Source organism: Hypomesus transpacificus, chromosome 9 (genome assembly GCF_021917145.1).
Source record: "Hypomesus transpacificus isolate Combined female chromosome 9, fHypTra1, whole genome shotgun sequence".
Lineage (NCBI taxonomy): Eukaryota > Metazoa > Chordata > Actinopteri > Osmeriformes > Osmeridae > Hypomesus > Hypomesus transpacificus.
In genome coordinates this window covers 20,396,529-20,627,844 of record NC_061068.1, presented here as the reverse complement: position 1 = coordinate 20,627,844, position 231,316 = coordinate 20,396,529, and the positions used below count along the sequence as shown (strand labels likewise).

The 231,316-nt window shown below is 40.0% G+C and overlaps 2 protein-coding genes and 1 long non-coding RNA gene across 5 annotated transcripts; 2 read left to right on the top strand and 1 right to left on the bottom strand.

Moving 5' to 3' along the window:
* Positions 1–55,700: 55,700 nt before the first annotated feature.
* Positions 55,701–202,829, bottom strand: slc2a9l2 (solute carrier family 2 member 9, like 2). 2 transcript variants are annotated; one of them, XM_047025543.1, is made up of 14 exons: positions 202,747–202,800; positions 202,564–202,611; positions 190,974–191,071; positions 187,383–187,481; positions 182,275–182,435; positions 164,431–164,555; positions 162,456–162,601; positions 123,201–123,333; positions 116,942–117,129; positions 113,761–113,871; positions 100,373–100,474; positions 99,661–99,736; positions 82,004–82,131; positions 55,701–56,240 (listed from the first exon to the last, which is right to left on the bottom strand). In XM_047025543.1, exons 3-14 carry the CDS (start codon positions 191,052–191,054, stop codon positions 55,980–55,982), a joined length of 1,611 nt encoding a protein of 536 aa, XP_046881499.1. In that variant the 5' UTR covers positions 191,055–191,071; positions 202,564–202,611; positions 202,747–202,800; the 3' UTR covers positions 55,701–55,979. The 2 variants fall into 2 exon arrangements, with proteins under 2 accessions (XP_046881499.1, XP_046881500.1); XM_047025544.1 differs by lacking the exon at positions 202,564–202,611 and having other exon boundaries at positions 202,747–202,829.
* Positions 178,111–179,321, top strand: LOC124471176 (zinc finger BED domain-containing protein 4-like). The gene is made up of 2 exons (XM_047025545.1): positions 178,111–178,337; positions 178,570–179,321. Exons 1-2 carry the CDS (start codon positions 178,227–178,229, stop codon positions 179,215–179,217), a joined length of 759 nt encoding a protein of 252 aa, XP_046881501.1. The 5' UTR covers positions 178,111–178,226; the 3' UTR covers positions 179,218–179,321.
* Positions 193,229–211,083, top strand: LOC124471177. Of its 2 annotated transcripts, none has more exons than XR_006956492.1 (3): positions 193,229–193,669; positions 205,345–205,655; positions 209,498–211,083. It is a non-coding gene; the product is annotated as an uncharacterized LOC124471177 (long non-coding RNA). The 2 variants fall into 2 exon arrangements; XR_006956493.1 differs by having other exon boundaries at positions 193,229–193,748.
* Positions 211,084–231,316: the final 20,233 nt, after the last annotated feature.

Genomic DNA, 231,316 nt, shown 5'->3' with positions numbered 1-231,316 from the left:
CACTTTTTTGATACTGTTCAGATGACATTATATGAATGTATTCTGTCCTTCAAACAATGACGTGTGTCATCAGTGTGAAATTAAATGCTCCTGCAGAAATATGAATATATTTGGGTGTTCTGTATTAATCTGCATAAGGAAGTCTGGAAATCTATGTAGGCAAAGAGCTCTGAAAAATTGTGTTTCTGTAAAACTGCAGAACCATGTAGCTGGTTTGATGATGATCCAAGGCTGATTGTTTTAAAGATCAAAAAGTCTAAGATGGTCAGATATTTAGTGTTTAGGACAGACATCAGAAATGACGTTCAACCATTATATATTTGAAATCAATTATGTTTTGATGTAATGTCAAGAGGAGGATTCTGCAGACAGTCACTCTTGACACGTCTTGTGTTATGGGTGCATGCATGAGAAACATATTGATGTCTGGTTTTGATACAAGGCTTTTGCAGCATTTGCCTTTGAATTTTTTTTTGTGTGTGACTACATGACAAATACAGCTGTGTCCACCTGGCTATTAGCCTGGCTGTCAACCCAACTTCTCCCCGCCCCCAAAAAAATTATTCGGGAAATTGGGTCTGGAGCGTCTCATATTGGGGACAACTACAGAAAACCAGAATCGTGACGGACCAATGAAATTGCCAGGGCGGGCTTTATTCGATGATGGACAGATGATCAACAGTAACGTAATCAACAGCGTCACGAAAGAGCGCTTGGGTTGAATTCGTTTTCAACAAACAACATATTACGTTGCTATGATTGGTTGTAGGTCTATCCAATTCAGCGAAGAGGCATTTGTTTTACGAGTTCGGTCGAAACGAGCCCCGTAGTCACAGCCCAACGGAGAGTTTTCAGACTCATATTCTGACTAGAATTATGAGTATGACAAAGTCAGGCTACCTGGCTATGTCATTGTCAATGTAAATTAAGATGTCCGTCATGGGGTTCAGGAATAAAAATGCACAGTTTTTATTTTGGAAATTGCTAAATCCTGGCTATTCCAAAATTAAGGTTTTGTTTAAGAAAGAAATGGGTGTAACCAATTTGGAAGACTTTGTTGAGCATTGACACACTGATGAGCCTAATGCCACACACTGGCCATGAAATAAATGAAAAGTGCTATAGTGAAAAGTGCTATATTTTCTGACAGGTCCATCTGATATGTAAGACATTACCCTACTGTATCCATTTTTGCGTTTTTACGCACACGCACACGGGGAACGCCCTCTCCGTCAAGAAACGCCCTCTGCGTGTCCTCTCCGAGCCCCTCAGCTCTGCGTGTCCCTCCTGATTTTCCTGACTATCCGTCTGTCCGTCCGTCATTTTACGGATACCCCTTGGCTGTGATTGGTCCGTATTAAGAACCGCTTGCGTCAGGGGTGGGGGCGGGGTTGCCGTGACCAACAAGAGAACAGAATCCTTTGCCATTGTTGTACGTTTTTACAACTCTAATTTCAGCTAAACAGTACATGTAAATCAGTATCTGAATTAAAATGTGACGAGAAATGGGCAGTGTAGTTGCTGATAATTTGCTTAATTTATTGATGAAACGGCTCATTTGTAAATTTCCTCCGACTTTTCGATAACCTAGCTAGCATTGCAGTGCAGCGCTGTCTACTGTTCTGGCGGTGAATTGCTTTCAGCACGTAGAGCCGTCTGAGTAGTATAAATTCAACCAGTCCGTGCGACTCCGTCCGACTCCGTCCGACTCCATGCGTGCGTCTGTCCGTTAACGGAGACGCAGAAGTATAAATCGGCCTTAACCCCATCGTCAATCGCGTGAAACTCAAAGGGTGTAGAATAACCAAAATAAAGAAAAATGTGTTACTGTCCAAAAACCTATGGCACTCACTGCTAACAACCCCCTAATTAGATACCTAATTAGATTACTGCAAATCTGCAGCAGGATTAACTGAACGTGTACAGATCATTTTCATGAATCTGGTGCCTCTAAAATCATTGGATGTAATGCATCTAGTTACAGCTATGAGACCCAATTTACTGCGAAATCAACCAAAGACCTGTTTCTCACCCAATACAAATGTAGGCCAAGTAAATTGCCAGATTTCGATCTAGCTGGTCATGCTTTTTACAAAATGAATTCATAATCGGGGGCAAAAGCCCAATGAAAATAGTAATATTACTCTACTGAATATTTTCTTTACTGTCCAATAATGCCCTTGATATGTAGAAAATATAAAATAAAGGTGACAGTGTACTTTCGACCCCATTGTCAATTAACAAACAGAATGTCAGTTTAAGGAGCAAAAATAGGAGAAACCTTCCCTTCCTTGAAGTGTCATGGCCTCTCATTCTTACTTATAACTCCTAGCCCACAGGCTCACTATCTCCAGCTTCATCACCTATTATGCGGCAGTCAGACCTTTCAAAGTTAATACACTAAAGAGGTCTTCTTTTACTTTGAACCTAGAAATTGGATCATTTGTAAATTATTGTCCACAGGCCCCTTTTGATTGCTTGCAACAACACTTGGAAAATAATCCTAAATGTTTGCTAAATGTCAAATATGAAATTTGCCTGTGCAATTAAGTGAAGCATAACTGACCATGGCTAAACTTATAGTTGTTTTTGCTTTCTCAGACAACAAATGTAAATAAAATGTTCATAGTGTTTAACCTCTTTTACATTTAGTCATTTAGCAGACAGTCTTATTCAGAGCGACTTACAGTAAGTACAGAGACATTCCCCCAACGCAAGTAGGGTGAAGTGCCTTGCCCAAGGACACGTCATTTGGCACGGCCAGGAATCGAACGGCCACCTTCTAATTAAGAGCCCGATTCCTTACCGCTCAGCCATCCGAACCCCATCCAAAACCCCTTTTGAATAGTGTGAAAAGAAGAGATCACAGTAGATCAAGCGGCGGGACACTAGATAACACTTTCAGGGCATGTACTTTTTGTGAAAAGAGAGTGTCACCACTCATCCACTGTGAATGCAATGTTTCTAAACTGCAGTGTCAAATTATTATAGAAAATGTAAAAACTTGTGATTTATGGGGATTTACCCTAGCCCAAACGTCAGGGCCACATTTTTCATACAAATACACTGTATGCTCAGATGAAGACCAGTTAGAATCTGCTTATTTCTCTGTTTTGTTTTCACTGTTATATACGTTTACTGCCTCCTGTGTACTTTTCCCTTGCCAATAATGGTAATGCTTACAATGAAGCTTTCTACCATTGAGTCCGAAGGGAGGAAACCGAAAAGATGTATCAACACCATTTTTTTTTAATGAAACCGGAGAGCTATGCGTATATCGCCCTCCTCCTCCCCTCTCGGATTTGAGAAGATATTAAAGGTAAGCTCGGCCTTGATGTTCCATAAAGACATAAGTACTGAAGAAGGAAGTGGAGGCAGGCTCAGGGGGTATATAACCTTCTGTCAGTACACATCCATCAACATCTTTCCTCTCTCTCTTCTCTCTCTGTCTCTTTCTCTGCCCTACCCCCATCTCTAATGCTTTTCTCACCCCCCCCCCCCCCCCCCCCCCCCACTTCTCTATGTCCGTATCTCTTTCCTATATAAATCCTAACCCAAGACATGCTTACATTCATCTTTGTCTTTCTCTGCAGATTTCTTTCTTTCTTTCAGGACAACATTACAAAATTGCTTCTTGTTTACAGAAGAGGTATTGCAAGATGGAAGAAATAGGCTTCGTTCTAGAATCGTGGTTAAGCAGTTAACTGTTCCTTGAGGAAAACATATGATATGTCTCGTTTGTCAGTTACCTACCACATAAAATTTGAATATTCTCCAGTGGTAGACAATCAACAACATTCTGAACTGTTCCCTACAGTCGTTTCTCCATTCTCGCAAGTCAAAGATTATTTTCATATAAAGACATTAAAATGCATGTCCTTGATCACATTTCATCAGATGTTGACACTTGTTCATTTAATTATTTACCGTCAACATTTATATGGCCCAAAATGGGATTGCAGTGTTTTCTTCACACAGCTATTTTCTTTATAATACATTTACCTATTCTATAGTTATTATAGTAGTAAATATTCTAGTTATAGATATTCATAACTATTTCAGTTCGGATCAAAGATCAATGTGAATTTCTTAAACTTAAGTTCCTGATCCAAAGTGAACCTATTTAATGGGGAAATGCAAAAAAGAAAAAAGCCTGTCTGTTCCAGTCATTATAGTGTTACTAAGAAATATATGATGTGTGATTGTTTTTTATAGATCTATCCAGACATGACCAGCACACACAACACACACTGTATCCCCAAACATCCCTTGTTAGGTGCCACCACGTTTAAACAAGAAAAGGATCGTTTTGTTTCTTTGAATTTCCCCAGAGTGAGTGTTGTGTGGGGGGAGTGCTCAGCCACAAAAGTGGCTTAGTTGAAGGAAGTGAAAAGACACCACAACATGAAACACCAAGAGCAATAAGATAAAACAGTTTTCTTCCAGAATAGAGCGGAAAGCTCTTCAAAATACAGTGTTGTCCTTTCATTTAGGGAGATTGTTATGTGAAACACAGATGTAAGTTTATATATTCAGTTAGTCACGTTACTCATGCCTTCTGTAAGTGTAAAAAAAAAAGTTTAACAAGTTTAAATAAAAATTTGTATAAAAAAGTTGATTAAATATAGCATTGAAAGGTTGCTTGAATGAAAGCACTCTGATCAGCTTCCCAAAAGACTCATGTTACCTTTAGACACAACGTATAGTATGACAGTTGCAACTAGCGGCATTTGTAATAAAAGAGGTCAAAGATCCATAAATATCAACTAAACACCCACCTGACATGTTTTTAACAAGCCACACCTGCCGGAATTCAAAGCCGACGAAAAAGCCGTTAGGGAAAATGTCTTGTTTTCTAAAGAGTACATTTGTAAAGCACACCATCTCTTTGTTTACACAAAACCAAATGTACCCTTCAAATAAATGAACATCACCCATACATTCCAACATGGAGGAATTAGGTATTTCAGATTGCTTTGCTCCTGCTGGCTTTGGGTGTCTTAAACATATCCACGGCTTGGATACGACCAAGGAACTTTGAAGACAGAATTGAACCCTGTGTTAGAAAGCTGTGGCTCTGTAAAGGTTATAGTCCAGGCAAAGTAACTCATTTTGGAACCAAAAATAGAATTAATTGTAAAATAATTATTTTTAGCATAGATCATTTATATGAGGTGTCCAGAACAACATACTAAAAGTCATAAGAAATCCTAGTTGTGGAAATATGTTTAATTCTCATCAATCCGAGATGTGTGCCAATAAGGCCATGCAATATCACACCCCAATGAGGCTATTTTTTCCCTTTACTCCTATCAAAATGAAACTTTACACAATGAAACTACCCATGAAAAGTAACATTTTTTGTATTACAGGTTTCTTTGACAATGAATTTCAATATGCAAATGAGCTATACACTAATCGAATATGCCCAAAATACACCCAAATAGGCGCCACACTTATTGAATATGTCCTAATTTGCATAGGCAGAAACACCATTCATATGTATGACAAATACATCGGCCCAATCTTCATCCAATCATCTTACTGCCAATGACCTGATGGTCATTATTGGCATAAATCTCCCATCAAAAACATGCCACCCCCAGTCTTTTGGGTCCATACGTTCACTTCCCCTTTTCCACTCCATCATTTGGTAAAGACCAGAAGACTATGGAACTTTGCAGCTGTTGACGTTGGAGGGAGAGTTGCATTTACATTGATGCATTTAGCAGACGCTTTTATCCAAAGTAACTTCCAAAAGAGACCTTTACGAAAGTGCATAGGTCACTGATCATAACAACGAGATAGCCCCAAACATTGCGGGTAGCCAAAACAGGAAGCATACATTTTGTAAAACCAAATAATTCCCAAAGGGAAGAACCATAAGAGCATGTAGTTAGACAAGTTACAATTAAACAACATGAACCTCAGAAATGCAAGAGTGTACCTGTGGAAAAAGCAAGCAACAATAATATTTTTCACAGCGAGTACAATCATTTTAAGTCAGTTCCAACTAACCAAAAAGAGCAACAAGTCTCTCAATAAGAGTCCTTGTGATCCTGGAGGAAACTAACATCAGGTCCAGCCAATCATTCCTAAGTACCGGAACAAGTGCGTCTTGAGCCTTTTCTTGAACGTGGGGAGACAGTCAGTGTCTCTGATGGAGGTGGGGAGTTGATTCCACCACTGGGGGGCCAGACAGGAGAAGAGCTTGTGTTGGGACTGGGTGCTCTTGAGAGGTGGGACCACCAGACGGTTGTCAGAAGAAGACCGTTGGTGGCGGGTGGGGGTGTAAGGCTGGAGGAGAGACTTGATGTAGTCAGGTGCAGTCCCGTTCACCGCTCAGAAGGTCAGTACCAGGGACTTAAATCTGATATGGGCAGTGATGGGTAGCCAGTGGAGGGAGATGAGGAGCGGGGTAACATGGGAGCGTCTGGGTAGATTGAACACCAAGTGGGTTGCTGCGTTCTGAATACTCTGGAGAGGGCGGGTTGCGCATGCTGGGAGACAGGCGAGCAGCGAGTTGTGGTAGTCCAACTTTGAGAGGACAAGTGCTTGGACTAGCAGCTAGGTGGAATTCTCAAACAGGTATCTCCTGATCTTCTGGATGTTGTAGAGGGTGAATCTACATGACCGGGTGACTGCAGCAATGTGGGCTGTGAGGGAGAGCTCGTCATCCATGGTAACCCCGAGGTTCCTGGCAGAGTATGAAGGGGTCACCATCGCAGATCCCATGATGATTGAGAGATCGTGGGAGATGGAGGGTTTGGCCAGGATGATGAACAGTTGTTTTGGCGGGGTTCAGCTGGAGGGGGTGCTTGGTCATCCAGGCGGAGATGTCTGTGATCAATCCTCAATCCCAGCTGAGATCCCCGGATCAGTCGGGGGGAACAACAGGAACAGCTGCGTGTCGTCAGCGTAGCAGTGGTAGGAGAAGCCATGGGAGGTGATGATTGGTCCAAGTGAGGTGGTGTACAGGGAGAAGAGGAGGGGTCCAAGGACAGAGCCCTGTGGGACACCAGTGGAGAGCTGGCGAGGGCCTGACACTTTGCCTCCCCAGGAGACCTGGTAGGATCTTCCCGACAGATAGGATGAGATCCACTGTAGTGCAGTGCCGGAGTTTGAGGTTCCACTGGAGATTGTTGCTACCTTGTCGTGGTGGGGAGGCTTGTGTGCCTCCGTGACCCTGAAGACTATACCGGCGGGGGTTATACCCCTGGCAGGTACTACCAAGCCAGGCAGTTTTCAGGTTAGAGGCCAGTCTAAAAGCAGCATTGCCATCACCCATTGGCAGTAGGATGTTTGGATGAAGATTGGGCCAATGTATTTGTCATACATATGAATGGTGTTTCTGCCAATGCAAATTAGGACATGTTCAATAAGTGTGGCGCTCATGTGCATGTTCAATCTAATTTCAAAAGAAACTTGTAATACAAAAAAAGTTACTTTTCATGTATACTTTTACGATGTAAAGTTGTATTGTGGTAGGAGTAAAGGAAAATATTATGCCTATTTGGGTGTGTTTTGGGCATATTCGATTAGTGTATAGTTCATTTGCATATAAAAATTATTTTTCAAAGAAGCCTGTAATACAAAAAATGTTACTTTTCATGGGTATTTTTATTGTGTAAAGTTTCATTTTGATAGGAGTAAAGGAATAAAATAACCCCATTTGGGTGTGATATTGCCTGGCCTTATTGGCACACATCTCGGATTGATGAGAATTAAACATATTTCCACAACTAGGATTTCTTAGGACTTTTAGTATGTTGTTCTGGACACCTCATAGAAATGATCTATGCTGAAAATAATTCTTTTACAATTACTTCAATTTTTGGCTCCAAAATGAGTTACTTTGCCTGGACTATAACCTTTACAGAGCCACAGCTTTCTAACACAGGGTTCAATTCTGTCTTCAAAAATCCTTGGTCGTATCCTTATTTAATGATGCCGTGGATATGTTTAAGACACCCAAAGCCAGCAGGAGCAAAGCAATCTCAAATACGTAACTCCTCCATGTTGGAATGTATGGGTGATGTTCATTTATTTGAAGGGTACATTTGGTTTTGTGTAAACAAAGAGATGGTGTGCTTTTCTATGCTGAAAAAAAATATTTTACAATTATTCTGTCGTAAAACGCTACTTTGACTGGACTATTATGGATCTTCCAGCAGGACTGTGATCTGAGGTATCCTGCAATCAAATCAAATACAATTTATCTCTACAGCCCTTTTTAAAAGCAATGTCACAGAGGGCTTCACAATCAACCATAGAACTGCCCCTCAACCAACCTAAACCCTCAATGATGAGTCCAGATGTAGAGTAAATCTAATTCAAAACATGTGGAGACATCTGAAAATACAAAATGTCTTTGTTTATTACACAATGTTCATTTTTAGTGCAGTATTTATTCGAGGGTGGCGTTTATTCGAGGGCGGCGTTTAATTAGGAAGAGCAATTTAGTGAATTGCAGTGCGGCCATAGACAAACGAAGAATATACAAGGAGGTCAAATACAAAGCCTCATGTAAAATTGAAGCCGCCGCGTGTCTACATTGTGTAGAAATCTGAAACAGCATGCCGAAACTTTGTTACACTTTAGCTTTCAAACAGAAAGCTTGCAGAAAGCACTCACCAGCAGCAACAAATCTGTAGCACGTGAACTTTGGGTTGATGAAACTAAGGCGAATTCACGAGTGGCAAAGTCAGCTACCTCGTTATATTGCACACTTGTGATTCACTTGTGTAGTAAATACTGTGTTTTAAGTTAACTCATTTAAAAAAAAAAAATGATTTTTTTGATGCGGCGGGGTTAATCGAGGGCGGCGTTTATTACACAATGTTTATTTTTGGTGCAGCGTTTATTCGAGGGCGGCGTTTATTTGAGGGTGGTGTTTAATCGAAGAAATACGGTAACTTTTGGGAGTAGCTGATAAAGAAATATAACCAATCAAATAAAACTTTTCTGAGTTTTTGGATGCGGCAAGGTTAATCGAAGGGCGGCGTTTATTAAATAACGTAAATTTTTGGTGCAGCATTTATTCGAGGGTGGCGTTTATTCGAGAGCAGCGTTTAATTAGTTAGAGAGATTTTGTAAATTGTAGCTGCACTTTGTTAGCCTGGCTCTGCCCTCCTACGTACTTCCGCTCAATTTGGATTTTGCTTCTGTACTAGGTCTGGGATGTCGGTTCTGAAGTCGGTTTCCAGAAACACATTTTTTGTAGGTCCAATCAGCGAACAAAGGGAGTGGCTGAGAACGATGACGTTAATGTCGTGCACTTGTTTGAGTAGTTCAGTAATGGCGGCGGAGAAAGATGCGAGCGAAACTATTCTGCCGTTGTGGCAACGCTGCCGAATATAGGTTAAAGCCGGAGCAAGAACATTCCTTGCTGAGTTTTATTGGTGGCCATTATGTTGTGGCCCTCCTCCCCACGGGGTTCGGGAAAAGTTTGATTTTCCAGCTACGGCAGCTAGCTCCGTTACAGTAGTGGTGAAGGAGTTGGCTAAGGCGAACGCTTGCGATTGGTTATGGCAAATCAGAGTGGCTCTGGGCGGATCCAATAGTTTTAAACTTCAACAGGACCCGCCTTCAAGGAAGTTAACGTTTGTCAATCGAGACATCCCAGACCATCTGTACAAATGAAATAGACGAGGGTCTGTGTCAGTGTATTGCTTGTTTTTTGTGTTTTGGCCACTAGAGGTCCTCATGCCCGGCTTGCACAGTCCTGATTTTGTTATTAGGCTCACCTGGGCCTCGTTCTGTTAGGGGTATTTAGGGGACTCAGTCTAATGCCACCTTGCTTGATGTTTGAGTTTGCTGATGCCGGTTGCCTGTGCTGTTGTAAGTGTTTTGCTACCTTTTTTGTCATACTTTTGCCGAGCCGATTAAAGAACCCTTCAGCCTCCAGTTCCGAGTGCGTCTCGCTTTTGGGTTCAGCCTCCACTCGTGGTTCCAGATCCGAATTGAGTTCCGGCTCTGACAGGTCTGGTTAGGACCAGGCTAGCACTTTGTTGCTGGCATTGTAACAAATGAATCATGCAGCTAAAACACAGGTTTCATTTACTACCGCTGACCTCTTTGTCTATTCTTTGTTTGTCTCTGAGTGCGGCAACTCCCTTTCTTATTGGCTTTTCTTATTGTCTTAAGTGTAGAAATCTTCATTGTGTAGAAATTTGAAGCAGCATGCCGAAACGTTCATACACATTAGCTTTCAAACAGAAAGCTGTGCCGAAAGTTGTGTAATAAATACCGGGGATGAAATTTAACCAATTAAATAACCGTTTGCATATTTTTTGGGTGTGGCGTTTATTCGAGGGCGGCGTATTACACAACGTTCATTTTTTAGTGTGGCGTTGATTCAAGGTCGGCATTTATTCAAACAAATATGGTAATACATAGAATGTAGAATTATTTCAGATATAAAACTAAAAAAGGTTTATTTTCTGAAGAAATTGTGTCTGTTTGCTGAAGCAGTTGAAATGATTTTGTTTTGATAGTTTGAATAGTACAACGGCATATTAGGGCCAGTGTAGGTAGAAAAAAATAGGAAATTCTCAGAGATTATAATGTTTCAAATGTGCGAGAAAAAAAAAGTCTGAATTATACTTTTCAATAGAATTCAGCAATAAGGAAATGCTCCTGATTTTAACCCAGACACAAGATTGTAATAAGCTTCTGACTTTGAAAAGACATTGCCGTGAGTTTGATATAAGTTTCCTAGTGTTCTGCGTTCATGATAGTTTTGGATACTTCAAGAAAAGGTCTCAAGACTTATCTGTTGATCTTACACTTAAATAATTAATTCCTAGTGTTATGATTTGTATATTTATGGTCTTAAAAAATATATACATATTGATATTTAATATTGTAATGTTATTATTACTATTTTCCTTAATATTGGCTTTGCAACTTTTAAAACTGTTTACTGTTCATTTTAATTATTGTAAGATTCATATTTTGTTGCTTTGGACAACAGTGTCTGCTAAATACAATACAGAAACCATGGGCGTAGGCTTAGGGGGGGACGCTAGGTACTAGTCCCAACCAAAGAGTCAGAAATTCTAACTCTGCCACTTCAGCCAATTAAATGACATAATCTTGTCTCGCGGGCTCGAGGGCGCATTGGTTAACTTGGAAATGTATTTTTCACTTTTCTGGGCTATGAACAATAACACAAATGAGTTTTGCAAATACATTGTGCAAAATATTTCTTTCAGAATTGATCCAAATTGCACCACAAAGGAGTTCACCAAAATATTGGTAGGGACAATTTTGTCATCTTAATATATGGGTGGGAATAGTACCTCGCGTCCCCCCCAAGCCTACACCCATGGGCTGTTGAAAGTCAAGTCGTGGCTGCTTGGCTTGTGTTGGCAACAATGCCAACAATGGCATCCTTTTATTGGCGTCAGCGTCACTCAGGGTCCGGGGATCTTTAGCTACTAGTCTTGAGTTAGCGTGTTGCCGTTGAAGATGCTTTGACAGATTAGAGGTTGTGTTTGTGGAGAGGTGTTTTTGGCGTGGGCACAATGTACATTGTACAGTTACGTTTCTGTCCTTTCGCGCAACTAATATGAAGTAATGGGCATACAGTGCCCTCCAAAAGTATTGGAACAGTGAGGCGAATTCCTTTATTTTCGCTGTAGACTGAAAACATTTGGGCTTGACATCAAATAATGAACGTGAGACCAGAGATCAACGTTTCAGCTTTTATTTCCAGGTATTTACATCAAGATCTGATGCACAACTAAGAAAATATCACATTTTGTTTGAATCCACCCATTTGTCATGTGAGCAAAAGTATTGGAACAGATATACTTAAAACATATTTAAGTGAATAAGACTTAATATTTAGTTGCAAATCCTTTGCTTTCAATAACTGCAGCAAGTCTGTGACCCATTGACGTCACCAAACTTTTGCATTCTTCCTTTTTGATGCTTTCCCAGGCTTTCACTGCAGCCTCTTTCAGTTGTTGTTTGTTTTGTGGGGTTCCTCCCTTCAGTCTCCTCTTAAGCAGGTAAAATGCATGCTCTATAGGGTTTAAGTCTGGAGATTGACTTGGCCAGTCTAATACCTTCCATTTCTTGCCCCTGATGAACTCCTTTGTTGTTTTGGCAGTGTGTTTTGGGTCGTTATCTTGCTGCATGATGAAGGCTCTGCCAATCAGTTTGGTTGCATCTTTCCTTAAATTGGCAGACAAAATGTTTCTGTAGACTTCCGAGTTCATTTTGCTGCTGCCATCATGTGTTACATCCTCAATGAAGATTAATGAGCCCGTCCTAGAAGAAGCCATGCAAGCCCAAGCCATTTCATTACCTCCACCGTGTTTCACAGATGAGCTTGTGTGTTTGGGATCATGAGCAGTTCCTTTCTTTTTCCAAACTTTAGCCTTTCCATCACTTTGGTAAAAGTTAATCTTTGTCTCATCAGTCCATAAAACTTTGTCCCAGAATTTTTGAGGTTCATCTCTGTACTTTTTGGCAAATTCCAGCCTGGCCTTCCTATTCTTCTTGCTAATGAGTGGTTTGCATCTTCTGGTGTAGCCCTTGTACTTTTGTTCATGAAGTCTTCTGCGAACAGTATATAGTGATACCTTCACTCCTGCCATCTGGAGGTTGTTGCTGATCTCACTAACAGTTGTTTTAGGGTCTTTCTTTACAGCTCTCACAATGTTTCTGTCATCAACTGCTGATGTTTTCCTTGGTCTACCTGTTCGACGTCTGTTACTTAGTACACCAGTAGTTTTCTTCTTCTTCAGGACATTCCAAATGGTTGTACTGGCTATGGCCAATGTTTCTGCAATGGCTCTGATTGATTTTCCATCTTCTCTAAGACTCACAATTGCTTGTTTTTCACCCAAAGACAGCGCTCCGGTTTTCATGTTGTTTTCACCTCTGAATACAGTCTGCATAGACAAAACCTATCTTACCCAATCTGAACCTGAGTGTAGACATTCAGTGGTATTTATTGATTGAATAATGTATGTAATAGGACACACCTGGGCAACAAAACACACCTGTCAGTCATATGTTCCAATTCTTTTGCTCACGTGACAAATGGGTGGGTTCGAACAAAAAGGTGATATTTTCTAATTTGTGCATCAGATCCTGATGTAAATACCTGGAAATAAAAGCTGAAACGTTGACCTCTGGTTTCACATTCATCGTTTGATGTCAAGCCCAAATGTTTTCAGTCTACAGCAAAAATAAAGGAATTGGCCTCACTGTTCCAATACTTTTGGAGGGCACTGTACCTCCGTCCCTCAAAAGACGTCTGCCATTCTTGTTTCGCCTCCTGAACTCTGGGGCTAAGTTAAGTGACGAGTGTTACACAAACACACTATAAAGGGAAGTTTGATTTGGTGTTTTTTTCTTGTCCTGATATGCAGATCGCAGTAACGCAAGTAACGCAAGACATTTTTGTATTAGTAACTGTAATGTGATTACAGAAGTTATCAACAGTATGCGTTACATTACTGCGTTACAGACAAATGTAATCTGATTACAGTAACCCCCAACACTGGTCAAAGGTAATAGGACACTATGGCATGGCATTTGTAATAAAGTTTGAATGGTGTTTCTAGCTCAACCAATGTGAAAGTATAGTTAAGTGGTAAATAAAGTGGGCGGAGGAGGAATATAAGAAGTAGCATGCAGGATAGTGTTTTTGCTTTCATTAAACAGAAACACACCAATAATATCTGAATTAATACAAATATTATGTAAGAATAAAGTTAACATGAAATAATTGTAATCAGTCTTATGTTATTTTTTCATTGGAAAAGTTCAAGGGGAGGTATATATGTATACATTGGACATGATGATAATTACCCCAAAAACTGTACAAGTGGGTGTTCTACGGAATCAATGTGGTGGAGGACCTTTAAGGGTGTGCTTGAAATGGAAATGACAACGTCAACATTTAAGACTGGAGAGCTATTGATTGTCAAATAATACCTTGTATGTTTATTGCTTTCCCATTGTCAAGTCATTATTTCACGCGCATGATAAAAGAATATAAAAAACAGGCCGAGGGCTGAAATATAAATAAAACAGCTTGGCATACATAAATTGGGTAAAATGAGTGACCTGGGGGTTGTTCCATCAACTCGATTAAGGGAGAGCGAGACTTATTTCGCCAAGTCTCACTTACTTTAGTGAGAGTTCCGTTCCATTAAGGTGGATTATTCTAGTTCTAGCTACGTAACCAAGGTTCGGAACTAGCCTGATCCGTGTCAGGCTACAGCTAAACTAAAATGCACTTTAGTCCTAGCCTGTTGCGTGAAAATAATTTCAAACAGGTCTTTGGATCATTTTTCACGTGACCTGTATAGGCTGTAGCAAGAGGAAACGAATAATTCGTTCCTTTCCCGACTCGGAAAACAAAATCTCAAAAGGCAGTTCCGTCGAGTAAATTAATGCGCACAAAGCACTTTAGTCCTAGCCTGACGTTGTCATACTCATAATTTTAGTCAGAATATGAGTCTGATAACTCTCCGTTGGGCTGTGAGTATGGCGCGTGTTTCAACTGAACTCGTAAAACAAATGCCTCTTCGCTCAATTGGATAGACCTACAACCAATCAGAGCAACGTAATATGTTGTTTGTTGAAAACAAATTCAACCCAAGCGCTCTTTGGTGACGTGGTTGATTACGTTACAGTTGATCATCTGTCCATCATCGTATAAAGCCCGCCCTGACAATTTCATTGGTCCAAACAGCTCCTGTTCGAGTATAGTTTTTCCGCAACCGAGCCACAATTTTTTTATGTGGGCGGGGCTAAATTGGGCTGGCAGCCAGGCCACTTTAGTCCGTGTTCGGAAACGTAAATTCAGACTCTTTGAAGTGCAGGCATGAATGATTCACGTGTTTAGGCCTACTTCATCTCCAAAAAATATATTAAATTAACAAGTTAAGAAATAATGTCACTTGATCTGTTTTCAAAAGCTATTGGTAATTTACATAAAATAAGGCCTTAGAAACTAAGCAGAGCGTCAAGACAAGTTACAATCAATTATGGCGTATCTGTTCTTTGACAAGCCTGTGGTGGATGAAAGTGCTCAGATTATACAAAGAGCATTTATCCAACCAGCCCCAAGGGTCTTCAGAGAAGTAATGCTTCCCTGACCAGTATCTGTGGAAGAAGTATAGGTTCAGCAGGCCCAGCATAGTTTATCTAGATAGACTCAGGGGGTGACTGCCTGGTGCCCCCATGGTTGAAAGTGTTTCTAAAATACCCTTGAGTGGCAAAAATTAGACCAAGTGCCCTACTGGAGGGAGTCAGGTGGCTGAGCGGTTAGGGAATCGGGCTAGTAGTCTGAAGGTCGCCAGTTTGATTCCTGGCTGTGCCAAAATGACGTTGTGTCCTTGGGCAAGGCACTTCACCCTACTTGCCTCGGGGGAATGTCCCTGTACTTACTGTAAGTCGCTCTGGATAAGAGCGTCTGCTAAATGACTGAATGTAAATGTACTGTCTGCCATTCACATTGTGAAATATGCTTGAGTGCCCAGGATGCCCCACGCAATAAATGACAGTGTGATGCAGTACCCTATAGGGTGCCCTTATAATGGCCTAAATTGGACTGTTCCCATGCCCTTACTTCCAATGGAAAAGGGTGCTGTTATGAAGTGCCCTTTATGCTGCCCCTACAAGTGTCCCAAATGTTGCCCTTTCCAAATAAGACAATTAGATGCTGTGCCTAACAGTCTCCCCTAATATTCCCAGTAGGGCATGCTTTCCCAAAGTAAGGCTTTGACAACACTTGGCACAGCCACAGTCTGTCACTGTCCAAGCCCCCTCTGGATCTGTGGAGGCTAATTGGAAATACTAGTAATATAATAATGATAGTCATGCTGAGCAATTTTAAATGACTGTTCTGCCAAACAAAGTGTGCAGTTTGGGTCACCTTCTGATCTAAAAAGACAGTTCTGGATCTGTGCAATACTAGTCATTTCAGTGAATCCCTATTTTAGTCATGGTTATCTTTCCCTTTTATCTTAAAGCTCAGCATTTAGCTTATCAGTTAATAAATGTGTGTAGCAAAGTTATTTTGAAGTAATTAATTGATTTGTTCAAGATGTGAAGACAAAAACTATATTAGCCCACATCAAGTGCAATTAACCATGGCCTTCTTTACTGTTTTGAATTTCATCCTAAAATTTCCAATTGCTGCCACGTTCTTTTTCGGGCTATTATTCTCAATCTCCTGTTGAGAATATTGGCCATAGGCTAGCCCACTGTCAGAACAGTTTCGGACAGCTCATCAAATTACGCTAATTATCAGTAGGCCTAAATGCATATATACATATGTTAAGTAGATTTGGTAGGTCTACAATTTAAGTATGTTAACGGTCGTAATGGTTTGACAAGTTGTTTCCCTTGCCATGTTAATTGCGGCAACATTGCCCTCTTTGGGGACAACTCCCAAAAAAATCGATTTACGCTGCTAAAACAACAACCCTCTGCTGCTTTACGCTTTACTTTTTGCGACATAACTCCTATTTTTGACGATCGCCTGATCTGGGCTGCACAGTCTAAGCTTATTGAGGTCTAGCTTGAATTAGCGTTGCCTGTTAGTGGAACGGAACGTTAGTGGAACGGCTTGAGGCTTAAGTCTAAGTTGACGTTTACCCACAACGTTTATTCGTGTTAGCGCCACTTGCGTTAGCGACGTTGATGGAACACCCCCCTGGGGTATGATCCCCTACAGAAAGAATCATTATAAATAACTCTTGTCCCACAAAGTATTAGAAGGAGAGTCAGGTAACTGGATCCGACCAATGCTGGGCTGTGGTTGGTGTTGCTGACCTGGAACAACACTGCATCTCTCTCTTTCTCTGTCTCTCTCTCACTCTCTATGCTGGGGAAAGATTGGGGATGGAGTGGCCTGGGGGAGGGGGACTCGCAGTTGAGTGGTTTCTGCAACAGGAATCACGTTGAAGGTCGTGTCTGCTAACAGGCCATGTGTACTGAACCTACGTATCAAATGGCATGCTTCCATCCTATACAGTATGTCCCGTTCCCCAATACATCTGAGGCAGTAAGTCAAAAGCACCTGGATGACATCCTACATCCAGTTGCTTTAGACGTGACAAACCAGAATGCTGTTCTGCCTCTTGTTCCACAATCATCTGCACAGTAGAAATGATACAAAAGCAAACTGATATTGTATGAACCTGTCGGCAGCAGTGTGTGGTGCAATATAACAAAGTAATATTTTAATGTATGTTTTTTGCAGCAGTGAGCAGCTTTAATAAAAAAAAAAAAATGGATTTAGCTTGGGTGTGTGTATCTTGTTCACATAAAAAAAGGTGTCTGATACACTTCTAATCTATAATAATAATTTCTTAAACTGCAAAGAAAGGTGATGAGACCACTTATGGTAACAATTAGGGGTCTGTATACTTTTTCATTATTTCTGGGATGTGGTAGCCTGACGTTGTCATACTCATAATTCTAGTCAGAATATGAGTCTGATAACTGTCTGTTGGGCTGTGAGTATGGGGCGTGTTTCAACCGAACTCGTAAAACAAATGCCTCTTCGCTCAAATAGATAGACCAACAACCAATCAGAGCAACGTAATATGTTGTTTGTTGAAAACAAATTCAACCCAAGCGCTCTTTGGTGACGTGATTGATTACGTTACTTTATCATCTGTCCATCATCGTATAAAGCCCGCCCTGACAATTTCATTGGTCCGAACAGCTCCTGTTCGGACATAGTTTTTTTTCCCAAACGTGCCCCCCCCAGACCCAACTTCCCGACCCAATTTTTTTTGGGCGGGGATAAGTTGGGCTGGCAGCCAGGCTAGGGATGTGGTGTAACCATTTGGAATTCCTTGACATTCAGTGACTTTCAGATGAAATGTGTAATTTATATACACTAATCATAAACACAACAACACTCACCAAATGTATTGTTGGAAATGTGCTTCTTTAAAAAGTGAAATTTGTTGGAAGAGAACTATAGAATTTTCTTTCTTTTCTGGTTTTGCAATCTAGCAATTACTTGCCTGCCCCTTTCTGATCTTGACTCTGTGGACAGCGTAAACTGAGGTAGGTTTTGATGGTGTGTGTATATAGGATACATGAATTGTAATTATACAATATGATTTAAATCGCACATTCCCCAGATAGCACTGTTTTTATTGCTGAATTGGCCTTTTGCAACATTCTGCAGTATTACTGTAGGTTTTTCTTAGGACCCGTGCGCATTCTCGAGACAACCAGGGGCCTGTACTACAACTCAAGATTTGGCGTTAGCGAGGTAACTGGTTTAAGCCAGGGTTTTCTGTACTTCGAAGGTGGATCACTTGTTACCGGGGTAGATCGCCATGGTAACACATACTGAACGGCTAACCTGGGGCCTGTACTACGAATCAAGATTTGGCGTTAGCGAGGTAACTTCAGGTTTAACCCAGGGTTTTCTGTACTTCGACGGTGGATCACTTGTTACCGGGGTAGATCGCCATGGTAACACATGCTGAACGGCTAACCTGGGGCCTGTACTACGAATCAAGATTTGGCGTTAGCGAGGTAACGTCAGGTTCAACCCAGGGTTTTCTGTACTACGACGGTGGATCACTTGTTACCGGGGTAGATCGCCATAGTGACACATGCTGAACGGCTAACCTGGTAGAGAGCAGGTTAAGTTGGAGATCAGAGATCAACCGCTATAAAAACCCCGCCCATTAACTCATTCTTGACGATAATGTCATCACCGTTCATAGTAAATCCTGTGCAGCTTGGTGCGCGGATAGTGAGAGGTGCGCTCAGCCAGAACATTTAGAGACCGACAAAACCCATTCGCATTCCCTCATGAGTATCTTTCTGAAAGATATTGGTTCTCAGCAGAGGGAATTACGTGTATGCCAAAAGTATATGTTGACTTAATTAAACAAGGTTTTTCACTCAATGTTCTGATTTCTGTTCTGGAAATGTATGCAAATGATATCATATTTCACAACTTAATCATTTGCTCATTTAAACATACATTTACAGGAAACTAGTAATGAAAACAATATTTGACCTACTATTAGTTATCAACTGGAGAGGTTTCATGTTGATATGTTATCCCTATTCACTGGGGTGTCTCCTCTTAACCCTTTTGTCCATGGGTTGCTTTGACCCATTTTATAATCATTTCCATATCAGAAATTGGGGTTTCTTTCAACCAACACCTTTCAAACCAAAAAGAACAATGGGTATCTTTACACAGCTCTTCACAAGTGATACATAAATGATCATTTCACTACTTTCATTGAATTCTGATGTTTCATTCACTTTTATAGCATTTTTCAAAAATAATAAATAGGACATTGAAAGAGATAAGTGGTGAAAACCCCCAGAAAAGATTCAAAAGGCACAACAAGAAAGCCACAAAAAGGTATAAAAAGACTGAAACTTAAAAGTTTAACAAATACATCCTCATGTGTTCTCCCTTCCCTAGGAACACAGAAAAATATGTCAGTGTAAATAAGTTTAGTGTCATTCATTCAGTCATGTACTATCTCTTCTCATATTCCAGTTTTTCTGTCTCCAGCCTTGTTTTTTTTATTAAAACTCTTATAATTGAGCTCCAGGGTTCTTTTAAACAGGGCCCTCACATTGTCTGCTCCAACCTGAAACAAATAAAGAACATTGTCCCTTTCCAAGGCACACTTGGACAAAGTTGAAGGTGTCTATTTGACTACTGTGTTTCAAGGTTCATTGCTTATACCTTGTGTCTTTGTCTTGGCCTTGAAGTGGAGGCCCAAGGCTCAGGGGGAGGAAGAAGTTCCTTTTCCACAGCCACACGTTCCACAGCCACTCGTTCATACACTCTCTCACCATCTGTGTTGCAAGTGGTGAATAAAACTCATTTGGGTACTCCCAAAATGAGCAGGCAGACACAGTTTCCTGATCATCTAGGACCTCCATTTGATAAAGTAAATTGTATATTTGATCAATATTCAGCAACCACATATGGCATACATACTGGCGTATGACTATTAGTTTCACTGTTACCTCTGTATGACACAGTGGGACAACAGTGGGTGGTGGCAGCAACACCACTGTATTTCCTGTCACTGCAGAGAACAGTAATACATTTCACTCCTACAATATTCATAAATAATTGTTGAATGAACACGGTCACATAGATTACTTGAAACATACATATGCCTGGGCTTCCAACCTCCTGCCACTAGGGTCTGAAGAAATGCCCCCTTCCACTCCTTCCATCATGTGGTGACCCTGGTAGCTGGAGAGGGACCATTTTTCCAACTGTTGGCTGCAAGCAATTTCATTGTTCTATAGGCCTTTTGTAGCTATACAATATCCTACAAAAGGAACTAATTCAGGCAATTCAGCCTTGTACTTGTTGGCCTTAAAATATGTGCAAGTATTGGCAACTGCTACCTACCGTTTTGAATTATGGTTTTATATTGATTTTTTATTTGCTCCCACGATCGTTTGCCACTGCAGGGTTGCAACTAAAACAATACAGCAACAAAAGTTTAACGTTGCGGATTGAATGCACACGTGTAATTATGTTCACATCTTCAATAAGTCATGTAGATCACGCATTTACAGCGTCTGCTATTTAATGCCAGCTTGGCAGTAGCACTTTGTGGAATTTTGCCTGTATTATATGTCTGTATTCCTGATATGCTTGTATTACAATATTTCACGCAGGAGGAGTAGACAAAGTTTGTAAGATTATTGTTTGCTCCTCCTGCGTCAAATATGCGGCTCTTGTTTTGTCCATGTTTGCGATTGGACATACGATGCAAACACCGCCCCTTTATGTGAACGCGCACGTCTCTCGATTGGAAAGATCTGGGTTGAGTTAGAGAGTTGATAACTGCCGTCGTAGTACCGCTTATCGTGACTGCGATTGTTAAGCTTCGCGTAGCCGGGTAACTAAAAGTTATCCAGAGCATGTTGATCTTGATTCGTAGTACAGGCCCCAGGTTAAATGTTAGCACTACACTGGTGGCAATGGGCAAGTCTGTTTACAGGTTAAATATTTTGAAAGAATAGAGACGTAAAATGAGTTGACAAGCTTATTAAAATTTTGCCTCAGACAATGCATTCTATTTGAAATTCCGCAGAAATTGTCGGAATTCTGCGGTCGCAAATTACGTTTGGGCCTGCTAATATCCCGATGCAAGTGAATGCAGCACTAGACGACTCCAACCCTCCCCACTGCGCCGACTGAGACTGAGGTCAAATTAGTTGTATATTCGAGATTCAACAGACATTCATATTCGTAACTCCGTTCAGACCTAGCAGCCATTTGAATAGACATTGATTCCAAATAAACATGATTGATATGACTAAGATTAAATCAGCATAGCCTATATAATTCTGCCACTGGGGTGCCACCCCTCAAAATCTCCTGCCACCCCATGAATATTTTTCTAGATCCTCCCCTGCTCTTGAGACTTCTCACCAAAAGAACGAAGGGCAACCTTCGATTAAGACATGTTGGTAGGTACCTAGCGAAAAGTAGCCTCAACTTTCCTAGACCTTTAGCTACGGCACTAATGCTGAAGGCTCGCTGATATAGCTGTCGGTCTTACTAGAACGGCATAAGTATGCATCGTTGCTAACGTGTGCTGATATTGTGACTGTGTGCGTATGTGAGAAAGACGGAGTGACAGAGACGGAGGGAGAGCAGGGAAAGAACTGCAGCTGAACGAATACGCTGCGTGTTTCTTTTACGAAACGCAATATGTGGCGTCCGGTGTTGATTCTGTGGCGCACCGCCACAAATTAATCTGTGTGGGAAACACTGAAGTTACTCAGCATTTCATGGAACTCAGCAAAGAGTTCTGTTTTATGAAACTTTTCACCGCTACAAGCTTTCCTACACTAATTGGTCCAACACTGAAAGTTATCATATTTGAAAGCACTGATATGATACAAATATCAGTGGAGAGATGCTTGTAGTGTATATAATACAAAATAATAAACATATTATAATTAGAACAACATTCAGCATATCCATTATTTGATTTTAATGTCTTAGTATTTCAAAATGCTATTGTCATGTTTTGTCTCTTCTTGGTTACATACATTTCAAAACTAATATCTTTCTCCACACCATCAAGTGACAACTTGACATTTTCAGTGGAATGAGTAGAATAATCCTCAGGAGACTGTGCTGGACTCCCTTGTTGAATTCTGCAGTCTGAGCTGCTGACAATATAAGAGTTCATCATGGGCAGAGTTCAATTACAGAATGAGAATCATTTTCCTAAATGATCAAAGGTGGTCTGGACTGAGTTTCGTAAAAAGCAGCCAAACTATCCCAGCGAGAATCATTGACCTAACTACAGTGCAGTCCATTAAACATTTTTTTTTGTTTTGGCTTCTGACATTGGATTTGAAAAAATAAATAAAAATAAAGTAGGAATCGTTTGAAGATATTTGCATACATAAATTGCAAACCCAGTACAAATGATTTGAATTTCATACGTACTCTATGTTATGGGACAAATTCTCATTACCTGAAACAAAATTGTAATTTGTATACTTTGTTGCATATGCAGTAGTAGTGGAATGGTTTGGTGCTTTTTTGCTACCTCAGACCTTTTTTGTGTTAACAAGTGCCTGGACAAAATGTACGTTTTTTTATTTGGCAATTTAACTAGAACTTTAATTGCCTCCGTTAACAATGCTCCTGGGATTCCTTATTGACACTACACAGCTTGAGAGAAAATGGTCAAGAATGTTATATTGACATAACGGCATTGTAAACACCTTTGTCTGCCACTGGTATTTCCCTTTGTTCAAAAATAACCGTGTCGACTAGGGCTGCACGATTATGGCCAAAATGATAATCACAATTATTTTGATCAATATTGAGATCACGATTAATTACCACGATTATTTGTTGATTTTAACCTAATCCAATTTCATTGTCACAATACATTTACCTGCAGAATGGATGTGAATAAAACTTAAAATATACAATCAATAAAAAACAAACGATCTCCGTCCACACTAGCGTTTTCATATCGTTTTCCAAATGTTTGCCGTCCACACTAAAGCGGGTACATGACAATCGTTGTCATGGTTACGCCACTCCTGCCCCTCCCTCCCGCCACGATGCCCCGTTTACATACTCCTCTGGCACTACTATTTGGTGTTTTAAAATTGTCCCACCAGCTAGCTGTTCAGCCAGGTCTCACCCAGAATCGCCGCTCTATGTTTGGTTTAAACCATCTTCTCTGCCTTGTCCCCTTATCGTTCAGGCACACCGAGTAAAACACTCGCCTTCTGCGTAGGAGTAACGCGTATCTATTAAGTGATAATACTTGTACCTGAAGGACAAGTACTAAACTGGTGAATAAATTATAGAGATGGAGCAGCATATTTCTTTCAGCTTCCATGTTCATCTTGACATTATAGCTATAGAGTGAAAGCTACCCCCAAAGCCATGGCAACTGAACGTCATCTTATCTGAAAAGCTCCGTGGACCCCGTCCACACTACTACGCAAACCCGGCGTTTTCAAATGTCTCCGGCTAGGGGAGCGTATTCGAAAAGCTCAGTTTTCAGTGTACGAATACGCCGTATTAGTGTGGACGGGAGGTGCAAATGCAGACATATGTATGCGTTTTTAAATTGACTCGGGCTAGTGTGGACGGGGCCTCTGTCCTCTGTAACCATTTACATCTAGAAACTAAGCTGCGTGGTGCAGGGACCATCTTGTGATCAGACATTAGGTGTATTCGACTCCATGCAGCGCCGCAGCCGGCTGCAGCCTACAGATTGGAGAAAGAGTTTATCATAGCCCAATACATAAAATGACAAATTTTTCGACTTAACAGAGCCGTTTATAACTCCTGCCCGACTGCAAGCGGCAACTCTCGCTGGTCGTTTCATGCAGCCGCAGCCAATGTGAACATACCTATTGGTTTACGGAGCGCTAGATTGGCTTTGCAAAAAATAACTTTAATATGGAGCGTTCTATTAACGGAATGACACATTTTAAATATCGCTCGATCACGTGAATTTGATCGTGATCGTGATTAAAATTCGATTAATCGTGCAGCCCTACTGTCGACATAAATCCATGGTTGCCAAAATTAAAGGAGACTGAAATGAACCCTAAATCTGAACTAATAAAAAATATTGTGAAAAATACTGTGATCATAACAAGAACAGATAAATACAGATTCACAAGCTGAAGTCACACAATTATGACAATGCAATTCTGACTGCACTTAAAAAGTGCTGTAGTCCATATAGGCTACTGTAATTATTTGTTAAGTATTAGTTGCAGGGTTGGGTATTTTTTATTCTAGTTCCAGAAGTGAGTTCTCAAAACCTTTCAGATTCCTATAGAAAATGCTGAACCAATTGCTTCAAAAGAGCAGTCATCAATGTCTTTCACAGTAATTTTATAAGTTTGTGGCACCTCTGATGTAAATATTGGTATTTATCATTATCATAATGATAAAATATGCTCTGAGGAAATGCTTCTGGTTTCAAACTTTATCATTTAAACATGGAGACATTCAAAATACTCATGCAAAAAGTTAATAATCATGAAATGCGAATGTTCAAATTATAACAATGTAAATCATAATGGTACAATTATTATCACTAACCATACCCTTTAACACCATAATTTCGACCACTTGGTTTTTATGCGTCACACGACGGTTCATGCCTCCGCATTGTCTATATCAGTTGATATAGACCCTACGTCACACGACTGTCAAGCAGGCTGAACTGTGCATGTCGGTTACAAAAGACGAACTTCTCCCGGGTCAGTTACACTTGGAGTGTCGATCAGGTCATCATATATCTCTGGCCACTGGATTGCAGGGCTTGACATTAACTTTTTGAGGCACTTCATTTACGTTTCATTTGTCTATGCACAAAAGTCACTTGACCCCGATACCTTTAAATAGCCTGACCAAGCGATCGGGCAAAACTAGCCTGGCTAAGGGAGGTCGCTTTCTCAGGAACATGACGAATGAAACTAGCCTGGCTTCCAGCCCAATTTAGCCCCGCCCACAAAAAAAATTGGTCGGAAGTTGGGTCTGGAGGAGCTCGTATTGGGGACAAACTATATAAAACCAGGAGCTGGGCGGACCAATGAAATTGCCAGGGCGGGCTTTATACGATGATGGACAGATGATCAACAGTAACGTAATCAACAACGTCATGAAAGAGCGTTTGTGTTGAATTCGTTTTCAACAAACAACGTATTACGTTGCTCTGATTGGTTGTAGGTCTATCCAATTGAGCGAAGAGGCATTTGTTTTACGAGTTCGATTGAAACACGCCACATAGTCACAGCCCAACGGAGAGTTATCAGACTCATATTCTGACTAGAATTATGAGTATGACAACGTCAAGCTAAAATGAAACAGGCTCGGTTAAAGAAATCCGAGAAGCTGGCTATCTTCAGCAGGCTCGTATCTACAACAGGCAGTAATCCCTGACGTTTTTGGGGTAGAATGGAGTGAACGGGCAAAACTAGGCTGGCTCGGGCAAAACTAGCCTGGCTAACGGAGGTCACTTTCTCAGGCAAATGATGAATGAAACAGGTTTGGTTAAAGAAATCAGAGATGCTGGCTAGCAGGCTCGTATCTACAATAGGCAGTCCTCCCAGACGTTTCTGGTGTAAAATGGAGTGAAATACAACAATGTGCACACTGCCAGTGAGCGCCCCGAGTCTGACTGATGCTAACGTCAAAACGGGGACGCAGTCTCACTCAGATTGCCAGTTTGAAACAAATCACAAAAATAGTTGGACCAGCTGGCTACAAGCAGAATTCCCATATCTCTTGAAAGCTGCCCTGTTTGACTTTTTAGATGTAGAATTGACTGTAAAACTGTAAAATTATGAATTTTGTGACATGAACTGAAGACACGGCTGCCGCCCGACTATGCGGTCTACCGGGCGACATTCTCACTCAAATTTCAAGATCTTTCGTGATCCAAATCGAAATTCTGATGTGACAAATCAATGGAGAATTGCTTTCTCTCTTAAAGGCTGTCCTCCTCGACCTTTTTGGCCTTTTTAAATCTAACTATTTGTATGTTCCGTGTGGTCCTTTTGCCGTTTTAAATGCTATCCTTTCCCTTGTTTTCTGCAACCACATTGCGCGTGCATCCCGAATGTTTACAAACAAATAATTGGTCTATTGGACACCTCGTCGGGCATTATCCCTTACTTAATCGCAAGATTATACATCTATTTAATCTGTTAAAATGTTACCCGAATAAATGTTTTTTTTTTAAATAACATTAAAAGGGTGTACTTAAAAACTTCAAATAAGCCTAACTGGTAGATAATGTCCATATAACAAGTTCAGATGGAACACAACTGAACTTGTGAGGGAGTTTTCACTCACAAACTATACTGCTGTATAATAAACATCCACAAAATCAGACTTGTTCTGGAATATAAAATACATTTAAGACATGTTGTTTCATAGCCTACTACGAGATCCTGTTCCATAATATTCAAATCTCACTCACACATATTTCAAATACTTAAGCAACCACAGATTGACCTTAATATTGAACAATACAGTTTCTATTTTGTTGAAACCAGTCAGCTGCTCGCTTCTTTTGTGAGTGTTGTTTGCCATATATTACCAAGCGAACGCTGCTGCTGCTACCGCTAACCCTGCTAACGCTGCTGCTGCTAGCTGTGGGCTTTGCTGGCATGTGATAGTTTAGGCTGGAAGTACTCCAGTGATAACCGGATACCACAGATTGACCTCAATATTGAGGTCAATCTGTGGTATCTGAAGTATGTATGAGTGAGATTTGAATATTATGGAGCAGGATATCGTATTAGGCTATGAGACAACATTGATTTATTTTATATTCCTGAACAAGTCTAATTTTGTGGATGTATACAGCAGTATAAATGAACACAATTTAAATTGTGTTGCATCTGAACTTGTTATGTGGACATTATCATCCAGTTAAGACTATTTGAAGTTAAGTACACCCTTTTAATATTATTTCAACAAAAAAAACATTTATTGGGGTACATTTTAAAAGATTAAATAAATAAATTTTGCGATTAATCACGATTAATCACATGAAATATTGCGATTAATCGCAATTAAATATTTTAGTCGCTTGACAGCCCTAATATATATATATTATCTATTTATTTTCTCACCCCTAAGGATCCCTCAATATTTGGACTACATAGACAACGTCGGTGTCCAAAGGTCGTCTTGATAGCGATTGTATTGCTTGTATTTTTATTTACGTTCCATTGCACGGTTTAGGATCTTATGTTTTTGTGGCAAAAAGTGCTTTGTGTGCACCAAGGGGTGCTAGCCTAACATCACAATGTCAGCACACCTTAGCTACGACGCATATATACAGCGTTCTAGTAAGACAGACATATCAGCGAGCCCTCAGCAATGGTACGGTAGCTAAAAGTCTAGGAAATTTGAGGCTACTTTTCGCTAAGTACCTATGAACATGTCTTAATCTGCAAGACAAGTGGGTTCCCCTTCGTTCTTTTGGTGAGCAACCTCACAAGCCCTACCTACCTGGCGTCATGGAGCAGACCAGCTAAATATTTATTTAGCACTTCCGTTGCTACCTGCATATACCTACAGCTGACAGCTGTGCTCCGTTTTGCTCCTAGAAAAAAATACAGGGTGTTGATATTCACAGCCTGGAAACATACCCATCTGCAACCGACGCAAGCACACCCCACAATTTCCCCAGAAATTGTACCCTCTGTTTTACATTGTTACATTTCCCAGTTCATATTTCCAGACTTAGACATTGTCTGCAATAATGAGAGATGCTATTTCAGCAGAGATGAACACCAAGTTCCTGTTCTACACAGTGAGAGATTGTAATTTGCTGCATTATTGATTGGCCTTGCTGACCCTGAGGGTTGATGGGTAGCTGATTCTCTTATGGCACTCTGTCAGCATAACTTCCACTCTGGGAACTCTGAGAACTGGTGTGAAATTGAGCATTAGTGAGCAGGTGGAAGACAATTCTGACTATAATCAATTTGAACTGGTTGGTGCAAACATACCTAGAAGTTAGAAATTGAGTCACAAATAATTACCTATAATATTTTCTACTTAGTGTTTAAGCATAAGTAGTAATTGTACATCACCCTATCATAAAACATGGGTATCTTGGTTGTGATATTTGTCTCAATCAGACAAATTGAAAAGTTGAGTCAAGACTTTAAATTATGCATTATCTATGTGTATGGGTGGGACATGAATTAGAAGCATCCAGTAGTTAAAATAAGATTATCTACATACTTAAAATAATTGGAAGGTAATTTTATTTGGAAGAGGTAAAGTAGTTTCTTGCCACAGTGTCAGATTGGACAGGCCAGGTTCAAGTTACATAAGTGCAAACAAACAAAATATTATAGTAGAATTCAGATGTTAATTTTTGCATCACAAAACAGGTGGCAAACTTTTTGATTAATGATAAATGTAAATAGGACATCAGAAGAAACATTGGTTTGAAGAATCCATGTGGTAGGTTTCCTCTAAAAAGATGTGTTAGATATAAGTGAACAGACCTATTTATACATAACCACTGCAAATATACTGTATATGTTGTAAGACATATGGATACTATATAAAAATAAATATCCTGCATCAGAAGCATATTTTTCCGCTCAGTGGAGAGGAAAGAAAACACCTGAAGGTGCAATGGTGTCTGCGGTAAAAGGAGAACATTTCCAAATAATTGCTATTGAGCCCAGATGTGTCCCTGTCACATAACCCTATCATCTGTAGTAATGTAGTATTTGAACTTCTTAATGATATAGGTCAACAACAGCAAGTCCGGACTTTCAAGATGTCCCCTAAATTCTCATGTGTATTATATATTTTTCATTTCTGTTCATGGTATTCATTGTGCTGTCTATATTTGTAGTAGATCCTCATTTATGTGCATGCTATATTTTAGTTTAGTATAGGCTAATAAAATATGAAAAAAGTGTTCAACAATCATTCATTTTTTTAGGTACTACATAAACATGTTTACATAAAATGTAAAGCATAGGGAAAATTGTCAGTCTGTTGTTTGCATTTGACAAACTGGGTCTATCATATGAGGAATAAGGAATATCATATGTGGCAGCCTTTCCACAAATGCCACAAAGAGTAACAGATGGCTTAATTCTCTCTATCTCTCTCTCTCTCTCTCTCTCTCTCTCTCTCTCTCTCTCTCTCTCTCTCTCTCTCTCTCTCTCTCTCTCTCTCACACATACATACACACCTACTCACGCACTCATTTATGCCCTCACTCACTACCACACACACACACTCATACATACTAGTCTACAGTAAAGGATCAAAAAGACATAACTGTTGCCTCGGGTGACATTTTGTACATGAAGCCCTTTCTACTGATTTATGCTCTCAAAAGCCCCGAAAAGTTTCCAGTTCAGTGGGCGGGAGACTGGAGCAACCAGGGAATTTTGTCGTCTGAACATTTTGTCTGTGCACTTCCATCGTTGTGACAACAGCTTTTAAAAGTTGGAGACCTATCTATATCTTCTCCCCTGGATAAACATGGCTGAATACTATGTGTCTTTGCAATATAAACTAACCCTAACCCAACAGGGGACAGAGAGAGTCAAGTGATGCAGTTAAAGTGGTTAACAAGGAGTCGGTGGCAGTGTTAGTGGGGTGGGACGAGAACTCGAACAGTTAAGTTTGTATAATTATTTTTCCACAGGGAAGCTACTGTATAAGCTCCAAGTTCTCTTGAGAGCCTCTAGAGAGTGGAATGTTGCACATGTGATTCCATTGTTGTTTTATTATTATTTCTACATTTTATTGTAAGCGACAGAGCTTCAACACTGGAATGTTGCACGTTCCCTGCAATAGAACGGATAGTTGTCAATTCATGATACTCTCTCGTTTCGTAATTTAAATACTTAGAATACAATACCAATGTTGTTAAGAATTATTAATTTCATAAATCAAATCAAATCAAATCAAATTTATTTGTATAGCCCTTTTTACACGCAAGCATGTCACAGAGGGCTTCACATGCGCCCATAGAACTGCCCCTCAACCAACCTAAACCCTCAAGGAAGACAAGGAAAAACTCCCAGAAAAACTCCCACCGGGAGAAAAAATGGAAGAAACCTTGGGAGGAGCAATTCAGAGAGGGATCCCCTCCTCCAGAGACGGTTGGTAAGAGAGAGGAGCAGAACACAAGCTAAACATAGTCATACAGTGTCAATGGGTTTTGAAACACCAAAATCCATTGTTCGGCTTTATAGACGTTGGATGGGACCGGGAAAGGTAAATTATGCTACACAATAAATAGAATGCTTCAATCGACACCGTGATCGGTGATCGGCACCAAAACACCTGATGGGAGCATCTCTAACCTTAACACCACGTTTTTCAAGCATTTAGCCAGCTTATATTGCATTAATTCGTTAGGAACCCCCTTTGAAACAAGCTATATTGTATCAACATTGTCACCGGCAGTATTTCAGATGGAATCGCAATTCAAACAGTACCATCTGTTAACTGAAAATATGCCCCCCAGAACGCAAATAAGCTTGACATTTATTTAGGGGGAAATGGCAAATGAAAAAAAAGTTTGCTGGAAGCAAACATTGTCAGTAACAATAGGTGCGTTCGACAAAGACTGCGGTGCATGAAACGACCGGCGAGAGTAGCCGTTTGCACTCAGGGTGGAGTTGAAAATCGCTCTTTAAAGTCGGACATTCCAGCTTCTCGTGGTTTGCTGCGTTGACGTCAGTCATGGCCGATCAAGCGCTGTTTGCTTACTTTACTTTGATTATAATTAAATGTAGTCTTTCCGTTAGTGAAGAGGCGGACTAAAACCCTTTCTTCAACAAATGTTTTATTCAATTAAACCGTTTGGTCCGGATTTGAGTGTGGCGAAACTGAAGGTGTCAGAATAATTACAAAACACCCGTCAAACTTGTCGTGTGTGAGTCTTACCAATCATGAAATAGCTGTGTCGTCATTAGAACCCGTGCAGTTGTTCTTGAGAAAATACGCTTGGCTACACAATCAGCAGTTCTCGAATCGATCTCACGGTACTTTGATGGCTACGTCACAGTGACCTAGCCTCGGCGCCGTCTCAAGTTTGACAGAAAGTCTAACCAGAATTCACTGTTTCAAGTCAGCCACCTGCAGCCGGCTGCAGCGCTGCATGAAGTCGGTCCATGTCGAACGTACCTAATGGCAAATTTGGTCTCATTCTAGAGCCATGCGTGGAGAAGCTGACCCCGGTAAATTGTGCTACGAGCAAGCTAGCCTAGCTGCTGTTGATAGGCAAACTTCACTGAGCAGCACTTGTGCCAGCTGCCGCATCATTGGATACCAGTGGAGAAAAATGATGTTTCCTTCTGTAGTTTCAGTTTGGCAACTACTTGTTTACTCTCCTCGTTTGACTTTCTCTTTTGTGCTCCACTCGGGAAGTTTATATTTTGCATTCACTTCACTCTTCTACTGTCTCATATTAACCAACTGATGACGTGCTTTGCTGCGCAGTTGCTGCAATCGATCGAGTAGTCCACAGTAGTATGGGGTGTGAGGGGAAGCCTGCCTTGACACAAATAGAATAAACGCTCTGTTGGTATCTGTGTTGATACTTTTGGGGAAGGTTAAGACTTTTCATGGATTTGTATTTTCATTATAGTTATTATTGATCATATAGTAATTTCATGTAGTCTTTCAAGGGCACCCCAGACATCTGGGGCCCCCTGGCAGCTGGGGGCCTACTGCGGGGAGCCCAGGCGGTTGCCTACTTTGCCTAATGGGCAAGTCCACCCCTGGAGATACAAATATTGGTTCACGAAGTTACAGCTAACATTAACATGTTACAAGGAAGAAATACATTACATTACATTTAGTCATTTAGCAGACGCTCTTATCCAGAGCGACTTACAGTAAGTACAGGGACATTCTCCCCGAGGCAAGTAGGGTGAAGTGCCTTGCCCAAGGACACAACGTCATGTGCACCGACCGGGAATCGAACTGGCAACCTTCAGATTACTAGCCCGATGCTCTACCCGCTCAGCCACCTGACTCCTGAAATACACCTCTCTTCCCATCTCTTTGCGGAACACACCCACTTTCCCTTAAACCCTCCCAGCAGGTAATCTGCATTTTTACTAAAGTGCGCTGCCTTTGTAAATACGGTTTTACATTTACAATTATGCATTTAGCAGACGCTTTTATCCAAAGTGACTTCCAAGAGAGAGTTTTACAAAAGAGCATAGGTCACTGATCATAACAACGATGTAGTCCCAAACATTGCAAGCAGCCAAAACATGAAGCATACATTGTGAAAAAACTAAACAAGTGCCAAAAGGGAAGACCCATAAGAGCATGCAGTTATACAAGTTACAAATTAAAACAACATGGACCACAAAAAGTGCAGGACTGTACCTGTAGAAGAACAATCAACAGTAAAATATTTCACAGCGAGTTCAAGACTTAACTTTGTTTTAACTAACGTACAAGAGCAACAAGTTACTCAATAAGAGTCATAGTTTACTGTCTATTTGTGTCTATTTGTTCACTTATTGCACTTTACACATGCCATGCTCTGCACTTCTTGCTGTTTTTCCACTTCTGGTTATATGCTAAACTGCATTTCGTTGCCTCAGTACTATACTCTGTGCAATGACAATAAAGTTGAATCTAATCTAAAAAATAGTGATGGTTTTATGTCTTTACCCGCTATTTTACGCCTGAAATGGGCGCAATCCTGTTAGTAAATGAGGCCTTAAATATTTAGAGTCAAACTTGTAAAACAAAATGGAAATCCCCCCCCCAAATTTGGGAGGAGTAGATTTAATTCTCTGGAAAACCCCTTAGAAGTTTATTACCATAAGACTTTTAAACAACAGTTTGGGGTTGACAATAGCCTGACGTTGTCATACTCATAATTCTAGTCAGAATATGAGTCTGAAACCTTTCCGTTGAGCTGTGAGTATGGGACGTGTTTCAACCAAACTCTTAAAAAGAATGGCTCAATGCGCTCAATTGGATATACCTACAACCAATCAGAGAAACGTAGTATGTTGTTTGTTGAAAAGGAATTCAACCCAAGCGCTCTTTGGTGACGTAGTTGATTACGTTACTGTTGATCATCTGTCCATCATCGTATAAAGCCCGCCCTGACAATTTGATTTGTTCAAACAACTCCTGCTCCTTATCCTCTTACAAGATACCATGCTCATGAAATGTCATGAAAGATGGTTCCAAGATGGATGTGTAAACAGCACACATTTTATATAACTCAACATTTAGCACTTTATGGATTAAAGCAAAACACATTACTGTTGCTGGATCACGATTCTTTTCACATTGATTTATAATTTACACACTTAACGCAAAGGCTACAAATGAGTTTTAACCAGCAAATATTAATCCATGTGTAAAGACCAAAATTGTAACTAGTGCTCAAACGTCAAATTAGCATAAGTAGTGAATGGTTCAGTTTTGTCATTCCATTGGTTTAGTCAATGACTAAATTACTTTACTAGGGTTTGGTTAACGCCCATTATAACAAGACACTTAGGGCAACAGTTGATACATTTAGGCCAGATAAAAGGCTTCATCTTGTTAATATACCTAATAATACCTTGTAATGCATGTAGGGCAATCGTATTAGAATTCCATCACCCTCCAATCATTTTTTCATGAAAGATCTACCTTAGATTTTTAGCAATGCAGTTTACGTGTGTAAATTACACCTGAGGCCAAACCGAAACGTGATGACTTAATCGGGGTCAAGGGGTAACTCTTTCAAGCTGCTTTCATTTCATGTTCCCATGCGTTGCCCAATGCCTGCTCTGTATAAGCTCTCCGAGTGATAAATGTGAATAAAAGGGTTACACCTCAGACAGCATTCCCCCACAGGAAATGAACCTGTGCTCAACTTGTATTTACTGAAATGCCACATCCATCCTGTGTATTTTATAGGGGCCCTCTTTTTACAAAAATGTCTGATGTCAAGAGACATAGAAAACAAAATCTCTAATCTTGCTTCAACCTGTCTACAGTAAAGGATCAAAAACCACTTGGGATTAATCAGCAATGAAGATAGTTCAAATAAAGTGCAATTGAATTGAATATGTAATTGTTGTTATCGCTTAGATTAATTAAAAACTATCTTGGAGATCAAATTAACATGAATTCCATTTGTGTTGAAATCCAAAAACAGCTTCTTTCAGCCAGACACTGTGTGCTCTTGTAAGGATTTATTTCTGTTTCACCTTAAGTCCCCCATTCTTTTCTTCACTCACAGGTTTCTATTAAACAAAATCAATGCTGAGATAGATCTTGCCAGGAGCACAGTCGGCAGGTCTGCTGCCAATACATACACCAACCACACATCACATTCAACTCAGAGAGGACCAAGATATTATAGTTAATTTGAACCTCAAATAGTCTGGCACACAATACCCACAGTTCTGTACTGTCTGACATTCATGGAATTGTATGGGATGGCCTGAGAAAATCAATGAGTACAATACAAATCTTACGTAAAAAATGTGCGTATTGGATTCACTGTGACCATTTTTATGGGCACACGGTTTTCTTTATTCAACTCATGGAAGGGTGGTTTATTGTTGTGGCTGTATTGAATTTCTGTTAAGTGTGCAGTCACACTCCAAGACGGGATTTGACCTGTGAATAGGGTATCAGTCTTCTCCTGGAACTCTTACTAGTCATAAATTGCTCCTAGTTAATCATGGGCTCTGCTGACTGCAAACAATTGTAGCTCATGGACAAGCAATGAATGAGCTTTCAGGATTAAGAGAGTCTTGGTACTTGGTTATTCATTGCTTTACTGTGTTCAACAGACAGCTTTGGGAAACACTCAAGTCAAGAAATTGGACAGATCGATAAAGGCTACAAATTGTGTCTGTTCTTGTACGTTTCATTGCCTGCTTGAGCAAACTAATTACAGTTAGTGGATTCATAAATGAATATGGGGACTACTTAGTGGGTGATATTTTGTCAATGTTACAGTCAGCTGTATTTATCAAATACAATACATATATTTAACATCTAGTTGATTTCATAAACTGAAAGTTGCTGTATTTTATATTATTGGATATGTTTCTGGTGTTTTGCCATCATTTGGTTTAACTTAATTCCAAATAGAGCAGTTTCGCTTTCTACTCAGCATCATATTCACCACTGTCTAAAAGATAAGCTGGACCACACTGATAGACCATTACAATACTATCACAATACAAACAGTTTGTTAAAAGGTCTCACAAAGTAACTTTTGAAATGAGAACCAATACAATTATGTTTACTTAGCTCTACTATTGTCAGTACTTTTACTCACTTCAATCAATTAGTAATACAGGGCCAATCAATTACACTCATGCTGTTCGAACAATTGATCACCAATCTCTGTCCAAAAAACACTCCCAACATAGGCTCAGTGACTCCCTATTCATGTGTAAACCTTTGGCTTCCTTTCCTCTTAAGCCAAGATCCAAAAAGTGTAGCTCTGTTTCTACCTCATTTTCTTCTCCAGCACACATGTATGAGTGATCCTGTCATCACTGAATGCTGTGATCAAAAATAAATATACAACCCATCGCAACATCTTATTCATTATTCATAACCAGAGTAGACTCTTTCCCGGTGGACTCAATTGAAAGCTGAGAAATGACATGCTTGTGTACACCCAGGACTCATTTGTGCAGCCTCTCTAACTGTCCCTGCATTGCTGAAATGTATGCAATAGAATAAGAAGGGGGACAATCCCGCAACATTTTGAAGTAATAAAGATATTGGCTCCATTTGCTGAACTAGTGAATGATTTGCATATGCAATTAATTATGTATAGTAGCGCAATCGAGTCTGCATTGAATTAAAATGGTCAAAAAATGTTTCCTCACTTTTAAGATAGGGGGCAATATTTTTCTGCTACTTTAGTCAATCTGCAATAGTCATGCTCTGATCATTCAATGTTTTTCATGCCACCAATGGTGCGTTTGCATCTTCTCTGCAAAAGGTGACACAAAGCAGGCTTTGAAAGTTTAGGGTGTGTGTAGAGGATGTGTCTGGAGGATATTAAATATGTATCGTTTCATGTGTTTAACCAATGCCTTAACTTGTATCCAAGAACCTTAGGAAGTACTGCAGCGCCTTTGCGGTTCCTTTTGCACCCAGGGTCTTCAGAGTTAGGGCTTACAGAGACTTTCATCTTTTCTTGGATTCATGGACAATTTACAGTTACTACAGTTCTTGTTGTGATAACCATGCATACCAACCTTGGCTGTGTGATCCACCTCTGCTTTGGCTACTTTAATCTTATCAAAAGTGAAGCTAAAAGTAACCCTACATTTTATAGTTAATGTCATAGGATCTAATCAATCAAACATATGACATCTGCAGTAACGGAGTGCACTTGAGTAAAGACTTAAGCTTTTGAACTCAAACTTCCACGAGCACTTCCGCTTTACAGTACATAGCCTCCACTTGATAGCTTTGTAGAGCAGAGAAGTGGAAATAAAATCGATCTTTCTATGGGATCCTGTCGGAAATAACATGTTTATATCCTGTTGATAGGTAATGGTAACAGAATCATTTTGAAAGGTGTCATCATAGGTCATAAGCAACAGGGTACCAAAACCCATCTCTGTTTCTCCTCAACAGTCAGTAACCCAAGTGTGTAACCCAGCCCATATTGTCAGGTCAATAATATATAAGGAATATGGCACTCTGAGTCAACGTTTTGAAAGATTGGATCTACATTTTGCCATGCTTGCAAGACTAGGTTAACTGATTTCCAAAGTGAAAATGAAAATTTCTCAGGAGCATTTAAGGATAAATTTAGTTAAAAGAACATATAACTCTATGGGGGTGCAGAAAAAAGATATTGTTTAACTGAATTGTGTTTGCAGGGTAAACTCCAACACAATTAAAAACCCTGTGGAGACTACAGACCTGTCCAGAGACCCAGGTATTTTGTAAGATTTTCAAATGGCACTGAAAACTAACTTTTAAAGACTTAAATTTAAAGTAATAAATAAATTCATTTAAACTAAGTTATTGGTAAGCTACATTGTAGCACAGTTAATCTATAATTGCTTCTGAAATATATCAAACTTTTGTTGTTCGACACAAAGACGACATAATAAATTACATTTGGCAAGACTGCAACAAGTTTAAATAGTTAATAATAATAATTACTTAATAAAAACTGATTGTGATTTGACTAAATACACATGGAAAACAATACCCTTTTCTTGAATCTTCATATTTTTCTCTAGGGGCTTCTGAATGAAATGCAGCCAGGACAGAGATGTATAGCAATTAAGCACAGACACAACCAGACCACTGTGGAGAGTAAGACGCCAAACAACCAATGGTCTCCGTCTGTCCTGACAGCACTCAATCGATTCCATCAGACTGTCTTTGTGTTTAACAGTATATGGCCACCCTATCCTGAATGAATCTAGCTCAATCCAAGTGAACCCTACACCCTTTCTACTGATACTGACACTGCTATGCTTTCTGCTATCAGTATCAATCCTTAAGGAGCTCGGCAGTGATAACAAAAGAGAGTGTATGTCACAAGCGATGTGACACTTTGGGAGCCATGAAATTGTTTTCAGTGGAGAAAGAGGGGGATCTGTAACCATAAATCAATTACTTTTGATTACACAATAACATGGCTTTTGAGGACAAGCTCAATTCAATGCCAAGGGCAAGCCTGGCACCTCTGTAACCTTGCATGTTTGTGCTTGTTCTACTCAATGAGCGTACCATTGTTGAATTGGTCATGTTGGGATATAATTATGAAAATTTAAAAAATCTGTACTGAGTGTAACCTACCTGCCTCTATACACTCAATCAATTTATTGTAAGTAAAATGAAAAGAGTATAAATTAATTCAGTACATTATGTGAATAAGAAGTGGATAGTAATTAAGAATAGTATAAAACATGTTATTTTTATCTGAAAACAACCTAAGAACTATTATAATGTTTGACAACGGACATATTCTTGTGTTTTCAGGATAATTAATCGAGAATCCTTCAATTGGCTATAACAATTTTTTATGATACTGGGAGATAGACTAAGCAGCCCTTGAAATCTGCAACAGTCATTCAACCAGATCAGGCATCTTTGATTAAAAAGAAAGGGATGGCAAATGTTACGTCCAATATATACGTCAGTCGCCTGTGAATGCAACTATTTTTAAGGTTTACAACCATTGTGCCCTGACAGATGGAGTTTGTTCACAAAGACAGATTGTCTGGTGAATATATGAAAGTGTGGCACAGCATAAATATATAATTAATAGTAGTGGAGTCAGAGGTATTGAGGGAGAGTATGTGAGAGAAATGGAGAGAGAGAATTGAGATGGTTTTGAGTTGTGAGTAGTTGAAACAGAGAAAAATAGACATTTAATTTAGAAAGTACATTTAAAGAGAAATAAAGAGGAAAATGCATGAACATAGAATGACAGCAATGGAAAATGTGAAGTTCATATCAAGGGGAACAGGACTACATTCTTAATACCCTTCATTGAAAGAGAAATAAGGGGTGAGTGTGGAGATGGGGAGACAATTATTACATCCACGATATACCAACGTGTTCAGTGAAATGACTCTTAGTGTTTTCTTGGCATCAATTGATGCTATATTGTATCTTTTATTATAATTATTCATTTGTGAAATACTGCCCTTATTTAAAAAACAAAGTACAGATTTTTTTGTTTTGTTGATTGGGATTGTCTTTGAGATTCAACTTTGTTGATGTTGCACCGGGAGAAATAATTGACATCTCTAACCACCAACTTGATACTATTTTCACCTACAAGAGCAGAATTCCAGATGTCTCCCTGCATGTACCAAATATTACGGGGAAAACAGCCATATATGGGTCTATGAACTATACACATTCATTGAAACGGAGGGTGTCACAGAAACACCATATACATATGCATGTATTTAACAGTGCATGAAGAGTGTGAATTTCTGTGTGAGTCTGTAAATGAGAAAGTGAGCGACAGACTCTGTGGGCAAATAGTACATATGGTTGATGCCTAATCAGCTTCTCTGGGTGTTAGTGTCAAAAATAAGCAGCTTTCCTCCTTTCCTCCTCCTGACAGAGGAAGCATTGTGCACATGGAAATGAGAGTAGCTGTTGGTAAACAGAGATACACTGAGAGACACGGCAGGAAAGCCAATGAGGCCCTAAGGGCCAGAAGAGTCTGGGAACTGCCTACCCCCTCACCCTGTTTCAACTAACAACCATTTCCACAGTTACTGTCTGCACAGTCCATTTCCCCAGGGTTGCATTGAGAGCTGCAAACACCAGTAAAAAAAGGACCTCTTAGAAGATTGACTACAACCGTTGTGGTTTCTCAGTGGTCACCATCCATTTTATTTTGTCACCTTTCTTTAAAGTTGGTCCTATCCATTGCATTGGGCATATTGTTTAATATTTTGCGATGTTTCATGTTACAAACACTTTATTACCAATAAGGGCAAATGCCAGCCCAATTCCAGTTTCAATACTTTCCTTCAGGTGGAGTGGTACCACCATCAACTGGGAGGCAATATAGTTCCAAAGGGCTGCTCCCCAGAGATGACAGCAGAAAACCTTAAATGGTGCTTTACACTCATTTCTGTGTCCACTATGAGCAGTGCATTAACTATTTCCAGCCTCTCAGCAGGTAGAAAAACTGTTCACAGGACTGGACACTGTTATAGGTGAAACGCATTTCAAATGCCAGTATTGTGTCCAAAAACCAGCAAAGTAATGTACCAACAATGTTTTAAAGCAACAGTGGAGGAATTCTGACAAATCTCAGAGTTCACAGTATAAAAAAGAATGTGAAAGCCTTGGCGTCTGTTTTTTTTTAACGTTTCTGCTGTATGGTTTATCTTCTGTATTAACATTGCCTATTGATGATCAATGCTATCAATTACAAAGATTAATGTTTGTGTGCACTTTGCTGAAAATAAACATTTAATGAAGACACTGAAGTAAATTAATTTTCTTTGTTTAGGGTAGAAAATGACACCAGTTTCCCAGAGTGTCAGATTTGTAATTATTATTGCTGATACTGTAGCAGAGCGTACTTTGTACAGGATGGGGTAGTGGTGAATAGAGCAATGCAGACTCCAATTTGCAAGAAATATATAGCTTTCTTGAAGTACAAAAGGCAGCCTAGTGCGGTCTGTATAAAAGTCCCGAACCCTAACCGTCCAGCCCAACTAGACCCCTTATTAAAATAGTACAAATTTGTTCCTTGACACCAACCCATAGTGGATCATAGTCCAGAGTCAATATGGTTCCTTACTTACGTGGTTTCTCTAGCCACAGTGGGGGGCAATGAACATGACCACTTAACTGGAGAGGAAGAGGGAGGTCGGGAAGTAAGACGTGAGTTAGGAGTGTCCCGATCAAGCACGGCACTACTAGTAAGTCTACGTAGTCCATAGCCAGGGCTCTCAAGTCTCACGCATAAGCCATGAGGCATGGTTCACAATAGAAAATGTACCCAGATGTTAGAATTTCAAAGATTATATATATTAATTTCCTAAATGCAAAGTAAGTGAACAGAGGAAAATCTATCAAATCAGTATTTTGTGTGACCACACTTTGCCTTCAAAACATCATCCACTCTCCTAGGTACACTTGCACACAGTTTTTGAGCACTTTTGGCCCAAACATCTTGAAGAATTAACCACAGTTCTTCTGTGGCCTTAGGGCAGCCTCAGTTGCTTCTCTCTCTTCATTTAAGCCGTGATAGACTCGATGATGTTGGAATCAGGATTCTGTGGGGCCACTACATCACTTCCAGGACTCCATGTTCTTCTTCATGCTGAAGATGGTTCTTAATGACTTTTTCTGCATGTTTGGGGTCTTTGTCATGCTGCAGAAGAAATTTGGGGCTAATCAACTGCCTCCCTGGTGATATTGCATGATGAATAAGTATCTGCCTGCAGCATTGAGGACACAGTCGATTCTGACCAAATCCCCACTCCATCTGCAGAAATACAGCCCCAAACTTGCAAGGAACCTCCACCATGCTTCACTGTTACCTGTAGACACTCATTCATGTACTGCTCTCCAGTGTTTAGGCAAACAATCTGCCTTCTGCTAGAGCCAAATATGTCCCATTTTGACTCATCAGGCCAGAACACCTGCTGCCATTTTTCTGCAGCACAGTTCCTATGTTTTTGTGCATAGTTGAGTCACTTGTTTCCACATTGGAAGTATGGCTGTTTGGCTTCAAGTTCTCCACAAAGGCCACACCTGACTAGACTTCTCTGGACAATAGATAGCAGAACCAGGGTCTCACTGGCTTCTGCCAATTCTGAATTGATGGCACTGCTGGACATGTTTCCATTGTGAAGGGAATAAAATATGATGTGTCTATCATCTGCTGCAGTATGTTTCCTTATTGCTGTGCTCAGTCTTGCCATGGTGTATGACTTTTGACAGTAAACTGTCTTCAGCAACCTCACCTTGTCAGCTGAGTTTGGTTGTTCCTCACCCAGTTTGATTCCTCCTACACAGCTATTTCTGATTCATTTATTTAATTATTGTGTTTAACCTACATATTGAATTAATGATCATTACCACCTGTTTGGTATAATTATTTGATCATATACCTGCCTACAAAATCCTTGCAAGTGTACCTAAAATAATTTATGTTGTTTTGCAGGCTGATTGTAGTCACACCAAATATTGATTTGATATGGATTTTTCTTCTGTTCACTCACTTTATGTTTAGTTAATTGATCAAAATATCTATTGGGCAGGGTACTGACAGGGGCACCACTATGGTAGGGTTTCTGGACCCCCTGGCTAATTTGTACTCTGGGCCTCAAAATCTGACTCATAGAGAAAATAATGGGGTTCTGCTGGGCCCCCTGTCTGACCAGGGCCCTTCGAATGATCCTAATCTCCCCCCTCCCCCCGTTTTGGCGCACCTGGGTACTGACAAAGCTTTTGAACAGATTGACATTACCATACTTTTGATAAATTTGAGTGCAAAGCAATGGATTTCTTGGGGTAATGATTGTACATTTTGAGCCTTTTTGTGTGGATTTTGTTAAACAAGACTTGTTTAGGCTATGGGGCGGGAGGTAGCTCATGGGTGGAGCCATGTATTTAAAGTGCTATAAGTTCTCTACACTTTCCCTTTCCAGTTTTCTATGCATATTTCCTAATTTGTTTGAGTGGTTGACAAAAAAGGTCAGGAAGGGTCACTGCTCTGTTTAATAGAACTCACTATGAATTCTTTATCTGTTCTATCATTCGCTACCACCTTATTTTATATGTCACTCAGAAACCAGTGCTGTTGACCGCAACCTCTTGGGTTCCTCCCTTAATTAAAAAAAACTTGCACAATAGTTCTGTCGTTTTTTGCTCTGAGCTTACATTGATTGATCATGACACTGTTGAAGCTGCCGTCGGAATTACTTGTCAAATATGCCAGAGTGTGATGTTGTGCGGGGCCTGAGAAAGTGACAGAACAGAATTAGGACAATTCTAAAACAAAAATGTAATATGATATTTGAGGTCAAATTGTGAAAGGAATGATTAAATGAACAGCTACCCAGTAACCTGATTTAGGAATCTTCTTTCTTGATCATTGTATCTTACAGTATATACTATAATTTCATGATTACTTTCAAACTAAAATAACATCTTACAAATGTTACTATATTGTATACAGACTCAAAATGTGGAATAATGTTGCTATTTCCATTTCATGATCACAATGGACAGATGAGCCAAATTCTTTGTTAACTAAATCCAGCTAAACATCCCTTGGGATCCCTGCATGAATGTACTCCATATTCCGAATGTATTTGGGATTAAAGACATCTATTTCTCTAACCATGTTTTCATTTAGTTGTGAAGCAAATTTCAACCATACTTTTGAAAATGCAACCAGGGGCGCTGCAAGGAATTTTGGACCCATGAAAAAATAAAAAAAATAATGATGGATCATTTCTATTAGTTTTTCTATTTTAGGGGCCCCCTGTCAGTCAGGGGCCCTTGGAATTGTCCTAACCTTTCCCCCCTTTACGGCGCCCCTGGTTACAACTGCGTTACAAGCATACAACTGTTCCAATGCGCTGCCAACAAGGCTCCATGGCTTTGGTGGCTGTCACGGTAGTGGATTTAGACTTTAACCTTTCTTTAAATTCCTTGTTACAGCCACTTCTGTGTCAGTATCGCTGTGTGCTTAGGGATGGGCGATAAATCGATATCGTAACATTAATTCATTTTCAATAATATCGATAATGTCGATAGAGAGTAATTAGGAACAGCAGTCCATTTAATTTCTGTGATGCAGCAGGAAGTTGCGGAGAAATGGTAGCCTACGCTCACTAAAATATACTGAGCACCTCGAGTGGAGTAGGTAATGTTAACCGTGGAAAATGTGTCTTATTGCCGAAAACAGTGGCAGCGAAAGCCATGGCAAAGGAGCAACTTCCAATGAAGAAATCATTGATAAAAAGGGTTCGTCTTCAGTTATTTGAAAGTTTGGCTTTTTGAAATCCAACAAAGTTCAGAGCAATGTTCAAATTGGTGTAGTAAACAAACAGGTGGCTACCAAGTCTGGTAATACGACAAACTGCAAATGTGGACTTCTTGTTGAACTCGACCTGCGGTCTCGGTTAACAAACGTTTTAACAAATCTCTGCTTACAAAGGTGTGGGTTGATCTGTCGAAAGTCCATATTAGTTTTTTTTATACAATATAGGCCTAACAACATGTAGGAAAGTCCCAAATCAAACGCTACGAATCTGGAGCAAACGCCATGTTGTCAACATCTCCAAGGCAACCGCTTGCAAGGTCCGTAAATCGTATGCGCAAACGGTTTTGCGGATTTCTTAGAACGTCTCTGGACCAATAAGAACAGCGTATTGGTCCAATTATAATACTGATATATAAGAAACCTTTTTTACCACCTGAAGCAAAATCAATCGTTGGAACATGCAAAAAGTGTGAGTTTGCGCCAAGGTATTGATAGGTAGGGTATTGATTAAAAGCAAGGTTTTAAAAAGCTTAAGTTACTTGACCCCAGGTACGTGCTCCCTGACCGCAAACATTTCTCTTACACCACTCTGCCTAAACTTTATGCCAAGTGTAGGGAAAAAGTTGAGGAGGAGACTTATTTAGCTACTACTACAGATCTGTGGTCTATCATTTAATTATCGTTATCAAATGTAAATAAAAATATCTTTATCGATAATTTTTTACCCATATCGCCCAGCCCTATGTGTGCTCTCTGTCTTCCCTTCTGTTCTCCCCTCAACTCTCATTAGTCATTCAGATGTTCGGCTGCCAATGGTTCATTCACCCCCTTCGTCTAGCGCAATTTCATTCGGCCGAGTGTCTGAGTCCAATAAAAACTTTCCTGTCTTTGTGTTCAGGAATCGATCCGTTTCGTGTTTTTTTCTCAATTGTATATGTCTCTATCGATTTATACTGACTATTTGAGCCATTTGAGCAACAGTTGTTTCATTCACAACTTACTCTGACTTATTTTTCTATTTCCTGTACATTCATTTGTTTGTTTGCAAATGCTCCATTGCTCCATTGTAATAGGTAAGCTGCTCATGGGTTTACACCCCAACACGTAGCTTACCTTTGGTATGTTCCCTAGGTTAGGAACAGGCGCCACCCATTATACTTCTGGTTAGTTTAGTTGGTAGGCAGTTTAGGTAGACTGTTCTATTTATTTAAATTGTTTGACGGCATTCATGGTTCCTTTGTGTTCTGTGGCATGTATGGTTGGCCAAATGCCATCGTCTTTGTTGTAATTTTATAGTTTTAGGTATCACTACCTCAGAGGCGTTAGACATAAAACTCTACTAGGGCACAGGCCCCTTTTCATATCCCTTTTTTCTTTCAAGCTTGCTGCGCACAATGCACTACTAGGCAATAGAAACTCCCCTTGCTAACCCACTACACAACAGTTCAGGGGCACAAGTTTGATATCAAAATAAGATTATTGGTAGGCCTCTCATTTAGAAACTATCTATGGTTTTGTAATGTTTTCTTAGCCTACCTAAATTCTGACTTGTGTGCCGGGTCCGACACCTGGACTTCTGTTTGCGTGCTGCAGTGGCGATTTGGCAAGCTCAGAAGAGCGCTCTGACATGGAATTTTTCTGTTTGTGTTTTTGGTTTGGGATACTGCATACATTTTTTTCCGGGATTATCAATCTAAATTAATGCACTGGCTAATAAAGCAAATTGTTAAAACTTAAACTTTAGATTTTACTGGGGCACAGCAGATTTATTTATTCCTCTCTGCATCAAGGGCATGGATATCATGAGCACTGCACAAAGTGAACGAAATGAACTGAATTGATGTACTACGCAGGACTGAGTACATCCAAATGTCACACCTGCGAGACAGGTACAGGATGGAAACAACAACTGCCAGAACCAACAACAACCCCTATATCAGCACTCACTCTCCACAATAGGCTGAGAGAGACTGGACTGAGAGCGTGTAGGCCTTTTGTAAGACAAGTCCTTACCAGACATCACTTGCAACAACGTTGACTATGGTCACAAACCCATCTTTGCTGGAGCAGACAGAACTTGCAAAAAGTGCACTCCACTCACAATTCCCAGCTTTGTCTCACCAGGGGTGATGATCGGACTTTATCGTCGCAAGAATGAGCGTTACATTAAGGCCTGCAGTCTGAAGCGGGATCAATTTGGAGGTGGGGGGTCCGTGTCACACCATCATCCATTGGACTGAGCTTGTTGTCATTGCAGGCAATCTCACTCACTGCGTTTACATGATGGTATCAATTTGAATCTAGCTTTATTCGGATAATGCAAAATCTTGAGGCAACTGCTATTATCTGAATATATATGGCAGTGAATAAACCGAATCATTGGCCGAAAGCATGTCATATCCCAGTGCGATACGTGGCGCTGTTTTCATTACATCTAGTGGTTGTACAGCCCTTTCCGCTTGATCTCTTCACCACTACCAACAACAACAACATCAACATTTCGAGAAAGAGGGCGAACGGAGAGCAAGGTGAAGCTACGTCCCTCTACATTTCGTGCATGATGACAATAGGAGTACTGAGAATGCAAACACGCTATTGGCGCTATTGTCTCACGTTGTTTGTTTGTTTCTGCCGGGCCGGCTCCCGGCAGCGACAACTTATCGTCTTTTTCGACTTCCAGGTCACGACCTGGGAGGGAGGGCGGTAGGATCTCAAGCATGCGCAAAGACGCAGAGTCCAGTTCATAGTCCAATTCACCGTTTACAAGCATGCGATGTCCGAATTATCAACTGACTAGGATCGAGTTATCTCGGGGTGTCGATCGGATCTTAGTCAGACCGCAATTATTCGAACAAAGGTGTTTACAAGAAACGGATCATTCTATTTAATTTCAAACAAGCCTGTAATTCGAATCCATGTAAACGCACTGAATGTTGTGCGTTACAGGGAATACATCCTCCTCCCTCATGTGGTCCCTTTTCTGCAGGCTCATCCTGACATGACCCTCCAGCATGACAATGCCACCAGCTATACTACTCATTTTGTGCTTGAATTTCTGCAAAACAGGAATTTCAGTGATCAGGCATTGCCAGTGAAGAGCCTGGATCTCAATCCCATTAAGCACGTCTGGAACCTTTTGAATCGGAGGGTCAGAGCTTGGGCCATTCCCCGCAGAAATATCCGGGAACTTGCAAGTGCCTTGATGGAAAAGAGGAGTATCATCTTGCAGTAATAACTGGTCAATTTGGTTCAGTCCATGAGGAGGAGATGCACAGCAGTAGGTAATGTAGTCGGTGGCCATATCTGAAACTGACTGTTACTTGAGATTTTGACCCCCCCTTTGTGCAAGGACACATCATTCCATGTCTGTTAGTCACATGTCAGATAATTGTGTTTATGTGTTAGTTGTTGTATCTTTTGATGGTCATACAAATATCTACACGTATTCCACTTTCCCCCCCTGATAGCAAGTTTTTACAGTCATGATTTTGCAATCATAATTATGATGTAAGTCCATATAGCTCTAGCACTTTTATCTGAAAGAAGTGCTGGGGAAAGCTTCATCCCAGAATTTTTTCATATTTTGAACAATATCTTGACAACATTTCAACCACTTTCGAGTGAGAGACTTTAAAAAAGGAGTGGAGCTTGTGTTCTGAATAAATATTTTCTCTCTGGTAGATGCATGTGTACTGTACTGTTGCCCCTTCAGTGTGTTCTTCTAGAGAGAGCATAGATAAAAAACGATGAACAACACTTGTATAACAGTTTCAAAACTCACTCTATATAATTGCTTGACAATAATTATTACATTTATATAGACGTTAAAATAACATTTTAATTGATATTTCAATTTTTTAATCAAATATTTGTCTTAAAGTTAATCTTGTAAGGCTGGGTGTCAAACCTGCCCCCACCTCTCATATGCTAAAGTCTGGAGTTTCTGGACAGTCTCAACTTGATGGCTCTCACACCCCATTCAAGATGTGGTCTGATTGGTTGTTCTTGTGTATAAAGGGAATTGTAATGCTTGTTCTTTGGATTCTTCATCTCCTGAGACCTTCTCCTCAGTTCTCCCTTGTCCTACTGTCCTACTCCTTGCTCACCTCTTGCTTTCTCTCTGATTTACAATGATCACTGTATTAGCATGAACCATTAATGCCAAAACCAATAGAATTCCAGGTATTTGACAATATGGGTTAAAGCAGAGCAAGAATGGTCAAAGTACGGTTAAATGAAATACGCATTTAATAACATTGCAAATGAATGAAATCAATTACAAGGCAAACATGTTACAAAATGAAGGCTTTAAATCTTACCCACTCTACCGTGTTCAGTTTACCGCTGTTCAGTTTACCGCGGTGGAGGGGTTTGCGTGTCCTAGTGATCCCATCTTCCTTTAAACCATAGGGGAATTCGTTTTGGTTGCTTGGCCAATATTTAACCCCCTACAGTTTTGGTGACCCCGACTACGTGATATGTTTCGAGCAATTCAGTTACAGTTTGGTATACCGGCGTTTCAAACCATGGTGCGGTGAGTAAGCATTTACAAATGTAGCCTACATTAATTGTGTTCCGCCTGGTTCTGTTGGTAGAAGCCTATTACTAGTTTCTGATATTAGCTCTGTTGGTAGAAGCCTATTACTAGTTTCTGCATAAAAAGAACAAAAAATGGAATGGGAAATTGAAATTAACAAATTACTTAACCTGTGGGAAAAAGTTAGCGTTAACAGAACGTTATCTGAATTGAGCAAGAAAGACAAGAACGGTCTCAAAACTGATTTTACGCTAGCTGAAATAATTGATCATTGGCGAACTGTAGGAGTCCATAAAAAGAAAACAGAAAAGAAACAAATATTGAAGATTACTGTACATCTAATTGGCAAATGTCTTCTCAAATCTGTCCTCAAAGCAGCGACACCTTTTTGTGTCACAAGGCAACACACCGCTAAAAAAAGCAGTGAAGAGACCAGCCATGCTGGCTCACATTCTACTACTGAGTGTTCAGACACAGACAGTGGAATTGGTGCGCAAATCACCAAACCGCGTTCTACAAAGAACCATCGTGCTCCTGATCCGCCACGCATTGCTGCCATAAAAATGGTGACAGAGGTAAAACCCAAGCCCCAGCAGTCCCCTCATATACAGTGTAACTTCTGTAAAAGACAAGGACATACCGAAATGCGATGTTGGGATCTTGGCAGAAATATGCCTATTCCGCCCACACGCATGTTTTATTCTAACAACAAAGTTAGATTTTGTCGTGCTTGTCTAAGAAGTGGCCACACTGAGTCCAAATGTTGGGATCTGGGAAAGGGTAGGCCTCCTCCATTTTACATGCAGCAAACGCTGGGGATACATCGGGCAAAAATACCTTTGACTTAGGACGTGCAATTCTATCTCTTACTTTTACGTAATTCAGGTCCAAATTGTGATATTGCTACATTCCTACTGCATTACCTGTGTTTAATCTTTGTTGTAGTTCAAAGATTTGTTGTGGACAGTTTGTTGCTGCTCCAGTTACTGTAGCATATGCATAGTGCATATGGTTTGTCCATCCATGAGTTCCTATGTTGGTTTGTGTGGATGAGTATTGGGTATTGTGGATCAGTATGTACCTTTGTGTGTTTTATAGAGTTGGTGGTAAATGTTCTAGGTTTTAGCTAAACTCACAATGGTTCCTGACCTGTAAATGTAAATTGGTATAACTTGTATTTTAGTTTATTATTGCTGTTTAATTTCTGTTTTGTTTATTTTGGACCCAAGAAAACAGTTCTGCTTTGTTTGCCATTTTCATCTATGCTAGATGATATGTTTGTGTACCTCTCATCTATCAAAAGGGAGGACTGTTGTTCACCTATTTTTTCCATTTGAGTTTTAGGACACTGTCTCACTAATTTCCATTTGTATCCAATCCGACTCTCTCAGACCCCAGACCACTCCAAACGTCACTCCAAACTTTACCATTTTCATTGTTAACCAAGTGCTGTGCTCCAACTGTGTTATGCTGTAACAGGACAAGAACTTAAGTAGCAGGAATATGCTAACCAAGGGCACGTCTGCATGCCAATACAAAGGTTTTTCCAAGTGATCCTCTGAGCAATAGCCATGATCCAAAACTGGTCCTCTGAGCACTAGCCATGATCTAAAAGTGATCCTCTGAGCAATAGCCATGATCATTAGAATCTCAATGCTGACCTGTCTGCAATCAAGTTCCTTTTCCTATGGGTGCAGGTTATCACACGATGAACACTGCAGCTTTTGCTGTGCTTTTGTGTCCAAAAGGGAGGATTGTAAGGCTGGGTGTCAAACCTGCCCCCACCTCTCATATGCTAAAGTCTGGAGTTTCTGGACGGTCTCAACTTGATGGCTCTCACACCCCATTCAAGATGTGGATTGGTTGTTCTTGTGTATAAAGGGAATTGTAATGCATTGTTCTTTGGATTCTTCATCTCCTGAGACCTTCTCCTCAGTTCTCCCTTGTCCTACTGTCCTACTCCTTGCTCACCTCTTGCTTTCTCTCTAATTTACAATGATCACGGTAGAGTGGGTAAGATTTAAAGCCTTCATTTTGTAACATGTTTGCCTTGTAATTGATTTCATTCATTTGCAATGTTATTAAATGCGTATTTCATTTAACCGTACTTTGACCATTCTTGCTCTGCTTTAACCCATATTGTCAAATACCTGGAATTCTATTGGTTTTGGCATTAATGGTTCATGCTAATACACTGTTCAGTTTCCCATCTTCCTTTAAACCATAGGGGAATTCGTTTTGGTTGCTTGGCCAATATTTAACCCCCTACAATCTTATTCAAATGTATGTGTAATAAAAGGCATCAAACTATCCTGTCTTTATTGCAAAGAGCTGTTATCTAAAGAGATAATCTATTTTACCATAAACACTGCAATATTTCACAGAAGTCACTCCGATTTCATGAGAAAGCGCTCATGATACCAAAATCCAAAGTGAACACACTTACTGGTGGCAAACTTTGACAACACGTCACAAAGCGTTCTTCAGCATTGCATGCTGCATCACAGAGCATTTCCCAAAGGCAGAAATAGTGATATCAGAGACGTCACTGTTTCCAATTGTATTATGCTATCAATGCTCGCCTGCCGTGTGTGGTGGCCTTGAGTATTAAACTGAAAATCCATACAGCTCTGGCTGTCATTTATTCCATCTGTATGGCTTGCTCTCTTTAAAGTTAATCTTTCCTTCCCAATTTTTTTTTTCCTGGTTGTGCACTGCTTAAAGGCTTTATATTGTATAGAACACGGTCACTGCCTTCCTCACATTTTGTAAAACAACCACAAGAAAGCTCTCTATTCCATCACAGGTTAGTATTTCAGACTTTAGACACTTTTATGCAAAGTTGATGCATCAGGATGACTGATGGTTCATAAATACACACTGGTACTACTTGACAGGGGCTTGGTGAAGAGTGGAATTGTACTTCTAGCAAATCATTGGCCATTAATGAGTATGAAAAAGTAAAAAAAACTGCAGGAACAGACTGTGATTTTTCAGTAAATATACATGGTGTACATCTCTCTCCTTAACGGTGTCCCAGGTAAACAGACACGCACACACACACACACACACACATAACTGTCATACAACTGTCCAGCCCACTCCTCCTAACCACAAGGGTAGAGACTTCAGGAGCTGACAGCTGCTTCAGGTGACACAAACTGTTCATGTTAAAATAGCCTTCATGCCAAATCTGGTAGTTTATTATCAAGTGCAGACACCAAGTATCACCACAGGGCTAAAGTCATCCTAACACTTATAATTATTACAGTATATCTATGTCAAGATAACACCCATGGTGGTGGATAGCCTATTGATCAAAATATACCCACTAACAAAAGGGGATGAAAAGATTGATGCCAAGACACTTGTCAAGTTTTTTTTCAATTCCTTTTTTTCCAACAGCTTTTGCTGTCAGCAGTGCTCTGCTTCGATCGTTTTGTTTCAAGTAACTGTGAAGGAATTTTTTGTCTGTCTCCATGGTGGACCATCAGTTTTGGTTTTAGGTGTAAAAGTATTAACAACCAGCTAATTGGAGAAAAGAGTTTAACAAACACCTAAATCTATATCACATGTGAGTACATCTACGAGTTTTAATATTTGTATAGGATATTTTCATAACATACCAAAAAGCATCTCATTTCTCAGGTTGTTTACTTAGGAAGTATTCAGATCAGTACATTTTCCACATGTTGCTGTATTATAGGATGTTTATTCAACACACAATACTCCATAATGACAAACGAAAACATGCTATTATACATTAATATTGAAGAACCTGGTTCTACACAGCAATTTGATATTGCTGATTGTTGTCTCATCTTGAGTGATATTTTGGTTTAAAACATTAAATGACTTGAAATTGCCTTGCAATCAAATTGTCCAACTTTCATTTTGTCTCGCAAACCTTTTAATGTAATTAACTACAAGGCACCCTCCTGTTGCCTACATTTAAAAATACTTAAAATTCTTCCTTCACAGATGTTACAAAAGCTATTTGCATAGCACCCCCACATAGTTCACCAGTGCCACTTTGCATAATGTCAGAGTAATTACACCCTGCATTCTTAGTCTCTTTTCATTTCTGATTTTGACTGAGACAATGTCATATCAGAAACTTAATCTGCTCAAGACATTAAGTGTATTTTGGTATTTATGCTTCTTGATATCCTATCTGTAATAGAATAGAATAACTGTACACAAAGTGATTCTTCTTCACAAATGTGAAACAGAGCTACAGACTTGACACTTCCAATGATCTTTCTCCTCACCCGCCTGTCGGCTTGCCAATGCAGAAAATGTGTTGTCTCAGGGGGTGGTAATTTCATGGAGCCTCATTTGGATTCATGATGTTTCACTACGACACTGCTGTGTCACAACTGATTGTCCATCTGTGCATACCAGGGTTCCTTAGTCCATGGGCATCAAAACATTTTGACACTCTACACACAAGTGCATAGAGTAACCCCTTTCTGATGCCATGTGTGACTGACGTCACTGTAGTCACACATCCCCTCTACATTGAGCCCATGTGTTGAAAAGTGGTTAGACTGCAGTGAGATTTAGGGAGCATCTAGATCCCATGTCTGTAATTTTTACTATGTGCTTCTCTCCTTTCATTGCTATCTTCCTCCCTTAATGCTGGCCTTCTCACAAGGTTTTGATAAAGACATTATTTCCAGTTTCAGCACTTTAATCTTCTGGAATATGTGTCTCTCCTGGAATCCAGGTCCCCCATGCTCTTATTTGATCTATATCACTGTTTTAAATCTCTTCTGAAAATGGGTCATATCATTGCTTATTTTACTACTTTTATGTCATTTGCGCATACATGGGTCTCTCTCTAATAGGGCTGCAACACGTCTTATGGCTGCAATCTGGGAACTTTTGTATCCTGTCACCACTCAGTAATTTGTACAATTTAGAATGACAACAAAAGTTGTATTTGTTAGTATTATAGTTACTTTGTATTATAAGTAGAAGTATTCTTCTTCAATGTATTATGTTGTAATGGGTGTATTTGTGCACTTATACTTACTAAAATATGTTATAAGTATACTGGAAAGTTATCTTAGCAATTTGATTGGTATATACTGTATATTCAAATAAATGCCAGAAACATTAGATATTAGAAAAAGACCGAAGAAGAACAGAGAACAATGGTCCACATTCCCTTTTATATCCAATTATAAACTGTGAGAGCAACCAATCAGTCCACATCTTGACGCTTACTTTTCAGAAGTAAACCAATGCAAAATGAGTTCACAAAATGAGTACAAAATATCAAGCAAAACCTTGAATATATAAGAGAGGTGAGTGTCGCCTAGCTTACAAATTCTCCCTCTGGATAAGAAGCAAAAGGTGCTGCAGTGCTCATATAGACTTGTGATTTCCTGCACCCACTTGAAAGATAAACTTGACTGAAGACAGGTCAGCATATTATTGAGATTGAGACCGAATGCAATGATTGGACACGGTACTCTTGTCTGTCTGTCTACCTAGCTCCCGGCTGTAGTCAGGCAGCGTGTTCATGTGTTTTGGAGGAGTCGCTTTCAAGGGAGGGTGTTAACATAGACATAATAGAGTAGACGTAGCATCGACCACTGCTGCCTACTGGCGCTGACAAGCCGTGGGGCCGCCATCTTGGAACGATCACCCGCTCCACTCAGTGTAATCTGTTTGGCTGGGGCAATGAGCTGTCAGCGCATTTAATTAATTATACTGAACTTGATACCAAACTGATTTTCACGCGGTTTGCTTTGCTGCAAAGGTCATACATGTAGCTATGATACAGGACATGGTTATTATTTCACAAAATGCAACCAATAGTATGGTAATGTTGAATCTTGGTCGTGTATTGCATGCCGCACTATCTCATCAAAATGACAGTTCTCTCTACAGTCAGAGTTCGTGCAAGAAGGTGGAACGTAAGGGAGATAACCTTTCCGAAACGTGTAAGGGCGTAATAGTGAAAGACCCAGAGAAACACGAATATCCAACGAGGCAAAAACCCGGACGATTTTGGAGTCCCTGCCGGACGCATTTTCTAGGTCTCGAAAAGAGGACCGGGTAAAAGAGGACGTCTGGTCACCTAGCAAAGCAACTAGGAACTTGCACTTTCCAAGATGGCGGCTGCATTTCACGCGCCCAGCGGCCAATGCAACGTCTACTCTTTATGATGTCTATGGTTAGAAAGACCAGAGACCGTAACATATTGCACATGCGCAGAGATCTGTTTTCAGATCTGTTTTCAGGAGTCTGCAGAGTGCTAGTTCGGTTGTTCCTATATTTATAATTGTTTATATACTATATACAATAGTTTAATTAGTAGAATTTTGTTACCTGTTCTCAGACATGTTTGTGCGTCACTGTAGAAACGTAAGTCGCTTTTTTCTGTTATGTCAATGTACGCCAGAATTCAGGATTGTAATGATGTTAGTTTAGTTAGCAGCTACCATGGTAGAGTTCGTTAGTATGTGAAGACGATAGCTCTATGTCTGTCTACTCTAAACGCAGTTTAGGTGAATTGTTATTGATGTTTGTGAGTATGTTAGACTTGTGTAATATGTGTAAGCTTTTGGGTATTATTATTTGTAATGTGAAGGAGTATTCTATTCCAACAAGGATGCACGTTACTGGCATAGTTATAATTATAGGTTACTGAAACGGACGTAAATGACCAGTAGATAGCAATTGGTTGTGTGTCTGAGATATGTTTATATTAAGCCTGTATGTGAATGTTATGTATGCATACTAATGTAAATCTGTAATTGATTCTCTTTTAATAGACCACAAACAAGAAGATAAAAACAGTTACACTAAATATGCCTGAGACCTTTGTATTGCTGTGCTGCCTACAATAGCCACGTAACCTCAGAAGAATGCATTCCGACTCCAGAAGTGTTTTTACAGCAAGGCTGTAGCCATAGAGTCAACATTGGGGGGGACGAATTACATTTTTTATGATAATTTCAGACAGCGTGCGTGGTTGCCTGTCCTAGCGTAGCACATTTATATCAATATATTGGGGGGGATATTTTGACCAGATTTGAATATTGTGGGGGGGGGGGGGGGGGGGGGGGGGGGGTGTGTCACACCCAATATGTATTATGATTACGGCCTTGTCTTACAGACACACCAGGGCGACACCACCATATCTGAACCTGAACCTATACAGTCCTTTAACCCTAACCGTTTATCAGTTTTACAGAGGGGTTGGGATATTTCAGTTTGAATCCTTTCAAAATTAAGAGTTGTTAAAATGGCTAGGTTCGCAAAATGTAACTATCTTGCCTTTAAGTAAATGTAGAAGGATAGATACAACTGCAACTGTTGTAACGTTTCCTGAGGTCAAATATTTTGACTGATATAACTAGCATGTATGAAGAACGCCTAGCTTACTATATCTTACACTTTGACTTAGCGTGATGACTTCTACCGTTTATCTTTAGAAGGAAAAACTTGAAAGCCTGAGTGCAAGCGCCGGCGTGCCCATCGGGAGCAACTTGAGGTTCAGTCTTGCCCAAGGATGCTTTGGCACATGGCCTGGAAGGAGTCGGGGATCAAACCGCCAACCTTGCAATTAGCAGACGACCATCTCTACCCCCTGCGCCACAGCCGCCCCAATAAAAACGCTAAATAACTTAAAAATATTGATTTTAAAGACAATTTATTTCAAATATCACATTGTTTTCAAAAATAGTTAACGATTAATTTAGACGAGGTATCATGATTAGGCTTGAGGCTTCAAACCGCGGTACAAAAAACAACAAACCCTGCCTACTTCCCTTACACTTCTGAATACAAACATATACTTTAGTTTGCGAAGCAGATCCAGAAAATGGCATCCCTGCACCAGCCTGATAAATATTTACATACATACAAATACATTTTAGAGTAGTGTAACTGTTATTGAGCAGCTTTTGTTCTAATTAGAAAGAACTTTCCATCTCGATGATGTCGCTTTCTATCTCGTTCTCCACTTCTTTGGTTCCAGGTTTGACATCCAGTACTCCTTCCATTTCCTTGTCTTTCAAAACATCTTGATCTTGGATCTTGTTGATCTTGGCGAAGCTCTGGCTGATTTCAACAAAAGTCTTTTTTTTGGTCTCAGGGAGGATGAAGTACAGATATAAGGCACCGAGCACGCAGACCACCACAAAGACCAGGAAAGCATAGGTCTTGAGGCCCTCCTGCACAAAGACAAAACACATCTTAGAATCTGAGGAAATACCAGTTTTTAAAGTAATTATACTGTAGACATGATCATACCAGCACTTCTTTCTTTTAAGATAATTTCCAAGTTGATTTAAAAAAAAGAAAAACTGAGGTGAATTTCAACTGAGCTAAGATTTTTCTACCAAATAAACAAAAAATATGCTCTCTCTCATCCTACCCCTCTTTCCCCTTCTCTCTCTTTGTCAGCTTTTAGCCCTCCTGTGCAGCAATTTACAAAAGGATGCAAAGTCACATGAAGTATCTATTTGGTTATCTGTCTGTTACTCAAAACTTGACAGTGGGACATGCCATAAAATCCCAGAGACGTTTCTTATTAATTTTGTTTCTACTGAAGTAGCATACCTTTTGAGCAGTGAAGCTCAATTCCCCCCCCCCCCACACACACATACACATACAGTACAGTTACACACACATGCACCAAGAGCCTCAGGGTCCACTGTTCACCTCCAGGGTCAAAAGAGCATCCCTGCTCTGGTGAATCACACACATCCTAAAATAGACACCCAGTGAAGACAGCAAAGCGGGTGAACAGAGGACATCTGAGAGGTTAGCTCTCAAGGTAGTAAGACTTTTGTGTGTTTTTTTATACTACAATGACAGGTTCATAATTAAATCGTTATGTCATTATGTTTTCTTGGGTAGTTGCCAATGAGTCTCTAACTCTAAACCAGTAAACAGGCCAAAATGTGTTAAAAGCAAGTCACAGAATACAAGTTCTTTAAATTCCTCGATGCACAAAGCAGTGAGCAAATTCAGGCCAGAACAACCATTCTTTACTTAGTTTATATATCAATTAATTATGTTACAGCTTTTCAGGTGTATGTATTTTACTTACATTTTCAGTTAGAATCCCAGAAATAGCCTAAATCATAAAGGATGATCTCATGCTGTCTGCCAATAACAGGGTTTAATGATTTTAAACCCAGAGAGAGAGATTACCAGAGATGAGGAAACTTAAGTAACCCTGTGTGTGATGTCACTGAGGGAACTTTAATCTGTTGTTCATGAGGATATTATGCCTATAAAAGCTATTACCCATAGTAATAAACCATGCTGTGGCCAAACATCAATGGACTCAAAGTACTTCATATTTGTATTCATCTTTAATGACCTCAATTGCAACCCTAGGTTATATCAGCACCATGTTATTCTCTGGCTGTCTTTCTCTTTCGAATATTTTCTAACAGAATGAAGAGGGAAACGTTGTGTTGCCCGACCCAGAAAACAGCGTTTGTGACATAATGCTTATATGCAAAGTTAAAAAATCTCCTCTTAAAATACCTCAGGGTTTGTATCACAATAACACAATGAGTCATAGACCAAATACATGTCCCTATCCTTTGTCCTGTCATTAATACAATTTTTGCTGGCCCTATGGATTAAGGAGGACAAGGGAGCTACTTTTTCCTGTATAAGCTTTATCTGTGGTGCTGGCTCAGCCTGACTCTACTTGGCCTCAAGCGTGCGCACACACACACAAGTCTGTATTGCTGTTCTTGTGAGGACTCGCAATTGGGGGGGTCAGATGGCTGAGCGGTTAGGGCCGTGAATTATGATGATGTTGTGTCCTTGGGCAAGGCAATTCACCCTAATTGCCTCGGGGGAATGTCCCTGTACTTACTGTAAGTCGTTCTGGATAAGAGCGTCTGCTAAATGACTAATGGTTTTCAACCTACCCAGACGCTCCCATGTTACCCCGCTCCTCATCTCCCTTCACTGGCTACCCATCACGGCCGTATCAGATTCAAGACCCTGGTACTGACCTTCCGAGTGGTGAACAGGACTGCACCCGACTACATCAAGTTACTGCCAAATCATATGAACACCATTGTGTGATTAAGCATTTTTAGGTGTCCTCTATCGCCCACCAGGGCCGCTAGTTGACTTTGTGGAGGAGCTGGACATGCTCCTCAGCATCCTCCTGGATGATGGAACACCGCTGATAATCCTTGGGGACTTCATCATCCACCTCGAAGGAACGCAGGCCGTCGACTTCAAGTCTTTTCTGACTTCCTTCGACCTGAAGCTGCTGAACACACCGGCGACCCACAAGGCAGGAAAGCAGCTAGACCTCATCCTGACACGTAACTGTATCACTGACCTAACCTCAGTAACCCGACTACACATTTCTGATCACGCCTTCATCTAATTCTCTGTCTCTCTCCATCCAACCCCTACTACCTCCCCTCCCCTCCCCTCGTAGATTTCCGCCGCAACCTCCACTCGAGGCCATCCATCATCATTCTGCTGGACCTTTCTGCAGCATTTGATACGGTTAACCATCAAATCCTGCTCACCAGACTCTCTGAGATGGGCATCAATGGCACTGCACTTCAGTGGAACTCATCCTACCTGTCAAGAAGATCCTACCAAGTCTCCTGGGGAGGCAAAGTGTCAAGCCCCGCCAGCTCTCCACCGGTGTCCCACAAGGCTCCGTCCTTGGACCCTTCCTCTTCTCCCTGTACACCACCTCGCTTGGACCGATCATCACCTCCCATATTTTCTCCTACCACTGCTAAGCTGAAGACACGCAGCTGGACCTGTCGTTCCCCCGACTGATCAGGGGATCTCAGCTAGGATCAGGCCTGCCTCGCAGACATCTCCACCTTAATTTACATTTGTTCATTTAGCAGACGCTTTTATCCAAAGCGACTTCCAAGAGAGAGCTTTACAAAGTGCATAGGTCACTGATAATAACAACAAGATAGCCCCAACAACTTTGCGGTAGCCAAAACATGAAGCATATATTGTGAGCAACCAAAAATAAGTGCCAAAGGGTAGAACCATAAGAGCATGTAGTTAAGCAAGATACAATTAAACAACATGAATCGCTATAATTGCAAGTGTACCTGTAGAAAAGCAAGCAACAGTATAAAAATATTTCACAGCGAGTACAACAATTTGCATCAGTTAACACTAACCAACAAGAGCAACAAGTCTCTAAGCAAGAGTCATTGTGATCCTTGAGGAAACTAACATCGGGTCCAGCAAACCATTCCTAGGTACGTTGAACTCCCGGAACAAGTGCGTCTTGAGCCTTTTCTTGAAGGTGGAGAGACAGTCAGTGTCTCTGATGGAGGTGGGGAGTTGATTCCACCACTGGAGGGCCAGACAGAGAAGAGCTCGAAGTCTCCTCACGGGCAGGTCTCTAGGGTACAAAACGGGCATAGCCAGGCCTACCCAATTTGTTTTAAGGCCTTCCCAAAAACAAAAATATCTCCGAAAAATGATGCACCGGATGCACATCGCAAAGTAAATAAGAAAACAAACTGAAAAAGATGCCTATCCATGTATTTCTAGGCCTACCCTAAAATATTCTGGCTACCCCCCTGGTACAAAGCTAGATTGGTTATGGTAACTAGCTGTTTAATTGTAACTTGTCTAACTACATGCTCTTATTGTTCTTCCCTTTGGGACTTATTTGGTTTCACAATGTATGCTTCATGTTTGGCTTCCCACAATGTTTGGGGCTATCTCGTTGTTATGATCAGTGACCTATGCACTTTTGTAAAACTCTCTCTTGGAAACAGAGCCGTCGGGACACGTGTGGCGAGCATGAATTTGCCCCACTACTTCTCAAAGTGGTAGGGCCTCGCCCCACCACTTTCGACACAGCGGAGTATTGAGCGCATTTAATGTATCTACTATTAAAAATGAAAAAATACTTTTGCTACTTTTTGTTTTTTCAATTGCTAAAAATAGAAATTTCAGCCCGTTTACTCTGTTGACTATACTTCAAACGCTGACTGCAACAAGTGAATGCACCTGTCAGTCACAGTGATCTCCTAGCTACAGCCAACCCGGCCCCAGAGTCAGAGCATCGACCACCCCTCTCAACAAGTCATTGCTGCTAACGCTATCGAGCATAGATTTAAAAAACGAGTCAGTTGCAGATGGTTACCAAAAAGGTAAATTGTATTGGAAAGAAACAAGGTAGCTATGTCAAACTTCCTCAACGTGTCCCTATCACAATAAAATTATCATGCAGAGTAGTATGCATTTTTAGCTACTACATGTTAACTAGCGAGCGAGCTAGCTAGCTAGGTAGGTGGTATTATTTTAAGCTCACTGATGACATTTCTTTGCCCCAGGAAATAGATTAAATGAAGACCCAAACGATAACACGTGACCCAAAGAGAAAAAAATCCAATCATAAATTTGGCATGTACTGTACAATCATAACTGTAACTATAATGTTTTACATGCCTTGTGTGTAAGTGTCTACTAATTACTCAAATGTATGTGAATGTTTACAATTATCCATTGTAAAAGAATACACAAAGAATACAAATAGGACACAGAAGTTGACTTGTTCGTTAAAATATAGACTGGTCCCGAAGAAAGGCCCCCGATATGTCCCAAATTTTGCCCCACCACTTTTGGACCTGTGGTGCCACCTCTGCTTGGAAGTCGCTTTGGATAAAAGCGTCTGCTAAATGCATAAATGTAAATGTAATGCTTAACTGTCCAACGGAACGTTTGTGCAGATACGGAATCAGGGCCAAGACGAACAAAAAATTAGAAGCAAAAATATATAAATATATATATGAGAAAGAATATAGCCAAGGTTGTGCCTTGCCAGCAGCAGACACGCCCAATAAATGCAAAATAAATTAAAGTACATCCAACTCAAGTGCATACATTTATATAACAGAGGTTAATAGTGGGAATTATTATATGGCAACGACAGTACGAGCGCTCTGATTGGCTAATGGTTAGTCATGCCAGCTGCGTATTGACCCCATCGCCAGTCCGCGGTCTGATACAGATTATTATTGCCCTCCTGACGTCATCTTCAAAATAAGCGATATCGAGGAGTCAGCTGAGTTTACTATCCAGACGATACTGAAGACATCAACAGCGACGAAGAAATTGTTAACTTTCTAAAAGAGTAGTTATTTGTGTTGAAATTAAAGCCATTTTAGCAGAACCGTGTTGTCCGCTTTCTATCAAAAGTAATTGGGTATTTGACCATGGTTACCAAGGATCCTTTTGGAGTCTCCAAAGGGCACTTTTAGAAAATGCCTGATTGTACCCTTAGAAACATGTGTAATGTATTCATTTATTGTGCTATTATAATCTACTTTGGACTTGCACTAGGTAAGGCTTCATGCTGTGGTCCCATTGTGTTTTTCCATCTGCAAGCATCTGTATGCAGAAAAAGTTATATTAAATTGTGTTCAAGCATCTATTATTCAAAACTATAAGCACTTAAAGTCATTCTGACAACATGGGAAAGAACTTTAGAGTGCCACTTTTCAAAAGAAACCACAACCATGCATGTACTCCAAATTGTTCAAGAACAGCTTTCAATTTACTTTGGGTATACCAAAGACTACTCTTTCAAATAAAGAGATTGAAAGAATGAGAAAGGAGAGGGTTTATGCCTAAAAGATAGCAAGAGATGAAGATAAATAAATAACTAAACTAAGAGAGAGCAGAATGTACTTCAACCTGACAGGTCTGAGGGGAGGTGGACTCAAGGACGGTGAATTAGCTGCATGCATGACAGGGCACTACTCAATATTGTCATTCTTTTTCTTAACATTGTAATTGATACAATACCTCATGATGTATTGCTCATTAGACTCAGGTCTAGTACACAGGTATTTTTAAATTGTTTTTTTCTTCCTTCGTTCTTAAAAAAAGACAGTTCAAACAAGCACTGTTCAAAAAATATATAAAAAACATGCTGTCAAGAGTATGCCAAATCAACAAGCAGTGATACAACCTTAACCACAATGCCATGTTGGCCAGTCAGAAGCCTGACAATAATGTATTCCTGGTTCCAGTAGGCTACCAACAATGGTGTATTGATGAAGGAGTCTTTGCATTGTCTCTGTTCCTGAAACCTCTGTTGCTAAATATATTGGAATAGTAACTGTACATTTGCTATGTGTGAACATTTAAAAGTCCTGTTGGCAAGGTTAAAACCAGCACTATTTTGTCTATGTCCTTCATTGCATAAAATGCATGCAAAGGAAATAACGGCACACACTAATGTTTACAAGCCAAAAACTCAGTTCTACCGCTCAAAAAAATCGACACTGAAAACAGAGTTTTGAAAGTGTTCAGCCTGAAGGGGTTTTGTAAATAATCAGTTTCAGTTACCTAAAATGCAGGTTGTGTGTGGGTGAAAGGCCACAATGCATAGAAAACTGCAATGTTTACGTGTGGACTAGGTGTAACTGGTGTGTATCAGTGAAACTCACTCCTCAGGTATGTAACAGGCCACCCACATCAAGGAATAGCTAGCTTTTCTTTGGCGTAGCTGGTAGTGGTTGCGCTTGGCAGTCAGAGGTGGCATGTTCGAGACCAGGCAAGAACTAACAAATGGTCCATAAAGCCTTCTGACGGAGCAAGAGCACATCTATTACACCCCCGTTACATAGGCGTCATATTACTTGAATGTATTGAGATCAGCATTACAGGGATTCATTAACAAGAGAATAGCACTGTAGTATGGGGAGGTCCACTGAAATAATCACTCAGTCTGTATAAGTTGTTATAAGTAGCATTCCCCTACACTGGGTCCCCTCAAAATGCTCATTGGAACACACACACAAACTCAAATGGTGTGCTAATTAGGATTCTGTAAAAGGATTTGGCATCATCTGTCACATAGCTTGTCCTGAAAGCCAAAAAGTGAATGAACAAATAGACCTGGGCATTTTACGGCCCGCAGGCCACACCCGGCGTGAGGTAAATCAAAAATCAATAAATGTGTTGAGCGGTAGGAAATCTGTAGTCCTGAAAGACTACACTGGATTCACAGTCTTAGTTAAGACTGGTCGTAAATTTAGTTGGTGCAACAGGCGTTAGATATGGGCCTAAGACCGTTCTTAACTAAGACTGACTTAGGACTTAAGACAGTCTTAGCAATGACTAGTTGGTGCAACCCACTCTGCTTACGCAGCCTCACCGACAGGAGACACTGAGTTAGCTGTTGGTTAGCCCTCAAAAATGAAAGGTTGATGCAGAATGTAGAGTTTTTAACAAGACATGCACTTCTAAGTATCTGTTTACTGTAGTCAAAGGCAAAGCTATGTGCTTAGTTTGTGTAAAACAGGTCACTGTGTTGAAGGATTAAATTTGAATCGGCACTACAGGACTAAACACGCAGACAAATACAAGAACTTGACTGATGCAGAGTGGGCGTGGGCCGCTTAGGGCTGGGCGGTATGACGGTATATACCGTGCGACAGTAGAAATGTGTCTACCGGGAGAGATTTGGCTATACCGTTTCAACCGCGGTATACTTTATACAATATTTTTGTATTACACGTGTCAATTAAATGTCTGGTTGTTGTATTGTATATAAGCCATCATATAAATCGCATTCTTGCGATATTCAGAATTGTAGTTTAACTTCTATTTGATTTGCTATTTTCGTTTGACCTGAAGCACATTTGCGTTGGTCTGAGGAATTTTCGAAGTGGAGTGTATTTTGTCTAAGCGGACCACATTCATGCCGATGCTAATTACTTATATATTTGATGTCCCATTCTTGAGGTAACCAATTCGATTTGTTGTTCAAGTTTTATGTCTCGCGCTGTAAAATTCTTGTTGTAAAATTACACTGGTTGCATTGCTAGCATTCTTGATCTAGGACAGGGGTCGGCATAGCCTGACGTTGTCATACTCATAATTCTAGTCAGAATATGAGTCTGAGAACTCTCCGTTGGGTTTTGACTACGAGGCGTGTTTCAAACGAGCCTGGAAAACAAATGCCTCTTCGCTCAATTGGATAGATCTACAACCAATCAGAGCAACAGAGTATGTTAAGCGCCGCATAGTTGTTGTCAACAGAACTAAACTGAGAGGCAGCTAAATATTTACTGACTAAACTGCAAGCAGACTTTAAGTATGCTTGAAGAATGAATACAAACGATTTTTGCCGGTGTTGTAAAATTAATTTAAGGGTAGGGGGAGTACTTGTTCACACGGTCAACCTTTTTGAGCGAAACAATAAAGGGCAATGCATATACGAACAAGTTCTCCTTTTAGAATTACAACTCCACAAAAGAAAAGGAGAAACCACAATGGCCACTGGGTTCATTGTGTCCCATCTTCTTCGCAACCATCGGGGCCAGCTGATAAATTAAACTTTTACCGAATCCCGTAGGAAGGACGGCAAAAACTTATTTTCCATCGACAAATGCCTTGATTGCGTCTCTGTTCCTCTTTCAAAATTAATGCGCTGTCAATGTATTCTAAAACAGGCTCGATGGCAGAATCATAACATCCCATTTCTCCAGCGGTAGCCATGTTTGTTCAAAACGAATTCAACTTAAGCGCTCTTTTGTGTCGTGGGTGATTACCTTACTGTTGATCATCTGTCCATCATCGTATAAAGCCCGCCCTGGCAATTTCATTGGTTCGCCCAGATTCTGGTTTTCTGTAGTTGGTCCCCAATACGAGACCCTCCAGACCCAACTACCCGACCAAATTTTTGGGGGGGCGGGGAGAAGTTGGGCTGGCAGCCAGGCTCGGCAACCCAAAATGTTGAAAGAGCCATATTGGACCAAAAAAACAAAAAACAATTCGGTCTGGAGCCGCAAACAAATTAAAAGCCTAATATAAGCCTTATAATGAAGGCAACACATGCTCTAAGTGTCTATATTAGCTATATTAGCCTATTATCAAAATGATAAGTAGGCTACAAATACCTAATGAGCATTCATTAAAAAAGCTAGCTAGCTTCCGTTACCTAGCAACCTAGCATAACACTCTTAGCAATGCTACTTCCTGCTAGTGTTACTTGTTAGCCTCCTCATTGTAAAATTTGAAGCCATATGATAAAGATTCCATAGTCGATAATATAGATAGGTACTTTATTAACCCCCGAACGCAAATTATTGTGTCCAGGTAGACAGATAGCTAGAAAGCTCAAGCAGTCCAGAAAATCTTTAATCGATAAGTTGGATATTGTAGCTACAGTACAGTTTGATTCTTTTGTTTTTAACTCAAGTGTTGTCTCATGTGAGGCAATTGTTTTTGTTTGTAATAAATAATAGTGTGATAATGTACGGTATGGTTATTTTGTACCATTTCTTAATTGAATTTACAGAACCATTACTATACCGTGATATATACCGTAACTGTGATATAAAATTACTCATACCGTGATAGAAGATTTTGGCCATATCGCCCACCCCTAGGGCCGCTGATGGTTTGCTAGTTAAGTTGCAGACCCTGATGATCACATGTCAGCTGTACTTCGCATATCTACCTCAGACATTCAACCAGACTTCAATGCACTTGTTCAAGCCCAAGACAGACTGGATTTGTCTCACTAAGTAAGAAAAACTGAGCTGAAAGGAAAACATCGAAAGCACTTATTGCTTTTGGATAAAGTTAATCAATTGCTGGTCTTTAACATAAATCTTATGTCCTTTTTTTGTGAAAGCATATTTTCACAGCCTTATTGTAACATGTATCCCCAGTAGCAGCTCAAAACCATATAATTTACAAAAAAATAAAGTAATCAAATTAATATTTAGCAGAATTAAGTTTAGCGTATTGGTTCGGCCTGCCACAACGGTCCCAATTTCTCATGTAGCCTTTCATGGAGTTAGGCCTAAAAGGGTTAACCAAAGTTCGGGAGGAAGGTGGCACACCAAGACCCCTCCTTCTCCAATCAAACTAATACGCATCAGCCCAGTAAAGCACGGAAGAATGCGACCAAACTCCCCCTGGTCAATTAAGAGTTCTGTATAAAATATCTTCCATTCCTCTGGTCCCTGTGCTAGCATGTTGTTGTCACCCTCCCACCCTTCCCTTTCTTCTCTGCTTCTCCCTGTCATCCATCCAGGTTTCCCAGGGGATCTGCTTGAGCTGCTGCTCGGACGTGACCCATTAGGACTCTCCGCCACACCCCGAGTCCATGCCCGGACACCAGGCCCGGCTCTGCTACCGGCCTCCACCAACCGCTCCAGGCTCGGCTCTGCTACCAGTCCCTTTCACCATTGGGCTTGGCCCTGCTACCAGCTCTGCTTCAATAAAAGCCATCTATTCAATCTATGGTGTGATTACTGAACTCGTGAAGTAAAAATGTATTGCCCACCCCTGGGCTACAGTATTGTACCATTGTTTCACATTGTCAAGCAAAGTCACGTTAGGATTAACTAAATCTGTCCTCATCGGTTTACGGCAAATGGGTACATACTAGGGAATTAATGAAGGTGGAGAGAGAGGGAATGAAGAGCGCTGCATTTTGGGGGTGGAAATCAAAGCAAAAGACAATCCTTATCGCTTTCTGTAGTAATGAGCTTTCACAAAGCTGGAAGTAATAGCTTTTTTACATTTGGTAAATCACCAAAACTATGTAAAACATTTTGTTTTAACAGTTATGTTTCTTGTATCATTGATAAACTGTTATGATTCTGTTTTAATATGCCTGCAAAGCCATAAGTTAGGTATTTGTAAGGTGTGACTAGGAAGGGCCTGTATCGCTGATGTAAGTCAGAGGTCACAATATTGCCAAAGTGTGTAATGCCATGCAACTTTGAATGAGGAAAATAGAAAGAGCGACAAGGCCATTTCTAGGAGCGAGCCATATCTACATTTAGTCATTTTTTTTGTAGTCATTTAGCATCTATCTATCTAAAGACCTAAACAAAAGCTATCTAGCATACAGTGTCCTTTTTAGTGCCTATGAAGGCTATGTTAATAATCTTGTATCCTCCCATATTGTGATACCATATACTCTCTTGATTTCCTGTATTCATTGTCCAGTCTTCAAATTTCCCCCAAAATGCTAAACAAGCACAGTAATTCTGACAAGGAAGTGAGGTTGTGTCATATTTTTTTTTTTTATTATGCTCTGCTGTGGATTTAGAAACCCACCTACTTTTTGTTTCAGGGAATGTAATGATACAATTAAATGAGGATTACAAATCTCTGTCTGCATGACAAGGACAGAGAAACTGCTTTAAACTTGCATTTTTGTGGTTGAATGGACATTTGTATCTATCTGTTATGTCAAAGCAAACAATAAATCCCCCTCTAGTAGGATGGTCAGTAATTCCAACAGAGAATTTTCTTGAAATTAATGGGTGACATTTCCTTGGTGACATCGGTGCTGTGCTTATGAGGATTTGTAGCCTTCAGTCCAGCCTCTGACAACAGATTGAGTGTGCCTAAGGTCAAGTCAGGGGTAAAAGCTAAAGGTTGACTGACCATACTAAGGTGAATTGTCACGATGGCAGGGGCCATAGGGCGAGACAGTATTTGAGGAATGATTTGATGGTTGTTGTTCTGACAGACAACCTGGGTTTGGCCAGAGTAGGGTCCAGGTGCTAGTGTGTGCCCACACACACATCCACTGCCTGGGGGTACCTTTGCCAATGTCACCAGTGCTGCCAGTCAATGCAGATTTATTTGTGTTGCTGTGGTGGCTCTAAAAATAACCCGCTTGTCATTTTCCCTCTTATACTCATCCTCTTCTCAGCCAGTGTTTCACTTGTATCCCTTTCTTTCTCTCCCCATACTCCTTTTCTATTCCCTCTTTCATCCCTCGCTACTTCTTGACTAGACCATATCTCTTTTAGATTAACTATTTGATTTCTCTATCTCCCTTTCTCATTACGTCTGTCTCTTTCTCTGCTTCTCTCGCTTTCTTTTACCAGACATCTCCAGTTACTGTCTGCCTACCGAAATATCTTGAGATAGAAGCAACGGGACAGCATGAGTGAAGTGAGAATGAGAGAAAGAGACATGATTAGTGCCCTGTGTCATTCTTCACAATCCTTAGATTAGGTTATCATGCTGTCAAGGCACATACAATTCCCTGTTTCGTCTAACAAATGCTCTGATTGAAATCATAATTTAGGATCAGAGGGCAAGGCTGAAACGTGTATTTTACTTATGAATGATTACTTCTATCTGTTATCTCTTTGTAGTTGATTGATAATAAACGACCATCAAGCAACATAAGAATTTGGATGATTGTGTCCTGATTTCTATTTGAAAGGAAGTATGCAAACAGGTTAAACTGGGTTAGCATACATTTTCTTTCAAATGTCGAATGTTCTGACAAATGGTAGGTGACTGACACTGTGATCATTTTCCATCACTGTTACTTTGATAAAAACCGAATTAACAAGGACAGATTAAATTAATCTGTGGACAGCAACAACCACCCTATTTCTATATATATGTGCAATGCCGGCTATGGCTGGTTTTTAACTTTGGTGTTGACTGCTACAGCTAAATGTAGAGAGACCTTGAGGGGCGGTGTTGTAAGCCATGGTAGACATTTGACAGAAGGTCACTTCCCATCATTGGTATGTCCGACACGTCGCCGGTGGCAAGATGTTTGCTCTTTGAGCACAAACTTTTGGGTGAAATAGTTTTGTTAGACTCTTTCTTTTTGTTCTATGAGAGTCATTGAGAAGGAGTCGGTGGTACAAACTCCACCAGGAAAAGTGTGCACTATTACAAGGCCTATGTGCCGTGGCTTGCAAGCCCTGTCTGCTATCTCTCTGTCTGGTTTAGTATTGCTGTAATGCAAGTACGCAAAAGAAGAAGATATGTACACACACACCCTCACCCTCACCCACACAAACAAAGTACACACACACCCTCACCCTCACCCACACAAACAAAGAAAAACTCTAATATATTCGTAAATCCTATCAAGAAGACAAAACCCAAAACTGACACAGACAAGACAAAACACTGAAATAACAAATACAACCATTTAATAGTAAAGAAGGTATTCCCTCCAGAAACACAGTACTCCATGCTAAGAGCTTAATTTGCCTCTAAATCAGTGTTAATTTCGTCAACGAAAACTATGACGAAAATTTTTCGTTAACAACCTTTTTCTCATGACTAAAACGAGACTAAGACGTGACGAAAACGGATCTTTGAAAATAAAAACTATGACTAAATATATTATAACTTTCGTTAACGAGACGAGACGAAAATGTTGGTGGTTGACGAAATCACAATAATTTTTCTCCAATAATTTTATAGTTAGATAGATTCCTCCTCTCTGTTTCTTAAGCGCGCTCTCATCTCTACTGCTGTCAGTGGCCGATTCTCGTCTCTCGGCCAAGTTTCGCACGAGTTGGAGGCGTGTTCGGGCGAGTGTTATCAACCCATGCAATTGGCAAGATATGTCGCGTTGCTATAAAGTACACAGGCAGCATGGCTAATTTAGGTAGTCACCTGAAGAGGCTACATGGTATTTGTGTGGAGACGTCTGCCTCCCCCTCGGATTCAGCTCTGGCTACAGTCAGTGGCTAGCTCCAACGGTACTGTCAGGCCAAATAGTGTCCTAGGGCCAAATAGTGTCCTACCTGACGTCACAACGACGTTCCGAAGCAAGGACGCGTCCGTCGCTATGCCGACCTTAAATTCCTGAGATATTTACGCGTGCTAGCAGGAAACTGTCATGGTTGCTATACTGGTTACTAGGTAGGAAGTTTTGTATTTAGGCTTATTTAAACCCGTTTATTCTACTCTACTATTTAAAGTTTTCACTCGTTCGACATTCCTGAGACAGCAACGCGCGCAGGTAGAAGACTATACGTGTTGCCTTCCCGGTCTGTTAAAATTGATGCTAAATAAGTGAATTCTTTTGACGAAAACAATTAGCCAGCTAGCACTAGCTATCAAACGAGTGAAAACTTTAAATAGTAGAGTAGAATAAACTGGTTTACATAAGCCTAAATACAAAACTTCCTACCTAGTAACCAGTATAGCAACCATGACAGTTTCCTGCTAGCACGCGTAAATATCTCAGGAATTTAAGGTCGGCATAGCAACGGACGCGTCCTTGCTTCGGAACGGCATTGTGACGTCAGGTAGGACACTATTTGGCCCTAGGACACTATTTGGCCTGACAGCACCCCTAGCAAGAATAGGAATTCTATATTCTCCGAGAAACAAATCCCTGTTGTGTACTACAAAGTAATACGAGAGATAGCTGAGTCATTGAGAAAAACCTTATAGTAGGACATGAGTTCAATTTAGTGTGTGGTGTTAAATGAGTGTTTACAGCAGCTTGACTGCCAGTAATATACCCTTTTTTACATTCAGAGAACACATACAACAGGAAAGAAGGACTGGTTTAAGGCAAGGTCCAGGCCTGATGTTATTTTATCTTTTGTCAGAGACTTTGTTTAATATGTGAAGTAAAACTTTCACTTGTTTAGTTAATAATTGATGATTTGCTGTCTGACAAAGAAATACATCACTATGTACCATATTAAATTGCATAGCATTATATTCTTTTGCATCGCAGCTCATTGAATCACATCTTGTCAAATCGCACTGCATCGCAATAGGGGTGAATCGTATCGTATCAGTAGTTGCTTTTATGTATCTTTAAAGTATCGGATCGTTGGCAGTGCATCTAGATGCGTATTGCATCGTCCTCAGTGATGGAGATGCACATCCCTACTGAGAAGAGAAAAAAGGAAATTAATATGACTATTAAATGTGACTAAAACTAGACTAAAACTAGACTAAAATGTAATTAGTTTTCATCGACTAAAACTAGACTAAAATGTTTTGAGTTTTCGTCGATGAAAACTAGACTAAAACTAAGAAGGATTAAAATGACTAAATGTGACTAAAACTAATAAGCATTTTCGTCTAAAGACTAAGACAAAATCAAAAATAGCTGCCAAAATTAACACTGCTCTAAATGCTTCAATAAACATCAGCAACATTGTAAAATACACAATTCCATAACCATTAGAGGCATGAAAGCATGTGTAACGGAGTTAGAACCTTGAAACTCGCTCCTCAGGTATGTAACAGGCCACCCTGTTACGAAGAGCTAACTTTTCTTTGGCGTAGCTGGTAGTGGTCACGCTTGGCAAGTCGGAGGTCGTGCGTTCGAGCCCAGTGAATGGCGAGCGAGCCTTTGTCGTGACGGAGCGTGGCTACAGCTGTTACATACCCGTCACATTGTTGCCGTGACCCGGATTCACGAGGTTAGTGCAGCTAACTGCCGGAGTGAGTTTCAGAGAGGCGAGTGTAACGGAGTTAGAACCGTGAAACTCGCTCCTCAGGTATGTAACAGGCCACCAGCGTCAACGAATAGCTAGCTTTTCTTTGGCGTAGCTGGCAGTGGTCACACTTGGCAAGTCAGAGGTTGTGCGTTCGAGCCCAGTGAGTGGTGAACGAGCCTTGTCGTAACGGAGCGTGGCTACAGCTGTTACATACCCGTCACACATACAAATCCTGGTTTTCAAAAATGGTTATCTTGGATTGGGTTTATGTGTTAACAGGTGGGGGTTCTACTATTAAACTGTGGCTTTCATCTACCATCCGCCGTGAAATGGTCAGTGGCGCAGAGGCGGCTGTTGGAGTTTATTCGAAGCTTTCCATGAGGGTGGCTCTTCACAAAATCTATGCACCTATTTGTCCTTTCATTATCAACAGGGAACTTAAATGGTGTTGCAGCGCAGCTGGAGTTCTTGCATCCAGGGAAGATGCAGTTGCGGGTGGTGGGAGACATCCTAAAGCTAACTAACTAGCTGATGTAAGCTACAATAACAGTACTGCAGGAGGAGCATAGAGTTAATATAACTAGAGTAAGCTACTTTTGTCTTCCAAGATGGCGTCCCCATTCATTTCTATGAAAAGTGCTCAGTGGCGCAGTGAGGCAAGCGAGATCGCGAGACTGGACGCGGCCATCTTTCCACTTCCGTGTCTTCCTGTCTAGCTTTAAACAGTGGCTCTTTTTTTCCCTAGCTCCGAAAGCTCATGTAAATTGGCTATCGGCCAATGTGAACTTTTGTGCTCGTGCCCTGTTAGTATCCGCCAGCACATTTGACATGTCAAAAACATTGCATAAAACCACCATCTACATTAAAGAGGAATAATCCTACTACTCATGCCCCTCATTTTGTATAGCTACTCTGTATCGCCCCCCCAGGCCCGTATTACCTCTTCCTATGTCACGGTGTCTGGCGGGGTAGGACCCAAACATGGGAGAGTAGGCAGACATGGTAACAAAAAAGGTTTATTCTTTGAAACAGAAACACAACAAGGGTAAGGCCAAGACAAAGACTAGACACAAAACGGGAACCTAAATACACAAAACCAAACAAGACACAGGTGGACACAATGAGACCAACAAGAACTGAAGGTGAAGACAATGACACAAAGGGAAACACTAGGGCTGGGCAAAACTGAAAAGGGGGGCACGACTGTGGCCGTGACTGTACCCCCTAGGGGTGGGCGATATGGGCAAAATCTCCTATCACGGTATGAGTAATTTTATATCACGGTTACGGTATATATCACGGTATAGTAATTGATATAGTAAATATAGTCAATTTAATTAAGAAATGGTCCTATATAACCATACCGTACTTCATCATCACACTTATTACAAACAAAAACAACTGCCTCACATGAGACAACACTTGAGTTAAAAACAAGACTCAAAAAAGTTACTAGTACGAGCGCTCCGATTGGCTGATGCGCAGTCATGCCATCCGTGTGGTGACCTAGTACTCACAGCGCAATACGGATCCGTAATGCCCTCAGACAAACTGGGGGGGGTTAAAAATAATTCCTTCGTTAATAATTTGTTAAACAGAACTTTATTGTATTAAATATTCATCCAAAATTATTCACACCTTCACAAAATCAACCACAAACAAATAATTTCTGCATGTGCAAGTAGCAACGCTAGTGCTAAATAACTATTTAACTGGGACTTCTCACCAAAAGAACGAAGGGGAACCTTCGATTAAGACATGTTCGTAGGTACCTAGCGAAAAGTAGCCTGAACTTTCCTAGATCTTAAGCTAATGCTGAACACTCGCTGATATAGCTGTCTGTCTTACTAGAACCGCGAATGTATGCATCGTTGCAACGTGTGCTGACGTTGTGACTATGTATGTGAGAAAGACGCGTAAGTGACAGAGAGACGGAGGGAGAGCAGGGAAAGGAAATGCAGCTGAAAGAATTCGCTGCATGTTCAACCTAAATAGTGTTAAAAAAAATAATTACGAAACGCAATATGTGGCGGCCGGTGTTGATTCTGTGGCGCATCGCCACAAATTAGTCTGTGTGGGAAACACTGAAAAGTATACCGCGGTTGAAACGGTATAGCCAAATCTCTCTCGGTAGACACATTTCTACCGTTGCACGGTATATACCGTCATACCGCCCAGCCCTACTGGGAACTATACGTGATTTAATGACTAACAGAGAGGGTACAATTTCTGTGGATATTGTGAGGTGTTCTTGCGTCCGTTGCAGATGGGTCTGTTTTTTTACTAAAATGTTACAACTGATATTTCAGTATATTTTAAATAAGTATGAAGATTGCATAGCATAATTTTTTTGCTGCTCATTTAGTGAAGTGTAGAATGAAACAGTTCTCTTCTAATTTCCCTTAGTGTAAGAGGGAATGGTGATAGGCTATGTGGCAGCCTCATATAGTTGGTACAGTTGCAAGGAAACAAAGAAATTGGGCAATCCTGTGTAAAAATTGTCCGAACCTATATCTAATGTTATCACAGGCAGTATCTTCTCTGGAGTCACAATCACAAAAAATCACCCAAAAACATAAATAAGGTTGAAATGTATTTCGGGAAAACTGGCTAATATAACAAGTTGGGTCAAGTGTGTCAGTAACAACGTCCCTGTCTGAAGACTAGGGGGTCAGGTAATGTGACTGCTATCCGCGCAGTAAGTAGGGAAAACCGCCTCGCGCTTATTCACTCCAATTCAGGGGCGGAGACAGATGTTGTAAACATTTGGGGCTTAGCCCAAACCTAGGACCTAGTAAAACTTCCACAGGTAATGCAAGCTTAATTTTGAGCTTTATGTCATATAAACATTACGTTGGGCTCATATTGTTATATTTGCCGAAAATTACAACCCAGATTTACACCTAAAAGATTCGGGGCTCTATTCCTATTACTATAGGTAATAGTTGCGCGTGGGTTTGTGACGTTAGTGACGTTTGTGACTGTGGCTAGCTAGTTAGCTACCGTTAGCTTCACTTCCACAAAAAAGTAATTTATGCCCTCTTAGGAATCCTGTTAAATGTGCCTAAAAACGCCTAAACAGCATACCCAAAGTAAATTGACAGCTGTTCTTGAATCATTCGCAGTACATGCATGTAAATGGACTCTTTTGAAAGCTGACACTCTGAAGTCATGTTCCTTGTTGTCAGGACCCCTAGGTACATCCAGGCGTTTTCTAAAAGGGCCTTTTGGAGACTCCAGAATGACCCTTGTAACCAAGGTCAAATTCTTCGGATAAAAAGGTATAATTGTTATCTTTATCTTTTTTAGAACTATCATATATAACAGCTAAATCCCTCATTAGTATTACTGAAACACAAAAACTGAAGCATGAACACATTGGAGTTCTTAATCTGATTCCCAGGATTGGTGCACAAAGAACACTGAACAAACAAAGAACTTCTGTCAACCATATTGCGCATCAACTTTTATTTTGAAGGCTCCACAGCACCTAGCAAATGGGGTATCGCCATTTACAGCTAGCGCTAAGCTACAAGGATAATTAGCTCATTTCAGAGCCAGTCGAAGCCAGTTAGAAAAAATCGTGTAGAGGGGGCGGGACGCACAGACCTAGTTGGCTTTAGAGGGTGGTCACCGGGGCATGGAAGCTCCTATTGGGTCAAACAAGGTGTCAATCGAAAGGGGAGAGTGTAGCGGCCATTTCAAGACTATCCCCTCCTATGAGCGATAGTGCGTGAGAGACTGAAATAAAAATAATTGGCGAAGGAAGAATGAAGCAACAAGATCGTGGCTAGGTGTGGATATAATTCACTGTTTGGACAACTACTCGACATGGTTAGATACTTTGGACCTTTGGGAATTACGCAGATGAGGTTTTGATGGGTTGTGTACATACCTGGAACATTCCGAAGTAATGATAGGTAAGTAAAAAAAAAAATCTCTGGCATTGTTGAAGGAAATGTCACCGGACAAAGACGTTGACGATACTGACTGTTGTGAGTTGAGCTTGAATTGGTTTATTTCAATGGAAGCACAAGAATCGTAGCTTTCCAATTATGTATCATTTGTGTAGCTGTCTAAGAAATATATTAGTTACGATTAAGTGCGTTGCAACTGAGGGAGGGAGGGGCAGCGTTTCTGGCTCGTGGGTGCTCCAGGAACGTCAACAGGTTTTTAACCGTCAAACGGAACATTCTCATGGATAAGCAATCGGGACAAAGGCGAACATTTTGACACCGATATTGTCTCTGTTGTGCAAAAATTTAAGTTTTTTTTATGGTGGGAAAATGATAATAATAAAAAAATTAAAATATATATATACAGAGAGAAAAAATATAGGTTGAGCCTTGTCAAAGTGAAGCACATCTGGAGACGAGGGGTGAATGGGACACAGGCCAAAAAGGTCCCCCGCTCTGTTTATTAGTGACAATTTCTAGTTAATTACTAAGTCACTAAGATTCAGTAAGTTAACTACAATGCAACAATAATTCTTACTCAAGTATAATTGTTACAAAAAACTGTCACTTTTACTCTGTTATATTTGGCTTTATTCCACTTGTTACTTTTATGCATGTGTTACTTTTATTTTTTATGTGTTTTTTTATTCAATGCACGTTCTGTTTCAGTAATTCTTAGAGAGACTACACAGCCCCACATCCCATTCCCCAATCAAACGGAGCCAGTGACAGCACACAGAAGGATGAGTGGACGCCAAACTATGTTTTCCTTACAGACTACCAAAGACACACACACACACAAACTCAATAATAAATGTTCTCTGTCATCATCATTTTTTTACATATTCCCCCTCAAAACGATTTTGATGTAAATGTATCTAATTGTTTGAACATTTTAAAGAGCTCCAGATAACTTTCAATTGAGTTGGATCCATACATATTTCATGTACGTTGGAAGGCTTTAACAAATAATTCACTTGCTTAGAAAGAAAATGTTGGATATATTTTTATACAGTAGTAATATGTTAATATGAGTGTGTTGGGGGCAACTGGCCCCCTTTAAAATGAACCCCTACTGGGGTAACTGGCCTCCCTGGGCCTTAACATAATCATTATCCACATACATGTGTCAGTAGTGAGATAAACCTTGGGCTCCCTCCTGCAGCCCAAGGCCGCAGGAGGGAGAGAGGACCAGAGAGACAACCCTGGAGGAGCGTTGCCCAAACAAGAGCCTGGCTAGCTTGAAGCACCAAACCAAATGTAGGAGCGCCACATTAAAAACATTCAATATCAATAGAAGACATGTATATTTTTATGTTACAGTAACTGTGTTCGACAATAAATCATATTGTATGAAGTAACTCAATACTTGAGTATTGTTTTTCTTACTCAAGTAACTACTTTTACTTGAGTTATTATTATTAAGTACACAACTTTTGCTTGAGTACAGGTTTTGTCTACTCTCACCACTGCCCCACTGTCAACACTAGAATCACCAACATTCCAATTCCCCCTAGAATTGACCGGTTCTGGGGGGGAGGGGGGCAGGGGTCTTTGCCTGTTAATGCCTGCAATGCAGTGTAGAAAACTAAATCACAACAATAATGTATAATTGAACCTGCTCCTCTAACAATACCTGATCCACACCTCCTTGAATAATTGGCTAATGTCCAATGTTAAACTGTCCGAACTCCCGGATTACAGTGTCAAATACCAATTTAAAGATGCAGTAGACAGATGGTATAGGGTCGAATAATTGTCAATTTCAATACATTGAAATGCACCTTTACATTTACATTAAGTTTTTACTATAGGTATTGCCATATAGATACATGGTGGTTTGTAACTATATATAAAGTTTTTTTCTACGTTTGCTAAACTACTAGGTAAAGCCTACCATCAATATATGTAGTATAGATATCAAACTAATGCAAGCAGAGCCCTCCCAAACTGTTCCACTGTCCCCCCCCCCCCCCTCCCGATTCAATAACTATTAATGATAGTAGTAGTATAGTTATAGCTAAGGTATAAAATAATAAGAATATTATTACTAGTCTCCATTATTAATATTGTATGCCTCATTATTATTATTAGCCTCTATTAGGCCATTTTTATTATTAGCCACTATTACTATTATTTGCATATTATTAGCCTCTATAAAAAAAATGTATTGCCATCTTTTATTATTATTAGCCACTATTATTTGTTGTCATCATTCAATGGGAAACTTAAGCCTGCTTTGTCCTACAAAGTTGTTGAATTTCCAATTACATTTCGGTTAAACACAACCGCACCGCATTTTCTTTTGAGTGTGATCAGAAAAGCATGTCTTGCACAAGTATGTGGAAGCGAAAGGGATGAGAAGTTCTAAGCCACATTCGAAGTTCACCAGTGAGACACAGTACTCCATACATAACACACCTTATGACATTGTAATATGTAATGCCCTATTGACCATGTCAAATTTCTTCCCAGTCAATGAATGTAAGCTTGGCATTTAGAAAAACAAGTTTTTAGACAACATTAATAAAAGAAAAAGATTCAACCTTAATTTAACTAGAAATGACTTTCGTTGTAACCATTGCCGTTAGTGAGGATGGCATGGGAAGTCTAATATCTTAGTGAGCTATAATAGTATCTATATGATGCCAAAAGTAATTTCAATTGATTTGCAGAAGCATTTTTAAACACATGGTCAGCATTAAGATAAATACCTTAATCACATATTGGCAAAAAATATAAAAGTGTTCCCACGTTGATCTGGCATCAGCATTATAGAAGTATGGCCCAATGCCAAACTACTGCAATTATGTTCAAGTCCTTGACAAAAATAGTGGGGAAAGAGGGATATGAAGGTAGATGGGGGAGGGGCGATTGGTTAAGACCTGTTATGGATTTCTCTTTTAATAGTTTGTCTGGGAGAGATAGATGGAGGTAAGAAAAAACACTTTCATGGTTGATCAAATATAAGTTAAATCCTGTATATAGAGAGAAATTTGAGATCAAATTAAGAACAGGGGTGAAAAGATATGCTTTTTCTGAGACCTTTAGCATTCTGGCAGATCATGTAAAGCTAAATGCCACATTGATTCCTCCCACAGAAAATACAATATTGTGTTCTTTAGGACTGCGACATCTCCGTATATCCAATACACGGATATGGGAACTAGTTACTGTATAGGTCAGCAAATAGAGAGGCAAAATATTTCTTATTGATAAATGACACCCACACAGACACACTCATCCGTTCTATCACCTTCAAGAGCATGTTCAAATACTCTCTCAAACCCTCTAAAGTAGGCAACTATAGGTCAGAATCTCAGTCTCATGATCTGTTTCAGTAATTAACAAGGATGTGCAGACAATGCCTGCAGGCTGTCTCTGCATGTCGCAAATGGCACATCTGGAAATAGCATAAAGACATTTATTTCTTACTTTTTACCATTTTGTTTTGTAATTTACAGTACAAGTGCATAGTGCCCGTGATGCAGCCGGTGATTAAGATGTCAGTGCAACACACAAATAGAGATTCCTTGTACTATAGATAGTGCATAGCTCCCATGATAAAATTGGTGGCACACACACAGATTCCTGGAATTATAGATAGCCTACATTCATGCAAATGATTATATAGTCTTCATTTGTCTACTGTTTCCTATGTTATAAATTGCTTATGTTACCAAAATGTACTCTGTTCTCTGTTAAATAGTCAGACTACCACAAACCTAAACATTTAGTTAATAGCAGAAGTCATTACATGCACAATGGTTGAGCGAGTTGTCATAATTGTAGGCCTAATTCACAATACAGCACTTGTGAAAGTATATCCACTTTATATTGTTGTTCTGTTTGCTAGCCAGCCCCTTTGGAAGCAGCTGAATATCGGTTGTAAAAGTGAATTTACTTTTAAGTGAATAGTGACTAGTTTCATTTAATTGAGAATGCCTTTGTTAATCACCTGAGAGTAATTATTTTTTCATTATTTGATGTCAAAATGCTTATCCAAACTACCTCAATCGCGGCACTGCACTCTGTTGGATTATACGATATATGGAGGAAACATGCATAAAATGAACTTTACACTTTGGTCTTGAGCTAATCATGGGAAACTAAACCCATTCAAATGTGTACACACACAGAGATTCCTGCCCTTATGAGAGAGATAACGTCAGAGATATCCACTTAACTAAAGGGTTGGCATGACCTACAAACTTTTCATGTGTCGTTGACCTATTAGCATATAGACAAGAATACATGGACCACACAGCATATTTAAGAACAGGTGGGAGGGCATTCATCAAAGTAAGTAGAGAGTATTTATTATTTATAAACACATCCAGTTCATTAGTGAGATGCTTAAAATGTTAATGATCTGGCAAATAAAGTGGACATACAGTATATTTCGTTACCTCTTTACCTCTTTTCATTACCTCTTTTTTTGGAACGGAAAACCCAGTTTGCCTAATTTTAGGGTTACCCAACTCAGGGTTTTCACTAAACCCGCTTTCTGGAAGTTTCAACAGTCAGAATGGTATGTTTATCAACGATAAAATGTTGTAATCATTTATGTGAATTTATTTTACTCATTACCTAATTACCTATACATTTTCAGGAGGAAACACAACACACAGTAAGCCAAGAATCAAGCATTACCTCCAACTGCCAACAAATGAATTCTCACCCAACACCGTCTGCTTCCAATATTAACATACAGAGAAGGGGCTTAGGCTATTTGATCTTCAAAACTTTCAAACAAAGGGCAGAAATAGTGAAGAAAGAAAAGAGTGAGAGAGAGGTTCAGTGTTCCAGAGAGGTAGAGGAGGAAAGACAAGAAGAGATTGATGTGGCGCCCCAGGAAACGGAAGGGAGGGGCAAAGACATTTTCTGAAAACACTAACAGTTTACTGTTTTTCATAGTTTATCTTTCTGACAGTTTACTGATTACAAAGCACTTTACCGTGCACATTGTTAGTTCTACAAAATACAGATTATACCAACATGATTATACCTAAACCTAGTGACTACATAGCAATTGTAAATCTAATATAGGAATTGCTTTGTAATTAAATGGTATTAAATGTTAGTGGTATGGGTTATCACAAAAGTATTAAAAGACACATAATGGGGAAGGTGTGTAAGTAGTGAGTGGATGTTGTGAAGAGGGAGTTGAAGGTGTCATCAAATGAGATCTATGTTAACATCCTTTTACCCCTGCAAAGTCAACTTCCTCCTAACCAAGTTTCACTTGGGTAATAACGCGTACCACCAAACAGTAATGAAGTGTAACAACATACCAGTTAGGGCAGGGCGATAAATCTATAAAAATAACTATCGAAGTAAAGACTTCCCTCGATAAAGATATCGTAACATTAATTCATTTTCAATAATATCGATAATGTCGATAGAGAATAATTAGGAACAGCAGTCTATTTAATTTCTGTGATGCAGCAGGAAGTGGCGGAGAAATGTTCGCCTACGCTTACAAAAATATACTGAGCACCTGGAGTGGAGTAGCTATTGTTAACCGCGGAAAATTAGCCTTATTGCCGAAAACAGTGGCAGCGATAGCCATGGCGAGGGAGCAACTTCCAATGAAGAAATTATTGATAAAAAGGGTTCGTCTTCTTCAGTTATTTGGAAGTTGTTTGGCTTTTTGAAATCCGACAAAGAGCAGAGCAATGTTCGGTGCAAATTGGTGTAGTGAACAAATAGGTGGCTACCAAGTCTGGTAATACGACAAACTGCATATGTGGACTTCTTGTTGACCTCGACCTACGGTCTCAGTTAACAAACGTTTTAACAAATCTCTGCTTACAAAGGTGTTGGTAGATCTGTCGAAAAGTCCATATTTGTTTTTTATATAATATAACAACACGTAGGAAAATCCCAAATCAAACATGACGAATCTGGAGTAGACGCCATGTTGTCAACATCTCCAAGGCAACCGCTGGCTAGGTCCGTAAATCGTTTGGTCTGCAAACGGTTTTGGGTTTTGCGGATTTCTTAGAACGTCTCTGGACCAATAAGAACAGCGTATTGGTCCAATTATAATACTAATATATAAGAAACCTTTTATACCACCTGAAGCAAAATCACTCGTTGGAACATGCAGAAAGTGTGAGTTTGCGCCAAGGTATTGATAGGTAGGCTATTGATTAAAAGCAAGGTTTTAAAAAGCTTAAGTTACTTGACCCCAGGTACATGCTCCCTGGCCGCAAACATTTCTCTCACAACACTCTGCCTAAACCTTATGCCGAGTGTAGGGAAATGTATGGATTTACCATTTGCACATGCTTATGCCAATCAGTAGAACAAGAATTACTTTCTTATTACCTTAGCATTATCTTATATCAAATGATCCATTATGATCGTCACATAACATTTTTAATTCATACTGATTCTTATCTTACGGTCTTGTAAGCATGTCACCTTTTATCCAGTTAAATCTCGATGTATTTAGGGCCTCAAGAGTTTACACAAGGGAGGAAGCTGTCAGGACCAAATATGACATGATATATAAGGCTGCCTTCTTACTAATAATGAGCATTTCTTGTATACCCTTCCTGTATACACAAAGACAATAGTGTTTATTAACTTTGTGTTCTACTCAGTATTTACTTTAAAAATCAGGTTTCGGACTTTCATGCCGTATACCTTGGAACAGACCTTACTGCCTCTGATCTGGTGATTATTTTTGTCATGTGTCTCCTCTCAGCCGATTGCCAAACTCCCCAGAACCCTAGTCAATGCCACACTGTTGGTGGAGATTTTTTGTACAATCATTAAACCCACCTGAATGAAAGGAAACAGCAGTCCCACAGCAAAGTTGGACAGCCAGTTGACAATACCTGCAATCATGAAGGCAGCGGGCCGGTATGATTGCTCAAAGAGTTCACCAGTTAGAACAAAGGGTATCCCACCTGAGAGAGAACACAAACAGCCCTGTCACTCACAAAGTCAACATGAGATAAAAAATAATAAAATAAATAACACCATGGACCTGGAAAGAATCCTTTCGAGCACCCCTCACGATTGTATGCCTGCGCCAGCCAGTCAAGTTGGAGTTTACATCCCTGTCTGTCCAGACTATATTTGGTTAGGGACATCCAACCATTCTAAACGAATGCTAATAAGTGTAGACAAGATGTATCACATTTGTTACTATTGTTATCTCGATTGTGCTGTATTGCTTGATGCTATAGCCATATGGTTTGTTTGTCTGCCTGGATCATGCCATCTTGATAAAGCCATTTTTCCTGCCAATTCAGTTTTGTCTTCTTTCTTTTTTGCTAATTATATGGTCAGTTTCTATGAAGACAATCATCATATCATACTGTCTGATTGATGTATTTTTGAAATTGCATCATGAAAAAATAATACTTGCAGTTATGCAAGTAAAAGCAAATCGCATTACATCAACTTGCTTAAAACTGTCTCGTTGAATGTTGGATGTTGCTTGTGACTTTTGGGAGCTTGCACAGGAGGACAAAAATACAATACTTTTACTGAAAGCATCCCAAAATGACCTTGCGACCCAATGTCTACATATGAAAGTTAGCCCTTTCATGTCCAGTTTTTCCTCTATGTTGATTTTGTGGCTACCCGCCACGGCAAAATTTCTGCCGCCATGGTATCAGAAACAGGGCTGTACAAAAGGCTGTCTGTCAGCAGTGATTGATAGAGTGCATGTCGGAGAATAGCAGGGACACGCGCTTCACACCGCAGATGAGATTGCGTGTCATGGGCAGCTGCCCCCCTAACTTTGGTCGCAATTTTGGTCCAAAAACTGCCACTATGTCTAACTAACTAACGAACCGCCACTATGTCAACAAGCTTCTCAAAACATTGAACTAAACAATCAGGGTCGGCCCAAGCCTTTATGGGGCCCTCAGCCGAATTAATTTGGGGGCCCCTCTGAGTCGCTTTAAAAATAAATTACATTAAACTGTAATTTAATGTGCTCTTGGGGGCCCTCTGGTGGCCATGGGGGCCCTAAGCAGGCACTTAGTTTGCTTATGCCAGGGGCCCTGTGAACAATACAAATACCGAAAGTGAACAATCTACTTTTTATTTTAAATGTATTCTTAGCCCCAGTGTGCGAAATATACAATGACAATCGGGGGGGGGTCAACTTCTTCTCCAGGGCTTGTATTGAACCCCGCGACCTGTTGTTTTTACCTCTTTTGAGGAGGTCCAAGTCTTAATTGGGGGGGTCAGACTCCCCAAACCCCCCCCCCCCCCCCCTCGTAATTTGCATGCTGCTTAGCCCCCTGCCGCTCAAATAGGCTTAGCTACGTCCCTGCATCAAACGTGCAGAGCGGCATTCACACAGTCTGGCTCGCACACAGCGAGTCTGCTGCGATGCGGTGGCATTGCATCCCGGCAAAGACTGGAGCGACTGAGCTGCCCCCGGAGCCTCTGAAAGTGAAGTCAGTTTCCCCAGGTGAAGTTTAAACGTACATGTAACTTAAAGTTTAATTTGTAATGAATGTTATGTATGCTAAAGACGATTCAACATCAGCAAAAACAGAGTCTATTACGTTAGCCAAAAGTCAAATCGCTCCCTCGTGATTAAGAGCACTCTGCCCTTTGATTAGTTTTGATTTTAGTAAAGACAAGAACAGCTTAATATAAAATCTTTTTTGTATCCATAACGTTTAGGCTACTGATGGTTGCTGTTTCGCCGACGTTACGTTACAACACACAATACAGTGCCAGTTGGGAGATCGATAATTTTTATATGATTAGCTTAGCAGTCCTATAAAATCCACTTAGGCCTACTCTCATATCGTTTGTGAAATGTTTTGCTGCAAAGCACAACCGTCCCCTTAAGGTTTCCTCAAAAAGATGGGTGATCATGGGTAATTTGTGGACTGTAGGATAATTATACGTTTTTTCTTATAATACTTGAGTATTGTCTGTTGTTTTATACTTGTAGTCCACTGCATCTTGGACACAATTATTGTACTTTGAATTGAACTAGCTTTTATAGTTTTACTTTTTAAAAGATGCACAGTTTTCTTTTGTTTGAACACGGGGCTCAGGCCCGGAGAGGCTGTCAGGCCAAATATACCCCTTTTCCACCAAAGCCGGCCCGGTGCTGGTTCTGGGCTGGTTCCAATTCTCGAACCAGTTCTTCGGTTTTCCACACAAATAAACCTGGCTCTGGTTCCAAAAAACAGGTTCCAACTCAGCACCAACATTAAGGTGGGCCAGAAACAAGAACCGATGACGTCGGGTGCCAGGGGGCGGGATTATCGTCCCGTCCCGTGCCAAAACAATAGGCCTATACATTACGCCGCCACTTCTAAAAAAAGACCAGTACAACAGCTACAGTAACACAATGGACGCAAAACTAAAACAGCATGGTCTGAGGAGGAAACAAAATGTTTACTGGCTCTGTGGTCCACCACAGAGGTTCAAAATAAATTAGACGGTGCCGTTCGAACGAAACCAATTTTTTAAAATATAAAGCTGGAGATGGCCGCGGCTGGCTACGACAGAAGTATTGAGCAACTAATAAATACAATTTAAAAATTAAAAAAAGAATATAGGGACCAGAAGAAGGACCTTGGGCGAAGTGGCAGTGGTCGTCCTAAGAAAAGCCCATATTATGACATCCTGGAGTCGGTATTAGGTGACAGACCGGCTTGTCAGGTGAGGGGGGCGCTGAATTCAGCCACAGCAATGCTGGAGGCATTGATGGATGACAGCGGACAAAGTTTCGCTGCCTCAGGTAGGTCTTCTCATTACGTCAAGTAATTTAATATATTTATTAACTGTGTCCCTTTTAACATTACATTAAATCGTTTGGTAACGTTAAAGTTGTTGACGTTAGCAGCTGAAGCTAGTTAATAAAACAGCTGATAGGTTAGCTCTTGTTATTTAGCTAACTTTCCGTAACCATGGCTACAAAGGTAAAAAGTAAATGTTTTCACGAGTTGACGTTTGTCACCACAAAAAGACTGAAGTTGAAGCTGAAATGAAGTTTGCAAGACTATGTTTAAGACACAATTTTCTTGATTTGGCTATTTATAGAGTTGTCTGTCACTGATGTGGAAGTGGAGGAGGGTGAGGAAACAACGTTGCCACTGCCACGGGACAGCAGCTCACCGGCACCATCTAGCTCTGTACAGCAAGCCAAAGCCCAAGGAGGTAACATGTGTTGTGCATTAATGCAGACATCCCGACCTGCAGAGACTCATTTCAGGGGGGTGGCTCCCCCCCCCCTCCCCTCGGGACGCAATCCGGACGCTGTACCCCCCTCTACCAGCGCTTACCCCCCCCCCCCCCCCCCCCCTACCAGAAATGACCATTTGACAGTCTCTCGCTCGCTATAAATACAAAATCCCCGATTTCAGGGAGATTGTATAGCATTTGCGGGTGTCAGGGAGCCGCTATTGAAATGCGGGAGCTTCCGGTAGACTTGGGATGTCTGTTAATGGAATAATGTGTTTTGTTAACAAATTATAAGACGCGCATGTTTTGGTAAGCCAAGTGAAGTAGACCTTCTGTCTGTCCACTGTCCTCTTTGGTTTTCTAATCTGTATTGTTTTGTTTTGTGAACAGGAAAAAGAAAGCGTGCAAACGAGGACTTAATTGTCTATATGGAGAAGGCGGACACAAGATTTTTAGATTTCAGCAGGGAGATGATGCAGAAAATGGAGGCAGATACGGGCGCTCTGCTGGGTCTTATGGGGTGCATGGTGACGGCGTTGGAGTCCCGAGTCAATAAATAAAATATACATTGTTCCATCTAACTATTTATGAATTTAAAATATAATTATTTATCTACTTATTCTAAATAGTAGTTCTAAATTCTAAATAGTGACAAAATAATCTAAATTCATCCTCATTACTATTGAATAAATGTGTCCTGATCTCTAAGGTCAATCAGAGTTCATATGTTGTGGAGGCATGGCGAGTTTGACTCTGTGGAGGTCTGAAGAGACAGTGGTAATGAGGGTGTGTGTATCAACTGCAGCAATAACAGATGTTTCTGCAGGCCTTCCGAGTAGACAGCATGTGTTTATAGTGTGAGGGGGGTGAGGAAAATACTGTTTTTTTTTTGCTGCAGTGACTCTTGGCCTTGTACCCCAGAGTGTAGAGAGGTGCTGACAGTCCGGAATGGTGAAGGACAGATAGAGACAGACAACATCCTTACACTGACTGTGCCTCTTAATGACTAATGAAAGCAGGTTGCAATGAGAGGAAATCTGTGATGCTTGACCAAATTTATGTTGTAAAATACTGTGATGTATTTCTTTCATTGCTTAATTTTATAAATTTCAACCATGGAAATAATGTTCTGTTTTTTCAAACCAAATGCTACAGGAGTATTCCAAACTGTATACAGTAAACCCAGCACCGTCACAGTCCTCACCAAGTTGTTGTGTAACAGTATGGGTGGAGAATTCCTGGAGCCCTACAATTCATAGTTACTGACCATATGGAATTTCTAATGACCCTGGTACCTTCTGTATTCAATGCTTGAACTGAAACAAGCTGTACGGTTTATTGCTTCAGTGGGTATTAGTTGGAGGCTAGTGATATTATATAACTTTGAACAGACACTATAAATAAAACTAATTACATAAAGACAACACTAATGTCGTTTTTCCTGCTGTCAAAACAATGAGACATTTTTGCATCCACATTTGAATGTGCACGCACATATGCACATTGAAAAGCATTATTAGCATTTCTAACATGCTAGTCAGGTGGCTGAGCAGTTAGAGCTATGGGCTAGTAATCTGAAGGTTGCCGGCTCGATTCCCGGCCGATGCACATGACGTTGTGTCCTTGGGCAAGGCACTTCACCCTATTTGCCTTGGGGAGAATGTCCCTGTACTTGCTGTAAGTCGCTCTGGATAAGAGCGTCTGCTAAATGAAAATGTAACAATCTGAAAAAGATAGGTTGTCATCATGTGCATCAATTGACCAAGAATATAACCAGCAGATCAGGTCTGAGATCCTACAATTTGCCATGGTGACAAGTCATGGGGATTCTCCAGACATTTAAGTTTTTGTGACAAGTTTTCTATATCCAGTGCTCACAAGACGATGTTAAACAACAGTTATTGCACACCTCAATAATGGAAACAGGTTCCACTCACCAAATGTTTATGATCAAATATGTTTTCACAGAACCAGTTTAATTCACAAAAGTAGCACTTTTGTCTGCATACCAACAGTGAGGCATGTACTGGATGACCCCAGCCAACAAGATCAAGAGAAAACGTAACACTGCACAACATACAAAGCTGAAAAATGTGTATGGCAGGTCCTACTATATGCCATGTTCTTTGCATTACAGGCACTGGTGGAACCACATGGAGTTACTGTACCTGGGCTTTTACTCCAGGGAGGGAAAAGAGGGGTCTATGCCAGTGACTCTTGTGAGACAAACTGTGACATATAAAAAATAGTCCTTAAGGAATAATATGTATGAGGTTTGAATTTCTTGTGTCAAAATCATGTGACGTGTCACATAGTCAAGTTTATGCTTTCAAGGTCTTTCAACAGATGTTCTGTTAATATGACAAACATGTTGAAACAATAATGCATTTTAACTTCCTGCTCAGCAACATATTCCAAAGATTAACTTTGTCAGACCCAGCAACATTGCACAAAGTTTTTTGTTCAACATCAGCAGTGTAGGCTAATGTTATAGATTTAACCTATGAACCAAAATAACCATTTAGTATACTTCGGATAACAGCTTTTGGTGTTACTGTTTACATTGCATTGTTACAGGTAAGGGACTGAGTCATATTTTCTGTAAAAAATGACATACAATACCAATCATACTTTAATATAAAAATGCAGACAAGGTAAAAAAAAAAAAAAGTATACATAAAATCTGAATCTGCCCCCAAAAATATGGTAACCTCAGCTAAATGACAGAAATGAATTATTTCTTTTCTAAATAAACAAAGAAAAGATATAGCGCCAGGAGATACTACTTTTCTGCAGTCATTTGTAAGCATCTAAGGAAGAGGAAGAGGAAAATCTAAGTGTAATTTTAATGAATTAAGGTTGCTGAAAGCTCAAACCTTTTAGTGTTCATCTAAAAAGCACAATTCACAAAAGTCACATAGTGTCTTTCATAGTGAGACTTTAATCAGGTCAATGTTTTACATCTTGTTATTGATTGGCAAGACCAAGGTGGACACACCTTGGTGGTTTAGAGTCAAGCAGGAAAGGGGGAAAGATAGTTTCCTGCTGAAACTGATACTATTGTATGGAATAAGATGATTGTAGTCAATGTACATAATGAAGATCTTGCTACTTGAGAGCTTTCTTGGTAAGTACATTTACATTTAGCAGACGCTCTTGTCCAGAGCGACTTACAGTAAATACAGGGACATAGGGTGAAGTGCCTTGCCCAAGGACACAACGTCATTTGGCACGGTGGGGAATCGATCCGGCAACCTTTGGATTACTAGTCAGACTCCCTCACCGCTCAGCCATTTGACTCTAAATATTGGGCATTCAGGTAGACATATATGATGTTACTTCCCTTAATTCCCTAAATAATTGAGCAGCAGTGTGTTTGTTGTGAACATGGATAATCATTTCCAATTCTTAATGCTTTTCCCTATTAACATAGTCCAAATCTTCTCCCTCTTTGAGTCATGTAAGTTATATCTTTAATTTGTTAAGCACAAATTTGTTCTTGTCAGTCAATCGTTTGGTACCTTATTCTCTACCATATCTCTTTAACTTCCTCTTGTCTTCAACAAATTGGACTTTACATTGACAGGCAATCTTTCTCCATCTCTGTCCCATCTATTTCTATTCCCTGTGCACACCTGTAAAGTGTGCTTTGCCATGTGGCAGGTCATTTTCACCTTAGCAGGCCTCTCATTACCATCCAGCACTCCACTGACTTCTGAGTACTCTCTTGCTCTGTCTTTCTCTTCTCTTTTTCTCTGTCTTAGTTCTGGAGGCTATTCATCTTCTTCACTAGCCCATTGTCTTTGCCACTTCATCCTGTCTGTCAACACTTTAGCTTTCCTTTATAAACATTGCTTATTTTCTATGGTCATGGTGCCATGATACCCCAAAACTAGGAACTTTCCCTCAGAACTCACTGTGTTTCCAAAGCAGGAACCAGAGTCTAAATTCAGTTCCAGGAAGCAAAAATCAGGAACCGTGAAGTCCCTGCTCCAGGGGTGGAACTTTAAAAAATACAGGGACATTTGATGCAATACACCCACTAAAAAATATCTAAATTGAAAAACAGACACTGTATGATTAGCATTGAATAAAACATATTGAAGGCATTTAACAATTTGCTGTGTACGCAGCTTCATTTTGGTTGGCCCCACCAAATCTCACTCCAAGGTTTTCTAAAAAGTTGTCAGCCGTGATATTGTATTGTTCATTTTACCATCAATAGTCCATACATTTTCAAAGTAATCTGTTTCTTCCCTGTCAGACTAATTGAAATGTAGTGAAAGTGGATATGAATGTGGTGTCGCTAGTCTATATACATGAATCCAATTAACACATAACGGAAACCATTTGTGAGCCCCAAAAGCCGATGCCCCCCTAAAATCCGCATTGTTCAGATGCACATGTGAATCTGACACTTAAACTGACAATTATTTTGATGACAGATTGTATTGTACTTCATTGTTTGGTTAGAGATGGTATAATGCCAGTGAACAATGATATTCTCTATCAGTGCTGGCGGCAGTAAAAAAAAGTAATCAAGGTATTTTAATAAATTCAAAAGCACCAGCTGCAACAAGACAATGGTACAACAATGAATCATTTGAATTGCTAGGGATGATGAAAAACAGGGAGCACATCCATCATTTGTGGCTGCCAATATAGCAATGCATGGTTGGGGTGCATGGAGTCAAAAGTAAATGGATCAACAGTCCTAAACTTTGGGATTTCAAACAAGGGTGTGTTACCTTGAACAAAATGTACTGTATGACTTACTTTGTGTATTCGCAATAAGGATAATCATCACCATCAGGTGCACAGTCCTTTTTTTACAGGCTGATACAAAATGTCTCTGTATACCGTGGCTCACTGCTCCTTTTCCCCCGTTTTAGTTTTTCTCTGCTCTGTGAGCACTTACATGTCACGCTTGTGCTTAGGTGCATGCCAAATATACAGTCTGGATTTTTTCTTTACATTTTAATTTTTCAAAATAGGCACCTTTTGGAGAAGGTTCTAATGGAAGCATTGGACTGTAAGTAGTTTTATACCATGGTCTGGGTGAATACTCAATTCTGATTGGCTGCAGGGTGTACATTCAGGGGCGCAACTACCCAGTGTAGGAGGGGTATGCAGCAACAATTTTGGCGCCCCCCCCCCCCCCCAATAAATAAATAAGTGTGCCGGACATCATCATGTATGGGCTTTAAATAATAAAGGTTTATTTTCAAGTGTATCAGCCACTGTAGGCCTACCATAATGATACATAATGATATGGTATTATTAACAATGTTAACAAATAAACAGTTGCAAATTGACAAACATTAACATTATCATTATAGCCTATATAACATATAACCAATGCAACATAATGCCATAAAATGCAAAAGTAAGCCTACAAACAAAAATCCTTTAGAACCCTCCTATAATGTAGCTTATGTAACAGTGTTGCTACCAAAGATTGTAGAGTGCTCTTTAGTTCCTACTAAATTGTAACATGGCGTGCCTTTGCACTTGCCCATTTATCTAGTATTGCATCAAAGGAAATACTTTGTGCCACACTGTTTTCTATTGAAATTACTGCTAATTGGGTTAAGCGATCATTACTCATGTTGGAACAAAGGTATGTCTTTATCAGCTTTAGCTTGCTGAATGATCTCTCCGCAGAGGCAACTGTCATAGGCATTGTCAGGAAAACTGTCAGGGCTACTGTTAGATTTGGAAATACCCAATCAAGGTTCTCCTGTAGGAGGACATTTAATTTATCCAGAGCCTTTTCATGACCCCTAAGTAGACGGCTCGCTGGGTACATTTCCTGAATGATATCCCTTGAAACATCATTGGTAGTCAGGGCATATCTTGTCACTGATTCCTCCAACTCAGCTTTTGTCATGTGTTCCATTTTAAAGATGAACTTGAACTTTTCGGACATTAGCTGAAGATTGCTAAATCTGTCAGACAACTCCTGAATTACTGTGTCAACAATTACATTGAAAACCATGCACCTAAAATGGGTCTCGGGTTCCTGCTCATAATAGCCAGTGCTGGAATCATCACCATGAAATCTCTTTTGCTTTCTAAAATGTCTCTCTCTAAACTCAGGGGAAGCATCCATCTCAATGGCTATTTGGCGTGCAATGTCAAGGGATTTTTTAAATCCCTCCACTCTATACTTAAGCAGGAATTCTTTAAGAGAATCTATCATTCTAATGGCAGTGTCCATTGAGATGTTCACTGCTTGCATTACCTTGCTGACATAGGTGATCTCTGACAATAGATCATACCAAACCAAGAGGCACATGAGAAACTCCATGCTGACAATCTCGCCAGACAGTGATTTGGCTTCTGAGACAGTTTTGCCATCTTTTTCCACTTCCTCAAGCTTTTCCAAAGCATCAAGAATCCCCCCTAACTGGAAACGTACAGCTTTGACAGAGTCTAGTTTTGCCTCCCACCTGGTATCACTCAGAGGCTTCAGTGTAATGTCCACAAATTCTTTTAAAATATCCCACCTCTTTACTGAAGCCGAAAACATGGTGTACAGTCTTTGGAGAGTGCCAAAAAAGGTTAGACACACTCTGTTTGATGACGCAGCATCGCATAACAGGAGGTTCAGACTGTGGCTACAGCAAGGGATGAATAGTGCCTCTGGACACTTCTGCTGCACCAATGCTTGCACACCCTTGTGTATACCCCTCATATTTGAGCCATTGTCATAGCTCTGCCCCCTACAGTTAGCCAACTCCAAACCCAGGTTATCCAGCACCCCAGTCAGTGTTTCTGTGAGGCCTTTACCAGTTGTGTCCTTCACGACTGTGAAGCCAACAAAAGACTCATTGATGGTGGCATTCTTGTTGTCGTCTGTATGAACATACCGTATTATTACTGAGGCCTGCTCCTGCTTTGAAATATCAGGTGTGCAATCCAACTCCACTGCAAAGTACTTAGAGGCTTTGACCTGGGCACAAATTTTAACAAGTACACACGCTGAAATTGAATCTAAAAATTCATTTTGAGTGCACCAGGAAAGATATCCTGTAGTTTTTTTAGAGGCTACCTTTCTGAGATGCTCTGCTAGTGTGACATCATATCGTGCTATGAGCTCAAGGACACCCAGGAAATTTCCATTTTTAGGATCTCCTAACTTAGCATTCTTCCCCCTCAGTGGCAAGTTCCTTTCTGCAAGGAAGAGTATGCAGTCGATCACTCTCATTAACACACTTCTCCAGTGTGCCTTTTCAGCATCTATGGCTCTTTGCAATGTTCTGTCAATGGTTTTACCAAGGCGTAAGCGGGATGCTAATTCGTTCCACAACAGATAAGCATTTATGTGATTACCACTGGTTTCATGGTGCTGCAGCGTTTTTGAAAGACACTGCCAGTTATTGTACCCCACCACAAAGCTGGTGTCAACAGCTCTAACTCCTCCAAAAAGCTTACATACAAAACAATAAACTTTATTCGTACTTTTTGAGTACAGTAACCAATCCCGCTGCACTTTTTCTCCATTGGACATTGAACGAAAACAGTATGCTTTGGAAAAACACCTTCTACTCTTGTCTGATCTTGGATACGGCCCATCCGGACATTTCTGTGGGCCATTCTCAACCATACACTGCCTAAACGAGTCCTCAATCTGGTGTGGTGGTGGCCAGTCAGATGGGTCTTCTGACAAAGGCCCTGTCTCAGCCCTCTCCTCTTCACCTATCTGTTCCACATTCTCTTCCACCTCATCTTCACCTATCTGTTCCACATTCTCTTCCACCTCATCTTCACCTCTCTTTTCCACATTCTCTTCCACCTCATCTTCACCTATCTGTTCCACATTCTCCCCCAATTCCTCATCAGTGGTGAGTGGCTTTCCATCTCTGTCTGAACTATTTCACCCCCAAAAAGGACACAGTGAATAGGTTGGTCAACAGAACTTCAAACCATACTGGACATTTAGTTTTGTGTGGTCTAACTAACAGAACTCCTACCTGATGTCATCACTGGCCTCATCTCTACTTGCTATCGCCGACATCATGTCTGTCTCATTCACTTGCCTGTGTTCTTCTCCACTAACACACATTGTCAAAAAAACATTATGTAATAGATTTTCCAGATGAGTTTTTCCATATTAATAATATTAAGAAATATGTATGTAATATAAGAAGATATCTGTTGGTATCAAGTGGCTCCCCCTACACTTCCACCTAATGTTAGACCTACCTGTTGCCCTCCCCTGTCTTTCTTGATCCACCATCCTCACACCTGAATGAAATGAATTCACTGTTAAATGTAGCAGCCTACATTAATTTCTTAAATCAGCCTAGTGATAGCATCAGATAAGACAACTATTATGCAGTAAGGTTGTGCTGCTGTTTTAAAAAGTACAAATATGGAGAGCCACTTAGCATAGACAGAAAGACAGATATGTGACCCTGTAATTACAGCTTCCATGTCACCCAACAGATGTATCTATAGCCTGTATGTCTGACAGCACAGCTAATATGAACAGCTAATGGTAAAACTGAATATATTACAAGTTATGTTTTCCAGTTTCTTGTCATTTATTGTGTATGCTACCTTATATTTACCAGTTATTTTATCTTAATAAAATTGAGATATGTCATGCATGGGATTGGTACCATAGGGTTTAACCAAAATCTAAATCTTGCGATCGTAAACATTGGTTTGCATTAAGACCATGAGCAGTAAACCCCACCTACTTAGAAAACACTAGCGTTAGCTAATCTGAGAATGGTCTGTTAACATGAATATTTGCAAGCCTCCAAGTTTGGTATCTAGCTTGATGCATGATGGTAAACCAGAGTTATAGCATTAGTTATGTTTTCCAGATTCTTGTCATTTATTGTACGTGATGTTACTTTTTATTTTCCAGTTTTCAGCTCAGCAACCTCGTTTTTGCATATTCTAAACTAGCCTTAAACCCCAATTTGGCTGCTACATTCCCAGTGTTAACAAATGCTAGCTGTTAACATTAATATTTGCAAGCCTTCAAGCACAGACGTGACACTTAAAATCCTACCTTTTGGCTTTCACCATCCACGTATTCAATTGCTGTTGCATCCCTCGACATGTCATCTCCCTTTCCCTCTTTCTTTTTCTATTTTTCGCCCCAGACAGTTTTTTTGCTTTATCCATCTTCGCTCAGCGCTCACGGCGCCCCCTCTCCCTCTTCTATTTCAAAATTCTATGACGTAACTAAGTTAAGTCTTATGAGATAGGGCGCCTACTCTAGCCTGTAAGTCCTCTAAAATGTTATATAACATTGAGCAAATGCAGAAACGCACAACAGAAGCTAAATATTGAAAATACTGCTAAATATTGAAAATACTGCCAAACATTTTTTGTCACTTTGGCAAGTGACCATGGTATAAGCGGGATAATGCCCTTAGAGGTGTCCAATATCATCTGATCCGCTGCGCGTCGGACGGTTCACGCCTCCGCATCGTCCATTATCAGATAATATTGGACACCTCGTCGGGCATTATCCCTTACTTATCTTGCAAACCATAAGACAGGGCTCTCTTCCAAACGAAATTGTTTTGATTGCCATCTTGAATGCCCATAGTAATTTTGCTTTTCAAACAAATAAATACAATCTGAAGAAACTGATGGATTATCTTTCATTTACTGACATCTAGAGTCTCCACTAAAATGGAAACATAAAATATGACACGAATGAAGACATTCTTCTTAAAATGCCACACAGTAACAATCCATTGACATCAGATTTGATGGAAAAGCAAAACATTGTGTTTATTGCCCATTCTCTGTATGAAGACATGAACTGCATTTATATTTAATTGAAATTACGTAATTGATGAGGTTGATCTTTTAGAGAGGATACACTCTGTGGGTGGTGTGCACATCTGTCAAATGAATTGAGTAAATTATATTATAATGCGTGACGAAACTGATGTTATGCATGAGAACATACCTTACAAGACATACAGGACAGACACAGGACATGTGCACTGTACCCTATTTGGATGATGAGGTGCCACCTACTTATTTCCTTGTAGGATGTGTTTTACATAGAGATATTATTTAAACGATCTGAAACGCAAGTATCAAACGCGAAACGCATGTAACTTTGTGGGCAGTACTCAGGCGCTGTTGCTATTATACCGGCGGGATAAATGACTCATGCGCCCAACGCAAATGTATGGTTTGCAAAAGTGGGAACTGCTGCGTCTGTGTAGATCACCTTTAATAAACCCCCAAAATGAAGCAGCTTAATTTAATTTAAAATCCCAAATATATTTTGCAGGAAGAAAGAACCTGCCAATCATCACAAACTTTATGAATATCTGGGTTTTCCCTCTTCACAGTACAGAAAGACTGCACTTAATCAGTGGACACCACTCGTTTTAATTACAACACAAATGTGCACTCAGGGCTTCAACAAAGAAAGAACTGTCGTCTACAGCAACTTTATAGGCTGTGTCAGAAATCAGTAACACACATAATCTCAATTTCTCATTGCGTGTGCTTGTCTCTGTATTTTTTGTGGTATGTAAATGATTTTAACTGCTGGGTCAATGATGTGCCTACTACAATGTTTGTCCATTGGTGGTGTACAGCGGTCATGGAAAAATGAAAAAAGACATTGGGTACTATTGTCAATGGATTGTCAATCAATAGCAGTTTAGTCTTAAACTCTCTAAACAATTGTTAGATCACTATAGATTGCTTGATCACTATACATGTTCGATTTGTGGAGTTTCTATTCAACCCTTATGGGCTGATAACAATTCCTGGATTTTCTTTTGACACACTGGTGCATGCATTCTGAATAAATAAAATACACGTAGATCTGCAAAATATCCATGTATCCACACACTTCAACTATTGATAAAAAATGTAAGCGAGGTACAGATACCAAAAATGCAACCAATCCCTGTCCAAAACCCTCAACTGTCTTCCCAGAAGTGAAAGAAAATGGGTAAAACCCACACAGATTCACTAAAGCTTTTAGCACAGTCAGTCAAAATTATGGCTCCAGGCTCTGAAAAATCCCAATTAACCTCAACAGTGTCTTCTTCTACATACAGTGTGTTCTGTTGTGCATTGACTGATAGGGTTGGTAAAAGTAATTGGGGGGGATTTCATTCATCGTTACTGGTCTGTGGGACCGTTGCCTACAAGAATGTCAGCTTGTAAAGAATGTGGGCCCAGCCTGTTAAGTGAGATATACTGTATGTGCAATTGGAATAGTATGGCTGTCAGGGGTTATGTTACCTTATTTAACAAACTAACACCTTTCACAAAATTACAAAGATAGCTACATGCTTTCCTTAATTTGTGGTTTAAAATGTCTAAATATAATGGAAAGTTATTACTGGGTGTTTTTGTGTATTTATCTTTGGCCAGTTTTTATACTATCTACTATCTATGTATTCTGTTAATCTGCTTTTCAAAGGACTCAGGTGACAGATACATTGCAACTCCAAAGTGTGGGTAAAAAGTGTCTCCCACCTTGTTAATGTCACGCCAAATAATCATTGGCAACATTTTTGGGGCCACCAAGTATCAGAATTGAGAGCTCTCTAACAAAAGTGTAATTGTAAAAAGTAAAATTATGTAGTCAAAAAAACAATTATAGAAAGACTGGTGCAACTTCCTGTGAATTGGGAATTGCAGGAGGAAACAGATGGTCCACATTCCCATGCTAGTAAAAGCCACTCTTTTGTTGAATGATATGTGCTGAATTTTAATACATATTGTACATACAACACCCTCAGTGTCTAGGCGAGATGTTACTCACTGAGTGATAAGTGCATTGCCAAGAGCAAACGTTAAGGCACAAGCAATGTTGACATTGGCGTAATGTGACAGCAGTTCTGTGAAAATGGAAAGCTAGTGTATTTGTTGACTGGGATTATCCCTCAGGCCCAAACACTCTCAGTTCATTACAGCTCAAAGGGAAGCAATCAATCCATAGAAATCTATGATTCAAATCTTTGACAACAGAATCTAGACTCATTTTGGAGAAGGGAATATGAGGAATGTCGATGCATTGATGATAAGTGTAATGCTTCAAAAATGATTTTATCAACAGTATTGATTTGGATAACTCCAGACCATGTGTGTTTGACCTTTACAGATGCTAGTGGTCATTTTGAAAAAGGCTGATGAGAGTGTAGGGTCAGGGTTAAGGCTACTGTACCAGAAGGTGTCCTGTACCAGAAGGTGTACTGTACCAGAAGGTGGCCTACAGGGTCAGAAAAGTTGTTACTGTAAAATATAATGACGGAAGGGCACAAGGAAAGGGAGAAACAATAACATCACTTCCCTGTTTGGTCTTATCAATGTTTTGTATATAAAAAGGAATGATGGCTTTGACACCTTTGTAGAGCACTATAGCTTGGCTGCAGACAGTCTGCTGTGCACGGTTGTCAGTGGCAGCCCCAGAGCAAATTGTGTGAGGGGAGGGGATCAGCACCATGGACAGCGGAGCAGGCGGATGCTTGGGTTATACGCAGCAATTTTTTTCCCTTTACGAGTACCCATCAGCTGACAGGAGACACAGCTGGGGTGAAATCAGGGCTAAAAGGCATGGGATTCCCCCCAAAAGTTCAATCTTTGTCTCCTGATCATTAAATATCTAAAACTTCCCAAAAAACATTGGCTTCAACACAACGTAATATGGCACAGAAACCTTCAAAAAGCGTTATTCATCACTATTCCTTTCATCCTTCTTTATTGGCCACCACAACTTTTTTACAAGAATAGGTTGGTGCATGATTTGGATTAACAAGCAAGCTAGGTTTCTTTATTATTTCTGTTTGTAGGAATACTTCTCATTAGAAAAAAAAAGTTACATCCTCAATAACAGTGGGGGTGTAAATGATTAAACAAATGTGTTATAACATCATTATCTCATGTACTATGTGATACTGTGAAAATCATTAAAATAATCTTGTAATACTCTCCTTACATGCTCAATGGATCAACATGTAACTGTTACCTTCACATATCCTCATATACTGTAGTTTACATGAGTGTGTCACAAGCTCAACATGAAAAGCCTCAAAAGGATAATATGACCAAAACACAGCAGGGGAAAAAAACCTACACTCTGCTTTGAGAACAACTCATGTGATACAGATATTTTCTTGGTGCAACTTCAAAATATCTGGGCCACCGTTTCCATGGTGAAGGGACGTCACGGTGTCCTCTCCTTTTAACGCACAAGTGCACAAAGCACTCCATGGGTCATCACTCCTGTGTATTCTTTCTCTCTGCCACCGAGGGCTTCGTTTGATTTGGTAAGCCATAAATCATAGAGAGACCCCTTAATATCCCACAAGCTCTATAGATGGGCGTTGGAAGAAGGATTCCCAGTTCCCAGCATTAAATCTCCCAGCAGACTTCAATTAGAATGTAGAACGTAGCTGATTTGCAACAACTTGAAACTTAGCACCAGCCTTCTGCCAGGCCTCCTCATACAGACCTAGCAGACTGTCCCCAACACATGTATTGGTGGCTGCTAAAAATACTTGCGACAAGCCTTGCATGCTAATTGGCATGCTAATCTGTACTAGCACCTGCCCATGAGATTCTTTTCACAGGCACAGTGGCTGATTGTTTCCATGGTTTAAGTGCAGTGGATCGACTGTCAATACAGTTTTCTGTAACTGTTCAAACAACCAAACTGAACTACAACGAGGCAGGATTAGTGTCTGCGTTTCTGTAGCCAGATTAAATAAAACTTTTTCATAAATGAATTTGACTGTGGTCTGAACTCATTAAAAAGCACCTAATAATGAAAAAAGTGGTGAAAGTGGTGTAAAATATGCAAAAAAAAAAGGATAGGTTATACAGAATCATTGGAAGGTCAGATGGCTGAGCGGTTAGAGATTCAGGCTATTAATCAGAAGGTTGCCGGTTCGATTCTTGGCCGTGCTTAATGACGTTGTGTCCTTGGGCAAGGCACTTCACCCTACTTGCCTTGGGGGGAATGTCCCTGTACTCACTGTAAGTTGCTCTGGATAAGAGCGTCTGAATGACTAAATGCAATCAGAGAAATTATTACCAGTAGGCCGATGCAGCAATTTGGCACTCAACAAATGTTTTGATATTCTTAGTGATACATAATACTATGTGGTATGAAGGTGGCGTAGGTTTTGGTGAAGGGCTATATTTTAAAGCATATCTCCTTCACAAGTCGTTTTCCCCAACTAACTGTAGCCAATTCACCTAACACTTCTGGTAGTTTTAACACAGAGAGATAAGAGAGGAATCCTAATAGGTAGAATTACCTGGTCCGGAACAGAAGGAGGCAATTACAGCCAATATACAGGTGAAACTGAGATAAGGCATCCACGAAACTCTGTCCTGGGGAACCGGGAGAGAAGGAGTGAATTTATTTTAATGCGTTCTGCGTAGCCAGAACAGAAATTCCAATGGTCCAAAATGGTCCCACAGAAGGTCTTTCTGCCTGATATCTACAGTTTGTAGATAACATCACTTCCAAACTTAGTGTAAATTGGTCAATGGGATAGTGTAATCCATATTTCTTACTATCTAGAGATGTAGACAAGTGGAAATACAATACGGAATAAAATATTTAAAAGAGAGAGCTTCTGTCAACATATCTTCATGCTTTCCCTCTCCCTCTTCATCTCTCCCTCCCTCCCTCTCTCTCTCTCCCTCTCTTTCTTTGGTGTATTTGCTGCCACTATAAGAAAACAGTATAAAGCTACATTTATAGCGGTACCTGTACTGTTCTGTTAATGTACTGTTTATGTGTACTCAACAGCCAATAACCAATTATGCTATTGTAGTTCACATGATGTTAGATTCCAACATAATTAACACAGGTAACTAACCTACTTTAGGGTTAATGTATTCATTGAATACCAGTCCAATAAGAAACTGTGGACTAACATATGCATATTCTCTGTCTGCTTACCATTTCCATTGTTAATGACTGGATTTCATTAACGATGCAAAAACTGCCTTTAAACTGACCTGGAAGTTCAGGAATACAGTGAGAAGACTGAAGCACACAGCCATGGCAGAGAAACCAAATATGAGCAGAGGTCTTCTTCCAATTCGCTCAATTACAAGACCCTGTATGTAGAAAAAGAGACCAGAATAAGAATATGTTGTTGGCTGAATATCATGAAGCACAGTTTGCTTGAACGTATGTCTTTTTTTCAACCTGCACATCCTACTGAGATAAAGTGTCCCTTTTCTAAACAAGACCCCACCGTTACATGGTTTGTCAATGTTCTTTTGCAGGGGTAATAAATAAAACACACATTCTCCTGTTTCAACCCCTTCAAGAGTCATGACCAAAGCTCACAAACTTCTATTTACAGTGTAATGATCCTAACCCTGCAACTCCACCCACAAATAGTTTTTTGACAAGAGTTATAGCTTTTTTCCCCTACATAACCACTGCCAAAGATCAAAGCATGTAAGTATTAACAGTGAAAGCCTCCACTCAAACCAAGCTGTGGGATTGAACAGTCTTTCAGAGGTCATTGGTTTAGAGTCACTCTCCAGGGGGTCCCCAAGTACTAAAGATGGAGAGGAGAGATTAATGAGGGTTTTCACACAGTTCTCTTTCCAGCTCCGGAAAAGAAAACTGTTTTCGAATTTGTGCAGACTGGAAAGCAAAGAAAGTTGAATATTTATATGCATTGTGTGTCAGCTTCTGTATATGTGCTTGGTTAGTTGTGTTGTTGAGTATTGGTTCTCTTAGCTTTGCATTACAATACATGTGGTCCTTTGACTAACACAAGGCAAAGAGCTTTGGTCAAGAATGTTTCACGGCAGCACTGAGCAGCAAATTACTTGAAGAGAGAAAGGATGATAAAGTAGATAAAGTGGGAGCTGTTCTCATTTATTCAACAGCATTACAACCTTCACCAGGTTTGTTGTCAATAACCATGCTCAACTTGCCATGCTTCCCCACAACTGATACATTCATAGGATGACTGATATTCACAAAATATTTCAAAATGTTTGTAATCTGTGTTGTCTTGGGCTGTGTTGTAATCTATGTTGTCTTGCGCTGATACAGCAGCTTACATATTGGGTGATGCCACAAAGATATTGTCAGCCTATGATACATGCACGGAGCGTAAGCCTACAGAGTTTCCAAGTGTTTGATACATTTGGCCACAGACCTGTCCTGTTAATCCACTCAAGGGGCACATGAATTATAGGCAGCAGACCACCACTCAAGGTGACTTCTCTCTCAAGCAAAGCCCTATCTGCTATTTAAAATATCAGGTCTTTGGGACATGGCTACACAGTATGTAAATGCATTAACATAAATCAGAGCAAACATGCAGGTGTTGACCTTAGTGATTCTATTGTTTTCTCTCTGGTGTCACCCTACTGTCATAACTTCCTGACAGAGTAGTTGCAAAAATAGTCGCTATCCATTCTTCCCTCATGGAAGGTCAGTTATCGTTAACAGATTGCCTGAGTATGGTCTGTCAACATTTGATATAACTTTTTCTGCAACAAATGCTTGTGGCATGACATTAACCCTAATGTGATGTGTCACAGTCCACTTGGTGACATCATTGGTAAGACACGCTACCCATAGGTGTGTACAGAGGCAAACTGTAAAAGGGCAATGGCACAGTTGGACAATGGCATGTTTGGGGGATAAATGGCAAATGTGAAAAAGTGCATTATTTAGACATTAGGCAACCATTTAGTTGTAATATTAGTATGGCAATGACCCCCAAGATGAAACATTTGGGGTAGGGATGGCTATGTATGAGGCAAGAATAATGCTCATTCATCTCAAATTAAGAACCTGAGGTCTTTTCACAACCTTTATTAAGATAGCTAATACCGGTATGTTATTTACACAATAGATGATGACTCATTACTGTGGCATTCTGGGCTGTGTGTATTTTTTGAACTCTGTTAAGGACAGCCAAATCAGGATATAAACCTTTAGACAAGACAAACCCCCTACCCTGCAAATTAATTAAAAGCTAAATAAGTCAGCGGAGGCTTTCTCTAGCCGTACTCTCTCTAGCCGAGTGTGGAATCATCACATCAATGGCTAGTCCAGCCCAAGTATAAGTAAATAATTGGTCCATATTTCCCATCTTACACAAGCTTAACCCTTGCTACTGTACAGACTTACAGAGGAATTTACTGAAAAGGGCAATTTTTATTGTAATCGATGATTCATTAGTTGTATGCAGAATAATAATAAAAAATAATATTCTACAAGCTTGCATGAAAAACAATCAAAACATTGCTTTGATGTATAATTAAAGTGAAGAGTTTCTGAGGCCTCTCAAAGCAGTTGAAGTTGAGTGACAAGTCAATATGAATGTTCTACAGGCGGTTTTTGAATGAGCAAAATGAATTCAACTGTCAATCATCTTTTTTCCCTTAAAGCCATCTCACTATGGACCTTTCACACAAGCTTCATTAAAGTTAATAAGTATGCCTTCAGAACTGTTGATTGCTGATGTACAGTACAGTAAGGGATCTAGTTTCAGAGAGTGAACTAGTGTTGACAAAATGTATTACAGCAAATTACATTTGAATCTGCCAAAAGCGTTTCAATGTGTCAGAAAACATTTTCAGGCAAGGTACATTTTTTTACATATTGTATTTCATTATCTCTCTTTTTGAGTGAAAGAGAGTGAGTAGTGTGTGTCATCTTATAAACATTTAGACAAAGAGAACAGGAGACCAACCAGCAGATATCAGAAAGTAAAAGCTGGGGATGGAATGTATATTATGCAATAAAGATACACTAGGTAACATACAGTATATGCTTGGAAAGCCGAGAATTTCATCGCTATTCAATTGCTCCTACACATTTATTTGTAATTATTTGTACTCTTTACTACAGCACTTGCATCTGGCTTTACTCTTAAAATTCCTTCCCACGTGAAAAACAATTGACACCAAATTGAAATGACTGCTGCTAGTACTGGACACTGTACTCAATTCAAGCATTTATCTCCAATTCCACAGAGGGTGACTAGTGTGATATTTTAATCAAACAGTATCTCTACTATTATTCCTATTTAAAACTCTGGAACCTTCTGTTCTTAGGTTAGGAGTGGGCGGTATACCGGTATGAACGAGCATACCGGTATTGCGTTGTGCCATGATAGAGAGTCATGTGGCTGAGCGGTTAGGGAATCGGGCTAGTAATAAGAAGGTCGCTGGTTTGATTCCCGACTGTGCCAAATGACGCTGTGTCATTGGGCAAGGCACTTCACTCTACTTGCCTCGGGGGGAATGTCCCTGTACTTACTGTAAGTCGCTCTGGATAAGAGCGTCTGCTAAATGACTTAATGTAATGTATATGGATTTTGCCATATCATGGATATCACAATATATTAATAAATGTATTAGTAAAGTGTTTCTGTTTGGTATAAAATATAAGTCAAGTGATACTGCCTAGTGGGCTAGTTCAAATTTGTATCTTTTACAAAAAAAACATGCAGCATGGACGCTGCACGCATTGTGCCAGCCAATGAAAGTCAACAAACAAGCTGGCGCAGAGGAAGCAAACATTCATATGAGTAAACTGCTTTTGTTGGCAAGTGTAAGCAAGCGTTAATGATGTCTTAAAATAACGCCAGTGGGGTTGATTTGCCGGACAAAGAATTGGTAAAACAAAATTGAGCCTCTGTTGTTTGGAAATTATTTGGTTTCAAGTTATCCGACATCGACCAACAAACAGTAGCCTACTGTAAGTTGTGTCGTCGAATTGTGCTAGCCAAAGGTGGAAACACTAGCAATCTCTTTCACCACCTGAAAGCCATGCATGTGCGCGAAAATAAATCTACCAGAATGCGTTTGACAAATCCAATGCCTGGTTAGAATTGTGAAATGTATGTTTATTGTAGGCCAACAGAATCGAGTATTCAGCCATGTAATAATTGTTAATAGCTAGAGCTAACTCTACAAATATTTAACAGTTTTTTTGCGATCCTATAAACGTAGGCTACTGTTGAACGCGTAGGCTACTGAGAAGTCGATCTTCCATGGCACTTAAATGCTGCAAAATTTTGAAAATTCAACTCATGTGACAGTGACACACCGGAGTTACCCAATCCAAATCCGTCCGAGTGCAGTAGATTAGCCGCTGCAGTGCGGAGTGCATTGTAGGGATGCACGATAATATAACATTATCATAAACATGATCATAAAAGCTTCAAAACTTAATTATCGGCATCTGCAGATATGAAACTTTCTGCCGATGTACCTGGCCGATAAGGTGACGTGCAAATTATGCGCACGCAAAGCAAATGTTTAATTAAGCAATAAGCCCGTCGCGTTGTGCCTAACAACTCCCCTTACCCGTTCTAAAGTCAGCGCAAAACACGGACTTGCGGGCCTTATTGCTTTTCTAAAACTGTTATACAAATATTTGATATGGTTTCATAAATAAAAACTATTGGAAACTAAATGGTTTAATAATAAACCGTCATTCTTCCGCCACTACAAAGTATAGTTCCTACATAAATCGTTGCCACGCAACAGCCAGATGGACACCTTTGCCGTGTTTTTGTATTTGAAATATTTGATTCGCAGTAATATGGAATGTTAAAGAATGTTATGAAGACAACCTGTAAGGTTATGCTGTATTTTACAATGGCATGGAACGTGATGTAGCCAATCAGAATCAAGGATTGAAACAATCAGTTTTAGAAGTTACTTTGAGCGCCACCAACATGATTCAACATGTCGGCTGTGTGGCAGGACTTTACAGTATCAAAGGATGATGACAAAATGGCTATTTGTAGTTTGTAAAGTGTCAGTGATGCGATACATTTTAAGTTTACAGAGTTACAGCTGCATTGCTGTGCATATGTGTCAAGAATGTGTCATTGTCAACAATTGTAAAGGAGGTACTGTTCAAGTATGAAAATTGTGACGTGGAAATATAAATAAATCTGCCATATTTTAAATCATTTCAATAGTTTTCATGAGTGAATGTCTATTTCTAAAATGATACAAATGAAGTTTTTAATGTCCCGTATCTACAGCAAGTACCCCATCATAATAAAAGATTATTTGTAGTACAGGAGAGACTTTTCATTAATTAAAAAGCAGAGGTGTATATATCGGTATAGGCATCGGCAATCGGCCAAAATGAGCTTGTAAATATCGGCATATCGAATATCGGCTAAAATTCTATATCGTGCATCCCTAGTGCATTGTCATGACATTTTAAGAATAACTAAAATATCGTGATAAATACTGATACCGTCAGTGCTTACGATTTATACCGTGATAAACATTTTAGGGCATACCGCCCAGCCCTATCTCAGGTACAACCTGCTGGATCCCCACCAATCAGGAATCAAAGCCTGTCAATTGACTTAAATGCTTTCCTGGTGGTGTTGGATACCCAAAACACAGTTAGAGCCTCCAACCTCTCATTTGCCTTGATCCTCCTTTAACTGCTCGCATCCTTTGCCACTCTTAACCACCTGACCACATTGCTGTCTTGTCTTAACTTCTGCAACCCCCTTTTAGCAGGCCTACCAGCCTGTGCCACACACCGTCTGCAGCTCATCATTAATGCAGCTGGACAGCTGGTCTTCAAACCTGACCCTTACCCCTAGGACATAATCCAACCTTATTGGTTGACCAAAAGGCAGTGGAATGATATCCTGGTTCAACTACGCACCACTCACTCCCTGCCATCTTTTGATTATCGCCACTTCAAACGTCACAGACTAATCAACTGACTTCAGGGCACATCACACAATCATCATATGTACATTATTTGTCATGGTATCTATTAAATTGACTGTTTTGTGCATGTTGTATTTGAGATCTTGTTGTATAACTGTCTTGTTACAGACTACACCTGACTACACCGAGATGTTGTTTTATGGTCTTGTGGTATTATGCAATTTTGTAGTTGAGATCACGGTTTTGGCACACCAAATACAGATGTTTTTTTTTGCAACCTTTGCAATACAATAAGATCAGGGCTCTAAGTGCCTCTGTGAAAAATACGATACACTTTCAAAAGTGACAAGCTTTTAAAACATAACATGTTTTTCAGACCACCTGCTCAACAGAGCTTGAATGCTCTCTTGTCCTGGACAGACACCAGTCGGCAGTTTTGCTACCACTCTTCTCTGAATAACATCTGTTCTCTTTTGCTTCCTTAGATGATAGGCTGCAGTGAAGTGGCTGAAGAACCCCAAGATTAATCTCTGAACCCGTTTTATTTTCTCTGTACAGTGCTATAGCCCCTTTGTGACTCTGCTTTACTCTCCCCCTGGCGGCATTCCTAGGTCTGCTTACCTTTTTAAGCTGAATCCTCACAAGATGGTTCTCCATCTATTAGGCCTGTGTGCTCTATCCCTACTGACTACTCTTCAAAATTGTACTTTTAATCAGCCAAAAGAGTGGATAACAATATAAGATATATGGAGATTTAAGAAGATATAAGAAGTAAGGCTCAATACACTTTGCAGAGTATTTTGTGATATAAATTACATTTAAGAATATCTTGACGTTTAGATAACAGATTTGTGTGTATTCTGCACTCATCATTGTGTTTCTAAGAACCGTACAGAATGAATACATTTTGGAGGTTTTGCATTTGAATGAACGACGCTCCATGCCGCTGAGCCCGTGCTTCACATCACGCAAGTTGTCCCAACTGTTTACCCGGCATGGTCTGAGGGCAGAACCCCATGGTGAGTGCAAAGGACCTGCACACGGAACAGGACAAAGGACGGTGACCTGTAAAAGTGCGCCCAATGAGCCCGATATCCACCACGAACCCGTCAAAATGTTGATTGAACTTCTGGATGTACAGGGTGGCTTTTCCAAAAAAACTCTTGTGATACTCATAGAATAATGTGCCTCCATAAGAGAGCGACAGGTCGCAGATGATAGCCAAATATGTATCGAGTTTGATGCGCCTCTGGAAAAACCTCACACAGTGTCATGAAACACCCCAAAAGCCCTAACGAATTCAGGCGTCAAAAACCTAGTCAGCCGGAGATCGCTGTCCCTCAGAAACACCGCAACCGATCCACAATCGACCAAGCGTTTTTTATATACTTGGAACCGCACAACAGTATCCTAACCAGATTGACGTCTTTAACTGAAATGATCCGATCGCAAAGCCTGGTTGGGATTACGGCAGGCGCGTCGTTAGACCCTTTTTACTGGGGCAACTGCCCCAGTATAAATCTGCTGTGCCCCAGTAAAATCTAAAGTTTGAGTTTTAACAATTTACTTTATTAGTCAGTGCATTAATTTAGGTTGATGATCCCAGGAAAAATAAACGCAGTATCCCAATCAACGCTTGTAAAATCAAAGCAGTTTAACCAAAAACACAAACCCATGCATGTCAGCGCGCTCTTCTGAGCTTGCCAAATAGCCACTGCAGCACGCACACAGAAGTCCAGGTGTTAGGGACTCGGCACACAAGTCAGAATTGAGGTAGGCTAAGAAAACATTACAAAACTGAAGAAAGTTTCTAAATGATAGGCCTACCGATCATCTTATTTTTACAAAAGATTTAAGAACGTTTCTAAATGATAGGCCTACCGATCATCTTATTTTTATTAAAACAAATACAATATTACATGAAGCAAAACTAAAATATGTGCGCTTGCATTAACTATAGATGTCCCCAGGGCCGGATCCAGGGGGGGGGCTGGGGTGGGCTGCGCCCCCCCCCGATTTCTGCCGCGCCCCCCCCCGATTTCTGCCGCGCCCCCCCAAGCCCCTTCTGACTTCAGCCAAAATGGTTACATGTTGAAGCTATGAAAAAGTCTGTTAGTGCTTTCAGTAATATGCTTTTTTTTTAACCAATCTTTTTAAAAGATTCCCCAGTGATTGTCTGGTTGATAATGGGCAACGTAAGTTAGAGCTCCGCATCCACGTTTACCGATAAAAGTTAAATCAACCTCGAATCGCCACTCACTTGTCCTCTAAGATATCGGTCTTTTGTGGAGGGCGTTTGACAAATAGTAAAGTGTAGCATTGGTGTTTAATGTTAGGCCCTGGAATTTCATACTTCTTTTTCATTTGTAATCTTTATTTGTTTTCATAGAAGATACACGGGTTAATGACGTTAACAGTGGTCGCTTCTTTTAGCTTCGTTAGCCATCGATTGTTCTTTGCGTGCGTGTTTGTACCTACAAAGAAAAACCTTTTATCATGCATCGATTTCTGATCCCCCAAACCATCTACTACTGCCCCTACGACAAGGGATATTAAACTCATACTCCAGAGCAGGCAGAGCTTGCTGGTCCTAGTGGAAGCACTTCCCTGTCTTTCGGTACCAACGTTACCGCTGCTGTGGGTGAAGGCGAGCATGGTTTGAATCCAATGCAGCCTGTTCTGCAAACGTACCCCATGCGCATTTTCAGCCAAGGTCCTAGGGCATCGCTTTCAAACTTGGTTAGAATACTCAGTCAAGCTACATGCATGTTTCTGCTTCCCCTGTCGACAATTTGGAGCCAGAAATGATAAAGACATCACCTTCATAGACAAGGTTTTTGCCAATTGGAAAACGGCAGCGGTTTATTTTAAATAGAGCTTTTTGCGCTCAAATGAATGCCCCAAAATATGGATCAAACCAAGGATATGTCATGGGTTTGGGTTAAGCCCAGAATGTGTATAACACTCGGATCGTTAAGCAGACTGAAACATAATAAAATAATGGTTATATAAAGAATTACACGACCCCCTTCCGTATTCATAATGCCCCCCCAGAAATGTTCACGGCCCCCCCAGTCAAAGCAGGCTGCAGCCGGCCCTGGATGCCCCCGCCAAAGCTGATATCAAACTTTCGTCCCCGAACTGTTGTATAGTGGGTTAAGCAAGGGGAGTTTCTATAGCCTAGTAGGCTACTGCATTGTGCGCAACACACTTGGAAGAAAAAAAGGGATTTGAATAGGGGCCTGTGCCCGAGTAGAGTTTTATGTCAAACAATGCCCCTGGATTGCGGCAACCGGGGGCAGAAAGGCAGCCTTGGAGGGCAATGCAGGTACAGCACTGGCCAACATATAAATGGGCTGGACCTCGGCAGTCCCACTTGGCGCCACCGGCATGCCAAGGGGGAGGGCATCCGCCCGGGCACCCTCGAGGGTGAGAGGGGAGGAAAGAGAATACGAACGTCCATGGCACTCAAAGTAGTCTTGAGATCAAGGAGCGCCACCAACACCGGATCCGGCGGAGCCAGGGAGGCCGGAACAACCAGCTTTGCCTTCTTGCCGGTCCGAGTGGGAGCAGCAGAACCCCACTTGCACTTCCCAGCAATCTTTTGCTCCTCCTCACAGATATCCAGGAAAAACTCAAAGTAATCCTTGTGCAAAAGCCCAGTCGGAGGCACAACGCCCCTTTGGTAGAAACCCTCATGGAGACTGGGAGAGGCCAAGCTCCACGAGGTTCTTGAGAGAACCATGGGCGACCCCATTGAAATCAGACAAATCCAACAGGACATTGTGACAGAGAGCTCGATACACATTCTCCCATAGGTAAAGGGTACACAGAACCAAGGGTGGAGGCCGGGTGGTGGAGGCAACAAAAGAAACGCACTGGACATTCTGTGTCACGCTGAGCAACGTCAGAGTGTGGGACTGAAAGATGCTGGTGGGTTAGAAGCTCCTAGACAAGAGGCCTCTCTCTGTGGACCAAATGATCCCCCAGGACAGAGTACTGTCTATGTACTAAGTCTGCCACTGTATGTGGCAGCTGCTCTCAGTTCTCAATATTTAGGAGCAGATCAAAGATTACCTGACAACACAGGCTTGCAAAGGTGCATTACTCAAACTAAGGACAAACCTAAATAAACTAGTGTGACCTACTGGTTAGTCAAAATTGAGGAGAGATTTGAGATTAATACATATTGAACAATATGTATCAAAATAAAAAGAATGGTTGTCATGTGTTAAACGTCACATTTTCTCTGTAGAGTGGACACAATGTAACATTTTAACTGAAGACCCACCTTGATGAGAGGTCTGACGGATTTATTTTTCATTATTTAATTTTGTCCCTAAATGAGCGTGGTGACTTGAATATGGAAATGCTATTGACAGGGAGCGTTGTTTAGCATATTGCATTTGAATTTTGTACGCCTCACAGCATATTCGAGTCTTTGAAAATGAGATGTCACATGCCGTTTTCATTTTCAAATAGTTAGAAAGTGCATTGCAATGTTCAAACAACTCAAATAATGCTTGCACAAATGTAAAATTAAGCTACATTTTTTACATAGCATTTTAATGTTCACATTTGCATTAACATTTGAATATAGTCCACTGTAAAGAGGGGTACGTCTTTGCAAATGAAATGTCGAACCGTTATTCCATTATAATTTTAATGTTGTCATAGAACGCCCATATCACATGTGACAATGTTAATTCAATTTGGATTATTGCATTGTCTGTCTTACTGTCTCAAATAACACCTATATATATTGAAAATGAAAATGAATTTCTGAAATTGTATTATCATTTGAATATAGTCCCCTATGGGATTTCATATATTAACGTTTTGAGGGGCTTATATTCAGTTTGCAGATGGTACTGTTTAAATTGCGATTTCCAGTTGAGATACTGCCAGTGACAACATTGTAAGTATTCGCTTGTTTCAAAAGGGGTTCTTTATTAATGAATGCAATTATGAGTACGCTTAAAAATATCACTAGAAGGGATTCACAGGATTTCCCAATTTCTTCGTTTTCTAAGCTGAATACTTTAGCGAGACACAGGGATCGAACTGGTGATTCTTGTGATCTACAGAGGGATCCATCAGATGATAACACAATTTGATTAATGTTGAAATAGTGCAACTATACTTATACTTTTACTATACATAGCTAAAACTATCATTTGTATCAGATGGAAAAAGCTTGTTTTAAAGGGGTTTCTTTATTAATGAATGAATGCAATATGAGTAATTGCTTAAAAATATCACTAGAAAGGAAAAACTTAATTGGAAGTTTAAGTCATATAGGTTGGGAAACATTTTACACAGGATTGCCCAATTTCTTCATTTTGATGCAACTGTTTAAACAATGTGAGGCTGCCACATAATCCATCACCATTCCCTCTTGCACTAAGATAAATAAGAAGAGAACCATTTAATTCTACACTTCACTCTTTGTATTTTGAAGTGTAAATGAGCAGCAACAAATGTATGCTTTTAAATCTATGCCATCTTCATAAATAATGAGTACGCATTTTTATTTAAAATATAGAAATATCAGTAAAAATTAGGACCCATCTACAACCGACGCAAACACCTCACAATTTCCCCAGAAATTGTACCCTCTCTAGTTCCTTTTATTCCTGAATGAAAATTGTGTAAACTACAACCACCACATGAAATACATGATTGTAAATACATTTGGACATTTCATTGTTGAATTTTTTCTCTTTGATATAACTAATCAACAACAATAACAAGCTAACCAACTGCTCACCGGATAGAGCGAGAAGCAGAAAAAAATGGGGCCTAACTACAAGGGCCCTGGTACGATATTAAACTGGGCCATTTCCTACCAGATTAACCTTCCCACTCTCCCTGCTTTCCTATCTTTCTCTGACCTGATCTGTATAAAAAAGATATATACACTACTGGTCAAAAGTTTAAGAACACGTCAATTTTTTTCAGTTTTTATACAAATCTACGCAGTTTCATGTCTCAATGTAATCTGAAATCGCAGATATAACAGCCGAATACACTTTTGGCATTCTTTCTACAATAGAAATCAAACATTGTTCTGAAAGTTCTTCCCAACACTGTTGCAGAAGTTCCCACAAATGTGTTGCACTGTTGCTTTGCACCCTTCTGTCCAATTCATCCCAAACCAGCACGATGGGGTTTAAGTCTGGAGACTGTGCTGGTCATTCCATGATTTGAAGCCTACCATCTTGTGCTTTTCTTCTAAGGTAGTTCTGACATAGCTTGGAGGTATGTTTTGGGTCATTATCTTGCTGTAGGATGAACACCTGACCAACTAGGCGTATACCAGAGGGTATACTCGAGATCCAGCAAAAGAGCCCCCGAAACATCACTTTCAATCATCAACTGAGACTTGCTTACTTCGACCAGTGTTAAGCTGTGCTTGAAGCTGTTGTCCTGTGAGCCGCCTATCCCGCAAGCTGTTGACTCTCAGAAACTTGTCTTCTGATTCTGTTGTGGCTTTGGGTCTGCCAGACCTCTTCCTATCAGAGTTTCCTCCAGTTTCAAGTGCCTTTTGATAGTGTAGGAAACTGTTCTCACTGACACCTTGGCTTTCTTTGCAATTTCTATCTAAAATAAAGACTTACACTTAAAAATGTTATAATGGTCTGTCTGTCTTCCTTTGTTAATTGAAAAACCTAAACTATGTTGTTTTACCTCTGGCAGTTTACCGCTTACCTTTGTACAATTTCAGGTTATTCACTGGACTTGAACTGCTTAAATATCAATAAAAATTGAAAAAATGGGTAGCTTTTGCCGGTAGTGTATATATCTAGCCAAAAAAAGACCAAAGAATATAATTAAAAAACATGTTTTCTAGTCAGTTCCTAGCAAATGTTACAACCACTCTATGAAACTTTATTTAGCGCTACAACAGTTCCTACAGTAAAAACTGGTTGTGTACCTTGTCATCGTTGTTGCTTGATATCAATGTTTGAAGGAGACAATTAAATCCCTAACTTTTAACTCATGGTTTGATCTAATTTCGATGATAGCCTAAGAAAAAGCTCATTTTCATTATTGTGAAATAGTTGTTTGAAGATGAGAGCTACTTCCAGTGCAAATACAGCCCCGATGAGGCCCATCACATTAGGTCCCAAGCAACTCCATCTTAATGGAAAATCACATCTCGTCTGTTTAAAACCTTTTTCAAAGCTACTCAGACTGCATGCATTGCATTCACATGCAATCGGTCAATGAACTTTGATATGACAATTCGCTGGGACACAGCTTCAAACACAGCCTAGTTCATACACCTAATTGCAGTTTCAGTCAAGTCAGCTCGGCTGCATTGGCAGAAATCGATCCAGAAGAGAGGATCAAAAAGCAAAAATGAAAACTACTTCTGTCATTCTTGACAAAAGGAAAAAGGTAGAGGGTTTCTTTTGGTACTGGGAACAAAACAATGAATGACCTAATTAAGTAAGTATTGTGATAATTTTGAAATGCTATATTATGTAAAGGTTATATTTCAATTAATTTGCTGATATCTCATTTGACATTCTTCCAGTTAAATAAACTGTCCACTAACACCGGTATAATGAAACTGATTTGTCTTCATCATAGTAGTACTTTTATGAGGTGAAACTACATTTTTAAAATGTAGCATTATTACTATAGTTTGTTTAACTGTCATTTTTACTGCCTGCTTTTGCCTTAGAGTCCATCATACTCACTGAAATGATGGCAGCCAGAGTCTCTATGCCACCTGTGCTGAGAGTGATGTATGGCATTAGTTGCTCTTGAAATCCTGCCTCTCGCAAAATCCCATTGGTGTAGTACCAAATCTGTTGAGAATAACCAAAAATCACAAACCCAATCAGATTATTCACACTTACTTCGACAAGGGAATTTGAAGATCAGCTATATATATTATGGTATAATATATACATAATGGAAAAAGAACAAGATTTTGTAGAAAAATATACAGGGTAATTATGCATGCTAATATAAAAATGCACATCACGTAATATTCCATTTGAATGGTGTTTGAAGACAGCTTCCCCAGCCACAAATGTTCACTACATAATTGAAGGCTTATCAACATTTCAGTGATAGACCATACAGAATTAGAAGAGAGGCAAGTGGCTGGGGTGGGAATAGAATGTATAAGACTGATATAACCATGAATATGAATCCAGTCCCCAAGGTCAGTGGCAAAATCAAAGTTTTTTTTACCATGTCCTATCTGCAGGCAGGTAACGTTTGCTAAAGCTAGGTAAAACATTATTGTCAAAGTATGAGACATTTAAGGTATTTTTAAAACTAAAAACGTGTATATGTCAATTGCTAAAATAAATCTAAATATTAGGGTTAGGGTATCTTTTACATACCATATATGAAGAGTTCCCTGGAGTGCACGACAAAACACAATTCTGGACAATAAATACAATTGGAGATATATGTTTTTCCAAAAGAACCCCTCAAAGATGTTGGTGACCACAGCTGATGGAAATCATACTTAATTGGATCTTTCAAATATGAAAATATGTTGCATGTTATGAAATGTATTCTCATGAGTTGAACAGTATACAAATTATGTTATGTAAGATTGACGTTTTTGGGGAAAAAACGGAAATTCACAGAATGTATAGGCAACTATGGACGTTAGAAGGGTGGGGCCAAGTGTGTAGCTTGATCACTGCTCATCAATTCACGTGAAAAGCTTGAAATGTTAAATGACAACTAATGTTATAACATTAAATAATCAATTGTATAACAATCTGTATTCTTGAGTTTTCCTATTTTCTATTCTTCTCAACCAAGATGGTTACAGATGCAAGTGAGTGGGAGCTACTTAGTAAACAACAGTATAAATATGACATCAACTGTGACCTAACTCTGTACACATAACTATTGCTGCCATATGTTGAACCCAAAGTGTTTGAGATGTAATTTCCCCTCTTCAGTCCTAATTAATTGAAAATAAGATAAGGAATCCTTGTAATTTCAACTAAGCAATATAAACTGTATGTATAATGTCTAAGTTGTTACGGTATTTGCAGGAATTAGGACGCAAGTGCAGATTTGATGGTTCTTTTAATAACCCTCCAGGGATTTGCAACAACGGAGGCACATACTCCGAATACTATAGTGTCAGAGGTTTTCATTGGTATTCTCATAATAACCGACAACCAAGTAAAGCAAAAACCCAGGTCATATACTCTACTAATGATAATCAGAAACGGGTGAACAAATAGAAAAACAGGTGTGCGCAATGGTGCGTAAAGCACTGGCCAGCGCCGCCCCTAGTACTCCGGTGAATCCGAGCGTCGACGTGGAGCCTCTGGTCCAGACGTAACATAAGTGAGAACATTTTGTACTATATACACTGGACTATTGTGTTTTGATTCCACAGTAGATCAGTACTCCAGTAGATCAGGGAGTCAGATGGCTGAGCGGTGAGGGAGTCGGGCTAGTAATCAGAAGGTTACCCGATCGATTCCCCACCGTGCCAAATGACGTTCTGTCCTTGGGCAAGGCACTTCACCCTACTTGCCTCGGGGGGAATGTCCTGGTACTTACTGTAAGTCGCTCTGGATAAGAAATGACGAAAATGTAAAATGTAAATTTAATGTAGCATTGGTAGTCAATTTAATGGACTGGAAAGCTGGTGAATTTTATGCCCATTACAGTACAATGGTCAAATAATTATGTCATGAAGCCCTTGCTGTCCCTTTTGTTCTTGTTCACCTACAGTATTCCTTGGGATAAATTATTTTAACCTCCCAGTTAGTATGAACCCTTATGCTTATAAACCATCTTATCTTGCCTGTCAAGCTCTCATCAAGTCATATGCCATTAACAGAATACATTTTAAATAGAAATTTAAGGTAATGTTTTTGTGAGTGCTCGGTGAACTGCTGAATTCTGATGTTATTCCTACATTTGCATTTTCCCAAACATTAGGAATCGTAAATCCTCCAATTTTCTGTTGCAAGGCTGCATAACCACCCATACTGCCTCCAACTGCTTATTTATGCTCTCTATTCCAGATATCCATTTATTGTCCTAATCTGTCTGCAAAGCTTGATGGGCATTTTTTACATACAGGAAATTGCCATAAACATATTTATCAAATATCAGCTCTTGAAATGATTTATTAAAGTCGCATTTTGTATGCTCTCTATCAGTATTAGATGACATTGCCAGTATGTTAATTCAAATGCCCTGGTTTCCATTACAGACAACTTCTGATAAAAATTGTTCAGTCTCTTTTTATACAGTGTGATGAATCGGACCTTGACTGCTTTCAAGTAGGCCCTGTCTATGAGGAAGCATTAAAGGAACTGTACTATTTAATCTTGTGGATAGTGTTACATCGAAAAACTTTGGTTCTAGTGTTTTCACACAATGAGAGAATTCTCAATTACCAAAACCTCACGCCATAAGAATTGTTTCTTTCCATCCACAGCTGGCCTCATAAAAAGGTCCAGAACTACCAACATTTAAAAAGTTTTAAATCGGTCACTTTATTGTACACTGCGCAATGCATATCTTATCAGATTTAATTTATCTTATTTTATTGTAAATGTTTTACATTGTATAGTATTGTTTGGAATTATTTATTAACTGTTGTACATTTTCTAAATGTTATATTTAGACTCATTTTTTTACCTGCCTGCCACATTAAATTCCTTGTTTGTGTGAATTAAGATGATTCTGAATCTGTATACCTCTCTCGTTTAAAACATTTATGATTATCAGGGAAGTCAACAATCAGGGGACATTTTTGTTATTACAGGTATTACTTACTGTACTGATACAGTTGTTCCTGTCATCAAGGTGTTGTATTGTTTTTTTTCATATGACACAGATGAGACATGACAATGTAGTAACAAAACAGGTGCCACTTACTGCATTGAGGCCACACAGCTGGTAGCAAGCCATTGTGACGATGACAGTGATGATCTGCCATCGTACAGCACGAGTACGCAGAAGCTCAAGGACGGAAGCTGTCTGCAAACTGTTCTGTGCTCTACACTCTGCGTGGACCTCTTCCAATTCCTTGCTGACATCCTTCTTCCCCAAGAAGGCTCTAAAAGCTGTCAAAAACACAGACCTAATACATTTACCCTGGCATGTGCTCTCAAGGTGACTCTTTTATTATGTAAATAATGGGTCAACTTGGCCAAGAACTTGAGCATGGAATGGAGTTATGAGCTATGGATGTGGCAGGCCTTCATTGGCATCATTACTAGTTTTCATTGCAATATGTACACCATTATGTGGTACTGTTTGTATATAGCACAAGGTGTCTTTTTGTCAGTGCGGCCTGCACTTTTGCCATGCCATTTTTATGGAAGGTTACAGTTATGGTATCGGTTCCATAACATGTATTCTCACTGACATTAGAATCACGAGTGCTAAGATTTTATGTTTAACTTAATATTCAACTGTGCATGTCGCCCACGGTGTAAACTTAATTTCAGAAACCTGTGCATTAATTAGGAGACAAATTAGCATATCATGTGTACAGGAAGGCCCCCTTCTCCATTGATCAAGAAAATTAAAAAAGCACTTAAATCTAGCTGCACGCTGGGTTTGTCAGAATGAGTGCCATGGCTTCATATTGCAAATTATAGGCGTTTGATGAGACATGGGGTTTTTTTTGCAGCAGGGGAAAATATACATTCAGTACATACAGACTTAGTGTCTGCGTTGGGGTTTATTTTGTTATCAGCAGGACGGCTGTGGGGCAACATGGCACCGTTGTTGAAATGTGACCTTCTCTTCACTGAAATGAGGAGGGTAACACAAAGAAAGAGCTTATAAAGACCAGACAGACTGTACAAAATAGCATAGGACACTACTACAGCAAGGGGGTACTGTCTGGACAAAACACCCAAATGTGTTTGCTAACAAAGATGGAAGAACAAGGGTAAGGGGAAATACAATGGAGCTGGGATTAGATTAATTTTTTAGTGTGAACTGACATTTTCTTTCTGTGAATGCTTTCTCACAATGTTCTCATTAGACAGGTATACACTCACCCAACTGTATGCTGTGTACACACATACACACACACACACACAACTTGCAAACTGTGGCAAATGTTAGCAAATGCCAGAAAGGCTGAGAGTTTATGGGTTGATACCAGTCCATTAGTGAACATATGAAAACTATTTATGGTAAGAAATTACTAATAAACTAAATTAAATCATGAACCAGTATTAGTAAATATCTATGGTAAAAACATTGTAGGCACAAAATGCTATTTAATTTAATTGTATTAAAGGTCACATGACATGCTGTTTTTGGATGCTTTTATATAGGAATTAGTGGTCCCCCAAAACTGTATCTGAAGTCTATTTCCCAAAAATCAGCCTTGGTGCAGAATTATAGCCACCACGAGTAGTCCCACAATAAGCTTTCCTCAGAACGTGCCGTTTCTGTGTCTGTAGCTTTAAATGCTAAATGAGGAGGAGAGGCTGCACCATGTGCTAATGTTTACAGTGGATGCATCGCACTGGCTCGTAGACCCTTTGCTGTAATATGCCTCGAATTTGCCATTCTCATCTGATAACCCTGGTTTGCATAGCTGCACACTCAGTCATTTCAATGTGGGGAAAGGCGGATATCGTGCGCGCCATAACACCAACAGCAGAACGTTATCCACATAACAACAAAGCATACAACACTGCGTTACAGAATGTGTATTCATACACATACTTGATGCTATCTACATTTACATTAGCGACAGTACTTCAGCTGATGGCTGCAGAGCTAATGTTACAGCCAGATTCTAAGGGTAGCAAGCTAGGTAACCATATCGCAAGCAAAAAAATTATATAGCGTTAGTTGACTTACTTGTCCGAGGTTTGTAGCTGGACCAAGGAGTAGGATGCTGATCCAGAAATTAATTTCAGACGGTCAGCAAGGCCAACTTTGTATTGGCTCAAGTTAAGGAAACAGTGCTGGCTGAAATGTTTGGCGCAGACATGCAAAACTTTGAGAGGTTGTGTCTGCGCATTTCCAGCGAAAATATCTGTAGAGGCTCCTTGTGACGTCAAAAGGAGCAGATTTTCGGAGCGTTTGAGCCTTCATTTTCTCCAAGGCGGAGAAGAACACCCAGGGTTTAGTTTACACCAGGGGTTTTCAAAGTGTCCCCTGGGGGGCGCCAAAGAGTTTTAGGGGAGGCGGCAAATATATATATTTTTTATTATTGAAAAAAAAAGATATATATATATGCTTTCTGGAAAATAATAATTTGGTAGATGTATGGAATATACATATTTGAATGTCATTTAATCACTCTCTCAGTCCGGACAGCATGTGAAGTATACTTGACACGAAACATCTTTAGCTAGCAGTGACAGCAACTTTGCCGATAGAAAATGTCTGAACCCAGCAGAAAGCGCAGAAAATATGACTAGGTATATATAAAGTTGGTATTTTCTTGGATAGGGCCATCCGATGATCAAAAGCCACAATGTGTGGTCTGCAAAGAGGCTAACCCTAACTGAGGCATCATATCTTGTTGCATTACGTAGGCCTATTGCAAAGGCGGGTATGCCCCACAGCATCGGCGAAACGGGCAGCGCTAGGGAGGGGCTAGCAGGTACTTCAGCACCCCCAAGAAAGACCAAAGCACCCCGATAGCAACCCCCAAAATATTGCTCGTTTATTAATAGTTTTCAGGCCATCGGGACAATCGGAAGAATTCACAGTGAGCCACTCTGCCCGCTTAAAAAATCGCCTGCTTTCTCTTAGTTTTTTTCACACACCGAATGAAAGGATATGTGTTAAATTTGTTAAGTTACTGTGTGACTGATAAGTAAGCTAATGGGCTACACTAGGTTTTAATCTAAATAAGCACATTATCACACCCTGCATTAAAAAGTGCCGTTTTCAGTTGTCGCGCATGCTCTCTTTCTCAAACACAAGTGCATGTAGCCTACCACGTGTTTGCCATGGAGACAATAAACCATCATTTCTTGTTGAGGAGGGAGTTAGCTAGATTAAGCTGATAAAAGAAGAATAAAATAGAAGGGAAAAAGATGCCAGGAGGAACTGAAAAAGCCAGGGAAAAAAAGAAAGATCTGTCACTTCATAAATCTAGGTTCCTGCAAGGGTGGGAAAAATATGTTTTCTCAAAAGACCTGAATCTTTCAGGTAAACATTTGGGTTGTCATTTCCGGAAAATATAAGAATGTGAGTCCCAACTAAATGTTCATATTAGGCAAGGCTACATGAAGCTAAAAAAAAACAATTTTGCACTGAAATTGAAGGCCTATACACATTTTACTCAAATCTTGATGGAAATCCTGAAGAGCAAGCAGAATTTAAAAACAAACTATACTCAGGTTTTCATTACTGTGGCAGAATGATGGGGACCAATATGAGTGGCCCTCCACAAACTAAGGTTGGATTTGTTTGAGTGTGTCAGGATGTCTTGTCTATTGATGTTCATGTACAGTATGTGTCCAAACTAAATCCAGTCCATCAGGCCACGCAACACCTTTAGAAATCTAGGCCAATCTAGACACTCATTAACCTAATTTCCCCTTTTATTGCAAACAACCAAGTGCTGTGAAATTGAACTTTGTACTGCATTTAAAAAGGTTGATATCATGAATAATTAAGTAAAAGTTACATAAAAATGGTATTACAATTTAATGAAAACAGAAGCTATTACTTAAATATACAGAAAGAGATCTTTAAAAAATAAATAATGGATGAAGTAATCTGTTCGAAAACTTAATACTTAAAATTTAATAAGGCTTTTGCACCATCATAACCAGGCTAATGTGGTTTAATGTTTTGCAAATTTACACCGAAATCAATGCTTTATAGATGACGTAATGTGTGAAGGCCTTAAATTAAGTGGATAACATATACATCCTACAGTATTATTGGTACAATAGCCTATGCAAGATTTTTTATTTTATATGTTGGTGCATTGTGAGTACTAATTGGCATTGGTCAAATAAACGTTGATATTTACCTTATTTATTTACTCCCACCTGCTCAGTACAATACAAATCTCACAAAAATTGATTTGATTGCAGGCTGTAGACCCAAACCTTGAATCTTCCATGTGAAACTGAATGATATCCAGCTCCTGACAAGTGGCCTCAATGGATGTTCCACTTAACCCAAGATTTTCAGAGGAGATAAGAAAGAGCTCAACATAAAGAGAGCACTACAACAGCACAACCATTGAGACTCAAGATCATAAAAAATGTTCATGTGAAGGTTTAAAACAGTGTTTTCACTTTTACACGGTTTACCCTTAAATGCCACCCAAACATCAGTACAAGAATACGTACGGAAAAAACTCTCAGAAAAAGGTAAGAAAGGTTTTTCTCAGATTTATAAACGTTACACATAAACGTAAGCATGATTGTTCCTTGTGCGCACATGATCAAGCTCACTGTCCACACTGCATCAACCTTAAAACATCGCAAACAGCCGAGTGTGGTAGATTAGCTGCAGGTGTGCGAATTGCATTGTTATGACATTTGAAGGAAAACAAATATATTGTGCTTCCGTTATCGTCCGTGATATAGACCTACATTTTAGGCATACTGCCCAACACAATTTTTAACAATGAGAGGAATAGTTCAACCAAATGGGGAAACATTTGCATTCTTTACAACAACAAAAAAAAATACATTGCCAAATATTGGGCCAGTGTTTAAGACACTGGTGGATTGATTAATGGTCTCTGTACACATGTACACAGACTCACAGTCATTTTTGTTATACACCTGAAACTGTATGACACAGGCGTAAAGGGATTGAATGTTTTTGGCAAATTGTAACACTGCTGTAGTGATTTTTGTACATAAAAAATGTAATAATTGGTATAATTGAATGTTTGCTCCAATTATTTGTAGTGCAAAGAAAGAGGTCAACTGGTAAATTACAGTTGGGTGTGTTGTATTGTTTCAAGGTGTGTTATTGAAAAATTACTGTATGTAAGTCAAATGTATTTCAAACATGGTTACTACCTAAAAATAGTACTAAAAAGTTGTTAACTGTGTAAGTGGGAAAACAACATCAGTGTTTCCCCTAGGATTTTTTTTAGCCCCCCCCCCCCCCCGGCCAAAACAAAGTGCTAACCCTATATTTCGGAGCATCTTAATCTAATAGTCTAATAGCTAATGTAATATTGCACATATTTTCGTCCTATTTCCCCTAAATAAATAAAATTAGCATACTTAACGACACCTTACAGTATGTTCTAAATGGCATAAATGCTGCCAATTAATAATTGACGTAACAACTTATTGTAAATGCAGTGGCCTAGCCTACAGATTAAGGTAGGCCACTCGGAAGCATGTACACTGTCTGCTTCATTTGATCTTGATAGGCTAAGCATTCTGTAGCAAATAATAACAATATACCCACTATTTATTCATTAAAACTAGGCTACTTAAGCATAATAATGCACCTAAAATACAAACGTGAGCAAGGGCAGCAATCGCTATCGAATCAACAGACGTGCAATTTCGCTAGCAGGGGAAGAATACAAACAACGAAAATCACCAGTTAACTTAATTTAAATTTGCAAGAACTATAGACTAATACATTAACAGGCTTAAATGAACTGACAACATAAATTATACGACTTTCAGTTCTCAAGGATGCACACGCGCAATCTCAACTGCGCTGTGAAGCGCGTCTGTGCTATTCTCCGACATGCGCTCTAACAATCACGGCTGATAGACGGCCTAAATTCAGCTCTAATTCTAAGAAATTTAGCTCTAATTCTAAGAAATGTAACCGTGGCGGGCCGCCACGGTAAAATCAACATAGGGGAAACACTGCAACATTCACCACACACTTTACAGTGTTTGCTAATTGTATGCATCACAAAGCATTTTCAAAAAAGCCAAAGGATGGTCAGACAATAAAGTTTGGTTCAAGTGCAGGAAACGGTACATAGGAAGGGCTGGAGTAATATATTTAATCAACAAAGAGTGATCCATTCTCAAATCCATCCATGGTCTCAAGCCAAGAGCAGAGCTGACAGCCTAAAGAGGCACAAAGGCTAAAAATGGTGCCTCATTCATTTCAACAATGTGAATTTGCTTCAGATTGCGTTATTTATTTTAGTTTTGTTCGTTTGTGAGTGCTTGTGTTTGTGTAGCCATGTCACAGTGTGTACCTTTCTCTGCTCCAGCCTCATCTCTCCTCTCCATCAGAAGGTAGCGGGGGCTCTCAGGAAGAAAGGGTAGAACACAGAGCTGGAGCAGGGCAGGCAACGCCAGGAAGGCAAACAGGAAGTTCCATCTGGACTCCTGCAGTCAACCCAAGAGATAAGAAGAAGAAAAATACATGAGCTCAGTGTATTAGCCGCACCATATAATCACATCATATTCTGTAACATTGTAATGACTTGAAAAAAAGAAACAATCATCAAATAAATGAATAGCTAATAGTTATTAGAATGTTATTTAAACTTTGAATTAGTTATTGTAGTTAGGTGGGGACGAGAGTGTAATGAGTGTGTTTTGAATGAAGAGGTGTGTTTTCAGTTGAGTTGTAAAAGAAAAGAGGCTTTAGCAAGAACAAAGTGTTGTGGGAGAGAGTCAATAATTTTTTAGCTGCAGTTGAAATGATCTACCACTCGCGAGGGAAGTCAAAAGATTCCTGTGTCTGAGGTCAGAAGGTGATTTTGGTCATTGGGATTGGGTTATCCCATCTTCCCCTATTTCATCCACACTTACTGTTGATGTAAACTGGTCTTGTTTGTTCACATTGTTCACATTCTTAAGTTACAAAATAGTTTAATTATTTGTTTTATAATTTTAGTTTAAAGTAGATCCATGGATGACTTGGTCATTTTGCAGGAAGACTGGTAAGACAACTGGGGTCTCATTTATAAAACTGTGCGTAGGATTCTTACTAAAAGTGTACGTACGCCCAAAAGCCTAAAATGGCGTACGCACACAAAAATTCAGAGTTATAAAACCGTGCGTACGCACACCTGTAAGCAATGTTCCCTTTATAAATCACAATTACCCACAAGTGTGCGTACGTGAATCAGCATTGTACCCCGCCCTGAAAACGCCCATTTTTTACCATAAATAGTCAATGCAAAGCACCTCATGAATGCTAATCTAGTATCTCATCATGACCCTGGCATGCGATTGTTCTTTACGGTGAATCATAGCGCATGACAACTTCTCAAACACTGTTAGCCTATTGGTGGAGCCTGAAAACTCCTAAAAAGTGGTGGCCAGTCGATCACCAATTAAAAAAATCTGTGCGAGTGGCTTCAACTGTGCAAGTGATACTGCAAGTGGAGATACAATTTGAAAACAAAAGCGTTTTGTTATGAACAGTAATCTATTCAAGTCTGGACTGATAACGAGGACGTAGAGTGTAGCAATGGCACGGGAGTTTAACGACTGTATTTCCAGTTTTTGACATATGATATATACACAGTATTAAAGAAAAATATTTAGTTATACACTGTATTCTGCAGTTATTTAAAAGTAGGATATGTGATGTTATCTGCATTCCATGCAGTCGGGCATTTCCCCCTCCTGCACTCAGGTATAGTGGACAATATGATGGAGAGACAGCGCTGAATTTTGATTTAAAAGTTGAGTTGGTAGTAAGGTGCTTATGGAACAATTATCACTCAGTACAAGTTAAAATAATACTGCTGGATTAAATCTTCATGATAATGATGAAATCGAGTGAAAAAAACGTGTGTGAGGAAAACAAAATATATAAATATTACGAATAATCGTTGTTCCCAAATGTACTTTCTGCAGTCTGACTACAGTACGGTCATCTGCGTCGCCAATTGCAACTGTTTCCAAAATGTGCGTAGGCCTACGGGAGGGTCAGAGTTTGCGTGGAGGACCGCACATTCTCCCGTCAAGTTTGTTTTTTATAAATCACAACCTTTGCGTGGAAAGTGGCGTACGCACATTTTCAGCCCCGTTTTGTGCGTACGCAAGCTTTATAAATGAGACCCCTGGTGAGTCAGGACGTCAAGGAAAAACCTTTGAAGATTCTTGGGAGAGATGAGGCCATGACTATGCTGAGTGGAGAGATCCCCATGAAATGGTTTCCTTTGTATGGGCATTTGGTGATGTAATCGAGCATACTGGATGGTGTGAAGAAGGCCGATTGTGTTTTACTGATGTGGTCGGACGAGACTGCTACAAATGTATGTCTTATTCTCTATATTTATAGCCAAAAGCAACCCTACCCACATGCTGTAGAGACAGGGGCAAACAAGCAGACAATGTTTGCTATTAAGTCAGCTTGATATGCGGACAACAGAACCGGTCGACTCTAACCAGAAAATGAGTTAGTGACCCACTGATAGGATGAGGTCTTTTGGTGGAATCCCATCACCCACCATCACATCACCATAACTTAAGTAAATACAACTAGAGATGATCACATTTCTGGGGAAATTGTGAGGTTTGCTTGCGTTGGTTGCAGCTGGGCCATTTTATTTTACTATATCACTTACAAAACCTATTGTTTAAACTAATATCAAACATCCAAATATTCTGTAAATGTTAATGAGTATACTTACATTTTACAACAGATATTTGCATGCATACTTATGATTTATTAAGTTTGCATAGATTTAAAAGCTTACTGCCACACAGCTTATCGCCATTCCCTCTTGCAATAAAGGAATTGAGAAGAGAACCCTATTTCACTCTACACTTCACTCTTAGTATAGTGTAAATGAGCAGCAACACATGTATGGTTTTTAATCTATGTTGTGGTGGGACTGATATATTATTAAAGGGGTGATTGACTGGGGTTTTTGGGTATTTCACACTGTTCCTTAAGGTCTCCGAATACGGCATGTAACATTGGTTGGGCTGAAAATGGCCCGGGTGCTGTTCTATGCCCCCTGATACATCCAGTGAAATTTTCCCGGGAAAAAACGCTAGGTTTTCTTCTTTTATGGTATGCTAATGACTATAGAGATGAGCTGCGCGCTGATTGGTGGTTTACAACGAGTGAAGCTACGGAGCAAAGACGCAACACGGCCATCAGCACTCACTGAAACAAGGACGGTGGAGTCTTTACGTTAAAGTTAATTACGTTAGTTGTTTCCACTTCTGTTGTCGACGCAAACAGGATTGCCTAAGTGGGCAACGTTAGCACTACAGCTTAGCAAACAAACTATCGTGATTAAACTCAGCTTTAGTTAGCTCTAGCTATCTTGCTGAAAAATAGATCTGGACAAACATGCATCTTGAATTGTAGATTTACATGACAACACAAGTTATTTATTTGAATGAAACACAGTCATGAACACAAAATAACGTTAGCCCCATTGTCAATGAACTAGGCTAAATCATCACACATTCTACCTATGCTCTTGCGTTAGCAAGCTAAACTAGTTTACATGCCTACAGTCATGTGTAGGTGTAAAGCAGGATTTGCTATGCTGAAAAGAGTTGCGTTCCGAGTCATTTGCTAAGTAAGGTATGTTGATGTGTTTAGAAACTTATTTAGCATACTACCCATGCTAGATACAGGAGATGTTAGCATTGAATAGGCTAACTGTTTGCGACAAAATAATACTTACAGCTTGCGTTTGTGATGAGCATACAGTTGGAACAGCACCTATTTTCAGCAACAGCGGATTAGCAAATCCTTCTTTAAATTGTTTAATGTTTTCATTCAAAACTGTCTTTGGTGAAATGGTTTGAGCAAATGAATAAACGAGTGTCGAACTTCACAGGGATCTTCTCATAGAAAAACATCAGCCCTAGTGTCTGGTTCCTTGGGAAGATTATGAAAAGGGTCAGCATTCACTGTACAGCCTGGAACAGTGTATTTACCACCGTAGTCCATTTTCAATATGCTAGAAAACGTTTACGCTTTGTAATTCTGTGGAAGTACACAGAGCAGCAAATTTGGGGGCGTGACCAAGGTACAGACCAGAGCCAAAAAAGGTGGAGCCACCGAACTGACGTCAGTTCCATGGCTTTTTCAAAACCTACAGTTTTACAGCAAAACATTTTGTGAAATTTGCATAGGAAAGAGGTGTCAATGGACTTTGAGGTTCACTGTATGTCCATTCTACCCACTGAACTGTCGTTATTCAACTGTGACAAGGTAAATTCGGTTCTGCAATCTATGAACCCTTTAAAGCAATCGAATGAGAGATATTTATCCCTGTCTCTTGAATTCAGTCAGCGAAGTTGGGAAACATGTCAACATCTTTATTAATCAGTCGATCACGACAAAGATCCAATTGGCCAATTTGGTCCGTTACGTGGCAACACTGCGTGGACATGCGCAGTTCATTCCCCTGTATGTCAGCTACAGTGCGGTCACGGAATGTGGCGCTCCGGCTTTCGCCACTCACTAAACATAGACTCAGAGGTGAAATGCAGAAGCAGAGGGAACGCAGTGTGTTATAGGCCTACTTTTTTTCGTTCTACGTTAAATGCAACTCAGTAACCTACACAAAATATCCTTTGTCTGATGGTATTTTTTTTCTTTTAAAGTAAACTAATGGCGCCCCCTTTCCGATCTCTCCGCGCCCCTCCTGTTGAGAACCACTGCTATAGCGCAATCGATGCCCTTCAATAAATTTGAATGATTGGAGTGGATAAGAGCAAGGCCGTTTTCTCTACTTACAGCACGGATAGCTGGTCACATGACCAGTGCCGCTGCTCCCAACACGCGCCTAACGCGCTGTGCGTAGGGCACCAAGTGCTGAGGGGGCACCAAAAATAGCCTAATGAAAAATTATCAGTCATAATAATTATAATGCCGATATTATTTCAGTATAGAAATATTAAGCACTTTTTAGGCATGAATATCACAAAACAGGCAGAACAAGATATATATTAATTGCTCAAGAAAGTAACGATAGTGCCCCCCCCCCCCCCCCCCCTCAAAAAACTAAAACAAACACACTCAACTTACCAAGCTCCCCATGGGTGCCTTTCCCTATCAGTGGTCTGTTGGATTGTGCCTGACGAAGTTTGACAGTAGGCTAAAAGTTAACTTTTTTGGAAAGGGCCTCGAAAAGACAGCAGGAGTCAAGAGCAGAGAAAGAAGAAGAAACTGCGAGATGATGCCCGTGCATCACTTGCAAGTAAGTCCATGTTTAATCATTCTTAAATACGGGAAATGTGCTGCTAATGTAATGGTTAGCCTATGCATACACTGCTGACGTTATTGCTAATGTTAGCAAACTCAAATATGTTATAACTTAGGTGCAAGCTTAATTGAGATTTTACTGTTAAACATTATCTATGCATTGTACGAGTAACTGACACCAGCTTGCTGTTACTTTACATTCTATGATGCTTTTAAATGAGTAATAAAGGTGGAGAGCTCCTTGGCTGCATGCTTTCAGTATGAAATGTTTATAATTTGGAAAACCAGGCTAAGAAACGTAACGGTGCGTGTCCACTACTGCGGATCGGGCGGCGAGGGGCGTCGACTTCCAATTCTTTTTCAATTAAATCGGGCGTTGAAGTTCGCGTAGGGCGTTGTGGAAAGGCGAGCGGAGCGTTGCAAGTTGGATTTTCTCAACTGTATGTAAATAAGGAGCGTGAAAACACTAGCGTTGGCCAATCGGATTGGTTTCTTGTTTCTTGCAACATTTCTAGGTTTTACAATTTCAAGATGGAGGAGAAACTTATCGTATGTGTCTGTACACCCAGTTCTGTTCAGAACAAAGTTACTAATGTGACAAGCCTTAATTTAAAGATTACATTCAACTAATAATGCATGTTGCAGGGTTGCCGATGTTGTCAGTGTCCCTAGTGTGTTTTTATACTTTTAAATTCAGTCTTGTCACATTACGTGACTTTTCTGTGCCACTGCTAGCTCGCTGCTAGCCCAACCTACAAACGACTAGTTGATTGACCGGTGGCGTAACATGTATTCTACTGTAATCTTGCACTAGTAAAAATTCAGTATTTGTACACAAATGTTCCCTAAAAGTGGTATTTTGATCAATATTGTGAGTACATGAACCCAAGTCTGCATGCTTGGCCACGACTACAACAGTGACCTTAGAAACTACAACTCTGTATTAACTTGTCTAACACGCCCCCGAGCGTGGGGTACTGTGGAAAGGCAAGCGGAGCAGAGCGTTAAAAAACGCTGTAGTGGACACATACCATAAGGGTGGGGCTGAAAAATTAAGAGACAATAGCCAATATGCCAATTGAAAAACGGATATGTTTATTTTACATAAAGCTCAAAAAACTATTTTGCGCTCAAACGAAGGCCAAAGAAAATCAAATACGTCTGGGAATTTGTAACTAGCATTATATCAAACACAGTAAATGCATGCATTGGCAGGGCAGCTGAGGTGGCGTATACGGTGGCCGGTTCTGGGGGGACGGTCTGGATCAAAGTCCAGGGCCTATTTTTACTCCCAGTCCATCCCTGACAAGCCCTGATCAACCACCCTCAACCAGCAGTTTAGGGACAGATACACAGCAGAGAATCACCACCTCTGAATAGGTGTTACATTGTGATGCTGCTGTTGTGTTATTGGTATTGAGTTATACGTTTGGTAATAAAAGTTAAACAAAAACTAGAGGCAAAAACAAATGTTTTTTTCTCGGGGTGGGGGGAAAGGGGGGGCACCAAAATGTATGAGGGGCCGTTTAGGAAATAATTCACACTGTCCTTACATTAACACATATGAAACGCATTCACTTTCACATGTGAAACGTTCACACACGCATTCACACTACTGAAAACTCGCATCCACATATGTGAAATGCTCGCATTGACACACAAGAAACGCATTCATTATTCAAATGTTAAAAGTTCACATATGCATTCACACTACTGAAAATTCACATCCACATAGGTGAAATGCTGACATCGACACATATGAAACACATTCATTTTCACATGTGAAAGGTTCACGCATGCATTCATACTACTTAAACTCACATCCACATATGTTAAAAAGGCAATAGTAGTTATTTGTTAAGTTGCCCAAACGGAGCATGTTTCGGATAATGACCATATTTGATAATTGTGTTGGTCATGTGACTCCACTCCACACGGTATAGTTTCAGATTTTGCTTCACGGCATAAATAGATGGAGTGGCAGTTTGCTTCGAGCAATCATTTCACATAATTGAACGTCGGACTTTGTTGATTTTTTTAAAATTCATTATTATTTAATTCTGTATAACTCAAGACAACTATCATCTCAATATTTATCACACACGTTAATATTGATTAGTGACCTTTGTCAAATCCGAATCTGGATGATGACGTCAAAGGATAAACGTTAATGAAGTTCTGCGTGTAATATAGACGCATTTTCTGCTGACAGAAATTAATGGGAAGATTTGGCGTAGTTTAAACTGCACGCAAAATAGGGATTTGGCGTATATATGGCAGCGAAATAGGTGAAAATTGAGACACTGGTTTAGATCTACACTTCTATTTTGCGTGCCATATATATGCCAAATCCCTGTTTATACGCAAATTCCTCCCAACGGAACCCTGAGTTAGCTGAAAGCTAATGATAGCTAACGTGGATACCTATTATTAGCTCCTAGAGACATCAGTCATCAATCATGGTAGCTAGGGGCTTCACTTTGCTGGAATCCAACAGTGGTTGACATAGAGCCAGGTCTGTCTAAACTTGATGATGATGTCGCTGTTGCTTTCTTTGTTACAGTCAAAGTAACATGAATCCCAGTATCTTCTCACCTTCTTTTAACTCAAACAGTGAAAGAGTTGCAGAATGAACAGGGTGACATCACAGTTGTAGCTAGGAGGCATATACTTTCCATTACAAGTTAGAAACTCTTAAACTACTGGATGGCCTCGATGGCATCACTTCAGAACATGTTTCTCTAAAAAAAAAAGTCCAGTGATGAAGCAATAAACCAAAAGAGGGTGTGGTATTTGTCTTTGATACAACACCTGCCAAGCTATGTCACGGTTCCATGGAAAGGGGAAGTTCTCGTGTGAAGCCCTTTTCGGTTTATTCGCCATGTAGGTTTACACAAACATGGAATTTACTGTGGCAGGAATGTGCGAACAATAAACATATACAGATCTTAAATAAGTAAAAAAGCACAATAGTCTAACTAAATCTAAGTACTAAACAATCTAAAAATAAAATAATTAGAAATGAAATGTATATAAAAATAAGAAAATTAGTATGAATATAAGAATATTAATCAGAATATGAATGAGCAGCATGAATGGGTAACGGTGAAAATTAGATTCAGGTGACTTGTGCGTAGTGCGATAGATAATATTTAAATGTCAGTGGTAGTCCTTGGCCTTGTTGAAGAGGCCAGTAACTGTGGTTTATGCTGTTGCCGATTCCCTCTGGAGGCCTACCTGTGCTCAGGTGGGTTATCTGCCTTTCTGTGTGAAGTTTCCATGTTCTCCCTGTGATCACCAGGACTATGTGCCACCAAAAAATAATTTGACTGACCACTTTTAGTAGCTCTTTTAATCACTGAAATATAGAGCTTTAAAGGTGATCCCTGGCAAGGGTTCAAAGGTCAATATATTAGACAAAGGTTGACAGAAATGTGTCAAACTTACATAAATTAACCTAAAAGCTAAGATCTTTCCAAAAATGGGTTTGATGTTGCTGTACGACAAAGTCTTTAAAATCCAAACCTGCCATTGCAGTGAGGTTTCTTTCCAAGTACAGATTCCAAGACCATTCATAATCTAAATAGACTGCATCAGTGGTCAAAGTCTAATTATTTTTTGGTGGCACATAGTCCTGGTTTAGCACAAACAATATTAGAGTACAGAACCACTTGAACATTTGTTTATTCCCAAACTTAAAAGATGATAATTTGCTCTGTATAAGACATGGTCTAAACAGACCCCACTATCAAATTAGGGTTAGGGGTTTGTTGTCCTTGGTGGTACATGTTCGTGGCTTGGCCTGTCGAATATTTTGGACTAGTAAATAATTTCCTTAGGCCTTACCTCTAAGCCAGATAAAGGCATAACAACGCCACTTTGAAGTGTTCATTTTCCAAATTTAAAATGTGTCTTGTACTCCAATGTATGCTGCTACCAGGCTGAAAATGTGCATTCTATTGCTCCATTGTGAGACATTTCATGCAGAGTGTGACAATAACATTTAAAACTTGAATATAATTCTTTTTACAGTTCATTATGCAAACGTATGGAAAAAAGACCTGACAAAGTTTACTTTTGTAGTGCTGATTATGTATAACATTTATTGATCTATAATAAATTAACATTTTACATTTCTGGTCAATCTGATCAGAAATGAAAATTAGGGATGATATTAATGTAAAACACAAATTACTTAAAGTACAAACTTATTCCATTAAACACTAGATCAAGACGTTGAACGACGCCATATTTGAAGTTAAATTTAATGTTTCAAGGATTACATGTTTAGGGTTAGAAAACAGAAAATCTTAACATTAAAAGTATGTATGAATAGATTATAATATAATGGAGGTGTTGAATAGGTAATTTGATATCAATATTAGCATTAAATGCCCTTGTTGGCTAGGGAGTAGTATTCTAAATTAGGAAAGATGGGATGCATCGAGGGATTACCTATGAGCCTTTGTGTAGGCTACTTGTATCATGGTGTATGGCAAGAATAGTGGGTAGCTATATTTAGCCGGTTACATTGTGTAATTTTACATAATCAAACGCATGTTATTAGAAACCATACAATTACTTTGTTTTACGATTGTTCGGAATCTCGTTTGTTTTAAAGAACGACAGTTAGCTATCATTAGCTTTCAGCAACTCAGGGGAGGAATTTGAGTATAAACTGCACGCAAAACAGGGATTTGGTGTATATATGGCACGCAAAATAGACACCTAAACCAGTGTCTCAATTCTTACCTATTTCGCGTGCCATATATACGCCAAATCCCTATTTTGCATGCAGTTTGTACTGCGCCAAATCAAAATGCGTCTATATTACACGCAGAACTTTATCAACGCTTATCCTTTTATGTCATCATCCAGACTCGGATTTTACGAAGGTCACTAATCGATATTAACGTGTGTGATAAATATTGAGATGATAGTTGTCTCGAGTTATACAGAATTAAATAATAAAAAAATATATTAAACTCTGCTTGGTGTTGGTGGTAAATAAGAATTGATGTTTGTTATTTGAATGTGTTTCAGGTGAAAATTCCCCCCCCCCCCCCCAAAAAGTATGAAAATGTATACATTTGAAAGCTCCGTGTCGAGACTGGGTTGGCAATACCCAGGGCCAACCCAGTTGATGGCCCTGAACCCCCCCCCATTTTATGGATTTACGACAGTTCTCAAAAGTCATTGGTCCATTCTACAGACATGCAGCTATACCTAATCTCTTCTGTTATTGGTTAACTCCTTTAAACAATACAATTGAATCCACATTGTCTTCAGACCAACTGCTTCTTCCCTCCAAGGTGATAACAACTCTTCAAGTCACCCAGGCTTCATGTCTCCTAGACTTCACATTTAGATGTCATAAAACTGCAGGTGGCATCTCTGCCAAATGGAGTTGAATCAACATTCATTGTATCGAGCTTCTTAGCCTACTGGAAACTTCTTTAAAAAAACAATAATTGTACATAAGCCCAAAATTTCTTCTTTCACAGTAGTGGCTAGTGACAGGTGTCTAACAGTTCAAAGGCAGGATTGTGTGTGAGTAGGCTATAACTTTGCAGAGATTTAGGACAACCTAAATTCCTCAGGCTGAGATGGAAGCTCGCAGACATAGAAATCACAGATCAGAAAGGCATTTTCATGCTGCCATATTCCTTCTATTTACATATTAAGGCATTGACAGCATTGATTGAATGCGTATTATCTCAGAAAGGGGACTATGTACAGTCCAGCGAGATGAGCCAGGTATTCAGTGATCAATCATTCAGCAAACCGTTCTGAGCTTTGCACTGGTTTGTTGAGAATTTTGTAATATAAAAGAAACCCGTGCTGAGCCAAGTTAATACAGCAGACATGAGTGAGTTACCTTCTTTTATACAATATCTGGGTGATCTAGGTGAGTAATCAATTCTTATTGGCTGCAGGGGTGTCCATTATGTAAGGGATAATGCCTGACGAGGTGTATATTATCACCTGATAATGGACGATGGAGGCGGAGGCGTGAAATGTCCGACGCGTAGCGTCTTGATTTGATTTGGGGACAATGACATGGCTGGATAGCTGGCTAGTCTTGTTGTTAAACATACTGTCAAATTATAATTACTGTTAGGAGAATATGGCAACTTTGATGCAATCATCTAACATCCATTTGCTATTCAACTCGCTACACAGGCTGCAGCTGTACTGTAGCCTAGTACTAGAAGGCTATATGGCCAATACTTTTGTTTGTGAAAAATGATTTGGGGACAATGACATGGCTATGGTTAGCAAGCTAGTCTTCTTGTCAAAAGGCGGCATGAAAAGGGGGGCGGCAATTTCCCAAGTGCATCCAATTAAATTAACCCTCCCGCTGTCCTTGAGTTTCAAACGCACTACCAGCAGAGGGTACCAACCGTGGCACATCTTATGTCCGTCATGTGGTTGGCGCCCACTGCTGGCACACATTTTGTTGTGCTGTCGACTTGGGGGGTGGGGGGGGGTGCCAGGGGTAAACCTTGTGTAGCCGGTGTGTGGTAAAACTCACTCCTCAAGTATGTAACAGGTCACCCGCGTCAGCGAATTGCTAGCTTTTCGTTGGCGTAGTTGGTAGTGGTGGCGCTTCGGAAGTCAGAGGTGGTAGGTAGGACTCCTAACCCACACTATCATTTTAACATGGCCGGGAATCGAACCAACAACCTTCTGATTAATAGCCCGACTCCCTAACCACTCAGCCATCTGACGGATAGACTTCGTTTATGGCTGTGGGTGCTGAAAACAATTCACCGCCAGAAGAGTAGGTAGCGCAACATTTGTTTTGTCAAAGACGACCTTAGAGAAACCGTCCTTGGCCGGGTTTCCCAGATTCGTTAAGAAGATCTTAACGCTCAGAGCTTCTTTGGATCGTTCTAAGAACGCTCTAGAACGCTCTTAGAACGTTCTTAAGAAGCTCTTAGCGTTAAGAGCTTCTTAACGAATCTGGGAAACCCGGCCCTTGTGTGGAAGTCATCGTCGAGAGTTTATTTACCTAGGTTATCGAAAAGTTGGAGCAAACTTATTTGGTGGCAAATAATAATTGATGTTTGTTATTTGAAGGTATTTGAGGTGAAAATTCCCCCACAAAAAAAGAATAAAAAGTATACATTTGGAAGCTTCGAGATCGTGAATCTGAAAATCCGAGTCTGGATGATGACATATAATCGATATAGAGTCGATGAGGTTCTGCGTGTGATGTGATGTGATGTGAGACGCATTTTCTGTTGATAGAAATGAATGTGAGGAATTAGCGAATAAACTGCACGTAAAACAGGGATTTGGCGTATATGTGGCACGCAAAATAGAAGTGTAAACCCGTGTCATAGATACGCAGAAATATGAGACCAATCATCACCTCCCATGGCTTCTCCTACCACTGTTACGCTGACGACACTCAGCTGTACCTGTCTTTCCCCCCGACCAATCCGGGGATCTCAGCTAGAATTGAGGCCTGCCTCACAGACATCTCCGCCTGGATGACCAAGCACCACCTCCAGCTGAACCTCGCCAAAACAGAACTTCTCATCATCCCGGCCAAACCCTCCATCTCCCACGATCTCTCAATCACCCAGCGATCTGCGACCGTGACCCCTTCATCCTCTGCCAGGAACCTTGGGGTTACCATGGATGATGACCTCTCCCTCACAGCCCACATTGCTGCAGTCTCCTGGTCGTGTAGATTTACCCTCTACAACATCCGGAAGATCAGGAGATACCTGTCCGAGCACTCCACCCAGCTGCTCGTCCAAGAACTTGTCCTCTCCAAGTTGGACTACTGCAACTCGCTGCTCGCCGGTCTCCCAGCATGCGCAACCCGCCCTCTTCAGAGGATTCAGAACGCAGCGGCCCGCCTGGTCTACAATCTACCCAGGCGCCCCCCGCTCCTCATCTCCCTCAACTGGCTACCCATGACGGCCCGAATCAGATTCAAGACCCTGGTACTGACCTTCCGAGCAGTGAACGGGATTGCATCTGACTACATCAAGTCTTTCCTCCAGCCTTACACCCCCACCCGCCACCTACGGTTTTCTTCAGACAACCACCTGGTGGTCTCACCGCTCAATACCACCCGGTCCCAACACAAGCTCTTCTCCTGTCTGGCCCCCCAGTGGTGGAATCAACTCCCCACCTCTATCAGAGACACTGACTGTCTCCCCACCTACAAGAAAAGGCTCAAGACGCACTTGTTGCGGGAGTACAACGGTACTTAGGAATGGTTTGCTGGACCCGATGTTAGTTTCCTCAAGGATCACAATGACTCTTGCTTAGAGACTTGTTGCTCTTGTTGGTTAGTGGTAACTGATTCTAATTCTAATTCTTGTACTCGCTGTGAAATATTTTATTTTACTGTTACTTGCTTTTCTACAGGTCTTTTTGTTATTATCAGTGACCTATGCATTTTGTAAAGCTCTCTCTTGGAAATCGCTTTTGATAAAAGCGTCTGCTAAATGATTAAATGTAAATGTGACTGGGTTGGTAGTGCTGGTGGCGGCTGGACTCTCCGGTTCTATTCTAAAATGCTAGATGGAGCTGTATGCAATTGTCTTTGTGCTTTTGACTTAAGTTTGTGTGTCGATGATGTTATGTTGGTAACGTTATTTTGTGTACGTCATACGTCAAATAAACATTAACTCTGTACTTCACCCGACTTCAGCTTAACGATTGATTCTCTCAAAAACTTCCACGACACTACTCAATTATGCAATCATTCCACCCACATCGTGTAGCAGGTCTCCAACTTTTGGATTAATTGCGTGAGCAAGGTACTAAATTGTTGTAATTTTGCAAATGTAACACCAGTGCTTTAGCTTGTACCCCAGAGCCTTAGCTGGTTCATCAGTGCCTTTGCGGTAGCTGAACACACATCTTAGTTATGCACTGTGAGCTGCCATGTCTTTTAGAGGAACCTATAAGGATGGAAGTCTACTGCCTCTTAATGATACACTACTCTACAGATCAAACAGTCTCGTATGAAGGGATGTTTTCTTTGGCTCAAATGTTCTGCTCCAACGTCCCTTGGCTCTGTGAAACTTCCAAGGAAGCATACACATGCCAAAACATCTTAGCAAGTATGCATATGCATGAACACACTCTACATAGAACAGTCTGAAAAAATTCACAAAAAAAAACGTTTAAAAAAAAACTGTGCACTATGAGGAGACATTTAGGACTTAAAAACATGTTTACTTAATAGTGAATTGCTTATGCATACATACATTCTCTGAAAACCAGTCACATGTAAACACTTTCAAATGTGTATACAGTTTTTATTTCACTTACAGGATATATAAGTGAGGAAAATAGAGACAGACCAAAATATTCGAACTGCAGTTCCAAGATAAAACAGTAGCAACAGTTTGTGGTGGTGAAGTCAAACAATACAGAGGGAAATTTGATGGCCAGCAAAGACCAGATCTGTCCTGTTCCAACATGAACCTGTAGTCCTGTAGGGTTGGGGATAATATCTAAACTCTAATATACTTAAATACACATGACTAAAACACAATTTTAAACAAAATATATGCATATGATGTATGTATGCATAATAGGAAATTATATACTTAATAGGAAATACTATACTTAATAATACATGTTCTACATGCTTTTGTGACATCTATCAAAGGTACATAGATCTTCAAGGTGTGTGTAAATGTAGCTCTCATCTCCAGCATAACAAATGGGGCAAAGTCATCAAGGGTAGGGAAAAAAGGAAGAAGGCATTGTTGTAGGTGGAGTAAGTCAAGTGAGCCACTGACTGTATTCTTCCTGAGTACTGATTCCGAATCCATACAAGCACCCCTGTTGTGATGAATCGTAAATTATTGAGACCAAATACCACATTCAGATCCAAGGTGAAATAGATTCACTCAAGCTAGAGTGATGGGGAGGGTAACAATAACAAAACTAAATTGACCATATATGGTAAGAAAGGGCAACCAAAATCAACCAACTGCGGATGTTGAGCATTAGACGGATCTTTCTAACATAAATTAATCCGTCCCACATATCAATCTTTATTAGCAACTCAAGAGACATGCTTAATTACCAGAGTTTATCGTTTTAAAAACAACTGGCTTACAACCCACCATCAAGAAACAACAATCCCTATCAGATGTTTCACACAACAAGATATTTAACTGGAGAGGGTACAATTTCTGGGGAAATTGTGAGGTGTGCTTGCGTTTGATGCATCTGGGTCATTATTTATTTTTTACTATATCACCTCCAAACCTTTTGGTTAACCTCTTTCCATTATATATGAAATACAGGCCCGCCCATAAGGGGGGAAAGCTTTCTGGGGCCCAGCCGCGGTGCCAGCAATAATCATGTTCATCCTAAATATTTTGCGAGCACAGAATTCCAACGAAAACCCGCGGAATTTCAAATAGAATGCATTGGTTTCAGGCAAAATTTGAATAAACTTGTCAATTCATATTACGTCTCTATCTTTTGAATAATGTCCCTGTAAACAGAGCCCATTGCCACCAGTATAGGTAGGTCTGTGATAGCAATCGAAGGAAGTCTGTCAACCCATAAACTGATACACTAGGCCTAGGGATGTCCCCACTCAGTCGATTTTCTGGTCGATATGCTCTTGGTCGACTAAATTGTTTTTAGTTAAGCTGCCGTATGGCAGTGTGAGATCTGATTCCCGCTTGTGTCATCATTGCTGAGTTAATGAAATGTTCTACAGAAATTGTAGATTATATTATTTAAGACAAATAAAGCAACTCAAAAAATATATATGCTATTTAAAAGAAAAGGTGTTACTATTTTCCCTTTCGTTAATCGGCGGTTTGTTTTAGTTTGGTATTTTGCACATGGCACGAGCACAATTGGATGCAGAACTACAAACTCTGCCATAGCCTACTTTGTCAGTGTTATTAGTCAAAAGGGCAAAGAAATCTGTGGTATAGCAGCATTTCATTAAAGTACGTTTACATTTACAAAGTACCGGGTGACTCAAAAAACGTTGAATGCAAATTCTGCCAAAAACTGTTTATTTTTCATAGTTCAACGTCAAATATGATGTAGCCTACCACCTGAAAAACGTAGGTTGGCCTAGCCCTACTTCGCTCATGCTAACGCGCTGGGTTGAAAAATGAATATGCCTATTATAAGAATCACATCCAAATCGAATGACATTATCTTCTCCGGCCAAGACAACAAAATCTTTCTCTGTTGCACTGTTCCCCACTCAGCTTCTACGTAAGTTCGCATGCTGCAAGTTCAGGCAGTGATAAGCGCGCTCTGATGATTTGCAGGTTAAACAAACTATTTTTATTTGTAGTACATTGAAGAGATACTAAATACCATAGCATTCGGTTACAACAGCACTGGTGATACGAGTCTTATTATTAGTAGGCTATTATAGGCTGAATCTGTCCAGCAGCCATTGAATCCGATCACAAAAATGTATATGTTTTTTGGGGGGGTGAGAAAAAAAAAGCGTTTCAAATTTCAATTCGTAGATTTTCAGACGTTTCAGGCGAGTCTTGGTCGACCAAAGAAAATCGTAGTCGGGGACAGCCCTAACTAGGCCTAATGTTCACGTTGGACTAGCTACTATGGGGAGTCAGGTGGCTGAGCGGGTAGAGCATCGGGCTAGTAATCTGAAGGTTGCCAGTTCGATTCCCGGCCGGTGCACATAATGTTGTGTCCTTGGGCAAGGCACTTCACCCTACTTGCCTCGGGGAGAATGTCCCTGTACTTACTGTAAGTCGCTCTGGATAAGAGTGTCTGCTAAATGACTAAATGTAAATGTACTGTAGCAAATATTAAAACGTTAGCCCAAAATCCCCAAGATTCAGCCCTGAAGATAATTGACACGGAAACCCTTAACAACCAAAATTACGGCAATAGGGAGATTTCAGGTGATCTTTATGAGGATGGATCAATACTTTTTTGCAAAGTCTGTCAACATTCAATTGACCATATCCGGCATCAAACTGTTTTGGAACATCTTCGGTCGCTCAGACATAAGAACAGAAAGGCTAGCGGAATTCCACAGATTTTCAGTCTGAATAACCGCAGAACATGTGAAACAAAATCTGCAGATTCTGTTTGGGCTTGCTCATCACTTAGTAAGTCTCTCTCGGTTAACATCATATTTTATGTAGGAGAGAGAGAGAGCACACATGCTCATGCATTAATATCAGTAAAGCCCTATTTGGGGTGGGCCCATTCACTGGACCTTTTCAGGCGCCCAGCAATTTCTATGGGCAGGCCTGCTACAATATATTCATATTTTACACGTTTTTCTAAGAGTACATCCAGGCATTTTCGTTTGGAGACTAAAAGGACCCTTGGGGGATTTGAACCACAAAAACTGAAGCATGAACACACTGGAGTGCTTCATCTGATTCACCAGGATTCACGCAGAAAAAAACTCTGTGTCCCTTGCCCGGGGCACCAAATGTGCTAGGACCGCCAGTGATTTGATGGATGCCTCTGTAGATCACAAGAATCCCCAGTTCGATCCTGTGTCTGGACAGAGTATTTTGCTTCAAATTGTTGAATTTACACATCTAGAAAACTAATATCATTACTAGTGCTGTCAGTTTAACGCGTTATTAACGGCGTTAACGCAAACCCAAATTAACGGCGTCAATTGTTTTATCGCGCGATTAACGCTCTTTTTGGCCTAGCAAACTTTGTAGTTTTTTTCACGTGCTGTTGCAACAATTACCGACGTTAGAAAGACTACAACACCACACCGGATATAGCTAGACCGGAAATAAAACAACAGGCACGCCACACACACACTTGTTTGGCTTGCGAGCCGGCTAAAGAGTAGTAGCAGAGCCCGTTTACGGATTTTAGACATTCTCTGGTAGTAGGCTAACGTTACGTTTTGAGTGGATGGCGAGCGCGAGACTCCGAAATGGATGCCAATAAGATTCTGAATGGAAAGTTTACTTTTAAAAAGTTGCCAAATGGTTCCATTGACAAGACCAAAGTAATATGTGTGTTTTGTCGTTGTAAACTGAGTTATCATCGCAGCACGTCCAGTCTGAAATACCACTTGATGGCCAAGCACACAGCTGATGCGATTCATGCGAATTCTCCGCCCCCTCGTCAAAGCCAGGCGATTGCAATGTTGTTTTCAATAAAAAAATATTTGCACGAAGCAATCCGAACCACTTTTCCATGTTGATAAGAGCTTTAAAATTGAAAAAAGAATGGGACAAAAAGAAATCAAGGGACATTTAGAATAGATAAAAATGTGCGATTAATTGATTACTCGCGAGTTAACTATGACATTAATGCGATTAATCGCGATTAAATATTTTAATCGTTTGACAGCACTAATCATTACCAATGACAGTAAATAATGAATCAGACTGCCAGTGAAAGAGCCTGACTGAGGTGAACGGCAATTCAGTATTGTACAACTAAGCTCACTATATCAATCCAAATACCACTATCACACACCCCAGACAAGAAAACTGAGATGCTGGCTAGATGCAGCATAGTCATATCTGTAATACACAATCCTCCTTGACATTCTGGGTATAGTATAGAGTAAAATAGACTTCCGCAGTGTGGATTAGTTAGCTCTCTCCCAGAAGTTACCAGCTACTAAACTGATGTTTTACTATAGGTAATCGCGGGTTTGTGACGTTATGACGTTTGTGAGTGTGGCTAGCTAGTTAGCTACCGCTAGCTTCACCTTTGGCCACAAAAACTTAAAATTATGTCTAAACCGTAAAACGTAACGTTCGCGGTAATGCGCGCAACGCAATCGGGACCAAGACGAACATTTTGACTCCAACATTGTCTATGTACGGCAAACATTGACTGAGTTTTAAGGGTGGGAAAATAATAGTAAGTATTAAAAATTTTGAAATATATACGATAAGAATGTAGGTTGTGCCTTGCCAAAGGCAGACACATCCAATAAAATATGTAGATAAATGTATTCGTAGTTGGACATAATACAATATTTTCCGCAAAATACCAGGAACAAAAACAGAGTAACTCTGATTCCGCCAACACAAAAACACTGAATGACCACATTTGAATGGAATCAACCCTTCAATCATCAACAACTGACAATAATAAGTTTGGGCTCCTGGCCTGTAGGCTATTAAGCAACAGAGGTATTATGCAATTACTTGTCCTTTAACTTGAGGGCAATTCCATGCAAAGGTCACCCTTACCATAGAAAAAGAAAGTTGTGCCCACACAAATATAACTGTTGTTAAAATGTTCACTTAGGTCTATATTTTGTTGCATTTAATCACTCTGATCTAAATTTATAGACAATTGCACTATTTTACATAATATACAAGTTGTGCACTCATACAAAAAAAACATTTGTCAAATGGCCGTTTTGTACAATTTCAAGAACCGGGTAAATGGACCCCAGTTTTCAATAAAATTTTACCATTTAGCATTTTCCTGATTGACAAGGGAATGATAGAGCATTGTGTATGCTCAGTTTGAGTTAAAAAGCACAACTCCTTAAATACATTAAGCCTCTTGTTTATGAGTCAGTGAGTTCCATGGCCAAGTCACGTCCGTAACGTTTTGTAGGATAAGTTTATGCCTATCAAACAGTACCGATGCTACAACATCCAAAGTTTCTATGCAAAGCTTATTTATACCAATGGTTAGTTTAATTAACACATCTTGCCCCTTTGTTACTTTTAAAAACTTTAATGATGTTTTATGGACGTGACGTTACGGATGCTACAAAATGTAAATCTTCACAATACACTGTTCACAACACAATGGAAATGTTCTCAAATGAAACGTCAAAGCTGACAATCGTGTTTTCGGCTGTTATAACCCCTTTCACCGACGTGTTTCAGTGAAACAGACATTCCACTCATGATTATAGTCGGCATCATGGGTAACATGATTTAGCCTAAACATATCTTCAACGGTCGACATATTCTCCAGTGATACTGAAATTTCGAGTAGCCTAATTGTCTTGCCGTAACTGTCTTTGCCATAACCTCGATCCCCGCTCCATGTTTGTAATATTTACTTCCTACTAGAGAAGCAACTCGAAAGAGCTCGAGGGACTCGATTGGTTTAGGCATTTAAGGCGGCGCTCTGTAATTTGATCGCGCTACCTGTCGGATCAAGCTGAGGTAGAGTTGACAGCTTCGATCAAAGATGTCTTAAAGGGGTCATTGACTGTGTTTTTTGGGTATTTCACACAGTTTATTTGTAACTCAATGTTTTTAATTTCAGTGCTTAATTAATAGTTTAATGTTGAAAATCACTATTCATGTAGGCGTTTTGTGTAATTTGCAGAAGACTGGTCCAGACGCGTCACATCCATGACGTTCAAACGTCATATCCATATCCGTAAATTCACTCCTGAGGTCCTTTCTGTGTCTGAATTACCGTATTTCTTCGAATAAACGCCGCCCTCAAATAAACGCTGCATTAAAAATGAACGTTAAACTCTGCTGCGTTTATTTGAAGAAATACGGTGACTGTGAGATCGAGGCTCAGACAACCGAGTATGGAGGCGAGAAAATGTGTCCTGTTTTGCGGCCTGTCATCAGGTATTAGTGAAAAAATTCGGCGGAGTGGAAAACTGTCACTATTTGCGCCCTTTCTTCTTTTTAACCTGTATCACTGAGATTTAGCTAAATGTAAAGTGCATTACAAATAAAATTATTATAATTTTTGTAGGGCCATAAATGCTGTGGGTTCAGTGAACCGGACCATGGCAGAAATTAAGAAGAAATGGTCCGATGTAAAACTTTAAATAAAGAAACGAGTGGTGGCGCATCGTAACAGCATGGCAGATATAGGGTTAGCGTGACATGCATTTCCTGAGTGATTTTGTTGTTTTTTTGACACCCTTAAGTTTAACAGAAGTTATTAAGTGGTGGCGGATTAAACAGGCTATATAGCATTTCCCGTTTTGGGTTTTGGCATTTTGATTTGATCATCCACATTAATGATCAAACTTTTTTTGAATAGTGAACGTCATAAACGTAGTAGTGGAAACTTTATTCTGTAATATTTGGTGAGTTTCTGCACTTTTCAGTTCGAATTTGCCACATTACAGAGCCAGACAAGACTTTACGGACCGTCCGCACATTCTCACGTCTGCTCAAAAGTTTCCGTGATGGCCCGCACATTCTCACGTCAGGTAAATCTTTATACATCAAGTGTGCGTGAAAACCAGCGTACGCAAGCTTTTTTGTGCGTACGCAACGTTTATACATGAGGCCCCAGGATTTTAAAATGAATTCTATACTGGACTGGTCACCAGTGAAGTGATGCTAAAACAGGTGTGATGTGTACTCTTTTGTTAATATGTGTTAAAAGCCTTGCAGCAGTGTTTTGAACAGACTGGAAACGGTCAAGCTTCCAATGTACAGTAGGCTATGTAAATACTGTGTGCCAAGTCTACAATCACAATTTGAGTAGACTACTTAAAGCAGAGGTCGCCAACCTGTCGATCGCGATCGACGTGTCGATCTCGGAGACTTTCCCTGTCGATCTCCAAAATAATTTCAGAAATACTGATCTCCGACTAATTCATGAACGCGGAGGATTCTTAAACTGAACGCGCGTTCTCTTGTACCTGGATTTGCATATTGGCCTGTGCGTGTTGCAAAGCAATTCACCGACAGAATAAATGGGCGTTTTTTCCCGAAGACGACCTTTGAGAGACCTGCTATCCCAGGATACCTGTGGGCGTGGTTGCCGTTGGTTTGTTTATTTACCCGGCCGTGTTGTCCACATAGTGTTAGCAAGCATGGCAGAGGCACCACGAAAGAGGGCGAAAAACTACAGTTTCCATCATGAATGGGAGGAGGAATTCATCTTTACCTTGGTAAAAGACAAGAGTGTGTGTATGTTGTGCCACCAGCCACAGGCACTGTCTAAGCGAGGGAATTTGGAGCGGCACCACAACACTAACCATCCGAAATTCAAAGACTGCTATCCACCAAAGAGCGCAATCCGCGCCAAAAAAGTTCAGGAGCTGAAAGTGGAGTTGAAGGCTCAACAGTCGCTTTTCTCACAACCTACGTCTCAAAGTAAGGCTGCAACTGAGGCGTCATTTCGTATTAGCCACATTTTGGCTAAACACAAGAGACCTTTTACAGATGGGGATTTGTTTAAGGAACTATTGACCGTCACCGCAGAGACTGTTTGCAGCACCTTCAAAAACAAAGAGGACATAAAAGCTGCATTCCGTGCTGTGCCTCTTGGTCCTACAACAGTGACACGAAGGATCGAGTTACTGTCGGATAAGGTTGGTCAACAGGTGTTGGAGGACTTGTCACTCTGTGAATATTTTTCACTGCAGTTTGATGAATCGCTGGATGTAATGGACACGGCTCAGCTTGTTGTATTTGTCAGAATGGCTTTCCAGGACTTTACAACAAAGGAGGACTTCCTCACTCTTCTCCAATTAAAAGAGAGAACGAGAGGTGAGGATATTTACAACGTTTTTAAAAGCTATGTCCGTGAAAAGAACATCCCCATTCAGAAACTGGTGGCAATCACTACCGATGGGGCACCGGCAATGTGCGGTGTGCACGCTGGTTTTATAGCACTGTGCCGTAATGATCCGGATTTCCCCGACTTCATGAAGTATCACTGTGTGATTCATCAGCAAGCCTTGGAAGTTGTGGACTTTTCTCATGTCATGTCACTGGTGGTCAAAGTGGTAAACTCGATTCGAGCAAAAGCGCTTCAGCATCGCTTATTCAAGGTGTTATTGGATGAGCTCGATTCGGCGTATGGAGACCTGCTTCTGCATGCTGATGTCAGGTGGTTGAGTCGCGGAAAAGTGCTGCAGCGATTTGTTGACTTGCTGCCTGAGATTAAGACGTTTCTGTCGAAAAGGAACGAGGAGCACGAGGAACTTTCAACGGATGCGTGGCTACTGGACCTGGGGTTTCTGACGGACCTAACCGGAAAACTGAACTCGCTCAACCACGAACTCCAGGGAAAAGACCGGCACCTCCTCCACATGATCAGCGCAGTGAATGCGTTCAAGGCCAAACTCTGTGTCTGGACCACGAATCTGAGGAAAGGGACGCTGACACACTTTACAAACCTGGAAAAAATGTCACAGTCCATCAAAGACTCTTCTGACTTTCACCCTGAGCAGTACTGTGTGCACCTGGACAAACTGGCAGCGGAGTTCAGTCGACGTTTTGGTGAGTTAGAAATCATGAAGGATATTGCTGCATTTCTTTCAAACCCATTCCTGCCTATTAATACAGAGGAGGTTGCAGACCAATTCGAGAAAGCATTTGCTTTGCCAAGTGGAGTGGACATGGAGATGCTTGATTTGCAAAATGACATTGAGCTGAAAGCCAGGTCAAGGGACAGTGACTTTTGGGGACTTGTCAGCCGAGAGAAGTTTCCTCTCCTCAGTGCATGTGCACTAAAAGTGAGTGCCTACTTTGGATCGACCTACCTCTGTGAAATGGCATTTTCACAGATGAAAATCACCAAATCCAAGTACAGGAGCCGGCTTACTGACAGACACCTCACAGACTGCCTCAGACTGGCTGTCTCTGCTTATGAGCCAAACTACAAGGCACTCACAGACAGTGTTCAGTCACAGCCATCACACTGACTTGTCACATGAGAAATTTGTCAGTGTTGTGTTGTAACTTCAGTTTATAAATAAAACCGTTCATATCCAGCCTGCTCATTGCAAAAGTGTTTTTTCTTGTTCATATTGTTCACAAAGTGTTTGATTTCATTCAATTACAATAAGGCCAAATATAAAGTTAAGTTGTAAGTTCAGTCTGGAGTCTGTTCTGTCTCTCAACGCCTCAATAGGTAGATCTTCGGGTCACCAAGGCAAAGGTCGGTGATCTTTGGCCTAAAAAGGTTGGTGACCACTGACTTAAAGTGTATTCAGTACTACTCCACTACTTCAATTATTGCTCATGATTAGAGAACAGTTTTCCAAAAATAGTTGAAAAATTGAGATTGTTTACAAAAATATTTACAATTTGGGGGGTATTTAACAATTTTCTATTAGACAGTGCAAAAAACTCTGGTGTGTAAAAGTGGTACAATTGTATGCATATAACCTCAAATACCACAAGCTGTAAATAGCCTCCTGTACTACAAATACGGTTAGGGTTGCCACCTTCAATACTGAAAAATACAGGGACGCCTGCCTCAGTGGGGGCCCACCCCTCGGGGCCACGAAGACCACAGGCCCAATGACGTGCCAATGATGGTAAATCACAACATAAAAATACTAAGATTGATACATGGACATTATAAAAATATATCTTCTATTGAAATCAGTGTGAACAGATGCACTCAGTCTATCTCTATATCACAATTCAAGTGGTCATATTTTCATGGCTGAACACCGCTATGTAAATATTAAACATAGGCCAACAAAGTTTGACAGTGAAACCACCAAAAATATTCTTTTGGAGGAACTTGTGAGATGTGAACCATATTTTATTAACTTAACAGATCCATAACTTATTAACTTTAAAATAAACAAATGGGTGATGGGCACGGCCATACGCATATTCTCATTTCCGGTTTGGATACTTTCCGGGGGGGGGGGGGGGCGGGGGGGGGGACCCTTTCGTATTTTAAGGGACGGGTGGCAACCCAACGGTTGATATACCGTATTTTTTGGACGCCTCCGGAGTATAAATCGCATCAGTCAAAAAATGCATCATGAAGATATATATATCAATTGCACTGGACTATAAATCGCATTATTTCGAAATTGATTTCACGAAATCCAAGACCAAGAACAGACATTTAATCTGGAAAGGCAAGTTATTAAACTACACAGTAGCACACAGAACAACAGGCTGAATAGGTGTCCGGTATGTTAACGTAACACATTAACAGTTATTCAGCTACACAATAGCATAAAGAACATACCTGGGAGGCTGAATAGGCAAAATTAACATAACAAGCTAGCGAGTCCAACAAGCAAGTTACTGGTAAACTAGTTCACCAAGTTCCCGATCTCATTCCACATCACTGAATCCGTTGAACTCATTAGTTCATGTCAGTCAGTTTGAGTTAACATTTAAAAACATGTTAAATTATATATATTTTGATATATAAATCGCACTTAAGTCGCAGGTACAGCCAAACTATGACACCAAGTGCGACTTATAGTCGCACTTATAGGAAAATACGTAAAGTAAGACATTATTCTACAACCTACCTCTGCTTTGAAATGCAGTAATGGTTAATCCACAATGGTGAGTTCACATTCTCCATGGCAGTGTGTGTCAAGTGGGGATTAAGGCCAATCATTCAGCATGGCCTGACAAACCATTACATTAGAGAGGACTCATAATCAGTGGCTAAGGTTGGATACTAAGAGAGTGGACCAGAATCTAAACACTCAGTGCAAACATGCACCGCACATACTGTTGCCCACACAACAAGTACAAAAGTACAAAGACACACGCACTAAGATGTGAAAATATTAAATACACAAAATCAACCACATTTGACAAGTGTTAATATACAAATGTGTATGCCAAGGACACACATACATGCATAACTACTTTCTCCACAGAAACACAATGACCAATTTTGTCCGCTAAGAAATTCATATTCCTGAAGACATTCTATCGACCATCCAAGCATGCGTTTACACTGAGATGAATTGCACTCCAGGGGCCATGCCTATGAGACTTCCCATAGATTTCCTTTCCACTTGCTATCAACCAGCACATACGTTTCAGTATTTTAAATAGCAAAAGTATTTCATGATAGAGAGAACAGTATTCAGACAATTGATTGTCCAATTACATTAATATACCTTTTTGAAGGCATGTTCATCAAGAAGAAATTTCCATATGGAATGGCTACAAAGGTGTTTGTTGAATAAAGCTAACATTATTGTGTTTATCCACTGCAAGGAGGTCGGTAGACATACGTAAAGCTCACAAGGATTATCATTCGTCAAAGTCTATACTGAAATTGCACCCAGAGAGAGACTGACAACAGAGGTCAACTGCCACAAAGTGTCACAAAGCACCAGAGACCTGTTTGAGTCTCCTCTCACACTGAAAGGCCAACATAGAGTCACGTCTGCCATTTATGTAGACAGAGCACTTATTTCCTAGGGTAAAAGATCTTTGTAAAAGATTGAAAATATTTTTTACATGTGCATTGTAATACAATATTTATGAAGGTGGTCTGGAGGATGGAATGATTGATGAGATCAGCCAATCCCTATGAATAAAAAATGAGCATCTGAGCTCGCCATGTGCTCTGTTGCTACACTTTTGACATATAAATGTCAATCCAGACTGAAAGTGACAGAAATATGACCATATTTACGCAACTTTGTAAAATCCTCAGGAAATTACACCAAGAAATCCAGGGGGATTCACACATATTAAGTTAAAGAAATCATTTAAAATCCACAATGAATTGATTTCTAGCTTCACTGAGCCAACATCTATTGATCTAAGTGTTAAGTGGGAGGGATGATACAAATAGTTTTCAGATGTACCTGTAATAATTGGGTGTACTTTAGTCTTCGGCGAGAGCACAACCATTGTTCTCTCTCATATATATTTATTTATTGGGTGTGCTCAAGACTTCGGCGAGACATAGGGGTGGGCGGTATACCGGTATGAGCGTGAATACCGGTATTGCGTTGTGCCATGATATGGATTTTGCCATATCATGGATATCACGATATATTAATAAATTTATTAGCAAAGTGTTTCTGTTTGGTATAAAATATAAGTCAAGTGATACTGCCTAGTGGGTTAGTTCAAATTTTTATCTTTTACAAAAAAAACATGCAGCATGGACGCAGCATGCATTGTGCCAGCCAATGAAAGTCAACAAACAAGCTAGTGCAACTCCAGAGGAAGCAAACATTCATATGAGTAAACTGCTTTTGTTGGCAAGTGTAAGTAAGCGTTAATGATGTCTGAAAATAACGCCAGTGAGGTTGATTTGCCGGACAAAGAAGAATTGGTAAAATAAATTGAGCCTCTGTCGTTTGGAAATGATTTGGTTTCAAGTTATCCGACATTAATCAACAAACTACTCTGTAAGTTGTGTTGTCGAATTGTCCCAGCCAAAGGTGGAAACACTAGGAATCTCTTTCACCACCTGAAAGCCATGCATGTGCGCGAAAATGAATCTACCAGAATGCGTTTGACAAATCCGATGCCTGGTTGGTTAGAATTGTGAAATGTATGTTTATTGTAGGCCAACAGAATTGAGTATTCAGCCATGTAAAAATTGTTTATAGCTAGAGCTAATTCTACAAATATTAAACAGTTTTTTTGCGATCCCATACTGGGCATTTACCCAGTGGGCTGACGCACTTTTGGGCCAAATTGCCGATCTAATTTATAGGCCTTTTTTTGGTTGTTAGTTTTTTGGGGTCGGCCTGGCCCATAAAGAACTGACAGCGGCCCGGCCCAATGGGTAATCATTTTTTGGTCGGGCCGGCCCATAGAGAACTGACAGCGGCCCATTGGTTAATTTTCTTTATTGGCACTGGCCTGACCCAATCAAATCCAGGAACCCCCTTCCCCTGATTCATAATATCGCCTCCCGCAGGCCCTGAGACACGAGCTGTTGGCTAATGCGTATGCTGGTTTAGCATTGTTAAGTTTAGCATCGCTAAAATAGAGAAACGACCACCAAAGCGCAAGGAAGGCGCAGAAAAGTTAAGGGAGAAAAAGATCTACAGGCAAATGCCATAAAATGTGCAAACATTTCGAACATGTTTTGGGGGGGGGGGGCTTTAGCTGCTTAAACATCAGCATTACCTGTAGAGGAAGGAGGAGAGGTGGCTGGCTCTGAGAAGCAGAAATATACAAATCATAACTCTTAGATTTTTAAGTGTAAGATCAACAAATAAGTCCTGAGACCCCTGTTGAAGGATCCAAAACTATCACATGAACGCAGAACACCAGGCAACTCATATCATAGAATGCACGCATATTTTAAGAGGACTGTCTGCAGGGAATGTGTCTGACCAGTCACGGTGGGTGTGGGCCGCCTCGGCCAAAAATGCCAGGGCCAATTTTTTGTCCCAGTCCAGCACTGATAGATAGGACATTGCTGCTGCACAGCAAGTATCGTATCGTGTCGTGGTGTAGGCTCCTAGCAGTATCATACATTTAAAGGGGTCATTGATTGTAGAACCGAATTTACTTTGTCACAGTGTAATAACGACAGTCCAGTTGGTAAAATGGACATGCAGTGAACCCATAAGTCCATTGACACCTCTTTCCTATGCAAATCTCACAATACAAAAAATGTAGCTGTAAAACGGTAGGTTTTGAAAAAGCCACCGAATTGACGTCAGTTCGGTGACTGCACTTTTTTGGCTCTGGTCTGTACCTTTGTCACGCCCCAAAATTTGCTGCGCGCTGCCCTGTGTACTTCCACGGAATTACAAAGAAGAACATTTTTCAAGCATTTTGAAAATGGACTACGATTGTAAATGCAGTGTTCCTGCCTGGGAATGCTGACACTTTTCTGAGTCTTCCCACGGAACCAAACACTCGACGGGCAGTGATGTTTGTCTATGAGAAGATCCCTGTGCAGTTCGACCCTCAATTACACATTTGCTCGAACCATTTCACCGAGGACAGTTTTGAGACAAGACCAAGACCTTCAAAATGTGGTCGAGACCGGTCTCGAGTACTACAAAACTGTTTTACATATTAAAGCTAACCGATGGTGTTTGGTATTATCACATTATCAGTGATAGTCATTGTATTCTGACACCAACTTGATTGTTAACATTGAGGGCGATAATTCTGTCCTTGGTCTTTCTTCCTACTCTTCCTATTTTTGTGGCATCTTTTGACTAACATTATCATATTTTACTATAGCCTAAACATTGTTTACAACTATCTTTTTTGTCCTATTGATCAAAACATTATAGTGGTTATGGTTGGGCATGGCAGGGTTAGGGTTAGGCCTACCTCAACAAACTCCTCAAACCTTTCTGTCTCTGATTTGTTGCTCAAAGCTAATGAACATACAGAAATTTCCAGAAATTACACTCAATGGCTAGTGTCTAACATCATTGAAGAAGATGACAAAGATTACATTCAATACAATCTAAATTTGAACTAGATTATTCACATTCTCGATTAAACAACTATTATGAAATCATTTGCAAATCAGTCCTTTTTTCAGTCCAAAATTCTGCAGCTAGATTAATAACAAAAACTAAAAGGAGAGAACACATTAGTCCTCTCCTTGCCACTTTACACTGGCTCCCTTTTACCTTCAGAATTGACTTTAAAGGGGCAATTGGTTGCAAAACCGATTTTACCTTGTCACAAATGTGTTGACAAATTACAGTTTGGTGTGTAAAATAGACATACAGTGAACCTCAAAGTCCATTGAAACCTCTTTCCTATCAAAATTTAACTTTTTGAAACTGCAACTTGCAAACGCCAGCTTTTGAAACAGTGCAAGTTATGACGTCAATGCAAGTTGTGAAGTGCAGCATCAACTTTGTCACGCCCCAACATTCCGCCCTCTGGTTTTCTGGTCCAGGAACATAAACGGAGGTTGCGTAGATCTCAGACACTTTTCTAGCTAGCGACGCGCTGCTCTGTACTTCCACAGAATTACAAAGAATAACTTTTTTCTAGCATATTGAAAATGATCTGCGGTGGTAAATCCAGTGTTCCAGGCTGTAGAGGGAATGCTGACACTTTTCGAAGGCTTCCTAAGGAACCAAACACTCGACGGGCTAGTGTGTGATGTTGTCTAAGAGAAGATCCATGTGCAGTTCGACCCTCAATTACACATTTGACAAATGTTAGCTAGACTCAAGCTTATCTGCTTTTTATTAATGCGGATTTGCAAGGAATGCAAGAACAGCTAGCTAGCAAAAACACCTAGACTTAGCATGTTTAACTTGCTAACGCAAGAGCATAAGTACAGTACCTAGAATGTCTGATGATTTAGCCTAGTTATTATTAGCAATGGGGCTAACGTTATTTCATGTTCCTAACTGTTTCATTCAAATAAATAACCTGTGTTGTCATGTAAAAGATGCATGTTTGTCCAGATACATTTTTCAGCACGATAGCTAGAGTTGAATCACGATAGTTTGTTCGCTAAGCTGTACTGATGTAGGCTAGTGCTGTTACCCACCTAAGGCATTCCTGTTTGCGTCGACAATTGAAGTGGAAACAATTAACGTAATCATTTCAAATGATATCTAGTCAATCTGAAAACAGCGTTGTGTAGACAAAATAGATTTATTTGTACGTTTTTATTTCAAGTCTCCACCTTCGTTGTTTCAGTGTGCTGTTGGCCGTGTTGCGTCTTTGCTCCGCAGCTGTTGGCCGTGTTGCGTCTTTGCTCCGCAGCTTCACTAGTTGTAAACCAACCAATCAGCGCTCAGCTCTGATCTATTATTCATGAGCATACCATAAAAGGAGAAAACCTAGTGTTTTTTCGCAGGAAAACACGATTTTTCAGGGGGCATAGAACAGCAACGGGGCCATTTTCAGCCAAACCAATGTTACATCCCCTATTTGGGGACCTTAAGGAACAGTGGGAAATACCCCCAAAAACCCAGTCAATCGCCCCTTTGAGGTCCTTTTCTTCACATACAAAGCTCTGCACGAACAAGGACCTAGCTACATTACGAACTCCCTTATAAATTACACACCAGGTAAAACACTGCGATCCTCAAATGCAGGCCTATTAGAGGTCACCAGAAGCAGTCATAAGAAATCCGGCCAAACCCTCCATCTCCCACGACCTCTCAATCACCCTGCGATCTGCGACGGTGACCCCTTCATCCTCTGCCAGGAACCTTCGCGTTACCATGGATGACGAGCTCTTCCTCCTCACGGCCCACATTGCTGCGGTCTCCCGGTCATGTAGATTCACCCTCTACAACATCCGGAAGATCAAGAGATACCTATCTGAGCACTCCACCCAGCTGCTTGTCCAAGCACTTGTCCTCTCCAAGTTGGACTACTGCAACTCGCTGCTCGCCGGTCTCCCAGCATGCGCAACCCGCCCTCAGAACGCTGAGGCCCGCATCAGATTCAAGACCCTGGTACTGACCTTCTGAGCAGTGAACGGGACTGCACCTGACTACATCAAGTCTCTCCTGCAGCCTTACACCCCCACCCGCCACCTACGGTCTTATTCAGACAACCGCCTGGTTGTCCCACCGCTCAAAACCGCCCGGCCCCAAGACAAGCTCTTCTCCTGTCTGGCCCCCCAGTGGTGGAATCAACTCCCCACCTCCATCAGAGACACAGACTGTATCTCCACCTCCAAGAGAAAGCTCAAGACGCACTTGTTCCAGGAGAACAACGGTACTTAGGAAGGGTTTGCTGAACTCAATGCTAGTTTCCTCAAGGATCACAATGACTCTTGCTTGGAGACTTGTTCCTCTTGTTGGTTAGTGGTGACTGATCTAAACTGTTGTATTCGCTGCGAAATATTCTATTTTACTTAATCTTATTTTTGTATTTATTTTACTGTTGCTTGCTTTTCTACAGGTACACTTGCACTTAGAGATTTATGTTGTTCAATTGTAACTTGCTTAACTACGATGCTCTTATGGTTCTTCCCTTTGGCACTTATTCTTTGGTTGTTCACAATGTGTGCTTCTTGTTTTGGCTACCTGCAATGCTTTGGGGCTATCTTGTTGTTATTATCAGTGACCTATGCACTTTATAAAGTTCTCTCTTGGAAGTCGCTTTGGATAAAAGCATCTGCAAAATGAATAAATGTAAAAGTAAGAAGATTGGTGATTCGGCCTTTGTCAATTACGCCCCAAAACTATGGAGCAAATTACCCATAAATATTAGGGAAGCAAACACGCTAGACATTTTTTTAAGACAGCTTAAAACCTACCTTTTTACCTAAGTAATTTGATCTCAAAAGGGTTTTACTACTTTTATTAGTTATATTATTGTTCTTATAGATTTTATATTTTAATTATTACTTTTGTCACTTGTATTATTGTTTTGATTAATTTTATGTAAAGCTACAATTCTTGTATGAAATGTGCTATATAAATAAAGTCCTAGTTACTTACTTTTTAGATTCCTTAAAATGCCAGGTCTCTGACACAACCTTCCTCAATAAACACTTTCCCAAATGATGGAAATTATACTGTACTGTAGTATACTGTACGAATTAATATCTAACATCTTGATACTCATGTGGACATACAATTGCATTCTGGCCATTACTAACTTTATTACAGCTTAGTTAAATGCTTCATAAATTAGTTCACTGCCAGTTAACAATATATTATACAGTTTGTTCCAACCAAGTAATTTGATTGGACAAGGCATTCTATGAGTGCTGATTGGTTGATGATTATCTTTGGCGTGGATCCTATGACCTATCACAGCCGTGCTGATATTCAGAAAACACTCCCCATTGTGTGATATTGCTTAATTCAAGGAGGATTTGATCTCTCTCTTCTGAAGGCAATTCAGATAAAGTCAGCATTCGATATTTCTTTTATCACCACAGAGCTTTAAGGCGATAAAAAAGCTGTCAAAGGGCAATAAGGGCTAGTGACACATTCTTAATTAAAAAAAATCGTGCCTTTTTCTTCTGATCATATTTTTGCTGTTGATAACGTTTGTATGCATGTAAAATATGTTTGGCATCACATGGAACATTTATCCCATCCTAAATGAAAAGTTGTTATCAACTAGTCAACTAGGAGTCAGATGGCTGAGCGGTGAAGGAGTCGGGCTAGTAATCAGAAGGTTGCCGGATTCCCCACCGTGCCAAATGACGTTGTGTCCTTGGGCAAGGCACTTCACCCTACTTGCCTCGGGGGGAATGTCCCTGTACTTACTGTAAGTCGCTCTGGATAAGAGCGTCTGCTAAATGACTAAATGTAAATGTAAACTAACATAATGTATACATATAGGTTTTTTTAATAAAAACACTAAAGCACAAAAATGTCATCGGTTCACTGATCAAAATGCTATTTTGGTGTGTCAAGTCATTCACGCCATGGGGATACAATGAGGGAAAAAATTATTTGATCCCTTGCTGATTTTGTATGTTTGCCCACTGACAAAGAAATTATACGTTTATAATTAATTAATGCAGGGCTCTACGCTAATGTTTTCACCAAGGAGTACAGGTGCTACTAAATGAAAAAATTTAGGAGCACACAAAGAAATTTAGGAGCACACTGTTTCTTTTTTTGTGTTTTTTGTTAATTAAACATAACACAGGGGCGTCGTTAGCCCCTTTTTACAGGGGCATGTGCCCAGTATAAATCTGCTGTGCCCCAGTAAAAACTAAAGTTTTAGTTTTAACAAACCGAAAACACAAAGCTTGCATTAACTATAGATGTCCCTGCCAAAGCTGATATCAAACTTGCGTCCCTGAACTGTTATATAGTGGGTTAAGCGAGGGAAGTTTCTATAGCCTAATAGTGCATTGTGCGCAACAAGCTCGGAAGAAAGGATATGAATAAGGGCTTGTGCCCCAGTACAGTTTTATGTCTAACAACGCCACTGACTTAACAGTTCATGCTAGACAACTAGCAACTTTCACTTTGATAGAACTAGAACAAATAGTTTAACTAACATGTATATAGTTAAAGTTAATATTTTCTTAAAATACTGGGACATTATAGACTATATAAGCACGCCACGGATTAAAAGCCTTGGTAGTCAAAGCTAGGTAGACCCAGAGCCATATAAAAAGAGAGTTGAGACACTTCCATAGACTTCCGTTGTGGTCTAATCGAAGAAGGCAGAAGTAAAGCATGTCATTTGCGACCTATAGTCCCAAACATTCAACCCCATTCATGTTCAGTATTACGAATCAAGTTAGCTGATTTTGAAAATAGTTTTAAAATAATGCAGTAATTTGATCAATTTAACAGCTTACTTGCTTCGTAACACTGAACATGACTGGTGTAATAGTCTGTGAAAGACCCATAGAAACACAAATTTCCGAGGAGGCAAAATCCCGGACAATTTTGGAATCCTTGCCGGACGCGTTTTTTAGGTCTCGAAAAGAGGACATGTCCGGGTAAAAGAGGACGTCTGGTCACCCAAATTGTATATAGCAAGCTTTACTTCAAGTGTATTGTAAGATATAGCTTGTTAGATTCTAAATGCACATCTGATTAGAGCTAGCAACAATGAATTGCAGATTAAGGGGTCCCCTATCTATGGGGCTATTATTGTAGTAAAACTATTCACAAATGCACAGCACAATCCACGAATACACAGCACGATCCACGAATGCACAGCACAATCCACGAATGCACAGCAAGATTCACGAATGCACAGCACGATCCACAAATGCGTACCACGATCCCCAAATGTGTTCGATCCACAAATGTGTACGATTCGCAAATGTCAGATGGCTGAGCGGTGAGGGAGTCGGGCTAGTAATCAGAAGGTTGCCGGATCGATTCCCGCCGTGCCAAAATGACGTTGTGTCCTTGGGCAAGGCACTTCACCCTACTTGCCTCGGGGGGAATGTCCCTGTACTGTAAATCGCTCTGGATAAGAGCGTCTGCTAAATGACTAAATGTAAATGTAGTCACAAAGGCTGGCCTCTCAATTGGCTGTGTTTTTACACGTGACTTTTGCTACACTTCGGCCGTGGTCCAAATCCACAACCCGTGTGCGTGTGCGACGATATGTGCTTCGGTAGCTGTAAAGCCTCCATACCACCAGTTGGCGGTATAGCGGTCCAGTGATTTTTAAGGCAACATGACATTGCTGGGTGGTTCAAGTGGTTCCTTAGACTTGTCGTGGCTGCACTTGGGATGCAAGGCAGACACCTCAAGAGCTTTCGGTAAGTATATTTTTATGTTTAGTAGTAGGCCTAGGTGTCATAAGTAGCCTTATATTGCCCAGTAAAATACAATATTATCAGTAACAACAGTTATCTGTGAAGAAATAACTTTAGCTCCGCTTATGCGTCACCGAGCAAACATCATTGAAGTGGCCCTAGCAAGCTAACTAACACTAGACCAATTAACCTACCTGAAAATGTCTGTGCCGTATATGGTGTGTAGGTAGCTAGGATCGAGTCACGATCAGGAGTCTATCTAGCTTTAAAACTAGTTTGGTGGAAGATTTGGTTTAATTAAAGGGGCAATTGACTGCAAAACCGATTTTACCTTGTCATTGTTGAAAAACGACAGTTCGGAGGGTAAACTGAACATACCGTGAATATCAAAGTCCATTGACACCTCTTTCCTATTCAAATCTCAAAAAGAAAAAATTTGGCTGTAAAACGCTACGGTCCTACGTAGGACCGGTGATCGCCCTCTTATTGGCTCTGGTCTGTATCTTTGTCACGCCCCAGAATTTACATCCTGACCAGCCCGAGGTAGCGTCTATCTCCGATACTAGTTTAGCTGCGCGCTGTGTAGGCTACTTATAAGGAATTACAAAGAAGAACGTTTTGAATTATAACAAGGATATTGAAAATGGACCACGGTCGTAAATGCTGTGTTCCAGGCTGTACAGGGAAGGCTAACACTCACAGTCTTCCCAAGGAGCCAAACATTCAACAGGCATGGCTGCTGTTGTCTATGAGAAGATCCCGGCGAAGTTCGACACTCAATCATTCATTTGCTCTGAACATTTCACCCAAGACAGTTTTGACAACCTTGGACAATTTCAAGCAGGATATGCTAGGAAGCTGAACCTGGAAAGAGGTGCTGTTCCAACCGTATGCTCATTGCAACCGCAAGCTATAAGGACAGTATGATGTTGTGCTAACAGTTATTAGCAATGCTAACGTTTCCTGTATATAGCATACCAGGTAGAATGCTAAATACGTTTCTACACACATCAAATGACTCTAGCTAGACTAGCTGTAGTCGGCATTAGAAGGGAAGCTTCCGAAAAATAGCCTGAAAATGAACTGCAGTCTGGCTTATTGCTAACGCCTGTCTAGATAATATATTTGAAAGAACTGGAGAAAGGCAGGTTCTAGATACAGGATACGTTAGCATTGCTAGTAACTGTTACTAGTAACACCTAGACTGTAGGCATGTAAACAAGTTTAGCTTGCTAGTTAACGCAAGAGCATAGGTAGAATGTGTGATAATTTAGCCTAGTTTATTGGCAATGGGGCTAACGTTGATTCATGTTCCTGACTGTGTTTCATTCAAATAAATAACCTGTGTAATGAAAATCTACAATTCACGATGCATGTTTGTCCAGATCTTTGTCATGTTATTTTACAGCAAGATATCTAGAGCTAGCCTAGCTAGCTAACTGAAGCCGAGTAGAATCACAATATGGTTTGGTTGCTAAGCTGTAGCCTAACGTTCTACCCACCTAAGTCAATCCAGTTTGCTTCAACAACAGAAGTGGAAACAAGTAATGTTATCATTTCAAATGATATATAGTCAATCTGTTGAAAACAGTGTTGTGTAGACACAATAGATTTATTTGCGCGTTTTTATTTCAAGTCTCCAACTTCGGTGTTTCAGCGAGTGCTGCTGTTGGCCGTGTTGCGTTTTTGCTCCCAGCTTCACTCGTTGATAACCAACCAATCAGCGCGCAGCTCATCTAAATATTAATGAGCATACCATAAAAGGAGAAAAGCTAGTGTTTTTTCCCGGGAACATTTCAGAGGATCTGTCAGAGGGCATAGAACAGCACCCGGGCCATTTTCAACCCAACCAATGTTACATACCCTATTCGGAGACCTTAAGGAACAGTGTGAAATACCCAAAAAACCCTGTCAATTGCCCCTTTAATGGTAGGTTTACTTGAACAATAAGAGAAAGAATAACAACCACAAAATCCAGAAAAATGCATGTCAAAATTGTTTTACATTGATTTGCATTTTAATGAGTGAAATAAGTATTTGATTCCCTCTCAATCATAAAGATTTCTGGCTCCCAGGTGTCTTTTATACAGGTAACAAGCTGAAAGCAGGAGAACACTCTTAAAGGGAGTGTTTAATCTCAGTTGGTTACCTGGTTACCAATCAATCAATCAGATTCCAAACTCTCCACCATGGCCAAGACCAAAGAGCTGTCCAAGGATGTCAGGGACAAGATTGTGGACAGCTGTGAAGGCTGGAATGGGCTACAAGACCATCGCCAAGAATCTTGGTGAGGAAGTGACCACAGTTGGTGCGATTATTCCCAAATGGAAGAAACAAAAGAACTGTCAATCTCCCTCGGTCTTGGGGCTCCATGCAAGATCTCACCTTGTGGAGTTGTAATAATCATGAGAACGGTGAGGAATCAGCCCGTAACTACATGGGAGGATCGTGTCAATTATCTCAAGGCAGCTGGGACCATGGTCACCAAGAAAACAATTGGTAACACACTACGACGTGAAGGACTGAAATCCTGCAGCGCCCGCAAGGTCCTCCAGCTCAATAAAGCAGATGTGCAGGCCCATATGAAGTTTGCCAATGAACATCTGAATGATTCAGAGGAGAACTGGTTCAAAGTGTTGTGGTCAGATGAGACTAAACTTTGGCATCAACTCAATTCGCCGTGTTTGGAGAAGGAGGAATCCCGCCTATGACCCCAACAACACTAGCCTGACGTTGTCATACTCATAATTCTAGTCAGAATATGAGTCTGATAACTCTCCGTTGGGCTGTGACTATGGGGCTTGTTTCAACTGAACTCGTAAAACAAATGCCTCTTCGCTCAATTAGAGCAACGTAATATGTTGTTTGTTGAAAACGAATTCAACCCCAGCGCTCTTTGGTGGCGTTGTTGATTACGTTACTGTTGGTCATCTGTCCATCATCGTATAAAGCCCGGCTTGACAATTTGATTGGTCCGAATAAGTTGGACTGGCTGCCAGGCTACAACAACACCATCTCCACCGTCATACACGGAGGTGGAAACATGGACAGGACAACTTCACCTCATTAAAGGGGCAATGGACGGGGCCATGTACCGTCAAATCTTGGGTGAGAACCTCCTTCCCTCAGCCAGGGCATTGAAAATGGGTCGTGGATGGGTATTCCAGCATGACAATGACCCAAAACACTCAGCATGTATTATATTATTTATTATATATTATATTAAGGTCCTGGAGTGGCCTAGCCAGTCTCCAGACCTTAATCCGATAGAAAATCTGTGGAGTGAGCTGAAGGTTCGAATTGCCAAACGTCAGCCTCGAGACCTGACTTGGAGAAGATCTGCAAAGATCTGAGCAATCTGAGAAGATGTGAGCAAACCTGGTGGCCCACTACAACGTCTGACCTCTGTGACTGCCAACAAGGGTTTTGCCACCAAATACAGTACTAGTGGGGTCAAATACTTATTTCACTCATTAAAATGCAAATCACATTTTGACAAGTTTTTCTGGTTTTTGGGGTTGTTATTCTGTCTCTCACTGTTCAAAAAAACTTACCATACAAATTATAGACTGATCATTTCTTTGTCAGTGGGCAAACGTATAAAATCATCAACAAAAGAAAAATCCCTCACTGTATATCTATGGGGAGCCACTATAGATAACTCTGACAGCATGTTGTCATAAGAATACTTGAAAGGTAGAGGAGGGGAAACAGAAAGAAGATCATCCCCTCAGGGGTACAAATCAAAGCAGAAGTCATTCGGAAATGCAACATAACGATCTTCATTGGCAATTCAGGGAAGGATTCTCAGACACATTTCCACTAGAGTAACCAAGACCTGATTGAGAATTCAAACTGATACCTTATTGAGTAGGACTGGAACAGATTGAACCTTTTAGAGGTACAATACGTGGGTTGAAAGCATTATAAAGGCTATTACTGAAATGGGAGGAATCACAGCCCCAGCAAGATGTGGGCTATAGGAGAGGTCTGGTCTATAAATGTGCCTGCCCCAGAAGTTCAGTCGGCCAAATTGAAATAATTAGGAGAAACCCAAGCAGGCACCATAAGTATTTGATCCACAGGTTAACCTAGATTTGAGGATTGGTTGCCTATGGCATTTATTGTAACCTACTATATGACAATTTTTGTTGGGGGGGAAGCATCAATCTATGTTCCCTGGCTATGTTCCAGTTCACTTTCAAAGTCATGACAAAGCCAAGCAACTCATTGCGAAAATCAAACTCTACCTCTCACCTCGCCAGCAACATACCCCAGGAAATATGTGTCAACAAGTGTATGTTCACAGTAAACCTGACAAAATATTGAATGCATAATGGGTTCAGGGAGCAAACCTGGTTTTTGTAACCCCAACTGCTAAATTTACAATTTGAATAGAGATATCAAAAGTGGCTGGCCAGGAAGAGGTCCTATCAAATATAAGAGGATCACCACAGTCCTTTACAAGAATGCCAATTTGTTATTAAGCTAATGAACATCAAACAGTCAACCTCTTCAATGAAAGCCTTACCTTTCCGAATAGTTCAGGAAGTCCCAATACCTGTCCTGTGAACACCCCCAAACAGATAAGGATAGCATTGAATTGACCAATGGAGCCTCTTATGCTTTTGGGGGAAATCTCCCCAAGGTACATGGGTAGGACACTGAGGGCAATACCTGTCCAAAACAAAAACAAATAACGTAATTGGCACAAAATGTAGGATATCATGCTTAATGTATTTTAAAAGGACTAATTTGCTTCAGTCTATAATTTTCAAAGACAATGACAGTATAGGCTAGATAGATATGGGTGGTTTGTTTACTGTAGAGTTTAATAGGAGTTGTTGGGACAGCCGTTATTAGGCTATGAATATTCATTATATTGCTAGGTTGATTTCGAATTAATTAGCAAGAACTCAGTATCCTGACACAAAGCTACACTATACTGGCACTAAAGCTTTCTCAAAAGCATGGCTTGAAGTTAACAAATTGATTTTGAACCAGTGAACTGCACCATTAATTAAAACAAGAGCAATCAAGCACGTTTCTGCAAAATTTACAAAAGAGTTATACCATTTTCTTTTTTTTTTATTCATGCAAATATGTATTCCCAGGGGAAAAGACTTGGCGTACAAATGGTATGGATTAGTGGTTTCAGGGTAATCTCATAAATACAACACACTCCCAAAGGCAATGATACAAATTTCCTTAATGTGTGTCATATTAAACAAAGATGTAGGCTTTTAAAGTGACATTTGAGAAGCTTAACGAGAGGAGTATATAATATGTTGTCATTATTGGGCAACTACCATGTAACTAAATAGCCAGACCTACAGTGCAGTAACAATATTGTAGTTACAAAGGAATGCTATGTAGTTTTACTTCCTTACGGTTAAAGTTATTACACAAATAAACCTTATTAATTGGGAGGTTGGGCTTTCCAACACCACTTAACTTTACAACTCTTCCCGATTCTGTGCCTTCTTACACTTCAGTAATAGCCTATACAGTTGAAAACTAAATGTGTGACATTCAGTATTACTATATTTACTTACATAACAAGTCACATGTCTCTACACAATTTTTCAATGGGTATTGCTATTCAGTTATATGGTAGTTCATGTAGCCTTTTTAAGAAAAATAAGAAAGAAAAATTTGTTGTCTTCAACTGTATTTGCGGCTACCTTAGCCAGTTATGGTTTGTAACATGAGCTCTACATAAAAACGTATGTAATAGGTAAGTGATGTGAAATATCTCCCCACAAATTAAGTACTTATGGAAATGTCCACTATCAGGGTTGCAATAATGAATGGCTACCAATTTCCCATTTTGACAATTACAGAGGTAATTCGAGGTCAACCATATTAGATTTTTATATATTTAAATTACATTTATCTATTTCAGTATTTGCCCAGTAAGATCAACCAAAAATGTGGAAGCTTCAGTCATGCAAGTTATTATTACGGTTATTGAATTTAGCGAATGATCAGTTGAAATGCTCAATACCATTGACTTAACTTACACAAACGATTGTTAACCCAAGTAGATTACAATATTATTACTAAATTATTCAAATTATTACTATTACAGGATGCAGTAGTTGACGCATTGCATACTACAGTATGTGTAGCGGCCTTTGGCCATGTCCAAAGGAAAATCTGCATTGTACACAAGTTGGATACTTGAGGTTGACCAACATTGTGCTTCTGCATGGAGGTGCAGTAAACATAAACAATGTTTTTTCTCTGCAGATTAAGTACTACTAAGGAATTGTTGGCACTGATTCATTCCCCTTATACAGTAAGGAAGGCTTTATGAATCAGCAACTGAGAATATTGAGTCTCTCCCTATTTCTATTATTAGCAGTTCAAGGACCCTTTTTTCTCTTTTTGGGGGTGGGGCAGATTTCCATTAGCTGCGGCATGACAACAAATACATTTTCTGGAGTCCAGAGCACAAATATAATGGGGAACATGTCTTGAGCCTTGTAGAAAAAGGCACTCACCAGAGTCCACCCCCATTAAAAGACGGCCAATGATGAGCATCTCAAAAGATCCTGCCATTTCCCCCAGGGCCAGCAGCAAAGCTGCTATCACTGCAAAGACATTATTCAGGAGCAAGGTGCCCTTCCTGTAGCAAGAAAGAGGGTGAGACGGAAGAGTGAGGAGAAAGAGAGAGCAAAAAAAAAAATGGGTGGCTTAGAGGGGAGAATGTGTGTGGTTATGAGGATAATTCCTTATTGGCGAAAATAATAGCATAACAGTTTGCTTTAAAAATACCATTAATTTGCATATCATACCTTTGTGTGTGTGTACTGTATGTACAGTATATACTGTACTGTTTTTTTAAGTAAAAATGTCGCCTGTCTGGATAGATATACTGTAATTTGACATGCAACATTGTAAGGACATGGCACATAAAATAACAATAACATTTTCTTAATTACTGTTACAAACTACACAAACAATTTATTAAATAAGGGTTCAACTAATGATGTCTATCTATATGTCAGATGTCAGTTGCATCAAATAGGCCTAATAAGAACAATGACAGTGGATATATGATACAAATTAAAATGCCTGCTAGTGAGACAGAGAAACATTGTTGTAGTGTCTCTACATTGGTTACCTTACATTTGAGGTATTTATTCATACCTAACATTGTTTATGCCAAAACCTAGGGCTGGGCGATATGGGTAAAAAATTATCTATATAGATCTTTATATTTACATTCGATAACGATAATTAAACGATAGACCACAGATCTGTAGTAGTAGCTAAATAAGTCTCCTCCTCAACTTTTTCCCTACACTCGGCATAAGGTTTAGGCAGAGCAGTGTGAGAGAAATGTTTGCAGCCAGGGAGCACGTACCTGGGGTCAAGTAACTTAAGCTTTTTAAAACCTTGCTTTTTGTCAATAGCCTACTTATCAATACCTTGGCGCAAACTCACACTTTCTGCATGTTCCAACGAGTGATCATTTTTTTGCACATTTTTGGTTGCCTTGGAGATGTTGACAACATGGCGTCTGCACCAGATTCGTCGTGTTTAATTTGGGATTTTCCTACGTGTTGTTATATTATATAAAAAAACGATTATGGACTTTCGACAGATCTACCAACACCTTTGTAAGCAGAGATTTGTTAAAATGTTTGTTAACCGAGACCTTAGGTCGAGGTCAACAAGAAGTCCACATTTGCAGTTTGTCGTATTACCAGGTAGCGAGTTTAACAAACTCTGAGATTAACCCTGAGTTGAGTTACTCTAACATGGGAAACTCTGAAAATTCGGTTCCAGAAAAGCTGATATGAATTTGTTAACTCAACTTGGAGTACGTCAAGTCTAGAGTTAAGCGTGGGCATTAGAACTATTAAAAGCCAACATCAATGGAGCTCCGATTCTAGGATTCACCATGGCACACGGCGAAAAAAAACGTTGCATAGTCCACCAAACTTCAGATACAAGTTTAATTTCATGTTTATGGTCGAGCACACATTCCAGGAAAAAAGCAAAACGTCTGTAGCAGCATATACAAGTGGCGTGGGAGACAATTGCTGCCGAGTCAATGCATACATTTGAAGGCAAAAGCCAGTCCATAAATTGAACATTTAACCCCACTGTTTGTTAATATTACAGGAGAAAAAGTGTTCAATGTTTTATTAAATGTAAAAACATACTACGAACCGGTAACGCATATTTTGCTTAGGCTATACGCTTGTGATTGTAGCCTCGACGTCACCTTAGTTTTAATCATATTCAACATGATACTAAGTAAATATCAATTGGTGCCTATTTCAATTTGTAGTAGCAGTTTCCCCCAACAGAATGTTTTTAATCAAAAGATGATGATGATTAAGATGACGAAGAGACATTGACTGCTGCCGCAGAAATGGATTCAGAGAATTATGTATGTAGCTACTGGTAGTTCTCTCAACATCTACTTTTATTTACAGGCTTGTACAGAATTGTCATTTACACTGACATTGTGAGAATAATTAATATAAAAAAAGATTTGCACTTTCTGATCCTGTTGAACAGAGCATGGATGCTGTATACAGTGAGATGTTCATTTAATGGCAAGTGAATTTTGCATGTGGAACTGTGAAATGTAATCCCTGTAATCTCATGTATACCCAGTTACAAGTAAATGAGTTGTAAAAATTGCACCTCGTGAAGAAAGTGCCAAAAACTGACCAAGAGATGGTGTAGGCTTAAGGTAGAAGAATAAAGGCTAATCTCCAAAAAGATTTACTGGAACACCAGTTACGGGAGGATGCATGGTCACAGGTGATGTTAATTGTAGGAACAATAACCTACATTAATATTAATTGCTGAATTTCTATTTTGACCAAGAGATGTTTTACATAGGGCAGAATAATAAAGGCTGATCTTGTAAGGCTATCCACCTGCCCCCACCTCTCATATGGTAAAATATGGAGTTACTGGATGTCTCAACTTGATGGCTCTCACATCTTTGTAACTTACTGTAGCATTGCTAGACATGTTGATAAGTAAGGGTCGAGATTCTGGTGTGATTGTAGTTGTTCTTGGGTATAAAAGGAATTGTGAAGCATTGTTCTGTGGATTCTTGATCTCCTGAGGCCATCTCCTCAGCTCTGGCTTGGCCTAGGCCTGGCCTAAGCCTACTCCTCACTTCATGCTTTCTATCTCTGGTTTACAATAATCATGGTAGAGTAGGCATAAGAGTTAACTTAATTGATTGCATTTATTTGCAATATGATAAAATTATTTATTATTTAACCTTAATTTGACCATTCTTGCTCTGATTTAACCCAAAGAGTCAAATAACTGTAATTCCATTGGTATTGGCATTATTTGGTTAATGTTAATACACTGTTCAGTTTCCCATCTTCCTTTAAACCATAGGGGAATTAGTTTCGGTTGTTTGGCCAATATATTGACCCCCAACAATGTTGAAATAGATTTGCTGAAATAACAGTTACAGGACGGTAGCCTACATCATGTAAATTGTAGGAATCATATGAATCATGTAAATTGTAGGAATCATATGAATCATGTAAATTGTAGGAACAATAGCCGATAGAAATATGCTACTCATTGTTGGATTTCTATTTGTAGGCAATAAAGAAGACAAAAAATAATTTCAATTATTTGTCTTTATTTCAGTGCCAAAAGGCATTTGGTCAATTCTGAGTGCAAATCCATGGCGAGTAACACTATTGATGAAGACCCAAGGGCTGAAAATGTTGCTAAAATAAATTACAGATTGTGACAGGAAACGGTAACGTTAACTTAGGTATTCATCAGGGAATTAAAGTACATCAAACCACAGTCTTAAAATCGTCTCCCGGCGTATAACTAAGCAAATTAAATTATGTTCGAGATCGCTCGGCTGAACCAGGAAATGATATGCCGTGTCTGCCAACGCTATCAGGCCGGAAAGTGGGAGGGGATCGGTAGTGACGCAGAGTTTGGCATGGAAAACCTGCTAGCGAGCAGGTTAGTTTCAAGGAGTAAGTTACCATGGAAACTTACCAAAAGGTTTTGTTACCTCTCTTTCTGGAACGTGGAACTCGGAGTATGCCTCTTTTCAGGTTTAAACAACTCAAAGTTTTCATTAAACCCGCTACTTGGAATACCCCCCAGACTTGGTAACCACCTGTTTGTTTACTACACCAATTTGCACCGAACATTGCTCTGCTCTTTGTTGGATTTCAAAAAGCCAAACAACTTCCAAATAACTGAACAAGACTAACCCTTTTTATCAACAATTTCTTCATTGGAAGTTGCTCCCTCGCCATGGCTATCGCTGCCACTGTTTTCGGCAATACGACTAATTTTCTGCGGTTAACATTAGCTACTCGACTCGACGTGCTCAGTATATTTTAGTGAGCGTAGGCTACCATTTCTCCACAGCTTCCTGCTGCATCACAGAAATTAAATGTACTGCTGTTCCTAATTATTCTCTATCGACATTATTGATATTATTGAAAATGAATTAATGTTAAGATATCTTTATCGAGGGAAGTCATTACTTCAATAGTTATTTTTGTCAATTTATCACCCAGCCCTACCAAAACCCATGTTTAATGGGGCATTATGGTAGTCCAATTCTGCTGGTCTTGTGAAGAAATTACTATTTTATGTATATACCATACCATGCTACTTCAAACAAAACAGCAATGGAACACCTCACAGGTTGTAAGGTTGTGTGTTGAGCCAACATGCACCATAACGTCAGCCTCGAGATCTTAATGACTTGGAAAAGATCTGCAAAGAGGAATGGGACAAAATCCCTCCTGAGATGTGTGCACACCTGGTGGCCAACTTCAACGTCTGACTTCTGTGCTTACCAACAAGGGTTTTGCCAACAAGCACCAAGTCATGTCTTGCAGAGGGGTCAAATTCTTATTTCACTCATTAAAATGCAAATCACTGCATACCAATTTTTTGTGTTTTTCTGGATTGTTGGGTTGTTATTATGTCTTTTACTGTTCAAATAAACCTACCATTAAAATGATAGACTGATCATTTCTTTGTCAGTGGGCAAACGTATAAAATCAGCAGGGATTCAAAAGAAAAATACCTCACTGTAAATCTATGGGGAGCCCCTATAGATAACCCTGACAACGTGTTGGCATATGAACACTTGAAAGGTAGAGGAGGGAGAACAGAAAGGAGATTATCCCCTCGGGGATACAAATCACAGCAGAAGTCATTCAGAAATGCAACATAACCATCTTCATTGGCAATTCAGGGAAGGAATCTCAGCCACATTTCCATTAGAGTAACTAAGACCTGATTGAGAATTCAAACCCTAACCCTATATTTTTGGCATAATACGTTAGCCACGACATGCACTCTTCATGCCAAGTGCAGCTGGTGATACACAAAAAATCACTACAATTCTTTTTGGTGTTTAGAACTCTCTCTCTCTCTCTCTGCTGTGGGCAAAACAAGCATTCAAATGTACACGACAGCATGGTTAGAAGTGAAGCCATAGGGTGCAAAATAACATGAGGATTTTCCTCAAAAGATGCAATGAAAATGAAGGCATACATTGATTAAGGCATTTTTAGCTTTGGGGGGAAAGAAACCAGCATACTGTAACCTTTCTTTAGAAAAAGGCATGATTTCAATTTGTATACAAAATAACCCCCTCCATAGTTTTTCTGGATACATTTGCCTCCAAACTGTCAAAAAGATACATTTAAATCTATGCATGGTTCTTCTGGAGACAGCACATTTAGAAGCAATGACTGGTTTTGCTCACTTTGCTCCGAGGGCCAAAGTCATCTATCATCAAAAATAAGTACTTGCTGCCTGATGGCAAACTGTATGATGCCATGGAATTCTTATCCATTTATGTTTTTCATTCAGTTCTCTTTTCTGTCTGCCAGCATCAGCTAAAATGACTTAAGACAAAGCACCTTCAAGAAAAAGACCAACGAAGGCTGAGATAGATTGCTCACATCGTCTGCCATTGCAAAGTGACTGCCAAACAATTTCCACAAAAGCTTGGAGATCTGACCATATCAAAAATGTTTTTGAAAATGTCCATAAATGTCCATAAGTCAATAATGATGTGATGGGTAGTAATTAAAAGTTCCCTTACTTGTGCATTGCTTGTTGATTGGGAAATGAAAAGAAAAGTCTGGTTCACTAAATTACAGCTCTGGACCTCTGTAGCTACGTCATTAACCTGAAATGGATTTTCACCCGAGAAATGCAACTTTAGGGATTCTGCAGTGAGGTATAATGCTTGACAAAGGTGTCCATTTTAAGGAATTAACTCTTCATATTGGACACCTCGTTAATGGACACCATTAACACGCGCATTATCTCTTACTTAATGGACACCCTGCAGCCAATCAGAATTGAGTAGGCTGTTCACCCAGACCATAGTATAAAAATATTATTTTGACTGGCACAAAGGGTTCAAATTATTAAAAGATCGATGTCCTTGACTTAATAATTGTCATAATAATGAAACTAAGATGAACAATTGAATGAGTGTCATAATTATACAAAATTCAAGGAACAACTATGAATTCCAGCTGTGTTTAGAGGTAGTTAGAGATATGAGTTTATTATACCGTATTTCTTCGAATAAACGCCGCCCTCGAATAAACTCTGCACCAAAAATGAAAGTTGTGTATAAACGTCGCCCTCGAATAAACCACCCGCCGCACCAAAAAAATCTGAAAACAGTTATTAAATACGTAAAATTTAACCCCAGTATGTATTACACATGTACATAACTTTCTGCACAGCTTTCTGTTTGAAAGTTAACATGTATGAGAGTTTCGGCATGCTGCTTCAGATTTCGACACAATGTAGAACACTTGTATTTGAGACAGTTGTACTACCAACACACACCTAACTGATAGCCAATGAAAAAGGGAGTTGTCGCAACCATAGACAAACAAAGAATTGACAAGGAGGTCAGCGGTAGTAAATGAAACCTGCATTTTCAGAATCAGAATGGGATTTATTCGCCATGAAAGTTTGCACAGACAAGTGCATACAATAAACATATAGGAACCTAAAATGTTAATATGCGGACTATCTATACTAAGGGTACATAGGGTACATAAACTAGCAGCTGCAAATGAGCTTAGATTCATTTGTCACAATGCCAGCAACAAAGTTGTCTATGGCTGCACTGTAGCTACAATTCACGAAATCTCCCTTACTAATTAAACGCCGCCCTCGAATAAACGCTGCCCTCGAATAAACGCTGCACCAAAAATGAACGTTATTTAATAAATGCCACAGCGTTTATTTGAAAAAATACGGTAATTAACTTTGAAGAAATACGGTAATTAACTTTGCCATATACAGTAGTTGTCAAGCAGGAACTCTATGGGATCCTGATCAAATCCAAGAATATTTGTATTTGATTGGATAGAATATTGAATGAGGCCAAGCCATTATTCCAGTCTTTAAAAGGATAATTTGACTCTAAACCAAGAATAGATCATCTAAAGCATGTGATTGAGCTGGAAATCCAGCAAAGGTGCACTCTCTTTACAGGTATGTCTGTTGTAATAAACACCCTGTAGTCCTTTCAATGTGAATACGTTCCCTTGAATACCACCTATGTTTTTATTTCACAAGCAATTAACGGCCTAAATCTAGAGAGGCACTGATATGTCAAAGTAAAAAAAGGACAGTACAGTGTGTACTTTTTTAAATGGACCACGATCTTGTGTACAGGTGCTTGGATATTAAAAATCCAAATGTATATATTAGTTTCTTTTAGGCTGCATTCACATCTATTTCATAAAAAGCCAAGATGAAAGCTTGTCATGCTCTTTATCTATTTTCACCAAACCCACCTAAAAAAACACAATAAATAAAAACATCTTGCCAATTTTATGGATTGACTTACAATCTTTCATGCTTACACAGACTTTACATATCTATTGAATTATTCTTTCAATTATTTAAACCTATTGCCAGAATAGCTGTTTTAGAAGATACAATGCCAGGTGCCCCTATGACTTGCCTTACATGTACTGTAAGAATGATAATACATTTTTATGTAAGAATGATGAATACATAGTTTTTCTCATATCAGATTCTGAAGAACCCTCTCCACATTGAGTCCAATCCTAAACCAAAGGGCCATCTCAACCTTGACCTTGACTATTTTATTTTACTTTATTAAATGAACGGAGCCCAAGAAAATTGAGAAAAGTCTAGCCCATGCACTGACAAGTTGACATTTGGATCATTAGTGGAACATTGGATTCTTTGAAATGTACATGTATTACTGAGAAATTGGGTGAAAATGTAGGAGGCAGGTCAAGCTTGAAAGTGCAACACAGAACAAAATGAGCACAAAACCTGGCACTCTCATTACAAAACCCACTGAAATTAGATCCTGTAGAGTTAAATAAGCCCCCCACCACCACCTTCCAAAGTTTCTGCACCTGGTATGAAAAGCATGCACCAATGAAATAACATGCATTTGACATACAATAATATCTCTAATAATGCCAGGAATCTCTGTCTGTTTGTTTTATGTTTGCTTTGTATTATGATTCTGAAATTACAAGACTATTTTAAAACATAGCATAAAGGAAAAAATACAAACATTAATGTTAACATAGCAAACACCCCGTAGGAAGAAATCCCTTAGGAAGAACTGTACATGAAAGTGCTGTATAGTGAATTAGGCCTAAAATTATGACAACTGGTTCAACCACTGTGCATGTAATGACTTAAATTATGAAATAAATCTAGATGTCTAGATGTTTGCGGTGGCAAGACAATTTTACAGAGAACCAATTTAATACATTTTGATCAGCATAACATGAGCAATTGATAATGTAGGAAACAGCAGACAAATTAAGGCTACATAATCAGTTGCATGAATGTACCACAGCATGCGCAATTCGTTTAAAATAATTAGAAATGTATGTTATGATGTGCATAAGTGACTAAAATAGATGATGTGGAGGTCCATCTATAATTTCAGAAAGCTTAGTGTGTGTGTGTGTGCCACCAATTGTATCATGGTCACTGTGCACTATATATATAGTTCAAGTAATCTGTATTTGTGTTTCGGGCTTTAGGGTAATTTGCTGATCTTATCAGGGTTACTATTTGTACATGGTTTTGGAATTCTACCTATTCTGGTCTCATATATAAATGACTTTTAATGAATTACTTTTGCTAACAATCAGCCTGTTTATTGAGGTCTTACAGTTAACCCAAAATAATGAAATGTAAATTTTGTTATTTGGGAAGTTCATTTTGTCATGGCTCTCATTTGAATATGTTGTTATGGCTCTCAGTGTTATTAAATGTGTATTCAGTGGGTTACATGGATAACAAACTCCATAAATCTGTGTGTAGTTCATGGTGAGGTGCTCTGGCACCCACCATTGCTGTTTCCCTAGCAATCATAAAATATTATTACTTAAACAACTGAGTTTGTTGCCCTTTCACATAATGTCCCATGTCATTTTTTCATCTGAAATGTTAATGCTGGATCCCATGACCTGACAATGGGCCATAGCCTTAGTCTCTGTTGTTTGGGATGAAGTCAAGAGCAGGGGCGGATATAGAAAAATATTCATGGTGGGGCAAGAGTGTGGCAGGAGATTTTGAGGAGTGGCATCCCATCGCAATAGTGTGTGTGAGATAAAAAAAAAAAAAAATTTTAAAAGCTGTGCAACATGTATGCATAGTCAGTGAACACTGAAATAAATTTGAGGATTATAGGTCACATGACCTAAATTTGAAGATTTTTTTCGAATAAAAAAATATGTTTTAATAATCTGAACAAAATAAAATCTGTGCAGCATGAATGCATACATCTTCAACTGTTCAACATTATTTTGACGCTCCTAGTTCATGTTGTTGAAAAACGATTGACTTTTGAAATGTGTAATTTGTTGACGGTCCCTAAATTTACGCATTGTTTAGGCAGCCTAGAGCAATGGCTAAGCGTCCAATCGTAACAGTGCTAAACACCGGTTAAAATAACACAATACTAGGCGTCCGAATATCTGTTGAATATCGAACTTCAAACTAACTTTACCACTGTCATCTTTGTTGTTGCTTTCAAAGCATTCACAAGTTATCGTTACAGTTTTTTACAATCACTTTGACACACATTTCAGAACCTTGATGTCCTTTTACAAAACTCTAGACACAAAACTCACAACTGATGATCAAAATGCACATTTTTTCTAAACGCTAACGCTATTTTCAATTGCTTGGATACAATACACATTCACCTTAGATCATTTGTTCATTGAACTATGATTATCTGTTCAAAATAACACAACTAAACATCAAAGTATCACCATTTCAAAATGCTATTTCCCACATAACATCTGAAATGTCTGTCATTTCCTCACATTACAATTATCTAACGGTCAATTGATACTACTGCTCAAAATTATAAGTAACTGTTGCATTACTTTTAATGCATAGGTTGACAGGAACTGACAAACAATATTCCAAGTTTAGAACATGAAAGTTTCAGTATAACGAGATCCATTGACACCAATTACTATGAAACATGAACAAATTAGACTAAACCATAATGTTTTCAGATTTGAAAACCAGCAGCACGTGTAGGCATGCGTGCCTTGTGCTGTAATTGCTTTGTATTGGTTGTATAGCCTTGTACTTGCCCCCTTACTCTCCCTTCCTCAACCCTATTGAGGAATTGTTCTTCACATGGAGGTGTACGATAGGCACCCTCATGAACAAGTTACTCTTCTCCAGTCCATGGATGTGGGATACAATTACATCCCAGCAGACCAGTGTCAGGCCTGGATTCGCTATGCCTGGAGATTCTTTCAGAGATGTTTGTCAAATGAAAACATCTATTGCGATGTGAATGAAAACTAGTGGCCAAATCCACAAGACAGGGGTGATGGAAATATATAGTAATCAATCCTTTATTTTGCTTTGTTTGTTTGTTTTTTGAGCCAGGTGAGGAACAATGCAGTACATGTTCACGTACTGTAGTATAGTTTTCTTTTGTAGCTAATTATGTTTGCTTTGATACAAAAAAACTGTAATTGCTGTAATTTGATCGTATTTCATCAATACATTTCTGATTTTGCTTAATGATTCCACTGTCTGTGGTATTTTCTCTTAGTCCATTTATGGTGATGTGGTGTCTTATGAAACATGTATTACACATTTTGTAGTACAATATTTAATGATTGTACAAACAACTACATGGTGAAACTATGGGTATATTGTGTGTGGATGATCTAAGTGAATGTTCCTATAGTATTTCATGATCAATTCATTTTTTGAACTAATGATTCTGCATGCGCAAGGTGTCTTTAAAGATATGAACATACAATGCTATGCTTTGAACATGTGGCAGTGTGTGTTACAAGTAATGACTGTTTCGAGTTTTGTATTGAGAGTTTTGAAAAAGGACATCAAGGTTCTGAAATTTGTGTCAAAGGGATTGTAAAAAACAGGAATAACATCAATTCAACAGGAAAAGTAACGTGCAACACGTTACACTTTAAAAATTATTCTTAGTAATTAATAGATAATTGCTTAACACCTTATTCCTCCGGTGTGGTCAGCTGTCCGTGCCGACAATTTCTTCCTTGAGTTGGAGCCTTCTATGGTTGGTTCGCGCCTTTCTTTTGTTCAAATGAAAGCAACTTCGGTGGGGGTGTGGGGAGGGTGGATGGAGTCATGGAGTGCTGCATTCACTTGCAGTGGGATATTAGAAATTCGCTCTCGCAAATGTCCGGTGAGCCACAACTTTTCTTTGTTTTCAAAGCTGCCAAGGCTATTTTTAGGGTGGCATTTGCCACCCCATACCACCCCGGTAGATCCGCCCCTGCCTCTAACACAAATGTTAACCTGTAAGGAGTATTTGTACACCAACATTTAACAATGCAGCTGATAATGTAAATGTGTATTATTGATAGTATACCTATAATTCAAATATCTTATGTATGAGTATAAGTATGTCAGCCTTTTGGTGCTCACTATTACTACACAACACAAGTGTTGCATCAGAAGTGAACCTGCCATTTTGAAAAGGCTTAGCTTAGCTGAGATTTAGGAAAACATATTGCTGTTGATTGGGGACTTGTGTACACCATCCATTGTTAATTGTTTATTTACAATAACCCTGTGAGTGTAATATTCGTACTAGGGGTGGGCAATATGGCCAAAATCTTCTATCAAGGTATGAGTAATTTTATATCACGGTTACGGTATATATCACGGTAAAGTAATTGTTCTATAAATTCAATTAAGAAATGGTACAAAATAACCATACCGTACATAATCACACTATTATGTATTTATTACAAACAAAAACAACTGCCTCACATGAGAAAACACTTGAGTTAAAAACAAAAGACTAAAAAAAAAAGTTACGAGTACGAGCGTTCCGATTGGCTGATGCGCAGTCATGCCATCCGCGTGGTGACCTACTCACAGGTCAATACGGATCCGTAATGCCCTCCGACGAGGGAAAAGCGATCAGTCTGACTTTTACTATCCATATAACTTTGGTTTCGGCGTACCTCGTTAAAGCTTGGTCGATACGTTTCAGTTTGATATTTCCCGGTATGACCTTATTCTCAGTAAGTAGTTAGCCTTCACTAGTCATCCTAGATCAAGAATGCTAGCAATGACACCAGTGTAATTTTACAACAAGAATTTTACAGCGTGAGACATAAAACTTTAACAACAAATCGAATTGGTTACCTCCAGAATGGGACATCAAATATATAAGTAATTAGCTGGTGACTTGTAATTAGCTGGCATGAATGTGGTCTACTTAGACAAAATACACTCCACATCGAAAATTCTGTCAGACCAACGCAAATGTGCTTCAGGTCAAACGAAAATAGCAAATCAAATAGAAGTTAAACTACAATTCTAAATATCGCAAGAATGCGATTTATATGATGGCTTATATACAATACAACAACCAAACATTTAATTGACACTGTAATACAAAAATATAGTAGGCCTATACCGCAGTTGAAACGGTATAGCCAAATCTTTCCCGGTAGACACATTTCTACCGTCGCACGGTATATAGCGTCATACCGCCCAGCCCTAATTCGTACTAAATCAAAGTCCTTTCAACACTAGGCCTGTCGCGATAGTCAATATATTGACTTATCGCGCGATATATGTAAATGAACGCGACGATTTTTGATGCTGCGATATATTGCATTCATTTTTACATAACTTTTTACATAAAAATGAATGTTACCAACATATTAGTCAATCGGGCTGCCTCTGTAGTCTTGTCTCCTTTGTCGAAAGAGGAGGCGGGGCTCAGGCAGCGCATACACAGAGCGGACACCGACAGGTAAAGAGAAGGCGTGAACCCGCTGTCTTAAGAAGTGTAGGCTACTGTTTCGTCACATCACCAACCAGTTAGCAAGAATAAGTTAGCAAGAATAAGTTAGCAGGAATAAGTTAACAACAATAAGTCCAAATGGACTTGGATACAAAGCCGCAATCCTCAGCTCCGGTGTGGGAACATTTTGGCTTTAAGTCGAACGAGAGAGGAGAGCCAATTAACTTAAACGAGCCGGTATGTCGACTTTGTTCAAAAACGGTCTCAACGAAAAGAGGCAACACAACCAACCTTCAATCTCACTTAAAACACAACCATCCCACCCAGTTTTTGAACCTGGGAACAAGACCTGCAGCTGGAGCGGGGTCGCCCAGACAGTTATCTGTTGCAGATGCCTTTTCTCGACAGTCCAAATACAAACGCGATAGCGCGAAATGGCGCACACTCACAGATAGCGTAAATCGCTATATCGCTAAAGAGATGCAGCCATTAAATACAGTCGAAAAACCAGCATTTCGAAATATGCTGCAAACGTTTGACAAACAGTACGAATTGCCAAAGAAAACGGACATCTCTCAAACTGCCATTCCATCATTGTACATCAAAGTAAAAGACGAGATTCTGAAGGAGATAAAAGACATCTCATTTTACTCTGCCACTACAGATATGTGGTCAAGCTCAAATATGACGCCTTATATGAGCTTGACCATACACTACATAACTGCTGACTGGACTCTGCAGTCAAAGTGTTTAGAGACCAGATACATACCCCAGAACCACACTGCGGATGTACTTGCTTAAGCCCTTCAGTCTGCTTTAGCAGATTGGGAATTGGATGAACGCAAAATGGCCTGTATAACTACATATAACGGTGCAAACATTGTGGCTGCAATACGTAATCTTGGCTGGTCATGGCTTAATTGCTTTGGACACAACCTCCATTTGGCTGTTTCCCATGGACTGGACAGTGACAAGGATCGCACAGCGCGTGCCATGGGACTTTGTAGGAATCTTGTCAACACCTTCAACCTGAGCTGGCTAAAGAAGAGAGACCTGAGGAAGGCACAGACTGAAACCAATGTCCCCCAACACAATCTAGTACTGGTGAGTGATGATAACTTGTTATACAACACAACATATTTAAAGGGTAAATATCAACTTTTTTTTTTTTATTACTTACTTTGGGGCCTGTTGTATGTATTAAATAATTGGTTACATTTTAATAACCATGTAAAATTATTATTTGTGAAAGTGCTACTAGTAAAAGTAGTATTTGATGTATAATGTTAGAATAGACAAACTAATGAAAAAAAAAACAATGTTATATTTTCCACAGGATGTCGCCACACGATGGGGTACCAAGCAAAAAATGATAGAGAGGGTCCTAGAGCAACTCCCAGCCATAAGACGTGTCCTGGTTGAAGATCGAAAACATGGCCACCTCAACCCAACCTGGCAGGATGTTTCTGTGTTAGAATCCATTAATGCAGCAATCAAGCCAGTGGCTGATTTCACAGATGTCCTCTCAGGGGAAAGATATGTCACTGTGTCCTCAGTAAAGCCTGTGTTGGAACTTCTTCAAGGCAAACTCTTATCACCAGACCCAAATGACACTGCACTGACAGCAAACATAAAGGCAAACATGTGCAAGGTATTGAAAACGAAATACAGCCCATCTGAAATCCAAAACCTTCTGACAAAGGCCACCATCTTGGATCCAAGGTATCGTAGTACCATGGAGGATGCAGAGGTCTTGGATGATGTCAAAGAAAAGCTCTTGCAAGAACTACTAGACATGAACGAGGAAGAATTAAAAAGAGAATGTGCCAGTGGTGAGAACTGCGTTAAAGCTGCAGGGGTAAGCGAAGGATCTGAATCTGAACCTCCAGCAACCAAGAAAAAGAGGCTGTGTGACCTTCTCCAGATCAGGAGAACCCAACTTACAAGTCACCAGACTCTGGCATCGGTTCCAAAAAGAGTGTAGGCTGATGCGGAGCTGACCAAGTTCCTCCAAGAAGAAGCAGTTGATGCATCATCTGATCCCTTAATGTGGTGGAGTGATAACCATAGCAGATTTCCCCAAATAGCCAAGTTAGCACAAAAATACATGTGCATTTGTGAAACAAGCACTAGCTCATTGTTAACATTGCTAACATTGTTACCCCACAAAGATCCTGCCTTAAGCCCCACAAGGTAAACATGTTGGTGTTCCTTTCTCGGAATCTGCCTAACAATAAAGAAACTGATCTGGCAGCAGAAATGGCCTGTTGATGCATCTGTGCCTTTGTGTGAGACACTTTAAAAGTCTAAACTGACTTTGTTAACATGTTACTTTGTTTTGATCTAGTTCTTGTTAACTTGCACTTTTTTGTTAAGAAAGGTGTATTTATTATTTATTTATTTAATTTATTTAGGATATATTTTTTTCACATTCCGATTCTAAAGAATAAAACGTTCTTTAAAAAAGTGTACTTGCATTATTCTGCTATTATATTGTCATATTGTCATTATGTAATCAGTGGCATAAAATGGTCAGAAAATTGCAATAATATCGTTTATCGCAATCAATTTGGGTGCAATATATCGCACAACAAAAAGTAGTTATCGTGACAGCCCTATTCAACACCGTAGTGTCAACCCAACTGTGCCAAGGCAGACAGAATCACATAGATCAGACCAGACCAAGACTCTGCTGGCAGGCTACAGATTTTAGTCTGGAAAATCAATAGCAAATCAACCCATAACAGTATATGTACTGAAATGTGGCAAGTATTCTAAATTGTATCATACAAATATACTGTCAGTTAAGAACACTAGACAATGAAACCTGGACCAGGCCATAGGCGATTATAAATTAGAATGGACTTAAAGAACTTTACTCTGGAGTAACGTTGATTCAATAGAAAAATCTCTGGCCTAAGTTTGGAGAGCAACAAAAGTCTCCTTTAATTTCAGAAAATATAATCTGCCTTGCTAGTTTGATGTAAATTTGTTTTTGTAATTGTTAAATAATAAGCATTTTTTTTTAATCAAGCATTTCTGTAGTATGTTAACTTTTTTCCAGTAGCCATGAGTTATTACAGTTAACAGTTAGGTATTTAAAATACATAATGCTATTACATGTAGTCCTTCACTTCCCACGGCTTATTTTCACAGACTCCACTGTCAACATGCTTGATTTACTTTCATTCTGTTCAAAGATAGCACTTTGCATTCCTCACAATATGTTCTGTCATTACCACATTTGCAAAGTGAGTTTAGGCCATGCTGAAAGTAAATCCACCCAATTTAAAACATAACAAATTAGTGTTAGTGGATCATATCCATGAGGCTATTATGGACAATTTCTCTTGGGGCAAAGACAAATCCTCTTATTTACACAATAGCGAGACAGCCTCACCATTCTTCACTGCGATTCTTTAATCTCAGAGATACAGGATTTTTTGGATTGCGCTGTGTCCATTCTGGCAAAGCTTTTATGCAATCATAAAAACATTCTTACTGATAGAAATGTGAGATAAATGACGCTAAGGGACTTTAACACCTTGACTTTCATTACAGCAAATGGTTGTCTAGCCATTCTCTCTCTCTTGCTCACTCAACTAGCTCCCTAAGGATTTACGGTAAACAAGGAATGATTGCTTGCTGGTGTCAACATGCCACTAGGGTTTACATTATCACCCTCTACCCCAGTTCATAAATCAAGAGTTGCAACTGGGGGAATCTAACTCTTCTGAATCATTATGGGCTTTGACGAGAGGAACAACCTCTCATGTTCGCTAAGGATATTCTCAGCTGCTGAGCACCTGCACTGTAATGATGGGCGGCAAAGTCATACGGAGCCTGCTGCTAGCATTGTATTCTCAATCTTCAGCTTGAAAACAAGAGTTGATGATGATGGACAGTTGAAACTATCTAATCATCAGCATGAATAAACCGAAAATCTAATTTAAATGAAAAGGAATCTGTCTGGTTCTGAGATTCATTTGGGCATTTTTAATGCTATGAAATCTGCTGGATTGTTTGAAGCACATACACAAAGGTTGCACACAAATTCCTAGAGCAGTATACCAATGTTAAATATGTTGGGTTTGATACAGACAATGACCCTCTGTTGTAGATTATTTTGTTCTACAATCCTGAGAGTATATTATGGGGACAATGAAATTACATTAAATGTCCTAAGACAATAGACAGAGCACAACTCATGAAGCTACTTACACTTTGTGTTATCATTTCATATCTGTGCCATGATAATTACTGACCCAGTAGACTATAATGAATATTAAAGCTCCAAGGGCGGTGCCATTTTTCATGGTGTCTAGGTTACACTAAACAGCATATGAATACAGTAGCTTACATTAAATAAAGCCAGAGCTGTGCTGGTGCTGAAAGTCTTCCCTGTTTACACATTTGAATGTGTCTGTAAGACACTTAAATCCTGTCCAAAACCCAACACCCACCAGTCTCTTGAATGACAGATTAGAAGCGAACTAGGGACCTTGGCATGAAGCCAAACATCTCACTGAAATGGACTGTTCATGTCAAAATTGAAACACAGACTTTAAAAATGTATGAAAAACAGCTGATGGCCAGAGGGCAGTAGTATCTGTTAACAAGAGGGCTCACAACATATACACACACTCTGGTTTAGTACAACCTTTTTCTGTTCAGTTTGGTTCATCTTGCCACAAATGTTCTGGATACGCCAATAGTTCATGTTTGCTAAACGTTGTTTGATAATTGATGTTTGTTTTCTGTTATGAGAAACACTTTGACAAAGCCTTAAATAAAAAGACATTCAAACGTCCTAACTGTAGGTTTTTAGTAAAGCTATTACACTTGTTACAGTTTTTTCTCAAAAACGTACTTATGAATATTCTTTTGCATAAATTTGAACATGTGACTATGGGCATAGACAAAGGGGAGAACAAAAATGATATAAACTGCATTGGGGGCCTAATCTCTCCAGGGTGTGTCTTTGTTTGATTTAACCGAAAAATGCACTTTTCGTTATATGTTACATTGACGTCCAACCTACCTTCCGATTACTTTAATGAGAAGGGAGACGGCAAGTGTTCCAATCAGGCCTCCGATGGCAAATATAGAAACAGTGATGGACCACAGCAATTTCACTGTCTCTTCTCCGATTGGATCTCCATATCGCTCAATCCAGGTCTTATTGTAGAAGTCTTGTATATACTGTGCATATGAGAGGGAAAGGGGGAAAGTGACTTAGCAAAGCAATTTATAATTTACAACTAATGGATAAATTCTGAAAGCCTTTTTTGTTATTGGCACAGACCTTTGCATAACCTTTGAGTGCCAGATAACAAGATCTCTAGTTGTCACACAATTGTTCACGGATTGTAGCAGTTCTTTTTCAAGACAGTTATGTATGCTCTTTGGTAGGTCAGAAACGTCAGGATAAACCAGACCCAAAGACAGATGACTTGTGTGACCGGTAGTTTATTGGACAAGGTACAGGCATTAAGATGAGGAGAATGCTGGAGAGAAACGTGGGAGACAGAATAACTAAGCTTACGCTGCTAATCATTTTAAGTCAAGCAGGTAAGGAGTCCTTTACCATGTTCAAGGTTAGACATTGAGTAACAGAGGTGTGTGCCAGGGGCGATTCTTGGATCAGACCGTTAAGGGTGCTCAGCACCCAATGAGAATGTGACATGAATACAGTGCCTTGCAAAAGTGCTAAACCCCCTTGCTAATATAAATCCCTAATTTCACTGGATAACAATTAATACATTTATGTGTTATTATGCAAAATATTGAATGAATAAAAAAACTAAGGATGTCCCTTTCTTAAGGAACTACCAGCATCAAATGATAAAAAACAATATATTTTTTATTATTATTATTTTTAGGGGTGCTGAGATGACATTTAGGGGCACCTAAAAAGAGTCTAAAATCGCCACTGGTGTGTGCTGAAGTACTGGTGGAGATTGCTGATGAGGAACAGGTGACGGTGATTAGTACTCTGGAGAGGGTGAGTGCTGTAATGGAATAACTGGCGAACCTGGTGTGGGCGTGACAAGAATAGTTCATTGTCACATGTGAGAAATGACAATAAACCATATTACAGAGGTGCCGAACAGGAATTTTAAAATATTGCCTTAAGTCTTGTCTGAAGAGGAATAACCTTTTGAAAAGTTGACTTTACGACTGAGGGGAACAAACAGAAAATAATTTACACTACTGCAACATCTCACTTGCAGGGTAGCAATAACCCGCATTTCCTACAGCTTCAGTTTATTTTATTTGAACTTTTCCTTCCAAACGTCATCCACCAATAAATGTTTCTTATAAATGTAAAGACCAAAACTATCAACGACTTCTCTACAGTATGTGCTTGGCCATCTTCTTTCTTGTTGTCTGTGTGCTTGCTCATAGATGTCTAAATGAAATTATTATATTGAAATTATGTCTAGCATGTGAGCGTTGAATATTCTACAATTTAAGTTAGAATATGTGTGTGTGTCTGTGTGTCAATGTGGGAAATAGATTGGGGGGGGGAAACTATGGACGAGATAAGCCAATTCTCTGGACACCAAATTAACCAACTAATGGGGAGTTTAATTCATCCCTTTCAAGAAATATAGTGGAATGTCTAATTCCATAGCAGCCATTCTGCCTGGTCCCTAAAGCCAAGAACCACCCAAGAACGACAGCTGAGTAGTATACCCACTGAGACTGTAAGCGTCTACATTCTGTTGAGCGTTTTGCAAAATACAGATGATAAGCTGAATTTGATATTTTATAATTGAGTAGCCACAACTCATTCATGCTGGCAATACAAACATTTATCTGAGTCTTTGGGCCTCATTTATCAAGCCATTTGCGCCTGTTTCCAGGCATTAATTGTTCGCAAAGACCGCGGGCTATTTACAGGTCACACTTGGGTAAAATCGCAGATTGCCTGCCACATTAGCGAGAACAGGCAAGTTGCGCTTTCAATATGCGTTCGTAGGAGAGTCATGGGAAAAGTGGGAGGGTCGTGGGAAAGTGGGAGTTCCACCCAAAAAGGTGGGAGGATACGCGTAAAGTGCGCTTAATTATATGTTCCGCGGTATTTACAAAGACTGCCAGAGTGCGCCTCTATTCTGCAGGTGTGTACAAATATATACGTTCCTTATTCAATGGCAGCAGTGATCCGAGCAAGGCGAAGACATAGGCCAATTTTTTCCGAGGGTATGGATGATCTTCATGTTCGTATGATTCATGTTTTGGTTACCTGCAATGTTTTTGGGACTATCTCGTTGTTTATGATCAGTGACCTATAGAGGGTTTTCACGACGCGTCATCAGACCGGAAGTCGCCATATTGTAGGCACTCCGCATCAAAACAAAGCACAGGCACTGAAGTATATACCGCACGTCGTCAAGGAAAATGGTTAATTATGGCCGTGTCTCAGGTTGTACCAATAGGACCCATCAAGAAAAACATTTGGAATATTATCGACTTCCAAAAGTTATTAAAAACCAGGGAGAGGAATGCCAGAAATTATCAAAGGAAAGGAGGCGCTTGTGGTTGACAATGCTCAACCAAGATCTACGAGGGAAAAAACACGATTGAGAGTCACTTGGCTACACCTTGAGTATCGCAATGATATCATACAGTTGAGGTTAGGTTGGTTAAAGACATTATTGCATTACTTACTTTGGCCTTCACAACACAACGGTCGTTGATAACTTGGTACTGCGTCTTCCTCACCCATCCACACACCATCTGGTTATAGGCCTCCAAACCTTTGTAGGATTTAAGGTCTTCCGCTGTACATGGGCTTGGTGAGAAAACCAGGTAGTTGACTATATCAGGATATGCAACTGAAGGAAGAATCACCGGGTCGTCACGGATCCAAGGGATCCATAGGGGTCTGCACCGCCAATAAATCGTGATTTCTCAAAATATTGCGCCTTTTCTTGTGGTCCAAATCCTTCCTTAAATGCCTTTGCATCTCGGACGCGTTTTGATGAGCTTTAAGGTTGTTTAGACATGGCTACATTCACTTACACAAGTATCCAAAGCGCACAATAATACATTGTACTCCGTTCAGTTTTTTACATCGAGTGCCTCCACAATGGCCGTGCATCCGCGTTACCGCCCAGAACGTGACGTCGGTGAAAACCCTCTATGCACTTTTGTAAAGCTCTCTGTTGGAAGTCGCTAGGGCTGTCCCCACTCAGTCGACAAGTCGATTTTCTGGTCGATATGCTCTTGGTCGACTAAGATTTTTTTAGTTGAGCTGCCGTATGGCAGTGTGAGATCTGATTCCCGCTTGTGTCATCATTGCTGAGTTAATGAAATGTTCTACAGAAATTGTAGATTATATTATTTAAGACAAATAACGCAACTCTAAAAATATATATGCTCTTTAAAAGAAAAGGTGTTACTATTTTCCCTTTCGTTAATCGGCGGTTTGTTTTGGTTTGGTATTTTGCACACGGCACAAGCACAATTGGCTGCGGAACTACAAACTCTGCCATAGCCTACTTTATCGGTGTTATTAGTCAAAATCGCAAAGAAATTTGTGGTATGGCAGTATTTAATTAAAGTACATTTACATTTACAAAGTAGGCCTACCAGGTGACTCGAAAAACGTTGAATGCAAACTCTGCCAAAAACGGTTTATTTTTCATATTTCGACGTCGAATATAGCCTACCACCTGAAAAACGTAAATTGGCCTAGCCTTACTTCGCTCATGCTAACACGCTGGGTTGAAAAATGAATAAGCCTCTTATAAGAATCACATCCAAATCGAATGACATTATCTTCTCCGGCCAAGACAACAAAATATGTCTCTGTTGCACCGTTCCCCACTCAGCTTCTACGTAAGTTCGCATGCTGCAAGTTTTCAGGCAGTGATAAGCGCTAAGAAAATCTTAGTCGGGGACAGCCCTAGAAGTCGCTTTGGATAAAAGCGTCTGCTAAATGAATACATATAAATGTAAACGTTCTGCCCTGTAATAGGTTCAGGTTTGCTGTTACTTCATGCACGTCACTACATTTAAGTTTGCGCTTTCTTTTTCCCGTAGGAAGATCCATGATAGAAATATGCAAGCCAATTGTTCTTTTAGAGGCGCGCAAATTACGCTTGAGGACGGAGTATGCGCTGATTGCCTGACGGGTGTCAGGTTTGATAAATACTACGCAAAATGAGGAATCATAGCGGGCGCTATTACCAAACTCACAAAAACAGACGCAGCGTAAACTGCGCCATTGTTTGGTTCTTTTGGGGGTTTTCCTTCTTTCTCAATAATCTCTTCATGAGGTTTAATTGCAGCCATTTTGGTTTGTTAACAGGGAGGTCAGGAGACAAATGTGAAAGTGATGTTTTCCAATCAAGCAGCAATCATGATTCTAAGCATTAAAGAGGCATTTGGCATGCTTCAATGATATTGTGTTCTGAGCCTTTGAAAATGTTGTTAAATGTCAGGCATATTGTTTCAATGTTTCACAGAATCCCATATTATTAGTTGGTGCAATATATCATGACGTGTGAACAAGGCCATGGATGAGAACATAAATGACAAGCCCCAACCCTCCAACGGGGTTATTGTGATATGGGTGTGGCTCCAGAGGGTGTGACGGTAAGGCCACACCTAAGGCTTGTGCCAATATAACTGGGTGTCAGCTTGTAGGGTCACATCCATACTTGAGGTGCACGCTGGCAGCATTGTTTGTCATGTACGTTTGAGTCTTTTTAACGTGTCAAACATAACAACAAATGTTGTATGTTAGTCATCAAATGCATGCAAGACTGCGCAAGTAAATGTTGTATACTGGTGCGTGGGTTTGTTTGTAGCCGGGGCTGAGTGCAGCGAGTGTCGTGAAGCTAATTGTGTCGTCTTATCGGCTTTCTGTGTTTTGGGTATGTGTTTGCCTATAATGGTTTTAATTATGTATGATTGCTATAGGTGCTGTATTGTTGCCCTGACTTATTTCATATTGTTTATGTTTCCTAGATGTGGTCTATGTCACTGTTTCCTGGAGCGGTTAAATACCCAATCTACTACTGAGCCTTATAATAAAAGCAATATTTTTATACTAATTCTCAGTGCCTCTTTAGTGAGGGAAACCTGGGTGTACTGGGCATTACACTATCAACAAAAGTATCCAATAGTTAGACTCACCAGTGCTGGAGCGTTGACGACTGAAAGGTTATAACCATAGAGATAAGATGACCCCAGAGCACTGAAGAAGGCTGCACTCACCAGGCAGGCTGTGATTTTCTGCAGGGTAATACACATACTGTATGAGGTCTTTTTAATATGCAATAAAACATTCTACATACAAACACATATACTGCATACAAAACAGTTAAGGATCTTTATGGCACAGAACTGTATTTTTAGATCAATCGAGGTAAAACTTCAAACAAGGGTAGGAAGGACATTCCAGGTGGGCATTTAAATATACAGTTGTGTCCAAATGTATCGGCAGTGACATACATTTTGTGTTTGCAAAGTTTGCTGCTTCAGTTGTTGTGGTGTTGATTCACATTGCTACTCAATTATTGTGCTGAGTGATCAGATGGATTTTAAATAAAAGCTTCATTGGCCAACAACATTCATCACAAAAACTCACATTTCACAGTTTTTTTTACATAATTTCACAAAGTAATATCATCTATATATGGGAAAGTTTGAACTTGTTCCAGTCAGCTGAAATCAGTCTATCATTCGGATTGGATTTTCAGAGCAGATTGATTGCTGTAAAAGAGGGGAGTATTTCCATATATCGAACCTTTTCACCAATAAAAGCTTTTAAAACTTATGAAATACGTGTTATTGTTTTCCAGTATTCCATATAAACGTGAAAAAAACAGCAAACTTTGCTTAACAAAAAATTTGTCACTGCCAAAAATTATGGCCACGGCTGTAGGCTTTACCGTATGTCAAGGACATACGGTAAAGAAGGAAGCAGCCTACAGCCTTGACAAAAAATGTCAGATCAAGTGAATGCCAACAGATTGGTAACAAGTTCCTTATTTGAAATGGCAAGAATAGGGACTCGCCTTCTATGTGCGATGATTGAAAAAAGATGGATTGCCGCAAAGGTTTCTCTTGGTGATTGCATATGTGTGGGATTCCAATACATGCATTTACGTACATACAAATGGATTGAAGAATCCCAAGTACCACTGGTGTATACTGTAGATCCCAGTTATATTATCTAGTACCTTTTATCACTTTGTCATCCTGACAAATAGCTTTGTGTGGTATTCTAAACGACTTTGGGATAAAATTACCTCTCATGTGTTCTTTGATTTTGCACGTGTGTATATGTTTTTTTGTTGTTGTATTAATTAGCCCCTTCCTTTCACCACATACTTCTACTTTACTTTTAACCAACAAACCAATTTTGTGAAGATGTATTCCCCTTATTACCATGCAAGAAGGAAATACTGTATATTTTTTAACATTCAGTATGAACTGATATCAATATGTTTCAAGCCCTTGGTTTCAATGGTTCATCTAAGGTCAAGTTAACGCTTAGATTTAACAGTGATAGAGGGCTATATATGGTTGTGATTTGTGGAAAATGCAACCTGGGGCTATAATTCCAATAATAGTGTTAAAAGATAACTTGTCATTGCACAGAAATAGCATTCATTAATTACTGACAGAGGAAATACATTAAATATTTAGACTTCCTCTATGAGCATAATGTGACATGAATTATAAGGCAATAATAAGATAATGTCATACTGTATATTTGTATCAATGTTGGATAAAGAGAAGAAATTACAGGTATGTTAAGCAACAGTTGGCTTTTACTTTCAGAGTTATATCATAGTCTGTACAGAAACCTAAATAAGGTATTTCAGGATGAATTGCAACAGGTCTGTTAAAGGGGCTATTGATTGCGAAACTGATTTTACCTTGTCATAGCTGAAAAATGACAGTTTGGTGTGTAAAATAGACATACAGTGAACCTCAAAGTCCATTGAAACCTCTTTCCTATCAAAATTTCACTTTCTGAAACTGCAACTTGCAAACTTTAGCTTTGAAACAGTGCAAGTTATGACGTCAATGCAAGTTGTGACGTGTAGCATCAACTTTGTCACGCCCCAACATTCCGCCCTCTGGTTCTGGTCCAGGAATATAAACGGAGGTCGCGTGGATCTCCGACACTTTTTTATCTAGCGGCGCGCTGCTCTGTACTTCCACAGAAGTACAAAGAAGAACTTTTTTCTAGCATATTGAAAATGGTCTGCGGTGGTAAATCCAGTGTTCCAGGCTGTAGAGGGAATGCTGACACTTTTCAGAGTCTTCCTAAGGAACCAAACACTCGACGGGCTAGTGTGTGATGTTGTCTATGAGAAGATCCATGTGCAGTTCGACCCTCAATTACACATTTGACAAATGTTAGCTAGACTCAAGCTTATCTGCTTTTTATTAATGCCGATTTGCAAGGAATGCAAGAACAGCTAGCTAGCAAAAACACCTAGATTTAGCATGTTTAACTTGCTAACGCAAGAGCATAGGTACAGTAACTAGAATGTCTGATGATTTAGCCTAGTTATTATTAGCAATGGAGCTAACATTATTTCATGTTGCTGTTTCATTCAAATAAATAACCTGTTGTCATGTAAAAGATGCATGTTTATCCAGATCTATTTTTCAGCAAGATAGCTAGAGCAGCTGAAGCTGAGTTGATTCACGATAGTTTGTTTGCTAAGCTATACTGATGTAGGCCAGTTCTGTTACCCACCTAAGGAGATTCTGTTTGCGTCGACAACAGAAGTGGGAACAACTTAAGTAATAATTTCAAATGATATTTAGTCAATCTGTGGAAAACAGTGTTGTGTAGGCACAATAGATTCATTTGTAAGTTTTTATTTCAAGTCTCCGTCTCCACCTTCGGTATTTCAGTGAGTGCTGTTGGCCATGTTGCGTTTGTGCACCGCAACTTCACTCATTAAAAACAAACCAATCAGCGCGCAGCTCATCTAAATATTAATGAGCATACCATAAAAGGAGAAAACCTAGCGTTTTTTCCCGGGAAGATTTCAGAGGAATTACCAGAGGGCATAGAACAGCACCCGGACCATTTTCACCCCAACCAATGTTACATACCCTATTCGGGCACCTTAAGGAAAAGTGTGAAATACCCCCAAAACCCAGCAAATCAACCTTTAACATAGTTGTCAGTTAAAAGCCATCTAAGTACTTGTCAGAAAATATAATAGGATATGATTGATCTGTGTACCATCACATGGATTTGAGTGTGAAAAATTACATCCTTAGTGAATTTGTGTCTGTGGAGTTGAGAGGTTGTTTAAGCGTGTGTGAAAAGGGAGCAAGCGAGAAATACTTTATTTCTCCAGCATGCCCTTGTCTAACACAATTACAAATGGAACAGATTCAACACATCTTAAATTGCTTGGTTAAAACAAGTGGTATTGCACAAAACCACATTCATTTTTTTAAAATTAGCATGTCCTGAATTGCATAACTAACCGTAAGACACTGTACATAGAGTAAATAATGCAATAATAATCACATTTGATTATCAGCATGGGTCAGGGTCAAGGGGCATAATAGTCTGTAATGAGGTTACTAGCATTCCTAGAGACAGCTTCGTCCCACATTGTTATCTTAACCACCTACTTTTTACACGTGAATGATTGACAGATGTATCAGTTGAGATGGTGACGGGGGTGAGGAAAAAACTATTATTTTGCTTATCCAGCCATTCGACAAAAATTACATACTCACCTCTTTGGGGTGGCCTTTGGAATTGTTTGTCTTGCTGTTGTTGTTTGTTTCGACATGTTGACTTTGACCGTTTTTTTCCATGTCTAGTTTTCAGGGCACTGGAATGACAGTGATGTCAAGTTACTCACTAATTTCACTCTGGTGAGACATGGTGACAGGAAATGTGATTAAGGAAGTGGTTCCTTTTGAAATAAATAGTGTTTCTCAACGTAAAGAGGAGATTTGCTGCCAAGCAAAAATTCAAGTAAAATATATCTCCAGATATAATTGTATCAAGTTAGATGGCTAGGTGCTAATTTATTTCAATATCAGATGAAGATATGGCTCTCTAATTGAGGGTTAAACAGCACAAAACTATATTTAGTCTGCCACCTAGTGGTGGATTGTAAAGTGCAACAACCAAAGGTCAAGAGGGGTAAATAATTAACATAGTAATGCTCTAATGCTTAGCATTTGCTGAAAACAAATTCTACTGATGCAACAAAAAATGCAAACTAACTCAAGGGTCACTGACACCCCCCCATACTTTGCCACTGGCTACCCAGGGACTGTGTGAACAATTATCATTGATAAACATATACATATAAACATATATCATTGATAAACACACTGAGTTTTTCAAATAACTGCTCTAAGTGTGTTTAATCAATGACATGAATACGTGAATCTAGACAGCACATGGATAAGTACAGCTGTAGTCCCTTTGTTGGTTGGTCGGTGCATGCACATAAATTGATGCAGTTAACCTTGCAATGGTACAGACAATCTTCATGGGCTTATCTGCAGTACCATTCTGAACAATCTGTGCTTCGTGTTACGAGTGTTAACAATTATATATATACCCTTAATGCCCTAAAGTCAAAATGTTCTTGCCTATTTAGAAAATAGCATGTTTGTTCAATAATCCCAGAATTAAGATTTCAGTTTGACACTGCCCTATGGTTAGCAATATATATTGTCAGTTGAGGGTTTGTAATTATATTATGTGTGGGTCCTTTTTTTAAAGTAATCCTAACCCACACATAATATATGTGGGTTAGGATTACTTTCAAAAAAGGTTGCACCGTGGTCAAAGTTTGGCAAGTTACAATACGCACTTTCCCCCACAATACACTTCTGCGAACAAATGTGATAGTTATGCAAATAACAGAGGGAATGAACTGTGGAGTAATGACAGTAGTAACTGGAACCTTGAACTTATGAGGCAAGCACTTTTACATATAGGCTATGTAGCACTACCTCCAACCATGTTTTACAGATGGATAATGGCCATTTATTTATTTATTTCAACAGGCAAATCCTCATTCCTCAGCCTGGTTTAGGTTAAATTTCATCTCCTCTGTCCCTACTACTGTTCCCGAACTTTCCAGGCTCTTATGGGTACTTTTCATGCACAGTTAACCAGGCCTTGTTTGTGATTTGAATTGTACAGTACCATCACATTTTGTTTGGCCTACATTTTTGGGGAAGGTGTTAGATAGATTTGACCACCTTCATTTGCATTGACAGAGCTTCAGTTACTGTCTACAGCTAAATATAAAGATACAAATGAAAGACAGACGGTGTCAAAAACAAATACATGGTCCCAACAGTGCACTCCATTTCAACCAATCAAGTTGAATGGGTTGCTCCAGTCTCAGAGCCCTGAAGATGATACAAGATTCCCCCTCAGAAGGAAATGAAACACAGACTTAAACATTTTGGAAAAACAGCTGATGGTCAAAGGTCAGTAGTATCTGTTAACAAGAGGGCTAACAACATGGTACACACTCTGGTTTAGTACAACCCTTTTCTGTTCAGTTTGGTTCATCTTGCCACACTTGCCACAAACATTCTGGCCATGCCAATACAGGCTATCCGCGGGGTCTTTAAAAGTATTAAAAGTTGATAAATCCATTTAGGGGAAATTAAGGCCCTTAAAAGGTATTAAAAAGTCTTAATCCCGATTTTATGAGGTATTACATTTTGTTCACGCTTTGTCCAAAGAGTTTTGACTTGCCTGAAAAGTATGCCTGAATATTTATTTTCCTCCTATGACTATTATAAACAACGACGTGCTCGGTCAGCGAGTCACGTATTAACTTCACCAGTAACTTCCTTAACTACATGCTCTTATAGTTTTTCCCTTTGGCACGAATTTTTTGGTTTTTCACAATGTGTGCTTCTTGTTTTGGCTACCCGCAATGCTTTGGGGCTATCTTGTTGTTATTATCAGTGACCTATGCACTTTGTAAAGCTCTCTCTTCGAAGTCGCTTTGGATAAACGCGTCTGCTAAATGAATAAATGTAACATGTAAATGTATTTTGCGAAATGCACAGTTAGGTGATGTGTCGCCCTCCACATGACGCGAAACAGACTCCGAAATGGGGAAATGTAAATGTGCGGACTCCTGGTTGGAAAGATGAGTTTATACCATGGCTGAAGCCTGTCCGTGAAAACAGGTTGTAGGCCCTACATATTGTAAAAAGAACATTAGCGTAGCTTTGACGGGCATCAACGCTGTCAAGGCCGCTGTTGGCCGCAGCTGCCCATTGACAGTTTCTGTGCTCCACCAGCAACACCACTACCCAACACGACAGCTGAACTTGACAAAACGGCTACGACAGCGACCTCTGCTCCATCGTCTGCCGACATCAGGGTGGCTATGGGTGACACATCAACGATGCGCGTGGAGGTTATCTGGGGGTTTTTCCAGGTAGCGTGTTTAATGAAAACTTTGAGTTGTTTAACCCTGAAAAGAGGCATACTCCGAGTTCCACGTTCCAGAAAGAGAGGTAACGAAACCTTTTGGTAAATTTTCATGGTAACTTAATCCGTGAAACTAACCTGCTCGCTAGCAGGTTTTCCATGCCAAACTCTGCGTTTCTACCGATCCCCTCCCACTTTGAGCCCGATAGCTTTGGCAGACAAGGCATATCATTTCCTGGTTCAGCCGAGCGACCTCAAACAAAATTTAATTGCTTAGTTATACGCTGGGAGACGATTTTAAGATTGCGATTTGATGTGCTCCAATTCCCTGATGAATACCTAAGTTAACGTTACCGTTTCCCGTCACAATCTGTAATTTATTTTAGCAACATTCTCAGCCCTTGGGCCTTTGTCGCTAGTGTTACATACATACCAAATGCTTTTGGGCACTGAAATAAATACAAATAATTGAAATTGTATTTGGTCTTCTTCATTGCCTACAAATAGAAATCACAATGAGTAGCCCAGCCTATTTCTATCGGCTATTGTTCCTACAATTTACATGATTCATATGATTTAGGGGTGGGCGTAATTAGCCTGTCTGCCAGCCCAACTTCTCCCCGCCCAAAAAAAATTTGGTCGGGAAGTTGGGTCTGGAGGGTCTCGTATTGTAGCCTGACGTTGTCATACTCATAATTCTAGTCAGAATATGAGTCTGAGAACTCTCCGTTGGGCTTTCACTACAGGGCGTGTTTCAAACGAGCCTGGAAAACAAATGCCTCTTGCTCAATTGGATAGATCTACAACCAATCAGAGCAACAGAGTATGTGACGTATGTTAAGCACCGCATAGTTGTTGTCAACAGAACTAAACTACAAGCAGACTTGAAGTATGCTTGAAGAATGAATACAAACGATTTTTGCCGGTGTTATAAAATTAATTTAAGGGTAGGGAGAGTACTTGTTCACACGGTCAACCTTTTTGAGCGAAACAATAAAGGGCAATGCATGTACGAAGTTCTCCGTTTAGGATTACAACTAGGGATGGGACGTATGGCACTGACGCATCAATGCTTGTGTCGCAAAACCAATACGCACAGTTTCGAAAAAGTGTTTTGGAGCTTGTATCAAATTACGAAACCACGTGACAGATGACGTTCAATGCTTCAAACGTCACGAACTGGTTCGAAGTTTTGCCGCTCTTCTGAACCAGAGCCATGGAAGGAACGAAGCCACCGCTTCTTGTTAAAGACAAATCTCACATTGTCAGAGAAGCAGCACCAGGCATCGCTAGAGTTTCTTCCATCAGTCATTATTATTTAGCCAAATCCGTATAGTAATAATTATAAATCCGTGCATTTGTGTTGTGTTATTTTATTGAAATGAAACGTAACATGATAGGACTAGGTAGGTCTATACAGTGCCCAGAAAACAAATGTTGATGATTCGTCAACATTGTCAACAGTAATAATAATTTGTAAAAATAAAGTTCCCCCAGTTCACAATAGACCTACATATCACAAATGTTAAGAAAAAATCGGTGTTATCTAGTTTAATTGATATAAAGACCATATCGTATAAAGTCCGTCCACCCGCAACAAAAAGTAATGATTTCTTCGGTGGTGTAGTTGGTTAAAACATTGTACGCCAACATATTGTTCATGCGAATCTGGAATCCTGAGTTCGCGCCTCAATGCAGGGACCCTCGTACGACGTTCTTTAACTTTTACTGTGAGAAAATGACATAATTCTAAAGGCCTACGGATGTATCACAACATTTTAATGTGTGAGAACTAATATCAGATCAAAATGAACACATGTAGCCTTAATTAAATATTGAATAACGTAGGGTAGTCTACCGTCGGAGACAACCACTACGCCTCATTCAGCCAGTTTTAGCGGCTGCTAGATGACGCTGTTCATTTTCAATGCGCCGATAGTTCGGATAGCACAATCCAGAAGAAACCACCAAAGCTTCACAAGGCATCGTTCGCCCATCCCTAATTACAACTCCATCGGGGCCAGCTGATAAATTAAACTTTTACCGAATCCCGTAGGAAGGACGGCAAAAACATATTTTCCATCGACAAATGCCTTGATTGCGTCTCTCTGTTCCTCTTTCAAAATTAATGCGCTGTCGATGTCTTCTAAAACAGACTCGATGGCAGAATCACAACATCCCAGATCTCCAGCGGTAGCCATGTTTGTTCAAAACGAATTCAACTTAAGCGCTCTTTTGTGACGTGGGTGATTACGTTACTGTTGATCATCTGTCCATCATCGTATAAAGCCCGCCCTGGCAATTTCATTGGTTCGCCCAGATTCTGGTTTTCTGTAGTTGGTCCCCAAAACGAGACCCTCCAGACCCAATTTCCCGAACACATTTCTTTTGGGCGGGGAGAAGTTGGGCTGGCAGCCAGGCTACTCGTATTGGGGACCAACTACAGAAAACCAGAATCTGGGCGAACCAATGAAATCGCCGGGCGGGCTTTATAGGATGATGGACAGATGATCAACAGTAACGTAATCACCCACGTCACAAAAGAGCGTTTAAGTTGAATTCGTTTTGAACAAACATGGCTACCGCTGGAGATCTGGGATGTTATGATTCTGCCATCGAGTCTGTTTTAGAAGACATCGACAGCGCATTAATTTTGAAAGAGGAACAGAGAGACGCAATCAAGGCATTTGTCAATGGAAAATATGTTTTTGCCGTCCTTCCTACGGGATTCGGTAAAAGTTTAATTTATCAGCTGGCCCCAATGGAGTTGTAATCCTAAACGGAGAACTTGTTCGTATATGCATTGCACTTTATTGTTTCGCTTAAAAAGGTTGACCGTGTGAACAAGTACTCTCCCTACCCTTAAATTAATTTTACAACACCGGCAAAAATCATTTGGATTCATTCTTTAAGCATACTTCAAGTCTGCTTGTAGTTTAGTTCTGTTGACAACAACTATGCGGTGCTTAACATACGTCACATACTCTGTTGCTCTGATTGGTTGTAGATCTATCCAATTGAGCGAAGAGGCATTTGTTTTCCAGGCTCGTTTGAAACACGCCCTGTAGTCAAAGCCCAACGGAGAGTTCTCAGACTCATATTCTGACTAGAATTATGAGTATGACAACGTCAGGCTAGGGCGTTGTGGCCAAAATCTCCTATCACGGTATGAGTAATTTTATATCACGGTTACGGTATATATCACGGTAGAGTAATTGATATAGTAAATATAGTCAATTTAATTAAGAAATTGTACTATATAACCATACCGTACTTCATCAACACACTTGATTATTTATTACAATCAAAAACAACTGCCTCACATGAGACAACAATTGAGTTAATAACAAGACTCAAAGTTACTAGTACGAGCGTTCCGATTGGCTGATGCGCAGTCATGCCATCCGCGTGGTGACCTAGTACTCACAGCGCAATACGGATCCGTAATGCCCTCAGACAAACGGGGGGGGGCGGGGGGGGGGGGTTAAAAATAATTCCTTCGTTAATAATTTGTTACACAGAACTTTATTTTATTAAATATTCATCCAAAATTATTCACACCTTCACAAAATCAACCACAAACAAATAATTTCTGCATATGCAAGTAGCAACGCTAGTGCTAAATAACTATTTAACTGGTCGGCTCCATGACGCCGGGTAGGTAGCTAGCGCCTGAGACTTCTCACCAAAAGAACGAAGGGGAACCTTCGAATAAGACATGTTCGTATGTACCTAGCGAAAAGTAGCCTGAACTTTCCTAGATCTTAAGCTAATGCTGAATGCTCGCTGATATAGCTATCTGTCTTACTAGAACGGCGAATGTATGCATCGATGCTGACGTTGTGATGTGAGAAAGACGCGTAAGTGACAGAGAGACGGAGGGAGGGCATGGAAAGGAAATGCAGTTGAAAGAATTCGCTGCATGTTTAACCTAAATAGTGTTTTTAAAAAAAAACGAAACGCAATATGTGGCGGCCGGTGTTGATTCTGTGGCGCATCGCCACACATTAGTCTGTGTGGGAAACACTGAAAAGTATAAACGGTATAGCCAAATCTCTCCCGGTAGACACATTTCTACCGTTGCACGGTATTTACCGTCATACCGCCCAGCCCTAATATGATTCCTACAATTTACATGATGTAGGCTACCATCCTGAAACTGGTGTTTCAGCAAATCTATTTCAAAATTGTAGGGGGTCAATACTGGCCAAACAACCGAAAGTAATTCCCCTATGGTTTGAAGGAAGATGGGAAACTGAACAGTGTATTAACATTAACCAAATAATGCCAATACCAATGGAATTACAGTTATTTGACTATTTAGATTTTTGAGTTAAATCAGAGTAAGAATGGTCAAATTAAGGTTGAATAATTTTTATTATATTGCAAATGAATGAAAATAATGAAGGTTTACTCTTATTCCTACTCTACCATGATTATTGTAAACCATAGATAGAAAGCAAGAGTGAGGAAGAAGGAGTAGGACTAGCTAGAGCTGAGGAGAACGTCTCAGGAGATCAATAATCGAACAGAACAAATGCTTCACAATTCCTTAAGAACAACTACAATCACCCCAGAATATTGACCCTTACTTATCAACATGACTAGCAATGCTACAGTAAGTTACACAATGAGATGTAAGAGCCATCAAGTTGAGACTCCATCCAGTAACTCCATATTTTACCATATGAGAGTGGGGGCAGGTTGATAGCCTTACAAAATCAGCCTTTATTCTTCTGCCCTAAGTACACCATCTCTTGGTCAAAATAGAAATTCAGAAAATTCAACTATTAATATTCATATAGGTTATTGTTCCTACAACTAACATCACCTGTGACCATGCATCCTCTCGTAACTGGTGTTCCAGTAAATCTTTTTCAAGAATAGCCTTTATTCTTCTACCCTAAGTAGGCCTACACCATCTTTGGCACTTTCTTCACGAGGTGCAGTTTGTACAACTAATTTACTTGTAACATGAGATTACATTAGCTACATTTCACTGTTCCACATGCAAAATTAATCTGCCATTAAATGAACATCTCACTGTATACAGCATGCCTTGTTGTCAGAATGTGCAAATAGTTTTTATATTCATTATTCTCATAATGTCAGTGTAACTGACAATTACAAAAAAAAGCCTGTAAATAAAAGTACATGGAGAGAGAACTACCAGTAGCTATCATACATAGTAATTCTCTGCATCCATTTCTGCGGCAGCAGTCATTAGGTCTCTTCGTCATCTTAATCATCATCATCATCCTTTGATAAAAAGCCTTCTGTTGAGGGAAACTGCTACTACAAGTTGAAATAGGCACCAATTGATATTTAAACTTTGTATCATGTCGAATATGATTAAAACCATGGTGACGTTGAGGCTACAATCACAAGCGTAGCCTATAAGCAAAATATGCATTACCTGTTCGTAGTATGTTTTTATATGTAGTCTAATATAACATTGAACATGCTATTTTATTAAGTCCACCACTTTTTCTCCTGTAATATTAACGGACAGTGGGGTTAAATGTTCAATGTATGGGCTATTGCATTCAAATAGTAAATGCATTGACTCGGCAGTTGGCAGCAATTGTTTCCCACGCCATTTATTATTTTGAGCTTTGTTTCATCCAGGCTTATCTGAGTTCTGTTGTATGGTTGTGCTCTAAAGATTCATTAGCAAACTACAACTGTTTATTAAGTTTAAGGTTTGTGTGGGGTAGTAGTATATAGAAAAGTATAAACAAATTTCAGCTTTCTCATGGGATGCCTCGCATCAATGACTTCTACTAACAAATGTTTCAAGTTTTTGTACTTGATATGAAGTGAAATAAATAGGTAAATCATCTACCAAAGCTTTGTAAACACTGAAGGTGAGGTCATTCCAACTACAAAAAAATATATAAAAGGGAATGGAATTAATAAGGCTCCTTGCAACCTAATATAATGAGCAAAGCATGATAGTTATCCAGGTGGTACTCATTTATGTCCAATCAATTTCCCGCCTTGGTGCAATGGCAGCACATGTCACTTTTTATCTATGATAGTCAATATAATTATAGTCAAGTATATTATTATATAATAATTATATAATTGTGCTTGATTGGATGCAGCAATCAGTGAAACATTAATATCCATTCCCATACACTCAAGTCTGCATACTGACTGACACAAAACTTTTAGATTTTCAGTATAGTTCCTAGAGGAGTTTGGTCAAGGATCTTCTAGAATTACATCAAATCAATCTACAGACAATATTTATGAATTATAAAATATGCTGTACACAGGGTTTGAATTACAGAAAGGTTTGGGGGGGTCTGACCCCCCTAGTTAAGACTTGAGACTTAAAAGAGGTAAAAACAACAGGTCTTGGGGGTCATTAAAAAATAGATTGTTACCTGTAATGTTGATAGTATCTTTTGTTCTGGTACAGCACTGTGTGGTTCTGTGTTTGAGCGGAAATTATGGTCTGCTGTTGTGTGTGTGGGTCTGACTTGCTGCCAGTTTTGCTTTACAATACTTTGTTGGTGACCACTGACTCCAAAAGTTGTTGTGTGGTACGTACCCCATGAGCTTATGGATTGGATTTATTATCATCAACAGACTGCAGACATGACGTTAAACAAGCAAGATACTGTAGGGATTGTAAAACTTCAGTTTGCCTGCGCTGTATAAGGTATCCTTTACACCTAGAGAAAAAGTTGTATAATGTATAATTCGCATCATGGCTGTACAGTAACAACCTAGATTGACAGGCTTAAAGAAAAAGGCAGTTTTTTATTGTTCATTGTTTTTTATTATAGTAACTGAGGACTTAACCTTTATTGAACTGAATATGTAAAAACAGTGCAAGGATAGTTTGAACAGTAATAGTAGTCTAAAAGACAAAAAGCATATTTTTGTGTTGATTGATAATTAAATACTGTATTTGAAAGGTCAACTAAAAAAACTGAACTGTGTGTCCCTATAAGCAGGGGCGGACCTAGAGATTTTAATTTGGGTTGGCAATTGGGTGGTAGAAGGAAGTTGTTGGCGGCGAATCAAAACCCAAAGTAGGGTGGTACAGTATTCCCTATGCAGTAGCAGCTGGTGATAATGTTGTTTTTTTTTGGGGGGGGGGGGGGGGTGGAATAAACACAAAGCAGCACTTCGAAACTGGGCAAAACAACCACCACTACTTTATTTAAAACACTATGTATTTAAGAAGAGCAAGACAATACGATACAAAATTCACGTGACAAACATAACAAGACGGTGAGGATATCGTTTTATTTGAACTATATCCTCCCATCCACTACCAAAAAGCATGTTCCGTTTAGCATAAAGAGCAGGTGAAGCGGCCGGTTGCAGCTTCGTCCTCGGTCACTAGCCTGCTGTTCGTCCTCGGTCACTGGCCTGCTGTTGGATTTGTAAATCGTGTCGGTCCGAGATCTCTTTTTTTCTTCCAGCGAGCGTCTTGTGAAAGGTTTTTTTGGTAAATCAATGACAGAATTTGTTTTGACGCACCGCCACTGATTCACAAAACCAAAGTTTCTGCTAGCTATGCTGCTCTCGTAGATGCTTGTTCTGGTAACTAAGTGAATTTTAAAGGTCGCCGATTCACCGAATCAGTCCAATCGCGTTGAAGTAAGAACGATACGAAACAATGTCAATGGTTAGGGCAAAGATTTGCCCCCCAGAATCAAACTTTCAATCCGCCAATGAAAAGCTGTCCCTGCTGAAATGACAGCGAAACGTTAACTACGTTCCATAGACGTTGCTGTTACCGGCGCACTTCACCTGAAGGAGGGGATTTTCTCAGTAATGACGTATGGCAATATTTTATGTTTGGTCACATTTAAACATTTAAGTGGTTGTTGTCAAGGGCTTACAGTCTCCCACACACATTTAACGCGTAAACACGGTACATGTCTTAATTTTTAATTTTTTGGTATATGTTTTTTGACATATCTTTTGACATATTTTCATCTCCAAATTTTAAGGGGAGCGGCGCACTTGCGCCCACTATTGCCACACCGCCACTGTCCCTATGGTAAATGATTAGGCTATAAATTAAACGGTAACATTAATATTATTTATTGAAATGTTCCGTAATGTACAAATGATATTTTTCCATGGGAAAATTGAGGTTCATGTTGTTTAATTGTAACTTGTTTCACTACATGCTCTTATGGTTCTTCCCTTTGGGGCTTGTTTGTTTTTTCACAATGCATGCTTCATGTTTTGGCTACACACAACGTTTGGGGCTATCTCATTGTTATGATCAGTGACCTATGCACTTTTGTAAAGCTCTCTCTTGGAAGTTGCTTTGGATAAAAACGTCTGCTAAATGCATAAAAAAAGATTGGGGCGGCAGTATTTTTACTGGGGTGGCAGCTGCCACCCCTTGCCACCCCTTAGATCTGCCACTGCGTAGTAACATGAATTAACTTTTTCCAAAGAACTTCACCTAGGTAGAAATATTGGTGATCCAGAAAAGTAGGGAAAACATATGCCATCTTGGATTAGGGTACCTAAATTAATTTAATGAAATATCAGTTTAGATGAGTATCTTTCCATATTAGCATACATTTTAAAAATAAGTTTGTGAAAAAGGTGTCAGCTGAACATGAAATGTTCTTTTTGGGAAACCTCACACCTCTGCAACCTTTTTGTGTTATTTTATAGCTGTCATGTAGTCAAATCATGCACATCATCTTACTTTCCAGTATAGACTTATAAACCAGAATCCCTTTGTTTAAAACTTTAATTTAACTGCCACATTTACATATTGAACCATCAGATCAACTCATACTAAAGAGGAAAAGTGTATATATAACCAAACAACACTGCACCACAATGCATCACAAAGCACAAAATGTGTGCCTTGCCGGTATTTGTACCAAATTGACTAACGTGTTGACTCACCCCCAGTCAGTCCAGTGAGCTAGCAGTAAGGAAAAACTTCAAACTGACCTATATCCATTCAGGAAACATGAGAGTGCTGTGTCAATAAAAACTCCCCCTGTCAAATGATTAACATAAGAAAATGACAATGTGCAAACACGACGTGTGCGTGCCCACACACACACACAAAGAAAACACACTTACTGACACAAACAGATGGCTTTTCTCGCATCTGTCGGACCTTTTGCCGGTGCTTCTGTCCATAAATGAATTAGAATCTGCAAACCAAAAGACAGAGGAACAGAGGTGAGGTAACCTGAAGCAGATACATCAGAGATAAATCTAACATCATGAATCACAGACAACCACAACTTGTGGGACTCCATTGAACAAGGGAGTTGGTCTTAGTCTTTAACACAATACATTGTATTTATTTATTATTGCATTTTTTGAGTATCCTTTGACAAATGCAGAATAGCTAGTTTGGTGCATTTTAGAAAGAAAACTATACTCTTTATGGTAGGTTAACCTTGCAATAGGAGACCCTTGAAAATAGCTAAAGTAGGTTGGTCGGTCAACTGGATCATTTATTTGAGATATTTAGCAGGTCTGGGAACCAAAAGAATCTGCAAGCTCATTTTTTATTTACTCTGGCAGATCATGTGGACCACCTTCTCAATCACACGGAGAAGGCGACCTGGATAGAACCGGGGAAAATCACAATCATCAATAAAATATGAGCAGGTTTGATATGATGAGGATATGATGATGATATGTATCCATCCAATTCTATCCAATTGCATCACAAGGCATTTTGGTGTGCGCCCCTTGACAACACCCAATGGAAATCGAACATTTAAGGAGATGTTCCAGACTAATATGCACCTGCCAGCTTAATGAATTTTGGTGGCAACTGGTGTATTCTACAGTTGGTAATTATGGACCATGGATTAGACATGGAGGGAAATATACATAAAACGTGCTGATTTTAGTATCATGGTGCCAATGTCTTATTATATTTTTCGTTTCATTTTAATTAGGTGAAGGTTTCTTTACAATGGATTCATGAAAAAAAATACTTTTGCATCATTAGCCATCAGTCAGATGGCTGAGCGGTGAGGGAGTCGGGCTAGTAATCGAAGGTTACCGGATCGCACCAAGGGTGCGCTGGGGTGTAAGTTCAGTGTGTCTCTGCCACCCCTCATCCTACCAAGGTAGCAGAAGGTAACTGTTTGTCAGGTACCTGCATCAATGTACAGTTGTACACTTAATGGATTTTGGATTTTCTGGAATGCTGGTTGGTGGTAGTCCACCTCTGTGAAATGCTCAGGCACCCACAATTACCCAGTTCAAACGTGTGCAGCTATGTTCGCAAATAACAGAATCCTTTGATATGGGTTCAGAAAGGATGTAAAATGTGGTGCTACAACAATGAAAATGTGATTGAAACTGTTGGAAAACTCTTGTTTTCGAGTGATTTCATGAAAGGAATCTATGAAAGGCAATACATCTTGCCATGTGTTCCTAAAAATGCATTTCTGTATAGTTTTGGACAATTTATCATTTTGACTGCAACAGAAACTGAAACAGAACTACCAAAATACTCCCTACATTTTTTCTATAAAGATAGGTTATATACAAAGAGGGACACAATAAAGATATCAAATGAACCTGCAAAACATCTACACCACAATTCTGTATCTATGACGCATGATGCCAAAGCACTCACTCAGTTTTACAATACCTCGTACAAGTGGCTTGATGATAAGGCTGGGATTGTAATGTCTTGTGAACTCCCTGCTTTTGACCTCTGGAACTGAAACACTGCTGTTGCCACAGTGAGAAATCACCAGGGAATGAAAACCAAGTAGTAATCTGAGAACTCTCTCTTGGCTATACTGCACTGTATTACTCAATCATAAGCAGACAGCTTTTCCTACATGGGAGGAACACCATTAAAAAGCAAAACAGTTCTACTTGAATGTGATTTCTGGTGACATGAAAGCATAAGATAAAACAGATTAATAAATGTTGAGTATGTCAATAATTAAAAAATAAAATGTAAGAAACTGATTCAAACAACGCAGAAACTCATATGCTCATATCCACATACAGCCAAAACAGACAAACAATCCTGCGCTGAATACCCAAGTCATATTACATAAAGAGTGTCTATTTTAAATTCAACATCAACAACATGATACAAACGTAAATCGAAAAACGACAGTCATGCAACTCAATCTCTTCAATGTAAATATGAGAAACAAAAACTTACCACTACAACCCCTTTCTGTCTTTAGTCTCTGGTCTCTTGCACACTTATTCTGTGACTATCCTCTAATTCAAGTTTTTCAGGTCTTCATTTTGTGGTTCGCTAACTTTGTTAGCATTATCAGGGAGGAATGGTTGAGGGTAACTTAATTTGCAGAAATTTAAGAAAACGTGGGAAGGCAGCCTTGCTCTCAAGAAGACCATGTGGATTTCATCAACAGGGGGTTGAAATGGAGAGAAACAGTACACTATGAAAGTATAGGAAGGAGATCTATCCCCATCTAATAGTCTAGCCAGTGCTTTGGGGGAAACTAGGTCTCTTTTACGCATAAGGGAACTTATATGAGCTTCTACAAGCAGTTTGTAAGCTTTACCTGCATCTCAACCGTTTACATGTATATTCATTGTTGTAGATGTAAGTTAAAAGAATTCTTCTGAACATAACTCCTGAGCTTTTCTGGACAAACAGACCTGTACATTTGTTGCGATGGACAGGCTCCAATCATGGTATATTGTGTTTGTGTGATGTAGCACTGAGGATGGACTGACAGGAAAGGTCCTGTCATTAATTGACCCTCAACGGCATGGGAATACAGCCACGGAGAGGAGAAAAGGGCTGGCATGTCGGCAGAAGGAAACACTGGCAGAAGGAAAAATGGAGAGGAAGCAGACCGTATACGACCACACGGCAAGGACCCACTGCCGACCGAACTGACTTGTTCCCGTTACCTGTTGTCTGTCTACTGCTCCAACCAGTTTGTGGTCGACCCTGTGTGGACAAGTCATTCACTCTCTGGGCCAGTCCTCCCAGTGGCTCCTTGCAGCGCCCTCGCCTCAGGCCAGTAAGTACAATACATGTGTATATATTTCACCTTGATAACATTGCTCCTTGTGTTGGCGGTGAATGGTGGGTTGATTTGTTTTAAACGTATGTGCCAATAACTGGGTGAATTGTCATGAGAGAAATGTTGAATGTGATGTTTTAACGTGCAGTGGACCTCACCCCTAGTACGGAAAGGTCAGAGGGGAGAGAGCTGCTCGGCCATAGTCATAACGTTCAGGCAGGGAGTACACACATACCCCCTTTCCACCAAAGTGAACCGGGAGCTAGTTCGGAGCTGGTGCTAGAGCCAGTTCGGAGCTGGTTCAAGAACGGAGCTTCCTAAGAACCGGTTTGCTTTTCCACGGGCGAGAGCCACCACAGAGCCAAGTCATTACGTCACTGTATACGTCTCATATTTCCCAGCAACGGTAGCGCCAAACACAACATCAACAATGGCGGACGTTTCGTTGCTGTTGTTGCGCGAACCTACATCGGCATCCAAACACGGCGCATCCGACGTGTTTGTTTAACTCGCCATTTGTATAGACCAATTATCACCCTACGTCACACAACTGTCAAGCAGTCTCAACTGCGCATTTCGGTTGTAAAAGACGAACTTCTCCCCGGTCTATTACACTTGGAGTGTCGATCAGGTTATCATATATCTCTGGCCACTGGATTGCAGGGCTTGATATTAACTTTTTGAGGCTCTTGGCCTTTGGACAAATACATTTACGTTTCACTTGTCTATGCACAAAATTCACTTTACCCCGATACCTTTAAATAGCCTGACCAAGTGATCGGGCAAAACTAGCCTGGCTAACGGAGGTCGCTTTCTCAGGTAAATCACGAATGAAACAGGCACGGTAAAGAAATCCGAGATGCTGGCTATCTTCAGCAGGCTCGTGTCTACAACAGGCAGTCCTCCCTGACGTTTTGGGGGTAGAATGGAGTGAACGGGCAAAACTAGGCTGGCTCGGGCAAAAATAGCCTGGCTAACGGAGGTCGTTTTCTCAGGCAAATGATGAATGAAACAGGTTTGGTTAAAGAAATCCGAGATGCTGGCTATCAGGCTCGTATCTACAATAGGCAGTCGTCCCAGACATTTCTGGTGTAGAATGGAGTGAAATACAACATTGTGCACACTGCCAGTGAGCGACCCGAGTCTGACTGATGCTAACGTCAAAACGGGGACGCAGTCTCACTCAGACTGCCAGTTTTAAACAAATCACAAAAATAATCGGACCAGCTGGTTAAAAGCAGAATTCCCATATCTCTTGAAAGCTGCCCTGCTCAACTTTTTAGATGTAGAATTGACTGTAAAACTGTAAAATTATGGACTTTGTGATATGACGTGAAGACATGGCTGCCGCCCGACTATGCGGTCTACCGGGCGACATTCTCACTCAAATTTCAAGACTTTCGTGATCCAAATCAAAATTCTGATGTGACAGATCAATGGGGAATCGCTTTCTCTCTTAAAGGCTGTCCTCCTCAACCCTTTTGGCCTTTTTAAATCTAACTATTTGTATGATCCGTGTGGTCCTTTTGCCGTTTTAAATGCTATCCTTTCCCGGTTTTCTGCAACCACATTGCGCCGGCATCCCGAATGTTTACAAAAAAATAATTGGTCTATATGATCAGGCTTGCCAGTCAATGCTAAGGCCATCTCCTGTGATTGCAGGACTCAACATCACTATTACCATTGTGCTACTGAAACTTAATGTATTGGCTTATGGCTTCAGTTATACGTCATATCACTGTATGTTCCCATCTCCAATCTGTCAGTCTCAGCAGCTTGAGCAGGACATAGGTAGCAAAAGATAGAAGCAACTAATATGAAGTACATTCATATTATGAAACTGTTTTTCAAAACTGCTGTTTCAATAATTACAGGATTGAGCTGGTTGAACAGTAGTATTGTCTCTAAAAATGTTGGTCCAACACTATTATTCTAAATACAATATGTTCCAGGCAGTTTCCCTAAATGTATTTGCGACAGCTGAGGTGGAAATTGATTGGCTGGAGAGAAATCGAAGTGTCGTAATGCCAGCAATTGGGAACAGACCTTTTACTCCTCCACAAGCCCATGTTCTTAAGAAACCCAACTGATACCCTCCACACCCAGTCCTTCCCGTCCCACCACAACCAAGTTCCCATCCCCGCCAAACCTCTCTGATCACCTCATACCACCGTTCCCTGTCTGTATCATGCACCTCACAATATATCAACACTAGGGCTGCAACAACAAATCGATTACATTGATTAAAATCGATTATTAAAAGCGTTGGCAACGAATTTCATTATCGATTTGTTGTGTCGTACGACTATTACGCCACTCAATAAGTCGGAGATGTTTGAGTATAAAAAAAAAAAGTTTAGTTGAGCGCGGAGCAGAGCGGAGGTAGAGGAAAGACCATCAGAGAGACTTTGTTGAGTAACGTTGTTCTGTGGAGGCAGAGAAATCAGTACGACCTACGTCATCCAAGGTGTGGGAGCATTTCACACTAAATACATGTGTGTTAATTGGCCGAGGAGAAGTTTGTTTCATATTCCACATACGTCTCACATTCGGAAGATGCTACTAGCGTTGCGTTAGGGACCGGGTGAAAAACTACCCATACCATTTTGAAAAATTTAGACTTTTATAATATTTTTATGAATATAAAACCTCAAACAGACACCAGAGTATCTTAACAATGTCTGGTATATTTCCACAGCCTTTAATTTTTCTGTGAAGTTTCAAATAAAATGATAGAAAATCACAAATCTTTTAAAATAGCTTAATCCTCGCAAATCCAAATTTTTTTCAAAATTGTGTCAAATAATCTTAAATATACACCAGATAATTCTAATAAAGTCTGGCCTACTTCCATAGCCTTTCAATTTACAAAAAAGTTTTAAACAAAACTCAAATAAATTGCTCATCTTGGAAAATAGCGTTAAATCCACGCTAATATGAACAACTTTTTCAAAATTGTGTGCCTGTTTGTGCACATTCTGAAGATTTTTTGCACTGTGAATTTACATTCAGTTCTGTTTTTGAATAAAAGTTTGGAAATTAATGCTTTTTTTTGTTTCTTTATCCGATTCATCGATTAATCGAAAAAAGAATTGACAGATTAACCGATTATTAAAATAATCGTTAGTTGCAGCCCTAATCAACACATACTCCAAAGTCTCCTCTACCATGCACCCCTCAAAAAACCTTGTAATATTGCTTTGCCATGATCCTTAATATTGTATTCAACCCTGTGTGCCCAAAACGCAGCCTAGTCCATACCACTCCCTCCCTCCAACACCCGAGTACCACCACCTTTCCCCTAACACAGCGATGCATCCAACAAAACGTGTAGTGTGCTCTGACTCATCTGCTGCTCTAAACAGTGTGATGACCAGAATATCAAACAGGGGCGACCTGTTTGAACTGACAAAGGTGCTGATGGGTGTGGAGAGGTCGGGATTGGTGGTGTAGTATTGCTGGGTGCCAGTTCATTCAGGTGTGGAAGGTAATGAAAAGGCAGACGAGGTAGCTAAGGGGAGAGAAGGAGAGTTGATGTGTAGGTACCCATTGGGCGGGGGAGATCAAGTCACTGATCTGGGCAACAGGGACAACACTCTGGCAAAAGCGGTGGGATGATAGTTTTATGAAGGGACGGGTTTTGTTGGATAATTTGATACTATCTACTGTTTGATTGGCTTGAGCTTAAGGACAAGGAAATATAGGCATGAGAATACGGAAATAAATACAGAAAGAAATCATGAAAGAAAGAAATTAAAATAAATAAATACGTAGATAATGAATATTGAATAATGCATTGATAATGAACTTTTCTCTTTTTTTCTTTTTTTTTGTGGCAGGTTTGGTCCTGCATATAAATGTGGGTTTGAGTTCCAAAACAGATGGAATTATATTTTATGGACCTATTTTGCATTTGTTAATATAGGTTGAAAAACACAAAAAATAATGCCCACCAGGTACACAGACCCATCTGGAACGTTCCATATTTGGTTAGTCTTTTTCCTGACAAAGACAACACATGAAGACAAAGGAATTTTCCAAAGGAATCTGCGCCAAAATTATTGAAATGCACCCATCAGGGAAAGAATACAAGCACATTTCCAAGGCACTTAATATACCCCAGAGTACAGTTAAGTCAATTACAAACACATGGAAATAGTAAGGCACAACTGTAAATCTGCCTAGAACAGTCTGTCCTCACAAATTGAGCATTTGTGTGACAAGGGGGCCTATGACAACTTTGAAGAAGTTACAGACTTTCATAGCTGAGAATGGAGGGTCTGTGCATACTACAACAGTTGCCCGTGTGCTTCAACAGTCTTATCTTTATAGGAGAGTGACAATGAGAAAGCCACTTTTGGAGAAAAAAAACTTTGACATTACTACAAGTTTTTGCCAAAAGACGTGGGAGACTCTGAAACAAAGTGAAAGAAGGTTCTATGGTTTGATGAGAGCAAAATTGAGCTTCTGCCCATCACCAGTAGCACACCATCCCTACAGTGATGTAAGATGGGGGTGGCATCATGCTGTGGGGATACTACTCTGCAGCACGGCCTGGAAGGCTTGTGAAGGTGTAGAGTAAAATGAATGCAGCACAGTACACCCAAATAACATAAGTAGGCGTAATCCAGGAGGAAAACCTGCTAGTCTGCAAGACAACAGCAACTTGGAAGATTTGTTTTCTATCAGGACAACAACTCCAAGCACAAAGCTGAAGCCACACAGGAATGGCTGAAAAACAACCGTGTTAATGTGCAGGAGTGGCAAGTCAGAGTCCGGACCTCAATCGCATTTGGTGGCAAGACTTGAAAATTGCTATTCCCTTAAAGTCCTCATGCAACTTAACAGCGCTGGAGTAGTTGTACAAAGAAGAATGCTTGAGAAAATAAGCAAATGCTTTTTCTTGATCCACAAAGCGGATACAGACTTTTCAAAAAAATTTATTCAAAGGATGTAATTGCTGCTAAAGCTGCCTCTACTAAATACTGACTTGACGGGGGTGAATACTTACGCAAACAATTATTCTATGTTTTAAATTTGTCATTAATTTAGATACATTTCTAGAGATGTATTTTCAATTTCACATTCAAGTGTCTTTTTCTGTTGATCAGTGTCAGAATGTGTCAAATTAAATCCATTACGGTACAATATTGTAAAAGAATTAAACATGACAAAGTCCATGGGGCTGAATACTTGTTATAGGCAATGCATATGCATGTTTCTTTTTTTCCCCCATCATAAAAACCAATGTCACCTTTCTTTTCCTTGGGATGTGTGCATAATTTTGTAGCCACGTACTGTAACTAGAATGTTTTTCAGAGGACAAATCATTCACGTCATGCATGTAAGGATTAGAACTTCAATAATGAGTAAATTCATCTTCATTCATGTCCTTAATTATGTGATTCACACCTATTAAACATTGAAGTGTCTTGCCTGAAATTGTCAATGTGGACAATGTTGCCACTTACTGGGCATATCCTAGAATAGCAAATGTTCAAACATGGCAAATATAATTCCTCTGGGTGCTGCAAGCCCCACCCCTATCTCTTAAACTTGAAGCAAACAGTCTTTAAAACTATTACCTGTCGAGATGTAGTTGTTTGCCCTATTTACAATGACCCATGCCTCGTAGCTACATGGTCGCGTTCTGGATAGATGATAGCTTAGCTTGTAGTGTAGTCAGTGGTGCTCGTGTGGTTTTTCCCATTGAGACGGTGTCAGTCCCCCGCCCCTTTTCCAAAAAGTATTGGCCTTCAGTTGTTAGTAATTATACCAATTTAATTTGTATTTAGCCTTGCTCTCCCGTATTCCATACTACTAAGTTGGCTGCCAAAGTTTTCCTCATCAGATCCCACAAAGGCCATTTTGATTGATGATCTGATTTGATTGAATGCAGCCTGGACCTGATTGGACTCACTGAAACCTGGCTAAAACCTGACAAATATTCCCCTCTAAATTAAGTATCTCCTCCAGATTTTGCATACTCACACATTCCTCGTGTCACAAAGAAAGGTGGTGGTGTTATGATTTATGAAGCCAGATTCAACCTCAGCCTAAAATCTGTGAACACCTTAACATTTGAAAAAATTAGCATTAAACCACCATCTACATTAAAGAGTAATAATCCTACTACTCCTGCCCCTCATTTTGTATAGCCACTCTGTATCGCCCCCCCAGGCCCTTATTACCTCTTCCTATGTCACGGTGTCTGGTGGGGTAGGACCCAAACGTGGGAGAGTAGGCAGACATGGTAACAAAAAAGGTTTATTCTTTTAAACAGAAACACAACAAGGGTAAGGCCAAGACAAAGACTGGACAAAAAACGGGAACCTAAATACACAGAACCAAACAAGACACAGGTGGACACAATGATACTAACAAGAACTGAAACCGCTGAACAAGACACAGGTGAAGACAATGACACAAAGGGAAACACTAGGGCTGGGCAAAACTGAAAACAGGGGGGCACGACTGTGACCGTGACAGTACCCCCTAGGGGTGGGCGATACGGCCAAAATCTCCTATCACGGTATGAGTAATTTTATGTTACGGTATATATCACGGTATAGTAATTGATATAGTAAATATAGTCAATTTAATTAAGAAATGGTACTATATAACCATACATTATTTATTACAAACAAAAACAACTGCCTCACATGAGACAACACTTGAGTTAATAACAAGACTCAAAGTTACTAGTACGAGCGTTCCGATTGGCTGATACGCAGTCATGCCATCCGCGTGGTGACCTAGTACTCACAGCGCAATACGGATCCGTAATGCCCTCAGACAAACGGGGGGGGTTAAAAATAATTCCTTCGTTAATAATTTGTTACACAGAACTTTATTATATTAAATATTCATCCAAAATTATTCACACCTTCACAAAATCAACCACAAACAAATAATTTCTGCATATGCAAGTAGCAACGCTAGTGCTAAATAACTATTTAACTGGTCGGCTCCATGACGCCGGGTAAGTAGGGGAACCTTCGATTAAGACATGTTTGTAGGTACCTAGCGAAAAGTAGCCTGAACTTTCCTAGATATTAAGCTAATGCTGAATGCTCGCTGATATAGCTGTCTGTCTTACTAGAACGGCGAATGTATGCATCGTTGCTAACGTGTGCTGACGTTGTGACTATGTATGTGAGAAAAACACGTAAGTGACAGAGAGACTGAGGGAGAGCAGGGAAAGGAAATGCAGCTGAAAGAATTCGCTGCATGTTTAAACTAAATAGTGTAAAAAAAATCGAAACGCAATATGTGGCGGCTGGTGTTGATTCTGTGGCGCACCGCCACAAATTAGTCTGTGTGGGAAACACTGAAAAGTATACCGCGGTTGAAACGGTATAGCCAAATCTCTCCCGGTAGACACATTTCTATCGTTGCACGGTATATACCGTCATACCGCCCAGCCCTAGTACCCCCCTCAAGAGACGTCACCGGATGTCCCACAAGGCAGGGTAGGGGGTCGGAGCAGGTCCCAGGGACGGCCAAGGTGCAGAGCCCAGGGTCGGGGCAGATCCGGAGGACGACCTGGAGGCAGGACAGTGGGTTGGGGCAGGTCTGGGGGACGGCCTGGGGGCCGGAGCAGGTCCAGGGAACCACCCGGGGGCAGAACGGGCACAGGAGATGGAGGAGAGGCTGTGCACAACCCAGAAGGCAGCAGCCAGGACTCCTCTGCCCTCCCAGGGGAACTCTCTACTGGGTCCTTTTTTGGTCTTGTCCTTCTGTCACAGTGTGTGGTGGGGTAGGACTTAAACGCGGGAGAGTAGGCAGACATAGTAACAAGAAAGGTTTATGCCTTGAAACAGGAACAGACAGGGTACTCACAGTAACAAGGGTAAGGACAAGAAAAAGACTGGACACAAAACAGGAACCTAAATACACAGAACCAAACAAGACACAGGTGGACTGAAACTACTGAACAAGACACAGGTGAGGGCAATGACACACAGGGAAACACTAGGGCATGGCAAAACCAAAAACAGGGGGGCATGGCTTTGGGCAGGAATTTGCAGATTTTGCTGCTGATCAGGTAACGTTTACTGGTAACATCCTAATTATGGGTGTCTTCACGTAGATGACCCAAAATATCCTTTAAGTAAGGCCTTCACTGCTCTCATTGATTCCACGGGCCTCACACAGGTGGTCTCCAAACCTACCCATCTTCACTTGCATACATTAAATCTAGTTCTCACATAGGGAATTGCGATTACCGACCTCATTGTCCACCCCCACAAACAGCCCACTGCCTGGTTACCTTCAAAATTGAACTATGCCAGACCTTTAAAGGCTCTCAGAAAATGTCTGCTAGCCGTTACATAACCCCAAACATAGCTCTGGAACCGGCTAATATACTACCAGGAGCACTTGAAGCACTCAACGTCCCAAATAAATCACTAAATGCTAAAACTAGGGATCTGAATTTGGTTATTTAGCTATTGCTAGACTCTGTTGCCCCACTCAAACCTAGGAAAAGAAAGGATAAGAAAATGGCTCCATGGTATTCAGAGGAAACCCGCACTCTAAAAAAGTCCACTAGAAAACTGGAACGTAATCGGCGTACCACTAAATTTGAGGTTTTCCGCCTGGCCTGGAAGGACAGCCTACTGGAGTACAAGCAAGTCCTCATCAGGACCAGATCAGAACACCTCTCTAAGTTGATCACAAAATCTATGCAATCAGGGACAAACTACAGACCAGCTCTGGACAAATGACCATGAACACCAAATCTCGATATATGCCACTACTATATACCATACTATTCTGTACCAAGCACGCTGCATGTTGAGGCTCTCACCCACTTCAACCCTATTTCTATGTGTAGCCTGGCAAAATCGAAACCAGCACAGGACACAAATATATTTTCGGGATCTTTATTCTGGACTACAAAAATGGTGTTCAGATAGATAATGAAAATGAAACAAAACCAGTAGACCAAGATACTACAATAGTATTACAACAACGTGTACACTATGCGTTTCTTTTTACTTCAGACATTAGCATGCAAAAATAACAACAGTGACTCCTGTATACACAAAAATAATTCACAATTAACGTGTGTACATTGATAAACAGGTAAATAAATGTATAAAGTAGGGCTGTCACGATAACTACTTTTCCTTGTGCGATATATTGCACCAAAATTAATTGCGATAAACGATATTGTTGCACACACGTCAATTGTAATGTTCTGTCCATTTTATGCCACTGCAGAACTATGGAAGACCCCTTTCCAGCTCCAGCTGCAGTTGTTGTTCACAGGTTGAAAAACTGGGTGGGATAGTTATGTATTGCTAGGTGAGATGTAAGGTTAGTTGCCTCTTTTTGTTTACACAGTCGACATACCGGCTCGTTCACGTTAATTGGCTCTCATCTCATTCGGCTTAAAGACTAAATGTTCCCACACCGGAGCTGAAGATTGCGGCTTTGAAACCAAGTCAATATTACTTGTTCTTCCTAACTAGCTGTAGGTGTCACGAAACAGAACACTTTACAACACAGTGAGTTCACGCCTTCTCTTCACTCTGTGTGTGGAGACGCTAGTCCCGCCTACGCTTTCGACACAGAAAGCAGACAAGATGACTGAGGCAGCGGGATCGACTAAAATGTGTTCTTATGTAAAATTTAATATAATCATAATTTTTTATTATAAAAATGATCAGTTGCAATATATCGCGGCACCAAAAATTATTGCACTCATTTCCATATACCGTGCGATAAGTCAATATATTGACTATCGCGACAGGCCTACTATAAAGCTTAATACACATAGAACATAATAGTTCTACGCCGGAGTCAGATGGCTGAGCGGTGAGGGAGTCGGGCTAGTAATCAGAAGGTTAGTAATCGGGCTAGTAATCAGAAGGTTACTGGATCTATTCCCCGCCGTGCCAAATGACGTTGTGTCCTTGGGCAAGGCACTTCACCCTACTTGCCTCGGGGAATGTCCCTGTACTTACTGAAAGTCGCTCTACACCGCGTTCCACATTATTATGCAAATTACACTTTGCTCAGATTTTCCTAAATAGTAATGCACAGTCAGTCAGTATCATTTTCAAGTCATCAACTGTTAGAGTATAATTCAAATTCTATTGAACAAACCTCCTAATGATAACAGTATTTTTTTCAAAAATGTAGTGTTCCAAATTATAATGCAGAATTTCAGAATTTCAAGATTGTTGAAACTCTGTAGGTTGTAAAGAACAAAAAAAATTCATTTGTTGAATTTGCAGCATTAGGAGGTCATATTTACTGAAATCAAGAAAAGTTTGAATCAAAAACATCTTAACAGGTCAAGTTACATGTTAACATAGGACCCCTTCTTTGATATCAACTTCACAATTCTTGCATCCATTGAACCTGTGAGTTCTTTGATAGTTTCTGCTTTAATGTCTTTGCAGGATGCCATAATAGCCTCCCAGAGCACCTGCTTGGATGTGAACTGCCTTCCACCCATATAGATCTTTTGCTTGATGATGCTCCAAAGGTTCTCAATAGGGTTAAGGTCAGGGGAAGATGGGGGCCACACCATGAGTTTCTCTCCTTTTATGCCCATAGCAGCCAATGCCCCAGAGGTATTCTTTGCAGCATGACATGGTGCATTGTCATGCATGAATATGATTTTGCTACGGAAGGCAAGGTTCTTCTTTTTGTACCACAGAAGAAAGTGGTCAGTCAGAAACTCTACATACTTTGCCGAGGTCATTTTCACACCGTCAGGGACCCTGAAGGGGCCTACCAGTGTCTCCCCATGATTCAGGCCCAAAACATGACTCCGCCACCTCCTTGTTTGACGTCTCAGCCTTGTTGGGACATGGTGGCCATTCACCAACCATCCACTACTCCATCCATCAGGACCATCAAGGGTTGCATGGCACTCATCCGTAAACAAAACAGTTTGAAAGTTAGTCTTCATGTAGTCCTGAGCCCACTGCAACCTTTTTTGCTTGTGAGCTTGGTTTAGGGGTGGCCGAATAACAGGTTTAAGGACACTTGCAAACCTCTTGAGCATCCTACATCTTGAAGTTCGCGAGACTCCAGAGGCACCAGCGGCTTCAAACACCTGTTTGCTGCTATTCAATGGCATGTTAGTGGCTGCTCTCTTAACCCTACGCATTTGTTTAGCAGAAATCTTCCTTATTTTGCCTTTGTCTGAACAAACCCGCTTGTGCTGTGAATCGGTGACAAATATCTTCACCGTCCGATGATTACGCGCAATTCTTTTGGAAATATCCAATGTTGTGATACCTTGACCAAGGTATTGCACTATTTGCCGCTTTTCAGCAGCAGAGAGATCCTTTTTCTTCCCCATTTTGCCTGAAACATGTAGCTTGCTTAATAATGTGGAACATCCTTCTTAAGTAGTTGGTGGCCAAGCCGCAAAGCGGCGAAGCCACCTTAAGTGTTTCTACGTATTCTTCTTCTTATTATTATTATTACACATCTTCTTCTGCCATGGGAGTCTATGGCAGCCCCTAGAACCAATTGGTCAGAAGTTGTGAATTTTGGCACACTATTTGGGACCAGTCCCCTCATCAATTTCACCAAGTTTCATGTCTCCCATTCCAACCATCTAGCGCCACCAATGGGTCAAAGTTGAAGGTGTGTTTACACATGTTACTTTTGAACCATATGCCCCATTGTCCAAAATGAGGTATCGTTGGATTCCCTGCATCAAGACGAGTTCAACGCACTCTATGACATCATACCCAGTTCTATAGATTCTCCGCCATTTTGAATGTAAAGGAAAAGCGTTTTTTCGCTACTCCTCCTACAATTCTTGTCGAAATCTTCTTCAAAATTGCCACATATGATCTTCAGACCAAGCCTCACAAAAATTATCCCCTGGAGCTTTGATTTTCGCAACCGTTTGTTATATACAGCCACATCAAATTGATGTGGCTGAATTGATGTGGCCGCCATTTTGAATATAACGTTTTTTCGCTACCTCTCCTATAAGGTTTGTCCAATCTTCACCAAATTTGGCACAGATCATCTTCAGACCAAGCCACACAAAAGAAATCACATGTTTTTTAGACTTTCTACACTCGACTGGAACAGCCAATCAAAGTCATCAGCCAATCAAAATCGTCAACCAAGCCACCATAAAAGAAGTGAGGTCATATCTCAGCACCTCTTTACTGCATTGACAACAAATTTGGTATAGGGACGAGGGACCCTGTTCTAAAGAAGTCCAAAATAGGTCATGCCATTTCACCTCTAGGTGGCGCTGCAATAGGCAAACATTTTCAGACCAAGCCTCACAAAAGACATCACATGGCGTTTTGATTTCTGCAACCGTTTGTTAGTTACAGCCAATCAAATTGAGCAACTGATCCGGAAAAAGGAAGTGAGGTAATATCTTAGCCAAGCTTTGAGGCATTGACTCCAAACTTGGTGTATGGACTCAAGGCCCTCTTATTAAGAGGTTTGAGACAGGTAGTGTCATTTGACCTCTAGGGGGCATTACAATAGGTAGGATTGTGTTTTGACCAATAACTGTTGATTTGTTTGGCGTATTTAAGCAATTCCTATGTCTCGTGATATCTTAGGAGATCCCGCGTCTGATGCATGTTAACGCGTGATACCAGACGAATTGATGAGGCCGCCATTTTGAATGAATGAATAAAACTTTTTTCCTTACTCCTACACAATGTATCCAATATTCACCAGATTTGGCACAGATTATCTTCAGACCACAATCACCTTGCCATGTAAAAATATGACTGAATTACAGCTGTTTAAACTCGGGCCAAATCTGACCATGCGTGCCACAGGAGAAACGGCTTCCTTTTTGTATTCAGTAACTGTACACAGCAATTCCCAGTGCTGATAATGGCTCACTGGGATAGACTGGCTCCGTTGAAGTGCAAGGTCGTAGGTTTGAATCCAGGCAAAGTCTCAGGCATGTCATGATACTGGTTTATCTGTTTAGTGAAGCCAGGTATGTGACAGTAGCTGTCGAGCAGTATAATCATAATGGCCACGATAATGTTTCATTCTCAGGGGATTTATACTCATGAAGAATCCGATTTATTGTGCTTTGTAGATATAGTGAATCTACATCTAGCCAGTGCATCGGATTTCTTGCATCATAATTTCTGAACAGATTTGTCATAAATCACAAGATTGGTCTCTTCTGATTCTACGTGGCATACCAAGTCGAAATATATCACATTGTCCCGTGTCCACCATTTTGGGCGTCGGCCATTTGGAATTTTCATAAAAACATACTTTTTTGAACTCCTCGTTTGCCGTTGCTCCTATTTTCATGGACATGTAATCAAATCATTTTCAGACTACAATCACCTCGATTTGTCAAAATATGACTGAATTACAACTTTTTATACTTGGTTCAAATCTGACAACGCTTCCCACAGGAAAAACGGCTTACTTTTTTTTACATAGTAACTGAACACAGTAATTCCTTGCACTGAGAATAGCTCACTGGGATAAGACGGGTTCCTCTGAAGTGTAAGGTCATAGGTTCGAATCCAGCCAAAGTCATCACGCATGTCATGATACTTGTTTATCTGTTTAGTGAAGCCAGGTATGCCACAGTAGCTGTCTAACAGTATAATCATAATGGTAATGATAATGTTTCAATCTCAGGGGATCTATACTCAAGAAGAGTCAGATTTATTGTGCTTTACAGATGTGTCCTCTAACCTCTAGGGGGGCGATCCCATGTCTGACACATGTTAACTTGTGATACCAGCCAAATTGATGCCGCCATTTTCATTAATTAATAAAACGTTTTTGTCCTACTCAAAATGTATCAAATATTCACCAACTTTTACACAGATTATCTTCAGACCACAATCACATTGACATATCAAAATAGGACTGAATTACAGCTGTTTAAACTTGGGACAAATCTGACAACCGCTTGCCACAGGAAAAATTCTTTATATTTTTACGCAGTCACTGAAATCTGATTTCCAGCACTGAGAATAGCTCACTAGGATAAATTGGTGTCCTGGCAACGTCAGAGGTTCAAATCCAGCCAAAGCTGACAAGCTTGTCATGTCTCTGATTCTCTGTTTAGCGAGACTATAAGCCACTGCAAAGAAAGCCAGGTAAACCGCAGTCACTAGATGTCGAAAGTTTCTTCTGGGTCATCTGACCTGCTTGGCCACCACATTGCTGCTTGCAGCTATATTTGGTGGCCAAGCCGCGAAGCGGCGAAGCCACCTTAAGTGTTTCTACGTATTCTTATTATTATTATTAGGATTCCTCCGTCAGGAGGAAACCTATTGTTATTGTTAGTTTTATTATTATTCTTGTTCCATGGAAGTCAATGGCAGCCCCTAGAACCCTTCGACAACTTTTTGTGAAATTTGGCACACTCATTAAGGACAGTTGATTCTATACCTACACCAAGTTTCATGTCTCCCATTAGACCACTCCAGCGCCACCAACGGGTCAAAGTTGGACTTGTGTTTACACACGCAACTTTTGAACCGTATGACCCATTTTCAAAAATGAGGTACCATTGGATTCCCTGGATCAAGCCGAGTTCAACGCACCCCATGGCGTTAATTTCCGGTTATATAGATTTTCCGCTATTTCCGGTTTTATCAAAAACCTTTGAAAGCCTACTCCTCCTACAATTTTTGTCATATCTTCTTCAAAGTTACCAGAGATGATCTTCAGACCAAGCCTCACAAAAGTTATCGAAAATAAGTTGATCCTCGCAACCGTTTGTCCGGTACAGCCAATCAAATTCATCAGAAAAGCCGCCAAACAGGATGTGAAGTCATGTCTCAGCAAATCTTTGAGATATCAACACGAAACTTGGTATATCGATGGAAGACACTACAACATGTTACCGTGTGCAAAGGCAACTTCATATCTCCAAAAATGATTGATATAAAGCAAATTGAACTTATCGCTAACGCTAAAATAATGCTTTACACATCAGCCAGTCAAAAACTGATACTCTGATTCAATCACAAGTTCATATGAAGACTCTTGAGAATGTTTATAACACAAATCTGTGAAAAAGTTGACTGTAAGATCAAAGGTCGATTTTTGGTGAATATTTTAAACATGCTTGCTTGGCTAATTTCTAGCCAAATTTCCAATGAATGTCTCCCCTCCTCCTGCCCGCGCGTGCTCCACATCCTCACACACTCAGCCTTAACTTACACACGCGCGGGCTTGGCAAGACGCACACGCAACATTTCAGGAGAGTGTGGGCTGACCAAGCCCCCACTCATTCCTTGGTTTCTAGCAAAGGCCTTGTGGATCTTGTAATCTTGGATCTCTTAACAAAAGCTGATCTTTTTAGTATTGCATTTCCGATTTTGTATGCAATGGTAAAAAGTTATACAAATCCTGAAACATTGATATATACAGTGCCCTCCAAAAGTATTGGAACAGTGAGGCCAATTCCTTTATTTTTGCTGTAGACTGAAAACATTTGGGCTTGACATCAAACGATGAATGTGAAACCAGAGATCAACGTTTCAGCTTTTATTTCCAGGTATTTACATCAGGATCTGATGCACAAATTAGAAAATATCACCTTTTTGTTCGAACCCACCCATTTGTCACGTGAGCAAAAGTATTGGAACATATGACTGACAGGTGTGTTTTGTTGCCCAGGTGTGTCCTATTACATACATTATTCAATCAATAAATACCACTGAATGTCTACACTCAGGTTCAGATTGGGTAAGATAGGTTTTGTCTATGCAGACTGTATTCAGAGGTGAAAACAACATGAAAACCGGAGCGCTGTCTTTGGGTGAAAAACAAGCAATTGTGAGTCTTAGAGAAGATGGAAAATCAATCAGAGCCATTGCAGAAACATTGGCCATAGCCAGTACAACCATTTGGAATGTCCTGAAGAAGAAGAAAACTACTGGTGTACTAAGTAACAGACGTCGAACAGGTAGACCAAGGAAAACATCAGCAGTTGATGACAGAAACATTGTGAGAGCTGTAAAGAAAGACCCTAAAACAACTGTTAGTGAGATCAGCAACAACCTCCAGATGGCAGGAGTGAAGGTATCACTATCTACTGTTCGCAGAAGACTTCATGAACAAAAGTACAAGGGCTACACCAGAAGATGCAAACCACTCATTAGCAAGAAGAATAGGAAGGCCAGGCTGGAATTTGCCAAAAAGTACAGAGATGAACCTCAAAAATTCTGGGACAAAGTTTTATGGACTGATGAGACAAAGATTAACTTTTACCAAAGTGATGGAAAGGCTAAAGTTTGGAGAAAGAAAGGAACTGCTCATGATCCCAAACACACAAGCTCATCTGTGAAACACGGTGGAGGTGTCTGCCAATTTAAGGAAAGATGCAACCAAACTGATTGGCAGAGCCTTCATCATGCAGCAAGATAACGACCCAAAACACACTGCCAAAACAACAAAGGAGTTCATCAGGGGCAAGAAATGGAAGGTATTAGACTGGCCAAGTCAATCTCCAGACTTAAACCCTATAGAGAATGCATTTTACCTGCTTAAGAGGAGACTGAAGGGAGGAACCCCACAAAACAAACAACAACTGAAAGAGGCTGCAGTGAAAGCCTGGGAAAGCATCAAAAAGGAAGAATGCAAAAGTTTGGTGACGTCAATGGGTCACAGACTTGCTGCAGTTATTGAAAGCAAAGGATTTGCAACTAAATATTAAGTCTTATTCACTTAAATATGTTTTAAGTATATCTGTTCCAATACTTTTGCTCACATGACAAATGGGTGGATTCAAACAAAATGTGATATTTTCTTAGTTGTGCATCAGATCCTGATGTAAATACCTGGAAATAAAAGCTGAAACGTTGATCTCTGGTCTCACGTTCATTATTTGATGTCAAGCCCAAATGTTTTCAGTCTACAGCAAAAATAAAGGAATTCGCCTCACTGTTCCAATACTTTTGAAGGGCACTGTATATATATGTATTTATATATATATAAATCTTTATTTCAGACGCCAAGTTCCACATAAAATAACAGACATAGAGCTATAAAAAAGAGAGTAAAACAAAAACATAAAACATAGATAATACAGTGCATAAAAAGTATGAAGACTTTTGTGCCAATGTAGTCTTAAGTTCCAAGTAATCGAAAGCAGCTCTTTAGAGGGTTGACCAGAGCCTCTACTATTCAGTTCTCAGACTTGTCCAGTCGACACATGAAACCATACATCAGTTGTCTCAGGAGTGCCTTACAGGTTGGTACGTGCTTAGACAGAAACAACTGACCAGCACTATGCCACCTAGGCACATTAAGTAGCAATCTAAAAGCATCATTGAAACCATACATCAGTTGTTTCAGGATTGCCTTACAGGTTGGTACGTGCTTAGACACAAACAACTGACTAGCACTATGCCACCTTGGCACATTAAGTAGCAATCTAAAAGCATCATTGTAGGCTACTTTCAGTATCTGTATACTCCTTTACCTGTACATAGACCACAAATGAGCAGTGTACAATGGTGTTATGTAGGTTCTAAACAGGGAACATTTAACTGAATCTGAGCACATAGAAAACGTCCTTAATAACATACTGGCCTGAGAATATATTTTACAGCGCTGTTGATACATATCGTTGTCATCTGTCCAATCATCAGAAATGACATGGCAGATATTTTATTTCCTCACAAACACCAAGGGGACTGCCAGATAAATAAAAGGTAGGGAAGGTTAATTTCCTGTCCTGATTACTTCTGACTATCATTATGTGGCTTTTCTTTGCATTACATTTTATATCATGATCTAAGCCATACTGAGAGCACACCCATAGCATCTGTTGCAACAGGCTGAGTGGAACCAGATAATCTGCGTACATCAGATGATTGACAATAGATTCACCAACAAGACAGCCTGTATTTGTCTTATTCAGCTGGCTTGATAAGTCGTCCATATCCATATTAAACAAAAAGGGAAATCAAATTCCTCCTTGTCGAACTCTGTTACCAACATGGAAAGGAGCTGATACAACATTGTCCCATTTAACATGAAAAGTTTGATTGGCATACCAGAACACCAAAATCCTCACAAGAGGTTTAGGGACACCTCTCGCTATTAGCTTCATAAACAGTTTTTCATGACAAATTCGATCGAAAGCTTTGTAAGCATCAATAAAGCATAAAAATACAGATAAATTAAGACTTGTGTACCTGAGACAATCTCCTTCAGAGCATAGATACAGAGATCAGTACCATGTTTTCTTTTAAAACCAAACTGATTTTCTGCAGTCAGAATATACATTTTCAATTTCAATCAAATAATTCTCTCAAACACTTTAGACAAGATACTGGCCAATGCAATGGGTCGATAGTTGTCTATGCTGTTCAGTTTACCAGCCTTATCTTTAACAACAGGCACTAACAGTACTGACATAATAGAGTTCGGTAGAACACCATGAACCATAATTCCAGTGAGACACATGGCTAGAAATGGACTGAGTCTATAACTGGCATTTTTTAGATGCTCTGCAGAAATTCAATCCATACCACAAGCTTTGTTGTTGTCTACCATGTGGATGGCATCATAAATATCTACTAATCTAACTATCAAGTCTGCAGAGATACCTTTATATTCATTATCAATTCTCACTGTGTTACTTTTAACACAATGAAATAGTTGACTGTAGTGCTCATGCCATAGATCAGCAATCTTCTCTGGACAACTAACCCCTTTGATATCAGAAGGGAGGGGAGTTCTGTTATTATTTATGATCTTGACCTCCTTCCAGAAGTCAGTAAGATTGTTATTCTGCATCTTTCTGGCCAGCGAGTCTGCTCTCATTGTGTTTTCATTTCTCTTAATGAAACGAGTGCATATTTAAATCTAGCATTTGTGAGGTTTTTGTTATCAAGCAGCACTCCCTGTCTGGGTCTGCCTGCCTCTGACCAGACTCTAAAGGCTTCTCTAGCAGCAGCATGTTGCTCAGACACAAACTCATTCCAGACAGGCCGTGCGTTAGGGACCTTACTCTTGTGATTAATAAAAGGTTCACTGGAAGCATAAAGACATTTGACAATATCATCATACATGGCACAGAGCTTTTCAGCATGATGTTTATCCTTGCAGTTCATATCCGTGCACATTAGGGCATCCCTAGAAAATGCAACATCACTATGTAAGCTGTCAGTTAATAGAGAATATCTGTGCATAACCTCTTTGGTCAATTTTGACCAGTCCAGTTTTCTTGGGGGGCCAGCAACAAGGGTACACTCTCAACATTTAGCAGCATAGCAACTGGTATGTGATCAGTGGTGGCCAGCCCATAACACATCTCTATACTTTCCAGTGAGTCATGACCATCGGCTGTGGTTACAATATGGTCTAGCCAGGAAGTTGTGTGCCACGTTTCACTTATATAGGTAAAACTTGTATCAGGCAATAACGCTTGATATAATTAATTTAGTTTCATTACAGAACTGCTGCAGATGTTGTGCGAATAAACGCTTATCTGACATGTCAGCATTAAAATTACCCATGACATAGACAAAACATGAACTATTGTCCTCTATGAAGGACTGAATAAAAGCTAACCTGTTCTGAAATTCATCCTCATGGTCATAGGATTCATATGGTGTGTACACATTTACAATAGTAAATGTATTTTCATTGTGATTAAACTCCAACCCAATAGCCCAGTCAACGTTAAGCCACACCACCTTTACCGTTGGGTCATATTTGATGTTCCACAGTATAGCTACACCACCAGCTATCCTCCCACAAACCATTCTCATGCTGAGATCGGTAGTGGACTCTCCAGCACCATGAAAGTTCTTGTGTAGGGAGTTCAATTTGTCCAGATCTTGCTTGGCCATCCAGGTTTCTTGAAGGCAGACAATGTCACTCTCGTCCAGCAATGTGTCCACCACCAAACGTCTTGATCTATCAGCAGCAGTATGTCCTACTCCGAGGCCACGAGCGTTGTAGGATACAACCCGCATTAATGATCTACCACGGACCCATCAGGGCAGCTGGCCGGTGTGTCTGTCTCCCTGGTCTCTACATATAGGCCTACATTCATCCCAGCATCATGACTGAGCTGAAGCTCGGTACCCTGAGAGCGGGGGGTATGCTCTGGTCGAGCTTTTTTGAAAGTATACACCAAGGGTAATTACCACACCACAACTGTCCCACCATTACCCATAGGTGGCGCTACATTCCACGCCCTAAAGCACAAAGGCTTTCTGGAATGGATAGGCTAACCAAGCCCCCTCCCTTCACTCATTGGGTTGAAATAAAGGCCCTTGTGGATCTTGATGGTATTATATTTCAGATTTAGTATCCCATTGGTAATTCTGCAGCATAGATTTTTCTATACAGTTCCAATTTGTCAAGAATATACATTTTTCAATGGTTCGCAATGTTTGGAGGAATCCGCCATTACTGCTTGCAGTTATATTTATTATTATTATTACACATCTTCTTCTGCCATGGGAGTCTATGGCAGCCCCTAGAACCAATTGGTCAGAAGTTGTGAATTTTGGCACACTATTTGGGACCAGTCCCCTCATCAATTTCACCAAGTTTCATGTCTCCCATTCCAACCATCTAGCGCCACCAATGGGTCAAAGTTGAAGGTGTGTTTACACATGATACTTTTGAACCATATGCCCCATTGTCCAAAATGAGGTATCGTTGGATTCCCTGGATCAAGACGAGTTCAACGCACTCTATGACATCATACCCAGTTCTATAGATTCTCCGCCATTTGGAATGTAAAGGAAAAGCGTTTTTTCGCTACTCCTCCTACAATTCTTGTCGAATCTTCTTCAAAATTGCCACAGATGATCTTCAGACCAAGCCTCACAAAAATTATCCCCTGGAGCTTTGATTTTCGCAACCGTTTGTTATATACAGCCACATCAAATTGATGTGGCTGGATTGATGTGGCCGCCATTTTGAATATAACGTTTTTTCGCTACCTCTCCTATAAGGTTTGTCCAATCTTCACCAAATTTGGCACAGATCATCTTCAGACCAAGCCACACAAAGGACATCACATGTTTTTTTGATTATCTAAACCTTTTGACTGGAACAGCCAAACAAAGTCGTCAACCAAGCCACCATAAAAGAAGTGAGGTCATATCTCAGCAGCTCTTTACTGCATTGACACCAAATTTGGTATAGGGACTAGGGACACTGTTCTAAAGAGGTCCAAAATAGGTCATGCCATTTCACCTCTAGGTGGCGCTGCAATCAGCAACATTTGGCACCATTTATCTTCAGATCAAGCCTCACAAAAGACATCACATGTTTTTTTGATTTTCTACACTTTTTGACTGGAACAGCCAATCAAAGTCATCAGCCAATCAAAGTCGTCAACCAAGCCACCATAAAAGAAGTGAGGTCATATCTCAGCACCTCTTTACTGCATTGACAACACATTTGGTATAGGGACTAGGGACCCTGTTCTAAAGAAGTCCAAAATAGGCCATGCCATTTCACCCCTAGGTGGCGCTGCAATAGGCAAAAATTTGGCACCATTTATCTTCAGACCAAGCCTCACAAAAGACATCACATGGCGTTTTGATTTTTGCAACCGTTTGTTAGTTACAGCCAATCAAATTGAGCAACTGATCCGGAAAAAGGGAAGTGAGGTAATATCTTACCCAATCTTTGATGCATTGACTCCAAACTTGGTGTATGGACTCAAGGCCCTCTTATTAAAAGGTTTGAGACAGGTAGTGTCATTTGACCTCTAGGGGGCACTACAATAGGTAGGATTGTGTGTTGACCAATAACTTTTGATTTGTTTGTCTTATTTAAGTGATTCCTTTGTCTTATGATATCTTAGTAGATCCCGTTTCTGACACATGTTAACTTGTGATACCAGCCGAATTGATGTGGCCGCCATTTTGAATGAATGTAACGTTTTTTCGCTACCTCTCCTATATAGTTGTCCAATCTTCACCAAATTTGGCACAGATCATCTTCAGACCAAGCCTCACAAAAGACATCACGTTTTTTTGATTTTCTAAACCTTTTGACTGGAACAGTCAATCAAAGTCGTCAACCGAGCCACCATAAAAGAAGTGAAGTCATATCTCAGCACCTCCTTACTCCATTGACACCAAATTTGGTAAAAAGACTAGGGACCCTGTTCTAAAGAGGTCCAATAGGTCATGCCATTTCACCTCTAGGTGGCACTGCAATTAGCAAAAAAGTATCTTCAGATCAAGCCTCACAAACGTTTTCAGATGGTTTTTGATTTTCAAAACTGTTTTTCCGGTAAAGCTGATCAAAGTCGGCGATGAAACCGCCAAAACAGGAACTGAGATCATTTCTCAGGAAATTTTTGCTGAATTGACATCAAACTTGGTACAGGTGCTCGGGACCCTGTTCCAAAGAGGTCCACAGAAGGTTGTGTCATCTAACCGCTAGAGGGCGATCCCGTGTCTGACACATTGTGATACCAGCTGATTGATGCGGCCGCCATTTTATGTTTTTATAAAAGGTTTTTTCCCTATTCCTCCAACAAAATGAATCCAATATTCACAAAATTTGGCACAGATCATCTTCACACCACAATCACCTTGACATGTCAAAATAGTACTGAATCACAGTTGTTTAAACTTGGGCCAAATCTGACAGTTGATATAAGCAGTTGAAAAACTAAATCCAACCAAAGCCAACGAGCCTGCCATCTCACTGGTTTTCTGTTTATCGAGACAGTAAGCCACTGCAAAGGAAGCCAGGTACAACGCAGTCGCTAACTACATGTATTCTTGCTGGATATAGTCAAAGCAATCCTCACACAAATTATCAAAGTCATTTTAGATTTTCAAAACCATTTATCAGGTACAGCCAAAAAAACTTGTGAACGAAGCTGCCATAAAAGTGAGGTAATATCTCATGTTTGCTGCGTTGACATCAAACTTGGTACAGGGACTCAGGACCCTGTTCTAATCTTATTATTATTATTATACATCTTCTTCTGCCATGGGATTCTATGGCAGCCCCTAGAACCAAATGGTCAGAAGTTGTGAATTTTGGCACACTATTTGGGACCAGTCCCCTCATCAATTTCACCAAGTTTCATGTCTCCCATTCCAGCCATCTAGCGCCACCAATGGGTCAAAGTTGAAGGTGTGTTTACACATGTTACTTTTGAACCATATGCCCCATTGTCCAAAATGAGGTATCGTTGGATTCCCTGGATCAAGACGAGTTCAACGCACTCTATGACATCATACCCAGTCCTATAGATTCTCCGCCATTGTGAATGTAAAGGAAAAGCGTTTTTTCGCTACTCCTCCTACAATTCTTGTCGAATCTTCTTCAAAATTGCCACAGATGATCTTCAGACCAAGCCTCACAAAAATTATCCCCTGGAGCTTTGATTTTCGCAACCGTTTGTTATATACAGCCACATCAAATTGATGTGGCTGAATTGATGTGGCCGCCATTTTGAATATAACGTTTTTTCGCTACCTCTCCTATAAGGTTTGTCCAATCTTCACCAAATTTGGCACAGATCATCTTCAGACCAAGCCACACAAAAGACATCACATGTTTTTTTGATTATCTAAACCTTTTGACTGGAACAGCCAAACAAAGTCGTCAACCAAGCCACCATAAAAGAAGTGAGGTCATATCTCAGCACCTCTTTACTGCATTGACACCAAATTTGGTATAGGGACTAGGGACACTGTTCTAAAGAGGTCCAAAATAGGTCATGCCATTTCACCTCTAGGTGGCGCTGCAATCAGCAACATTTGGCACCATTTATCTTCAGATCAAGCCTCACAAAAGACATCACATGTTTTTTTGATTTTCTACACTTTTTGACTGGAACAGCCAATCAAAGTCATCAGCCAATCAAAGTCGTCAACCAAGCCACCATAAAAGAAGTGAGGTCATATCTCAGCACCTCTTTACTGCATTGACAACACATTTGGTATAGGGACTAGGGACCCTGTTCTAAAGAAGTCCAAAATAGGCCATGCCATTTCACCCCTAGGTGGCGCTGCAATAGGCAAAAATTTGGCACCATTTATCTTCAGACCAAGCCTCACAAAAGACATCACATGGCGTTTTGATTTTTGCAACCGTTTGTTAGTTACAGCCAATCAAATTGAGCAACTGATCCGGAAAAAGGGAAGTGAGGTAATATCTTACCCAATCTTTGATGCATTGACTCCAAACTTGGTGTATGGACTCAAGGCCCTCTTATTAAAAGGTTTGAGACAGGTAGTGTCATTTGACCTCTAGGGGGCACTACAATAGGTAGGATTGTGTGTTGACCAATAACTTTTGATTTGTTTGTCTTATTTAAGTGATTCCTTTGTCTTATGATATCTTAGTAGATCCCGTTTCTGACACATGTTAACTTGTGATACCAGCCGAATTGATGTGGCCGCCATTTTGAATGAATGTAACGTTTTTTCGCTACCTCTCCTATATAGTTGTCCAATCTTCACCAAATTTGGCACAGATCATCTTCAGACCAAGCCTCACAAAAGACATCACGTTTTTTTGATTTTCTAAACCTTTTGACTGGAACAGTCAATCAAAGTCGTCAACCGAGCCACCATAAAAGAAGTGAAGTCATATCTCAGCACCTCCTTACTCCATTGACACCAAATTTGGTAAAAAGACTAGGGACCCTGTTCTAAAGAGGTCCAATAGGTCATGCCATTTCACCTCTAGGTGGCACTGCAATAAGCAAAAAAGTATCTTCAGATCAAGCCTCACAAACGTTTTCAGATGGTTTTTGATTTTCAAAACTGTTTTTCCGGTAAAGCTGATCAAAGTCGGCGATGAAACCGCCAAAACAGGAACTGAGATCATATCTCAGGAAATTTTTGCTGAATTGACATCAAACTTGGTACAGGTGCTCGGGACCCTGTTCCAAAGAGGTCCACAGAAGGTTGTGTCATCTAACCGCTAGAGGGCGATCCCGTGTCTGACACATTGTGATACCAGCTGATTGATGCGGCCGCCATTTTATGTTTTTATAAAAGGTTTTTTCCCTATTCCTCCAACAAAATGAATCCAATATTCACAAAATTTGGCACAGATCATCTTCACACCACAATCACCTTGACATGTCAAAATAGTACTGAATCACAGTTGTTTAAACTTGGGCCAAATCTGACAGTTGATATAAGCAGTTGAAAAACTAAATCCAACCAAAGCCAACGAGCCTGCCATCTCACTGGTTTTCTGTTTATCGAGACAGTAAGCCACTGCAAAGGAAGCCAGGTACAACGCAGTCGCTAACTACATGTATTCTTGCTGGATATAGTCAAAGCAATCCTCACACAAATTATCAAAGTCATTTTAGATTTTCAAAACCATTTATCAGGTACAGCCAAAAAAACTTGTGAACGAAGCTGCCATAAAAGTGAAATAATATCTCATGTTTGCTGCGTTGACATCAAACTTGGTACAGGGACTCAGGACCCTGTTCTAATCTTATTATTATTATTATACATCTTCTTCTGCCATGGGATTCTATGGCAGCCCCTAGAACCAAATGGTCAGAAGTTGTGAATTTTGGCACACTATTTGGGACCAGTCCCCTCATCAATTTCACCAAGTTTCATGTCTCCCATTCCAGCCATCTAGCGCCACCAATGGGTCAAAGTTGAAGGTGTGTTTACACATGTTACTTTTGAACCATATGCCCCATTGTCCAAAATGAGGTATCGTTGGATTCC

Coding starts and splice junctions, on each gene's coding strand:
- LOC124471176 (XM_047025545.1), top strand. CDS start 178,227: ATGGGACTTTGTAGGAATCTTGTCAACACCTTCAACCTGAGCTGGCTA. Junction 178,338..178,569: donor CCCAACACAATCTAGTACTG/GTGAGTGATGAT, acceptor TATTTTCCACAG/GATGTCGCCACACGATGGGG.
- slc2a9l2 (XM_047025544.1), bottom strand. CDS start 191,054: ATGGAAAAAAACGGTCAAAGTCAACATGTCGAAACAAACAACAACAGC. Junction 187,482..190,973: donor CCAAAGGCCACCCCAAAGAG/GTGAGTATGTAA, acceptor ATTACCCTGCAG/AAAATCACAGCCTGCCTGGT. Junction 162,602..164,430: donor TTTAATGGGGGTGGACTCTG/GTGAGTGCCTTT, acceptor TGTTTTGGACAG/GTATTGCCCTCAGTGTCCTA.